At 42.5% G+C, this 243,793-nt stretch overlaps 1 protein-coding gene, 1 long non-coding RNA gene and 1 pseudogene across 6 annotated transcripts in view; all 3 read right to left on the bottom strand.

Annotated features, from left to right (window-relative positions):
* Positions 1-588: 588 nt before the first annotated feature.
* On the bottom strand, positions 589-195,890 carry SPTBN1 (spectrin beta, non-erythrocytic 1). 5 transcript variants are annotated; one of them, XM_059187669.1, is made up of 36 exons: positions 195,675-195,889; positions 141,507-141,701; positions 69,034-69,185; positions 59,663-59,836; positions 55,889-55,980; positions 54,585-54,665; positions 54,082-54,197; positions 50,951-51,063; positions 49,966-50,153; positions 48,815-48,932; positions 47,504-47,662; positions 46,536-46,838; positions 44,628-44,781; positions 43,092-43,962; positions 42,858-42,995; positions 41,272-42,028; positions 40,166-40,368; positions 34,902-34,992; positions 29,959-30,105; positions 28,632-28,895; positions 26,984-27,208; positions 26,428-26,517; positions 26,048-26,329; positions 25,083-25,213; positions 23,677-23,881; positions 22,910-23,284; positions 18,348-18,592; positions 16,866-17,004; positions 16,072-16,156; positions 14,025-14,221; positions 12,798-12,910; positions 12,070-12,133; positions 7,464-7,702; positions 6,090-6,263; positions 2,734-2,776; positions 589-1,915 (listed from the first exon to the last, which is right to left on the bottom strand). In XM_059187669.1, exons 2-36 carry the CDS (start codon positions 141,652-141,654, stop codon positions 1,697-1,699), a joined length of 7,095 nt encoding a protein of 2,364 aa, XP_059043652.1. In that variant the 5' UTR covers positions 141,655-141,701; positions 195,675-195,889; the 3' UTR covers positions 589-1,696. The 5 variants fall into 5 exon arrangements, with proteins under 5 accessions (XP_059043652.1, XP_059043653.1, XP_059043654.1 ...); XM_059187670.1 differs by lacking the exon at positions 195,675-195,889 and adding an exon at positions 194,962-195,042; XM_059187671.1 differs by lacking the exon at positions 195,675-195,889 and adding an exon at positions 194,673-194,692.
* Positions 195,891-211,883: 15,993 nt separating this feature from the next.
* LOC131807933 (large ribosomal subunit protein eL27-like) lies at positions 211,884-212,653 on the bottom strand (annotated as a pseudogene).
* A 19,868-nt stretch (positions 212,654-232,521) lies between these two features.
* LOC131840128 (uncharacterized) overlaps positions 232,522-243,793 on the bottom strand; it is a 12,985-nt gene continuing 1,713 nt past the window's right edge. Inside the window, exon 3 of the long non-coding RNA XR_009357210.1 lies at positions 232,522-232,738. This is a non-coding gene — a long non-coding RNA (uncharacterized LOC131840128). The remainder of the gene's footprint in view (positions 232,739-243,793) is intronic.

Here is a 243,793-nt window from a genome sequence, read left to right as displayed (position 1 = left end):
TGTGATCCTATGCTGGGTATCACTGAATGGGCCCATGGGCCACATCTGACCAGCCATCTGTTTTTTGTATGATCTATATACAATAGATTTTACATTTTATTTTTTTTTAATCAGAAGAATATTGCATAGCATGTGAAGATTACATAAAATTTGTATCTGTGTCCATAAAGTTTTACTGGAACATAGTCTTGGCCCTTCCTTCATGTATCATTCAATGGCTGCCTCTGTATTCCATGATAAACAGCTTCCAGGGAAGAGTCTAGCCCACAAAGCCTAAAATATTTGCTGTCTCTGGCCCTTTACAGAAAAAGTTTGCCAACGGCAAAGTTTCCTCAGCACTCAGGCTTAGCAAGTTCTGTTAACTTTTTCATAAATGAAAGATAAAATCTGGATGTGTAGCTGCAAAACATCTCATGTTTATTATTCTACTTGCTGTAGTTTTCAAAGCTGATGTACCACACACATATGCAAGAACACAAAAGAGGAACCTAGATGGATGGTCTAATGTTTCCCATTTGCTATTTCTGGCTTTGCAGTTTCCCTCCATGGCATGTATGCAGGAGAAAAGACAACAATTAGCCACCGTGCTAGATTTAAAAGCATTTAATGACATAGCATATATTTAACAGGGCAAAAGTTGAGAGGTACAGGTCAAACAACTGAGCGCCAGGCCTGAGCGACCTCTTCCTTGCTCAGGCCCAGCCTCTGGAGTTCATTCCTATCGATGCCATTTTGATTGTGCAGTAAGATGAAAATTTGTCATTACAATCGTTACAGTGACAAAGAAATGCACACTATGTATCAAATAGCAAAGGTAATGAAGCAAATTATAACACAGTGTGGCAACGCACGAGCAAGTAACCATTAGAGTAACATTACTTTGTCCAGTAAATGCTTCAGTTCCACTTGTACACTTACCAATGATTTAAAGGGTTTATTATACATCTAGTTTTATTATATTTTGTACTAGAATTATCTCAAACATACAATATAATGTATTTCGGCAAAAAAAAAAAAATTGAAATTACAGATTATTTAAAACAGTATCAGTTTCTATTCCTTCTCATATACCGGTATACCGACATTCTGAACTGTCCTTGCAGGTGATGCAGAAAAGCCGCATGTCAAGTGTTAGTAAGTGATGCCAGATACAAACTGTTTGGTCTGTTGATTTCACATGGAGCTGCACCGTGTCTGCAGCAAGATCCTAATACACAATCTGTTTAATCAAAGTTAGACCCATCACGGGCACTTCAATAGTCGAGACTCAAGGTAACCACTGGAAATAAATGGAAGAGAATGGTGTCAGGGAATTGGAACATTTTGTCTCTGGTGAGCACAGGAAATATTGTTTAAGCACCGCTGCCTTGCATACCAACAGCATTAGAGGCGGGTTATTTCCAACGCAGCCTCACAAAATTGAGGAACAGTTTAAATATTGAGATCTAATCTATATAATTTCATTTAAAAAAAATCTGGTCTTCCCTCTGCACCTCAAACTTTTGTAACTTGGAGATAAAGTGTTTAGGTGTACCCCCCCCAGAAATGCTCTATAAATTAAAAAAAAAAAAAAAAAAAAAAAAAATCAACCACATTGAAGAACATTAGGCACAGAGAGTAATGTGTTGGTTCTGAGCTTGCATGCTGGAGTTTCACTGAAAAGGTAAGAGAAGGGCAGGAGGTGAAGGAAAGGAGTTCATTTCTTTTTGCCAAAAATGCTGAACCGCTTCTCCTTGTCTTTCTCTTTGTCCTTCTCCCGTTTGCCAGGGCTAGACTCGCTGGTGATGGTGACAACGCTGGTGGGCAAGGTCTGTGCCCGGCTGGATGCTGGCGTGCTCTGGGTGCTGGCGGACACCTCGTGTTTATCGGAGGAGATGGCAGAGGAGATGGCCTGGATCCATGTGTTCATTTCCTCCTGGATAAAGGATCACAGATGAGACTCAGGAGGGATAGGCTCAAAACACCCTCACTACATCTGCCCAAACATACGCCCTCCCATCAGTTGGAAGGCTTGGGAACAGTGCATCTAGCCTATGGGGGCATCTGGCTAACTGAGAGGCAAACAGTTCCCAAATGACCCTTAGCAGAGGAAACATGGTTCAACTCTCATGAGAATTTGGTTTACAGGACCTGAAATTCACCAATCTAGTATGTGGTCCTACAAACTTGGAAGAATGAGAAGGCTGGTCTCCATTGCTGGGAAGCAACCCCCCCCCCTTTATTTTTTAAACTTTTCTTAAAAAACTGAAGTATATTTGACATATAACGCTGCATGAATTTAGAAGTTGATTTTTCAAATCCAAAGCACTACACACATTAGCAGATCCTCTCCCCCTTCAAGAAGTACAACCATGAAATGGTTGCTTGATGGCAGTAGATTGCTGCAGGGAGCCCCTGACTGGACTTCAGGATCTACATCCTGTCCTGGGACCCCACCCCACACCACCCCCAACACACTGTGCTCATCCACTACGAGCAGTGGGCAAGCTTTCCTCCATCAACTTCAGGGTCCTTGTACCAGCCCTCCTGACACACCAGGGAGACAGTAAGATGCCCTTCTGCCTCCCAGTGATACAAAGAGCGCCGTCCAGTTGTTAGTGACTGAGGAGACCAGATAACAGAAGCCATGACTGATCATTACTTATACATATATGGGACACTGTAAAATAAAGCTTATCGTGCCAATAAATACTTGCAAAAGCCCAAGTATTCAGAGAAATCTTAAAAACTTACATCATCTTTGGCTTGGAAGAGGTACTCATTGCCATCATTTAGTCTGTAAGTTGAAGGAAGAAAGTCAGTCACAATTTGACTTAGGAAGAAATAAAACCCTCAAATTCCCAAAACCTATGTGGGACATAATCATGCTAGGGGAATCCTACCAGAAATGCCCATTGGAGCTTTACATACATCACCAGCTGTGCCTGGGACCCACAAAGGCCCAGCCATAGCACCCTGAACATCAAGAAGCTATGTTATTGGGCCAGTAAATGTTTCAATCCACTGGAAAGATCAAAAATGTCCCAAACATATCAACATCTTGCTTCTCCATCCTGAAACAATGGAATACACATTCTTTTCAAGTGTACATGGAACATTCTCCAGAAGAGATCACATATTAGGCCACAAAACAAGTCTCAACAAATTGAAAAAGATCAAAGTCATATTGTGCATCATTTCTGACTATAATGCTATGATGCTAGAAATCAATCATAAAAAAAAAAAACCCTAGGGGCGCCTGGGTGGCTCAGTGGGTTAAGCCGCTGCCTTCGGCTCAGGTCATGATCTCAGGGTCCTGGGATCGAGTCCCACATCGGGCTCTCTGCTCAGCAGGGAGCCTGCTTCCCTCTCTCTCTCTCTCTGCCTGCCTCTCCATCTACTTGTGATTTCTCCCTGTCAAATAAATAAATAAAATCTTAAAAAAAAAAAAAAAAAAAACCCTAGAAAGAACATGAATACATGGAAATTAAATAATGTGCTACTAAACAACAAATGGGTCAAACAAGAAATCAAAGAGGAAATCAAAAACATCCAGGAAGACAAATGAAAATGAAAATACAAAGTCTAAAAACTTTGAGATGCAGCAAAAGCTCTTCTAAGAGGGAAGTTTATACCAATACAGGACTACCTCAAATACCAATAAAAATCTCAAATAAACAACTTAACCTTACACTTAAAGGACTGAACAAACAAAACCCCAAACCAGTAGAAGGAAGGAAAAAAAGATTAAGGCAAAAAGTAAAAGAAACAATACAACAGATCACTGAAACCAGAGCTGGTTTTTGAGAAAGATCAACAGAATTGATAAACCTTTAGCTAGATTCTTTAAAAAAAAAAAAAAAAAAAAAAAAAAAAAATTCAACAAAATCAGAAATGAAAGATGAGAGAAATAACTGATGCCACAGAAAAACAGGATTCTAAGAGAATATTATGAAAACTTAGATGCCAACAAATTGGACAACTTAGAAGAAATGGACAAATTCCTAAAAGTGTACAACCTTTTAAAACTGAATCAGGAAGACATAGAAAATTTGAACAGACTGATTACCAGCAAAGAAATTGAGTCAGTAATCAAAAAACTTCCAAAAACAAAAGGCCAGGACCAGCCAGCTTCACAGATAAATTTGACCAACACTTAAAGAAGAGTTAAAACCTATGGTTCTCAAACTATTCCAAAAACTACGAAAGGAAGGAGAGCTTCCAAATTCATCCTATGAATCCAGCATGATCCTGATACCAAAACTAGATCAAGACACTACAAAAAAAGAGAACTATAGGACAGTACCTCTGAAGAACAAAGATGAAAAAAAAACCTCAACAAAATATTAGCAAACCAAATCTATATTAAAAAAATCACCATGATCAAGTGAGATTTACTCCTGGGATGCAAGGGTTCAATATTCAAATCAATCAATGCGATACATCACATCAAGAAAAAGGACAAAAACCTTATGATCCTTTCAACAGATGCAGAAAAAGCATATGAAAAAGTACAACCATCTGTTCATGATAAAATCCCTTAATAAAATAGGCTTAGGGGCTCTAGCTGGCTCAATCAGTGGAGTGTGCAACTCCTGAAATCAGGCTCATGAGTTCAGGCCCCTCCTGGGGCCTACTTAAACAAAACAACAAACTAACAACAAAAATAGCAGTTTTAGAGGGAACATATATCAACACATTAAAGGCCATCTATGAAAACCCTATAGTTAACATCATCCTCAATGGGGAAAAACAGAGCTTTTCCCCTAAGGTCAGGAACAAGACAAGGATGTCTACTCTTACCACAGGTAAGACTTCTAGAACTAGAAGTCCTATCTAAAGCAATCAGACAAAAGACATCCAAACCGATAAGGAAGAAGTAAAATGGTTACTATTTGCAAAATGACAAGATGCTACATATATAGAAAACATTAAAGACTCCACCAAATTATTAGAGCTGATAAATGAGTTTACTAAAGTTCAAGAAGCAAAAATTAATACAAAGAAAGTCTGCTACAGAGCTTGTATCCCCCATGTTTACAAATACCAGAATTTTTAAACAGACATACAGAAAAGGTCTTCCTAGATTTCTCCTCTTACATGGTACGTAGTGAAAGAAACTGTCCCACAAGGCCATCCCTAGGACACTAGAGAGTCACTGGCTTGGACAGTTCCCTCATTCACTTCACTACGGTACAAAGGAAGGGGTGTTCCTGGCGGGGAAGAGGGTTCAGTGCCCTCCGCCAAAACCCTGATCCTGTGAAGCTGCATGGAGGGAGAAAAGAGAAGGGAGGCAGCCAGGGAGCCAGGCTGTCTGCACCTTGTTTCATGCTATGTAAAGTGTTCCAAGTCCTGAGGAGCCTGCCTCCAGTGCTCCTTGAAAGAGCTCAAGAAGTCACCCCTTTGAAACCCTCATTTGTAGTCTGTGGCCTAGTCCAACTGACATGACACAAATGTCTAATTGAAGACCAAAGCTTTTCAGGTCCCAAAGTAACAGATCAAATTAGTATTAAACTAACGTTCTAACCATGGACACACTTACTTTCTACATATTTCAAGATGAATGGCTTTTCTGCCCATTTCTAAGTATAAGAACTTCTGAGCCTGGATCCACTCTGTTGGGGAGGTATATATGTTCTACAAGCTAGAGACATGTGGAACCATCTGGGGCAATCCACTGGGCAAGCCAGGGGAGCAGAGACCTGGGTCTCACACATGTACTTCCTGTTTATCTCCATCCAGCTCCAGATAACTTGTGGGCAAAGAATAGCATCTCCTGGGTCTGAATAAACTGCAAAAATGGGTAAACTCTTTTTCTATGCCTCCTTAAAATGTGAACAGCTCACCTTGCCTTAAGGAAAAGTAAGTTCCAGCTTATCAAAACAAAAGCCCATTTTCTTCAAGGCTGAGCTGCACCACTAACTACAGGGAGCCTGGTGACAGGTCATACACAAGACATGAAACAAACTACACTAGCTTCACTGGTGATTTTTTTTTTTTTTTTAATGGCAGAGAGGAGGAACCGAATCAGAGAACCTGCCTAGAAAAAGCAACCCCAAGAGTCAGAATACACATAATATCAGCAACCAAGACACATGGCCCCCTCTCACCTCAGCTTGAACACGTGTTTTTTCTTCTTGTAATCAAGGGCCACTTCACAGATGGCTTCTTTCAAACTTACAGGGACCTCGCTGTGGTAGGGGATTCCAGAGGCAGCTGTCTTTGCATCTTTGTAAAAACCCATTTCTTGGTTATTTATGACACAATAAACATTGTGCCAGGACCTGAGCAGTAAAGAACAGAACATCAGGGTTCTAGACCACACTGCTGTAAAGAATTAAGAATGTGATTAATGTGCAAACAAACCATATACCACATGGTGATCCCTTATTAAATTAAAACCCTTTATTAAATTCTGCTAAAACCAAACAAGAGAACAAAATTCTTCCACGGACTGCTGGGATGGTGTCCAAGTTCCTACAGTGGCTGGTGACTGAGGGCTGCTTCTGTGAGCTTGGGGAAAAACATGGTGCCTTCTTCTTTTACACAAAGGTACTCTTGGCTCTGACAGGAAAGATTTTTGTTGGTGTTGGTACTCTTTGCTGTAGTACCCTCTCGTGGTAATGCTGTACAGGGCTGTCCTGAAACAGTTGCTCTTCCACCAAAGTTTTAATCCTGATGGTGCTTTACTACCTGACAGAAAGGCAGATCCAGGGCCACTAGCACTGGCAGTACCTTGGGATGAATCAGAAAAGAGAGCCTTTCCCTCAGGATATGGCAAACTGTCATGATATACGGATTTTATCAGAAGATACTGTGCTGCCATCTACCTATATTAACATAAAAATTTATGTTGTACTTAATGTGGATGATAGCTCTGAGATGGGGATTTCCTGGTCTAATGTACAACCCATACAACTATACGTGGTGGTTCCAGGCAGAATGGTTTACTGGTTAAGCACACTGGCTTTGGCATCAGATACAAATTTCATCCAAGCTATGCCGCATACCAAGTTTCTAAAGAGTGAGCTTTTTTTAATCACACAGAGCCTGTTTTCTCACTTATAAAATAGAGATAATAAAATTAGGGCTTATTGGAAGACAGTGAATATAAACATGGATATGGAGAAAAGGCATGGGAAATGAATGTCTTAAAAAAAAAAAATCCCACCTGGAAGAACACTTCGCTTTAGATAAATTCTCCAACCTCCTCCACTCAGTACATTTCTTCTCAGGAAAAATTACAAAGGGCCCTTTTTGCTATTCCCATCCACGTATAATAAATCTTCTTTCTCTCAGTGAATCAAAAGCACTCTCCTCCCACTTTCCAATGTCAGTCCCAAGAAAAAAGTGATGCCCAGGAACCTAAGAACAAATGGACTTCCCAAGCACACACTCCTTGGGCTTTTTAAGTGGCAAACGGGGGCCTTGACCTTGAGCAGGCTGACTTCCCATCTCACTGCCTCAGCATTCGCTACTCTCACCTGCTTGAGGCTTTCTTATTGTGGGCCTCCCACTCGTGCTTCCGATTCAGGAAGCCTTCCATCTGGGCTGAAGGCGTCTCCTGCGTTCTGGCCGGCAAGGTGGCAGCACTCTGGGCCGGGAGGGCACTCTTGGCTTTGCGGTCCGAGGTGGGGGAGGGGATGGGGCTGGACTCCTTTGAGCTCGTTCTCTGCTCTGCAGCGCCGTTGACCATTTCGCTTGTGTCCCCTGTTTCCGCCATCTAGGGACAGTGGAGAGGCCATTCAGCGGACCCCGTGAGCCACGGGGGCACCCACAAACGCTCTGACTCGCACACGTGGCTGTGTATAAATGCCTGGCACAGATCGAGGCAGTACAGTAAAACCGTTGCAACATCCCACAAAGCCAGCTGGACGCCGAGGACATTAGAAGGGAAGGGATTAATGCCCGCCCGCTTACGGGGAAATGAGAAAAGCGAAATGCCAGGATGAGTTTTACTGCACTCTGTTCCTCGGATCAATCCATTTTCTCTAAGGTAACTCAGATCATTTCCTCTTGGGGTTACTTTAAAAACAAAAGGACGACAGTAACAATCATACATATTAAATAGGAGAGAGTGGACGTTATACAGCAGCCACCTCACAACCAAGGATGCCACCAGGAGAGCCGGAAGTTCAAGCGAAAGGGCATTCACAAACAGATGGATAGACGACTCTATCAGAACGACACAGCATTCCCCCAGAGTAAGGCAAAGAAAAGGCCTCCAGTTTCTGAAAATGCTCTCTGGCTCTCCTCCCCCACCCCTCAACAACATCGTCATCAACACATGCAGAAATTAGGACGACAACCATGCATTTCACATCTACCATCCCAGTTAGACTTTGGAACTTAAGAGCTGGAAGGAAATGAGGCAAGTCCACAAACATCAATTTAACCACATCTGCTGGAGTTGTATCGTGAGTGGGTTGTAGTTTGTGTTAAAGGAGCTGGAAAAGCCAATCACAGTCACTCAACACCACACGGCTATTTACCCCCAAACACAGACAGAACCAGGGCCTTCCCCATCACGTGTTGGTCGATCACGGTGCCTTGCTGCACTGAGACGAGAAAGCCCAGACACAGCCAGGCTTCCCGCGGCTCTGACTGTCAGGCTGGAGACGTCTTCGGGAGCTGTTCCTTCCCAAGCTCATTTATATTGTGACCCTCAGGGCTTTTCGGCTTTGGAAATGCAGTAGGGTCTCGGTTCATTATCGCTTTCAGCCTGTGTACCATCAACTGTGTACCATTAAACTGTCGCAGCCCCAGCGGATACACCCAGGGCGCGGGATTAGCAAGTTACTAAAGCTGGGTGTGGCTGACACTTTAGTGGATTACAGACATCCTGGACCCCTCTTACACAGACAAACATGGAAGTGTCAATGGCAACGTTCATTAGATATGTCCCCCACCACTGCTGCCCAGAACCAAAATGACAAGTTAGCAGCAACAACTTCAACAGGAGAAATGGGAGAATGACCACCACTGCTTCAACACTCAGATATGTCAACTCTCAGAAACGGGATCACTCGTTTAAGCCTTAGCTAAGTGGTGGGGCGGGACCCATGAGTTTCTCTTCCATCTATACAAACTCTCACTGTCAGCAGCAGGATTTAGGCTGAGACCAGAGGCTTTGCAAATTAAGGGTGTTTTTTGACTGGAACCCTTTACCCACATAGCAATGTGGAAAATGGACTCTTAGGGCAAGGAAGGCACGGGAAAGGGGGCGGACATGGGATCACCCTGGCCTCGTATGTGTCACCTGTAGACGTGTGCTTAGGAGCAACAGGCTACTTCAGTATTTATCTTTCCTTTCGCTTTTAAAAGAGAGATGCAGGAGGGGAAATGACCACCAAAAAACCAAAACCCTGAGTCTGAAGAAAGTGGGTGGATTTTAAAGTTGACAAATCTGTTCTAGTGTGGAATTTCAGGAAAGTTCTGGTGGGAAGGAAGTGTGAGTTTGGTCTGAAAGGCCTGTGCCAGGTGTGAGTCTAGGGAGACACAGGGTTAGTGTTTATAGAAATCAGGTTAAAAAAAAAATTAGTGCTGCAGCTGTGGCTTGGAAACTGCTAGTGACAGCAGTGACCTGGAGGGAGCAGCATCTGCTGAGAACAGGCTAACGCTGATAGCACTGGATCAGACTTCAAGGTGGGCGAAGGCCAGGGAAGCCTCTTCTAGGGGAAATTCTGCAGCAAAAATTTTTTTCTTTAGAGTTAGAAGGAAAGAGAAAACCCCAAACCAGTATGCAGAGATAATTAATGTTTATGCAAATGAATCACTAAACCAAGAAAACAAGGAAAATAAAAGGAACAAAATGATTTTTAATGGACATGTACTGAAGCATGCCAACAGACAACACACCACTAGAGACAAACATCAAAAGCAAATCATAGTGCTATGATCATACATGTGAATCTCTCCCCACCCCCTACCCCATGTTGCTTCTCTTTAGTGATTAGTCCAGAGTGCTTTAGCGGATGGGTACACCTGAGATCTTTGTATCAGAAGGTGAACATGAATGCAACATGAAAACTAGTAGCACAAGAAACACCTGATTGGTTTTCTAAGTGCATGAAGCAACACTAATTTCAAGTTCATTAACTTGAGTCTCTGCACCACAACTCAAAAGAATGAAAAGGCTTTTCTTCTTCCAGTCCAATTATAATAAAAAACTTGTTCTGGCAAGCTACAATTTAAAAATCTAGATAAAAATAGGCATGAGAACAAATGCCAAAAACATCAATGCACTCTTTCTGTTGTGCTTGTTTTTGTCTTCTGAATAAAAAAGCATAAAATTGGGTATCATTCCAGATGATATAAAATTTAAACATATATATATGGAAACATCACATATATACATATAGATCAATGATGCAGAATCTGGAGCCAGAAATATGTCAGGGCTCCCTAATGACCAAAGATAAAGCAGTAGTTTTTTTTTTTTTTTCTTCTAAAATGAATTTTGGTGTGTTTTAAGGCAGAGACCCAATAATGGTGCACACTACCCCCAGAACATAAGAAGCTTGGCATCTATCTATATACCCATCTACAGTCGCAAGTAGATAGATATGTACATAGAAATAAGGAAAAACAAACAAGATGCTATATGATGTTATCCTGACAAAAGAAAAAAAAAGACATGCATCATGAAATGAAAAGACAAATCAGACTTAACTCATGGAAAACACATATCAAAACAGGTTTCTGATTCCACTAACAACTAAATATGGCAAATGAGCAAGTGACTGTCTCACAAGGCTTGAATGTAGTATGGATTTGGTTTTGTTCTGTCTGTATCAGTACCAGGAAATCACCTCTTTCATAAGCTTTTATTCCTAAGGAATAGAATTTCTGTTAAAACATATTCAATCCCTGCTGGTCGTCTATCACTGCCATCCTAAAAGACTCCTTAATGGAGAACCCCACAAAAAAGTCTTAAGAAAATGAAAAATAAATGAGAAGATCTGTACGAGACATACGATGGAGTTTCTGTCTACACAGATGCTACAATTACTTCTGAAGCCAGGCGGCATCCAATGGCTCCTAGGGGTGGTCCACCAAGTACATCGTTCAAGTAATTAGGGTGAACCAGAATGGCTTTTGATCCATTTGTTTGAAAAATTTATAAAGAGTTTGACACCCTGAAGTTATCGACTGAGTGGAGAGGCCCGGAAGTCTGGTAGGCAGGCTTCCAAAACCTGCGGAGGAATGCTGCCCGCTGGCCCCTGCCATGCTGGATGTCACGGCAGTGCTGCCAGTGACCAAGACAACGGTGGCAGCAGGGTCAGCAGGCACCTCACTCCTGAGGCTGGCTGCATTACCTGCAGCAAGTAAGCTCACAATTTCTCAATTTAGTTCTTGGCAGAAAAAAAAAAAAGAGAGGCACTCATTTGGAAAAAGTAATAATTCAAGGGTCTCAAAATCATTTCAGGTTTTGTGCCTAAAATTAAGAGAGCTTCCAAAAGTAGATCCAACTCCATATCCCCCAACTTTTTTGTTGTTTACAATAAATGCATCTTTCATGGAATGTGACAAGGCTGACTTAAGGTTTTAATCCTAGAACGGAGAGTCTCCTCCCCCAAACACCAGTCTTCCTAGTTCCTATTAAACTACGGCAGGTTAATGACATCTGTAAAGGGGGTACGTGTAGTGCAGCATTGCACTCTGTTAGTATAACTGGATGTGTCATACCTGTCGGATTCTAGTTTTCTTCTTCATTTTGCTGTAATCTCATTTAATTTCAATTACTCATGTAAGGCTTTCGCTGTAAAATCTTAATAAAGTAAAAAGCTCACAATAAATAAACAAAAAGTAAGTATGTTGCTTTAAGGCAACTGAGCATTCATCAGTTAAAAGACTCAAATAAACATGAATTAAATGCAAACAAATATGAAACCAAGGAAACCTATGAATTAAGGAAAATTTTAACACTGTGGGTGAAGTGGAAGCCAAAAGTCAAACCAACAGGACTTGGAAAGAGTGGTTCTTGACAAATGGTAGTGAACTTCACAGTCCAGACCACGGCTGGTCACTGGCTGTCCGTCTGCTATTAAAGTTTTTGTAGTTTTGGTAGGTTTGAGAGCGATAACTAACCCGTGGAGATCCCTGTTCAGCCGGCAAACCGTTCTGGGAAACTTGCTCTCCTTTTGAAGTATCCCTGTTAGATGAGGTGGGGAAGGAGGGCAGAAGAGGGAAGGGGAAGGAAAAGAAGGGGAGAAAAAAAGAGATAAACAGGATGAGGGAGAACAATATCACTCAATTTTATTACAGATTTTCTCTCAGAAAAACATACGCAACTCCCTTTCATGTAATGTGATTTCTTTTTAGGAACTTCCCAAGTGTTCTAAACTAACTCTAGGTTGAGAGTAAGACCACAGGCATGCCCTCTCCCCCCCAGTACAGGCAGCCTTCAGGGTTGGCATGGGGCTCTTACCACAGCATAGTAATTAGTTTTTCAGAAATAGACAATAATTTCTGTTCTTTCTTCTGTGAAAAACTTGCAAAAAGCACCACCACATGATCAGTGCCCTGAAATCTAGATGGTTCACTCCATTCACTGAGTCACAAGGAAATTCCAAGCGCCTGTGCATGCGTGCACCGGGGGCTGTCTACATTCCACTTCTGCCGCCTACACAGCAATGTGGATGCAGACATGTATGTGTTCTCGAATGTTATCCTACACAGATTCAAAGTACCTTACAGAATTAAAAGGAAGGGTGTGTGGAGAGGCCTAGTGTAGCACAAGCTTAGCAAAGATGCTCCCTGAACCCCACGTGCCACTGAAGCTAAGACTCCAGCCATGCAGGCTGCCCGTGACTCACCACTGCTGCTGGGATTCAGTCTCCTCAGAAGCCTTCGTGCTCGGCTCGGGAGAGGGCGGCCGCCTCTTCCTCTCCTCTTCCTCTTGCTGTCTGCGCACTTCCAGTAACTCCAACTGAAGGCAAACACGGTCATGTTCAGCAGAGCCCCAAACTCTGCTTCTTTTAAGGAAAGGGTTCTTGAGGAACCCAGAAAGCTCTCCTGCCTCAGTTTTCTATCCTGTTCACACTGGACAAGCAGAAGGCCTAACACCCAGCAAGACGACACTGGGATCACAGGAACTGCAGTTAAAACCCTGAACTAGAGGAACAGACCTGAGTGATGATGCAGGTCTACGCCATGGGTTTGTGTGCTCCCTGGGACACTGGGTTTCATTTCTACAGGAACTATGCAGCACTCAACTCTGCTTGGGAAGTACCTGAGCGTGAGGGTCCACACTGGACTTCCCGTCAGAGTTCAGACAAACACCATTGAGACAGAGTTGCAATAATTCTCAAGGAGGCTTCTTGTGTTGTGGTAGGTATTTATGTTCAGCCCAAACCCAAATAACACATAAAAAAAGCCAAAGAGTAGTCTAACTTAAACTAAACTATTTCACAAGCATATGTATGCACCAAAAATAGTCCATTTAACACACAAGTTTGCTGATATGTTTTAAATCCCCAGAACTGTAAAAACTGGAAGGAACTCCATTTTGGTACACTATAAAGAATGAGCTTTCTACCAGAAGTGCAAGGGTCACAGGAGAGGAAACACCGGTAAACAAACTTTATTCTAAAGCTTTAATTTAATGGTGGCAGAAAAAAATGATCAGAAATGGGAGAATTCTCAATGGTCTAGGATCAAGCTCCTACTTGATAGAAATTCTAATTCTGAAAATCTGAATTAAACTGTAAGGCTAAGCTCCCCTTCAAACCAAAGCTTCTATGAGATATAAGAAGAAAAGCAGATCAAGAGAGAAAAACAAACCCCAATCAATCAATTCCCAGGCAAGGAACTATTATAAAAGTGATCACAAATCTAGGTACGCAGGAAGTTAACTGAGAAAGCAGCAGCCCTGGACAGTCTCCCCAGATTCTATAGCAAGAAAACAGCCAATTTCAGGAAGGTCCTCACTGCCTCTAAAAACAGAGCAATAATATGAACTCTCTGGTCTAAGAGGTGAACAGGAAGAAGCAGCCCAGGAGAACCAAAAGGCTAAGTATCCCCAGCACCCAGCAGCCACTTACCGTTGTCAGCCTCTCCAGGGCGGAGAACCTCTCGTCCCAGGTGGCAGCAGACTTCTCAAAAGCCTCGTGGCGCTTGATGAGCTTCTCCACCTCGTCCACACTCTGGCCTATTTCTCGGCTGGAAAGGTAGGGCTCCTGTCCAAGCAGCCAGGCCTCAGCCACACTGGCGTCCCGTGAGAACTGGTGGACCTCCAAAACTGCACAGGGTACCAAGAGTGAGTGGCAGGCCAGCAGGGGGCCTGACGGTCGGGGACGGCGCTGCCCCCTGGTGGCAGCTGCCCGCACAGCCAGTCTATAGCCTGGATCAGCGCGCAGTCCAGCCTAAGTGTGACTTATCCCACTTAAACTCATCTAGTAGCCACACAGAAAATAAATAGGTAACATTTAAAAATGAACAGGTGAAATTAAAAAGTGTATTTTAGATAACCCAACAGATCAAACTACCATATCCTATCATTTCAGCATGTAAGCAATGCAAAAAAATTGAGACGGAACTTCTTTTCCTTCTGTCTTTGAAATCTGATACACATTTTATACATATGGCACACCTCAGTTTGGACCAGCCACATTTCACCTTCTTTAGAGAGACATGTGGACAGTGCAGGCCTAGAAGGTGTGCTCTATGCACTTGGCCCTACCTCAGTGAGATAAACCTCAGGGCCCTGAAGGGATTCAATCCACATACAACCAGACTACGCTGATGAAGCAGACATTTGTTCATCAACTGCCCACCTAGGGTGGTAGCCAGAGGTCTTACTCTGGGGGAGCTGAGAGGGAGGAAAGGATATGGGGAGCACTCTACAAGGTGGGAACTGCTGTCTTCATTCTGTTCTCCCCATGTGAGGAAACACAGCAGGATGTCCCCTGCAGTGAAGAGAGGGGCAGCTTACAACTTGGCTTTGCACTGTGACCAGCATTACTTTTCACTCCACCTCAAGTGGTGATGCTTGGGGCCATATGGGTGAGAAGTGAACTGCAGGCAATATCAGCGTCCCCAGGGCTGCCAGCTGTCTCTCCTCAACAAGGCCACAAGGAGAAGATGCCACCACTGCAAGAAGGACTCACCCCTCGTCACGACTGCCCACCATACAACCTGGTGCTGAGTTCACAGTGCGGACTCATACAGGCTTTGCTGAAGTGAACATAATTTGTTCACTTTTTTGTGAATTTGTGAAGGGAATTCTCAAAATTTATACAAACCAAATCCTTATCCAAAAATGGTCGAGAGCAGGATCTCTTTTTCAAAAGAGGGTTCTACCCAAAAGGGTGAGGTGCCTTCATTAGGCAATTTACAAATCTTTTAGACAAGGCCCCCAGATTCTGTTTCCAGTGAGCGCTCTTGGTGTCCGAGAATGGGGTTCTATTACACTAACAAAGCCCAAAGCCCCACACACAGAATGGTGAATCAGAGTAAATAACGCTGGAGCTGGTCTCCCTTCAGTGTTCATACCTATTATTAAATGCTATTCCCCAAACTATATGTTATAAACTCTGTGGTAGCTCACATATTCCTTTATAAAATCAGATTAAAATTAGAATCTACCTCAGAGGTCCCCTTGGGGAGTAAATACAGAAAAACATATACAAGACTCAGAATAATGCCCAGCTCATTGCAAAACCTTCATAGCTGGTAGCTTTTATAAGGTTACCAACCTTCAATTAAGAGCACCAGATATAAGACCTAATCAAGTTTTCTACTTTCTTGACTGCAGTAATAATTCCTCTTAAAGATAACTAGATGAGGAGGGGACTTCCAGCTGGATTCTCCCAGGGAGATACCGAACTGTCATTCTATGATGCTCCTAAAGAACACCCAAATCTCACTTACAAGACTGAGATCAATCATGGGATAAAAAATAATGCATGCGCTACAGGGAAACACTTAAAAATATTTAGCATGAAATGCTGAACTAAGGCATTAAGAAAGAAGCATTTAGAACTAAACATCATTACGTGATAATATCACATCAAATTATAGCAGGAAACTAAACTTGCATGTGGTCAATGGACACCCAAAAAGAAAGGAAAGATTTAAGCAGATCCTTACTCAGTCTTAACCATTCCCATCGGTCTTCCCACTTGTCAATCATTTCTTTTCTCTTTTCTGTCAACTGCAATAACTTTTCTTTGATCTGTGAGAAAAGAAAAACAGCGACATCTTAACAGACTGTACCACATCCTCCTAAGCCCTCCCCTTGATGGGCCACTTCACATAAGAAAAACACATTTTCTGTAGAGGCTCCTCCTAAACCAGGGAGTACCTAAGGACTACTCAAGTCTATTTATGTACTAGAGAAAAAACAGGGCAAGTGCCTTCTAAAAGGGGCTGAGAGGAAGCCTGGTCTCCACCCAAAGCTGCTGTCATGAGGAGGCCAACCATGCACTGAGGCCCCTCCAGATTCTGGGGCTCCAGATGATAAACACACTCAAGAAGAAATGGTCAGAGGGGCAATGCTGTGACTTTTCAGAGAGAACACCCTACCCCTTCAAGGAGGCCACATACTGACTCATCATTTTTCTCTTTACTGCCATCATCCTAACTCGAATTAGACAGAAAAGAAATAACACCCAGAATGAGTACTAATCGAAGAAGTGAGAAAGGATGGCAATTAAACCTGGGGCCTGCAGAAATGGTCTTCTTTCCCTACAGTGTTCTTGTGTAACTAATCCACACACACAGGAAAGGAACAAAGAATTTCAAATATGTGTAAGCATACATATGTATTTCTCTGTGTATGTCTCTACAAACACACAAGCATATGTACTGACAAAATAAAGTCCTCTTACATCTTAAGACCGTCTGTGTTCACCCCGGGGCCCGAAAGCAAAGAGCTGTCCTACCTCCTCAGATGCATAGTGCTTTCTCGCCAGCAGGGATTTCCCAAGTTCAATGCAGGTTGTGAAACTGTCATTACGAGCATCGATTTCAGCTTTGATACCTTGATGATTATTCATTAATAATTCAACAGATGATACATCCCTAAAATTAGAAAAATAATACCTCCTTTAGGAGATCAAGCTTTCCAAATAAACATATATTCCAAAACATTCAATTAATTTAGCAAGAAATCATTCAAGGCACTGTATGTCTTTAAGGTCTGATTCAGGACCAGCAATGCAACCTAACATTTGCAATAAGGCTTCTCTCATTTGTGAGTGTGTGTGTGTGTGTGTGCACGCACGCATGTGTGTATGTGCGCACGTGTGCGCACAAATGTGCATGTACTCATGCATGCGCACACACCTGGGTAATTCCAAATGGTTGCCAGGCAGGTGCCTGAAAAACCACTGGATTTCTTTTCTTTTCTTTTTTTTTTAAGATTTTATTTATTTATTTGTCAGTGATAGAGGGAGAGAGAGTGAGCAAGCACAGGCAGACAGAGAGGCAGGTAGAGGCAGAGGGAGAAGCAGGCTCCCTGCCGAGCAAGGAGCCCGATGTGGAACTTGATCCCAGGATGTTGGGATCATGACCTGAGCCGAAGGCAGCCGCTTAACCAACTGAGCCACCCAGGTGTCCCAACCACTGGATTTCTGTTCAAACTTTTATACCCTCACAAGTTAGTGCCAAAGGTTCAGGACACGTGTGTTCCAAAGAGCCACTGATACCCTCCTTATTCATGCACGAAGAGGTACACAGAGCTACAACCAGCTTGGGGTGAAATCAACGACTACACAGCTGTGAGAACTTCTCATGGATCAAGACCTAAAGTCCTGATCTGGGAACTATAATTGTTTTTTATATATACAGTACTAAAAGACTTATTCTCAATTACAGCAGGGACTGGAGCTGGCAGGGATGAAAATGGAGGCTGCGTATATGCCAGCCTGGTCATCTCTTTAGCTGCTCTTCATTGCTTTGCAGCAAACACAGCCAGAGAGAAGATATGGAATAAATATTAAATCATCTCAAGATACCATTTAAGCAATTAGTGAGGGTTAAGAGACACCTTTGGTAATGTGTGTGGAAAAGGCCTGAGGAGCTTTTAATCTCAAGACACAGAGAAAGAACTCAATTCCAATGATGGAGGAGAGCTAGTCATACCCAGAGGGTGTGGCTGCTTGAAGCTGAGGCCCAGACAAAGGGCAGGAGGGCAGGAGTGAGTGTGGAGCATGGGAGGGGGAGTAGGAGACAGGGTTTAACAACATGGTGCCTGGTTCCCCGGTAACTGTGTGCTGCAAACAGAAGCAATAGAAGCTGCCTCGAAACCGCTCACCACCCCAGCTCTGGCCTTGAAGCTTTTGGAAGAGACCCCTGGTTCTCTCTAGAAGATCCCAGGGTCAGCAAGCTGGATTCCCATCCACCCAGGAGATCAGGAGGGTTACCTGGGCTTCTCCTGGGCTTCGATCTGCCGGATGACATCCTCCATCCACAGCATGAGGTCACGCACCATGCTGAAGAAGCGGAACTTGTCCCCTGTGTCCACCAGCCGCGCCCTGCGGCCATCACAGGCATCCAGCAGAGCCTTCCAGGCCTCCAGGACCTCATTCTCCCGCTTCTGGATGTCATCAGCCTTGTCACCCGCATAGGCTGCCTGGAGACGAGCTGCGTCTTCCTGGAGCTGCCTCACCTGCAAAGCCACAGCAGAGAGGAGTCAGCTCAGATGGCTGGGCCTTCTCTCCATTGGCCCACTGCTCGCCCCACGCACACCGCACGCTGTTCTGCACTAAAGAAGTGAACCGAATCAACATGGGGCCCCTACTCCCCACAAAGCTCGCAATTCCATCTGGGAGATCCACACTGGAAAAATCCAAGTTTACTACGAATGTATTGAATTGCATTACACAGTTCAGTGCAAATGAGAAGACAAATGAAATGCTACAGGAATGCACGCAGGAGACCTTGGTTAGGTGTCCTGGAGGCAGCCTGGGATAGAAGGATGGTACAGAAAGCAGATAGTACATATGCAGACATATTCAAAAAATCAACATACAAGTGGCTCCTGCAGGGTACAGACGTTTATTTTAAAAATCATGAGTAAGGAACTGACATGAAGAACTCAGTTTTTTTTTTTTTAAAGATCTTATTTATTTGACAGACAGAGATCATAAGAAGGCAGAGAGGCAGGCAGAGAGAGGAGGAAGCAGGCTCCCCGCTGAGCAGAGAGCCCGATGTGGGGCTCAATCCCAGGACTCTGGGATCATGACCCGAGCTGAAGGCAGAGGCTTTAACCCACTGAGCCACCCAGGCACCCCAAGAACTCAGTTTGAAAACAAGTTTTCCATTGCTATGGGATATTGCTGTAAGAGCTCTCATATGTGCCAGTTCAACTTGAAAAACAAAAATGTATCATCTCATGCAGCCCAAAAAACTGACGGGGGTGCCTGGGTGGCTCAGTGGGTTAAGCCTCTACCTTTGGCTCAGGTCATGATCTCAGGGTCCTGAGATTGAGCCCCGCATCAGAATCTCTGCTCAGTGGGGAGACTGCTTCCCCCCCCCTCTGCCTACTTGTGATCTCTGTCAAATAAATATATAAAATCTAAAAAAAAAAAAAAAAAAAAAAAAAAAAAAAAAAAAAAAAAAAAAAAAAAAGACTGATATCCAAGAAGGTGCAATTTTCACTAGCCAAATTTTAATAAAAACTCTGCAGAACAGGAAATGTTCCTGAAGAACAGGAAATGCAAATGGGTCTTAGGAAAAGATGCTCCATGGAGATACTGTAATCTGTCATATATCAGCTGGCAAAAATTCAAGTCTAAGGGTGTATCTGCTGGTGAGTAGATTTGACTGTTGATAAAACAATAGGTTACAGCTCCTGGAGAAGGCATGGGCAGTATGCACCGGTTATACGTATTATATATAGTTACGCAGATTTAGGAAATGAAAGACACATTATTTATTGCAGCAACATCTGTAAAAGCAGAAGAGTGAAAATAAAGGTCCATCCATGAGAATCTGGTTACATTCATGAAGGCACACCCATACAAAAGGCTCCTCAGTAGGCATGGAGAAGAATGAGGGAGGGCTCTACACTCATGCAAAGTGTTCCAGGAGCAAAGGGAAGTGTAGACACTGCACCTAATATCCACTTTCTGAGCAACAAAGGGGGATAAACAAGGATCAGCTCTCACCCTTTTCTGGGGAGGAGTGGAAGTGAGACAGGCCTTTCCGAGAGGAAGTTGCAACTGTGGCTATTTTATATTTTTACATTTCTGTTACATATTAGTAGTGCAGAGGACATCTAATTAAAAACACACATACAGGAGGAGAATATACACTCAGCCTTCATTTACTGAGGCTGTGTGACCACAGTCCGCACACAAGTGTCATCCCAGACTACAGGAGCCTGGAGAGGCCTGTGAGGGAAGTCTGCTGACAGATACCAGCTGGGGGTGTACGCAGGGAGAAGCGGAAGTATGGACAACACTGGCGTCTTCGGGGAGCTGGATATCAACCCCAACCACACAGAAGGACTTCAGGTGGTGGCACATAAGGAAAACAAATTTCTGCAATAGATGCAAAGAAGAACCAATGTGGTTTGTTTTCTATGACAATCTGATTTCCATATCCTCGCTTCTGGAACTCTTCCATGATTGTGGCTCAGGTAATAATTCAAAGTACAACAAGCAAGTTCCTAGGAAATTTATTTGAAAAACTAATTTCCTATAGGACTAAACAAATCTTTTCCAACAATTAAAAAAAAAAGCAAAACACAAAAAAAACCCAAACCCCAAACCCCAAATAAACAAACAGCAGCAAAGAGAAAAACCTTTTCTTGTGCCTCTGCTTGTTTTTAATTTGTTCTCAAAAAAAAAAAAAAAAAAAAACCAGAAACAAACTAAAAAGCCCCAAGCAAACACACACACACACACACACACACAAGGTAGAGGAGGGACAGCAAAAGTGAAAATTCCCCACACAAATGAACGACTGTTCTGAGAAGTCAGTGAAGACCACTATGGCTCCCTTGCAGAGTGGAGAGTGGGCTGGCACAAGCCCACAAGGGAAGAACACACCACAGGCTTCTGGGAGCTCCACCCAAGGGCCTCCGTCTGCTCTAATTCTGTTACAAGAAACCTCGGCTGAGTCTGCACTTGCAGGAGGGGCCCTCATACTCGTAGAGCTGTAAATGGCCTCGTCCAGCAGGTACCGTGAGGCAGAGTCTCTCAGGACTTGAGGGTGTAGACTCCTACCCTCCCTCGAGAGGAAGGGGGGGGGGTGCCCTCAGTCTCACCAGGTGCAGGGGTTTAATGAAGAAAATAAGAGAGCAACTCCATCATCTCTAGTTTCTTCAGGTTCTAAAATGATTAATTTTACAGGTGCAGGGAAAGACCTATTGCTGATAAGGTCTGTTCTAGTTCTGTCCTTTAGGCATTCCCTAAGTTCCTCCAGGCTTTATTTATTTTTTTTTTAATGTAACAGCAATTACAGAACCTTACAGAGCTCTCATGGGAGCACATATTTTGCAAACATTTGGATCCTCAAAGTATTAGGGAACAGAAACTTCAGACAAATTAAACATGCAGAGATACAGAGAAGCAAGCCCCAATTCTAACTGGGGTCTGCCCCTCTCCAGAGGCCTTGCTCCAGGAACAGGCGAGATGGCATCATTACGAGCCTCAGGCATTCACGTGGTACCCAGGACCTTGTGTGTGATGAAAGCCGCTGAATACAAAGCTGACAAGCTTCTGAATGGTAAGTTGTCACAGAGCTGGGGAGTCCACCACCTCTGAAGGAAAGACTGAGAATCCTTAGGATACATGGTGCACCCTACTAAATTCTGCTTCAGGTAGACCCTCAGCTATTCTACATACCTATTCTTAAATATTCCCTCAATATCTTCTACTTCCTTGGTGGAAAAGCTGAAGCCACTTTATTTGTGTGAAGCCCCAGCTGCGATCTATCAGCTTCTAGAAAGGGCCAATTAAGGATACAGGAGAAGACAATGGTGGTAAATGCAGTCCCTCCAAAGAAAGTACTCCAGACTGCACCGAAGACTGGTAAAGCCGATGGCTCCAGATCGGGATCAGCCCACAGTCAAAGCTGGGCCGTGTGTCTCTATAAATCAAAACTGACTGTTCCACAGCCATGCTCCTTCATTTCTTACTGTCTAGGGCTGCCTATGCTATAATGGAAGAGCTGAGGATTTGCAACAGGGACCACGTGTCCCACAAGGCTGAACGTGTTGACCATCTGTGCTTCTACAGAAGAAGTTTGCTGTTCCCTGCCCTAAATCACCAACGCGCTCCTAACAGACAAGAACAAACCTCCTCATGTACCCAGGGCTGGTTATCTTTAATAAAACTGGCGTCTTCTCTAGGACCATTAAATTTAGGAGAAAAAGATACAATTGATTTTTCATCTAAAAACCATAAGACTAAACAAGAAACTGTGCAGAGATTGGGGCATGAACTAAAGAGTGATTAGACCCAGGTTCTCACTGCTGTGTTGTTATCACTCTGTCAAGCATCTTGTAAAGAAAGTCTTAGTGTCAGCCATCTCAGACGGGGAAGTTGGGAGACCAGGCTCATTAAGACATTAGACTCTTGTCTTCCCTCTTTACGGACATATAACTCAGATCCTGGTGGATGGAGAATAATAAAAGTATTATTGTGGAAATGATTCTGGATGAATTGCTCACATAATACAAAGTCTTGTTGAGGAGGTCTGTAACTTGCAAATGTTTGCAAACGTGTCTAGTTTGTTTTAATCAAGGGGATAGTCACTTAATGATATCTGCCCGTGCAGTATTTTAGGGACTGAGTTCTCCCAAATGGGGCATTTTAACAATGAGTGCGCATATAATTTGGGCAGTTCTTGGGTGTGTGTGTGTGTGTGTAATTTGGGCAATTCTTGGAGGCATATTTGGAGGTGCTGAGGAATGGAGAGAGACCCTCAGAGATGCCCGAAGATGCTCCTTGCCCCCCAGGTCAGCTCCCTGACCCACCTGAGTGCCCAGAGCTTGGATGTCATGCTCAAATGTGGTGTGCATTCTCTGTAAGGTTTCCACTGTGTTCTGATCTCTCCCAAGCTCCTCGGGGAGTTTCTTGTGTTTGTCCTGGATGCGCCCAAAGATCTCCTTGGCGTCATGGTAAAACTTGTGCAGTTCATAGGAGGCAGCGAGAATCTGTGTTCTCGTGTCAATGAGCTCGAGAAGGTCAGCCCAGGCTTCATTGAGCCCATCCTTCCACTCAGCGATGGTGGCAGCATCGGAATGCCCAGAGTTGATGAGTTCATCGGCCATGTGATTGACCGTGTCCACACGTTCCTGCCCAATGTTCCCAGTATCTCGGGCAAATTCCCGGAATCGTTCTTGTAACATCTGAAATGGAGAGGAGTGTTTTTTAAAAAAAAATCAGTGCGACTACGGTGAACATTTTGTTTCTTGGTTGCATGAATGTCATCTGGAAAGAAACAAGTGGTATGCGTGACTTAACAGTTTTAGCTCTAAAAACTCAATCAGCCTTCCTTCTTGCTCTCGGTCGCAGAGCAAGGCCCTGCCTGGCTCCGTCTCCTTTCACTACTGGGGCAAAGGTACAGCGAGGTTAAACAACCCAAGTCAAAGTTGCCCGGTGATGAAAAAGCTGAACTGAAACCAAACCCCATGACCATGTGAGTCCAGGGCATGAGATGTGCTCACAGATCAGGAGTCACGTGGCAGTCCGTGCACAGTGCACACCACATAGTCGCCCTAGCCTGGCCCGCAGTACTTGCCGTGACGTGCTCGTAGTCCTGCCCCAGCTCGTGCGACCCTGCGACCACCTCTCTCTCGGCGATCCACTGCTCCAGGTCATCCACCTCCCGGTTGAGCTGGAAGAGCCTGTGCCTCTCATCCAGCTTGCCCCTCCGCTCCTCGGCGAGGTCTTTCAGGCCAGCATACAGCTTATCCACCTTGGACTGCCGCATGCTGATGCGCTCACTGCAAGTGGGGGAGAGGTGGGGAGGAACGGCAGGAAGAGGACCTTTAATGCCATGTTTTCTTCAGGGAAAAAACAAATGAGGTGGAAATGCTACCTTGTTACATAAAATTTCTTGAAGGAAACTTCCAGCTCACCTATTTAGCCTAAAAAATAAAACTCTGCAATTTGACCTTGAGTAATTTTAGAGCCAACATGTAAACAGAACACAATCATTAAGGCTGAAGGCCATCCTGACTTTGATGAGCGAGGGAGGGAGGAGAAACCCCAATTCTCTGCACTGCTGGCTCTAGAAGTCAGGATTTCCTTTGACGTTAAAAGTTAATGTGAAACCCAGGAGCCATCTTCCATTTTCCAGAGCCATGAGGTCAAAAGGCCAAATGCTATCCCTGTCTGGCACACATCTCCACCTTCTCTGGGGTGTGTGCTCTTTCCCTCCACTCCTATCAAGTGGGTCCTGGGAGTGCTGCAACCCCTCCTTCCACTTCTCCCCAGGACTGTCTTGTAATAAGAAACCAAAGAGACAAGGACTTCTTGCTTTCCTGGGAATCCTATCATGAATACATGAAGGACGCCCTACACCAACAAGGCCACTGACTGCATCTTCAACTTGCCTTTGGCTGATGCACAAAGCCGATTCTTTTCCTGAGTTATAAAAGGCAGTTATACAGCAAGCCCCAGGTAACTGCCTTAGGCTGAACTAATATGTGAGCACTGTATAAGGCGGGGAAGTACCAAACACACACCCCTCCTCTTCTTTATTCCCAAGGTGCTCCATGGACTTGGTATGTGAGAAACTGCTATCCTCTTGCTCCTACTATTTTATAGGTCTGTGCATTCCTGCCTACCACTCCTCCTAAAACTAATCCTCACTTAACTAAAAACTGGATGACTTTCAACCCAAGGACAGGTTTTGATAACCCGTCTCTGTGCAAGAAAATCTGTACTTTTCATTAACACCATTTTTCAAGAGGGCCTTGGCTCATAGAAGATATTTAACCCATAAGAGGAATTCCCTAACGTAAGAGTTCATCCTTACGGTTCAGCACAGGCTTACAGGGTCTATTTTACAGACACTTCCCGAAGATCTACATCACCAGTTACTCGAGATGGATGCTGCCATTTCCATTTGCATGGGTCAGAGGAACAGACCCTCACACTGGGAGGAAGTGAGAGGTCAGTTTCATCGTGAACACTACTCACCTTTCAGGATGGCTGTCAGCCACCAGGGCCCGGCTGGTCTTGGAGAGCTGATGTACAGTCTCTGCATAGTCCTCCACAGCTTGTTCCAGAATCTGGTGCTTCTTTAACATGGAGACAGCACTCTGCTCATCCTGCAAAGAGGGGGAAGGTCACAACCACAGTCATCCCCTTTGACCAACACCATCATCAAGCAGGACAAGCTGATTTCACGAAGGGCAGAAGGACTGTCAGAAAGAACAAAACCGCAAGTCTAATATGGGCAGTGCAACACTGAAGCCTTTCAGGAGGATTAACGTGGGAGGCTCTGCGCAAGAGGAACACAAGGATTGTGCGGAATGAGATGTCTCTGAGGTACAGGCTAAAGCCTGGGAAACCAATTGTGCCATGGCTGGCTAAGGCTCCTCACAGCCTAACATATACAGAGATGACAGCATCCTGCAATCCTAAGGACTTTTAAAGGGTCTCAAAAGCATCTTATGAAGTTTAGGTAACTCTATTACGTAAAGAGAGCAAAGGACTCTGGCAAATATCTATTAAAAAAGGGGGGGGTGCATGGGTGGCTCAGTGGGTTGGGCTGCTGCCTTCGGCTCGGGTGGTGGTCCCAGGGTCCTAGGATTGAGTCCCGCATTGGGCTCTCTGCTTCGGTGGGGAGCCTGCTCTCCCCCCAACCCCACCTACTTGTGCTCTCTTTCCGTCAAATAAATAAATAAATAAAAATCTTAAAGGGGGGAAAAAAAAAAAAAAAAGGGATAAACCTGGTCTTAATGACATACCGGGAGAGCTCAGACAGGAAGCTTCTGGTTGGGGGAAACAGCTAGATTCCAGTCACCTCAAGCCACCATGGTGTGCCCCATAACACTTGAAGGCAATGATGACATGTTCCACGAAGACGCAGCCACCAACAGAAAATAAGCTTGGGGTGGGAATCTGAGGCTCTCTGGGGCAGGGCTGGAAACCTCTCTCACCTTAGCCTTCTCCTCAGACATCATGTACAGCTCCTGCTCGCTCATCCAGGCCTCCGCCTCGGCCGCGTCAAAGTAGTACTGCTGGGCCCTGTGTGCCTCCTCAAGCCGCCTGTGGCGCTTCTCGGTCTCCTCAATGAGGAGGCCCCACAGCTCCTTGAGGTCAGCGAGCCTTCGCCGGATGGCCTCAGCATTGAGGCTGCTGCTGTCGGTGACAATGTTTTGGCTCCTCTCAAAGATGTCATCGATGCGAGGCTGGTGTCCCTGGATCTCTTTCTGGAGGGTCTGTGGGAGTGGGGGAAACAGGGCTCTCTCACATTCTCTACCCTGTCATCTGGAGCAATTATTCATCAGACTGAGCTAGCTGAAGCAGAAATGCTTACCTGGTTTTTCTTGATTAACAGCTGCACAGTCTGGAGGTTGTGGCCGTGATCGGTGGAAGTTGCCAAAGGCATCCTCTCTCCAACCCACAGCTGGAAAGAATTGTAAACTGAGGTGGTCAGGACTGCTCAGAAAGAACAAACGTATGATGCAAACAAGTGCAACAGAGGATCAGCAGGGTGGCTAGCCGGGAGAGAAGGTGTGTGCGATCCCACTGCCAAGGGCTGCCTGAGTAGACTGGCCTTCTCCCCCATTACAAGGCGAGGGCTAGTCTTTTAGACAATACTTCATCCTCACCGCTGGACTCGCTGTTGAGTCCTCACTCTTAATTTATTTTTGAAACTACTATTCTAGGGGCATTAAAACCCTAGAACATCTTTAGAAAATCAAAGAAAACAATGGAGTTGCATTTTGTGTAAATACATAAAAGCATGGGTTTCGACAGTCTCGCTCACCAATGCAGTACAAAGTGAGTCTAATGAAGTGAGCACATGGCTGAAGGCAGGGAAAGGGAGCAGGCCTATGGAGAGGCCCCTTGTGCGGAGAAGGTCTACTTACAATCTCGTCCTCCACATCCCTGTTGAACTGATGGATCTCTTTGGAGGCCAGCAGGTTATGCTTTCTCTCATTCAAGGGCTCCAGAAGTTCCATGAACTTGGTCTGCACAGTGAGGCGCTTGCTGTCTACCTCGTCAGTGCTCTTCCCCTCCTGACTCAGGGCCTGGGCCTGGCTCTGAAGCTCCTCGATCTCCTTCTTCCGCACCTCCATTTGGTTCTCCAGCATCTGAGGGGAGAAAACATCAAGTTTGTCACACCAGAGACATGGGCGACACACAATCCTATAAAAATGTTTTGGGCACTGGCCAAAACGGAAGACTGAGTCTAAATTTATATAATGGAGAGTCTCAGAAAGGATTCTTAACAACTATCAAACTGCCAATTAATTCCTTTCCAGGACTTTCTTTTTCTTTTTAAGTAGGCTCCACGCTCAGCATGGTACCCAACACAGGGCTTAAACTCCTGACCCTGAAATCAACACTTGGATGCTTTACTGACTGAGCCACCCAGGCATCCCTTTTTCCAGGATTTTTAAAGTAGAAACAATATTCAGGTTCATTCAGGAACTTAGAAAGTAACAAAAGAAACCAGAATTAATTACAGGGAAAGGAAAGTCTTCATCTGCTTGTTTAGAAGCCATAACAATGATGGAAACCCATATTACCATCAGGAAAAAAGTAACATTTTCAAGTTCCAGTTCTTTTAGGCAAAGAAAATAGTTAATGTTCCCACCTTCTCTCAATTTCTTCAATTAAAATCCTGATTATTTTTTTAATACCAAATAATGAGGAGAAAACATGCTAATTGCTTCTTTACAGGAGGAAAATGAGTGAAATTGAAACCAGGGGAGGGGGTTCCTCATTTGGGAAACATCATACAGGCAACAGCACGTACTGATTGCTGAGAAACAGGAGGTCAAATCTAGGAATAAATGGACTCCTTTCTTATGTAGGAAAGTCAACAGCCATGAGAACAAAACTCCTTAATGCATAGTAATGTAGCCAGGTAACCATGCCACTTAGCAAAATGGTGGGTATCACTTTGAAGAAAAGGGCCTCAGCACTTGGTTCTAAGTACAACTGTGGGGGCCAAGACTTGGCCACACATCGCAAACCCAGCCAGGGAAGCCACTGGAAATTCTGCCACCACCCTGCTTTCTCAACTTCGTGGAAGCTGTTCTCTCGAAATTTGAAGTAAATTCATTTGCCTTTAGGATGCACTACCATGATGTCCCCAAAACAAGTAATAAATTTCTTTTATTATCTAAAAAGTACCATGACCAACAAAGATAACTAACATGTATGTACCTACTAGACATTACACAGCAAAGTATGCCAACCTTTGTGTGCCCTACTTTCCCTCGTGTAAATTGCAGAAATTAATGAAGTGAGTATTTACTCAGCTGTTAATGATATCTATCAACTAAGATGATGACAATAAAAGAAAGTATTCCCATGAACAGACACCCAATACTTCTAATATTATGTCTTTCCACTTGATTCTAGCAATGTCCCACGTTGCTGCTAGGACAAACACACCCTCCACACAGAAGACAGGTGGTTGAGAACATGGTGGGCAACTTAGGACAATGAAGATGACGTCAACAAAGCAGAAAAAGGCCCAAGTATGTGACCGCCTTGTCCACTTACCTGTTGCTTTTTAAGCAGGATGTTGACGCTGGTCAGGTCTTTGCCATAGTCGTCAGACTGAATCTGACTCTCCAGGCCATGCAGCCATTTGTCTAGATCTGCACAGCTCTGGGTAAAAAGTTCAGCCTTGTTTGCATCAAAGAGCCGCTGGGCCTTGGTCTGGGTGGTGGATTCAAGGACTTCCCACATGTTATGTAAACCAGTGAGTTTCTCTTTCACCACAGCTTCCGTCTCTGGCTTTTCTGAAATGAGCTGCATGCCTTCCTGGAAAACATAAATAAATACAGTTTGCTAGGGAACAAAGGTCACTGTGAAAATTAACCTTAAGGTATTTAAGCTGGGATCTACCTATTCATTCAACATACAGAGCCTTTCCACATAGGCTACCACTGACTAAAATGGACAAGGGCCTAGTCTATGTACACGACATGGCTTTCAAGAGTCCAGCAAGAAATGACCATGGCATGACGAAACAGTTTCATCTGGGGCAGCAGGGAAGTGCTCATGACGTCAGATTTCATCTTCTCCACTTGGCCCCCTAAGCCCCTAACATGTTACTTTAACCATTAAGAGTCTGAAACAAGGGGCACCTCAGTGGCTGCCTTTAGCTCTGGTCATGACCCCAGGGTCCTGGGATTGAGTCCTGCATTGGGCTCCCTGTTCGGCAGGGAGTCTCCTCCCTCTCCCTCTGTTGCTCCCCATCCTTGTGAGCTCTCTCAAATAAATAAAATCTTAAAAAGTCTGAAACAATATAAAGTATGAGAAAGAGAAGAGGGGAGGTGGGAAACTTCACTTTCATGTTCAGTTATGCTGCACAGAATTTCCCTGTGCCAAAATAACACATTTTAAGTTATTATAGTGCCTGGTCACCCCCCCCCCCCCAAAAAAAAAAAAAGAGAGAGAGAGAAAACTCAAAATAAGTAGTATTTCTAAATTCTGTGCAAATCATCAGTCTCTTACAGTCCAGGACACATGACAGGATCAAGATAGTGGGGACTCTGTCCAGGCGGCTGGCAGGCCATCCTCCACAGCAGGTGAGAAACAAAACAGAAACCGAACTACCAGTACTCACTAAAAGACAAATCAAGCCTTCCGCACCATACCTGGTTGGGTTTCAGCTTTTCTCCCTTCTCCCCAGTCAAAGTCAGGAATCCTTAAGTGGGAGAGTGACTGCTCCTTACTATGTTAACACTTCTGCATGGGATCAGACAGGACTCAAAATGCAAGAGACTGTGCTATATAGAGTAGCTCACTTCCACCAGGGTCACTTTCATGCTATGGCCACACCACAGCAACAGGAGCCTCATCAAACACATTAATTTCTCACCTTCTCAATTTTGTCAAGCCATTCTTTGTTGGATGCAAGTTCTGCCATAAATGCTTGATGTTTTAACCATTTACTGTGTAGATTTCTGGCTTCATCATAAGACATGTCTTGGGCGGTGAGCATCTTTTCATTGATCCAGAGAGATAGCTAGGAAAACAAAAATCAGAATGTTTTCAGAGATTGTGATCACAGACATCAGACTTTTTTCTGCCTGGGAAGAGTGGTGTTATGTTGTACAATGCATACTGCACGTTTCCATGTCAACAGACAATGAAATATTTACTTTACGACTCTGACCCGTCATGACAGGTTATCTCCATTGTGCAGATGTACCTAAGCCTTGCTCCAAAGTATGTATCTAACATTAAATCCAGAAGTACAAAAGCTCTCTGAGCCAGCTTTCAAAGTGTTTGGCACACATAACCAGGCTTCCCCCCCAGGGGCTTGTGTTTAAAATTCTGCTTTAACAAGTCCAAGTCACAATCTTCTTTCTCTTCCAAACACTTGTGCCAGCTATACCATGTTAATCATGATTAACTGCCTTTTACTCTGTTCGGTAATCTTCTTATTCTTTAAGTTTTTCTATTATATATATATATATAAAAAAGACCAAACACAAAACCCCCACTCTGTTATCCCCCTTCCCTTCCCAGCATATCTATGGGAATGCTACAAAGCATAAATAACTTGCTCACTGTGGGGGTAAGGCAACAACGATGCCCTCTTTAAGTTTCCTTCAAAGTTTGAGTCACCTTCACCTCTTTTTCTATAGCCTCTACTTCTCTAAAGAGCCTTCCATTCAGACCAAGAACACTCACCAGGACTTGATTCTGAGACCCAACATGTCTCCTTGGATCTAAACTCTGCAAAGGCTCACAAAGCCTGCCAGCTGCTGACAGATCTGAGAAGGGAGTTCTCTCATGAGGCCGAGGGTGGGAGTCAGCCCAGCCCCAGGCCCTGGACACACTTCCCTTGCTGGCTTTCATCCCAATTTACTCGGCTCCTTACTGCCTGTAGTTGGCCATGCCAGGTCCTGATTCCTACCCTGTACACAGTACTAACCCGGGAAGAGCTTTTTGTTTCTCCCCTAGGAGAAAGATACACAGAGGAATGCACGATCAGCTCTGAATCAAAGGTCTTCAGAGACCAAGTCCCTTTCTCCAGTGTGACCACGAGAAGCCCAGTTTTTACACCAGTCGCTGCCATAACAAATTTGCACCCCAAACCCTCCATGGTCCAATCTCCAACGTTTAGAAATGGCACAGAGGGGGCGCCTGGGTGGCTCAGTGGGTTAAAGCCTCTGTCTTTGGCTCAGGTCTTGATCTCAGGGTCCTGGGATCCAGCCCCACATCGGGCTCTCTGCTCAGCGGGGAGCCTGCTTCTCACCCTCCTCTGCCTGCCTCTCTGCCTACTTGTGATCTCTCTCTGTCAAATAAATAAAATCTTTTTTAAACAAAAAAGAAAAAAGAAAAAAGAAATGGCACAGAGAAACAAGAGAACCTTCCCTCACAGGACCAACATTTTTAAGGCCATTCACTCACACTTGGGGCTGCTGCTAGGAAAGTCTTCCCCATAAATTTGTTTAAACAAAACAAAGCCTATTCTTTGAAAACAATGTCAAGGAGGGTGATGCAGGTCACAGGAGCATCTCTGGCTCTGAATATGGGCAAATCCCCAGGCATCATGTCTACCTTTCTCAGCATATTCACCCACCATGCAGGAGGGGTTGAGGTAGAAGATCTTGTTGTCATTCTTTATGGAGGTGACAAATCAGTAAATCTTACACAGTTCTTTGTAAGCTAGGACCAGAGATTAATTACATAACAGTTGAGACACTAATTTCCTACTTTAAAAGAATAATTTTTTTTCCAGTTATCTGGGTAGCTAAAATCTGAATTACTATGGCCATTCACCCAGTCCAAGGGGAAAAGAGGTACAGACACACAGATTAAACACAACAGAAGGCATTTATCCAAAGTGCAAAGGACATTCACATATTTTTGCTATTCATAACCACCTACCCAGAGAGATAAAAAAAAAAAAAAAAAAAAAAAAAGCTACATAAAAACCAGAGGCTTATAAACAAATCTGCTGTTTGCTGAACACATCGTCCTACAGATAAAGCACCCTGCGCTACAGCACAATGAAATGGAGCGATGGAACTTGCTAGTTCATCAGCCCTACATCAGCAGTCTGCTGTCTGAACCACAGTTATTATTTGTGGGCATTTGCAAAGGTCATTTAAGAATATACTCATTCTCTGCAGAAAAGAATATTGTGCAGATTGGAAAAGGATAGGAAAAATGCTTTGATCACTGACTCAAGCTCAGAGCAAAGCAATGGAATTCGCTATCCCATGGGCCGCCCAAGTCTAGTAATACTGCCCTTCTAAAAAAACCCTTCAGTTTCTGAGTGCAGTTTCCTTATAGTGTGAGGGAATAAAACAGAAAAGCCAATAACTTCTAAATCACTTTTCAGGAATTCACACTGAAGTACCACTACAAAAACCATGATGTGCTTTTTATCCCCATCTATAACTGGGAACAGGGGGGCCTCTGCAGTAAATGTCCCCATCCAGGCAGTGGTTACTGGGAGTGGCAACAAAGGCGTATCTCACAACCTGTGTCTGCTCTAGCCAAGGCACCCAAGGGGAAGGAACTGTGGAGACAACTTGGATTCCCTCCCAACTCTGGACAACACTCACAGCCAGCAATGGTCCTAAACTGACCTCTGGGTGTTCTGAGTTTCTCAAAACCTAACAGGTAGATTTTCAAATGCAAAGCTGGTCCATATACAAACTCCACTCTCAGAGATCCTGGCTTATAAGGTACTTCTTAATTTTTTTTAGACAAAGAGTGGGGGAGAGGAGGATCAGAATGAGAGGGAGACTCTTAAGCAGAATCTGTGCCCAGTGTGGAGCCCGACTGGGGACACAGTCTCATGACCTTGAAATCATGACCTGAGCTGAAATCAAGAGTTGGACGCTTAAAGAGTGTATATATTTTGATGAGGCTGAATGATGTAGAGCTCACAGCCAGAGACTACCACATTACCTCCTCTTTGCTCACACTTCCATACCAAGGGTCTGGAGCCTCCAAACCTGACCTACATCCCACAGAAACTCTACATGCTGATGTGGGAGAGATGGCACCCCCCAGCAGATCCTACAGTTGGAACTAACTTTTAATGTTAAGAAAAGAACAGTCACAGAGACCTGCAGGTCATTCCCAAGATGTACCAGGCCAGCCAAAACCTTCCTGCACATTTGAGGGGAAATCATGGAAGGACTGAGTCCTCAAGGCAAGCCCAAAAGTCATTGGTGCATGGTAGGGACTCAACTCCTTAAAACCAAGGGTGCTAATTTGGAACAAGTAGTAACGAAGATCTAATGACATAGTAAAACGATTTCCTCTGATTCCGCTATGAAGGACCATCAATTTAAATCCACTTACTTTTCCCACATATTTCTTTTTTTTTTTTAATAAAGATTTATTTATTCAACAGATAGAGATGACAACTAGGCAGGGAGGCAGGCAGAGAGAGAAAAAGGGAAGCAGGCTCCCCGACAAGGAGAGAGCCTGATGCGGAGCTTGATCCCAGGACCCTGGGATCATGACCTCGGCCAAAGGCAGAGGCTTTAATAATACCTCTTTAAATGAGCATCTGATCCAAATGGGTTATTAATGCTCAGTGTCACATGAAGAGGCACTCCGGTCTGCAGCCTGTCTGGCTCCAGGCAAATCCCCCACCGATCTAGATTCATCAGCATGGCACAGAAAGCTGACAGACCCTAACCTACAGAGCTCAAGGGCTTTCCTTCTGAAGCTTTAGCTGCTGGGGCATACTGCAAGATTCACAGTAAGACAGCAGATGAATGGACATGAAGGATCACTTGTCACACACGATCTAACATGCCTTCGGTCAGGGCCACATTTCTTCTAACATGCAGCCATGTGTTTGCAGGCAAAGTGTTGTGATTTCAGTCATGTTCTTCGCACACAACCTAATGCTGTCCCCACACCCACCAAGGGCTCTCCCCCAAGGTCCATGCAGCTTCATTTGGATATTCTTCATCCCGTTTCTGCCTCCGAGGGGATTTAACCCAAGAAACCAGAGACAACGTCTCACTGTTGTTCTCTGGCAGACAGAAAAATGCGATGCGCTCATGAAGTCATGAATATGTGAAGGCAGCCAGATGCTTCTCTCCAACTAGCTTGCAGAAGGACTGCATTTTTCTGGCTAACTTTAGTTTTCCAAGTTTGTTCATGCACGTATCAGGGGAGCAAGAAATAGTATGAGAATCATCAGATTAATACCACATGTTAAAACTCGGGAGTCTGAAATCAGAATTGTTGCTCTTGGCATGTTAGACACGTGTGCATGGAACCTGAAAGATGGGTATTTCAAGGTCTTCAGTGAGTAAGAAACTCAGACTGTATTTTTAAAATCTTTGCTTCTTACCTGGGTAGTCCGTTCCTGTTCCTCTTAGGTCTTTCCTTCTTACTTACAAGATGATATTAAATGCATTTAGATTAAACATTCTAGGGTGTCACACTGTCTTTGACAATGGAAATGTTCTAGATCTGCATTGTCCAATATGGCAGCTGCTAATCACAGTTGGCTATTGAGCACTTAAAATACACCCAGTATGATGGAAGCACTATATTCTGAATTCTATTTAATTTTAATTAATTTAAAATTAAATAGCCACATATTGTTAGGGTGCACCATAACGAACAGAATTCCTGACTCTTCTAGATTAGAAGAGTCTATTTACTCTAAGTGGTAGCCTGCAGGCTCGAGAGCGGACAAGCTACCATACTGGCTCAGCCAGAAATGAATTTCTGGGCCTCAAGTAATTTTATGATCCCAAGCGCTCTTCTGCCAAATGCTCTCACTCTCCTTAGAAAGAAAGAAGGGAGAGGGGCTGAGGGGAAACATACCTCCTGACAATCTTGCAGGAATTTTTGAAGATCCCTGTTGTCCTTCAATCTCATCAGAAGCTCACTGGCTGCCTCACGATTCTTCCGATGTCTGTTTTAACAATAATAAAATATAAATTTCAAAAAAGGAAACACAGAATCTTCCGAGACTGGATTTACAACTCAGTGTCTTTCCTGGGTTTCTACACAGGATAAAAGCAGTTTGCTTGTAGTTTGCATTATGTCAAAAAGGCAAGATAAGCAAGAGAATTTAGCATCCTCCAAATGAGTAAGCCACAGTACGAGAGACCAAAACACTTGTCTAAGCCACAAAACAGGCAAAGGATGGCCTCCAATAAGCCATATAAATCTAGTGCTTCCTAATCTGGTGTAGGGGAGAAAACCTGAGCACCTGCTGTGCACAAGTCCCCACAGGCAGCACTGCAGGAGAATGTGAAACTCATTTTCAAGAAACTGGGGTAACAATTTGTGGCTAAGAAAATACAGATAACCATATACCTGGCTTTAAATTAATGTCTCCTAGGTAAGTATTTCCCACCCTGAGAAAAACTCCCCTCAAACAACAATGAACCAAGAATGAAAATTTCGAGACCTATGAGATTCACTACCTACTAGATCCTACTCTTTATTAACGGATAAAGGTAATCAAGGTTGAATGAAGCTGAAGCACGAAACCTTAAGCAAAAATTCCTAAAAACTGGTAGGAGCTGCTAAGCTTGGGGAGTGACAAGGGAAATGGGGTGGTGGCTCCCTAGCTCAAATGCTGGACACACAGCTTCTCTGCACACACCATGGCGGTACCAGAACTCCAGAGCAAACTTCCTTCCTGCGCCCAGTGGCGTAGGTTCTCCACCAGAGAGAATGAAGACCAGCTATGGGAATGCCGGGAGAGCCGTGAGAAGGGTGGCCTTGACGCAGTTATTCTGCACCGGGGAGGGACTACGCCGCACTGAGAGCCGCGCGTGCAGCACTGCCCAAACGCAGTCTCTCCCATATTCCCAAGGAACCTAAGCCAGCCAGCCAGCCAGCCACCTAAGTAAGGGCTGTTAACTGGGGCAGGTGAAAAGGTTGGGTTTTCATTCTGAGTCTCCAAGCAATTTCCTGCGGCCCCAGGCAAGGTCTCTCTTGTTGGGTCCCCTTGGGGGAATAAGGAAGAATACAAATTCAATTCTCCATGATGCCATGAGTGGCTCAGGGAACACTGGCTGCTGACAGACCTTTAAGCACCTTCCCCAGAAGTTGAGAGGCAACATGGAGGCAACATGGTAGGAAAGGAATAAATGAAACAAATGGGATCGGGAGGGAGACAAACCGTAAGAGACTTAATCTTACAATACAAACTGAGGGTTGCCAGCAGGGAGCGGGGTAGGGAGAGGGTTGTTGGATTATGGACACTGGGGAGGGTATGTGCTATGGTGAGTGCTGTGAAGTATATAAACCTGGTGAATCACAGACCTGTACCCCTGGGACTAGTAATACATTATATGCTAATAAAAATAAAAAAAAAATTAAAAAACAAAAAACAAAACAAAAAAAACCCACCTTCCTCAGAGGATCAAGAGCAACTTTACAGAGATGCTGTGGGCAACACAGGCCCTCAGGGAATGCTGGCGAAACAACTGACCGTGGCAACACAGCAGACATCATCCACCCAGGAACATCTGCCCAGGGAACCAGAGGGAATGCTCTCTGCTCCTATAGGGTGCCAGTGACTACAGGGCAACTGGAATAATATGAGTGGAAACAATACCGCCAGCTATATGCCAGATACGCAAAATGACTTCTGATTTTTCTTTTTAGTTGAAAGGGGTTTAATAGCTTCAAGAAAAGGGACCTTAGTACTTTTATATCACTTAGGTAAGATGCAAAAATAGAAAAGTATTTCTTAAATAATGTTAAATGACAAGAGTATATGCATGATCAGTGGTATAAAACCCCAAGGCACAAATCAGAAAGCAGAAACTAAAACGTGCCAGGGATAAGATGAAAGGCTGCAGCTTCTCCCCCCACATTTTTAACATTCTATTTCTTTTATAACAATAAAAAATAATGGCCAAAGCCTCTTTACTTTGATACTCTTTCTCAGATACCAAAAATTTGAAAAAAAACTTAAAATACTTTTGATGAATTTGGGCTAAAGGAATTACTGTTTAAAAATATGAGTGGGGAAGGAATGTCCAAAAAAAGTTTAAGTTCCCAAACCTCAAATTCCAGTCACTGTTTGTAGGGGGTTATAAGAAGATAAAGCCCATCTTTAGGTGGAAGGTAATTTGGAGTCAGGCACAAAAATGCAGGAGGTTCTGCCTTTGGTCAAGGTCTTGAGTAAGAGACCCAGGTTTCTTCCATGGTGCCACAGCCAAGTGCTCCGAAGGTGAGGAGGAATCAGAAACTGACAGCCACAACAGGACATGCACCCTTGAAGCTCAGGGCAATGGTGGAAATCAAAATAATTCAAACACTGTCCGAGAAGTCTTACCACACATAAACACAACCAGACAGAATCCTGAATGGAACTGGATTCTGTAGCTGAATGTATATTCAAGTCTCAGACATGCCCAACAGATTTCTGGCTGGGCAGTCTCTCAATTCTAGTGGGACCAGGAAGAAAGGAAAGCCTGAATGGTGACTTGGGGCCCCATGTCCAAATCACATAGATCTCCAAGAGGTCATGATGATGGCATCTGAGGGGTACGCTCTGCGGAATGAAAAACAGCTATAGTGGCAGCATGACACTTGTTGCTGACTCAGAAAAAAGCGAGTGTGGCTTCACTGTTCACCAGCGGCAACCAATGGCGTCTGAGGAAGGACTTTCAAGTTGGATCATGGATTTAATTATTGGGAAGGACCTTCTAAAACTTGGCCATAGTTTCCTACAGTCCTTAGGGTGCTCTTTGTTTGGGGCAAGGTTAAATCTGTTGTATTTACTTCCACTTCTCACCTTCTACCCCTACAGTAAGACTGAGAAGCTCCTTCATCCTCTGAGGCAGACGCTAGCTCTAGCTCTGGTTCTTGTAAAAAGTAAAGCACCACAGGTGCCTGAATGAAACAGATGGATAATACAAAAGCCTTTTCCCCGGGTGAGACAGGGTCTAGCCTTACGAAGCCGGATCCTGGCTCCTTGCTCTCCCAGGACTATATGGAGGCTGGAACTCCCTATGAGCCAGAAAGCTTACTCATTTGCACCCCCTGGGCCGGGCTTGGACGCAGGCTCCTTTCCACCCAGGCACGAGCACTTTAAAGGTCACTTGCACCCCACCCCCATCTGTCAAGAGCCAGGGTCTTTGTTCTAGTATTTTTTCATTTCAACAAACTCAGTGGTAATCAACAAGATTTCCAGAACATAAGCACATTATAATGATCCTGTGTTTTATGAATACAGCTTTATAAGAGCATCACAATGTTTCTGGACAGGGGGTTAGACCTTAAGATTCAAAGATTTACTCAGCTTGTGCCCCTACAGCACCGAGAACTCACATATTTGTGTATTTTGATAATGGACAAGATTCCTCTGGGGTGAGTTTCTGATCATGAGACCTCTGGCGGATATGAAAGTGAAACCAGAATTCAGTGAACACAACTGGGGAAAATGCAGTTGTCCTGAAAAGCAAAGCCCTCCTCCCCACCCCCCTTCTTTCTTCTGTTTATGGACAGTACGATCCATTTCATCTTAAGACAGAAATCCTAAGGAGACTCTGGAACCCCAGGAGCCCCGACTCTGAGTCAAGAGCAAAAGGAAGGTTAAACCACAACTGAGGGCTGCTGAAATGCTCTCTCCTATCCGGGAGTCTCCAGTCTTGACAATATCACCTGCTTCCCAAAACCCCTCACAGCTGCAGCACCAGGGGACATACAAACACATGCAGGAAAGCTCAAGGGGGCTGCACGCCTGCCTAGAAACACGTGTCCCTATAACTGCCAAGTCCGCTCTCAGGAAACCAGCTGGATGCATCCACCACAGAGGAGCAGGACGTGTTGTATTTACAAAATAACTTGAGATTTAACATTAGGAAGAAAGAAAATTCTTTTTCTCTAAGTTAACAATACCCTGCCTAATCTTTGTTTTTTACACTCACTCAAGGGTTTAGTGAATTCTTTTGCAATTGTTTGAAGAGCAACAGATACAAAATGATAATACATGTTATGCCCTATTCCACAGGAGCACCCCTCCAAGACATGGCTGAGGTTCTGAATCAGTGAAAAAGACAGACTTGGAAGTGCTATAGCCAAACAGTCTTCAGAGGGAGGAGTAATTCCCCCTTTCACTCCATAGCATAAAAAGTTCATATGGTGTAGGATCCCACGAGACCCTCTTGGGTATGATACGCAAGGAAACGTTCTCAGCAAGTTCTTCCTTTCCACAGCCCTTGAAAGCCGGAATGGAAGCCTGTTTCTCAATTACATCAGTCTCACAATGAGCCCTTAAATCCTGCCCAAACTGGAGCACAGAAGATTGGGGGGGAGGGGGCGGGACAAGGACACGACACGACAGAGGCCAGAGACTGACCCAGATAGGCTAAACTGGATGCAACTGGTCAGATCAGACCCGCCTTTCCTGGTGCATCCAAACCTTGATCTACCCTGACCTCCCACTTTAGTTACAAACAGAATACAATGGCCTTCAGTCGGGGAGAAAATCCTAACTGCAAATAAATGAGTAAACAAAACTCAAAGAAGAGTATCAAATCTTGGAGATGCCTTGGCAGAAGAGGAAAGGGGTTTCTTCCCTCACCATAAAAAAATCCTATTAGGGCATTATCCAAGCCAATTTTCTGAGAAGGGCCTGATAATATTCCTTTGGGGCTCTGCTATGTACTTCGGACAAGCAAACCTTGGCGTCCCTCCCTACTCACTCTTGGAAGACTTCGGAGAAGTCTAGTTCGCATGAAGGTAAACGTGGACTCAGCTAGGGAGCCATGCTGAGGGCTAGGGGCCCATCATGTGATAGGCTACACACACATCAACTCTCGCAGGGCACAGCTTATATCTGATTGCTAACTGGCATCATGGCTCTTACAAAGCTTTGATTAGGTATTGGCTTGGCTTCTCAGGTTTTCTTTTCTTTGGTGAGCACCTCTACATGCCTGACCATGACAACCACATTTCTAGGCAGCCATGTGTTGCCAAGTGATTTAAATTTTACCAGCTGTCCAGACCCTGACCACTGGGAAAGTTATACCCACAGTCCCAACGACTTGGGACTAAATCTTCAGAAGCTTGGGAGTCTCAGGGTGCCAGACTCCCTCAGGAGCCCCAGGGTGCCATACCTGTCATCGATGGAGTCCACCTTCTCCTGAATGCGATCAGAGTTGATGTTCCCATCGCTCACCAGCCTCCGGCCCGTCTCCACAACAGCGTTGATCTTCTCCTCATTGGCGTCCATGGTGGTCATGAAGTCCTCTTGTTTTTTAATAGCTGCTTCAGCTCCTTCCAAGGTGGTGGGCATTTCAGTGTGGGCCAAAACATACTCCTTTTTCCAAGAGAGAGAACCAAAATCACAGCAGGATGAAAAACTATGAAATACAACTCGTTTTCAGAATAACAAAAGCACTCTTCCCTAGTCCTAAATTTCCATGCAACACATACTTTATAACACTTGCTCCACTATACTTAATCTACTGAATCAGAGAAAACAAAAGGTCCAGAGGAAAAAACAACTAGTGAGACCCCATAAGGAATGAAATTTCCTTCAGTAGTTCAATGGCTAAATTTTTTCCCAAAGTACGTGAGGAAACCAAGCAGTGCTTTATGCATCAGCCACCAGGGTCCCCTTATGTGCCCACCACCTAGTGGCAACATACTCTTCAAACTCTCTCTTGAAAAGAAATGAACAACCCTGATTACTGGCCACCATCTTCAGCCATTTTCTTTCTCTAGTTTTTGCCTTGTGTCATTGGGAGAATTACTGACTCTTCAAGAGCAAGAGCCACTTAGTTCCCCCATCAAAAAAAAAAAAAAAAAAAAAAAAGAAGGAAAGAAAAGAAGAAAGAAAAGGAAAAACAAACAAATAACAAACAAACCAAAAAATCCCCTAGTGCACTTGTCAATTCATCTCAAACTGGATTACTGCCTTACAGAATATTGCCAATCTAATGCAATACTATGAGGACATGCTATGAACACAAGAGAGCCTCGAAAGCGGCTGAAACAGAATGCTACTGTGCAGGGCAAGACACTCCCGCAGGAGCCTTCAGCTCCCATCCCCTACTTTGGGATGGGTTTCAATGCCTTGGAAGTCTGGGGTGTAAAGCCCCTCAATTATCCCGTTTTCACACAGGATTGCTCTGGACCAGCAGCCTGGGTAGAAAGTTCCAAAGGACAAGCAGGACCTGCTCTCCCAGGAAGGAAAGCAAAGGAACTTGAGGAGCAGTACCTGGTTGTTAAGGAAGGCCTCGGCCTGCTTCGTGTCCCTAAGAAACTGCTGGTAGGCATGTGACTGGGAAAGGAGATTCTGCCTGTTCTCCCACATTTTGTGGAGCTCATTCCACCCAGTGTCCAGGGCCTGCAGCCGCTGCCGCAGAAACATGTACTGGGCGTCGGTCTGTCCCTGGGTGACCATCTCGCCCATGTCCCTCATCTTCTGGTAGTCCTCCTCGTAGTTATCAATCTCGTTTTTGATGTTCTCGTGCTGTGTGAGGAGTTTCTCTGCCTCGGTCAGGGTGTTGGGCATGTCCTCAGAGGCGATGGCCGTCTGGGTCCGGGAGAGCCAGGACTGGAAGTCGTCCAGGTCCCGCAGGAACTGCTGCAGCTTGCTGGCCTCTCCCAGGGAGGCCTCGCGGTTTTTCAGGGTGGTCTTCATCTCCTCCCACACGTCGCTGATCTCGGCCAGCCGAGACAGGATGGCCTGAGCCTGGTCGGGGTGCTCGGACTCGAGTTTCTCGGCCTCTTTCTGCAGGTCGCTCAGCTTTGCCTCGATGGCCACGAGGTCCCGCTCCATGCCGGTCAACTTGCGCTGCAGGGCCATGACGCCGGCCAGATCGTTGCCCAGGTCCTGGGTGGATTCGATGACCTTGGTCTTCTCTCGAATCCAGGATTTGGTTTCATTGCACTCAAGGTGGTAGTTCTGTATGCTCAGGGCAGAGAGAAGAGCGTCCTTCTTCCTGTCCACCAGCTCTCGGAACTGACTCCACCTATGGGCACAAAGGCACAGAGAGAACCACGTCAGAGATGGGCTGACAGCTCATGGCTCCATGGTGACATTAACAGTCAAGGTCAAAGCTATCATTTTTTCTCTCCCCCTATGCTATGAGAACAAATGCTTTTTGGAAAATCATCTCACTCAGTACATGTACCCCAAATTATCGAAACAACTCAAAGATGTGATATAATCTGGAAAAAGCCTGACACGAAGAGGCACTTGTTCAAGGAGTTCCAGGGTGGACAGCACATCTGTACCCCAGAGTTGGTTACTTTCTGTAACTCCATTTCTGCTACATGCTTTTTACTTTATCTCTGAACTACACCTAATGAACATTTTCCAAACCCAAACATGCCTGACAGTCCCCTTCAGAACCAAGGCTACCACAACCTACTCAAATGTGTTTATTCAACAGAAAGATAACATCAGGACAAAGGTCTAACTTGATAACCAGGACTTCTACTCCCTAAGTACGTCTAAAATATGCTAAAATTATGTTCCAGAAATCATCTCAAAAGAGACAATAGCAGTATCACCATGATGCCCTGGTCCTCCACGCTGGGCACAGGTCTCACACTAACACCTTAACTTCTGATGTGGGGACAGGCAGGCAGGTGCCAGGCTACCTTGAATGACATCACCCTAAAGGACACTTCTTGCAAAACCAGGCTGTGTTGAAAGGCAGATGCCAATGCTGTGACATCAGGGCCATCTTATCAGTGACCCCGTCTGGGAAATTCCTGACAGCAAGGCTCACCAGTGACCTCGCCCTCCCTGGTCCAGCACACAGGGAGCCAGCCTGGTGCAGACTGCACGCTCACCTCGTGTTGAGTTTGTCCTGCTGGGCTTTGATTTCCTTCTCACTTGGGTGGCCACTGTGCATGAGCTGCCGTGCAATCTGGTTCACCACGGCAACCCGGGAAGCCTGGTTGTTCATTTCCGGTTCGAGGCTCTCGAATCTGGAAAACAATTCAACAGGGTACTCAGATGCTGGGTCCTGGGTGGTAGCGAGGGGACGCTGGTGGCCCTGTAGCAAGGACAGCGCTCCCACTCACCTGTGCTGGATGACCTCCAGGTCCTCCAGCTTCTCTGGGATCTGCATGTTGTTGAGCCACTGCTCCTTCTCGTCGATCCAGAGCTCACAGGCATCAGCCTCACTGAACATCTTGTACAAGGCCAGTGTGTCTTGCAGTGCCTGCTTCCTCAGCCGTGTCAGCTCAGCCACCTCCTTGTACCGCTCCTCAATGCCTGACAGCCTGCCCCTCACGTCTGGAGACTCGGCATGCTCCTGGGGCAGGGCACCGGCCTGCTCGTGCAGCGTGTCGATGGTGGGCCTGTAGTTGGCGATCTCCTCCGCCACGTCCTTGTGCTTCTTGACCAGAGACTGTGTGGAGTACTCGTCGTGGCCCACATCGTTGCTGGAGACAATCTTGAGGATGTCCAGCATCCAAGCGTCGATGTCGTCGGCATCCGCCTGGAACTGGTGCAGGAGCGAGGCCTCCTCTAGGCGCTTCTTGCGAATGGCCGAGAGCTGCTCCAGGTTGGCCCACTGCTCCCGGATGTACTGGATCCTCTCTCGGATCTTCTCTGACCCGAAGTGCTCCTCCGCAATCATGTCTTCACCTTCTTTGATGGCTTGCTCGAAGTGGCCGCTGCGGCCGCTCATCTCATCCTCGAACGCCCGGTGCTTGCTGAGCAGCCGCATGACGCTGGTCAGGTCCTTCCCATAATCGTCCGAGGACAGGATCTTCTCCTTCTCCCGTATCCAGCCCTCCTCTTCCGCCATCTCCCAGAAGAACTTCCAGAGGCGGCGGGACTCTTCCAGACGGGCCCGGCGCTCAGCTGCCAGCTGGCAGAGTTCTTGGTAACAGAATTCCATGTGGGCCACGCGATCGCGGATCACCTGAGGGTCGCAGGGCTTGTAACCTATTTAATGCATGGAAGGAATGTGGAAGTCGGAGAGTTAAAGCACAGGCCCCTGCCCATTTGAAGTAGTGAGTTATGCCCGTTTTCTCACCACTAGATTACCAGCTTCACTCTCAGTGCAGAGCCATGTGATAAGGCAATGGAGAACCTCCCAGGGCCTTGCCTGGAGGTAGGTAGTGTTATTTTTTGACCCAAGGGCAAAGTGATCATTCATGAACCAAAAAAAAGTATATACATTGTAAGAAAAAGGTCAGCTGCATTTAACTGTTTCTCAAATATAAAAAACACAACAAAATCCTTCCAAGATCCTTTAAACAAAGAAACATAACCACCAGAAGTGAAAGCCAAGAGATGTTTGAGTAGCCACACCACGGTGCTGATATGCATCGAGTGTGGTCTAGGCAAAGTTTGACTGCTGAATACCGCCACTCAAAACCAAGCAGTACTGGAGTACTTAATGGAAATACATGTCCACTTCAGAAAAGCTGACCGAGGTAAGTATCCAGAAGGCTACCCTCCTGCATCTCATGTACCCACCACAAACCTACTGGGAACCTACAACGGTACAGGAATGTCAAAAACCCCAATGGCACAGACAACTTAGCTACTTCTACAGAGATGGCCATGGTGGTGGGGAAGTAAGGCCTACCACAGTCCATTCTTACCTTCCCCGTCTGTTGCAAACTTCTGGGCAGAAGCATTGACACCTCTCACCCGCTCTGCCTGGATGCCAATGTCCGCTTCAACCAGGGCGTGCTTCTGTAACAGGTCTTCCACGCCAAGCAAGTGTTTGCCATAGTCTTGAGACAGTAATAGCACCTGTGCACCAGAGAAAACAGAGGGCCCATCTGTGCAGACAACCTTAACTTCAGTGTCTTGTACTCTGTGGACAAGCTGAGAGCCAGCCACCCTCCCTGCATCTCTAGGGGAGCAGAACAACAAGCAAATCGAACAAAACAAAAAACAAACCTGAAAGCCTGCATCAGGAGAGACACAATAAAGTGAAGATTATCTACCCTGGAATAAACAGGTCAAAAATACACTAAGAACAGAATAGAAAAAAAACGAATGAGGGCCAGCAGGACATGTTAACTGGGGCTCGAAGAAGAAACCGCCACAGCAACGATATTTCAGAAGAGAAGACAGAAACGCTGTAGTTATTTCAAAGTTAAAAGAAATCTCCCAGGAGTTGCTGACCCCCTCTGAGGATGTTTTCCTCAGCTAAAAGCTTATTGGTGTGCCTTGGTAATACTCACCTTGTCAATGGGAGAAGAATCTAGTTGAAAGCTTATAAACCACATCTCTAACCAAGTAAAAACAGGGTCAGGTGGCTTTCTGCTTAGGAGGGAGTCCACTAACACTTTCTTTTCTTCCTTCCATCAACCCAATTTGAGGGCCTCATCTGACTTCCTCTCCAGATGGAATGTGTACTTCACTCCTACTTCTAAGGGAAGTCTCTGGCCCAAAATATGAACTTTAATGTACAACATGATTTCTAAAATGAAAAGTGCCTCACTGCTAGATTTTATGAACATTTCTACTTTGAAAGGTCAACACAGACCATACTTGAGAACATCATAAAACTAGGACAATAAGAGGGCAAACTGATGGGACGAAGCGACCCCATCCCTCTGCCAGGAATGGCTCAAGAGGTTAAGCAAAAGACGAGGGCTTATATCCCAGGAAGAAATCCCTCACAGAAGGTCAAGCTTGGGAACGCAGCACGCTGAGATAAAGGGGCCTTCACTGTACTGTCTGCAAACTGCCCTGTTCTGTTCTAGCTTCGGAGCTAAATGACTTCCAGCTGGGGTCTACTTGACATGGATGAGCATTCTACCGCCTGTAACAGAGAACACAAACGGGCACAGGGATCTGGCACAATGGCAGGTCTCTTCCTGGGCAGAAGGAAAGCTTGGAAGTCTATGCTCAGGGCTCTTAATTAAGGAAGGGGAAGCACAAACTGGCAATGGCAGCCCTTTCCAGCCAGTCCCATCCTATGTGTACACCTATTACCACACTTTACCCTCGCTGTAACCGAATGAGGGAGGTGGTTAGAGCGATCCCAGATTAAAAACGAAGAAAGGAGGCTCAAGGAGACTGCATGCAACCAGCAATGACAATGTGAACACGGGTTCCCTGGTTCCCGACACACATTCCGCCCACACTGCCTACCCCTCTCCTCCCATCTGCCCACATTAGCTTCCTGGATTCCCCCCTCAACGAGCCACTCACACACAGATCAATGACATAGAAAGCTGGTTCAACCCTCAAGAGCTAAAAACACAGAAAATCTTAATTTGATTGATTCCCTATGGTGGAACAGATCTGAATTAAATTTAAATTACTGCGGCAGATCTCTAGCTATGGAACTGGTTTTCAATACAACTTTTTTACACCTTTTATCTCATTTAACTCCTGATCTAACAATCTTCCCACAGGTAATATGGCCCCCTTTGACTTTACAGAGTGGGCAGTGAGGGCACCCTGGATGCTGTGCAGTCAGCGGGGGGTGAGAGAGGAGGAAAGAGACGTCCCACTGGATCAGCTCTGGCCTCCTATCACTCAAGTTCTACCTTCATTTCGTCCATCCAGTCCATAATGTAGAGCATTTCCTGGAATATCTTTTGCAACCCCAGGTTCATCTCGAGACGCTGTCTCCGGGCCTTGAGCAATTCCAGTAGGTACTCCCAAAGCCGGATGACATTGTCTTTCCTTGCTGTGATGCGCTTGATGTCATGGTAGTTCTCTGCTTCGAGCTCCCTGGCCACGGCAACCACAGCCTGCACACGCTCCTCGTATGCGGCAATGTCTGTCTCAATGGCCTCATGCTTTTTCGTGGCGGCCTCAACTGCAGGAAGGTCAAAACCAAAGTTGTCCTACAGAGAAATGGGGGGAAAAAAACACACACACACAAAATTAAAAAGCCATCCAACTGGAACAAAGAAACAGAGGTTGAATCTCAGCACAATCTAGGACCACAGTGTGGTCCTAAAGCCACACTGACTTGAGCCCCGCCAGCTGCTGGTCTCTGCCTTCTATAGGACACTTAAAACTCCTCGCTAGAGCTCAGATGCCTTCCCCAAGGCAAATCAGCAAGTACTCGTCTTACAGAGGGGTGCAAGCTTCTATCTAGCACCTTATACTTCTGTGACTGGAGCAGGTGACAGTTTGTGTGAACACAAGAAGGGAAAGTCACTTTTTACTTCTTTCGTGACCGGTCCAACTGCCTTGAAGGATCAGATGGTCAAAGATGAAAGGTAAGAGAAACATCTAACATTACATAAATGTGAGCAGTTCACACTCACTCACTGGGTCTAAACAAACTCTGCTTGAGCTGCTTCCAAATTTATGAAAAGTCAGACAAACAGAAGACCAAGTACATAGAAATGATAAACATCCTCTTCATGGGAAGTGAGCAAGAGGACTCGAGTTACTTCAGAACAGCAGGTGTTGATAAGCAGCTGTCTTATGGCCCTCAAGGATGGTCTACGTTTCTAGATGACCCCGGGAGTGGGTCCCCGAACGAGGTCTAGAGCAGGACCTGAGACACCAGACGCTGGTTTTCGCTCAGCCAGGTCTCCCTCATAGCTGCCTTGCGGTCGAATCTGCGGGCGAGCTGTTCCAGTTTCTCCTGTCTGATGAGCTCGTTCCGCAGAGCCAGTTCTCGCTCATGTTCTGCTTTTTCCAGTCTTTCCCAGGCCTACAGAGGCAAAAGGAACAGTTCTCTGCAATGCTCAATGTACTTTCCTTGGCTACAGTCAACAGCTATGACTTCTCAGTAAGACCTGAGAACTTTGTAAAAGGGACATCCTATTTCCACCCTCACTGACTCTTAAGCCTTGAGAAAAACCGTTTTCTCTCAGTTTAGCCTCATGGGAACACTCTCTCCTGTCTATATCTAAGCCCTGTGTTATATTTGGAAAACAAAACAGTGTAGATAAGGAGCAATATAACTAAATTATAAATCTCTTACTTTGAGAGGAAACAAAGTAATTACCTTCAACAGATCTGATGATATATAAAAGATAAATGATTTCTCAGAAAGAAATCATATTACAAACTCTTAGTCATCCCATCCTGAGCCACTTTAAAAAAATTTTTTTTATTTTTAACATTTTATTTATTTAAGTAATCTTTATGCCCAATGTGGGGACCAAACTCATGACCCCAAGATTATGAGATGTACACTTTCTCCAACTAAGCCAACCAGGCACCCCACCCCACCTTTTTTTTGAGCTACCTGTTTTTTAATTCACACACCTGATCATTTTGTTCAAAATCTTCACCAAATGTGTCACAGTAAATTAATTTCTATGAAATATATCTTACATTTTAAAAATTCCACTTAAAATAATCTAATTGTGTAAAACTGACCACAGTTCTAGATTTTTCAAATTTCTATCTGGATACAATGGCCACTGTCAAATTCTGTAATTACAGACAAAACAGACCAAAATGGAAACTGTTGGACAGCCTCTCTGAGAGAAACAGCCAAAATCCTAAGCCCCAACGCCTAGAGATTCCAGATATATGAAATAAGGTTTCAGGTTCTTCCTCCTGCAACTTAAAGATGCTACAGTCGACTGCCTTAGACAGATGAGAGTAGCAAGGTAAAGAAAATAAGCCAAGACTGGTTTGATAAAATCTAACATTCCCTTCCAAAACTCTAATAGACCAACCCACCACAAGAATTTGCTTGACCTTCTGCAAAACCCGAGCCACTGCTGTCACTCCTCAGTTCAGCAGGCCAGGATGGACCCTTTCAGACTGCCCTCTCAGCAATCAAGACCTAGAACCTGAAGCTTACAGAGAAGGTCAAGGCCCCACACAGGACCAGGTGGATCAGCTTTACCTTGTTAATGTCAGAGATGAGCTTGCCCTCCCGGGGCATGTAGACCTTCTGATTGTTGGCCCTCATCTTGCTCTGAATAGTAAAAAGCAGCACTTCCAAGTTCCCCTTCTCAGTAAACCTAAGTACAGGGGAAAAAAAATATGTTTTCTGTTCCTTCAAGGGCAAAAATTCATTTGCTTTTGGAGGAAAAAACCTTTCAACGCAGCCATACAATTTTAAAAGCCATTTATCTCTGGTCTGATTTATGTGGAACTCATTATGGAGAAAACACAGTGCATTAGTTTTTTTGGGTATTATAGACCGCAAAATGCACCCAACTGTGAATTCTGGTGGGGTTGGCTGGTTGCTGCCACTGAGATTTATATTTGGGGAATCACAATACCGTGCTTTTACTAATCACTTCCTTCAAAGTTTAGACTATACATCCTGGACAATGGACTTCATTCAAAGAGCACAGCTGAATATATTCAGCAAGAATCACTTCAAATGACTACCTAGTGTAACTTTCAATGGATTTCAGAGACTGCAGAAAGGAATTCACAACTAAGCTGGGTTATAGAAAAAGGAAGAATAACTTTAGAACTCTAAGAAGGGGTAAGGTCTATAATCCTTATGTGACAATTACAATGTTCAAAAACAAGTCAAAAATCAGTTCGGGGGATAGCAAAAACTGATCTGGACAGACAGACACAAAACTATTTACTGTCTGCCTTTATTCAACATGTTGTAGTTACACACTTTGCTACAGACTTGCTAGTAGGCCTGACAATGGGCTACTGTCTCAAGCCCACTGTGAGTCTTACAATAAACTATATACAGGTACTCAGCTACTTCTCTAAAATCCAAAGTGTAAGGAATTCTGAAACACATTGGGCATAAGAGTTTGGGAAAAGGGGACCGGAGACCTGTACCACTTCTTAGGAGTCTCACGTATCAGTATCATGAGACCAGGGGCAGAAAATGCTCGGAAGGGCTCACAGAGGGCGTGGTTTGTAACAGAGCTCAGCCACTCAGGGTCAGATGAAAAGGAGTAAGACAGGCCCCTGGTAAGAGGCACTCATTAAAAGATGAGGTCAATGAAGTCAGAACAGGAGTCTGAGGCTGCCATCATCTCTCTCTGCAACTGGTAATGCATCCAATCTGCATCTTACTTGGGCGGTTTCTCCACAGTGCGGTAAGTGTTGAAGGCCTGAAGCTGTTGTTGAACCCCAACCAGAGAATTGGCAAATTTGCGATTGTTGAGGATAATGATGGTTTGTTCAATCCACTCCAGAAGGTCAGAGGCAAGTGACTCATACTTTTCAATCATTTTTTCTGTTTCAATAGCATTGTCAAGCACCTGTAAATGAGAGTGAGAAAAACAGAACAGTAAGATCATATTGCCAAGTATAGGAGACAGGATTATAACTCTATAGGAGCAGAGGCACACTTAATGACTGGCTCAGGAACAGTTCTAGGCTACTCTGGCCTAAGCATTTTAAACTCAAGGAACTGTGTGTTAATAGGCACTCAGACTGTAACTACTACTTGTAAGCAATGACAGCTTAACTGTAATTGGTTTGGTAACCTCCCAACCTCCAGGCAAAGGGTTTAAGATTCTGAAGGACTCCTGTGGCCTCAGCTCCAGAATTCCTAGAATAACAACAAGGGCTCTGTGTTGCTTGGTGCTGTCCCATGAATGCCCATGAATTTTCCACTCTTGCTGCAATGAGAAGACAGTATCACCTGGTCTGAGGTATTCAGGAATATATGGCAGGTGAACATTAGCCAAATGAAAACTAAAAAAGTGCAATAGTGGGGCCTTTTCAACTGAGTAAGTAGGATTTCACGCCCGTGACATCAGCCAACTTATCAGATTTCCAACACCCCATTTTCTGGTAAGGTTGAGGGGAGGAGAGTCTCTGGGTCTGAGAAGCTCCTCAAATCTCTCCCTAAATACTGTAGCTGCTGCTCCTACTTCCTGTCACTCCTAGGGATGAAGAGGCTTCTGCCTACATCCCTGCCTCTGGGGGTGCCCACCACAAACCGCTACCGGCTGAACTGATGAGTGCACGGGAGGAAAGGGGCTTGTTGGTGCTACATTAAGATGAGAACTTTAATCGTGTCTCACAACTTATAAAACTGGTGTGAACTCACCTTTCCAATTCGTTTTCCTTCAACAGCCAAGGCCTTCATCTTAGAGAAGTAGTGGTAATAGGTCACCACATAAGTGATAATGGACTTCTCATCAGGGTGGTCCACACTGATATCTGTAACCCAAAGAAGGTTTTGTTCAGTATTCTGCTCACAGCGCGACCACCCAGAACAACTGTTCAACACTGAAACAGGCCAGTGTTTATATTGGAGAACTCTGCCCTTGGTGTATTAATTTTAAGTCTGACGCAGATGGAACCATTTCATTGACTTTTATGATACGAATATTCATAAATACCTTCTACCAATGCAACAAAACATAAAAGTCTTAAGAGACATGATCCTTCCTCTCTAGGATCCCAAGCTACCAAGAAGAAAACTTCTAGAGAAAAATGAGGACCACGGTAAGAATTCAGGGAACATTCTTAGTGATGTGACTACTTGCCAGACCAGCAGGCTTATCTCCTTGCCTATGTCCACTCCCAAACTGGGCTTGGGCTTCTTGACTCCTCCTATCTGCTGATGCCACCAGACCCGCTTCCAGTCACTGAGTCTTTGGACATCCTTATCTTCTTGTTACCCGGTCTTCAGTTGGTCACCAAATCTGAGTCCAGATGATTCTATCCATGGAATCTTTATTGTCACTCATAGTTCAGACTCTCACGGTTGCATAAGCAGACTTGAAGCAAGAGCTTCCTCACTGGCTTTCCCTACTACCCAATTCACTTTATGCACAGCCCCTGGTTGATCTTCCAGAAGCATGGCTGCGAACACACTTTCTCCAAGCTCAAAATTACTCAAAAGTGCCCTACAATCTACAAAAATAAAGTCTAAGCCCCTTAATCCTCTAGAATCTGCCTTAACTTTCCTTCCCTTCCTTCTAACCACTGAGTACTTATCAGGCTCCCTGTAAGAGCCACTACTAATTCTATAGCCTACTATTTCTTCTCAAGCACACTCTCACACAACCTGGACTAGCCAACACTCCACAAACACACGCCACAATTTCCAATACTCCTTCACTTTACTCACAATTTCCCATTGCCAGGTACTATAATTTGCTTACACATATTTTCTTTGTTTTGTAAGACTACATCCCCAAGGGTGAGAAGCTTGTGCCTCAGTAAGCCCTGTGCTGTTCCACCTCTCAAACTGCTGGTGTGCTGTCTCGTGTAACGAGGGTAGTCAGTCAGTATTCACTAAGGGAGGCAATGAGCGTACGAAGAGGCCAAGTGGTGCAGGTATGGCAATACTGGGTGACACTCTTGACTTGGGACAGAAAGAAAAGCGAATACACAGCAGGACTCTTAACTGATAATCAGGTTCTTTTCCAGAATGCACTCACATGCATGCCTTCTATCTTCCTGGAAGCCCTGTGTGAGGCAGGACTGTTTCTCTTAAAGATGAGAACACTGAGGCACAGGGCTGGAAAGTGCCCTGCCCAGTGTCACCGAGGCAGCCAATGGCACGGGGGGGCCAGAAGAGCAGCTACTCTTTCCACCCTAGTAGTCCCTGTGGCCAACTCTGCTTCTGCTTGGCCCCACCCAACTATGCTCCAAGGAGAAGGAAATGGAGGAATCCCAAAGCTGGTCCTGTATGCAATCTAATAAACATATGTTGACATAACTGGGAAGATGAGAGCAGACAAAAAACCTTGTGGTTTTGTAACCTGTCCGCAACTGTATCTTAGCTGATGCTCTCTGGGCCACTGGGCAACTAACAATAGCTAAGGACAACTAATAACCAAGATCCAACCCACAGCGTAAGTAACATCAATGGCCTTTTTTTAGTTCCTTGTCTTGTGATCTGAGGAACATATATCCCTTTTTCATACTGGGAAGGGATTAGAAAGATTAACTAATGAGCAAGTTATTTAAAAAAAAAAAAAAAAGGTTATAAATTTAGCACAAAGAGCTATGGCTGAGAAAGAATGTCTTCCCATAGTAAAACAGGGGTAAAGACGGAAGATTAATCACACCCCAAGGAATTTTAGTTTTCTGTTTATATTAAGAGATCATTTAATGCGTTAGCACAAAGATAATTTTATCTCAGCTTCCGGGATAGTGAACATATCAGTGAATCTAATGCACTGGAAAACAGCAAACCTGCTTGGCAGCCTCATGACCTCGATCTGCCCTTGGGGAGTTGAACTTCCTGTTCTATATTTATAAGAACTTTAAACTTTCACTCACAGTTTTCTCTCTCTGGTATTTGCTCACAGCTATGAGCTGTGATCTACAAAGCTCCGTACTACAAACAAATCCTCTTATATTTCAAATGCTTTTCAGAATAAGAAAAAGTACCTATGACAGCTCCGGCAAAAAGCCTGGAATTAGGACTTTGTTAAGTAAGGGAGCTATAAGCTGAGGGAATGCCCCACACAGGTCTAGCTCCATGTCACCTGCAGTCAGGCTTTGGGGTCCTGCTGTAAGGACTCAGAGTCGATCCAGGCAGAGCTCAGATGTTGTGCCTCCAGGCAGTCAGCCCTAAGAAGGGACTGTGAGTCCCAATTCTTTCACCCAAATGTTCCCATTTCCTGATGCACCTTCCTCACTTAAGCTCTTCTTACTCAAAGCAAACAGAGCACAGCCTCCTACAAGCCCCTCACCCCAACCCCCTGGTCTGTACCCACTCATTCCAAGGCTGCCTGCCACCTTGGCAAGAATGCCAGTCAATAAGCATTCACTGAGAGACTATGGCAGGTTCCCTTCATTGAGAACAGCTGCTAAGAACTTTCAGTGACTGATGAATAACCTTTAAAAACTTTGAGCTATAAGGCCCCGACCCACCTTTCCAGTGGTAGTTCCTATTATTACTTTAAACACCATTCCCAGTGAACTGTTAGTCCCCAAACACGCCTTCCTCGTTCCTGGTTCTTCACCTCTGCTCAGGCAAGTGCCTCTGCCTAGCAAGCCCTCTACTTCCCAACATGTTTAAATCATACTTGACTCTCAAGGCCTTTTCAAATATAATCCTTTGCACAAATCCTCAAGTAATTCCCACACCAAAATTAAGCTCCTCTTGAGCAATTCCCAAAGCACACTACACAAATAAACCGACAGCAGATTTTCTACTAGCCCTTCACTACTAGAGATGCTGTTGGAAGTCTCACCTTACATCCCTCAAGTCCTTACCTTCTGGATCCAACAGTTTAGTGAGGCCAAGGTGCTGCTCTGCCAGGTTGAAGGCATTCTGCAGATTGTAGTGTGCATTGGATTTCTTTAGCTTGTCAAAATCTATCAGGTCAGGCCTATGCAGAATGAGAGCGGAACAGGATAAAAACCATGGCATAAGAACACATGTGACCAATGACATACCAGCATTACTCCAGAAATGGTAGAAACCACTTTACTGAGCAAAGTAAAACTCTATAATATAAATCATCAAACAATGAAATCTGATTTTTGAACAAACATGCCAAGTTTATTCAGAGAACAGAAGATAACGGACAAACTGATTTGTTTGGGAGAATTTACATATTCTCTCATATTTTCCTCACATGGAATGCAGGAATTCCCACCGTGGTGCAACATCTAAGGCAATGGATATGAGGGTCAAAAGTCACCCAGATCGGGGCAGAAGAATGTCAATATTCTACCCCAAAACTGTTAGTATGATTTATGAGGAGGTGACTTACCGGTGTTTGTGTATCAGTGCGTTGAAGGCCATGCCATCCCGCCAGCTTGTGGTGAAATTGTGAATGTTGACGTTTGGGTACCTACAAAGACAAAGCATAACAGAGTTACCAAATAAAGATGGACAGTTTTGCGAAGTGCAGTGTTCATGAAAAAGCTTGTCAGTACTGAAAAAATGTGAGGCAATTAAGTATCAAAAGGACTATCAAGTCAGAGCAAATACTTCTTCAACTTTAGCTTTCTATTAAAACAAAACAAAACAAAACAAAAACCACATCCATGTGGCTTTTCTTTCTCGGTAAGTCAATCAGACAAAAGATGTGAACTGAGTCTTAGATTTAAAACACCATGGTTACATAGGAAAAAGTGACCACAGCCCAGACACCTCTGAGACTTCTTTGCCTCCACTGGCTTTCTCCTCTGCCAGCAAAGATACTAGAACCCCACAGTCACGGACATCTGAATTCTGGGGAGAACGGAAGCAGCTATGATTACCTGTTCATGAGACACTCAGCTTTCCTCCTTGCATCACTGAGCTGAATGAAGTTTTATATACCAAGGATCTCCCTGAACAACTTCCCTCTGTTGGAGACCAACCCTATTCACTTAGCTATTCAATACCGTTTACAGGCTTTGGATGTGTGGTTGATTCAAGGCTTATAACTAAGTTGATCCCCTTATTAGGCATACCCACTTTATGAGTTTCATACTTTTCATTAACTGATCATGTCTATTACAGTTGTTAACTGTCCTCAAAGTAGGTCTAAGTAACTCTCTAGTTAACCGGGTAGAAAATCGGTTCTAAATACTAGACCCAACAATTTCAGTGAGTAACAGAACAGATCAGTTCTCTAAAAGAGTATTTTCACTAAGATTTGAAAGGAGGAATAAAGGGAAGGAAAACAGAGACGGGTAATGTATAAAGACTACGCTTAAGTTGACTGCACAAAGCTTCCCCAAAGCAGCAAAAATTAAAAGCCGGAGAAAACCCACTTGCTTTTTAAAGTATCATGGATGTGATTCTTAAATAGGGTTTCAGGATTTTAAAATTCAAGATCCACTGTTCTCTGGAGCTGCCTTAATAAAGAGAGGGAAACGGACTGTAGAGCTGACAGGTCCCGAGAGTCAATCAGAACTCCTCCCATGCTGTCAGCGAGCAGAGATGTCAGCTACCTACTGCTTACGAGTTAACAAGACTTCTCCATGGAAGGAGTGGAGGAGATAGCTGTCAAAACCTCAAAGAGATGACCACAGCGGGGTTGTCCTGGGTGCAGTGGCCCCGGAACCCCAGGGAGTTCATACTCACCCAGCTGTCTTCATCTGGCACCACAACAGCAATGCATCCTTGGCAGACTTCTTCTCTTTGTTGTCTTCCGTCTCTACACTGATATCCTGGATCTAAGATTTATGAACAAGCATTAGATGAAGAGATGGGTCAGCTGCCCAATAACAGCCACAGAAGAACTGATCTACACATACATCAAGAGTACACTTCAGGCCACAGCCCAGTTGTAAAGCCTATCTACTGTGCCAAAGAAAACTGCTTTCCTCAAGGTTCACCTCATTGTAACAACAACCAGGTTTTCTACTTTGCAGACATAAGGAGGAAGTGAAGAATACTTAGGGGCACTACTTCCCAGAACCCCTCCCCCCTTTAGGGGTCACTTCTAAGCTCAAAAGAGCCCACCTTTCCAACCACAAGTGCTCACTGTAAATACCCTGCTCCTTGTCAGACCCCAGGTATTTTTCACACTAGGGTGCATGTCCCTCAATGATGAGGACAGCATACAATATATCTTTTCTAAAAACTGACCCAAATTCCCAAAAAAAGCATGACTGCAGTAGGCTTCCATGGTCTGTGCTATAGTCCCAATGTCTGTGGTTCCCCCAAACTCTCAGGTTGAAATCCTAACTCCCAAAGGTAATGGCATTAAGAGGTGAGGCCTAACAGAGTAGGATCCTCATGAACAGGACTAGTGCCTTATTAAAAAAAAAGGCTTCAGAGAGATCCTTAGTATCTTCCACCACGTGAGGGTACACTGAGAAGTCTGTCATCCAGAACAGGGTCTTGCCAGCCCATGCTGGCTTGATCTCAGACTTAGCCTCCAGAACTATGGGAAACGAATTTCTATTGTTTGTAAGCTACCCTGTCTATGGTGTTTTGTTATAGCAGCTAGGATGGACTAAGACAGTCTCATTCATAAGCCACTCATGGAGAGCATGCAAGCAACAGAGCTGGGTCTACTGGCACCAACATCACCACTGCCTGGGGCTAAGACCTTCCAGGCTCCACTACCTACTGTGTGTCCCCAGGCCAGCTCCTCAGCTTCCCACCTGAGGAATGGCCAACAGCAACAATGGCTCACAGTGTTACTGTGCATTTGAACAAAGAAAGAATATGAAGTGCTGAGCTCATGACAAGGAACCCGTAAATGTTAACTCTGTTAAAATGTTAATGTAAATGTTAACTCTGGCTTCGGGTCGCCCCACCAGTTATGTGATTTTAGACAAATGCTCTAAATACCTTTTTGTCTTTAGATTTTTACCTATTATACTATAATGTGGGACAGGGATGGGGTAAATGGTGTTGGCCTAGAAGGCCACCTGTCATCTTTTAGCTCTAGCTAGACCAAACTTCCCTACCCTGGTTTGTCATGGGTCTTCCCATTTAATCTAAAGACATGCCCCAGAACTCTTTTTGGGAAAGAGTTAGAAGAAGGATGAAATATATAAATACAAGATTATAAAGGCAGACACTTTCAACTGGGAAAAACCCTTGGAAATTGAAATAATTATAACTTCTAAAAAAAATTACCCCTTTTTAACCGTGCTAAGTATGTGAAGTGTGAGTCTGCATAAACTCTAAACTCTATTATTAGGATCGTTAGTTCTTGTGCTGAAAGTAAATGTGAAAGTACCTTATTCAAGAGGTAAGACACAGACTCATCAGGAAAGGCAGATGGAATTCTACACATTAACCCCTGTCGACCTTCTCATGCTTCTGTGTGAAGAGGGGAATCTATTTCCAGACTTGGTCATTTATACACAGTCTACCCTTCTGAAAGGATTTACACAAGGCAAGACTTTCCTTCCAGTTTCCCACAACATCCTTTATTTTCTCTTAAAAGGAGAGCAGAATGAAACCTAAATTTCGCCATTAGTACTTAATGGATACTTCCTCCTAAGCACACACAGGACAGGCTATGTCCTCAGAGCTCTAGACACGTGCACATGCACACTCACACGTGTGCACTGGAAATGTAAGACAAAACTGTATATTCAGGAGCTGGAGGAAAGAGAGATGGAATGTGGAGAAACTTCACAGAGGAAGCAGGTAGTGAGCTGGGACTTGGCTGATGTAGAATCAGTACCTATCTGTGGAATGAGTAGGGATTTAATACAGCTGCTGGACGAAGGAAGCTAGGTCATGTAAGACATCAACACTGCAGGCCATGCAGTGACATCAGCAGCCTATGTTTCTTGCCTTAAAGGAAAGAGAAAGTACCTATCAGCATTTACAAGTTCAATTACAGAAAAAGGCAAGCTGTCAGGAAGCTAATTAGTCAATGACTCAACCCAATTCATGCTGAGAATCTTGGAAAGGGTTGCGTGTGCCAGCTCGCCAACGTGGGCAATGACCCGGTATGAAAAGAGGCCACCATCAGGATGCCCTTCCATGCTCTGATTACTACAGGCCAAAGGCAAGAGAAAGAGAGCTTTTTACTTTACAAAACTGAGGGGAAGCTCAAGGAGGGTCCTACTACTAATGATATTCACTCCATTTTCAAATCATTTAGGAACTGACAGAAACCTACATAAGAGCTCTGTTTGTAAAATAGAGTCACTGATTGTTATAATTAACTCCATTCATGATTTCATCTTCAATAGTGGTTCCCTCTTCAGAACTTAACTGGAATCACTGGAACTGCCACCCAGGGATTCTGAATTACTAAAAGCTTTCCCCAGTCCTCCGAGGACCTCCCAGCTTCGGAACCACACCCATTCAGGGAGTTTCTCAGGACAGCTCTGTTTCAGCTCCCACCCCTCCTCCCAACCTACCCACCCAGAACACTGTTAACTCAAACCCATTCCCCTGGGGAAATGGGAAAGAAAACGATTGGTTACAGGCTGACTTCAGTTTTACCAAGAATACAAAGAGCTAAAATTTGATTTCCGTTTCTGCCCTTTTTTGGTGAGACTTTTATTTAGCCAGAAAAATCAATCAGACTTTATATCAAAGGGGTGGAACAGGAAGGAAAGGCACAGAGAACAGAGCCACCCAGGAGACAGGACTGTTAGGACATTTGTTTGCAGAGTAACCTGACTCTTTGGTAAGAAGTGTTTCCGGCATTTCAATTCTAATTGAAAAGCAGGAGCAGGAAGCACTGCCTGGAGAAAGAGCCAGTAACCAGGCCAGAGGTGCTCCACAGGGCTGAAATTCTGAGCTCTCTCTTAAAGGGTCAGAAGCAAGCACTGCTGCCCTGACTGGTTCTGTAATCCTGGATAAGGCTCCTTCCTTTCCTCACTTTGAGGAAGACAGAATGACCTTGAGAGTACCTTCTGGCTTAGAGTACTTCTATACTTAGAGCCTTCCCCTCGAGTATAACAAACCCATAAAATTGTCATCAATTCAAACAAGCATAAGGCTCTTGCACACTTCCCCTGAAAACTGTTTCCTCACATCCAAAGGAGAATGAGAAAGTGAAAATGGAGCCCCCCCAACCCCCGTCAAAATCCTCAACAGCTTCCCCTAAAAATACTCCAGGATACGTGCTACAGTGCAGCAAAGTTCAGTCAGTCTAGTGCCAGCAACCTAGCACCAATGACGTATCTTTGCTCCTGAAAGCCAAGGGGCAGACACCAGGCCTTTAGAGTAGTGGGCAGACTGCAGCCCAGAAACCCCCTTATCTAACAAGGGCGCTTTTCAGGGGCCAGCAAAACTAAGGGAGGATGTGGTAGCTGCCAAATGCCAACGGGGGCTGAATGGATACCCAGCTCCACACACCTGACTCTGGGATGCCATTTCACTAGCATGCTGTACCCAGGAAGAAGTGTGAATCCTGCAGCCATATGCCCTTACCTGGAAGCGCAGGATGATGGTCCAGATGAGGCCGAGGGTCAGCCTGTGGTTCCCATCCACGATGTCATGGGAGCCCATGTTCTCAAGATGGACTCTCTGCTCCTTCAGGAACTGAAGGGCCTTGTCCACATTCTCCAGACAGTGGATGCGCATTCGTCCCTTGGTGGGTTTAGGCTAGAATCGGGGGAGCAGAAGGCAGAAACAGACTATGTAAAAGGGTGCAGACAGGCTGAGAGCTACTGCCCAGAGCTCCAATGGGCCCGTTCATGCAGCACTCTCGTCCCCACACCAAAACCTTCAAACACGTGTGTGCTCGTTCAGTACAAGGACAGTGTTTACCTAACATCCTTACCAGAGGAAAGTTACTTAAGGGACAGGGATCCCTCTTCAGAGGTTTTTTCAGTCATGCAAGGGACACAGTTTATACGTGAGCACAGAAGCTGGAAGGTTAGAGAGAAAGGAACCCAGTCTCCCTGAAGGATTCAGAGCCGCTGCTGCCACCCACAGAGCTTTCTGCAGATGCATGGCAGAACACCCCTGAGACTTTCCTGACTGCTTGAAACATAAAAATAGGTTTGCTACTTGCAGGTCTGGGTTGTTTCCTAAGGCTGGCTCCAAATGAAAAGGGGACACACTAACAAATGAGAATTTCCAAGTAGCAGTTTCATGAGGGTGATGTGGAGGACTGAGAGAAAGGGTGTGACTCACTGAGAAGGATAAAGGAAAGGGCAGTATGAGAGCAATGTAATTTGAATACCCCAATGTCTCTTCATTTTACCCAGTTCTATCCAACCCAAGCAGCTCTGGGAAGGTGAACATTTTGAATAAACAAAGCAAAAGATCAGGCGCACGCACACACACACACACACACACACACACACACACAGGAAATTCTCTGTGGGTCTCCATCATCTACTGGGTCTAGAGCAAGCTCATGTCTCCACCGCCTGGCACTGGCCTTCCCGCCTTCTCATTTCTCAGTACAGCCCCTTCTAGCCTGGGCTGCACCTCAGGCTGATCATGCTTCCAGCTGTCCCAGGGCCTTTCCCTCTCATCCCTTTTCAATGACTGTGCACCTGACTAGGGAGACAGGGGCCCACTGACATGTGCTGTTTCAAACCCAAACTGTCTTGATGCCAAGGCCTGCAGAGCAATGAGGACAAGGCCATTCTACTAACTGTAGCGCACGGTCCCCACGTGTGCCTCGAAGGGGCAGCAAAGGTCATGTTCTAATGGAGGTTGAGAGAAACAGTGTGGATGGAATCAGGAGGGGCTACAGGGAGGAGGAAGGGAACAGGGAGTAGATAAGGGGACTGTTGGTCTCTTCCCAAGCTCCATCAGGTATAACCACTATTATTTCAGACTCGATTTTGAAAAACTCAATCACAAACGCACAAGACCTTCCAAGCCTCTATTCTCTCTCTCTACAGCATCTCAGAGGAACCTATCTTCCTTTCCACACCCATATGGGTACAAGGAGTGAGTGGGCCAGGATGGTGATAAAGGTCCATTTCCCTGCAGGTTGATAGGTCTAATGCCACATCGCAGGGACCCCAGGGGATCCGACTGGCCATGCTAGATGAGCTATATGGATGGTTCACTGCAGACCCAGATGCAACTCAAATCCCTGAAAAGCACCAACCATTGGAAATATCAGGGCATGAGACACAGGAAGGAAGTGCGGGTGGTGGGGAGCGGGGGCGGGGGGGTGGAATTTAGACAAACCTCTTCAGGTAAATGATCAGACTCCTTCAAATGGTTAAAAAACCAAACAAACCTCATGAACTTCTAAAAGGCAGGATAAAAAAGGGACGGTTTCAGCAATCACTCCTCTTTTTTTTGTAATTCTCCCTCCTGTGCAATATGCTTCAACACAGAGGACAACAACTGTGCTGCTGAAATGCCTATATTCAAGTTACAATTTCACCACTTTCTAGCAAAGCAGAGCCTTACTTCTCAATTGTTTACCCATAAACTGGTAAGAATACCAATTATCTCAAAGGGCTGTTACATAAATGAAATGGTAAACTAATCATTATGGAGTTCTCAAACACACAAAATGGCTCTCTACCAGCAAAGGCACAAGTCTTTTCCTCCCAACAATTCTACTTAAAGCAGGAAAAGGTGGGCTCCCACCTCTCCCTGTGTTTAGATATAATACACCTCTCTGGAGAAAATAGGAAATATTTAGACTCTAGACACAAAATTCCCCACTAAGAACCTGAGAAGTTGATATACTTCAATTGAAAGGGAAGCTCAAAACCAGGAGCAACCGTGCCTCTAAACAGTGATGATGATAACTCCACTCTTCTATCCCAACCCCCCAAATTAAATTCTAGACTCGAATGAAAATTAAAAGTGGTAGAGAAAAATGTGGCTGGGTGGTGTCCCGACGGAGGGGAAAGGGTGTGAAAATACCCAAACCTCGACATTTTGGGCTTACACAGTAAGAACTCTGTGGTTCAAAGCTTGTTAGGAAACAAGTCTGAGAAACATGATTTATAGATATTTTAAATCTGAATACTGCGCTGTAGCTACTACTTCAAACCGGACAAAGTCGTGCATGGCAACAGCATGTGCACCTGTCACCTCACTCACTTTGCCGCCCTCTTGTTTCTCAACCCCTTCCCCACCTTCCATCTCTGTTGAAGCTCACTCATCAGCAGTGGCCCATTCCTGCCTTCTATGCCAAAAGAAGAGACAAGACATGGTGAGGTTACAAGACTCACTAGTGGCACAGGAGGAGGGGGAGTAAGAACCAAGATGACAACTCAAGAGTACCAGCTGCCCGGTCTCCTGTAGGGTTTGCCCTCAGCACTTCTATCCTGTTCTGGGGCACAAGAGCTGGGCAAGTTTAGGGAGCAATGATGACAGGAAATTAATTGTAGGAAGTATGAGTGATCTCACAGCACTATACCTTGAAACACACTGGTCATTAAAATGGCAGAGCCCCCAAATCTGAACATTCTTGTCTGCCCTGACTGCCCTCACCTTTGTGACGGTGCTTGATGATGGTCATCACATTCGGTCCTCACAGAAAGACCATCAAATAACTACCACTTCACTGAGCAAACACTGTTGGACGGATGGGAGTAATCCATGCCGCTAGTCCCTGCGTGGCGGGCACGGACTCCAGAGCTCACGTTCTTCCTGCTACAGCAAGAACCAAGAGTGGTGCACATTTCCACGTGAAAGGAAACAGACTCAGTTCCACCTGGCAGATAGTTTTCTTTTTCTTTTTTTTTTTTAGTGCTATTTTTATATTACTAAACTTCCATCCTCTTAAAAGGAAAAGAGAGTTAACAATGGAGAAAACTAAACACAATGGAACTAGGGGGAGGGGTGCAGTCCTTAGTAATAAACACTTTCTCGGGGCAACACCCCAAGAGCAGCTGATTCTGCCAAGAAAAGGAGCATTTCCTGTCCCCCCTCCATTGATTACTGTCAAATTTCCACTGTGATGCTGGTGCATTCCCACCAAAGCATGAGACTTTCTGTCCTGGAGGTCCCATTCGATGGGGCAACCTGAAATGCATTCACATGGAGAGACGCTCCATCCCAGACCCATGCTGGATGCAGAAATGAGTGGCAGCTGTGGTGGCAGCAGCAGAACCGCTCCTCTGAGGAAATGCCCATTTTTACAAATCCTCCTTAAATCATTTTAACAAGCTTCCCTGCTCTTGCAAGCACTTTTCCTGTTTCCCTTCCCAAGGTCCCTTCTGGTCCCAAATCTTTATCAAGCACAGCTCTATCCTAGGCCTCACCCCAGACCCATCTATTTTTAGATTCCAAAGAAGGAATGGAAATTACAGAGCTAAAGAACCACCTCTAGCTCCTGGTGACATGATTCCAATGGCTTATGAGAACAACTTGTCCAAGCCCTGCCTCTGAGAAGCAGTGTGGCCTTGGGCAAATGCGCACGATGGTTCTCGGTCCACCATTCTGCCTCCCCTGCCTGCCCATCCTTGAGTCAGAGTCTCTTCTCCCCTGCAGGGTATCAGGATCTGCAGAACTACAGAGTAATCGCAATGACAGGGCTTCTGTCAGAGCTTAGAGACAGCAAGGAGAACACAGATGTTTCCTAGAGCAATCTGGCTGCCTCCCTGAATAAAGAAGGAAGACACAGGGGAGGATGTCTGGCAGGGTACTTTGGTAGGCTCCCTGGGGGCTGGGCCACACTGTTCCACCCTGGTACCCTCATTGCCTCAGATTTTCTTCATGTGTGTCCCAAGTCACCTTGAAGCTACCTAGAGCAAGAGCTCTCTAAGGATTGCTGAGTGACAGAGTACCAGCCCTGGGAAGTGAGAGAGGCTGACTCTAGGATTCTACCTGCTGTGCACTAGCTGGATGGCCTGGCTGGCCACTTACTCTGACCCTCAGTACTTATGAAATGAATGGATCTAACTCTGTGGTCACGAAAGTCACTTCCAGCTATATAATACAATGGATGTGTTGGAGAGCGGAAGGCTTACTAACGTGCAAGGTGAATTCTCACAGGCCCACTGATTCCTTGCTCTGTTAAAGAGGAAAGAAACTAACTGGTCTCCACATACCAATGTGACAGACACTTGCTTATCTTTACCTTTTAATCAAAAATAGTTTGAACACGGACACACACACACACACACACACACTCTTACAACACGGCTCTACTTAATTCAGTTGGTAGGATGAGAAGCACTGATTTCAAAATCACCTCTAGTACAATACATAGCCAAACTCACTTCACACTAAGTCCCCAGTCAAGTTTTGATCATTAATGAGTATAAACAATCCATGTCCAATTAAAATTAAATAGTAGCACATTGTGCTGCATTAGGTCCTGCCTGTTTCCTTCACTGGCTGGGACCTCTCCCAATAAATATTTTCCTTCAGCAGGGCTCAGCAGGAAAGGAGGGCACCAACAAACAGGAGAGTGGACTGGAGTCCAGGTTCTATGACTTACTAGTGACACTGGCCCTGGGCAAGATCCTGGTCACCTCTGCCTATTTCTTCCATAACGTCTAACTGTCCACCTCATTAGACTGTGAGAACTCAGTGAGATTGTGGACATGAAAGTATATACTAAAAAAGCAGACATGCTCAAGTTACCATCATCACTCTTTCCAAAAAACCTCCAATTTAGCTGGGATACTTTCCTACCCCAGTTCCTTCCTGACAGCCACCACCAAATGTGCTCCTTACCCTCCCTCAGAACAGACGTCTGACCCTTATCTTCTCCACCATCCACACCCGAACACCTCTGTCTTGGATCCTGCTGAAACCCCACCCACTTGCCATCCAGAAGGCTTATTGCCCCTTCTGAACTCTAGGGCTCTGGGACCATTCACTTGGTACTTGATCGTGCATATCTATCCCCATTAATTCACTTTTTGTATTTAAGTTTGACTGCAATTTAATGGGGGTGGGGGGTTCTTCCATGGCTGGTTGTTCAAAACAAAAGAAAATTCTCCCAAACAAATGATATGACAAACAACAGGTAGACTCTGCGGCCAGTTCACAAAACCCCATTTCAACAATACATGCCAGTATGACTCTCCTAACAAAGGCTTTATGTAAAACTCCCCCAGTGCAGTTCAAAATGCCATTTAAGGCTTAACAAATCTCATGGTAAATCTATCTTCCCCACCTAGCTCAGCCTGTTTTGGCATTAATGGTGGAAAAGAAAAGAAAAATCCTGTTGTTGATTTCTCTTCTTTGATGCTGATTACCAGAGCAAGACAGAGTATCAGGAAAACAATAGGCAAGCAAAAACCAGTGCCATCTGCAATTGGAAATGGCAGCAGCTGGGCAGAAGGGCAGAGTGTTCAGAAAACCTTGTCTTCTCTGGGTCAGAGGTAAGTGCTCTGGGGGGAGGGTAGAGTATTCAGAAAACCTTGTCCTCTCTGGGTCAGAGGTGAGTGCTCTATCTGGCAGGAACAAGGCAGAAAACTGGTGGCCTTACTTAGAACCATTCTTCACTTCTGAGGCCCATAAAGGAAAGGGGGCAGGCACAGGCAAGCCTCAAACCTGGGTTGTGACCTGTGGGCTCCACCTCACCCCCAAAGTCCAAGCCAGTATTATTCCAAGGCCCTGGGATCTGGGTGGGACCAATGATGAAGTAACTGACACAGGTTCTGTGGTCACAGCTTTGATCTGCTCAGTTGACGCGGAAGTTAAGGGTGGGTCTATATTTTTTAAGGGAATTTTAAAGCAGCACCTTTAAGAATAATTATAGTCCATTGTAATTTCGGAGGAAGATATGGGGGAAAAAATGTTTTTTTTTTAAAGTCAACAACCCAAGCTCACCCAAGTACGAGAAAAGCTTCCTGGCTCAGCCTCCAAGTTTCCTCATTGTTCCACAGACAGAGATAATCTAAAGCAAAGACAGGGACATCTCCAGACACAGATCCTATCCAAGCCAGGACCACAGAAGGGGATTTGTCTTCTGACGTTCCCAGTACAGCAGAATTGAGTGTACTGATAACCCAAATGCCTACTTAAAACGTGTTCAAATGTGACTCAAATTCTACCGAGATGGGGATGGGGTTAGGGTGGAATTGTTTGGGTCATTAAGCTACTGTTTCTTTGAACTTAATAAAAATCAGACAAATTTCCTCCTCTGTAAAAAAGGATTACCCGACTCCAAGAATTTATTAATAAAGTAAACAGATATTCTAGTTCTTCAGACATTCATCTGTTATTCACTGCCAAGCTGATGGCAAGGCATGGGGCTAAAATACTGAGACACAGGTCCAGACAAAGGCAAATGTTTATGTCATACAGGGTCTGGGATCACTGGTGCACAAAGTCCAGAGCTGACCGAATGCTATCCAACCATAAGCATTTAGCTGTGGACAAGAATTTACCCAGGCCTGGAAGCTCTAACCGCCTCATTAGTTTCATACTCTGAATATGCAAGGATCCTTTGGGATAAACCCTCAAGGAGGTAATCTCCTACAGGGATGGTCTCTAACTGGAGCTCCAGCAGCCTCCACTCCCACCAGCAGAGAATAGTTTGTGCCCCCTCCAGAAAGTTCCATGAACAAAATAAACCACAGGGCTAAAGGGGCTGAAAATCTTCAATCTGAATGAATAAGAGCTTTAGGTCACTATCTATGGTATCCTTATTTTTGGAATAAGAACATTAATCAGACTGCCTATAATCAGGGTTGGCTGTGTGAAATGAATAATGAAAGAAGTTAAGGCACTTGGGGGTTCACAAAGTAGTATGTCATTGTTAAACACAATTTCTGGCACTCACTGCCTAAGAGGTTGGAGATGGCGCCCATCCTATGATCCTCTCCACCCTACTCTTCTAGGTCTCTGGGTGCCTTAAAAATTTTTTTAAAATATCTATATATATTTTTTTAAAGAGCAAATAATGCGAGGAGTGGGAGGGATCGGCACATGAGTTAAGAATTATGCTTTGCTAGTTGCTGTCTTTTTCCCTACTGAAGTTTTTGTTACCCTGTTCAGAATAAAGGCAATGGGGCTGATCCCACTTGTTATGAGGATGTTATTCAAGACACAATCTTCTTCATATTAAAGAATTATGGACCTTCAAAGGTGAACACTTTGCTCCCTACAGCCTGGAAGACTGGACCCTACTGGAACCAAAATAAATGTTCAAATTAATTTCAAATCACATGACATTTAAATGATTTTTTTCAGTCATTTTCAAAAACAAGCAAAATAAAATCAGTAAATAATCACACTAGACTAAACATTTAAGAATAAAAGAAGGAGTTGAGAGGTATGGGGAAAAGTCTGCTTATAAAAATTAAATTTAGGGGCACTTGGTTGGCTCAGTTGGTAGAGCATGCAACTGGATCTTGGGGTTGTATGTTCGAACCCCACATTGGGTGTAGAGGTTACTTAAAAATAAAATCTTTAAAAAAAAACAAAAAAACAAACAAAATACCCCCCTAAATATTAAATTTAAAGGTACATATCACAATAATTTTACCCTAGGTTCTCACACAAGACACACTTCAAAAAAAAAAAAAAAAAAAACCACACCACAAATCAAAATGCAATAAATGATAGGATCCTGGGATTGAGCCTCACATCGGGCTCGATGCTGAGCAGAGAGCCTTCCTCTTCTCTCTCTCTCTGCCTGCCTCTCTGCCTACTTGTGATCTCTGCTTGCCAAATAAATAAATAAAATCTTAAAAAACAAAACAAAAAAAACTACCTTCAGGGCAGCCACCATGGTCTTGGGAATAAGCCTCCTTTATTTTTTTAGTTTGTTTAGCTTGATGTAAAACTCTCAAAGAGGATGAGGTAATAAGACCTGCATGCTTGGGGAACCAAGAGCAGAGACCAAACTCACTGGAGATGAGATGGGGCCTCACCAACTTTTCTAGGACTCTGGATCTTGGGGTTGTATGAACAGAGGGGCAGGGAGGGAGAAAACTCTGTTTTAACCCAGGGTGAAGAGGCGGTTCTGTTGGTTGGCTAGTAATAGGGCAGCCCCTGTTGCTAGGCCCTATTGCAAGGTGTGTCAGTCTGTCTGCATACAGACCTGTGGGGCTGTTGAGTTACAGGGTGGAGCTCAAGTTAAAAATAAGGCTTTCTGGCAGTCCTGCCAACCAGCGGTGTCATAGTTTCCCAGTGATATCACTACAGATGTGGGGCTCTATCCCTAGGTGTCACCGTTTGGCTCAGTCCCACTACCACCTACGGAACTACATATGCTCTGGTACAATTTAGCACCTATTTTCAAATCAAGACCAGACAAAACCTGTTGGGTCAGTTACAGGGACTGCTTTAAGGTTCATATACAAAAGTCACATCCGAGACAGCCGCAACAGCTCTGGGAAACAGAATGGGGACAGAACTTTCAGCGTAGGCTGGCAATTCCCCTGCCCAAAACAACACAGTGAACTGATCAGAAGCTCTGTGTTTCCAAGGAGATGACAAAACACCAGCCTCTTCCTCCACCCCCAAAATTAAAAGTATGCAAGGAAGAAGGCAAAAAACACCAGAGACTACTGAATTCAATTCTTGCCACCTTGTACGGCAGCTCAGATTTTCCAGAGAACCTGTAAGAAACAGATTTAAAATTATTCCATGACCTCGTGGGAGAGAGATTCATCTTGGAGCCAGTGCCCGAGTCTGGGGACACCAGCCAAGATCTTTCAGACCAAGGGTAGTAACTTCACAAACTACCAGAACGAGGCCGTTTAATTACAGTTTAAGAACATCACATACACTCACAACGGTAACACAGGAGCTTTTTCCAACATGCTCATCTCACTTATCAAGATCATCCTTCTCAAAAACATCAATCATTAATTGCAAAATTCATCAGGAAGAAGCCCACACTTGATTTTTCAAAAACATTCTCTGACCTATGGTGCAAGTCACTTAGAAACAGTCCCACTTACCAGCCTCTCTCCAGAGAGGACTTCCAGCAGCTTGATGAGCATCCGTCCATCTCGAAGGTCAGTGTACAGGTCTGTGATCCGGCAGGACACTCGGGCCAAGTGGGAATTGACCCACTTGGTGAAGGTCTTCTTCTGCACGGCTTCGCGTTCATCTGCAAGCAGAAGAGAGCTCCCTTTATCATCAGTTACAGCACGGCGGTGGCAGCTATGTGCTAGCGGGGTCACAAGACCCCAAAGGAAGAACAGGAAAACTACACGCTAATGAGACCTCAAATTAGCTCCTCTTAAGCATGATCAACTCTTCAAAATATTGGAACCATAGAACCCTTGAACACATCCGGGCCCCTAGACGTACCACCAGGAGAATATCCTTGCTCTCACTCATTCCATTTTCTTTGCTCTCTGATGAAGAGGCCAGAGGATACAGTAGATCACAGGGGAGGCCTGTACAGCCCTGCCCAGCAGCCTAATGTTTGGTAGTTTCTAATGTATATGTTGCAGCTATGATCATTCCTCCAAAAGGCATGTGTTAGGGAAGTACACAGTATATTGAGGGATGCAAGGTAGAAAAGGTAAGGAAACAGTACGAAATTGCTTCCCTCATGTACAAAGGATCAGAAGATGGATTCACTCATGACCTCGATTTGGTTTTTTTTGCCCCCAAAGATTTTATTTATTTGCCAGAGACACAGCGAGAACAGAGAACACCATCGGGGAGAGTGGGAGAGGGAAAAGCAGGCATCCTGCCAAGCAGGGAGCCTGATGCAGGGCTCTATCCCATGGGTCTGAATCATGACCCAAGCTTAAGGCAGATGCTTAACAACTGAGACACTGAGGCGCCCCATGACCTTGATTTGTAATGACACTCTTACCTGCCAAGTCCCATGCCCCCATGAACAACAGAGAAAATGGCAGGCAACACGGTGAGATGCAAAGAGATCCGGCTAGGCACTAGGAGAGCAAAGCCTGGGCCCAAGGTTTTGCCAAAAATGTGCTGAAATACTGGGTTCAGGGTCCCCTTCCATAACATGGGTGGATAGCTATGATCTCCAAACTTTAACCATTCACTGAAAGGCAACTGACAGCTTATGATCTAAAGTATGGTAGCAGAATAACGAAGTCATCCAGGAAACAATAGTTTTTCAAGCATCAGTGATCAAGTTCTGTCCAATTCAAAGCCTAAAACTCTAGACAGATCTGCCCAGAACTGGCCTTTCACATCCATACAAAGAGGCTTACAAACTTCTTGCCTCTGAACAATGTTCTAAATGCAGGCTGCTGAAACCTTCAACAGGGACACACAGAATGTACCCTGTACTCATTCGTACTCACTGTTTTCTACAGATACACCCTTTGTCAGCTATTCACCCCACTTCTGGTTCTTTAGCATGAATGTGTGCCAAAAGACCCTTCAAGATCTATTCCTTCCAGTGTTAAGCCCAAACCCACCAAAGCTTATACATTCATCTATAAAAAAGAAAGCAGATCCCCAAAATTTTTTGTGTGTTTCACCACTACTAGGTGACAACTCAAAAGCAACCTTTGCTTACAGGCATGTACTGGCGGCCCAGGGGTCCCCGGCTCCCAGGTGGGCCAGAGCATCATGGGAGGTCTCCCTGGAAGGTGTTGAGGAAGCCTCCAGCTACCCCAGCACAGGGAGGGAGCCAGGCAGAGCCCACAGCAGGTGAGCCTATACTGTGGAGAGCCTGATAGGTAAGGCAGCTGGCCACCTGCTGAGGTGAGCTCAGCCTTTTTCTAAACAAACAGTCTGTCCAGCGGAAAAGAGGGCCTTTCCTTGGGACAAAGGCCAACCCAAAACAGACAAAGGATCAAAAAGGGCAGGACTGAGGGAACGAGAAATAGGTAGTAAGGGGCACAGTGTGGATGAAAAAGGAGCTGTACCAGTAACATCATGAGAAGTGACAGAGAGACGATCACATGCATTATTAATCACACAATCATCATGATGGACGGCAACTTCATGACACTGACACAAGGAGCTGCGTTTTTTTGGCTGAAAGTTGGGTGTTTTGAAAGAGGAGGTCCAGAACACAATACAAAGATATTAAGCTTCTCCTAAGTACACTTCACAGACGGCAAGTAACTCCTGGTTCAGATGTATTTAGGATCAACTAATTTTTTAAAATACATTTTATGTGCTACACTGGAGTCGGGAATGTCTTTAATAAAGCCCTTGATGGGTATCAAGGCTTTTATTAAAGGGTTTGGGCTCAAAGTCACTACCACACCCAGCCTATCAAGGGAACGAGATCAAAACAAAAATCTGCTTGGATTATGGTATTTCTAAATATACAAGCACAAAAGGTGTTCCTCAGCCAACTGTCACTCCTTTGGGTGAATCTCACATTACAGAAACACTCCTGGCTCCTTTTGGGTTCTGAATCAACAGACTCCTTTATGAGGGGATCCCAGAGACCTATTTCCAAAGACAGTAAGTGCACTCCCCCAGCACCCAGTTCTGAGAGTTACAGCCTAGCCCTGACTCTCCTCCCCCAGGAGGAGGCAGAGAGGCCACTGGTAGAGCAGAGCAGTGAGGGGAAATAAAACTGTTCCACACAGTCTGAGGATCTGTGTGAAGAGGGCTCCTCAGGTCCCCAGAAACTCCAGGAAGAAGGGAGAGAAGAACCCGAACAAAAATAAAAGGAGAGCAACAAGAGCTTGCTTTCTTGTCCTTACTCCTGCTATGAGCAGGCCTCAGGTCATGTAAGCGTGCCAAAGAAGTCACATAAGACCTAAGTTCTTCCAGCTCACACCATGCGCTGGAAAAGGCAAGGAAGATTCCATCCAAGGACTGGACCAGAACCAACACTCTCATGGCACACTAGGGGCAGGAAATGGGCTCAGCAGTGACACACAAAGTCCAGTCAGCTAAGTGTGTCCTCTTGAAATGGATGGCTTGGTGAAAAACATTTCTGAGGCCTGAACGAGGGAAAGGGAGAGAAAAAAAAAATCTATCCAGCAGCCTAGCTGAGGATGAGGCAGCATGTCCTTGGGGACTCTGTCCTTTGTTCCACCCTTCCTGGGAAGGCACAATGACATCACCCCTGCACTCACAACCAGACGCCTGCCTGAGAAGGAGCAAGAGGCCGTTGGCACAGACGATGGAAGACAGTCCAGAGGCATGTTTCCAAGCCCGAGCTGCTGTCACTGTGCCAGAACTGTGTAAGGAAGTGGTGGGAGGAGTCAAGAAAGGAGAGCCCACTTCCAGTTCTACCCGTATGAGGCAAATCTGATTAACAAGAAATGGGAGCCCTTACAAACTCCATACTGATTTGGTTATTTATTTATTTTTTTAAAAAAGAGTTTATTTATTTATTTGACAGACATCACAAGTAGGCAGAGACAGGCAGAGAGAGAGAGAGGGAAGCAGGCTCCTTGCCGAGCAGAGAGCCCGATGTGGGCTCAATCCCAGGACCCTGGGATAATGACCTGAGCCAAAGGCAGAGCCACACAGACGCCCCTGATTTGGTTATTTAGGCCAGTGGTTCTCATCTCCCCTCAGGACATGTAGCAGTCTAGTGACATTTTTGACTGTTGTGCCTGGGGGGGGGATGGGTGCTCCACTGGCATCTAGTGGGTAGAGGCCAGAGATCTGGTAAACAGCCTACAGTGCACGGACAGCCCCCACAAGGAATCATCCAGCTCGAAATGTCAGTGGTGCCCAGGCTGGGAAATCCTGGTATAGACATTCTGGGCTTCCACCAAAAGGAACTGGCGGATATCCGTGGTGTCTCAAACTGCACTTCCCAGACAGACAGAGAGACACGCATGAGTTGCGGGTGTTGTTCATTCATTACTCTCTTAGCTCACATCAAAGGCTTTGGGATCCTAATGGTCTACATGCTGGCCGCAGGAGGAGAAATCTCTGTACCTTCAACCCCACTCATCCCACAAAGCACTTATTACTTCTTTGCAAGAAAGAACAGTAGCAGCTGCCACTGCCTCAGCCTCAGCCTCCAGGACAACCACAGGTGTAGGAGGCTCTCTGGCCCCGTATGGCAGTGGGCATTTCTGCCCCTTAGGCCAAGTCATGTCTGCATCTGCTCCCAAGAAGTTGACATGGTTGAGCCTGACACTGGAGCAGGTTCCCTGTTCCTCCCTTCCCCAACCACCACAGCCCTGCCCATAACCTGGTAAGTGCTGCCTCCCAAAAACAGGCACCTTCACGGTACTGATAAGCACCTCTCAGCTGTGCCAGTCCTTGCCCCCTCCCCCTCCACACTGTATTCATTTAGAGACTGACCTAAGGTCCTTCTAGCACTGGATGAGGAGGTGAAGCACAAAGCTCGGGGCCTGGCATGTTGTAAATGCTCACTAAATCAGCTCCTTCTCCTCTGGGCCAGCAGAGCAGTGCTCTCATCTGTTCAAACCAGCTGAGATCCAGGATCCTGGAGCCACATGCCCGCAGAGTGGAACAAGGCTTTAGAAGTCCTCTAAAACAACACTCTTTCCAAAAGCAAAAACATCCCTGCTACTGTACCTGTACCTGAGCCAACTATTTAAAAATCCCAGAAAGGGGGGAAGCTATGTGTGTGGACATGGCCGTAGGTTGTTAACAGTCTTACTGAAAGAAAATAGCTTGTTCGTTCGTTCCTTCTTTCTTTCTTTTCTTTTTTCTTTCTTTTTATTTTTTTAAGATTATTTATTTATTTGTCAGAGAGAGAGAGGGAGAGAGAGAGCGAGCGCGCACAAGCAGACAGAAAGGCAGGCAGAGAGGCAGTGGGAGAAGTAGGCTCCCTGCTGAGCAAGGAGCCCGATGTGGGACTCGATCCCAGGGCGCTGAGATCATGACCTGAGCCGAAGGCAGCTGCTTAACCAACTGAGCCACCCAGGCGTCCCTTGTTCTTTCTTTCTTAAGATAACAATACATCACTGAGACTTACTATGTCCTATAGGTAGGCAGCTATGTGCTTTACAGTTCCCACAGCTACTTCCACTGGCAGAATTAGTAACTTTCCAGGCAGGCTGGCTCCAAAGCCTGGGTTCTCAATCACGCTGCAGTAATTCCCCTAGCATGGCATTAAAACACAAAACCCAATAGGTTTCCATGATACAAGATCTAGAATCACCCACCATCTCACCATCCTAACCCAAGTCCTTATTTTGTGAAAGGGTCTGCTCCATCACTAGGTAACTCCAACTACTGGACAAGTGTCTCTGTCCAGTCTAGATATGTCTCTATGGCCCAGCAAGGCTCACTCCACCTACAGAGCCACAGAGAATATGGGTCTCCCTACTTGTCCAAATGAGGGCCTTCAGGTTCAAAAGTTCCTCACTGACCCCTCTTCACAATGAGCGGTACAGTGTGGTAGGCAGAGTAGAAACCAAGATCGTACCTGAGGACACAACTGCCCAATGGAAGGCAGGACCTGAGGCACTGCAGTGCTAGCAGCCCAGAGACAGTAACGTGGGGAACCAGGTGAAGAAAGGGCAGAAGGAACCAGTGGGAGGGGGCCCGGTGAGTCTTTGTGCCAATGCAGGAGTGGGAGTCAGGAAAGAATAAAGCTACTCTCAAAATTAGCTTCCAAGACCCACTAATTCTACCAAAATGTCCTCAGAACCCTGAAAACCTAGGAACCGGGAGTGGCTCCAGGTGTTAAGATCTCTCCAGCTAATTCTTGAGCCCCACAGGCTTGGAGAAAAATTAGCCAGCCACCTGGAAAGTGAGAACCACTGAGAAGCAGAAGAGAAAACCCAACCTTGAGTGAGTGGCAATACCCGCACCAGCTTCTGGTTCCTGAAAGGAATGAATCGTAAGTAAAATTCTATGGCGCACTTTCTTGAAAACAGACTGGTAAGATGGCATGCCTGCAGTTACACTGTGATGCACATGCACAGCAACTCTGTCAGGGAGGTGGAACACGAGAGGTATCTCCACCACAGCTCAGGGTTCGGGGAGGATAAGTGCACTCGGCATCAGCAGCCCGGAGAGCCAGAGCCGGCATATACTACTGGGTGTCCTTGGGTGTTTCTCTGTCTCTTCCACTGCTCAGTCAGGTTAAAGCGAATCAGGATGCATGCTTGGCTACACCGTCTTCTTTAAGTACCTAGATTCACTGTCTTTGGGTTTTGATAAATAACTTTAAAATTTTCAGCAGATGGCTTAGGGAAAACAGATGAAATATTTATAACAGAAAACGTTTTTGCCCAATTTTAACCAAACGGCTGTGAATATCCTCTCCATCTTCATCCCCTTCAAAGCACATAATTGACTTCTGTGCTTTTGAGGAATGACCATCATCAATACTGGAAAACTGTAATGCTTCAAGATTTATTTACTCTGGAAAATCTGCTGTAATTGGAAAAATGAACACCATGCTAGGGTAAGTTAAGCTAAAGGAGATAGAAATAGCTTTGATGAACAGAAGGGCATTGTGCGATGGAAATGATTGTATAGCATCTCTTGGCAACAACCCATGCACAGAGTGCTAAACACAACCACGTTCACCATATGCCACAATTCTGGCTATGAAAAGGGATGGGAGCCAGGGGTGAAGAAAGGCCCGAAGGCATGGAACATTTATGGATGGAAAATAAAGGAAATACAGAAATAGGAACTGACAAATGACCCCTCAAAGACTAGATTTATACCTGGTTGCAGAGAGAAGATCTTTCTTCTACTTTTCAAATAGTCTGAACCTGCTGGTATAACCCAAGAATATTTTCTTACCAGGATCCTCTTCAATTATGCTAAGATAGTGGCCTATCTTAAGGAATAGGTGGCAAATGTGCAATTTTTCTCTGGATAGACTGATAGCTATGGTAGGTGTAGATGTGGGTTCACAGTAGGAATTGAGAAACAAGGACAGAAGCTGAGAAGTAATCAAAAGGAGGCGATGGAGCAAGCATCCCATGAACACAGCCCCATGAATGGCTAAATTATTTAAACGGACAATATTATAACTGTCTGGGTAAGGGCTAATCTGAAGTTGAGAGTGTTAATAAGCTCGAGTATTTACAAAGCACCTACCATATGTAGAACTTTGTGTCTAAGTCAAGGTCCCCTGCCCTCAATAAACTAGTTAGTCTAGCTGGGGAAACAAAATGGAAAGTCAAAAAATAACAAAAGATATTACAAAATAGTACAGGATCAGCTACCAGGACAATCTTTTCAAGATGTATTTCTGGGTGTTTAGAAGAAAAAGCTCACTATAATTAGGATGGTTTCAGGTCCCATCTTTCAACAATTACTGAACTCCGTCATGCCTTTCTCATTCTTACCCATCTTTTTTTTTTTTTTTTTTTTTAATGTTTTTATTTATTTAAGTAGTCTCTACACCCAACATGGGGCTAGAACTCGGGACCCTGAGGTCAAGAGTCATATGCCCTACTAACTGGACCAGCCCCAGGCACCCCTCATTTTTACCCATCTTAAGCATTACAGTTGTAGTCACCTTCCCCAAACAGTGGTTTCTCAAAGTCACACCACTGTACCAAAAAAACCTTCAGCGGCTTCCCGCCATCCACAAGACAGTCCAAAATGCAGAGATGAGAATTCAAGGGTCCAGAGAAGGCACACTTTCCTCTGGGATCCCCCAACACATCCACAGGTCTTATGTTACATTCCAAATTCTCCCAAATTCTCCCATGCACATTTCTTTGTTTACACCATTCTCCGAACCTGGAAGGCCCTTCCTCCTCTCTTTCCTTGAGACCCCAGGCCAAGATTAGCCTTTCAACAAACCCTCATTTGATGGGATGTCTTCTGTTTTTATCACATATCCTGTACGCTTTTTCTCAACTAGCCTGTAATTGCCCCCAGGAAAAAGGACTCAATTCTACATCTGTTTAGTGCCTCACAGTACATACGCCTGGCAGAATGAGTACACAACAAACATTTGTTGAATGAACCAGCAACCTTGCAATGCCCAACAAACAGGCGCTCAATAAAGCCTGCTGCTACTACTGGTGGTCCTGCTGAAATTACTGAGGAAAGAAATTTCAAATCACAAACTTTTTAGGTTTTCAAATCACAAAAACCTAAGAAGTTAAATGTTACCACCATACAACAACGAAAACTCTTTCATAACTGAATTGCTTCTTGCAATTGTTCCTCAAGGTCTGATAAGTGATAATAATGCAACTTTGTGGCATGCTCTTTCAGAATAAAAGGGGTCCAAAGCTAACCTGAAAAGTTTGAGAAGTTTTTATTTTTCATTTTGTTTTGTGTCAACTGCCATCACATATATATACAACAGAATGAGGCAGCAAAATACATAAGGGTGTAATTATAACATTATCTTAACATGACCAAATTGGACAATAGTCACGAGACTTAATTTATACTAATTTTAACAATTTATCCATTAAAGCTCAATTCTTGAGTTGTTAAAAAAAAAAGGGAATCTTAATTCAAAACAAAAGACTACAGTAGGGTGGAGTTCCCATATGTGCCTTGGCTTGAAAAAATAAATCATTTCCCATGAGCAACATGCAAAACACACAGAGCAGGAAACCGGAAACAGGCAACTGGCTGTATTGATAATAGAGAATCAAACTGTTATCTTGAGGCAGCAAAAGGAAGGAAACTAATCTTTTGACCAAAGGCCTCCCTGTGACGGGTTAGTCTGCGTGCGGGCGGTCCTTTAATTTATGTTTGCTAATCTGTATATAAATAGAACTTCAGTTAAAATATTTTTCCTAACAGTTTAACCTGCTTCACGGACAAAACACATGAAAACATCTGTTCTAAATGCATGTGTGGCAAATATGCAATTCTCTGCTAACACTTAACAGTCTGATATGCAGACTACAGAACAACTGTGAACTCTCTATAACCTTGCACCTACGATTTACATCAGTGGAACAGGTCCTGCTTGCGGCTTATAGCAGGTCTTTTTTTTTTTTTTTTTTTTTTGAGTAGCCCAGCCCAATTCTGTCAACTGGAAACTAAGGCATTGCAGAGGGAGACTCACAATAATGAGCTGAGAAAGAAGTCTGATTCCCAGGGGTCCTGCCTCCCAGTCAAGGTCATCGCTTCAAGGCAAGCCCCTTAAAGTCACAATCCACAAAAAGTCAAGACTGTGGAGGTGGCTATGATGATGGATGGTAGGAGCGAACTCTGAAAGCAAATGGCCGTTGGAATACCACTGGCTCTTCTCAACAAGGGCAAAGCGGAGAACTAAGGTGAAGTAAGTAGTGTAATATGCCAAAACGAGGAAGGAAAATTAAATGCCTTTAAAAAAAGAGAAAAATTTCACTTATATGTGTAAACTAAAAAACAAAACAAATGAGTAAAACAAAAAGCAGACACAGACCCATCAACAGAGAGAACAAGTGATGGTTGCCAGAGGTGGGATGAGCAAATGGGTGAAGGGGTGTGGGAGTCCGGCTTCCAGCTATGGAATGAATAAGTCAAGGAAATAAAATGCACAGCACAGGGGATACAGTCAATGGTACTCTAACAGTGCTGTGTGGTGGCAGATGGTAGCAACATCTGAGTGAGCAAAGAATAACCTACAGAGTTGTCGAATCACTGTGTGTCAACTATACTCAGAGGAATAAAAACAATAAATAAATAAAACCAAATTTATCAAATCACTCTAATTTCTGGGGAAATTCACACCTTGATAAGAGTATTAGATGAACTTGGAAATGTATGTTAGTGTTTTATATTTATTTTAAAATATTAAAAAGGCTTCACAGGAAAAAATACAAGTAAATGATAAAAGGAAATGATTGGTTCCAGTGCAAAACAATCCATCAATGAAGCTTATTTTAAAAAAGAATGTTATTTAATTTTACTAAAAATCTGAATTGTACATAATTTTCCAGAAAGGCAACTATTAAGTAATACCGAATTTTATTATACTGTCTAAAAAATTACTGTCAGTACCCCAATTCACATTGGTGATTCCAAAGGAATTACTACAGCTGCCACAGTAGCAACAATAACATATTAAATTTATTGAGCCCATGTGCCAGAACCTCTTCTGCTTTAAATCTATTGATTTATTTAGACCCACTGTTATTAAATATATTTATTATTATTCCAAGCTTACACCTGAAGAAACAGAGGCATCCTGTGCCAAAGGTTACACAGTCATTAATGATTATAACCAACAGGCTTCATAAGCCTTGGGCAAAGGGATTATAATGGATTGAGTAACAATACCTCATTTATTTGACACCAATAACAGATTCCCCCACACACACAATATTTAAAATAAATGCAACTTAAACCTTGGAAGTTTGTAATTTGTAACTGTGTTTTGATAAAGATGTTTCTGAAATTTGTTACATATGTCTTAATCAGCAAAATATGATAGAGGAGCCTGGGTGGCTCAGTTGGTTAGGTGGCTGACTTCAGCTCAGGTCATGAGCTTGGGGCTCTGGGACCAAGCCCTGTGTCTGGCTCCTGCTCAAGCAGGAGTCTGCTTTTCTCTTTCCCTCTGCCCCACCTCTATCTCAAATAAATAAAATCTTAAAAAAAAACAAACAAACACCAAAAAACCCAACAACCAAATATGATAAAGTTAAATAAAAAAAAAAAAAAAAAAAAAAAGGACATCTCAAGAAATATCCAGAAACCATTTACTAAATTGATCTGAAACTGGGAGGCACATTTCAAAGTTCCTTCACAGGCAAGAAGCACATCATGAGCCTGACATTCCAGCAGGAAACAGCCTGAAGCTGCAGCCGGGGAGAGTCTGCAGGACCAAGGATGAAGTCAGTCCTACAGGGCTCCCCAGAGCTGGTGGATGCTGGGTTAGGGTCATCATTAACTTCACCTGGCTCATTAAAACGTCAGTGCTAACTAGATGAGGCACAGAAAGAATCTGCTGACTTGCCCGAGGGTATGTGAGTAGCAAAAGCACATCCAGGATTAGAACCCTCATCTGTGTGAACCCTGAAGAATCCCAAAGCTCCACCTCACACCACCATCCCACACTGCCTGAGGAAAATAAGGGATTACCCTCCCAAAACAATACCCCCTCACTCAGGTCAGCTCCTTTGTGACTGAAAAGATCAACTGAAAATAGGAAAGAGCAAACTCTGGCCTATAGCCTGTTTTTGTACAGCCTAGGGACTAGAATATCTTTTCATATTGGGGGTGATGGGGGTGTACTGAAGGAGAAATGAGGAGATATGCTAGAGACCCTATGTGGCCTGCAAAGGCTAACAGAGTTAACTACCTGGTCCTTGAAGTTTCATAAGTTCCTCGTTTAAAAATTTTTAGAGTATCAATAGTCCTGGACTCCCCTTGTTGGTTTCCATTTTCAAATAAAATCAGCTTAGCAAATATGCACTGAAGACTTGCTAAGAACAAGATACCGTGTCGGGGACCATTTGAATTTCTACTATTAAACATGCTCACATGTCAGAGCAGCCAGGGGGTGCACGTCAGAGTAGCCAGGGGGTGCACGTGAGAGCACCCAGACGGGCCCTCTCCCCTCCCTTGCCTCGGAGTATTTTCATTGAAACAACAGAATTAAAAGTGCTATCCCAGTAGTCAGTAGGGACACAACACAGTGGACACCGCAGGCCAGAACTCAAGGCTGCACTTTAAGGATGAGGGGAAGTCAGGAGGCTTGAGGCCAGGTTTCCCAACTTCCTACTTCCCGTGTGCACAAGCTTCAGGTCCTTGGTTCTTATCCTGATATAAACTTTATTTGCCATCACCTCTCCACCCCCATTCTCCCTGGAAGGAAGCTAAAAAATATGAAGTCCCAGGTAGATAAGGGTAATTTGTAGTATCCTCAAAAGGTGGAAAAAGCTTGGAACTAAACAGACCCCACATCTTTAAGTAACCAACTTATATGGGAGAATGCTAACATTCATACAGACTAAGACAGGATTTTTTAAAGGACAGTATGGTAACATAATGAGTACACTAAAACTTCATAAAGCTGATTTCATTGCCATATATGAGGGGAGGGGATTACCTTTACTTAGCAACAATTAAAGAAGCAGTAAATAATATATCTTATCCAGGTCATCATGTGGCACACAAATTCACTGGTGAAAATAAAATCCCTTCATTTTCAAGGCTTAAGGTAGGGTTTTATTACAGGAGCCTTGGGAGTAAGCAGGGGTAGTGAGAATTAGAATTTATTATGTTTCTTCTTTCATGCAATGCACACAAAGGGTTGCCATACTATTCTATGGACAATGCAGCTGGTTTGAGCCAGTGTATTAAAAATCAAATAGCGTGCACCCTGGCCCGTGCTTATGATATTCTCTCTCCTCCAGTTTTCCAGATTTCTTAGGGTCAACAATGCAAGGAGAAAAACAGAATTCTCTTTCGTAACCTAGAGTTATATTACTGTAAGAAATTCAAGATTCAAAAGGATACTCCCGTACCTCAATGCTTTCAGAAAGGCTGATGCTGCCACCAGGCTATGGCACCAGTTCTAGCCATTCAGAATAGTTTCTGATAGCTGTCCTATTTGAGGAAGATGTCCAACTTACCTCTAATTCACTATTCCAGAGAGCTAAAGTCTAAGAAACTCTTTTTTATAAAATCAGAGACACACAAAGATAAGAAGGAGGGACAAAGACCCAAAGGTCACCACAAAGTAGTCTGTTTTTCATGGATGAAACAGTGCTTACTAACATGATCATTTCCTAAATGAATCAGTTGTGGAAATGCCCCTCTAAAATTATCTATCATGGAAGTCCTCCCAATAGTTATATCTGTAAATTGAATCTGCAAAGGATTACCGTTTGAGACAAAGAATGTTACAGTGATGCCAAGTTATCACTTAGAACTAGAATTAGGACAAGGTTCCAATTAACGGGAAATTATATTTAAAAACAAATAAATGTAAACACTAAAGAATTTAGAAACTGGCTTCTGCCCTAAAGATCATTACCATTTTGTCACCTAAACCCCTTTGGCAGCAACCATGACTCCCTATAGAAACTATCAGGGTTGAAATGGAAGACTGAGAAGTTAAATAAGATTGTTTCAACTTCCAGGCCAAACTCCAAAATTACAACTGTAATATGCAAGTAAGCCCAAGGCTTCACGTGTTTGGAGGAGATGTCCAAATTATAGTTGTGTATCAGAAACAGCTAATGGTTGTGACAGGATTTTTTTTTTTTAAACACTAAGTTGTGAAGATAAGCCACTTTCTGGACTGAACTGAGGAATTTTTTAGTTTAACACAATTTTCTAAGTGATAGCCTAGTGTATCAAACCAAAATTTTCACCGCTCATTGAGTATTCTTCATTCAGGAAGTAATTTACTGAATGATAAGCTCTGACCAATCCTCGGTTATGTATTTGAACTCAGCCAACTATTTCACTGCCTACAAAGTGATTCCGTGTAGAATAGCACATGTTCTACACTAGTACCCAACATTCAGCCACACAGTCCTCCTCTCATTTTTGTTTCCTCTTGGGTTAATCTATTAACCAATGAACAGCCACTTATTAAGTAACTGGTCTGAAGGCACTGGGAAAGGCGCCAGACAGCAGTCAGAGCTCTCTTCCAAAATGGTAAGAAATTTTCAATTCCTTGAGAATTCACAGCATTCAAAAACTGATGCCCACACTCAACCACCATTTAGTCACTTTTAAGCTCTATTAAAATGAAAAAGAGAAAGTTATCACTCACAGGGTCAAACCCTGAAAAACAATTCTGGTAACTTCCTTTGTGGCTTTACTCAACCTCACACACAGAATAGTTACACAAGATTTCTTATAAAGCCAAATATTACAGAGTTTTGGCAGGCAAATCCCATAAGTACACAATGTACATTCCCTTGTTTTAATAAAGGACAAAAAAACTGGAGAAGAACAGACTTTGGACTCAGTGTCTATGATGACCTGGTCAACAGTGTGGGTGGCACCAAGGGCTCCCTCACCCTAATCAAAGGAGGACAGGGCAGTTCATATTAGTTTTGTTTTGTTTTTTTGTTTGTTTGTTTGTTTTAAATCAAAACCTATTCTTCATTGATAGGAACTCTAATCAAAGCTTTAAGTGCAGTTTCATTAAGACAGTGCCCCAAGTGTGATGTAGACCATACTGAATCTTCCTAGCTTACAGCTAGTTATCTACCTTAATTCTTTCATGTGAAAAAAAAAACAACAAACGGGGAGGAGCAGGGGCATAAACAGGGAGCCAGGTTCTTCTGTTGTTCTATTTGCTGTGGAAACATAAACCTGTTGCACAGTATTGCTTAACCTAAATGCAAATCCCTTCCCACAACACAGCAAGTCTATCTTTACAATATCCCTGAATGTGCCCCCACATGCAGTACCCCCACCTCAGGACCCTCCCTCCCATCTCCATAAGCAAGGCTTTATCTCCCACCCCACAGAGTCCGGTCCTTATAACAGGTGTAGGGACCTGGCTGTTTGTAGCACTGCCAGTCTGTGGAGGTAATGGGGAGGGTAAAGCAACCCTGTCACAGGAGAAGTATTTCTGCTGTTACTTAGATACGCCCAGAAAGCTGAATGCTATGGCTGATTTGTTCTTCAGGGACATTTTATTGCTTAATGAAGACTTTTTAATTGTTTCTTCTCAACAGCCTGTATAAAGATAATAATCTTGGAACTGGGTGGGAAGGGCTCAAAGCCCACAGATGTTTTGCTGAGGTGGAAGAAGTTCCACTTACAGGGCTAGGTCGGAGTAGGCAAAAGTAACTCTATGCCTTAGACCAATCCTGCCACTTACTGAATACATGGAGAAAAGGGCACACTGGTGTGTGGTTGGTGGGAGAGTAAATGGGCAATATCAAACTTAAAATGTGCATTTCCCCCATCTACCAAAACCACACCTGTAGATATTTACTTTCTGGAAACACTTCTGCAAGCACACAAAGACAAAGAAGGCGCAGATGGCATATTTTATAAAAAAGGGTAAAAAAAAAAAAAAAGGGTATCAGCAACAACAAAAGAGGAAAGACCAGAAACAACTAAATATATATACTAACAGGTTAATTAAAATAAGACGCATTCATGTAAAAGAACAGTATATATGCATTAAAAAGAGGAGGGGAAATCTGCAGTATATGGGTTAGGAAGACGGCCATGAATGAAGAGTCACAAACAGTGCATGTGTTTAGCATGATCCTATGGAGATACGTGTGTGTGTGTGTGTGTGTGTGTGTGTGATGTACATATATTTAAATGTAAATTTAAATGTAAGCAAGCAAAAAAAAACCAATATGCATGGCTACTTTCCAAACCAGTAACTATAATTGTCTCAAGGGAGCACAACCAGAGACTGGAGGATTTCTACTTCTGTATTCCTGGACTGCTTGTTGGTTGTGCACATACCATTTCTGAAATATTCAAAGGGCATTTCCATTTGAAGGGAAAACATACAATTTATCTTAATTTGATAAGAGAACCAGGTCCGAGATTGATGAGCAGGAAATGAAAAGGGCACCCGCTGGAGGAAAACACTCTCCCGGGGCACCACAAAAGGTCACATGCGAAATGCTGTCTTCGGTGAGTACTCTAAAATAAAATAAAATGTCACCCTGAATTTTTATGCCTATCTTCTGGAGAATGCCAAATCAGTATTTAAGTTTATAAAACATTTATAAGCAAAATAAGGCAAACAAATATTAATTTTTCCTTTTAATAGATAGAGAATTGAGGATATTAATACAAAAATGTTAATACAAAAATAAGTGACATTCACTGAAGAAACACTGAGGTCTACAGGATGCTAGAGTAGTAGTTCGTAAACAGGTGCCACCTCAGATTTCATCTGCAGGAAAAACAAATGCCATTTAAAAAAGAAGTGTCTGTAAATCACCATACGAAGCAATAAGAAATTAGGATGCATGCTGGAAGGATTTTCAGTTTAATAACACACCAGACTCATCAACAGTTAATTATACTTAAAGTAACAGGTGGCAAAAGAGAGAAAGGAGCAAAGCACCTAGAATCAACTGACCAGAGGTGATTCAAGGGGTCAAAGCTTTACTGCTGAGGTTTGAGTCTAGGTGACATCAACAATCAGCCAAAGGTAAGATCAGAACCCAATGGGGTTGATCAACCAGGGCTTCAGCTACACAAGTGGGAATCTCCATGAGCACGATCCTAAATGATCAGGGAATTAAATTATTGTCTTCCATATCCACCAGTGTACTTGGGGTTTACTGAGCACCTACTGAAGGGCCATATACTCTTCTAAGCACTAAAACCCTGACTTCTTTCAACCACTATATAAAGTAGATGTTCTTACCAAACATGTTTTGCATAGGAGCAAACTAAAGCTCAGAGAAGTTCAGTGACTTGCTCAAAGTCACAAAGCACAGTCCCAGGGATTGAACCAAGGTCTGCCTTGCCAGTCCCCCCTGCTCTACACAGAATGCTACATTCCAAGGACTTTACCCGGCATCTGAGATGATGTAGGAGACAAGCCTAATGTGAATGTTTTTTCCCCACTTAAAGGGAGAATAATGGAACTAATTATCCCACCAAAAAGAATCCTCCATTCAACTGTGCTTTCAAGTCCATCAGGATCTCTCGCCAAGTCCCAACAAGGAAGTATGCTTCTCTGCCCTGTCTGACTGACACTGTGAGGAGTACCAGGCAAGGACTCCTAGCTTTCCGTCACCACCAATTCAAATCCAAGATCAACATTTTCCTTTTCAAATGTCACCTTTAGTTACAACATACAAATATCCAACTCCTAACCCAACCTCCATTAAAATTCTTCCTTAGACTCTGTACCACTGAGTCAAGAAAACTGGCTTTGTAATTGTTCAGCCATCATGTATGAGATAATTTAAAGAATGTATCTGTTAAAAAAAAAATTCATTACTGATTGAAAGCTTTGAACAGTTGAGGTTACACAAAATCAGGCTTCCAGAGCCATCCAATTCTTGGCCCTGAGACTTAAAGGTATCCCATGCACTGAACCACAGAACGGCCTATGCGCAGCCAGGGGAGAGGGAAACACCTGTTGTCTAGCATGGGGAAAGGCCCTCATTCAGTTTGGAAGTGAGTAATTAATAAAAAGTATAGCTTGGGGTAATTAGCAGCAATACAAACGTTTAGCTGAGTTTCCTCTTTTTATCTTGAGGCAGTTCCTATAGACAGATGCTCAGGATTAATGAAGTTTAATGAGATCTGCAGCAGCTGGCTAATTAGTGAGTAAGGAAGCAGCAGTAATGACAAGGGAAAAGGGTTTTACTCTTGTTATAAACTCAAACCTTGAACAGTTTTTAAAACTGTGGGGCTATACTCTCAGGAAAATCCCTGAAAGGCCTCCACGTGGTCCCAGAGGAGAAAGAAAAAAATAAAGAAAACATGAACGCTATGCCTACTCAAGGGTTGGCTTGCCGGCTGAGGGGTAACTGTGGGAGCCCCAAGGCACAGTGGCAGGTCAGTGCCAGCCATGATCCCCTGGAAAACAGCGCCAACAGGTCAACACCGAAGAAGCCCATGTCCTAAGCAAGCTGGACAGTCACCTTCTTGTGTCTCACTGAAGTCCTTACTAAGAATTCTCAATTCAGAGCATCCCTTCCTCCCCAACACGAAGAATATTAAAAAGGGTTGTCAGTCATGAATGTGGAGCACTTAGTGACAACTCCTTTGTTCTCCATCCTCCACTTGTACTGTTACTTTGTTATGTGAGCATCTCATCTTCCCCATCTCAAGGCCTGGTACTTTTGGACATGTGTCATAGGAACCCTAATCATTTGAGAATTAACTCGCTCCTGGCAATACATTTCTCATTCTGCCAAACAACGAGAGAGGAAGGGAAGACCCTTTTGCTAAGAGTGAGAATCTGAGTATCCTGGGATTACCACGCCCACCCCATTGCCCCAAACACTCAAATAAGCAGAAGATGGCAATACTATTGAGTGTCTCAATTCACAAAGGCCTGTGTTTCAAGTGGCTTTGGATGAATTTGCCCTCTATTTATTCAAGACACACACTGTGAAGAGCCAGGGTGGGCATTTAAAATGAAAGGTGTTCACCAAAGTGGGCCAGAAGCTTCTAAATGTTACTGGCTTCCTAAAAGTTTCAGATACTTTTTAGATAGAACATAGAGTTCTACCTTTAACCACCACTCTGCACAGCACCAAGAAATAAAATATATTCCTTATGGAACAAAAAAGTCACCCCAGAGTAACTCTCACAGGGGTATTACTCCAAAGAAAAACAGCCTTAGATCCATCAATGTCTTGGAGAGGATTTGCTAGGGTTCTATCAAACCATTAAGAAGCTTGAATTTTTCCAACTTTGGATTCCCTCCACCCAAAGGAGCCAGAGGTTATCAGGACTAGCCTGCAAACCTCTTTCATACATGGCTTTGAAGTAAATGAAAATATTCCCTGTTAGTCATTTACATAAAGAAAGTAGTACAGGTTTGTCCTAGCAATACCAGAGAGCAGTTCTCATCAACTTTCTCCTCTCTCCTAGGAGAGGAGAAAAGAGACACTCATTCAAGTTCAGCATGGAGATTTGGGTTTATAACCTGTCTCCAAAGTAAATACAGTTAACTGCTGGAGGCTGTTTACTTTTACAGTTTTAGGACCTCGTTGTCACACGGTACTTTCTCAGAAGACCTGGCCAACAGTACAGTCATTTTAGTCGATGCATTTGGCTAGAACTGGTTCCTACATTTTCCTCAAAGCTTTAAGACTTAGGTTCTACCTAAACTCCAAGGTTAAGAGTCAGGAGTTCCTGGAACTCATAAAGGTACTTATCAGACCTCCACAGAGTAGATCTTCCCAATTCAAAAGCAGGACCAAACAGTCAGACTCACTGAAATGCCCAATCTTCAGCTGTGTGCTCCAGCTAAGTGAGGATCTGGTCTGTGCACAGTTCTGGTATTGAGAGAGCTCAAGATTTCCCTGCTTGCTATGCTGTTCCTACTGTACAGACACGAAGCAACTCTCCCTAGGGATCAGATGTTCTCAGAGGTATTTTGGTTTGTGATATTACATGGGTTATCCATACAATGGCCACATACCATCTCCACAGAATCAATCCTAAAAACAACAGAGGCTGACAACCCGGGACTACAGTCTTCTCGTTTTGGGTGTCATTCTTTACACCTGTAGGGTACCACACAATGAATGAAAACTGTTTTAATTCATCCTGACTATAGGCTTGTCATAGCTCCTTCTATGTTTTAAGTATATTGCATTTCAGAGAAAAGGTGAGAGAGATCACTTGCACTATATAAATCCATAAAATAAGGTGTGTTCTCAAAAGAGATCAAAATGTGAGTTCACAACACATACGTGTTATGAGGGCCTTTCTAACACCACCATCAAAAGAACATTTCTTGGGGGAAAAAAAACAGGTATGCAGCAGTGAAATGGCACCTTTCAGTACTGCTACTGTCAGGCCTTCCAAAGAAAGATGTTCACATTTTTCTACAGGCCAAAGGAGAGAACAAACCCAGTGTCCACCAACCCAACAGTTCGAACATAAATCCTGTGGTTCCAGACTGTGTGAGCAGCAGAGTAACCATCACAAACACATTTTTTTTTTTAAATGATCATCAGGAGACACTTGCCTTGGTCAAATTACATCGTTTCTGGAATTGGGCGGGGCGGGGGACCTACATAGAATAAACATAAGTCCCTTGCTCCTCTTACACCAAAGTTACAACACAACGGACAGCAAACAAAACCAAGCCTGCAGTTGTGGATGCTCTTCCTAAAAACTATTTTTACATCTGCCACAGGAAAACTCAAAAGGTGGCCTGAAAACAAAATACAGATAAGCAGCTGGAAATCGGGATTCTCTACTTTATTCACACGTGGACATCACAGAATAAAGATAACCTGGCCTAAATACATCACAAACGCTCAAGCAGCTGAAAATGTCTTAAGTCAAGAAAAATCAGCACACTCCTAGAATGTAAACTTAAAATGTGGTGTTCTGGCTCCACTGCATGTTCCTAGGTAACGCCACCACCACTGAAAACTGCCCAGGGTTACCTTCTCTGTAGCTGATGCCATGGGACTGAGTATCCCATCTTTAACTCCAGAATTCTACTCCAGCACTACTACCCTTCATTCCGGGCTCTCCAAGTCTTCTAACAAATAATGTTGTTCACTGGCAAAATAAAACAAACCACCACGACGAAAACCAAAATGTCTGAACAACAAAAACCCAATACTACTAAAATGCAAATGGCGAGCGTTGAGTATGTAACATGGTGACAAATCTGCACCACTGGCAGCAGGGGGCGGGGGGGCTGGGCTGGGCTGAGTCCCCTTTACTCTGCCAGAATTACCAAAGCAAACCACACATCCAAGAAAAGGGAATGAAGTGTTCCAGGACTAGACAGGGCTTCAAGTTTACATTGCATTTACCATGCTGCCCCCCTTTGCCGCCCCCACCAATTCGGAGTGAAAGGCTCAACAAACCCTTTACAGTTGGAGCAGGATCAGGCCTCTGCACCTGGGACAATCGCATCTACCAAATCAAGTTCACTTTGTTGTGAAGTCCTAACAAAATGCTAATCTGAGATGGACAAAAGCATGAGCCTTAATCACCATGAGAGAAACGCTCCTGAGAGGCAGCATGGCAAACTGGTGGAGGATTCCGAGTTCAGTCCAGGCAGCCTGGGCTGGGAGCCCAACTCTACCACTTACTAGTTAGTTAAGCATCCTTGGGCAAAGCAGCCTTTGCACCTCAGTTTCCCCATTTCCAAAATGGAGATAACTCTTTCCTAATAGGGATGCTTCAGGAAGCGTATGAATCAATACATGCAAAGTACGTAGAAAAGTGCACAAGAGGAGCGCATGGGTGGCTCAGTCATTAGGTGTCTGCCTTTGACTCAGGATCCCCGGATCGAGCCCCACATCCTGCTCCCTGCTCAGCGGGAAGCCCGCTTCTCCCTCTCCCACTTCACCTGCTTGTGTCCCCTCTCTCGCTGTCTCTCTCTCGCTGTAAAATAAATAAATAAAATCTTTTTTAAAAAAAGAAAGAAAGAAAACAAAGTGCATGAGAGTAAGTAGCAAAAATCTTTAACTGTATTACTACTACCACCACTATGGTAGAGTTTAAGTACAGACCCACTTTTCCTTCTCTCTGCATGAAGATAAACTTTTCTTTTGTTCTCTTTTCCTCAGTAGCCCGTTTCCCAACAGGACGGATTCTGTGAGCCCAGAGGACACAGAAGCCAGAAATGCTTATGGGTTTTTTTTTTAAATTAATTAATCTTTTTTTTAAATTTCTTTTCTTTCTTAAAAAAAAAAAAAAAAAAAAAAAAAAAAGCAGTAGGCATCCACCCAGCAAAGTCCTGCAGGAGTGTTTGGTGGAATCGAAGTTACCACTGGTTATTGCCACTACGAGTAATACCCTCTGTACATTTGTGGGGGACAAATGATGATCTAAGAGCCCTTTCTACCAGGTGAGAGAAATGAGATGCACGTCACTGTGCGAGGTCATTTCACCTGTGTCAGCTGCTAACCACCTGATTCCCTGTACCTCTGCCAACATTAGCTGGATATTGGCCAACAAGGAAGCCAAAACCCCAACTACTAATAATAAGCACTAACAACTGAAATGGAGGGGAAAATATATGTATGTCCCATCCTAGGCAGATGTCTAGTCATTTCCCCAACATGCCTCACTGTTTTTGTAGCTTTCCCTGGTCATGTCCTATCTCCACCCCCAAGCACCCACTATCTCATTATCTCATTATTATTAATTCTCGTCCTACTTTAAGTTACAGCTCAAATGTCAACTCCAAAAAGTCTCTCTCACATCTCACAACCTAGGGTTGTCATGCACACATCTTAGAACATCTGTCACTTTCTATCTAGTATTCCCTTTTAGAATGTGATTCAAGGCAGTGACTATCTTACACCTTTGTTTCTAGAGTGCTTAGCATCTTAACTTGCTCACCATGGCATTCACCTGCTTGCTGAACTGATTAAAGAGGTGGATGGCCAGGATGGCTCCTTCAGTGATGCTGGAGCTTAAGTGTGTTCTAAAACTTTATCCTGCCTTCTTCCACGCCATGTACTCTTCATTACTTAGTAGGTACGTGTTGGTCTATCCCAAGAACCAGTCTGCAAGGTGCATCAACTAGAGCAAGTTACAAGCAAGTGGCTTCCAGGTTATGCCAGCTGAGTGTTGAGGACAAGCTTGAGATAACAATTCTTACTACCTAAGTAAAGAAATTAAACCAACAACTAGAGCCAACGGCTATCTTCCTGGGCCTACACATATCTCCCCTCCCATCAATGTTCCAGGTTTCAGTCACTAACAGAGCGACAGTGGCGCAGAAAGGTAGTAAGGCAGATCTCGGTGACACCAAAATAAAACACAGACCAATGTCCTTATGCAGCGTCCCCTCTAACTGCGGCCATAACCTAAACCCAACCAGGTTCTAGAAGCTGCCCTAATTACCCACCCAAACACGTGTCCATCATTCTACAGGTCCATTCCTGTCTCTCACAGGAGAAAGGAGGACAGACAAGGTGTGCATGACTGCCTAAGCAGAGGCATGTTGGGAGCCAGCTTTCCAAATGTATGTGAACATATTTTCCCTCTCCTTTTGGTTCAGAGATTTGTGGACAGATTCAAATCAGTCCCTGATACCTCAGAGTTGAGCCATCATACAGATCGACTGTCACTGAGTCACAAGAGATTTCGTTTTGGGGGTGCCTGGGTGGCTCAATGGGTTAAGCCTTTGACTTCAGCTCAGGTAATGATCTTAGTGTCGTGGGCCCGCATCATCACATCATAGTCAGGCTCTCTGCTCAGCAGGGAGCCTGCTCCCCCCTTCCCCCGCCTGCCTCTCTGCCTACTTGTGATTTCTTTCTCTGTCAAATAAATAAATAAAATCTTTAAGAAAAAAAAAAGAGAGAGAGAAAGATTTTGTTTTTACTTTTTTTTAAATCTCTAACAACTCAACATCCAAAGCCCTCAAAGTACTAGCCCTGAGTCCTATATATAAGCATGTCCATAGCTGTATTAAAAAAGACCGCAGATTAATATCACCTGAATTTGGGCTACCACGTGGCTCAACATTTCCCCAAATACCCTAATGCATTTACCAAACACTGCATCTGAATGTGGGTTCATGTCAGCTCTGACTTTCAAGACAGGCAGATGCATCACCCCTCCTGGCACTGTTACACCCCTGGCAATATCACGGATAAGCAAATTAGCGGACTACATTGTTAATGGAAGGATTTACTCATCAGTAGCCTGCAGTTTTATCAGAAATTGATACTTGAGAAACCTGATTGGTAAGCCTTTCATTTTTAATGTGCATATTCAATTTGTTTCTTGGTTAAATGTGACACTTCAAGACACCTATCAATTTGGCTGAATCCCTATTAAGATTGAATACCTGTGTTTCAAACAAAATTTCAGTGACATTAAAGTCCGTAAAATCTACCCATGTGTTGATAGATATAGACATCCTGCCTTACTATCTACCTCTGTACACAGAGAAAAAAGTAAATACTTTAAAAGTTCAAAGAAATGTTGGAAATGGCCCCTTCTTGTTGCAGAATTTTTCAAAGTCACCCATTTGTCACTTGCAGCTAAGTGACTCTGCCACCTCATTTCACCCTTGGGATCCTCAAGTTCCTCAATCCTCAAGGCAGATAGGACACCACCTATCACTCAACACACACACACACACACACACACACACACACACACACTCTGAATGCATATGTGCATGCACCTGGTTCCTACCTGGCTCTTGCTGGAAAGCCCACAAAAGCCTTTTCTTTTTCTTCTTCTTCTTCTTTTTTTTTTGTTTCTTTTTTGTTACATTCAGTGCAGGAAAAAGCAGCTTGTGGATGAACTCTTGACATCACAGGGATTAGTGACCTCATGAGCAATGGGGTGGCGAGGGTGGGACTTCGGATTACAAGCCAGACTGCATGGCTCACACCCTCACAGCACCACTGGTTTACTACCCAGTGACCCAGGCACAACCCATTCTGAACACGGGGCAGCCACGACTGATTCCAGTGCAGCACATTATCTGCCACCCAGGGGTTCTATGACCCTGTGGAGAAGAGCCGATGTCCAGAGGCAGAAGGAAGGACCACATCATAAATCCCTCACCTGCAGGGGAAGATGCTTTTTCTGGGGAGCTAGGACTGAGGAAGCTGCTTCAAAGCACACTCAAGAAAGAAGGCTGCTGCTAGCCATGGTCCAACCGCTCCCACCACACCCAGCCACACCCAGAGCCTTCCAGGAAGATAGCCATCTCGGAGACACAGCGTGGAGCTGGGCTCTAGGGACGCATAGCCCGGCATGCCAGCCAGGCCCACTCGCCTAGTCCTGCGACACTGAGCAAGTTACTTCATCTCTCCAAGCCTTGCTTTTCTCATCAGTAAGCAGAGATAACATCTGTGCCTACCTCCAGCATTCTTCTGAGTCTGCAATGAGGTAATGCAGAAGATAAATGGCACAGAGTCAGGTATAAGAGTATTCAATAAATACTGGCAATTGTTACAGAAAAGGCCTGTGTTTCCTTCATCAGTGGACACCAGACTAGCTGGGTGAAGCTGAAAACAGAAAGTCTTGCCATTTGTTCCCTGCAAAAAAGTGTCCTGGATTAGGAATCTGTTTTTCAGGGGGTGATCCCACACATTATTGTAACTGATTTTCAGAGCAACCCAGGATGTTAGTAAGGAGGCAGGCGCTCTCTTTCGCAGGTGTATAAAGAACCCACTTGCTTATATTCACCCATTCAAATCTTATCACAAAAACTGTATCTATTTTCCTGTCTCTTAACTTGTTTGTGAGCCTCTGAAGGGGAGGTTTGGAAGTTGTACCCCCGTGCCTAGCAGAGGGCTAGAGAGGCCCTCCATAAGGCTGGGTATTAAGCAGGAGTTCAGTAATGCCAATAATTATTCTAATCATCACCTCTCCCACTCCAGCAAAATTTTTGTTTGTTGGTTTTTAATGCAGGGGACCTTAGCAAATAATTTATATTATAAATTCTCACTGGGAAGGAGGGATAAAGAGAGGAGATGACAAATCAACTGCTAAAATCACTGAATGACCAATGCGTCAGTTTCCTCTTCCAAAAACAACTGGTGAGCAGAAGAGCTGCTCTTTATCAAAGAAAAAGTGAGCAAGAATCCATAGCATAACTTACATTTACAGACAACTACTATGAGCTCATAGGAAGATGAGGTAAGAAAGGTCACTTCAGAATCACTGGATGACAATGGCTAAAATGATATCTGGACCCGCCCTCCTACCATCTGACTGTAGCACACGGGAAGCACAAACTGTCCCAGGGGCAGCCAGCTCCAGAGCCCTACCGCGAAGGTCAGGGCTCCAGTGTTCCTCCCTTAACTCCAGACCCCTCCCTTCCCCAAAAGCCAACTGAATCTACTACCTTGATAAGGGCTGTGGTCTGTGGTTCTGTGGCCAAGAACTCTTAGTCAAGCTTGGCTACAGTCAGGCCACTGCTGAATGAGTAGGGCTTTAAAAAAATCGCTTCCTTGTGTTTCAAATGAAAAATAACCTCCCATCTCAAAACTGAAATCATATATATTTGCAGAAGACAACCAAAGTTTTTTTTGTTTTTGTTTTCTTTTTTTAAGGAGTGGGGAGGGGATGGGAAGCCACTGACGGCTGGAAAGCAGCCCTTTGGCCAAAACTAGTTTTCTCGTGGCTATTTCTTCAGTTTAAAAAGCCAGGCTTGCACATTACACTGGTATCCACGTTTCTGAGGCCCTGCCTCTATTTGCTCAGAGTATTATTAACTGGCGGGCTTCTAGAAAAACATTACTCATGCTGCATCACTGTGAGCAAAGACAAATGTGTAGTTAGAAAAAGTGCATTCGTTTTACAGTCACACAGTATAAAAATCTGAATGGTTACCACACCTAGAAGAATGGATTTCAGTTTCGCAGGGTACACTTTTACCTCTCTGGCTTTGTAACTGGATTCCATTTGAGGGGTCCCTAAACTCCTCTGCTTCAACTACTCTTGCCTCATTCTCACTCAAGGGAAAAAAGTAAAAACAGCAACAGCAAGGGGAGACAACCTGATGTCCAACTTTAGTATCTCTTTAAATACTTCACTACCATGGGCTTCCTTCTCCTCCTCACCAAGTTCAACTTCCCCAGCACCCTGCAGACTACAGGAACTACATGGGAGGTCCCTAGGGTTCTATCTAAATTTCATTTTATCAAAAAAGTAGACAGAGCCAGATAAGCCCTTCCTTAAGTTATAGTTTAGCCACATCAGAGAGCCAAAACCATTACCATGTGATTCACGCTTTCATTCAACCCATTATTTATTATGTGGCTGGAGGGGGGGGGCACCTCTTTACTCAGGGGAGGAGAGGCCACAGGGAGGAAGAGCATCTAAAAACAACTTTAAAACACTTTAAAACAACTACCTATGTGTTACTGCCTTCCTCACTTCACTCGTTCATCACTCTTGTGCCAAGCACTAGGAAGGCACACAGGGACAAGCAAACACACACAGACCATGTCTTCCATATCTAGTCAGACATACTATTATATATAACTATGGCAACCCACCGTCTAGCTTGCCTGGGACTTGGGAACACTGCTCAGAAGGAACTTCCAGTGCTTAACTGGGGATGAGTTTGTCACCCAATCAACACGATGTACTAATTTAATTTAAGATTTATAGCCACCCCCAAGGGCTATTTATTTTTCCCAATTTTTAACAGATCAAGAAGATGGGGTCTAGGGAGGTCACTGGTGAAGTCAGGATTTGAAGGCAAGCTTATATGACTCCCGGGTCCAGGTGTTTCCCACCAGGCTGTGTTTCTGAGACAAGATGTCCTCACACTGAACACTGCCTCCAACAGCCCTCGACAGCCCTCTGCACCACACCATTTGCTGCCAGGTTCTGACAGCTTTCCTCCTCTGCTCCCCCTGCTACTCCCACCCAGTCCCTACCACAGACTGCGCAGCTGGGATTTCATCTGCTTGGCAGTTGTTTGCAGATAACGCATAATCTCCCTCGAGCACTGCAAGACTGAATTTTTTTTTTTTTTAATAGCGAATCGCTTAAACCTCTGTAGGAATAAACGTCTCCTTCAATAGAAATCAGGGCACCATTTTCAAGCATCAGAAACACACTGCACTAGACTTGTACTCACCTCTCAACCAAACATTCAAGCCAGAGATCTACAGAAACTCACTGGCATGAAAACAGTTCAAACAGACCCCCACAGACTTTCAAAGACATCATATACATTAAAATAGACCTTCAAAGTTTCTCTTTAAAAAAAAAAAAGAAAGAAAGAAAGAAAAGAAAAGCCTAATTCAAAAAACCAAGGCCACATTCCAAGAGATAACTACTATCTGTACATCATGGGAGTCACCAAAATAAGGTCTTTGGTTTGTAGAAGGATTTCAGGCAAAACATTCACACACTCCAACTAGCCTGTACTTACATGACAGCTCTTACTCCAAAATTCCATCACAATTACACTTCATGGGGGGTGGGGGTCAAATTCACCCAAATAATGACAGCCTATGTAATTTCCTTACCACCAAAGAACAGAGCCCACAGACTTTTTATGTTTTGCTCACATTCTTCACGATTAAAGCGTGCCTCAGTGATCCTCCACTTCACTCTCCACTTGCATCATTTCAGCATTAAAAGAGACTTTAAGACCAGATCTTTCACAAGGCCTTTGTGAAGCCAAATATAGGCTTGCCTGTGTCTCCCAGCTACCATGATTACTGGGTTTGCCACTTAAAGGCCCTATGCCTCTTGAAAACAAGGTTGGGGTAGAGAGAGAAAGGCTAAGAAAGGCCTTTCAAAAGAACACACAGTAGAGGCATTCACCAGTCTATGGAGGGTAGTTCATATTAGTTTGGCTACAGTAGTTCTCTCTGACAAAGTGCTGGGTGCCCTGGCTTCGGTAGTGGCTGCTCTAGATGCTTTTTATGAACTTAGAGCCAGCACCATTGTGACCTTGAACCTATATCAAAAGTCATCAGACTCAAACAACTGCTGTCAGCCTTGTATACTTTCTAATAGGGAACATAAAAGGGGCCGTTTCAGTTGGGTGCGTTTTCAGGCAAACCAAACACTCCTCTAACACGCTGAAGGAAACCACACCCAGAACAGGTTTCAGGGGTGGGGGTGGGGTAAGATACCCAACTCAAGCAAAAGATTGTCCCCTGTTGGGACCATTTAACCAGGACCTGTAATAATGTCTGCCACTAACTCCTGAGAGCCCGCCATGTACCAGCTAGTGTCACAGTCTCTGTGGAGAACCTCACATTCTTTTTTATTCTTTTTAAAAGTTATTTATTTATTTATTTGAGAGAGAGAGATCGTAAGTAGGCATAACAGGCAGAGAGAGGAGGAGAAGCAGGCTCCCCGCTGAGCAGAGAGCCCTACATGGGGCTTGATCCCAGGACCCTGAGATCATGACTCGAGCCAAAGGCAGAGGCCCAAAGCTCTGAGCCACCCAGACGCCCCACTTTTTCATTATTTTTATTTTTCAAGTAGGCTCCATACCCAGTGTGATGCTTGAACTCATGACCCTGAGATCAAGACCTAACCTGAGATCTAGAGTCAGATGGTCAGATGCTTAACCAACTGAGTCACCCAGGTGCCCTGAACCTCACATTATTCTTATGACAATCGTACTTCATAAAAGTTGTATTACCCCTCATCACAAAGATGAGTGAACAGGCTCAGATTAGTAAAAAGATTGCCCTGATCTAGCAGAAGGACAGAGAATCTCCAGGAGACTCCAAGCTTCTGAGCACAGAGCCCTGAGCTCAACCCCGGGACCCCACGACCATGACCTATGCTAAAACCAAGAGTTGGACACTTAAATAACTGTGCCACCCAAGTGCCCCTTGTGATTGCAGGATCTTAAACTAGTCTTTCCTTTGAAGTTGTCAAAATTTGGCTATGAAATAATTATTATATAAAAAGAATTATGGAGTAATATAAAGAACAGCTAGAAATTTAACTTTCCCATTAATAACGACCACCAATCCTGCTGTAGTTAAGAGCATCATCTGAGTGGCCTCTAGACACCTACTGATTTCATTACTTGTGCCCTTTCATCAGGAAGGTTCTGGAGTGGTGCTAGTTGACAAAAGTAACTTATCTCCCCCATTTCTTTTCTTTTGCTTTTAAGGGGCAAAAACTGCCCAACAACGAGTTTCAGCAGGTGCTTTTTCTCCCCTATCTAATCAATACCCACTAATTTTAAAGCTTCACCTGCAGACTCATAGGAAATGAGCACTTATCAAGAAACAGGTATTTAGTGTATTTTAAATCCACTTTAACAGCCATACCTGAAGGCACTGCTAGGTGAGTTTGAAAGTGATTTAAAGTCTGACACCCAGGGCAAGAAGAGTAACATCAATTTAATAAAGGAAGATTTTACTAAGATGGAGCAAGAGGTTAGGGGGTTGTTTCTGCTTAAGAAAAAAAAAAAAAAAAGTTTAGAAGTATATAAAGGGTTGAAGTCATAAAGTAGATATGGCCTTAGCAAGCCTCTACTTCCCAGAACACCATGCTAAAATTCTGTATTTTATAATTCTCCATTAATAACAAAAGGGTAAATGATAAGAAATTGTGCTTTTTTAACTGCACCAATTTCAAAAACTGCAGGATTAGCAAGGAGGAAAATCCCAGCCAAATTCTACAAAAGACTTACAAAGCTAGGAATTAACCAACCATGCTTTTAAAGCCCTGTAATCTCCTACAGTAATACTAAACTTTCTTTAATTAACTATTACATATTTAGATACAAGATTATTTTTATAGTTACTTTAAAATGCTCTAGTTTACCCAGGAGAAAAAGACCCCATGAAAATCTTACCTTTAACACAGACTTCCTAAAAAACACATAAACTTTAGGCCTCAGGAAGGTCATAACCTTTCTGGGACTATTTCCCTCTCTGCTCATAGGGGTAAGGAGGCAAGTAAAGATTATTTCCAAGACAGCACTTCTTACACTTGGAATGGGCAAACAAACCACCTGGGGAATCTTGTTACAGTGAAGTTCTGACTCCTTAGATCTGGGTGGGTTTAAGTAACCAGGCTGTAAGTACCCTGCATTCCAAATTTCAAGAAGTCTATGCTGTTTCTAAGTTTCTCACCCCACAAATCCAACAGCCTCCCAACCAGCCTCTCTCTTGACCACTACCCTTTAAAGCAACACCAGATTAAGCAGTTAGATCCACTTTTCTTCCAAGGGAGGAAAAAAATTCAGAACAAGTCACTCTCCTCTCTAAAATCCTTCAGTAGCTTTTCATGGAGAGACTTCCCTCTGAACTCCTTAACCTGATTTACAGGACAACACATCCTCTGGCTTTTCAATTATCCTTCTAGAACCCTTCTGACCTGCTCTTCCTGGCTCTGCCCTCTAAATACACTCTGACCACCCTGAACCCACTCCACTTCCCTTACCCTGGTCCCACACCTCTCGGTTCCCTACATTGGGTCCCTAACATGGAACAAGTTTTTTTTGTCCACTTGCTCCTATTCCTCTCTAAGCTCAACCAGCATTTCCAGCATTGACAAAATACACCTTCTCACATATTTCCTAACTGGTGCAGTTCCCACTGAAAAGCAGACAATTAACGTTTTTTGTTAATAAACAAACAGAACAAAAAGCAAACTGTCTATCTTCAAAAATCAGTTTTATTATGTTATTTCTTAGACTCTTCTTGCTCTAAAGTTGCCCAGATTAATGACCGACGACAGAGGTTTTAAATGGCAAATCCTTTGCACCCATGAACTGGTTTAACAGCTGCCAGAGTTTTAATGAAGCCAATCTGGCAAAGATTACTGAAGTTAGAAAAATGCTTACAATGCCCTTATCATTTATTTCATCTGTCATTAGTTTTTTTATAGCTGATGGCCTAAGAATTGACAGAAATTTGTCAGGCAAGAGGGAGAAAAGACACCAAAATCTAAAACGGCTGAGATCTACCTGGCTGACTGTGGTAACATGCACAAGTGAGACTCCCAACTCTGAACAGATGGATGCCTGTAAGGCTATGGTGAACTGAAAACATAAAGCTTGGTCACTATTCGTTCCAGAATAGTTCCAGAAGAGAGGAAAACAAACTCTGAAGTCCATATTTAAACTGCTGGGCCACGATGGACTTCTTACAGTTCATCCATATATAGTAGTTTTCTTTAAAAGAAAATACAATGACGGAAAACAATAACCACACTTGACATTTTAAATAGTACATGGATTTTTTCAAGGAAGCATCATACAAATTATGGCATCTGCTGTTCAATGCAACCCTGGAAGGTAAACCTGCCAGGTATTCAGATAAGGGAAGTGGCCCAGATCTTCAAATATCCAGAAGAGAGCTGTGGTCAGGTGCCACCTGCCTCCCTCCCAGATACCAAGTTGCGGGGATTTCTGTTTTTCAAGTGAAATGCAACAGATTCTTTATTAAGAACCTGAACAAAACAAAACAAAAAAATTGTCCGCACTTACTGAATTGTCCACACAACCTTAAAATACTATTATCTTTTTCTCTATTTTTTTTTTAAACTTTATCTTTCTGGAATGCTTTTCCCACTAACCTGATGGGGAACTAGGACAGATAATTAGCACTTCTGGCAAATGAGGTGACTGAGGCCTGCAGATGTTAAACGGCTTCTCTAATTTCAAGGCAGAAGCCATTCCTGACTCATTAAATATCTTTTCCACTATTAAACAATTTTATTCTAAACATACTTCTTCACAGCTCTTCATTCTTCAATAAATTAAGAGTATCTGGGGGCGCCTGGGTGGCTCAGTGGATTGAAGCCTCTCCCTTCAGCTCGGGTCATGATCCCAGGGTCCTGGGATCGAGCCCCACATCGGGCTCTCTGTTCAGGGGCGAGCCTGCTTCTCCCCTCTCACTCTGCTGCCTCTCTGCCTACTTGTGATCTCTCTCTGTAAAGTAAATGAATAAAATCTTAAAAAAAAAAAAAAAAAAAGAGTATCTGGTCCCATTTAGGAGGATTCATGCAGTCAGTTCCTCCTCATCTCCCTCCCTTCCCATCACCAAATCACAAAGATTGTAGGAATGGTCCAATAAGGGAGCATTTCTCAAACTTGAGTGTGCACCAGAGCCACCTGGCAGGCTATAAAAACACCAACTGCCAGGCCCCACCCCACGGTTTCAGAAGTCAAGCCTGAGAATTTATATTTCTAGCATGTTCCCACATCACATTGATGCTGCTGGTCTGGGGACTTACCTTTGAGAACCACTGCAATAAAGCAGTCCATTGTAACAGTTTCATTTATTTACTCTTTAACAGACTTGGTAACTGCTATGTGTCAGACTGGTTATGCCAGACTTTTGTCTTTATGCCCCTAAACTTTATGAAATGTAGGAAAAAAACCAAAAAAGGTAATTCAGTGGTAACCAAAAGCAATACGTAAAAATCACAAAGTGAGCAAATGGTTCCACTTTAAATCTTACAGGAAGGCAATCCAAGCAGAGATTCTGACCTCTCCTCCCTCTGGGAATACTTAGAATTAAGTGGCATCTGAACTGGAACTCAAAAGTAATAATCCCAACTGAAGAAATAATTCCCGGTGCAAGACACCTAGAGAGCAGGGTCTCAAGAGCAGGGAAATGCAGGGGAGATTTAGGGAATCCTGAGTACTGTTAAGGAAGGAGTAGCAAGAGCTGGAGAAAGGAAGGTCAGCCAGAGCGAAATCCCTTAACTTTCTGCAGAGAACTCTAATCAGGGCCCAGCTTTAAGGAGGCCCAAGAGTTACGGGGGAGGGGTGGTTCAGGAAACCAAAGAGGCTCAAACAGAGGGAGATGCAATGGAGCAGACCCTTTTCCAGGCCCTAGGCATGTGAAGAGGTAACCAGAATAGAGTCATCAGAAAGCTTCCTTAGCAGTCAAGTCATTCAGTCCCATTTCACCACCCTAAGAATAATGGTCTATTTCCCTCAAAGGGCGTCAATCCTTCACCTCCTCTTCCTCCTAGCTGGCCTCCAACAGTCCTTTTAACGGACATCCCGGTCAAACACTAAAGGAATTGGTATTCCCTTGTCTATCAGAGCTCCTGGCCCACCAAAAACTGGGAGCAAAACATGTCCAGAAATCTGAGCAGTCCTGAGCTCATTAATTTTCCATGCCACCAGAATACGTTCACGGTATCTAGGGAGCGGGTGCGTGGCTCAAACCTAACTGACACTGTGTGGTCCTAGAAGAGATCAAATTTGCAGTCAGAAAACCTGGGTTCAGAGATGTAGCCTTGTGCCAATTGATTTTAACCCAATGACCCCCTTATTTACCTATAAACAGTAAGAGTATCTGCCCTAGAGAGTTATTATTAACACTAAATAAATGCACACTTATTTAGAACTTACTATGTAGTAGATTCCACGCTGGGTACTCTGAATAGTCTCATTTAGTTACTTTAATTATGCAAGATGATACGTATTAAAGTTAAGTGCTATACATATTAATAGTAATTATTATTATTACCACATCATTCAGAAAGAATTCTAATTCACAAACCTGCTAAGAACGTTACAAATTGTGAGCTGAAACTCTGGTAAACTGGTAAAAAAAGATACATATATATATTTTTTAAGATTTTTTTCGGGGCGCCTGGGTGGCTCAGTGGGTTGGGCCGCTGCCTTCGGCTCGGGTCATGATCTCAGGGTCCTGGGATCGAGTCCCACATCGGGCTCTCTGCTCAGCGGGGAGCCTGCTTCCTCCTCTCTCTCTCTGCCTGCCTCTCTGCCTACTTGTGATCTCTCTCTGTCAAATAAATAAATAAATAAAATCTTAAAAAAAAAAAAAAGATTTTTATTTATTTACTCGAAAGAAAGAGAGAGCAAGAAAGCACATGAGTGGGAAGGAGAGGGAGAAGCAGTCTCCCCAGTGAGAAGGGATCCCGATGTGGGGCTCAATCCCAGCATGCTGGGATCACGACTGGAGCTGAAGGCAGAACCCAACCAAGTGAGACACCCAGGTACCCCCCAAAGATATATTTTTTAAAAACTGGGGACTTGTGCCACAAAGTTTTCTGGGCTTAGACTAGCTCTAGTACTGGCAGGTATCCAGACCAAAAAGCCAATCTTTTATGTTTTCATGAAATCCAGAAATGCTCTTTTAATTCTTGGCCCCCACCCCCAAAAAAGAGTTACCATCTGTCAAATCTTTTCATGTCACAATGGGAATATCTGAAGGCTGACACTTTACATCTAAGACCTTTACATTTTCTTCATGACAAGAAGGAGGTGTAGGCCCAGGAATACACTTTCTATAAGGCTTTCTATAAGGTTTAAGACATATGCAAGACAAACATCTAAGTACCCTAACAAACTGGCAAGTTCTGAAAAATTTGAGAATAAATTTTCTTCACAATTTGTGGGCACAAGACCAGCAATATTTTTTTTCCCTTAAAAAAGAAACTAAAAAGAAACTAGGACGTTCCCCACCCCACAAAAAAAAGAAGAAAAAAAAAGAAAAGAAAAGAAAGAAACACAACAAGGCAAATTTGATATCATCTGATAAACCGCTCTGTAGTCTCCCGCCAAAGACAGACTACTCCCTAATTCTTTCTAAACAGTGGGACAAGTTCATTGAGCCTGAAGAGCTAAGAAAAAGCACCTTCTCCAGAAATACCAGGTGCTAGATGCCAGGGTTAGGCTGCAAAGAAAGCAGAAGTTCATTTTGATGCTTTCAACTAGATCCTGTCTTCATTACAACGCCACTGCCAGGGCCAAGAGAATTCCAGCTCTCTGGGAAACAAGTAGGCAGGAGAGAGGAATCAGGTTAGGGTACCCATTTCACACTGTAACCTCATTACTATTATTATGATTATTGTTATTACTGCAGAGATAAAATAGTATCTAAAAGTCTAGGAGAAGGTTAGAAAACAACAATGTGCAGCCTGAGCACAATAAAGCTTGTCACCCTGGTCAAGCTATTTGTCTTCTCTCTTAAATCTCTCAGGTGTGTTCCAAAGACAGGATAACATATATAAAGCTCCTGCTAACATGACTGATACCTGGTAAATACTCAACGAGATCTTTTTCTCACCAACCCCAACACAGGGGACATGAAGCTTTATGGAATTACTGGAATGTGAGCAGTCTTACAAATTTATAGGAATGATGTCCAGAGGTAAATGGATGGGTCGGACATTTGAGGCAGAAGGCAGAAGATGAACCCAAAACCCAGGGCTTGGTTTTATGAAGCACTGTAAGCCTGCCTACCTGGAAGACTGGATTGGAATCTAAGAGTTGGAACAGGAAGTACTCAGGGTAGGGCCATTTTGAGGAGGGTGCAATGCCAAGTTAAGGAGTCTGGAATTTATTTTACATCTTAGGCAGAAGCAACAGCTTCTGAGTACAAGAGTAGCAATATTCTCCTATAAGGAATTAAGCTAGCTCATTTGAAACTGGAAAAAAGGTTTTATGAACCTGTTACTACAAACACATTTTTCTAAACATGTAGAGTTTGTTTACGCATTTCTCTTACTAAAAAAAAAAAAAAAACTAACCCAACTTTAAAGATACATGCACAAGCTCTGAGGAGGGTAATTTAATTTTGTAACTCAAATTTGCTGAAGAACTATTTGAAAGAGAGAGAGAAAGCATGCACTTTGGGTGTGTCTGTTAGGTGTGCTGCGTGCTGGTGGTTAACGTTTGAAGCCATCAGAGGCTGAAGGTCCTGTCTCTTGTACTATGCTAGAACTAGTGTGACAGATATCACTCCACATCTCGTCCCCCAAATCAGCAAAAAAAAGTCATACTTATTTGCTTCCTTTCTAAGTAGACCAAATACATTTTAGTATCATACATTCCTTGGCCCAAACATCCCACCTGGTCCCGCCTGAAATTTTTAGGATCCACTGTGAAAATATTTGAAATCAGCAAAAATCAGAAACATCTCCCACAAAATGACAGTACTCTCAGACTCTCGAGCATATTTGCTAAATTACTAAATTCATTTAACGGGCATTAAAAAAAAATAAATCCAAAGGACGAGTTTATCAATATTGGGTTAGAAATGCTCAGAAGGAGGATACTCAAAAGAGAAAAAAAAAGGGAGGGGGTAGGGAAAAGGGCAGCTTTGGAGATATGTATAAAATTAAATTAGATGATATAATCTATACATCATTAAAAATGTGGTGAGTGGAAGAATGATAAATACAAATTGGGGGTAGGTATGGGGAAAGATTTTAGCAAAAATTCTCCTTAAAGTTGCTTAAAATGCCATCAGTTCCATTTATCATTACTAAGGAGGATGCCTGTTTCTAATTCTCTTGGGATACACCATACTTGGAAGTTAACTCACCCTTTCTCAGTTCCTCAACATGGGTGGTTTTCTGTTATAGAAATACCAACACCAAACTTGTGTAACTCCTAAACCACAATATGCAGAAATAAGAAAGTTAACTGGAGGGAACTACATTAGGGAGCAAAAATCATTAAGAAAAAAAAAAAAAAAAAACCCTACCACACAAAACGTGAAGCCCACAGCTTCTGAAGGGATTTCCTTGAGAAACAGTAACCAGGTGTAAAAAAAAAATCAAGGGAGCATGGTAATTTGTTTTTTAATTTTCCTCTCTCCAGAGAGAACAGTTTAAGTAAGACATTTCCTGTGCATACGCTCCACCCTTCTCAGTGAGCAGTTTTACAACCATCCTCAAAGCTTTCAGATAACAGCCTTTTGTTAAGGGTGGGCCTGTGAGTATACTGCTCCCCACACCTTCTTACATCTTCTCCTTGGTTCTGCATTTTTTCTGAGACTACAAGTGTGGGCTGACTGGACGTTGGTAATTGGTTTTCAGATCAAGGATCCACCACTCAGTGAGTTCTCCTCGAAGGTATGACACAACCAAGCGGGGAGACTTAGTCATGCTTACTAGAGGTGTATTCTGAATTCTCAAAACCTAAACCTACGGGGCTTCCAGCACAGACCCAGAAGACACCATTCCTCTCTTTACCATCAGCAAACTAACCCTACCTCCCTGCCCCCGACCCCAAGTTTTCCCAAAACAAAAATTACACCTTCAAAGAGCTCAAGGATAATGAGGCAAAGACACATAACCATTCCCTGGAGAGAATGGAGCTGCTTCTTACAGCTAACTGCCCCAGGACAGCTAACTGCCCCAGGAATGCAGCACAGACTAGCAAATGTTTAAAATCACGTCCTGTTCTGCCTCTTGTTTTCCAGAAAAGTGTCATTACTGTCAACTATTTCACAAGACAAATAAGCCTGTGAATGAAATATATCTTCCCTCCCCTTCCCAATGAAAACATTCTAGGATTGAGCTGCTTCCTTCCTTCCTCCTTCTCACAGGAACCGCATTTGTGGCACTGAGAAGAGTTAAAATAAGAAACACACACTGTGTGAAGGCCACTTTTTCACAGCATTAGTTACAGCCATTCCTGGCCTACTACTGATCCAGGGGCTTCCAAACGGAAGGAGTTCTGTTTTCAGTTATGAGCCCTTTTTCATTATGAGGTCTGAGAAAACGCCAGCCAGGCCTGCTGGTAGGGCAGGGACAGCCAAGGGCTGCAGGGGCCACCCCAGCGGTGGGCTGCAAGCCCATCATCCCCCACGCTGCTGCACACAGGACCCTGGTCTCCATAAAAATATGTGCGGTAAAATACTGGATTCATTCAATTATTTGAGACTAATATAGATGCCAAGAAACCTATAATTGATCCAACTAATCCAACCCATAGCATTGGAATGACAATAACTGGCTTTCATTATAAATTATATAGCCCACTAAATTGAAGGGAAGGCTCTCCCCAACACAATACATCAAAAGAGTTAAAATTAGGCTTCAGAATCAAAACTGTAATTTACCCAAGGCTTAGGAACAAAAAGACCACTCCCTGCTCCCCTTTGCTATTGTTCTACAGGACTGGGTGTCGAGCAGTGCACTTTACACCTTTAGGATTCCCAGAGGTAAGAGGCTGGGGGGCTCGGAGACAGAGGCGACCCGGAATCAAATGCTTGCATACTAATAGGTCTATTAGCATTGATCCACAGAGCGGCAAAGATAGCTAAGAGGCCAGAAAATGTGTGCTCAGTGGGTAGCAGATACCTGACAACCGCGAGTCGAAAGGACAGGAGAGACAGAGAGAGAGAAAGGGCCTCCAAATGGTGGCTTTTCTAGAGTAGAATGAGAAACTGTCTCCTTTAAGGAGTGAATGGGGTGCTCGCAGCCAACCAGAGGCTTTGGGGCTGGGCCGGGCGGCAGCCCGTCTTCCTTAGGGTCACGTACCATATGGCACAAATAAAATCTCGGAACCCCCGTAGGCACAGCCCCAAGGCAGGCCTGGCCTTTGGGAGGCGGGGGCTTACCTTGTAGTTGCTTGAATCTCCCCTCCAGCTGGTTGTAGTTGTAAGGCACCTGCCCCGTGTAAGCTGGCGACAGCGGCCCCGAGATGCTAGATGTCCTCTGCAATTCCATTATGCCCGGCGTAACGCCCCGGCGGGCTGCACGCTGGAAATCCCGCTCCGGCCCCCTCCTACCCCCATCCAACACACAGCAGCTTCCGCACGGCTTGGCTCCCGGCCCCGCGAAAAGGGCTGGACCTTAGGCAAGCCCCATTCCGGTCTGAAAGTCCCGCAGGCAGATCTGATAGGAAGTTGGCTGCAGGAGAGTCCACCTTAGCCCGGCCGGGAGTTACCACTCGGGGATCTAATTCCTTATTGCTTTCCTTCCTTTTGTGGCTCTCGACTAGAAGCTTGAAATAAATTACCGAGGAGGAGCGGGAGGACGGAAGGAGGGAGGGAGGGAGGTGCAAATCCTACTTTAAAAAAATTTTAAAATATGGCCAATCCTAAGCGTGCCCCGGTCGCCGAGCCCAGGAGCTCGCGGGAGCAGCACACACACCTCCTCCCGGCTGCCCGCGGCGGCCGCCGGTTTGTAATTTAATCAGGAGCCACTCTCCGTGCGCTGGGCGGTGATGTCACCTGATTAGCATAACAGCATTGTAGAGGAAACGCAGGCTGTACCACGAGGAGGGGCGCGGGGGAGGCCGGCCGGCCGGCGGCCCCCCACCCACAGGCGGCCCCGGCGCGGCCCGCGCTGCCTCCTCCGCGCCGGAGCCGCCGACCCCCGGGCAGGGCCCAGGACGCGCCCGCCGCGGTGGTACCTTCCCAAACAAAGCTGCTGGAATTACAATCTTTTGTTGAGAGCCTCACGTAACGGAAAAGTCTCCGATTACTATCATATGAAAAGGAGGCGGCCCGGGAGGGTGCGGAGTCCCGCAGGTCCCCCGCCGGGCGGCTCATCCACTGCTCTGCGTCTGCGGAGATAAGACGGCCACGCGGGCTGCGCACCTGGGCGCGCGCGGCGTCCCCACTGCGCGGGCGCCAACGACTCGGCGCGGGTGGGGCCGGCCACCGTGTCAGAGTGAGACACGGCCACTCCGGGCACTCCACGGCGAGGGGAGGTGTAAGTACCGCGCACAGAAAAATCTCAACAGACTTCTGCGGCCCTCACAAGATGTTTGGCGGAAGGTGTGTAACACTGACCCTGTAAGACAACTCAAGGCTAGATTTACGGGAGCACTGATTTGCAAGGCATTGTGGGAGAAAGGTACACAGGTAAACACCGCAAGGATCCCTGACCTGAGGAGTTCACGAGCGGATGGGGAGATAACAGAAATTACCCTCAAATCCTACTTTGATTTGTAAAATGAGTCTCCTGAACTTTTGGGTTCTTCAAGATAGTAAAACACTCCTCCTTAATTTCTCCCACCAATCTCAACCAGGAAAAAAAAATTTTTTTTTTAAACCTACAAAGAAAAGAACAGTGATCAAAATGTATTTTGGGGAAGTGGCTGACCCTCGTTTTTTCTTCCCACCTTCCCCAACTAACTGCAGGCAGACAACAAATCACAAATTTGGCTTTTCCACATGGAGCACTGAATAAAGTAATTTTGTTCCTAAGGGATTCCAATCTGCACTAAAGAGGTGGGCCTCCACTCCAGGATTACTTTAGTCCCCAGGGCACTTGTAATTCAAGCAACTGCATCCTGCCCCCAGGTAGAGTTAAAACAAACCTGAAGTCTAGTTATTTGTTCAGCTGAGCAACTCCCATTCCGAACATCTACAGCATAGGCTTTTAAATACAACCAGTGTCAACCTTTAGCTTTCGAAAGCCAGGGCCAGGATTTGAAGGCATTTCTCATCATCCAGAATGTAGAGTAATTTCTGAAGCCCTTTTAACCACCCACAGCTGTAATTCACAATGCTGACAGGAATGTGGCAAAAGGGAGGGGTTACTGGAAGAAGCAAAGAACTAGGATTCTGAAGACCTGAGTTTCTAGTCCTGGTCAAGGCTCTTAATCGCCTATGACCTTGGAAGAAACCCTGGATTCTTTCTAAACCTCTCTTGTCAGACAGGGATAATTAATGCCTACCTCTACAAGGTCAATGAGGGAATGATGTGAAAATGCCCTGACAACAATCATTCCATTCAAAACTAGGAATGAATTTTTCAAAATACCCCTTGCTTATTTCCCCCCATGTACCACATCAAAACTACAAAAAGTAGAATGGAGAATTTTCTCAATTAAGATCTTAATAGGACAGAACCTTCTTCACTGTTAAAATACAGTTTATATTAATATTAAATAAACTTAACTATTAAATATGAAGTTTTAAGTCTCTGAGTGTCCAGCTGTGGGCCAAGGCAATGAGACAGGGTAGTGCTTGCCAATTTACAATGCTTTATTTTTAATCTTTAAGCCACTTAGTGAATAGAGTATGAGTCACCATTCTTGGAGTCTCCCTTTCAGCTCCCTCTGGTATGGGGAAGTAGGTGAAATAAGCTAATTAGCCAGGTTACTACTAGGTGATGGGGTTAGAGGCTGAGACTAATATAGCCAAAGTCAGAACTAAAGAGCAGACAAGCCAGGCAGAGTGAACACATGCCAAGTACTGGAAAGAAAGGTTTTGAGGCTGAGGAAGGGTTTACTAACCCTGCAGGGGCAGGGGTAAGAAGTAGGAATCTATTTGCTGTGATGGGCAGGGGACGAGGAGGACACAACCCTGATGACTCATCTGACCACCTCCAACTCGGCAGTGGGGAGGAGGTAAAGGAAGGCCAGAGGCACTCATTCTTTATTCCATTCGGTATTTACTGGACGCCAACTGTGTGCAAGGTACATTGCCTAGTGGAGGCTTCAGAGATGACTGGGCAAGTTCCAGGCCAACAGAGATGGGACAAACAGGGGCTAAAGGAGGGGGCTGCAAGAGTTCAGAGGATAAGGGAGAAACAACTGCCTAGGAAGACAGCCAGAAACACCTCCATGACCAAACCTTGAAACACCTGTAGATTAGCAACAGGCTGGGAGAGAGGGAAGCCTCCTCTCCTAGTGAGGGGTGGTTGGGAAATAGAGGCACCAAATGGACTGTCCCAGGAATAGCACGAGCAAGTGCTACCCTTTGACTGGGGCATGAGGGACAGTCAGGCAGGAGGGAGACCCTGAGGGAACTAAGCCTGGGCTGGAAACTATGGGAGACTTTTCAGCCTCAGGAGGGGATGCAATCTAGGTAGGGCTCTAGGGAAGAGTAATCTGCAGTGGTCAGTTAGAACGGGTAGAAAGGAGAGAAGCCAAAAGCAGCAAGGTCACTCAGGTGGTTACTGGAGTTCTTCAGGTCAAAGGACTAGTCAGTGTGAGGCAATAGGAACAAAAAGGAACAGACTGATGCAAGAGTTAATCCATAGGACTCTGGTAACCAACAGTATGTGGGTGGGAGGTTCAAAGGCTAGGGTGATGGAAGACTCTGGGTTTTTTAGAGCTGGCTGCGGGCTCTAGGGAAGGATTGCACATTTCTTTCTGTATCTGAGTTACAGCACCAAGGGGTGACAGGTCCAGAAGCAGTCAAGGACGTGGAGCAGGAGCTCAAGGCTGAGGAGAGAGTCCCATGTACAGTGAGAGAGACTATAGTAGGCTTAAATCCGGGAAGGAAGGTAAGAGGCAAGTGGCTGGGCACAGAGCCCTGGAGAAGGCCAGGGTCTGTGAGGAAGAAGAAAATACAGTAGAGATACCAAAGAGCTATGGAATGACAATTCATGAGAAGAAAGAGATACTCAAGGAAGAAATGGGTTAGGATGGCATCATGTGTTGGAAAAAGAAGGAACCAGAAGTCAGGGAATATGTGATCCAGTAGGTGAATGAGGAGTCAGTGGGTAGTAAAAGCTAAAGTGAGGCGACAGGAAAGAAAGAATGAGGAGCAAAGGGAAGAAGAGCAAGAAGGTAGAGGTAGTGAGTAGTGAACAGAGCAGGGGAAGGGGTTCCGGGCCCGGTCCAACTGAGCATATCCTCTGTGCAAAGGTTTCAGCCCTGAGTTGCCACAGGTAGGGAAAGGCCAGTGGGAAAATGGCTCTAAGATATGGGTAGGACAGCCAGCTCTAGCCAAGAGGAGATACCCCTACCTTCAGAAGCAGGACGGAAAGGACAGGGACATTGTAAGGAAGAAAAGAAATTTAAAGGAATTACCCAATTCTGACTTAAAGCAAGAGGCCAGGGGTCCTACCCACAGTTTATCTGTAGTACTCTAAGAAGAATCCTGGAGACACCTATGGCAGAAACACAGAGAATGTGAAAGGGAACCTGAAGGGGAGCAAGACAGTTTTCAGAATGCTCAGTAGTCAACCAAGCTTTTAGAAACAGACTGTGTGATTTCAGCCTATTCCCTCGATGTTTTCTAATCTAAAAAATTGTGTCCCTCACCCAGGCCAGGGATATCAACACATGTGGCCAGCTAAGGGAAGCGGCTGTGCCTGCCTTCAAGCTGCACCAAGATTCTAACGCATAAGGACAAGTGTCCACAACTGACGGGCACCGTCAGCAATGGATCGAAGCACCTGGAACCCAGGCAACATGTATCCATCATCCTCATGGTGCCAGATGGTAAAAGGTTACTTGCAGACAGCACAAATTAGGAATGCTGTGGTCTGCTGAAAGGCCCCAGTCCAGAATACTCGGGTTCACCCTTCTCCTGAGTGCCACAGAGAAGCGAGGTCATTGTATATGTTTCTAACCTTCACCGGACCTCACCTGGAGATCAAACAGGTTGGAGTTTATGGTCATAAAAAATTCCTTCTGGCTCTAAATGTATTTATCAGTGATAAATAATCTCCCTTCTCTCCGAGACAATTGTTGTAGCCCCAATTATTACCAATCTCCATATAAACAATAGGCCATAATAATAGTATTACATTAGTCCAGCACTTTGGAATTTCCAAAATGCTTCCACATACATTTTCTCAAGTGACTAAACCTATGAGGTTGGTATTAGATCCATTTTGCAGATAAGGCAACTGAGATTCAGAGGTACCATGCCTTGCTGTGGGCTCTACAGCTGATGAATGGCAGAGCCACACCTGGACCCCAGACTGACCAAGTTTAGCTCTGTTTATCCCATGTACTCTATTAGAGCGTATTATCAGCTACTAATGGTTTGCAAGATTTTCAGAAAAAAAACATAAAAAACTGGGTAAGTGGTATCAGGATACCTAAAACCCAAATAAACCTCCACAGGAACTTATGCAACACTTAGCTGGGTCAGGAACAGGCACATTTTCTGCTATTCACATGGAAGTTGCTACTTTAAGGGTTCTCTTGTGAATGGGTGTTGTTTGGTCTTGTTTGGTTGGGTTTTGTTCCTTTTCTCATACTTGGATCTATACACAAAGATTCATTATATGATTTACCATGTACCATGTGAATGGAAACACTAAGCTGAGATTAAGACTCTGTTTGTCCCAAGAGGCTTAATGAAGTCTGAGAGGTTAAAAAAAAAAAAAAAGAAAAAAGGGAAAAAGAAAAAAGACAAACGCCTTCCCTGCATCACAGCAAGCTTGAAAGGGTAAACTATGGAGTGTTCATTTCCTGAACATAAACATCAGCAAGATTGCAATGCCTGGGAGGCAATGGCCAACATGCGAAGATGTGATGGGATGTGTACACATTCAAGGACTTGAAAACCCAACCCAAGAGCTGGGAAAGAAGTGGTGGGAACAGGGAAGGATAGAACACAACAAAGTTTCACATACAAAGTGTTTGGCCAAATTCTCTGCCCTTTCCGGATCTGCCTTTCCTTCATCTAGACAACAGCTGGATGACCACAACCATTTTCTCCTGAGCGTTTCTTTATAGGAAACCAAAATAATATTATTAAAATAATCCTCTTCCACTCGTGTGGCCAGATAGAGAAGCAGGCTCCAAATCATGCCAGTGCATTTATGCTCCCTGGAGCTGAAGCTTATGTGATCTGTCTCATCTCTCTGGCCCACCCACCCACTCCCTTCTCCAACCAGCCTCCTGCCCACTGGTTGCAGTCTTGAATCCTTACCTTGCCCATTCTTTTTCTGCCTTCCCTCTACTGTACAATGCCCCGAGAGCCTCCCACCCCCTAACTACCTAGTTACCACTGTCCTTCTCCCACAGCCTGCCTCAGTATGTATATTCTCAAAAACCCATCCCTAATTACGCAAAGGGAACTGCCCTACATACCAGAAAGCTCAACCAAGTAACCAAGCATACCACCATGAAATCCAGTCATAAACAGAAAACAGAACTACCTGGAACCTTCTTCCCCTGCCCTCCCGAAAAGGTACAATTCTCAACAAGACCCAGCATCAGAACACATTTCTGACACTAGTGCTTCTGTTCACTGCTAGCTGCCTGCCACCCTTCCAGAATGTCTCCTTTCTCTCCAGTGGCCCCGCGCACACAGGGCCCACAGCCTGGGCAGCCAGAAGCAGTCAGCAACATGTCCTCATGACCACGCGGCTCCTGACGATCGGGCCTAGACCACTGCTCTGCTTCCTCCCAGAGCATCACCCGCGGAGCACTGGGGTCAGAGTTTAGAGGAGTAAAGTTGCCTTACAACTGACGTGGAATCTGGGAATCTGGCTCTGCTACTTTCTAACTCTGTGATTCCCTGAGCCTGAAATGTTGGCACAACAATGGGACCGACTTCATAGGGTTGTTGTGTAACTGAAATAAACGTTTAGAAAAGAGACATGTGGGGAAGATAGCCACACTGTGCAGCTAGGATTACTTGTCTTTAAACTCCTCACAGAGAAAATTTCAAAAACTAGTTCTCCCCCAACCTTAGGCCACCAAGGAGGCCACCAAGGAGGATGTTGTGGGATTCCTGGGGAATCAGTGACCCAGGCCAGGGACTGGAGCGGGTACCCCTCTTGATCTCTAAACAAGGGCAGTTCGAATGGCAAGACCAGTCCACTACCTGGTAGGTGCTCGCAAACCCCATTTCCTTCTCAGTCACTCACCCCTTTTTACACTGGGAAACACATATTCAAAATCATATTTTGTAATAAAAATAAAGCAGTAACACTTCAGAGATAACAAGAACACAATATTCACTATGAAACAAGGGCCTATATTTTTACAAAAGCCAGTGTTTATTTGAGGTGGGCTATCAGATTTGATAGTTCAGGAATTAGAACGCCTAGACAAAAAAATTAAAGGGAAGACTAAAGGTATTTTTCCTCTATAGAAATTGCTATCTTTGTTCTTTAGAGGATACAGATTTTTTTCTCCTCTCTATCTCCTATATACACACATACACACGCATACCTTCTACAAAATTATCTGGTTACATTGTTGCATCTGAAATACCAGGGCAATTTAACTCCCATTTATATGTTTTTTCTGTTTCTTGTTTAGCTGGTCACAGCAGAATTGAATACAAAGTACCTGACATCTCTGCTGAGAAGGAGAAAAATGGCAAATTATACTCAGTAACAAGTACCCAAGGTCCTGGGGAAGGAATGCAGTTTATTGAATCTTCTACCCCGCCAAACCTTATCCTTGCATTCTTATCGCATCTGTTATCTGCACATGCAAAGCTTCCCTGTATGGGCAAAAGAATGCCCCAGTCCAGAGGCCCCACCTTTGGCAAACAGGTGTTGCTATGCCTGTGAATATAACACCAGCCAGAGCCAAGACTGGGCTTCTCTGCTACAGGCACAGGGGTTCAAAGGAAAAGAACATCCAAGGAATGCAGCTGGGGCCAGGCCTGCTCTTGCCCAGAATGTTTGGTTCTGCTTTCCACCTCCCAACACGGAGGGAGAAGGCTGACACACACAGTTGTTCACAGCCATTGGGCCAGAGTTTTACAAGGAAGCAGATGGGACAGTGAGAAGATGCTGTTTCCTGGTGGCACAGCTCATGGGGAAAAAACTGGTAGAGAGGAGATGCAAATCTGTTCTCTGTGAAAATAGGCCTCTGGACCCTGCCCTCAGGTTTTCTTCATACCCACGTTACCTTTTCCAGAAGCTTGCCACAGACTGGCTATAATGAGAAAGGGTGAGAAGAGTAGATTAAATTACAGTCCCCCAGAGGGGGTTAGAAAAAAGAGGGAGGTGAGGGAGGCAAACCTCATCATCAAGGCACAGGCCCCATACCTCTTGGTTCACAGAAAGTCAAAGTCAACCCACCTACATGTGCTTGGGCCCTTATGGGAACACAGGCCACACTGGAGGGACCCACAAAGTTATAAGAAGTGATTTCTTCTGTGCAGACACTTTCAACCTAGCTGAGAAAATAGGTCAGACAAATAGGCAGACTGACGGGGACACGGACACACACACACACACACACAGTAGCATGTAACAAATGAAGAACAGGGACAGTTACAGAAAGTACCATTCCAAATGGATCAACAAGAGCACCTCTCTACTTGGTTGAGATAAAAACAGAGCAGAGTGGGGTTTCTCCGACACAAACTCTCTCTGGGGCTCTACTGTCCTATCTGCGATTTTAATGTGGCTCCTAGCCAAATCCCTGCCAACAAGTGCCACAGCAACAGGAGAGTGTAGGTCATTATATTTGTTAATTAGGGGTGGGGGGTATTGTTTCTTCCTCTTTGAAACACAGGTCCCAACTACCCAGCTGTAGGACTATGGAACATGGTGTGCGGCCCTGGCATGTTCAAATGTGAAATATTTTAAGGGTGCAGTCATTTCTTCCTCCTCAGCACCTGAGTTTCTGCCAATCTCTCGATGAGATAACACAGCCTCCTTCCCACAAGACTTCGCTAGGCAGCCACTCGCTGGGCACAGGCCCTGAATAATTCATACTCAGCCCGGTCACTCAGGAGCACCAAGGCCCGCCAGCTGCCATTAGGCCGGCTCCAGACTTACTGTAGAAGAATTACCAACTATCAGCTCCCTCTGAGACCTTCTGTAGAGAAACCAACCACTCTTCCCACTTTTCTTCTCCCCATTTTAAACTAGTACATTCCCACCAGATCCGAGTGTAACTTTTACTCTAAAAAAGACAGATGCCAGTACCAATGGCTTAAAGAGAAAGTGATGCCCTCCAACAAAAGCACAGTCGGGGTGTCACTTCCCTACTAGGGACACTGAGAGGACGTGGGGAAAAGACCAGACACTATGCCTGACACGAAAGATGCTCAATAGATGCCCAGTCCTCGTCCCTTCCTCTTCCTTGTCCCTCTGCTCTGGCCAAGCCTGATCCACATCCTGCCACCGGTTTTGGCTTTTCCACCCGTCCACGCCTCTGCTCTGAGTGCTCCCCTCTCCTCTGTCGAAAGTCCATCTATCCTTTAAGCCAAGCCCCAAACGTCCCTCCTCCAGAACGATTTCCCAGATTATCCCAGCTGACATCTCTGCTCCTTCTCAGAAACCCTACACCCGTCCCGTCAGCTCCCCTTGCCTGGCACCTACGGTGCCCGGCCCTGGAGTATTGCTTTTCTTGTGCACCAGTCTTATCAGCCTAATTAAAATAATGGAAGGGGCACCAGTTGCGGACTCGAGAGAAGTGAAAAATGGGACTCCAGTCTCTGCTTTTGTCTCTGACCAGCCTTATGACCCCGAGCCAGTCCCCTGGCTTCTGGGATTTTCTCCCTAAAAACCACGGGATCTAAAACCCAAGAAAAGCCTCTGGATAGATGGCTGTTAGAAATACACCACAACCTGTTTTCAGGCAGATGCAAGTCTTGGGTAACCTTCACTCTACATCCCCAAGCCCAGTATCCACTGCAAAGCAGCTGTTCAAAAACAACTCAGCAGTTTCAGAAGCCTGAACAGAGCAAAGGCTCCATGGGGGAGCTGGCACCCATCAGAGGACTGCAGAACCTACTCTACACCATGTGACAACCCTTGGTCTACACGTTAATCCCTCACAAAAAGAAGATGCAAGTTCCAACTCCCACAGGTGTCAAGAAGGTCCCTTCCAAAATTTCCCCACCTAAGCCAACCACTTCATTTACAGATAAGGACAATGAGGCACACAGAGGCATGCCCAGAGATACAGAGTAAGTTACCGCAGGCCCGAAATTAGAAAGCAGGCCTTCTGGATTCCTGCTGCCTTTTATTTCTAGGGCAAACCAGGAGCTGAGGACAGAGGGAGTGGCAGCATTTCTGTTAGAGAGGTGGGCCCAGGGCTCAAAAATCAGGAAAAGCTCATCTTCGTCCCCTCTCACCTTCCAGCTTCCAACACCAAGGTGAAGCCAACAGGCTCCTACTAGGTGGCAGATGATGTTTATTTTCCACATTCTCTGATGTCCAGCGTGTCCCAGGACAGACAGAATGAAAACCCAGAGCCTGGCACTAACAGCTACCATCCTGCCTCACAGACCAACATAGTATCAAACACACTGCCAGCCCCAGGAAACTTCCAGTTCCCTGCACTGGACTTTTCATTATAATTCTTTGGATGTTCTTAGGGAAGAGTTACTTAGAAGTCATTTTTTAAAAACATCTAACAGATGGATTCATTGATTTTAACTTCTAGAATTTTAATGACAGGAAAGGAGTCAAGAGAGCTAAGAGAGAGACAAAGTTCTTTTCTGAAACCTGACCTGTTCATCTCCAAGCACCTCTCCACTCACCTTTTATTACCATTTCTACCATCCTCTTAATTACCATCTATCCAGGAAAAAAACAAAAATTGTGGCCACGATGGTGCCTTTCTCCACTACACCTTATTTTTATAACATAATAAAAGCTTCAGTAAAGAATGTAGAGAAATCGGAATGGTTGTGCACTGCTGGTAGGAACATAAAACAGAGCAGCTGCTGTGGAATATGGCACGGAGGCTTCTCAGAAAATTAAAAATAGAATTACATATGCTGCAGCAGTCCCACTTCTAGGTATACATCCCCCCCACCCAAAAACTGAAAGCAGGATAGCCAAGAGACACCTGCCTATGTCCACTGCAGCATTTTTCACAAGAGCTGAGCAGTGGAAACAACCCAAATGTCCACTGATGAATGCACAATGTGACATAAACACACAAAAGAATATTATTCAGCCTTAAAAAAGAAGGCCATCCTGTCTCATGCCACAACATGCATGAACCCGAAGGTCGTCATGCTAAGTAATTACGAGGATGTCATGAAGAAAGCCAGTCAGAGAAAGACAAATACTATATGATTCCACTTAATGCAGTATCGAGAGTAGTGAAACTCCTGAAAACAGAATGGAGGCTGCCAGGAACTGAGGAGAGGGTGACGTGGTGGGGGGGGCGGGGGGGTAAATTTTATGTGTTTTTTACAATTAAAAATAACTTTTTTTTTTTAAAAAACCACTTTACTAAAGAGTCGGGGAATGTAGTACCAGGCATGGGGACAAGCAGCAGGTGTAGAGCTATGTGGTCTTTGTCTGGGACTCTGAAGCTCAAATATTCTCAGATGCTATCGACCAGCACACTGATCCCTCCAAGCCCACTCTTCAACCCTTAAGAAAAAAAAACCTTATGGGAATCTGGTCAACTCTCATTTTTATATGTATTTTTTAAAAGTCTGAATAAATTAGTTATTGATTCCAAGCTGGATCCGAGACACACATCTGTGCACAGCACTGTGGTAACCTCAATTTACCAGTTACCTTGGGGTCAGGCCTTAGCATCTCCACAAGTCCAACCTCCTTGACATTGTTCAAAAACGTCGTTTTTCCAGTCAGCATCTATGAGACTGAACCCCCAAAACACCGAAACAACTGGCAGCTTAGGAACAGTGAGTAGCAACACATCATAGTTAAGCAGGAGTGTGTACACTGGCACACTTTTGGTGTGTGTATGTGTGTGCATGTGCGTGTACACATGGGCCCACATGTGCACAGGACCACCTTGGTGGATATTAAATAGATAAGTTTTCCTTACTGCTAAGGTTTTATGATACTCTAGTGTCAACTACCCTGCAATACTTGTATCTGCCCACCCAGCTAGAGAATACTGATGGCCTGTCAAGTGTGGGCACATACACGGTTCTCTGTCAAGAGTAACTTTAGTGTAGGGACACCTGGCTGGCTCTGTCAGTGGAGCATGGGACTCTGGATCTCAGGGTTCTGAGTTTGAGCCCCATATTGTGGGTGGAGATTACTTAATAAATAAAAGTTTAAAAAAATAATTTTAGTGTAGTAAGGGTTCATGAACCAAGAGACCAAGATTCTTACTGCTCAAAATGTCCTTCTATCCTGCCTATTAGGTGATGAAAGGGCAAATGGCAAAAATCATTACACAGGAAAGGGGTCTGTAATTTGAAGCAATTCTAATCAAAGATCTGGTACCACCCTGTAAGAATCTGCATTTCTGACTCATCAAACATAAAAAGGTACCAGGAAATTAACAAGCGCCTAGGACTTCAGTCTGAGTCACATAGCATTTCTTACTTCCTCGAGAAGGACAAAGGTTGCTATCATCCCTATACCCATGCACAGTTTACTTCTCACTGTATACACAGAAACCACCAGGAAAAGAGGCCAAAACTCATCGTGGTAACAAGAGGATGTTGGCCAGCTAACTGCCCAGGAGCTCAAACACAATCTTAGAGGTTTAAGATTCTGCAAATGAGGAAAGTGAGGCTGGGAGTTATTTCTCTCCTGTCTCCACTAGTGAGGCCCAGCGGCACCCAGATGTCCTGGCAGCAGTAACAGTACCCGCAATGGCCTGCTATCTGAGGCCACTTCTGTAAATACCATAAAAAAGTGCTGGGACCCAGGGTCACCTGGCTGACTCAGTTGGGAGAGCACATAATTCTTGATCTTAGGGTAGTGAGTTCAAGTCCCACACTGGGTACAGCGTTTACTTTAAGTGAATGAATGAACAAACATTTTGAAACTTTGTGACCTAAAAAAAGTTTTCCCAGGACACCTGGGTGACTCAGTCGGGTAAGCATCTGAATTTGACTCGGGTCATGATCCCAGGTTCCTGGGATCAAGTCCTGCATCAGGCTTCCTGCTAAGCGGGGAGCCAGCTTCTACCTCTGCCTGTTCTGCCTGCTGCTCCCCCGCTTGTGCTCACTTACTCTCTCACAAATAAATAAATAAAATCTTTAAAAAAAATTTTTTTCCCTAGATAGTAGGCATGTTACATTAAGTGCCCAGCTAATATCTATCACTTGGTAGGGTCACTGGGTACCTTCACTGATTTAATTTTAATTCTTCCCAAAAATGAAAAAAAAAAAAAATCCACTTGTTTTGTTCAGGTTGTACAACCCACCAATAGTCATTTCTAGGATTAAGTGTGTATTTCCATATCATATAAGAAAGACAATTCACTCTGTTTCTTTTTTAATATACATTTAACACAGGTAAACGTTTGGCCTTATTTTTTAATAGATAGGTCACTTAGGCCTCCCTTTCTAAAGTGGTCACTTTTCGCTTGTGCTTGACCCAAACAAAAAGAAAAAAGAAAAAAAAAAACTCTTTAAAATACCAGATTCCTAACTCTGCTTTCCAGTTAAGTATATGTAATGTGCGTCCTGCTGGGAAAAGTTTTAAAACAAGTTCAATCACCACTCATGTCACAACTGAGTATTCATTACTTAAAACCAAAACACAAACTGTGCTCTAATTTCTGTTCCTCCAACAATTCTCATCTTCTGACTTTACTCAAGGGATCTCAGTCTTACTCAGGATTCTCTGATATGGAATAACTGCAGGGGGAGGTACAAGATTGTCCCCCCATGAAATAAAGGGTATCCAGAGACCTACAAATACTTACTCAAAGGAGAAGAATTTCGAGTAGAGTTAGAAAAGGCAGGCCAGGGGAGCCTGGGTGGCTCAGTGGGTTAAAGCCTCTCTCTGCCTTTGGCTCGGGTCATGATCTCAGGGTCCTGGGATCAAGCCCCGCATCCATCTGGCTCTCTGCTCAGCAGGGAGCCTGCTTCCCCTCTCTCTCTCTCTCTGCCCGCCTCTCTGCCTACTTGTGATCTTTATCTGTCAAATAAATAAAATCTTAAAAAAAAAAAAAAAAAGAAAAGAAAAGAAAAGAAAAGGCAGGCCAAAGACAGGCCTCAGAGGCTTTCATTTACTGCCCTGGACCTCAGAAGCCTCTGACTTTTATTAGCACTAAAGCAGGCAGGCTGGGGCAAATAACAACCCAGTTCAGAAAACCTCAGATTGCAGGCTGTACAATAGGGGCTAATGCCCCCTACTAAAGACTGTTGCTAACATTATAGTAATATTTTTATAATCTTCTCCAAGATGAAAGTGGTACACAAATCTTACGTATTATAAATAATCCCACTGAAAATCTAGTAATATTTCTTCTTTATTATCCCCTGATACCAAACTACAGCTGTCTCAACAAGGAGGAACATGCAGGAAAGCTAAATAACCCCCAGGAAAGACCAGCCCTTTTCCAGCCGCAGCCAGCCTGTTCAACTAGGATTTTCTGTGCTAAGCATGTCTCTCTTCCTCCAGGAAACATAGGTCTCTCACTCCCATCTCCCTCCCTCCCTACCTCTCAGCCTCCCTCCCATCTTGGCTATTTGCAGGGGGATGTTGAGGTGGGGAGTAACTTCTTAACCTCCATTCCAAGAAAAGTTTTTAAATATTTTTTATTGCACTTTCCCCTGAATCATTCTCTTGGTAAATGTTTAGAGTTGTGATCATCTTAATGAGGAGAGTATAAACGAAAAACGTAAAACAGGTCGATGTAAGAGAAGATGCAAATGCACAGAACATAACAGGTTTAGTTTAGTTTTTTTTTTTTTTTTAATTAAAAAAAAAAGGACATCTTTTTCAGGGCTTTTCCTGCCCCCCCCACCAGAAGGCCTGAGGGTCACACATGCCCTCTAAACACCACAGCGACCAGCCACAGTTGACCACGGTCTGTAGGCCACCAGCACATGTGCCCTTTGAATGGTCCTGCTTTCCCACCTTGACTTCTCCTCTTCCACCTTTACATTACATTAATGTCATCTTTCTCAAAATGGAAGGCCTCCTTTCAGATGGAGAGAAGAGCCCTCTCTTCAGAGTTGTTTTTTTTTTTTTTTTTTTTTTTTTTTTTTAGGGAGAGCAAGCCGATGGGGGAGGGGCAGAGGGACAGAAAGAATCCCAAGCAGTCTCCACGCTCCACTCCGCAGTGTGAAGCCAATTGCCTGGTCTGATCTCCCAACCCTGATCATAACCTGAGCTGAAATCAAGAGTGGGACACTTACCCGACTAAGCCACACAGGTGCCCCCAGTTTTATTCTCATGTGAAATGTTGTAATTAACACTTCACATACATGCCTACTGTGTGCAGACGCAGAGCCTGGTACCCTCCACATTATTGTAAGATCTCTCAACAATCCCACAAGGTGGACTTTTCGACTCGCATCCTATAGAACTTGCTCACCATTTTATAGCTGGCAAGTGGTAGAACAGGGATTTAATCTTGGACCCGAGGCCTCTAAAGCCATTCTTCCTTTCTCAGCAGCAGTCCTGAGGTAGACAGTCCTGGATGGCTGAATGCAGACCCCTGGAACACTGGGTGTCAGGCCCTAGGGGGACCTCCAAACACATATCCAGAGAGGAAGCCTGAGCGAACCTTGGAGCCCATATAGTTTCCAAATGCTGGAAAGAATGCAGACTAATCTGAGGTAAGGAAAACGTGATATAATTTGGAAAATTGGAGGCCATGTAATAGAGGAGGGAAAAAAACAACAACAAAAGAAACAGTGGCCTGCTTTGCAGATTCATGACCAACATACCCGACACAACCCTCACCTACCCCAAGCATCTGGCAACCAAAAGAAAAACTTGGCATGAGGCTTTTATATACATAACCAAAACCAAACTCATGTTCTTCCCTCCCGTTCCCAGGCTCTACAGCCCACTGGAGAGCAAGTCCTCAGGATTCTACCTCAACAATTAATGTCCTTGCTCTCTCAAGCCCTTTGCCACTGCCCCAGTTTCAGGGCTTCCTACTCGTCTCTTTCCAGGACAAACATGACCTTCTCCTAAGATGGCTCCCTCCAGCCACCTCCCAAGCCATCCTCCACGGGGTCCCCAGAGGACTCCTCTGGATACAGAAGTCCAGTGCTGTCAGCGGTTCTCAGGTTAAGTCACCTAAGGGGGGCTTCAGGGGGTAGAAATCTAGGGGAGAGCCCTTGGGTCTCCCATATGACAGGCTATTCAGGTTGGCTCCAAATTTGCCATTTAACATAATGAGGTAACAAATTAAATTCCATTTCAAAATACAAATTCTCCTGAACTACATGTTGGAAACCACTGGCCAAAAGGATAAAAGCTGAACTCCTCAGCATGGCCTTCAAGGCCCTCCTTGTCTGTGCATTGAGTTTTACTCAAGCTCCTTCAGCACTTCCGCACGTGATTCCCTGACAGGGAACCCTGACAGGGCACATGCCATGCCATTCATGGCATCATTTGCTCAGCCTAAAACTCCCTCCCACCCACTGATGCTGCCTCTCCTGTGAGAAGTGAGAATCTTCTCTGCTGACCACAGACTCGTGTTCATTTCATCACCTATCTCTGTATTTCTAATATTAATCTCAGTACCTAGTAGGAGCTCAATAAAATTTCACTCAGTCATTCACTAATAAATGAATAAAACAAAAAATCAAATACCACCTTACTCATAATCACGATTCACACAGCTTAAAAACAGAGAGGCTGCTTTGATGTCCTTTTAATGCACCTGCTAACACAGGATTTCCTGTTAAAAACTCTAATTAGTAGATCAATAATAGCATTTTAAAAAAATATAAGAGAATAGAAAACATCATAGCATCTCATGTATTCAAGTTCAGCATTATGTTGTGTAACCTAAATGTGGGTGAAGAATACATAAGCGCACCCATATACATTAATTTTTGTGTGTACTGATCACCATGTAAAATATAATTCCTGCTGATAGTATGCTCAAATTTCTTTCTGTCAAAATCTTAAGTCAGTTATAGACTGGATCAACATGATCAGTCTGAGTCTTCTGTTCAGTTTAAAAAACAAAGAAACGTCATCCTCTCTGATAAAATTCAGTTCAGACAATAATGCTGTTAGTTGTACCAATTAAAATGGCTCCCTGAATGTGAGGGGGAGCTGGAAAAAAAAAAAAGATCTTCGTGTGGGCACACCTGAAGATTACACCTGATTAAATGCACAAAGGCATCTACACAAGCACACCTGTTAATTCAGTGCTGTGGGTTTTGGGTTTCAAATTAGTATCAAGTATATCCTCAGCCTTGCCTCCTCTCCATCCTGTATTTCTCAAGGCAGTCTTGAATACCTCTACATTATTTACAAGCATCCCTTCTAACACTGGCCTTCCCTCAAATGCTTGGAGACAACTTCATGGATCATGTGTGTAGGGGCTCAGGGAAGAAGCTGTGAGAACACACTAATCCTCTGTAGAGGGACCAGTTTCAGGTATAAAGTTTTGTGTTTTCATCATAGGGACGTATGACAGGCTAACTGATTTGGTCTGCAAACTTATTTCTCCAAGATCAGCTCTGGGACTGTCAACCCATGGAACTGTCAAATCCGTCTCAAAAAAGGTAAAAATCGACCAAGGGCCAAGTGGGCTAAATGACACACTGCCAGTTCCGCAGAAACAGGCTGGAGAGCTTTGTTGTTGTCAACCTAAGAAGAAAAGGTTTAAATTAAACACTGGTTAAAAAAACAACAGCAAGAGCATTCTAGTCCATGGGTAGCCTAGTCTGAGGAATGAGTGGCCTTTGGCCGTCATAGTGAAATAAAATTATTCTAGGAACCATAAACTACAGTTACAACGTTCCATTCCCTGTCATGCTTGGCCACCGTATTCACCAAATTCCCTATGTCCTGAAAGTCACAATACATTATTCCAGGAGGACAACTGTGGCCAGCATTTTACAAATATGTAAAGAACCATTAAAGCATCAAACTCCAACTGCTGACATCCACTCGAGGCTAAATGACGCACGGGAAAACAGGCAAACTGTCAGCCAACCTAGGAGTGAGTGCCTCTTTCGAGATGCCCCACCAAGCACCTTCAGCATCCGGAAACATGGAAGGTAAAGAGACAGCTTTTGAAAGAGATTCAGAAACCCTGTAATGGCCTGGGAAAGGACTGGACAAGTATATCTTTAGCTGTAGCTCTACTGAGCAAAAAAGTGTAAAACCCTAAGGGCAGACACTTGGAACACAAAAAGGAAGCAGGGGCCAGATCAAGAGCATCATGTGAAAGAGATCCAATCCTCTGTGTAATGGTTTGTACCAGCTTAAAAATAATGCCTGAAACTTCCAAAGCCATCTCTGTAAGTTAATATTGTAGTAGAGGAAAGAGATCCTGCAAGAATGAAAATCTAAGACCAATACTCTGTGGTGAGAGAAAGACTAAACTCCAGATTCTCCCATCCAAGTACTAACCAGGCCCGACCCTTAGCTTCCGAGATCAGACGAGATCGGGCGCGTTCAGGGTGGTATGGCCGTAGACTAAACTCCAGATTCTAATTATCAACTTTCCCTGTTTCTGCTTATTACTAAGGGGAAAAAAAAAGTGTTTCAATATTATGCACAGAAAGTACCTCAAAAGATATGCATCCAATTTTTTTTTAAAAGGAATTATCTCTTACATTTTAATGTAAAATTCTTAAACACAGGAACTAACCCTTTGATGGGTATCACAGAAATTAGGGGCAAATTTTCCCCAGATGAAGTAGAAACTTGGTAGCTCTGACCATGGATGGGCTCTTCAATCTGACAAGTAAAAGCACCAAACTGCACTTTGATTTCTATGAGGCACTGTAGGAAATGTTGACAGAAGTATTATTCAGTCACAATCTCAAGGGGTTTACTGATCAGCTAGAGAGAGAATATGGATACACCCACCTTGAGCACACACGTGAAACTAATGTAACTCAGGGGGTAGGATACAGAAATACAACTGCCAAAGAAGTTTCTTGAAAAGGTCCGTGTGAACCTCACAGGAGATAGCTTCAAGGAGGAGCCGGGGCTCAGGCTGGAGACAGTAGAGAGGCTTGGTTTCCTAAAGGCTTACAGGGAGCTCCAATAGGTAACGGGGAACATAGGGAGGGCTGGGGACTGGCAAACAGCCCAGCATCTCTCTGATGCTGTTAAGATGCCTATGGACACAATCATGCGACTAGTAAAGCAATTTCACATACGTGCTCAAGAAATCTAAGGAGTCTGCAGAAATTTAAACCTGTATGGCAAAATTTTTCTCAGCCTCACCCAATTAACATGTGTCCATCACCCAATTATGTCACTACCTTAAGGTTCTGAAAATTCACAGGTTTGCAGGAAACTTAAGCTCAGCAAATTCCCTTGAAGAATACACCAATGAGAATAAGGAAAAACTGTGGAAATGGGACATGTTTTTCTTTTCTTTTCTTTCTTTCTTTTTTTTTTTTTTTTTTTTTTTTAAGATTTTACTTATTTATTTGGGAAAGACAGTGAGAGAGAGAACATGAGAAAGGGGAGGTGCAGAGGGAGAGAGAGAAGACGACTCCCGCTGAGAAAGGAGCCTGGGATCATGACCTGGGCTAAAGCCAGATGCTTAACTGACTGAGTCACCCTGGTGCCTTGGGACTTTTCAACCAGAGAATTAAGACGCTAAGATTTAGGTTTTGGGGAAACATCACAAAACTTTTATGTAATCCTGTCACATTCGTTGCTTATTTTATACACACAATCTACTTCCCCAAAATAGATTAAGTGTGGATAAGGAGCAAGCTAATATGGTGCTTACATTGTTGTAATGCTAAAAAATCTGGAATGATGCTCTGTTACTGGGCACCTGTCATACTCTAAGAGTGCTACTGATCTTTGAGGCCTCAAGAAGACAGAAAGGGACAGACTGTTTCCAAGTAACAAAATTGTCAAATTCACAAGTTGACAAGTTAGGTGCAAATGAAGCATCTTATTAGAGGCATATTCAAAAGACTGAAATGTGAACTTTATTGCTTCAAGGACCTTTTTTTTTTTTTTTTAAAGATTTTATTTATTTATTTGACAGACAGAGATCATAAGTAGGCAGAGAGGCAGGCAGAGAGAGGAGGAAGCAGGCTCCCTGCTGAGCAGAGAGCCCGATGCGGGGCTCGATCCCAGGAATCTGAGATCATGACCTGAGCCGAAGGCAGCGGCTTAACCACTGAGCCACCCAGGCGCCCCTGCTTCAAGGACCTTAAAGGAAGCTGTATATTATTGGTTACTTTTCTTTTAAAAAAAGACTTCATTTATTTATTTAGAGTGAGACAGAACAGACAAGAGGTGAGGGAGGCAGAGGCAGAGGGAAAAGCAGGCTCCCCACTAACTAGTGAACTAGTGAAAAGCAGGGAGCCCAACACAGGACTCAATCCCAGGAACCTGGGATCAGGACTTGAGCAGAAGGCAGAGTTAACCAACCAACCGAGTCACCCAGGTGCCCCTGCCTTTTTTTTTTTTTTTAAAGAAAGCAAGCAAACAATAGCAAATGTCACCTTATCATTTTGTAACAGTTTTATTTCTGAATCAAGAACATCAATCTATCTGAAAATGTGCTGTGAGCATTTTTGTTACTTATTGTCACTTGCCCAGCTTCTATCTCCTTTTTCAGACACAGGTCCTTGACTGCAGAGAGTGCTGCCATGCTCGACATCCCTCCACACCCTGCACCACAGTTCACTGGTTCAGGAGTAGCCCCCTGACCAAAGCCTAGTAAACTATAGCCTCCCTATCAACACCCCCCACCACCACCACCATGTTTCCAACTGGAACTAGAAGAATGAGGAGAGTGGTGGGTAGCAATGTCCAGGGGCAGATAGCAATCATCTGTTTCAGTCAGTTGGAAGACCACCTCCAAGGGGAGAGACAGCATCCAAAAACAAGAGACCGAGGGATGGAAACCTTAATTTTTGTGGTCCAGGGCCTGTCTATACTTTGCCTTTCCCTCGGATTGGCTGTTTTAACTCTTCCCTTGATTATGCAGAATGCCCCTGTATCTTTCCCCAAAAGTCCCAATATAAAGTACAGTCTTCTACCATGCCACAATTCTGCATTAGAAATGCCAACCAAAGCCTCTAACTGCCGGCCAAGTGCCCTTTAAGTTGTGGATGGATAGGGCTGGGACGTTTTGTACATAGGGCTTCCTGCTCTTCACCAGTATTGTGTATATAGCTGCTGCTTTTCTTCTTCTTCTTCTTCTTTTTAAAGAGAGGGAGGGAGGAAGAGAGAAAAGGAGCTGGGAGGGAAGAAGCAGAAGCAGAAGAAGCAGAGGGAGGGGAAGGAGGAGAGAGAAAATCCCAAGCAGGCTCCATAGCCAGCACAGAGCCCAACAAGGGGCTCAATCCCATGACCCTGGGATCAAGACCTGGGCCAGAATCAAGTCGACACTCAACTGACTGAGCCACCCAGGTACCCCGTGGATAACTCTTCTTAAAGTAATCATTTGTAGGGGCCCCTGGCTGGCTCAGCCTGTAGAGTATGTGACTCTAGATCTCAGGGTCCTGAGTGAGTCCCACACTGGGTGTGGAACCTACTTAAAATGTAAATAAATAATTGTGTGGGGCACCTGGGTGGCTCAGTGGGTTAAAGCCTCTGCCTTTGGTTGGGGTCATGATCCCAGGGTCCTGGAATCAAGCCCCACATCAGGCTCTCTGCTCAGCAGGGAGCCTGCTTCCCTTCCTCTCTGTGTCTGCGTCTCTGTCTACTTGTGATCTCTGTCTGTCAAATATATAAATAAAATCACAGATAAATAAATAAATAAATGTGTGTACGTATGTAATCATTTCTAAGTATCCAGTTGGTCTCAGCCTGATATAAAAAGATTTTTGGGGCCAATCAGAGCCCCATCTCTGTATTCAACCTCAAAGAGATGTGAACTGGTGAAAACCAGGATACTTAGCAAGTCATGGGGCAATGAGGTCAAAAGAGAAAAGACTGGCAAGAGGAGAACTGGAACTACAGTACCCCAAAGCCACGTGAGAGCTGAGTTAGGAGGGGACAGATACTCTTTCTATGCACAGGGCTCCAGTGAGCCAGGACCACAGCCCATGTTAAAGATGAAGATGCCTCCAGCCCCTCAGTGGCCATGGTCCCTGATGGGATTTCCAGGTCTCGTCAGCCTGAAATTTTGCGTTAGTCCTACCCCCACTCCTCCCTTACTCCGCTAAAGACATAGCCTTTTTTATTCAGATAATTCAAGTAAATTTCTGGTCTTGACAACCAGGAAGAACTAACCAAAAATAACTTTGAATGCAGGCTTCTTTACAGAGAAGCCAAAGAGCAGACACAGACCAAATGCTTGATACCTTGCTACCCAGAGCCCTCCCAATGGATTACTATTTAATGCGATCGTGTCAAAACTGACAAATATACAGTTCAATAACTGAAACCATCTCCTTTAACCAACTTGGTGTCAAAGATCAAAATGTAATTTAAGAAACTATCTAACATCTAGGCATCACTCTCTCTATAAATCAGAAAAATTGAACACTATCACTGAAGATGTGTTTATGTAAGACCTTAGCTCTCTGAACTGCATTAATGTAAAACCTACTTTTTGACACTATCAGTTTTTTCTTATCATGTGACATGTTTTAAAGTGTAGAGGACTTTACAAATGTCCTGTTACGCAAACTGTACCTATAGTGGTACAGTTTCCTATAATGGTACCTGTTCGTAGGTCTCCTTTAGTAGAAACTGGCGAAGGAGTTAAACTATGTAAGTGAATTTAATAAAGGCACAAATCATGACCACATGAGATCTCAAACAACGAAATGCAAAACTTCCTAAGTCCATAGTACCTTCAGATACCTACAATGGATCTGCTGTTTCCAGGAACTGCCAGATAAAAGAGTATTATGATGTTGGAAGCTTTCATAGCATTTTCCTGTTCTTTATCACTGATCTACCACAATTACTTACGAAAGAGAGCAGAGGGAGAAACGAGGTACTGATGCATGCTATAACATCGAAGGACCTTGAAAATGTTTTAAGTAAAAGAAACCCAGTCACAAAAGGCCACATATAGCCTGATTCCCTCTATATAAAATGCCCAGAATAGGTAAATCCATAGTCAGAAAGTAGAGTAGTGGTTGCGAGGAGCTAGAAAGCGTGAGAAAATGGGAAATGACTGCTAATGTGTACAGGATTTCTTTCTGGGGTGATAACAATGTTCTGAAATCAGTGCTGATTACTACACAGCTCTGTGAGTATACTAACAACCCTTACTAAAGTGTGTACTTGACAGAGGCAAATTTTATGATATGTAAATTGTATCTCAATAAAGCTGATATTTAAGAGTAAGACAGATGGGGATGGGCATATTGGCAGAGAGAGCCAGGAAAAGCTGAAGAGAAGAGAAATATCTTAAGTTTTTCCTCTTGCTTACCCAGGCAGTCCCCAATAAGAGAAGATAGATTATATTTCCTAATAAGTTCATTGACAAATTAATCATAAAATGTATGGCGGGGGGCGCCTGGGTGGCTCAGTGGGTTAAGTAAGCCTCTGCCTTCGGCTCAGGTCATGATCTCAAGGTCCTAGGATCCAGCCCCACATTAGGCTCTCTTGCTCAGCGGGGAGCCTGCTTCTCCCTCTCTCTCTGCCTGCCTCTACCTACTTGTGATCTCACTCACTCTGTCACATAAATTTTATTTTAGTAAATGTGTAAGGGTTTTCTCATAGAAATGGTGACTGATTGAATTCCTTAAAGGTAAGAGGCTGATGTAAGTATTTTGGTAGGGTGGGAAAAGGAGTTAAGGCAAAGGCGAAGTGTGAAATAAGAGAGGATTAAGGGAGTGAGGCTCAAGGGAAGAAGTCCTTCCAGGTGGCTGAGAAGCAAGAATGAGGCTCTAGATGACAGGCAGGAGTGTGGGCTGGGTTAGGAAGAGAGAATGGTGGTGTGGTTAAGCGGTGTGGTGAAGGAGAGGAGGGGCAGGCCGTGCTCCCCACAAGGATCATTTACCTCAGGCACTAAGGGATGTCACCATTGCTAAGGTGAGAATACAATGTCAAGGGTGTAAGGAACAGCAGCAGGAACCCAAACTGATATTCAGAGTGGGGAGGGGTTGTCTCCAGCAGTCAGAGGAAATGGAGGGAAAGAAAACTTGACAGAACTGTACTTGAACAAGAAACGATTCCTGCATTCGGAAACTACTGAAACCGTATGTACACAGAAAATAAATTGAGGGTGCAACCTGGAAGTACATGGAATGACCTAAGCAGACTTTCTCCTCAATAGTTTCCATGAGCCTCTTAGGTATGAAATGCCCTTTCAGGCTCAGATTTCACAAATAATGGGTGGCGTATTTACTGTGCACTAGGGACCATGCCTCTCTCTCAAATAATCCCCAATAATGCAAAATTTAGGGAAATAGCTTCAAGACAGGATGAGGAAAATAATGGATAGCTGTTAAAGCCCTATTAATCCTGACTATAAAAACCCACTCCCTCAGGCGAGAAGTCTTTCCCTTGGGTCATAGAAGGGTTCCATTGAACAGGGCAGGTGGGTGAGCAAATAAGAAAAGCTCTCAGTTAATTTTAAAGGAATGAGTCCAAGCTTGAGAAGCCAAAAGCAGACTTTGTATTTTAATGAGGGGTCCTCAGGGATCTGCAGCCTGGCCTCTCTGGTTTTGTGGTGGTGGAAACAAAGCAGCCTTGCCTGGGTTCAGGCCCCCATCCCTTCCCAAGTTCCAATGATCTCTACAGGACTCCATCCACCCTCTTCAAATGACTGCCATTCTTCCTCTTGTGATCACCCCTTGCCTCTAGATTACTAGAGCACTAACTGCCTCTACCACCTTCCTGGCACAGGCATACATGTTTAGTTAATATTTCACATAAATAGGTTTTATCTGACCAATTGGACAATTTTAGACCATGTTTTATAGACTTTTGTATACCCAATAGCATGGTGGCTTTGTACTCACTAGAACATCAAATATTTTTTACAGATATATGTTACATACATGTATATATTATACTTTATGCATACATATTATTCATATTATATATCCTTATTCATATGTATATTATATATGTATATATTTTTATCTATATATATATTTGTTATTCATTTTGGCAGGGCCAGCGGATTATGAATTAACAGTCTAATCCTGGAAGGTTTCTAAGTAAAACCATCAAATTACAGGAAACCATAAAAAATGAAAAGCCAATATCTAAACCACCTTATTAAAAACTCATGATTAGGGCGCCTGGGTGGCTCAGTGGGTTAAGCCGCTGCCTTCAGCTCAGGTCATGATCTCAGTGTCCTGGGATCGAGTCCCGCATCGGGCTCTCTGCTCTCTCTCTCTCTCTCTCTCTCTGCCTGCCTCTCTGTCTACTTGTAATCTCTCTCTCTGTCAAATAAATAAATAAAATCTTAAAAAAAAAAATAATAAAAACTCATGATTATAGGGGTGCCTGGGTGGCTCAGTGTGTTAAGCCTCTACCTTCAGATCAGGTCACAGTCCCAGGGTCCTGGGATCAAGCCCCACATTGGGCTCTCTGCTCAGCAGGGAGCCTGCTTCCCCCTCCCTCTCTGCCTGCCTCTCTGCCTACTTGTGATCTCTCTACCAAATAAATAAGTAAAATCTTTAAAAATATATAAAAAAATAAAAACAAAAACAAAAAAAAAATAAAAATAAAAACAAAAATAAACAAATGGGTTAAGCCTCTGCCTTCTGCTCGGGTCATGATCCCAGGGTCCTGGGATCGAGCCCTGCATTGGGCTTTCTGCTCGGCAGGGAGCCTGCTTCCCCCCACCCCCACTGCCTGCCTCTCTGCCTACTTGTGATCTTTCTCTATCTCAAATAAATAAATAAAATCTTTAAAAAAAAATCTTTTAAGGCTTTAAAAGTAGGTTTTCCTCCATCCAAATGCAGAAATTAAGTGAACATTTTAAGTACATAACTTTAACAATAGCTTGAAATTTGCAGAGAGAAAAGTGATGGCAAGTTCTGCTCCAATTCTCAATGTACAGATTCTAACTCTCTTCCTCCTGAGGAAACCCTGTGCCTGAATCTTTTTTATCTATCACTGCAGGATTTTCTTTAGGATATACTTTTCAAGTTTCCCTAGTAATTTTAATGCACACTCTAATTTAGGCCCAGAGAAATTTTCTGCCCTCCTGGAGATTAAAAATGAGAAGGCCCCAACAGTGATAGGGGTTGGGGCGGTGGGGATTCAATCACTGGTTGGGACCAAGAAGATCCACCCACACAGGAATCCACCTACACAGCGGCTGGAATGAGGCCTGGGATTAGAGGAAGAATGTGCCCCTCTTGCCAAGAGACAGCCCTATACTCAGTTTGGGCAGAAAATGAAGGCTTCTTAGGTGTCAAGATATCTAAACATAAACTGTGATCTACTTACTGGGAGAAGGGGCAGACTACTATTTTAAAGGGATAAAAAGCTGATTTCCACTTTGGGGGTTAATACTCAGAGGTAAGAAGATACGAATACTAAGTGAGAACACTATGGCCATGTCCCAGGAAAGCATTTCTTCAAACTGTATCATATACATTAAAAAATGTGGACTACTGAGCTCCCTCTTACATTAGTGAATCTCAACTTATGGGGGCCCTTGAATTATGCATTTTTAAACAAGTGTGCTAGTCAGTCTTCCACATCCAAAAACAGTGCTTGAGAGCAGTGCCAAAATTTTAGCTGAAAAGAGCAGAGAGCAAATGTGCTCAGGATCTGTTGCAACCTTGTATCCACTTAAAAGAGCACAAAAAGGACTAGTATTCATTTTTATACTAATAATTCAACTGATGCATTATTCCTGATCAGAATTTAAATTCATATTTAGCCCCATGGCCAAATACCTGCTCTTTTATAAATATTTTATATTTTATATATAGGGTATATTTTATAAATATACCCTAGATCAAATACTTGATGGTATTTTAAAGCTCACATTTGTTTGGCAGGATCTATAAGGTTTTAGCCAATAAAATAGTGTCTGTGTGAAGGCACTCACTGGCCACACAAGACTACTGACAGTAAGAAATGTGGGTAGTAAGATACATACCAGAATTCGAAGACTTAGAAAAAAAATCTTAAGTATGTAACTTCTTATACTTGATTGCACATTGATATGATAAAATTTTGGATGAACTGATTAACTGGAATATCTTACTTAGAAGGTTAAAAATCATACATGGCTAGTATTACATTTCTTTCAGGCAACCCTGCTCTAAATATTTAAAGCATATCAGTAGTTTAGCTGATTAAATGCTCCACCAAAATTCTTGGTCACATAAATTACTATGTTTAAAGGGAGTCTGGCCTATATATATAGCAACTAATAACTTATATACTTTACGGATGTAATGTAAAGGATACAATTAAGTGCATTCAGCTCATTTTTCTATGGCTATCAGCTGTCCTTGACTCCCCACTAACCATGTAAACTCAAGGTCAATTTCTTTTGCTAAGTCCATAGCTTAGCAGAAAGACTCTTAGGCATAATTTTAGCTCATAAATGTTGATGAGTGACATCTCCCAAAGGAATTTCATTTTTAATGTCTTTTTTTTTTTTTTTTTTAACTTTTTTAGACATGGGCTTTTTCCTACCATTTTTCTATGTCATGATTTTGGGAGGGGAAATTTAAGCTTATGAATGTGATATTAGATGCTAAGATGTTTTTATGCTTTGTTTTCCTCATTACAAAATATTTCAGATTTTATTTCAGGAAAAAATTCAGGTAAGTAAAAAGGAAAATCACGTAGAAATAAAAACTATTTTGGTGTATATCCTCCCAATTTTTAAAATTCACTGTTTATGAGTTTTGATACAAAGATTAATTCTAATCTTTTTTTTTTTTTTTGAGAGAAAGTGTATTTGCTGGGGGGAGGGGGAGCAGAGAAGAACAGAGGGAACAGGAGAGAAAAATTCTTAAGCAGACTCCACACACACTACAGAGCTCCACGGGAACTGGGGGCTCAAGCTCATGACCCTGAGATCATGACCTGCACCATTTCAAGAATAAGATGTCAACTGACTGAGCCATCCAGGCGCCCCAACTTCATCAGTATTTTCAAGCAAAATGTACTTTTTAAAGGATTTGTGTTGATTGTACAAAATATAACCTCCAACCATAAACACTTATCACTTAGAAAAAGAAAACATTTATCTTTTACATTTCTTTAAAAGATTAGGTTTTACGTTTTTATTTCAAATAAAGTGCTGCTTTACAAAAAGCCCCACTTATTTTGAATCCCTTTCTTCAATAGCACATGTTCCACAGTGCAGGGGCATGTGGTCAGAGGTCAGGAATGTGGGTATGCCATCATGGGATGTGGGAAATCATTTACAGAATGCATAAAAGTCACTTCACAGCACTCTGCCCTAAGGCTCAATCGGCATGGCATCTCTCTGCTACACAACATGATATATCAAGGCTTTTCTCATCTTCCTTCTAAATTACAAATGGGAGCACAGAGTTTAGGCAGAAGTATAAATCTCCCCAGTCTCTTATATATAAAATCTGTGAACATGGGGCAACAGTCCATCTTAGTTCTAATTACTTTCTAAAACATTCCTAAGTCTTGGTCTTTTGCAAGCTAATGCCTTGACAGACCCCCACTCTTCACCCAAATTGTGTGAGGGCAAACTTTCAGATGAAGCTTTTCTCTACTGTGGGAAAAAGCTGCTGCTTCTGTCCCCACCAGGAGATTCCCTAGACAGATGATGAAGATGGCAAAGTTCACTTCCCTGTGACTCCACTCGTGTTTTCTTCTGATGTTTTGGGTACTAAAGACCGGGAGGGCTGGTGATGAGTGACTGAGATGTGAATCAGACTAATTTTCAAGCAAAAAAGTCTAACGAGACTAGAAAGATTCAAAGCTCCCTAGGCAATGGAACCCAGACTCTTTCATCTTTGTGATGATAAACTGGCACTTGATAAGGGACTGCAGGCCTGATTCTTATGTTTTTAAAACACGGATGTGTTCCACACTGTACTAGAGAAGCCATCCCCCTATGAAATCTCTTATACCAAATGGGTGTCCCAGAATGCAATTCCCTTCACTGCCTGGAGTGAGCTGCAGATCCCCCAGCTTAAGGGATCTGTCCCCCAAGACTGCCTCCACTTCCGATGCCAGTCACAAGTCCCAGGCCACCCACCATACTTCTGACTGATCAGCTCTAAGTTCATGGGTTCCCCTGAACAACCCCCTTAGGTTCAAAAATATACTAGGACAAAGCTTTTGCAAAGCAAAGGAAACAGTTAACAAAATCAAAAGACAACTGACAGAATGGGAGAAGATATTTGCAAACGACGTATCAGATAAAGGACTAGTGTCCAGAATCTATAAAGAACTTAGCAAACTCAACACCCAAAGAACAAATAATCCAATCAAGAAATGGGCAGAGGACATGAACAGACATTTCTGCAAAGAAGACATCCACATGGCCAACAGACACATGAAAAAGGGCTCCATATCACTCGGCATCAGGGAAATACAAATCAAAACCACAATGAGTTATCACCTCACACCAGTCAGAATGGCTAAAATCAACAAGTCAGGAAATGACAGATGCTGGCAAGGATGCGGAGAAAGGGGAACCCTCCTACACTGTTGGTGGGAATGCAAGCTGGTGCAGCCACTCTGGAAAACAGCATGGAGGTTCCTCAAAATGTTGAAAATAGAACTGCCCTATGACCCAGCAATTGCACTATTGGGTATTTACCCTAAAGATACAAACGTAGTGATCCAAAGGGGCACATGCACCCGAATGTTTATAGCAGCAATGTCCACAATAGCCAAACTATGGAAAGAACCTAGATGTCCATCAACAGATGAATGGATCAAGAAGATGTGGTATATATACACAATGGAATACTATGCAGCCATCAAAAGAAATGAAATCTTGCCATTTGCGACACATGGATGAAACTAGAGCATATCATGCTTAGCGAAATAAGTCAAGCAGAGAAAGACAACTATCATATGATCTCCCTGATATGAGGAAGTGGTGATGCAACATGGGGGCTTAAGTGGGTAGGAGAAGAATAAATGAAACAAGATGGGATTGGGAGGGAGACAAACTATAAGTGACTCTTAATCTCACAAAACAAACTGAGGGTTGCTGGGGGGAGGGGGTTTGGGAGAAGGGGGTGGGATTATGGACATTGGGGAGGTTTTGTGCTTTGGTGAGTGCTGTGAAGTGTGTAAACCTGGTGATTCACAGACCTGTACCCCTGGGGATAAAAATATATGTTTATAAAAAATAAAAAATAAAAAAATATATATACTAGGACAACTCACAGAACTCAGGAAAATACTTATGTCTGCTGAAACAGCCAAATGGAAGAGGTTTATAGGCAAGGTGTGTGGAGGGGCACAGAACTTTCATGGCCTCTCAGGACCCACCACCCTTCCAACACACTAATATATTCCCCAGCCCAAGAGCTCTTCAAATCCTCCAAACCCAAGTCATTTAGGGGTTTTTAGGGAAGTTTCAAAATACCTAGACATGATTGATTAAATCAACCATAGAGATTAAACTTAATCTCTAGGCCCCCCTCTTTTCCAGAAGGTGGGCTCAAAGTTCCCACCTTCTCATTATTTGGTCATTTCAGTGACTAGTACCATCCTAATAGAGCTAAAGGTCTCACCCTCAGTCACCCCACCACCACCCCCAACAAATCCAGGTGTGAGGAAGATGGCTTTTCATGAATAACAAAAGATGCTCAGCAAATTCCAAGGGTTTTAGGAGTTCCTCAGCCAGGACTGAGGACAAAAACAGTATTTATTACAACACAAAGCTAAAAGCAAGAAGAGGATAAAGGAAAGTAAAACTCAGATTAAGAACAGTTTTTACAACTCACAGGAAGAACATATACCTATATATAATGTACATTACCTGTATATAAAACATGTATACATAGCAGCCTAGTAACAGAAAATATCTGTAAACTGGGTGAGAATTAATTTGTAGCCAGTAGTTTACCTCACCTTATTTCCTCAGAGATACAAATATTTAAAGCCACTTAGTAAAGGACACAATCCAAGGTGGTGTTTACACTGTCAATACAAAATGTACCGTAAAAAGATGAATTCCTGCAGTAATGTCTTTTATGTATCACCCCAGGCTTCAAGACTGTAGTCTAAAGAAGACTCAACATGTAGAGTACTTGAGAGGGAGGGGAAACTTGCTATATACATTTCCACCACACTAGCCAAGATTTCCCACTTTAGAACATGCGTCTGTAAGCATTCCCTCAAGCTGAATCTATCATTATACTACTTCCCTCTAAGAGACAGGAAGATATTTCTCTTTTCTCAGAATGAGGTGCCAGCCTTCCACACCACTCCCACATTAAAGTGTGCCTTTAACGTAACTCTGTTGAGTTTGATACTTCAATTCTTACTAGACTTGAGCTGGGTCTAGATGGATGAATGGTCTCAGACACCCAGGGAAATAGGCCAGTCAACCACCAAGACTCCACACCAGTCTTGAAATGTGATTCCCCAGAGCAGCCACATCAGCATCACCGGGGACCCTGTTAGAAATGTTTATCACCGGGACGCCTGGGTAGCTCAGTTGGTTAAGCAGCTGCCTTCAGCTCAGGTCATGATCCCAGCGTCCAGGGATGGAGTCCCACATCGGGCTCCTTGCTCGGCAGGGAACCTGCTTCTTCCTCCGCCTCTGCCTGCCATTCTGTCTGCCTGTGCTCGCTCGTGCTCTCTCGCGCGCTCTCTCTCTCTCTCTCTCTCTGACAAATAAATAAATAAATAAAACAAAGGGGAAATGTTTATCACTAAGCTTTGTCCTAGACTTACTGAATCAGAAACTGCGGGTGGGCCCAGCAATTACAAGATGACCAGGCAATTATGATGCATGCTCACATTCTAGAAGCCCAGTTCCAGATACTGCTGAACTGTTCTGGCTCTCTCTCTCTCTTTTTTTAATTCTGTTGCTCTTATTTTCAGCATATAAGATTCTTAGAAAGCTCAGAGACTTTTCTGTCCCACAGAATAGGGAGTTAGGTAACAAGATTATTTCCTCCAATTAACAGATGGTTTTCCTGGTATCTACTGGATGCACTGAAAGCAATTCTTTTTCTAGACATCATTTAACCTAGAGGCAACACATTTTCAGTAACTTTCATGATTACTCATGGCTTCTTCTGGACCACAGGATTTTTCCTGAGCCTTTTATCATCTTTTTTTTTCTTAAGCCTGTTTCAGTTACCCAATATCAATATTCTATACCAGTGAGCTTTCAATCGTTTTGTATTTTACTGAATATAGAAAAATAGGAGAGTGTATATACTTTGGAGCCAGTCTGCCTTAGCCACTTATGAGCAGTGTAACTCTGGGCAAGTTACTTAATCTCTCTATGCCTCAGTTTCCTCATCTATACTCTACAGATATATATGGTCATATATGGTTGTTATGGGATTAACTGTTAATACATACAATACATTTAGAACGCCGCCTGCACATGGGAAGCACCATCTTAAATGCTATTACTATCATAACTACCGTAGTTCAGAGACCTAGATAACAGAGAAGGCCACCCTAGGAAGTGTTAGGACAACTGATCAATACTAAGGACGTTGGGGATCTCCCCTGGAACTGCATGAAAAATCAGATACTAAGAGCAAGGAACAATTCTACAATTGCAGGTACAATTTTCCTTACAAGGGAGGTAATACATAGTAGCCTAAAATCAGAAAGTAAATGACTCATGATGAAAGGTAATTGGCCACCAATATCATACTGATCTAAAAACTTAAATGATTCAAGAAAAAGAGGTAAGAGATCAAAGTACAAATCAATCCACTGGCACAAGCCAGGATCAAGGTTTCCATAAGGTTCCATGTTAATGAATAAGCTAGAAAATCTTCCAATTCTAGAACAACTACCTGGTTAATCATTCGTTTATGCCCTCAGATCAGGCTAGCTCGAGAAAGATCCTTAAATCACCACCACTCAAGAGACACATTATCCTAAGGCAACTGGAGAATTTTCCTATAGCATCTAGTTGGCTGCACCCCCCATATCCACTTCTGTCTTCCTCCTTCCTGTAATATTCCAAATTTTCTAGCCAAACTGTTCAGATGGGCTGACCCCTCCTCACCTCACCCCACAACCCCCTCACTACTCCAGAAGTGTGTCCGGATTAGCTGATGTCAGTCAGCATATCCTCTTCTCTGACTCCACCTGGACAGAGATTCTGAGGGAGACCTGTGACCCAAGTCAGGATCAGTCAGGCCAGTGAGACTGCTCCTAGGGCCATGGTAGAAATACTGGGGCAGCAGAAGTGTTCTTTTCTCCTGGATATCCTTACAGGCAGATCTGGGACCTGGGACAGTCATCTTGGAGCTACAAGGCCAAAAATATAGAGAAAAAAACTGGGCCCTGATCACACCTTTTAAGCCCAGGAGTAAGTCTTGCTTTAAAGGCCAAATTTGTCTTCAGTGTGACCAATATATTCTCTTTATCATTTAAACCACTTTGAGTTAGGTTTCCTATTGCTTACAGTCAAGAAAACTCTGAACGACACATGTATCATAATCAGATGACACCATAAAGGTAACAAGAGAAGTCAGCTATATGAACAATTAACAGTAAACTTACCTGTCTGACATGGCTATAATTTATGGGTAATAATCAAAGAAATTAAGAAAAAAAAATCATTAACCCACTTTTTTCATTTGGAAAGCATTTGATCTGAAATCTCAAAGTACAGATGCAAGACCTTAAATGACTCTGCTTTGATCTCTAGTTTACATGTATTCAGCATTGCTGAGTTTTCATCTTGATGGAACTGCTTCTGGATTTTCAGGACAATTTCAGGGTAAGACACTTCCCACCCCAACTATGGCGAGGGTGAAAGTATGTTCTAAGTATTCAACAGCAAAAAGGGAGTGAGAGATCACAAAGGGAGGATGTGTTTCTGCTAATTTTAATGAATCAATAGCAAACGTACCCATTGTAGCATTAAACATGCCCTTACCAGATAAAGCTATTGCTTTTTTACATCTAAAACCCTTGCATGGGATACAACTACCCTTTGTACTCAAAGTAAGCATTCTACTACTGTAACAAGTCAAGTCAACTAATATAATAAAGCACACAGGCTAATTTGTGTATTTTTCTGCATATAGCCCAGTAAGCTACATTATTTTGAAATGTAAGAGGAGTCAAAAATTCTTACAAACCTAGGGCAGCTCAAAAAAAATCATTCAATCATTTTGGCCTTAGGATGGACAACTCTCCAAATATGGACCTGGATATCTTATGCAATGGGCAGCTTGCTCTCCTGGGACATATATAAGCAGAGGTGAGCTGACCTTCTTGTAGCGGAGACAAGGCGGGTGATTTTAAAGGGAGCTATAAGGGCCGCTGGGCCTCCGTAACAGGACATGATGGGACTTACCTGCCAAAGCCTTGATGCGGGACCGCTCAAAGAGCCTCGCAGAGCTGTTCTCATTGTCCCAGTCATCCACGTCCCAGCGGTTGTTGACATCGCTGTACTGCTGTTGGATCTCAATGTTGTCATAGTCTGTGGCTACTGTGGTTGTCATCTTGAACTGTCTCAGCTGCTCCTCCACATCAGCTCCTTCTTAGAGTTCTGTGAGAAAGACAAAGAAAACCTGATTTAGATGTCTAAAGCGTGCTTCGTCCCCATGAAGCCCACTGGGTTAGAGGTGAGTAGAAGCCCAAACAATTCCTGCAAGTCAAGAACAGATTTCTGGGGTCAACTGAAGATGATTTGGAACCTCAGCACTGCCTCATAACACGTGTGTGACCTTGGCCAGTGTACTTAACATCTCTGAGCCTCAGTTTCCCCAACCATTAAAAAGGAAAGATAATCTCCATGTTGTTGAGAGGACTGAATGAAATGATGGGCACCCAATCCACGGTGGGTTTCCCGCCCCCTTTTTAAAGTTTAAGCTTTGCAATTTTTTTTTAAGAATTTATTTATTTGACAGAGAGAGAGAGATCACAAGTAGGCAGAGAGGCAGGCAGAGGGGGAGGAGGAAGCAGGTTCCCTGCTGAGCAGAGAGCCCAATGTGGGGCTCGATCCCAGGACCCTGGGACTGTGACCTGATCTGAAGGCAGAGGCTTAACCCACTGAGTAACTCGGGCACCCCATAAGCTTTGCAATTTTAAAGTTCTTTTGGAACTAGATGAATATCTACTTGGGGCTTCTGAATGAACTCATTTATTTCTACTCTGTACTATAATCTTTTAGCTTCTCCTGGAAATTCATAAAATGTTATATAAGAGAACAGATCGTTTGACCTAAATATCTCATTCCTACTATAAAACAGATGCCTAAGATCAAGTGAGATAGTAAATGTAAGTCACTAACAACTGTTCCAGTGTACAGCAGAGGCTTATTAAGGAATGACTACAATTATTTATATTGCTGTTATTTACAAATTCTCTGACCAATACCCAATTCTCAGGGACCTACCCAGGTAGTATTCTACAGGAACAAAAGAGAAACAAAAACCTGGCCCTCAACTTTTGATCTACTGCTATCTTCACCTCATCAAAATGACCTCAGAGAATTATGAGAATACCTTTAGCTGCTTCCCTCTTCAATACAGCTATGATGCATCCACTGAACCAGAATGCACTGAGGACTTACTACGTGCTCAGCACTGTTTCAGATGCTAGGGATAACAGCAAACAAGATAAGGACTCAGCTCCAGGGAAACCTATGGCCTTGTAGGAGGAGCCGGACAAAAAGCACACAAAAAAAGGCAAAACAGTTGAAAGAAAATAAAAAAGTAGAGTGAGGCAATAGAGTCGTGATCAACTGTACTGTATTATAAACTTCAAAGTTGCTAAGAGACTAGGTCTTACTGTTAACACCACCAAAAAAAAAATGCTAATTACATGATGTGACAGACATGCATCTAATGCTACAGTAGTGATCATATTGCAATACAGAAATATATCAAACCAACATGCTGTTGATTTCCTTAAGTTTACATAACGTTATACATCAAATGTACTTCCATTTAAGAAAAAAAGAGAGATTGAGGCTATTTCATATTTCAGATCTAGTGGTCAGGGAAGGCCTCTGGGAGTCAGTATTTAAAGTGAGATATCAATGTCAAAAAGGAAGAGGTCATGCCCAGATCAAGAGAAATAGCATTCCAGGCAAGGGAAAACCTTTATGTTGAGAAGCAGGACAGCTTGTTGGAGGAATGAAGAAGTCAATGACCCATATAATCACCCACTGTCGCTCAAACACAAGTATTTGGATGGGAGTAAAATCCTGGCTACCAATCACATAGACATAATCAATCGCAACAATATAAACTTATCAGTAGATTAACTTTAACATCTACATTAGCAATGTATTTACCAGATTCCATAAAAACACACACAAAAAAAATCACAGGAGCGTAAGCTAATAAGTACGTTATATTGATCTGTTTGTCGCTTTCAACACCGAGTCATAACTCCCTTCAAAAAAAGAAGTCAATCGTGTCATGTACCATTTGACCTTGGAGGTGGTTAATTTTCAGAACAATGTCAATACCAAAGGCTTTCATAAAATTCAGCCATCTCTATGAGGAAAAACAAATATTAAGTTATTATGAATTCCAAATTTCTGAAAGCAGAAAAAGTGCGATTTAACCCAACCCAAGGTCAAATCTAAACACTACGTACCTCTCGGAATTCGTGCTGGCTATCTGGTGCCACCTGCTGACCACTGAGAACAAGCCACACTAGGGCCTCCATGGCAGCCATTTACTGGGGCTCCAACTCCCTCCACACCTGACTCCTTAGTAAGCCCCACTCCCACCATTTCCCCACTCGCGTCTTTCCTCCTACCACTGACTTATCCCCAGATCAGTGACTGCTTTCCAAAGATTTCTCAACAAGCAAGTGCTAATCCTTTCCTTAAGCTTTAAATAAGTCGTTCAAACCACATAAGCACATTTTGTCCCAAATATTCTTCTTTAATGGTGTTTGTTCTTTAATAATACCATTTTTCCTTAAAAAATGGGAAGCAAAAGGCTGTGTACAAAAGAAATACCAATGCTTTCAGCTATTCTTTTTATCCAATTGTTTCACTTGAGTGTCTAAGAACTTGAATATCAGGGTCATTTTTTTTCTTCAAAATGTTCCATCTGTCCTAAGATAATATCCTATCAAACAGCTAATTTGTTATAATGGAGTCTTCCCCTCCCCCTCCAGGGTAATGTTAAAGCAAAACATCCTAAACCCCACCAGGACCACAGTGAAATGGTACTTCTAAGTATTCAATAGCAACAACGGAGTAACCTAAGCGTAAAGGAAAAGTCAGAGTCAAGGTAAATGTGGGTAAGTGTTCCCAGGGCATGGGGATTCCAAAAAGTCCAGTACCCTGTGAACACCATTATCCCCCAACCTCCTTCAACAAAAGCCAGCTGAGAGGGCAGTGTGTATCACACATGGAGGTGTCTCCAACAGGTTATCTATAAAGGGCCAGATTTTCCCAAGGTGGTATCAGCCATGCGTCCCCACAGTCAGTGAGGTAATCTGTACTTCTTAAATGGCTGTGGGGAGATTATGAGAAGAGAAGAGTGGAGAGCTGGCCATCTTGGAACTCTGTCTGGTGGGTCCGCCATTTGGAAAGCAGGAAAGGACTAACTATATAAGGTTGGCATGGAACACGACATCTTTTCTCCCAGAGAATGGCTCTCATTGCCTCTATGGGCTCAGTGTGGGCCTAGATGCTGACCGACTTGATCACCACAGCAGGAATTCATTAAATAATCCCTGAATGAATAAAAATCAATAATATCCTGGGTGTGATATGAATACTACCCATGTTTTTGTGGCTAGGTTTTAAGAAGATGGTTAAAATTCATACCTACCTTCTCTGCCCTAAGTCTGTGTGTGTGTGTGTAAACAAGGAATATGTAAACCAAGACCCCTCCACCAAATTACTCTTCTCTAACTCTATATCCCATAAATGAATTTCCCCAAAGATACACAGAAACATTCCAAAGGCTCATTATTTTCTGCTTTGATAATTAGACAATAATTTTATTTCTTCAAAGTGGCAGACCAAAACAGACACAGATCAGGAGGAAATGATCATGCCACACCCAGAAAGCAAATGTCCCTACATTAGGGACCAAAATGCTGTTGATTTCCTTAAAGTTACATAACGTTATACATCAAATGTACCTCAATTTAAGAAAAAAAGAGAGATTGAGGTTATTTCATATTTCAGATCTAGTGGTCAGGGAAGGCCTCTGGGAGTCAGTATTTAAAGTGGGATCTCAATGTCAAAAAGGAACAGGTCATGCCCAGATTAAGAGAAATAGCATTCCAGGCAAGGGAAAGCCTTTATGTTGAGAAGCTACATAGGTCCCTACAGCTCTTGCAGGTGCTACACTACGAGGTCATGACCATCAAAAAAAAGCCAGAACATTACCATTCCAAGTTTCAGTAGTATTCTATTAGTTCACCTCTTTAGATTAAAATAACATAAATCAATACCTGGCAAAGCCCAGAGGGAAAATATCTTATCTGTTTACTTCCAAGATACCAAATCTGTTTTCCCCGTGACACAGGTAGTAGATAAACGCACAGGTTTTTGTTCTTTATAATTATCTCCCAAGTTTCCTTCCACGGCCCTCTTCTGTTTCTGTATAAAATCTCCTTGGGTGATGTTACCCACTCCCCAATCTTGGACTCCTCCCCTATGTTGACAGTTGCCCTCTGGACAGCTAAATGCAGAGGTCCTAAGGATGACCAGGCCAGTGTCTAAAACTAAGCCCGTAATTCCTCCTCCAGACCCCATTTCCTTCCCATCACTCCCTTGCTGAATGGCATCCCCTCCTTTCTTCCAGTTACCTCAGCTAGACACCTGGCTGTCCTCCCTCATTTCTCCCTCCCAGCTTCAGCCTCCAAGGCTGCTTTTACCTCCTGACAACCAGGAATTAGCTCAAACAACAGTTTCTTCTTTTTCCAGCAACTCACCCTACCCTTTCCCTGATATTGCCACCAGAGGGACCTTCTCAAATGTAAGTCCAATGATTCATTCCTGTGACTAAAACCCACTGAGGCCCATGCCTTCAGAATAATGCCCCAAAACCTTTGAAGAAAAAGGGGACTCCTTCACAAGGGAACTCTGACCAGCTCTACAGCCTGGTCTCAATACTCCTGTCCTAAGCTCTTGTAGCTCCTGAGGGGGGGGGGAAATCAGGCTCTTGACTTACCTCCAAATGAACTGGAAATAGCTTTTTCTGCTCTCCACAAATCCTAGTTTTAGGTTATTACCTTACTGAATCTACCTCTTATCAGTTACCACCACTACCTCCTGTTCTGAATTAAGACAACTTTAGATAACCCTGAATATGTCCTCCATCCCAGACACCTTTTGTACTGCTGACCTGTCACTTAGCATTATAAGACTGTTTCACAAGTACAAAACTTTTATTTACTTATTGTCACCAGGCCATTGTCTCTTTTTTTTTTTTTTTTTTTTTTTTAATTTTTTTTTTTTTATTTTATTTTTTTTTTAAAGATTTTTTTTTATTTGTTTATTTGACAGAGAGAAATCACAAGTAGATGGAGAGGCAGGCAGAGAGAGAGAGAGTAAAGCAGGCTCTCTGCTGAGCAGAGAGCCCGATGCGGGACTCGATCCCAGGACTCTGAGATCATGACCTGAGCCGAAGGCAGCGGCTTAACCCACTGAGCCACCCAGGCGCCCCCAGGCCATTGTCTCTTGAGGTCATGTTTTATCATATTGTTCTTCTGTCTTCTCAGCTCCTAGTGGGGTGCTCGGAAATATTAAGTGCTTGCTAATTATTTGTTTGTGGCTGGTTGGGTGGGTGGGAGGCTGGTAGGTGAAGGTCTAGAAGTTGAGGACACAGAGTCAACATCAATTCAAGCTGCCACTCTGGTACTATCGCCATCAGGCACAAAGGCCAAAACACATACTCATTGGATCTCCTGGGCACTCCACTTTCAAGGAAGTCACAATTTTAGACTAGGCTGCTGATAAATATAAACACAGATTTAGTAAGGTCCTTCTCCATGTACACATTAACACGTAGGTTTCTCTTTGTAATTTAGTTTTAACCCACCAAGAGTTTATTTTTTTGTCCGGACTACTCAGATTTCAGAAAGTAAAGAAACAAGTAGAAAATAAATGGGATTTTCACTGGCACTATACACACACACACACACACACCCCACACACAAACACATCACTCCTTATTACCCAATTTTAATTAAAAGCTCTAATAAATTAAATGAAAATGAAAAAGGTAATTTAACATTTGCCAATCCTTTCTGAAGAAGAAAACCATATGCTAACACTTATTTTGGCAGAAGCCACAGACCCAAATGTTCTGCAAACACTTAAAACACTCCCGCTTTACTCACAGAAGACTTGAAAAAGCATACTCTGGACTGTTGGTGTGCTATCTTTTAAAAAAGCTCTGCTCTGGGATTTTGAACGGATCAAGCTGTGGGTCTGACAATTTCCAGCAAAAGACCCAGAAGAGATCTGCCTCAATCCTCTCAACTGTACTGTCTCCAAAAAGTAAGACTTGAGTCACACCCTATTTCCAATGTGTCCACTGAGGCATTCTGCACCATGAATCAAATGGTCAACAAAGAGGAATATGTGCAAGAAACCACAAGGATGGAGAAACCCAGCTAACCTACTATTATTCAGGTTCATGGAGCTAGTTTCACCATAAGGTCCAAGACACCATCCTAAATATTCAGAGTTCCCTGTTCACAAAACCAAGACAAGTATAAGTTCTAGTGTGACAATTAACCAAGTCATGCATCCAGTCCTTTATAAAAGCATCATTTGCTTTTTTTAAGTAAGCTCTATGCCCAAAATGATCCTGAGATCAAGAGTCACATGCGCTACTGACTGAGCCAGCCAACTACCCCAGTATCATTCACTTTTAAAATTACCAGTTGACTTGCAGCTTTACAGAAACACATCAACTATACAAAAAGCATGACACAGCTGTACAAACTAGCCAAAATTCAGACTCAGACCATTCTGAGAGGAAGTATGCTCAGAGACCTGTTTAATAATTAACCATTGTTTATAAAGGTAGTCCTCAAATACTCTAGCTAACTTTTGTTGGTTTTATTTATCAATGACAGAATAGGTTAAAATCTCCCATTGTGAGTGTGGATATATCAAATTTTCCTTTTAATTTCCTGGATACATACAAATTATAACTACTTTGTCTTCTTGGTGGGCTGTTTAACATTGAAATAGCCTCTTTTCTCCCTATTCACACATTAACTCATTCATTGGTAATAATAATTTTCTCCCTATTCACACATTAACTCATTCATTGATAATAATAAAATATGCTTAGTATATATTTTTTCCATTCTACTATTTCACCTTCTATTTTGTTTTAGGTTTTAGTTATGTCTCTTGTTTTTAAATCTAATCCAAGTGTTTCTGTCATTTTGTGGGCAAATATAATCCATTTACATTTATTAGGATTATGGACATATTTACTGCTTCAACCAACTTGCTTTCTATCTTAATTAATGAAGTGGCAAAACTAGGGCTTAAAGGGTTAAACAACTGGGTCATGTCACATAGCTATGAGCCAGCATCTACAATATTTTTGCCACCTCTGAATCCTAAGCCACAAGAACTCTAAACCTAATCTTTAAAACACAGAAAACTGGGGCGCCTGGGTGGCTCAGTGGGTTAAAGCCTCTGCCTTCGGCTCAGGTCATGATCCCAGAGTCCTGGGACTGAGCCCCCCATTGGGCTCTCTGCTCAGCGGGGAGCTTGCTTCCTCCTCTCTCTGCCTGCTTCTCTGCCTACTTGTGATCTCTGTCTGTCAAATAAATAAATAAAATCTTAAAAAAAAAAAACATACAGGAAGCTGACGAGTCTAACAACCAAAGAAAATGCTAATTGTATTTAAAAAGATGTAACTTTCATGCTAGCTTACTCTGTGTGAGCATAGTGTTTTACTTGCTTTTTCATTCATTGCTTCCCAGCAACCTTTTGATGCAGATAGTATTATTAGCCCTACTTTATTTATTTATTTAAGTAATGTCTACACTCAACTTCACCAGACACCAAATCTGCCAACACCCTGATCTTGAAACTTCCAGGCTCCATACCATGAGAAACAAATGTCTGTTGTTTATCTATGGTATTTTGTCGTAACAGCCCAAAGACATTTATATTGCCAATACTCAGAAGTAGCCTCTTTCCTACACAGGTGAAAGATCTGCCTAGAAGGCTGATTCTAGTTTTATGAACAAAGTTCTAGGGACAAATTCCCTTTTTTAATGTGGGCATGTTATGTCACACCCTACTCTATGGAGGAGCAAAACTAACCTTTATTATAAAGGAAATAAATTTTAAAATATTTCACTGACCATAATTCATTTTATTTTAAAGTAATCTATTAAAAAGAATCCATCACTATGGCTTAGTAACATATTATACAATGACCAAAACCAGATCTCTACCACAAAGAGGAGTATAACATAGGGGAGAAACAAGGCATGTCTCTGACCTTCCTCCATTGTATAGGATAAACTACACAGTAAAACAATGGAATTGCTTATTATTATTATTATATTATTATTATTTGAGTATCTTAAATGAAAGGAAAATTAATTATATATTGAATAGAAATTTATTCTTTTACTATTTGTACATTTGTACAAAGTACCTTATTCCTTTTTTTTTTTGCCTACCTATGATACCATTTAGATTCTAATATAAATCTGCAAACCCTAAAATTTTTTGAGACTATCTTTATTTTGAAAAGAGAAAGATTAACTTTCCCAAAGTTTATCTATAAGTCTCCAAATCACCTAATTTGAATTAAAAAAAAAAAAAGTCAAAATTTTCTACTAAATATATGGCTATCCTCATTGGCAGTTAAAGGCCAAACTTGGTTTTGTTCTCCTTACACAGAGATGCAATTAAAATTGAAATCATTAACTCAAGGCAGACTTAACACCATGATCTGATGGCCAATGGGAGGTTTCTGAGCCACTATAAATAACTACTTTGGTCTTACTCTTATTCCCAGATAATTTTAAATTACATTACAATATAGGCCTAATGCTTCCACTCCCAAAATGTTGATCCTGAATTTCAGTGAGTTTGACATTTCTCTGTGTTATTGTTTGTGAAATTTCATAAGTCAGTATCACGTGTGCCCAGAACAATAGAGAAACAATAATGTGCTTTCTATCTGGAAAGCTGACTTTTCCTTCTAGAGTAGCCCAGTGCCAAAATTCTTTGCCAATTTCTATCAAGTGAAAATGCATCTCTCTCCTACCTGAAACAGTGATCAAATGAAGGAAATATGTACAATGGCAATGAAAAGCAACAGTATACTAAATGGAAGCGGCACACACACATACATATCCTAAGCTGCACAAGGGCCAGGATCCTCTCTGTTCTGTTCATTTTTATACCACCAGCCCCAGCCTCATGCTCAAGCCACAGCAGGTGCTCGAAAACAATTGTAAACTAAATTGGCGGGTGGCAGGAGCAGTGCAGCTCCAGAGCAGTCTAATTCTGAAACACAGTGCTTTTTTCTGCCTACTCAATATGCATCTTGGACCCCAGTAGAATTCTCAGTGTTACATAAGGGGCAACCTTGTCTTCACTCCATTTCATTTAGGAAAGGATGACTTTTTTGTAAGAAATCTGTTTTCAAATGTTGCAAAATTAGACAGGTCATATTTGAATAGGAATGGAATAACCGCTAACTTCACAATCTCATTTGGGATATATATATTATATCAATTTAGATTATTAATGTAACAAATTAATAATATTAATATATTGAGATAAATTTAAGTGCATAGCTTTAAATTACATTACAATATAGGCCTATGTACTATATAATATTAATATCCATTATTAAGACATTAATATATTCTTATATTTATTATAGATAAGTACATAATGTTTTAAGAATCATTCCCCTTTAAAAATCATTCCCTTCTGCAAAGTGACCTAAATCCTAGGCATGTCTAATATCCAAATTTCCAAAGGTTTAAATATTACTAGTTAAATTTTCTCAGAGAACAGTTCAAACAATTCTCATTACTTGAGTTAACGCTTCAGCAGCAAGTTTTTCCTCTGTGTATGCCTAGTAAATGTTTCCCAAACTTACTTAAAACTCTATAACCTTTCAAATGAGCAAAATGAATAATAAAGGTTGAGCTACAGAAAAGAAGTGACATTAATTCCAGAAAAAACATGCATATAAGTATCATTTAAAATGATCAAACCTCTATTACTAAAATTTGTTTAAATCTGATCAATTTGAATAAACTTTAAAAAAAATAATGTTTAATGATTTATACAGGCTGAAATCCATGAGAATTCTGCAGTTACTTTCAAAAGTGTGACTCCAAAGTGCTCAATATGAAGTTTGGTAACAAAGGTCAGTTAAAGAGACACCTGGGTCATCAAGCAACTGGCCTTCGGCTCTGGTCATGATCCCAGAGTCCTGGGATAGAGCCCCGCATCAGGCTCCCCAAGCAGTGGGAAGCCTGCTTCTCCCTCTCCCATACCCCCTGCTTGTTTCCTCTCTTGCAGTGTCTCTATCAAATAAATAAATAAAATCTTTAAAAAACAAACAAACAAAAACAAAGGTCAGTTAAAGTAAATGTGGAGATCTATTTGCCTTTCCAGAATTTAAACACTGATATATGAGGAAAAGGCACACAGTGTTTAAAATGTTCCCCTAAGTTCACAATCACGGAGGAGCTCTCTGATACATAAGTAAGATCATGCGTTCATCCTAGGTGACCAGCCATAAGCAAGTACATCTACCACAGCGCCAGACCATAATCTGGCCAACTGAGAAAACAACCCAGCACCCCACCAAACTTCTCACAAAGGCACAAAATAAAGCATGGCCTACCCAAAACTACAGGGCCATGGGCCTACAAGTCACATTTTGCTATTGCTCAAATAACTTCAAAATGAGAATAAGATCTCAGCTGGTCAAGTCCTTAATCAGGTTCAAAAGCAAAGGAAACCAGCAACTTCCCTTGTTCTTCCAACAGCAGAAAATGGGCTTAAAAGAACAAGAATGAGAGCATCCAGAGCCTTCCTTTGAAAGCTCCCTAGTGATGTGATTTTGGTAACTGCATTTTTGAACTCCTTGCCTGAACAAAATCAAGCCTAGACTTTCATCTCCTTGAAATATGTTATTAATAAACCATTTTTCTACTTCCCAAAATATCTAGAACACAACATGCACTTTGTTTATCCTGCTTCCAAATGCTTTCAGAGAAGTTAGTTACTTCTCTTGCCAAACTCCGCAACAGAGCAAAGAATGAACAGGATGGTAGGGCAAATGAGAGAGCTGGAGGCAATAAATTCTTGTAGCATTCTGATTCTGTGCAGAAAGAAAACCAGGGGGCAGGTACCCCAGCAGTGGCTGAGTATTTAGGGATGTCTGAGTGAACTGTGATGCTGTCTTCCATCAAATGCTAACGCCAATCCAAAAAGGATCCTGTAATCGAGGAAGGCTTTCTGATCCCATTAGCAACAGTACTATTATCTTTTAATAATTCACGATTGTAAAGATTGGTTCAACAGAACCAATCTTAGGTCAGACTAAACATTACTTTCTCTAGGAAGGCTCTACGGAATCTCCCAGTCCCAACCCAGCACCTCCTGTTACGTGCTTTTGCGAGTGTCCTTTCCTCATGGCACGTACCTATAGCATTTAAATAATTATGTGTGATGATTTGCTAAATGATGATATCACCTTATATATTATATTCTCCAAGAACTATTAAGCATTTCTCTCCTTATCAATGCATCCCTAGCTACAACATCTAGCACACACCAGACAATAAACATTTAGTGAATAAGCTTTAAAATTTTCTCATAAGCACTTTCCCTACCATCTCTGCTGTAACAAGAAAAAAAAAAATTCCTGGGGCGCCTGGGTGGCTCGGTGGGTTAAAGCCTCTGCCTTCAGCTCGGGTCATGATCTCAGGGTCCTGGGATCAAGCCCCACATCAGGCTCTCTGCTCAGCAGGGATCTGATTCCCTCTCTCTCTCTGCCTGCATGTGATCTCCCTCTGTCAAATAAATAAAAAATCTTAAAAAAAAAAAAAAATCCAATGTATTCAAAGGCAAATTTGTTCAAATGAAAGCTGTTAAATACTAAAATCAGAAATAACCCCAAATCTGAAATAAATCCCTAAATGGTCAAGAATTATCTGAATTTTTCCTTTTTTTTAAAAGTATATTTACGTTATAACTTTTAACTTCCTTTACTGAGCAAAAGAAACACTTCAAAGGCAACTTCAAATTTCTGCTTAAATTACAGAGATAGATGAATTTCCCACGTAAAAATCACATCACTGGCTGAACAGCCATACTCAAAAGGTGCTGACTCGAAGCTGAAACCCTGGTGAGGCAGGTTCATAATCCAGGGCCCAGGCACAAACAATACTTTCTTCACTACCTCAGAAAGTATACTTAGCACAGTAAAGGACCTTGGACCATGGAGAGATTCAAAACTGTTCAAAAACACATACAGTAGTACATTTAGATATTTAAAGTACCCAAAGTCAGAAGAGGTGAAAAGGGACAGCAGCCCCAAGAAAAAGTGGTAAACTCAACATAGAGTACCAGCAGAAGGTAGACCAAACAGAGCTGGCTCGGTTGTTAGGAATGAAGCAATCACCCCAGGGCAATGCCCAAACCTAGAGTACCTAGAAGCGGGTAGGCAGGCCCTAAGACAGCTGGAAGTCCAGGCTGCGGAGCTAGGAGCTCCCAGGGAAAAAGTCTTAAAGGGCCACTGAGCATCTAACCTTAAGGAGCTTCAGAAGGCCTCCTGTGGGCCCTGGCACAACAAATTCATAGTGAGGCAGGGTTAGAAGGTGCTTTCTAACAACTTGAACTCTCCAAAAACCCCAGAGGGCTGGCCAGAGAGCAGGGAGTTCACCCTATCACGAGTGGTTCACACAGGGTAGGGAAGTACCATTTGACAGGGAAGCTAAAGAGGAAACCAAGAACTGTGTGGGAAGCTGGACAACATGCATGCTAAGAGTCCTTCCAACCATCAGGCCTCTATGATTTGGTTAACCACAAAGTATTCACCATTCTTGTGATCAGTACACTGTAGTAATACTACAGTACTAGAAACATGGTTCCCAAGGTAGGCACAATACTCTCTTCCATGGGGCTAAAGGGGTATTTCAAAAGAATGACTTTTCCATTCCTATTTTTAAACGAATCTCTGTTACCTTAATCTTAGCCATTCTTTGTGTATCCACATAAAGTATCTGCATTCTCTTTGAAACAAAAGTACTCTTCTGCAAACATTTATAAATAATTTCATTGGGTTGCACAACCCCACTGGGGGAAAAAAATGGGCAAAAAGATATGAAACTGGCTTTTACATTTTGATGAAAACATTACTCTTAAGCACACCACTGAAAATATTTATCAAAACAATTATTTTACTAGGTAACTTTATATTTTTATTAATATCATAGGATACCAAGTAAAACATATGTTCATTTAAAAAAATCTTTTGATTAGAAAATAGTACCTATCCGGGCATAATATTTCTGTCACTCAGAGCCTATTACTGAGTCTGGTACTGTCCCAAGCAAAAGGCAGAGACATTTTTGACATCTAAATAGATGTAAAAAAGCAAAAGTTTTTATTTAAGAAAGTTGTAATGCCAGAATATAAAACAGCTTGTGTTTCACAAATCCTTTGTTTATACTGTTTAAATGAAACCTCTCTTTGCTTCTTCAGTTTGGGGGGAAGGGCAGTGCGTTTCAAGTAAGTTTCCTTAAGAAATTACTCCTTGATCCTCCACATCAGATTTCTATTCTAGTGGAAGGGATTGAAACTCATTAGTCCCACCTAGCATACTTAAAAGTCAGTACATACACATCCAGCATTGGTCATTTTGCAGCTACATCCTGACAAAATGAGGTTAATACTCAAAAAATGAGTTGGTGAAAAACCAAGTCAAATAACCAAGGTATCAGGGCTCCCTGGGGGCTCAGTTGGTTGAGTGTTGACTCTTGATTTTGGCTTATGTAATGATCTCGGGATCCTGGGATCAAGCCCCGCGAAGGGCTCCACACCCTGTGCGTGGAGTCCACTTGAGATACTCTCCCTCTCCTTCTGCCCCTCCCCAACTCACCCTCTCACTCTTTCAAATAAATAAATCTTTAAAAAAATTAAAAAAAAAATTAACTGAGGTACATCAGCTATAGAATTTGTTTTGCTATGGCGGTTTTAAATGCTGTTTCTAGAAGTGTCCTTATTGCACCTGCTCTCTATAGGTGGATCATGACTGCACCTACATATTTCTGAAAAAAGTGAACTAATACATTTGGAAGCCTCAAGAAAGGGTGGGAAAGCCATTTACTGTAACTGCATTCAGCTATGGGATAATGAAAAATTAGGCATTTAGCAGCTTCTCTGCCAGAAGTTGACTGGTTTTACTTTCTGGTGGTATGCTGCTGTCTTGCTCAAAAAGGGGTGGTACGTTCCAAGACTAGGAATAGAAGACCTGTTTGTGAGACCAGTGATGAGAGCGAGGATTAAAACTGTGACCTACAAGGATTATCATTTTCATGCCTATGGAGATTCCTTGCCTAAATTCTGTTAAATCCCACATATCCTCCAGAGGAAGGAGTAGGCGGCCATTGTCAGAGACTTCTCTGAAGCCCAACCTCCCCAGTGGGCCTACAGGAGGACAAGAGGGAGGGAACTGGTTTGCTTAGTTTGCTCTGACTGCAAGGGCACTAACCCAGTAGGCAGAGACCCTCACGCTACAGAAGGCAGCCAAGGGCTACACAGTGTAGTAAAGACTGGCCAAGTTCCCATGAGCTTGTTCTATCTCCTAATGGAGCATGCAAAGAAATGGAATATAATCCATCAGAATGGAGACTCCAGTCTTGGGAGCAAGTGAAACTAGTTGACTAGGATCCAAAAAAAAAAGGATTTTTTTTACTTAATCAGCTCAACAGAGTAATAAGCTCCACAGGGCAAGATTTTTTTTAACTTAGCAATTATTGACCAGAAGACTAAAATGTACCCAGTGGTTAAAACCCCTCTTTTGTGTAAAATCCAGAGTGACTGCTGTGCCAGGAAAGATGCCAGCTACACAGGCAGGGAATATCAGTGCTTGTCTTGCCTCATGACCACAGAAGGAACATGGCACCCCTTCTCCTTGAGGTGAGTGAGCTGATAACTAGCTCAGGAGTCTGTGCAGAGCTCCCTCTGGACTCCTCATGACAAAGCCAACAAGAGTTGGTTCTCTTCATCAAAACTGCTCACCACTCACACACTCTGTAAGAACCTCCTTCAAGAAGTCCCAGAAAGTTCCTACCATCCAACTCAACAGGCTTTATGAGTGGGGGGGTAGGAGGCCTCCCCATTGCTTTCAGTGTACATTACACACACACACACACACACACACCAAGCAAAGCCAGAGTATGCCCTTGGTTTTGCATCGAGGCAGACTTTTCATTTACACACCTCTGTCTGACTTCAAGCTAAGTCCATTAATCTTTCTTTACATACAGAACCTAGCAGGAAAAGCAGGCTGGGAGCTGTCACCCAGGCATACACATCCCAGCCCCAAAAAGGTATTCTCTGAAGTGAGTATTTCATTTCCTCTAAATAGCAGGAGGTATCCCGCATCTCTGCTATGCCTCAGTTGCCAGAAATAGCAATGTCAAGAGCAGCCTTCTCTGATGTAAACCAACTCCTCACGGAGGAGGGCTGGGCAGGTACAGCCAGACCACTGTCAGCCTGACCATCTCACAGCACTAAATTGATGCCAGCTGCCCATTACCCGCTACATTCCTTAGGTCTCTGGAACTGGCTCCTGACAAGAATAACAAACCTTCACCATCGGCTTCCAGATGATAGCAGAGGTGAGGCCTTTAGGGCCAGAAGGCAGAAAACCACTCCTTTTCCTGTCGTAGCTACTGTCTCTCATGAGAGGGAGAGGGGGTGATTTCAAAGGCCAGTGTCTTTTAGATAAGAGATGAATGAATTCTCTGACTGACATCCTGAGAAGGAAAAATAAACACATCTTTGTTTTCTTCGTTTTCCTCGTTTCTCTGAGTTTTACATTTGGAAATGGATGCTGTCATATTACAAGAATAAATGGCAGGTCTGAAAATGAACCAAAGCCCTTTAATCCAGTTTTGCTCTAAAATGCAAGTGTTTTTCTATCAAATGTTCCAAAACACGCTAATGATCACCTGCAGCACAGATCTTCAGGGAGCTGTAAACTTAACAAAAATGGGATCAATTTTGTCTCAAAAAAAGTCTCTATGCACAAGTCACTCTGTATCTTAGCTCTCTTTTGTCCCACTACTTCCAGCCCCTCCTTTGTGCTCTCCTCTCCTCAGAGGCTTCATCCCCCAGGTAGTCTCCTGGCTGGTGCCCTGTGCTGGGCCAGGGGTGCACCAGCTCACCACCCTCCATTGCACAGCGGGCAGCACTGACCTAACCAAGCGGACAGCAGAAGTAGGCAAGTCAAGAGGGCATTTTATTCTTTTTTTTTTTTTTTAAAGATTTGATTTATTTATTTGACAGAAAGAGAGAGCACAAGCAGGCAGAGCAGCAGTCAGATGGAGAGGGAGAAGGAGACTCCCCGCTGAGCAGAAAGCTCCACATAGGGCTTGATTCCAGGACCCTGGGATCATGACCTGAGCCAAAGGCAGATGCTTAACTGACTGAGCCACCCAGGCACCCCATAAACTGGGCATTTTAGACAAAGCCTCCAACACAATTAAGGGCTAGAACAGATCAATGCAGAGTGCATGGGGCCCCTCTTTTTGACACCACAGACATGCACCTTGCTGTCCAGCCAGGTTAGCACTTAAGTGCTTTAAACTATCCTTAATGGATACAAGTAGCATTAGACACTGTCAGTTATGCCAAACACTGTCTAAATAATACCTATTATTCCCTAAAAGGGGAGAAAGAGGCTTCTAAGATATTCAAAAGTGACTGGCTATTCCAAAGATTCTTCTGTGATAAACAGCAACTGGTCTGGAAGCTGCCATCTCGTTTTTTTTAGCTAATTACAAACCTCTTTGTTTTGGTGGTGGGGGGAGTAGAGGAGAACCTGAGGCCATTTATCATGCCTCTCACTGAGGAATGTGGTAGCTCCAGGAGAACACAGAGGGCAGTTTTTACTTGGATGAAAGGATCAATGCTTCAACCCAGCACTGGGGTCCTACTCTCTGCTGCGGCCTGGCTGAGCTCGCCACAGGGCCAGGAGGCTGAGGAGCTCACCAGAGATTTAGAATCAGAGACTATGACCTCCCTTCCAGAAACCAGTTATCCCATATTCAGGTGGGTCTCAGAAGGGGCCTTGGGACAAGACACCTTAAGGCTCAGGGCTTCGGTTTCCCCATCTGCAAAGACAAAAGTCTGGACTCAAACAGTGGTTCCCAGCTCCAGCCATGTATCGAGATCCCTCATGATGATTCTACGATTTAATTTAGGTTCAGGTATGGGTGGGCATCAGGCTGTTTAAAACTAAGGGCTGAGATTTATCATCTATCACCTATCAACTAGAGGGCCTTCTAGCTTCAAGGAAACAAACGCCTTCTAAGCTCCAAATACCAGTGGAATCATCTGCACTCCTCCCTTGTTAGGGTAGGGGATGGGGACAAAAAGGTGAGCTCATCACTGTGTGAGGCGAGTCAGTCAGAGGAAGGGGCATCTCCAGCCAGCCAGGCCCTGAGAACACAGGATGAACGCTGATGCTGCAGCCTACCAGAATATTCTAGAAGTTTCCAGTCAGCTCTAAAATTTAGACACTGTATTTGGGATTTAGATTTTCTTCCCTTTTGCTGCCTGAAACATGAATCTCACAATAAAATATCTTAAATGAAAATGTTGTGGTTATTTAAGTCTTCAGCTAACAAATGAGACTACATGTCATTGTTTTCTTTTAAAACAACGACCAACTGCCTAAAACATTCACTCATTCCCTCATTTTTAGCCTATTAGAGACCACAGAGAAGTACAAAACAAATCTTAAGAAATGAACAATTAACATAACAAAAAAATGAAAAGAATTATAATACCAAGATGCCAAAAATACTGATTACATTTCAATTACTATTTGCGCTTTCATCTGGAAAACATATCCTCCATTGGAAAGTACCCAGTGTAACAGCTGCATCGCTTTTTCAACTTTCACAAACACTCTAAAAGTTAGCCAAAACTAGGTGTTGGCTGCCATCCAGGGTTTTATTGTTATGTACTATTAGTTCATAGTGAGAAATGTGGGCCAAGGAAGGGAGAAGGTGAAGGAATAACAGGGCTTCATAATCATGTGCAGATGTGAACGTTCCTGAAAGTTTATCTGCCAGAAAATGCCGCCCATGTTACTTCTATTACCTGTAGCCTTTATTAGTTTAATTAGATAATTACAAATGTTGTGTTTTTAGGACATCATTTAAAGACTTAACTTTATACAATTTTTCTTATGTCAGTGGCTGACATTTTAATACTTTTCATATGTAAAGCAAACTGGTGGATTCTCTTGCTCCCTCCACTCTTCCACAAGCGTTGAAAGCAAACCAACAGGCAAACCACCAATCAACCTTCCTTAATTATGTCCACTTCTTGTCAAATCAATTATGGTTCAAAAGCCTCTCATTTTTAGTACTTCATAAATGTTGGGACACTATTTTTTTTTTTAAGGTTTATACAAACCAAATGCAGTGACACGGTCTAGCACAGACTTTTCAATCTCATGAACCTGTAAAGTTAAACAAATAAACAAACAAACAAACAAACAAAAAAACAAACAAATGAAGGGACCAACATGGGTTTCCAACTTTTATCTGGTTAAGGAGTAAAAATTAAAACAAACTCAAAAACTACTCAATCACTTTGCCACTATTTTATAAACAGGACCCAAAATAGGAGAAGGATAATTATCTGCGAATGGGATAATCAATCCTTTACGGCAGAGAACACAGGGTAACTGTGCACCCAGGCCTGTGAAGCAGGCAGTGAGCGCCTCATGACACGCCGGCCCCACAGGTGCGGTCCAAAGCAGGAGTTCGCAGGGAGAAGACAAAAGCGGAAAGAACAAGACTAGCTGGCCGGGAATAGGCACAGATGTTTCAGGATTCCAGGTCTACACCTTCTGAAGTTCCATCCTCTTCTAAAGTTCCATATCTGTTAGATGATAAAACTCCACCAGACCACTATCTATTTTATCGGGATGAGGGAAAGAACAGGTCTCTTCTGCTGTCCCTCCCCACTCCCCACCGCCCAAGGATTTCTCTCCAGCACCCGGTATTACACATGGCACAAAACAAAGAGCTCGCTAAGTACTTATGGAATAAATGACTTTTCTGATCTCCACAGTATTTTAAATATTTTAAAATAACTCCACTCATCACTGATGCTTGGGAGCTTCTGGCAAGAAAATACAATATGGATCAGGTTTAATTTTTAACTTTAGGGAGGCATGGACCTTTGAATTATTTAACACTTACATAGCTCTATGTGCCAGGCCTAAAGCCCTTTACCCACATTAACTCATGTAATCCTCCAATAATATTTATGAGGTAAGGACTTTATCTTTTGTTTTTCACAGTTGAGAAAATTGTGGCACAGCTCAAAGATCAAAGAGGTAACCTTCATGGAGTTGAGATGTGAACCCAAGTGATGCAGATCCTGAGTCTTCTCTCCTATGCTGTCCACTATGGATGCAACGAGCATCCATAGTGTGGCTAATTACATTTAATTACGTTAAAATGAAATAAAATTTAAAATTCAGCCCCTCAGTGTACTAGTCATACGCACCAAGAAGCCATATGTGGCTCATGGCTACCGTACTGCACAGCACAGATACAGGACACTTCCATCATTGCAGGAAGCCCACTGGAAGCACTGGTCTATGCTCTTAGGCAAAACTCTATTGCTCATGATTTGGGTTTAGCTCCAGACCTGAAGTCCCATCTTCATGACTAACCTAATCTAATAAAACATAACACAAAGGGTTTTTCCAATGGGGACTCTAATACCTACTCTTTAAGCAAAAATATATAAAAGCAAGTTGACAGCAGCATGACCCTTGATGGAAGTCCTCAACAAAAAAGCCAACAGAAAAAAAAAGAAAAAAGTTTTTCCCTTTGTTATTCTCTACTCTTCTCCTGGCAGGATGTTCACAGAAACAGTCTCTGGCTGTAAGTTCACTGGCGCACAGTCGCACCTGTCCTGCTGTGAAGGACTGAAACACTTATTTATGGATTTTGTAAGCAGAGTTCAGCCAGAGGGTAGCCATTCCCAAAATTCAGTTCTCAAAATATTTGCAGATATTTTTCAAAATGCACAAAGCACACCACATAAGGTTCTTCCCATAACATAAGAAAAGAAGTTTTTGGTATTGGGGCAGGCTTTCAAGTCTACCTCTCGGAGAAGGGTTCAGGGTGAGCTACGATGAAGGTGGGGGGTTTGGTTGGGGGCTTGACGATTTCCACAATTCCCAAAATAGTTACACTTTTAAGAAAAAGGCGGAAGGGGAACACACCAAGTCACTGTTCAATACAATGTCTGAATCCAAAGGGACGCGACACAGAATGAGACCCTGGACAGGTAAATTCCGGTAGGACAGAAGTCAAGTCCCGGCACCAACGGGCGTGACAGTCAAGAGGTAAGGAGGAAAACAGGGTGGAGCAGGTCTCAAGGGAAGAAGGACGGATCTCAAGCGGGCTTATAGGGAGACTGGGAGAAGAAAACACATCCATGGCCCTGCTGTGGCTGAATCTCCCAGCTGCAGAATTCTGATTCTGCATTGTTAAAAGAAGTCAAAAGAACATCCGTAACAAAAGATATTCATCTTTCCTTCTCTCCCTCTTCTGAGCCAAGCATTTCTTAAGATGCTCATTTTCAGAAAACCCTAGAGGGTTCCTCACAGAAACTTCAGAGGTTCTCTGAACGGACATGCATACTCGGGGTCTGGGACGAGCGGGACACCTCGTTTCTCTGGCACTGCCAAAAAAAAGAGGAGGCCACTCTGCTGGTTCCGGGTGGGGAGCCAAATACCTACAACAAGGAACGGAGCGTGCACAGATATTGGAGCTTCACGTTCCACACCACACGTTCACTCCTAATTACTTTTCCTCAACAAGTATGCCCAATTGTCATTTTCAACAGCTGAGCAGTTTGACAGTAAGGATACACTATCAAGTATTAAACCATGTCCAGACTATAAGACACAACTTCGTGGACAACTATTCTCAGTATTTTTTCAAGAATGGGGCAGTATCATAGTAACCTTGTCCATTATTTTCTTAGGATAAATTTCTAGAAGAAAAATCTATTGTCCTACAAAGGCATTTTCCCACCAGCACTCTACAGGAGGGCCTGTTTCCCCTCTACTAGGATCAGCACCAAGTGTTACGGTTAAGATCACTATAGGTCTCTACAGTTTTTAAATTTTTTTTTTTTTTAAAGATTTTATTTATTTATTTGACAGAGAGAGATCACAAATAGGCAGAGAGAGACAGACAGAGAGAGAGATGAGGAGAAGCAGGCTCCCTGCTGAGCAGAGAGCCCTATGCGGGACTCGATCCCAGGCCCCTGGGATCATGACCTGAGCTGAAGGCAGAGGCTTAACCCACTGAGCCACCCAGGCGCCCCAACAGTTTTTAAATTTTTTTAAAATGTTTTTATTTCAACACTTTTTAAAAGATTTTATTTATTTAAAACACACACACACACACACAGAAAGAGAGGGAGGGAGCGCGAGAGAGGAGCACAAGCAGGGGGAGCGGGAGAGGAAGAAGGCGGTTTCCCACTGAGCAGGGAGCAGGATGCAGGCCTTGATCCCAGGACCCCAGGATCATAACCTGAGTCTAAGGCAGCTGGTTAATGACTGCGCCACCCAGGTGCCCCCTCACAGTTATTTTAATTTGCATGTCTGTGCTTACTAGTGACAACACTGAATGTTTTCATAATCTAAAGGGATCACATATTTGTGTAAGCTACTAACCTCTCTGTGCTTCAGTATACTGATCTGTAAAACGGGAATAATAATTGAACATCTATCTCACATAACGGTTTTGATAATTGAGTTGATGGGCATAAAATATTTACAATGCAAACACTATTCAAAAAATATTAACTATTACTGTTATTCATGCTAACTTACTTCTGATATTTATACTTTTAAAATTATTTATACTTTTTAACTTATTTCTGATAAAAAAGAAATCTTCTTTTGAAACAATAGAGTTCACAACAGTGGTTGCTTTTTGTGAACCCCACAGATGAAATAATGATCACTGAGTAACAAAGAACCACTGTATGTACCCGTGTGTAATTCTAAAAATGAACCTTCCCCCTTTTGTTTAGTAATAACATCCAGTAGACCAAGGCTATTTTTCCGTGACAGAAAAAAAAAAATACATATTCGAGTAAAATTTTAATAAACTGAACATTCTTTGATTTCCTTTTAAATAAAATCCTGATGTTCTCAGAATTTTAAAGAAGTTTTAACAACAACAAAAAATCCTTCAAAGGAGCTTAGTTAAATAAATCATAATATGTATATAATATAGAGACTCTCATGCATAAAATAAAAACAATATTTTATATGTATACGTAAAATATGGGACAATTCTCCAATGAAACAGCAGATAACAAAATATGTATGATTCTATTTTTTTTTGTAAACACACATTTATCTAAAATAGTATAGACCAAAATCTGAAAAGTTAGCACCAAGTGGTGGTACAAAAGGCAATCTAAATTTTCTCATTTTTCTTAAGAAAACTTTATTTTCCTGTGTTTCTACAAAGAACACTTAATTTTTGAAATGAGAAATTTTAAGTATTTGTACAGGTGGGATTCCAATGTGGTGTGCAGTTCCTTGGACACAGCAGAGCCTGGCAAGACAGCTCCCTCTGGAATAACAAGGTTCTCTCCGGCAGAAACATTCTTTGGACAGACTGGGGAGTAACACCTCCTAAGGGTTCCTTGAGTTCTAAACCTGAGATTCCTGTCTCCTCATTTTCCCAGATATGGGTCAGGGCTCTGAGCTGATTTCATCTTTCCCCCGCTGACCAGCCATCAGCGATGCTCCAAGGCTTTCAACACTCTCCAATCTCTATGATAAGCACACAAGGCCCCTGCTTTCCCTGTCTCATGTCCTGCCACAAACCCACACACACACTCACTCCAGGCAGTTCCCACACTGCTCAACACCCTTTCTCACGTTTAGCTCAAGCTCACCTCCTGCAAGGGCCTTCACTGTACCCCGATGCCCAGATGTGGCACAGCACCCTGCACCCTGGACTACACTGCTGGCCCATTCTTGCCTATGTTTTTGACTTTGAGTGGGTTGGGGAATACAACAGAGTGGTGGGGCCAGCAGACAGGAGGACGGGGTGGGGGGGGGCTTACTGAGGTATAGTTGACGTATAAGAAATACAATGAATGACACATAAATAAATTACACAATTTGGTAAGTTTTGACATATGTAGACACCTGTGAAACCATCACCACAATCAATGAGCATATCCCTCACTCCAAGGAGTTTCCCCATACCCCTCCGTAGTCCATCCTCTTGTCCCACGCCCGCACCCCAGACAACCACAGATCTACTTTGTCACCGTAGACTAGTTTGTTTATTCTCTATAAATGGAATCACACAGTATGAATTTTTTTCTATCTGGCCTCTTCATAATTATTTTGAGATTCAGCCATGTTGTTACCTATAGCAATAGTTCATTCTCTTTTTTTTTTATAGGGGAGTAGTATTCCATTGTACACATGCAACACAGTTTATTCATACATTCACCTGTGATGGACATTTGAGTTATTTCTGGTGTGGGGCTATTACAAATAAAGCTGCTTATAAAATCTGTGTACAAGTTTTTGTGTGGACATGTGCTTTCATTTCTCTTGGATAAACGTCCCGTAGTGGAACACCTGGGTCATATCATAGGTCCTACTGTAATTTTTTAAGAAACTACATCCTTAAGTATTCTAGTTTAATTGAATTAAAAAAACAAAAACAAAAACAGGCGTTTCTCAGTGGCATAGTCGCTTAAGGGTCCACTCTTGGTTTCGGCTAGGGTCATGATCTCAGGGTTGTGAGATCAAGCCCTGTGTAGGGCTCATTACTCAGCAAGAAGTCTGCTGCAGATTCTTTCTCCCTCTCCCTCTAACCCTCCTGCTCATACTCTTTCTCTAAAATGAATAAATAAAATCTTTAAAAAAGAAAAAACAAAAAACAATGAGCAGGCAAGTACCCAAATGCACCAGGGGAATATCTTTTTAAAGGAAAGATAATAAATCCTTTTATAAGGGATGAGTCATTTTATAATGTGAATAATCATTCTCTGTAACTCTTAAAATTCAGTCTTCACATTTGAAGTTTTTTACTTCAAATGAGTCATGGCTGTATCAATTACAGTTATATAAAAATTTGCAGTGTGTCCAACTGCAACTGTCCAACTGCCCAATTCCCCTACATTGCACCCCATTCTTTTCAGGATTTGGTTGGCACCATTTAATTGCTTCTTTCTCTGTAATTCTCTACAGTGGTGTTGTGAGAAAGAGCATGACACTGTGATTATATCAGTCTTGAAGAAGGACCCTTTCTTTGTATGTGTTCCAAGAAAAGACAGTAACCCACTCATGTGACTTTGGGGAAGTTATATTAACTTTCTGTGCCTTTGACAGCCACCCTACTGGCACCCAAAATGAGATGTGAGAGTTAAGGGCCTCTTCTTTTAAAAGGCTATTCAGCAGTAAATACAACTTGAGCTAAAAATAGAAAAAGCAATTCTACATGGAAATATTCTTAGTCTAGGACCCCTCCCCCAATTTAAACCCATTCTAAATTCAAAACAGATAAAAGCATACAGTTTACACAATATAAAATTAAGAGTAATCTGGAACACAGAGGAAATTATAAGAAAACTGCTCTTTGGTTCTATCTAAACTTCAAAGATTGGGTTTTCTGGAAACACTGTTTCCAGATGCATTACACAGTACAATAATTTTCTAAACACAGTTTTAAAGAACTCTAAGTATAAAAGCATAATAGAGCTAAACAGAGTCTGACAGCTTTTGTTATTTCTATTAACTTTTCTGCTCTAGTTTATATAAACCAATAAATCTCATTCTCTTTCCACATGAAAAGAAAGGAAGTCTACCCAACAGTCAATTACATTTCTACCGCAGGCTGGGACTGTCTTTGCTGGAGACCTAAGACACATGTCCATGATGCCTTAGCATGAAGACCACTGTGATTTACACAAATGTTACAGAAGCAAACCTTTTGAGTAACAAAAAACTGAATCCCATATAAAGTTGCTACCAGTGTGCTTAAGCTGAAAGGCATCTGCCATAGACGTCAGACAGACAATACCAAGAGAGTAAGTCAGACACCTGCAAGGGCGTCACATAACTTTAGAACAGGTGTTAAATAAAACTCCTTAGATCCAGGAATTCATCTACAGGAAAGGTGAAATCTGAAAAAAATGTGAGTGCAATGTTGGGGGTTTTGGGTGGCTTAGTCAGTTGAATGTCTCAAACTCTTGATTTCGGTTCAGGTCATGATCTCAGGGTTGTGAGATCACGCCCCGTGTTGGGTTCCTTGCTCAGTGTGGAGGGTGCTTGTCCCTCTCCCTCACCCTTTGTCATGTGTGTGCACATACCTGCGCACTCTCTCTCTGAAAGCTTTAAAAAAAGCTTTATTAAAAAAAAAATAAAAGCTTTAAAAACAAAAAATTTAAATGCAGTGATTGTCATCCCAGGACTTTTTACAGCAGCAAAAAAGTTGAAGACAACTTAAATGTCCAGTAATAGAGTGCTGTACACGTACTTTACACAGTCATGAAAAAAATATGCAAAAAAATATTTTCAAGTGGATACAACTCATGATGTAACAAATGCAGCACAATTATATAAAAACTGAAGTGCAGAATAATATGAGTGTATGTGTGTGCACAAGTATGAATTTAAAAGAACAGGAAAAAAGTACATATAGCAAAATGTTTACAAGGGATAGCTTCAGGATTACAGGAAAATTCTTTTTTTTTTTTTAACAAAATTTTTTATTTATTCATTTGACAGAGACAGAGAGTGAGCACGAATGAGAGCAGGAGCTGAGAGGAGGGGCAGAGGGAGAAGCAGGCTTCCCCCTGAGCAGGGAGCCTGATGTGGGACTCCAACCCAGGACATGGGGGACCGTGATTTGAGTCAAAGGCAGATGTTTAACCAACTGAGCCACCCAGTTGGTTCCAGGAAAATTCTTAAAATGTATTACTTTCCTAATTGGAAGGTGTTTTTTTTGTTTTTTTTTTTTTAATTATAATGTATTCCTCAAGACAAATACTTTATAGGGTTTTTGTTGTTTTGGGGTTTTTTAAGACTCTTAAAGTACCACATTATTTCTCTGGAAACATCTAAAGAACTATGATCACCAGAAATATAGAATATCTGTTTCTTTAGGAGCCTATAAACAAAGCCTAATAAGAAAATGTGGATTTAAAAAAGAGAGAAATCAAAGGTCGGTTACTTAAAAATGATTTCTCAAACCCCAGAAGTTTCAAGAAAATTAATTTAAATGGTGCATGGCTATAAGACATTTAAAATGTGATGTTCAAAATTTTACTTTCCATGTGACTCCTCAGGTACATATTCACTCTAAAAAATGATTCTTATATAATATGACCAGCAATTTCCAATCAGTTCTTCACCAAGAACACTGGCCACCACAACAGTTGAAATCATAATACCTAGTAGGTAACAAAATTTTTTTCTATTTAATTGTGGAGTAATCAGAAGAGAAAATATTTGAAAACTATAAAGACCTGTTGATAATGTGGACAATCTTCAACTTTTGAATATGGATTCAGAGACTCTTCATAATGTATGACTACGTGGAAGAGAAGGTAAACCCTCAGAATGACAGACTACAATGCCTAGGGATTCAGTTTTTGCTGTCAGTCAGGTTTACTATTAATAATTTCTCTGGACAACCCCCCCCCAAATTATGAAGTATAACCCTAACTTTATAGATAAAGTCCCTCAGTGTTTTTTGACTGAATTATTGCCTACTCGGCACCATTTTGCACTACTGCAATTTATTATCTTCCATACTGGAGCTCAAGTGAACTTTGAAAAATATACAACTTTGCCTAAAATCTTTCAAAGGCATCCCCCCTTCACCTCTGAGGTTAAACCTCCTTTCAAGTTACAATAAGACCTTTCACCTTCCCTCAGCCACATTCAACACACTCCCTCTACTCTGGCCATAACAGAACACCTCCCCCAAGCATATTAGCTTTCTCTGTGGCTTTGTGCATCCTATTCCCTTGGGCTGGGACTCCTCCATACCCTAATCTTTCCAGCTAACATCATTCATTCTTGTACAGTCATCTCAGGAATCATCTTCCTTCAGAAAGCTGTCCCTAGCACTTCCCATCTGTCACCTACCTGAACAAGACACACCAGTTCTGTATCCGCAATTGAACCAATGGTGCCATTGGTTCCCTTTTCGTCTCTGGATACTTGGCTTATGAGGGCAGAACTGTCTCATTTCTGGGCCCTGGTGTCAGGACAGAGCTCAATAAAGGGAAGTACTCAACATTCTAACTGAAGCTCTACACCTGCCCATCTAAGCTGTTGAGGCAATGGTCCAATTTAGTCCCATAAAACACATCCACTGCTGAGGGAAAATTCAGATGTGGTGAATTAATCAGGAAATCCAGTTATTTTAAAGCACTTATTCCCAATCAGAAATTTCTGGAGAAACAGTCTTTCAAAAACTTTCTGGTCAACATTTCTGTGATTTCAAGATTGTTTCCCTTTTTTGTGGAGCTACCTAAATTAGAGCACAATCAGAGAAGACCCTTTCAATATTTTTGGAAATAAAAGATCTGTCTATAAAATCTCTGAAAGTTGTTTTCTATTCTCTGCATCATCAACCTGGAAAAATTAAACAGATTCTTAGCGTGGCTCTGTTTTATCAGTATGAATGACGAATGCTGAGGTGTTTCTTGTATTCTTAGAGAAACACAGTGAGAATTAAATATATGTTAGGCTCGGGGGTGCCTGAGTGGCTCAGTCAGTTAGGCATCTAACTCTTGATTTCAGCTCCAGTCATGATCTCACAGTCGTGAGACCAAGCCCCATGTCAGGAACCATGCTGGGCAGGGAGCCTGCTTCAGATTCTCTCTCCCTCTCCTTCTGCCCCTCTCCTGAGCTGTCTTTCAAAAAAAAAAGTTAGGCTCAAAGAATAGATCATATGTCTTCTCCTTGATCCAGAAAAGTCCAACTAACTCAAAACCAAAGTGAAAAGATCATTTCAAAGGAAAGAACATTTTCTATAAATAATCCACTCAGTAATATTTTGCAAAACATGCCCAATTAGAGATTTCTATATGCATGCTCTTTGCAAAAGCTCTTCATCATTTGAAACAGATCAGCTCAAGTCAGAAAAAAATCAGTAACTTACATCTCTATATTGCCATGTATTTTTCAAAGTACTTTCAATTACATCATTTTATTTGATCCCATTTTTGGAACTTATTTCTCAACATCAAACCCAATCACTAAAAATGCATTTTCTTAATTTTCAATTTCTAGAAAATTGGATTATTATTTTAGCATCTGATGCTAAAGATGTAAGACAGTAACAAAAGATACAAAGATGTAAGAACAATAATACTCCTAACTTTTGCCAATGGAATATATATACAAGTATGTTTGTTCATGATTAGTCTCTTTACAAATGAGTCCTCTGTAAGATTAATAACTTCATGAAAACTGAAAGTAGGAAAATAATTCACGGAAAAGTGGGAAAAATTCTGTTATTTTTTTCCCTATACAAAATGGAGTTATTCTATAGCCAAAAATACAACAAGAGATAGGTTTTTTCGTTTGTGGGTTTTTTTTTTTTTTTGTGGGGTTTTTTTTTAATGGTGAAGGGAAGGAGGAAACCATACATCACAAAGAAGCCACTAGGATGAGATAATGCAGAACACTGAAATCTGAGGAAAATGGTCCCAAGAGATCACCCTCAACACTCACACCCAGCTTATGTGACCATGCAGGACATGTGACACGCCACCCTTTATCCTGAAGCAAAAAACAGCACTCTGAGATGAAAGAGAACAGAATTCAACATGCTGCCAAAATTAAAAAATAAAATGAAAAAAAGCAGGCTTCAGAAAGAAGACAGATTCTAGAAAAAGGGTTTGCCTGAGGAAAGCATCTCTTAGAATTATATTTCCTTCAGCAGACTTCATTTTTCCTCTACCGGTTTCTCTTTTCCTTGACTTGGATTTTATGTGATATATCTGAATAAAAATGATCTAGTTTGATCCCATTCTCTCAACCCCCATCTGCCCACCCTGCCCCCCACCAAGAACACAGGAACCCACAGTGGAAATTTCACTGGAAATAGGAGCTAGCAGTGCCCTTCTCTCCCACACACGAGAGATAAGCCAAGAGGGCAAGCAACTGGGGAAGGTCTTTCTTTAATAGAAAGCGATTTTCCCCCTCCTCTAGTTTTTCCCAAATTCTCCTACTTCGGTCCCTTTAAGGGCATTCCTCGGCTCTGCAGGAATAAAGGTTAATTCTCTCTTTCCTGGCCCTAGAACTCCTCAGAGTTCACATTTTCCTGTCTTCCACCCTTACCACACCCCTTCAGGCCAGCCCGCTTTAAACAGGGCCTTTCAGCAAGATGCCACACATAATCCATCGCACCAACTGCTGCCGGGCTTCTGGTGCCAAATGGTCATTGAGAAAAAGGCTGCTAAAAACGTATGTGGTAATTCAGTATTGGCAGGTCCTGTAGGATTAGCTCTATTCCAAGCCTGTCTTTCCTGTGTCAGACCTCTCAAATGTTTATGGCTTTCACTCCGTTTTGTTGACATCCTACAGAGAGCCTAAATCTAAACTTTCTGCCATGATGGAAACATTCTAGATCTTCAGTGCCCAAAACACTATTTGAGAGCCTCATGCGGCTACTGAGCACCTGAAATGTGGCTAGGGTAAAGGAACTTAATTTTTAGTTTTCGTTACCTTTAATTAATGTGTATCTAAGTAGCCACATGACATTCACGGCTACCCTACTGGCCAGCACACGCTAGAGCCATGATTCTGAGAGCAGACCAAAGGACAGTTTGCAAACTTAGCTATATGTTAGAATCACCTGGGGAGCTCTTCAAAGTCCCACTGCCAGCCTGGTACCCCCCAGATAATTAAAGCAAATTTCCTGGGGTGGAACCCAGACATCTGCATTTTTATTTTTATTTATTTGTTTTTTTTTAAGATTTTATTTATTTGACAGAGATCACAAGTAGGCAGAGAGGCAGGTGGAGAGAGGGGGAGGGGGAGCAGGCTCCCTGCCGAGCAGAGAGCCCTATGTGGGACTCAACCCTAGGACCCTTCCTGAAGGCAGAGGCTAAACCCATTGAGCCACATATCCACATCATGACCCTTGCTGAAGGAAGAGGCTAAACCCACTGAGCCACATATCCACATTTTTAAAGACTCCTCAGGTGATGCCAATGTGCTGTCAAGATGAAGAATCACTGTTTTGTTTTATTTTATTTTATTTTTAAAAGATTTTATTTATTTATTTGACAGAGAGAGACACAGCGAGAGAGGAAACACAAGCAGGGGGAGTGGGAGAGGGGAAAGCAGGGAGCCCCGATGTGGGGCTTGATCCCAGGACCCTGGGATCATGATCTGAGTCGAAAAGGCAGACGCTTAACGACTGAACCACCCAGGTGCCCAAGAATCACTTTTAAAATGTGAACTTTTCTACCATTAATAGCCAATCCTCATCCAACAAGATGCCTACAAACACTAAGCTATGTAAGCAGTTAGGCCAAATATTCCACTCATCATGCAAATCAATCCTATGAGATTACAACAAATTTACACGAATTTCTTCAAGAGCAAATCCATGTCCTAAAGGAATGGGCCACTGAAGAACAGTGAATAGAAAAAGAGACAGCTCAAAAAGGAAAGTAAAACAAGGAAAGAAAAGAGTTTTTTCAAAATAACTATTGGCATCCAAAGCCTGGCTAGCCTAAGTCTTTGCATACAAATAATTTATTTTCTGGAAAGCCACCAGTTAATAACAAAATACACCTCCAAATCGGATACTCTGAACAAACAGCTCTAATTGGATTATTTTCCCTTGGCTAACCCACCCACATACTACCCGTGTCTGACAGCAAGCTCTTGCCACTGCTCATTTTCCTTCAAAGGATAACCTGAAACGTGTACCTTTTCACTGAGTACATTAAACTTTTTAAATGGCAGCAATTAAAAAGCCAATATTGGTCCAAAACCCATGTGCTCTGGCTCACTCTTCTCTGGTAGGGACAATCCCAACCTTCTCTCACCATTACTAATTTCACCAAGTGTAACATTAACCTGGTGAAGCTTTTTCTCTGAGACCCGACTTAAAAGAGGCATTATACCCAGAGTGTTAAAAAAAAAAAAAAAATGCAAATAGACACTCAGGTTCCTGCAGCCTCTAATCTTCCAATCAGCATTTCCCAAGGGCATGCAGTGCCCTTCAGGCTGAATACTGACAGAGTTCCAAGGCTGATGCAAAAAATTCACCACCATTTTCTAGGCAGCAGCACTGAAAGTCACAACAGGAAAAGGAGATTTTAATGGGAAGAGTATTTGAAGGTCACTCTTCATGACAACAGAAGTTGTTCCCTCTATACTGAGAAGTGAACTATAAATGATCCAAAACTAACCTCCGCCCCCCACTTTCCCACATTATTACTAATTTAATTCAGTCACAACACTGAGAACTCCTTGAGTTGACCAAGGCTTCAACAACTCATTTTAACCAACTAACTTCCCTCCAAGGACAAAGGGCTGGTTTAAGACTATCCATATTCACAGCCAGAAAATTCTCACCGAGCAAATGTAATCCTTGCTGCTGTGGCAGGGATATATTCCTTTTTATCTTGGTCTTGGTGGATACCCAGCAGCAGCTCCTCATAACAACTTCTCAACTGTCCATTCCAGTGGAGGGTAAAACACATGGAAAATTTCAAAGTTCACACAAAATTTACAACAGGAATTGGACTATACTTTTGTATATCTATCTGAATGTGGGTTAGATTGAATAGGGTTAAAAGTCTCTTTAGACTATATAACTAGATCGCCAGATAAATACAGAATGCCAAAATGAAGATGACTTTCAGATAAACAATGAGTTTTTAATATAAGTATGCCCCAAATATTGCAGGAGACATACTTATACTAATAAAGATGTGCTGTCTAGAATTCAATTTTAACAGGCATTGTGGTTTCTGTTTTTCCTAAACCTGGCAACCCTACATATCACTGTGCTGGGAAAATCCAACTTGAGAGAGGCAAGGAAGAGACCTAATTTGGTTTCCCCCCACCCCAGCCACCCAACCATTCCTAAATCGCTGAGCCAACTATAAAAACTGTATCTCTAGTATGAACACTAATTTGCTTCTACCTGATAAACAAGTATCCCAATGCCCTTCCTTCTCTGGACCATAGATGCTAATTACATAACTAAGTGGCAGAGACCTGTGTAGCTGACACAGTAACAGTAAATTTTACTTTCAGGGCCTTTATCACAGCCAAGGTCTCAGAGAAAGCAAGAAAACTCAGAGAAAGGTGCCATAAATAGAAGAAGTCATTAGAAAATGTGATTATTCAATCAGTAAAATCAAGAGAAACATTTGCTATGGAGAATCATATGAAGAGAGCAGAAAGTAAACTACATATACAAGTGGTTATTACGTGAATTAAATATCCTAAATAATTGTCTGTTTTTAATAGCTGACTCTACCGAACGGTTATTATTTGCCAAGCAACACTACACTTTAGACGTTCTAATGCACTTAATCTGAATCCCCTAAGAAGTGAATCCCACCATCACACCCATTTTACAATGTGAAGAAGTAAGACACAGAAATGGAGTAATTTGGTAAGACTAGGGTGAACATATTACCTGGTTTGCCTCAGGCAGTCCCAGTTTATGCCTGTTGTCCTGGTACCATTGTTAAATCCCCCCCCGCTCCCCGCCACTTTCACTGTCATAAACTACCCAGCTGGAATGATAAATTATATGCTTACCTACCAAAGACCCACTCATTAACCAGCAGAGGCAGGTTCGTCAGGTAGTACGGCTCCAGAAACAGAACCCAGCCACTTTAAGACCCTCTTCCAAGCCTTACCTTCCACAGAACAAGACTGGGACTATGACATTTATTCTTTTTACTTTTCCCTGTCATACCCTCGATTTCCTGCATGTGTACAAATCAATGTGGGGTATGTGGGGTACAAATCAATGAGAGGATGCAGGGGCTAGGGTGGGTCACGTTTTTCAGAACTGTCCTTTATGCCCTTTTAAACCAGAGCACAAACCATCTATGGGTACAGAGAATTCCTCAGTCAGCCTCAATCCACAACCCTGGGCCTGAACATTTTTAAGCGTGTTCAACTTACCCAAGTAATATTTAACCAGATCCTTTCCTACTTTGGAATGACCTTCACCTTCCTCCAGCCTAACCTGAGCAGCCAGGGCACAGTTCTTTGCTATTTCTATTAAGATGAAGGTGGGGGCACGTGATGTAATGAGCACTGGATGTTCTGTAAGACTGATGAATCACTGACCTCTACCTCTGAAACTAGTAATACATTATATGTCAATTAACTGATTTTAAATTTTAAAAATTAAAAAAAAAAAGGTAGATATATTGTATATACTATCTTTTAGTTGAAGGGCTTTCCTTTTTTCCCTAACTCAAAAAACAAACAACCCTCTCTTTTATTTTTAATCTATGTTAAAACACTGTTTTCCCAGTAAATACCGCCCAATGACCATTAATGCTAGTTTGACACTGTGCAAACAGCAAACATGAGCATTAACTTGTAGCTTCACCTCATGTGTCTAATTTTAAAATGTATCACAAGTGGCCCAAATAAGCAGAGATGATCATGTCAGCCCTTACCGCCAGGCTGTGTGGCTTCACCTGGCCTCTCTGAGCTACACAAAGGCATGGATGTATTAAGATCCACAGGGGCCCACCCAGCTCTAAAGCTTCTGATTCTACATATTCTCTAAAATCATTCTCACCATAAGCCGCAGCCTGCAATGTGAGAACATTACTCTACCACAAAACCTCCTAACAGCTGGTCCTCAAACACCTGGAAAACCTGCCACAGGCTAGGGTTCCTGGGAGCCGGCTTGGGAGCAGCCCTGTGGCAAACAGTGATGGCTCTCGTGCTTGTAATACTCCTTGATATATTAAGTTTGACTTCTGCCAGCCCCAGGCCACGTGAAAAATGCTTGTAAATGTTTGTTTTTGTGATGGGTCATGAATGCTTTCTCTACAATGAGACCAAAGTCAACAAAAAGGAAAAGACTGGGAATCGGGTCTCTAAAGGATTTTCTTGCCTCAAATCCTAGCAAGTCACCTTCAAAAGGAAGGTTGAACTGGTCAGGTCTGACTATAATGGCAGTGGGAAAGAAGCTGGATGGGGGGTTGCTACCGAGTTAGCAGACAGATTTAAAAGTGTCTTTCCTATCAGGAAACAATTGCCTTCTGCACCTTTTCACTCACAAAAGAAAAAACAAAAGACAAAATGAAATCTGAATTCTCAGTTTGGATTTATTTCATAATTTTAATAGAAAGTTAATTCATCACTAAAAAACAAAAAAGGAAAGAAAAACTATAAACTCAAAGGTCTGGGGAGTTGGTCATTATTAAGTTTTACTCATGCATTGTTATGAAACAGGAAGAGCTCCTTCTTACCTAAAGTTTTATTACATGAGATTTACAGCCATATTTGAGTGAAAGCTTCCATACTGAGATTTGTTACATATGCAGGCATAAAATCCCTGGCAACAAATACCTTGTTTAAATCCAAAGCCTTGTGGTAAAGAAATATGTAATACTTCTTGACAAAAGTTGTCTTTCTGCTTCTTATCAGTAATGCTCTTTCTGCTTCTTATCATTTCAGTAATGTCAAAGCTTCTAGAAAATTTGTTATGGAAAGTCAGAGGGAACCAAGAAAAAATGTTAAGGCCAATAAAAAATTATACATGTTTGGGTCATCTTTCCAAACCAATCTAATCTCTTCTAACAAGAAAGATGTGTGGTCATGGTTTGTTTAACTTTCTCTTTTCAATGGTAAGTTTAAAACACAAAAGCAACCAAAAGAAGAAAAAAATGCTATGGGTTCAACATAGGCATGTAACCAATAATAACTAAACAACAACAACAACAACAAAAACCTCTATTTGATTCGTAATAGTAGAAATCAGATTCTTCAAATAATCAACTCTAGTAACAATAAAAACAAAGCTTCTTCCTAATGTATATAATAATTAAAATGAATCTCTAGTATTTTTGCTCTATGAGAACAGACTAGTGTACCCCAAAGCATATTCCATGAACTCCAGGCCTAAGAGAGGCTTGGGCTGGAGCAGGAGGGGGGAGAGAAGAATTCCAAGTCTGGGTAAGTTTGGGAAACACCATATATTTATTTCTCTCCCTGCTAGAATGCATATTAGCTTACAAAAGCTCTGAGAAGTGCTTCACTAAAGAAACCTTTATTACATTTTACTTTGCCTAGCATTCTCTTTTTAAATAACACATGTTAACATACTGTTAAGCTAGTGCTTCAAAGAACTTGATGGGAAATCCAAGCCAGACCGTCACAGCTACACTGTTATCTACGTTTGGTCAAAAACTTCTAATGATCACACATACTCTCCAGTCACATGGGTGGATGACACTTGCCTGTTTCCCCTGCAGTTGGGCAGGGTCATGTGACTAGTTCTGGCCAATGCCTTCTATGTGACCCATCAGCCAGGGCTTCAGAGCTAGAAAAACCTGAGGCAGAGCTGCTTGCCATCCTATGACAGACGTATAACATGAATGAGAAATGCACATCTATGGCTTTGAGCCACCGAGATTTTAGAGCTGCTTGTTACTGTAACACCAAGCCTAAACTGCCTGATACATTATGGAAGGGAATGGTCTTAAAGAGAGCTCTGTAAACTGACTGGAAGTGGCAAAATAAACACAGACAGAAATGTGTGAAGAATGGGGAGGCAGGGGGTAAAAGCTTCTAAGAATGAATCTTTAAGAAAGCCACTTTTGTCTACAGAATCTTAAATTAAGCACTAAAAAACACCATGGTATGGACTAATTTGAAGTGACCAACTTGAGTTTGTTTGCTGGCCAGAGCAGGTAGTGAGGACAGGCACTGAGGGTAGCAGCATCACTTACTGAATGCCTACAAAGTGCCAGAAATGAGTACATATTACTGCATTTAGTCCTGACGCCGGGACAATTGGTAGATGATAATTGTTGGCCTCACCTCCCCTTCATATGAGAAAACCAAAACTCTATTACATACTTTGTCTAAGATCATATCACTAACAAATGGCTCCCATGTAACAACATGTGTCTATGTTCTTTTTAAGCACCACTAATCTGAATTAGTAGAAAAATCTAAGTTACGTTATTTAAAAAAAAACACTTTGGAGTTTCATTACTCTGAGGCACTTTCGTAAGAATGTGAAAACACTGTACAATCAGAAGGAGACCAACTTTGGCAAAATGGTAGGTCTGAACTTTCAAAGAATAAACAGGATGTTCTTATAATTAACATACTGTTTGCAATGGGTGACATGGACTTTTCAAAAAAGGCTTATATTTTTAAATTATAAAAGGAAGACATGATTATTGGTAAATATTGGCAAATACAGGAAAGCCCTTAAAAGAAAACAGTCACAATACTACCACACTCTGATACTCTGATTTGGAGTATTTTCTTTTTTTGTGTTTTTTTTCCCCGCATAGTGGAGATCACACCATTTAAATAACCTTGTGCTCTGCCTTTATTCCTTTATATTAAAAAGCTCCCTATGTTATCAGAATGTTTTCAAGAATATTTTTATCCACATAATACCTAATAGATAAATATTTGCCACACATTAGGCTTTCACGTTACTTATATCAACTTATTAATCCTCAAAAGAACCCTCAAATGTCTGTATTATTATTGCCCCCACCTTACAGGTGAAGAAAGTGAGACAGAATAGGGTTAATGACACACGCAATGTCACAAGTGAGTCCCAGGTAGACCTGGGATTCAGACCCAGGCAGCCCCTAGGTCAGCACTTTTAACCACGATGTTGTATTTCCTCCATGATATTTCCTCCTCTAACTTACCAATGCTGGGCATTTGGTTTATTACCATTTTTTTCTATTGTAATAACATTATAATAAACAATGTTATGGGCACCTGAAGCACTAGTTTATCTAAGCTTATTCAGATAGTAAAACTCACCATTCCAACAAGTTGAATTTATTTTCAGCTAGCTGACAACAGCTGTAGAAACATCTAAGATGGCTAGCATTTCATAAACCAGCTCATTACTCCATCCACTGCTAGTATGAACTTCCATGTGGTCCTCACCTGTCTATTCCACAGCCATCTGCAGCAGATTTCTATAACGTTTCCATCTGCCTTCACACTGCACAAAGCCAACCAAAACCCTGGGTCTGTTCTGTGCATCCCCTAACATTTATAAGCAAATTCCATAAATTTTTATGTCTGGAATATCTTAAGTGCTAAATATTTGGTCCCAGTCTTATGAGCCTGTGCCAATATGAGGCATACAAACACAGAGAGAGGACAATCCAATTTGCAGGTGTAAAACTAAGATGAATAATTTTTTAATCCAGACAATAACTCAAGAAAAGGATATTTAAATATTTTACTTTTTGCTTTTTTATCTTATAGTGAATGACTGCAATCTCTTGCAAGATTAAAGGAATACATACTCCTATTTAGTGGATAATCTGAGGTGAAAACTATCCAAAATAGAGTTTCACAAGCATATCAGAGAATGGAGTGTTAAGTAAAAAAACTGGTGGCTCTAGCTTATAGTCCACATCTGCTGAACTCGGTTTACCAAACTGGCAATCCAAGAGGTATTTAAAAATCAAGGAATGTGTGGTGCAGCCACTCTGGAAAACAGCATGGAGGTTCCTCAAAAAGTTGAAAACAGAGCTACCCTACAACCCAGCAATCGCACTACTGGGTATTCACCCTAAAGACACAAATGTAGTGATCTGAAGGGTCACATGCACCTGAATGTTTATAGCAGTAATGTCCACAATAGCCAAACTATGGAAAGAACCTAGATGTCCACCAGCAGATGAATGGATAAAGAGGTCGTGTGTATATATATATATATATATATATATATATATATATATAGTATTCCATTGTGTATATACACACACACACACACAATGGAATACTATATATGTATATAGTATATGTATATGTCTATATATATACACACACACACACACAATGGAATACTATGCAGCCATCAAAAGAAACTAAATCTTGCCATTTGCAATGACGTGGATGGAACTAGAGGGTATTATTGCTGAGCAAAATAAGTCAATCAGAGAAAAACAATTATCATATGATTTCCCTGATACAAGGAAGTTAAGAAGCAAAGTTGGGGGTTTGGTGGGTAGAGAAGGAAAAAAATGAAACGAGATGGGATCAGGAGGGAGACAAACCATAAGAGACTCTTAATCTCATAAAACAAACTGAGGGTTGCTGGGGGGAGGGAGGTAGGGAGAGGGTGGTTGGATTACGGACACTGGGGAAGGTATGTGCTATGCTGAGTGCTGTGAAGTATGTAAACCTGGCAATTCAGACCTGTACCCTGGGGCTAATAATACATTATATGTTAATAAAAAATTAATTTTCTTTAAAAATTTTTTTTTTTTTGACAGAGATCACAAGTAGGCAGAGAGGCAGGCAGAGAGAGGGGGGGAAGCAGGCTCCCTGCTGAGCAGAGAACCTGACCTGGGGCTCAATCCCAAGACCCTGGGATCATGATCTGAGCCGAAGGCAGAAGCTTTAACCCACTGAGCCACCCAGGCATCCCCAAAATAAAAAAAAAATAAAAATTTTAATCAAGGAATGTGTAAAAGAAAGACAAAAACATAAAAAAATTGAGAAATCATAGGTTTGATATTTTCCAAACTGCCAAAATACCATATAGAGAATTTATTTGCTATTGAAGAATGAAAAGATTAATACATCTAAAGAAGCTAAGTATCTCCCTCCACATGTTTTCCACAAAATATTTTTCAACACTGTAAAAAAACAAAATGTTGTTTACATATTCTAAAAGCACACCTAGAAAAATAGCCTCAATTCTACTTACCAAAGGCCTAATAAGTATAAACTACAAATCTCTGTATAAAGACACTAACATAAGAGCCAGAAATAATGTTTCTATACACGAAGAACCCCTCTGAAATATATGTAAGATACTGAAAGTGACAAAGCACAATTCAGGACTTACAAATCGAATGACAGCGATGTATAAGAAACAATAAATCTAATGACAGCAATGTAGGGTACTCTCTAAAAAGCCATAACACTTGCAATTAGTCTAAGCCCAAATTCATAATGGACTTCAAATTAGAGGATAATTACAATATCTGTTAATACCATCTTTCTAGAAATTTGGTTTGTATTGAAGCCCTCCTAGAGGAAGTTCACTCACTGTTTTCATATTATATTTAACATCTACGTCCTCTCTGTTATTTTATTTCCACTCGGTAACCTAAGTATTGTTTTTTAAAAAAATTTCATCTTCGCAGCACCCATGCTAATAAATAGGTTGACTGGATTATCCTCTGAAGCAACCTCCATCTCTACTTAGTCACCCCTCACCCTCTGCAGGCAACAATCGTGTCACTATTAGTCTCAAACCTGCACAGGACCCCTTCTAAAGGCCGCACAACCCCACTCCTGTTTTGTTTTTGTCATCCTGACTTTAAAAAAAAAAAAAAGCCCCCCCCTTTTTTTTAATGGAGAGACCAGAATTAGAATGTAAATCAATTACAAACAAGAATCAAGTACTGCAGATAAAATAACACAGTCAAAAAAGGAATAAGCAAAGAAAAAAAGATTCTGCAGGACTGTAACCAATGCCCTTCACTATGCTTCTACAAGGTTCTAACATTCAAACACCATAATTCATATCCACATGACTATCCAACATACAAAATATAGGGCTTTTTTTTTTTTAAACCTTTCGGGGCCCAAATTTCTATTCAAACCGCAATTAGGGAGTAGGGTGAGCAGGGCAGGGGAACCTCCATGTGAAGTCTGAGATAATGCATCACCAATTAGTCCAGATAAAACCATGCAAAGTAATATGTGACACAGAAGTATTTTCCTACATACAGGCACAAGTTTTTAAAGACTGCTAGAACAAAAAAATAAATAAAAATAAACCTTACTAAAGGGGATAGCTACCATTTCTATTTCTTGGTAATACATTTAGAGGAATGATTTTGCTCAAGTGAAATGATAAGTTTGAAACGCTTCTGCTCAACTATAGCTATTTTAAGTCAGGCCAAGGCTGCATTAGTGCTTGTCATACAGCTTGCTCCCAATCTCTTGGCAGTTCTCCAATGCATTCCAACTTCTTATGCACAGCCTTGCTGGAATCACATCCCACTTATCTCTAAAGACACACTAAGTAAGATGTTGCCACATTACACAACCAACCTGCCATCTATTCCCATCAGATCACTTTGCACAATGTCTGACTAAAAAAAAGAAATCAGACCACCATCTGCGTGGATACGGTTTAGTCCAAAAATCCAATTTGCATTGGCCCCCAAAACAAATATCAGAATACTGCTCAAAAACAAAATTGAGAATTGAGAATACTGCTCAAAAAATTGAGAATACTGCTCAAAAAAAAAAACAAAAAAACAAAAACACAAAACAAAACCTGGGGAAAAACGCTGTACTCCACTGCCCAAAAAAAGGTTGAATACTCACCAACTAAGGAAGAAGAACTGACATGGAAGGGGAAAAAGCAAGATCACATCTTTAAAAAGAAATGCCTTAACTACGGATGTTAAAGCTTAGCCATGTTCCCACTGTTTACATCTTGAAGCAAATTATTAATCAGTGTATATTTTAAAGAATCATCTCAGTATTTAATGAGTCCCGTTACTTCCTTTAAAACAACAATTTAACATAGCAATACATCATCTAAGTCAATGTACTCTCTAATTGTTAATATTGGGCCAAAAAAAAAAAAAAAAAAGTCCTCTTCAAAAACAATCTGGAATGGTTAACCACATGCTGCTACATTCCATTCTCACTAAAAAAAATATATTTAATTAGCACATTTGAGCCTCATGCTCTGCACAGCTGCACAACATTCCAGTGATAGGCCAGCTATCATATACTCTCTACACTGAATATCTACTTACTTTAAAGGTTAAGAAGACCGAGAACCAGTTCTCAAATATGATCCACTAAAGATTATTTCATTTATTTCATATGAACAAAAGTTTCCTTTAACAATGAAAATATATACTATAATTAGGAATAAAATAGTCACACAAACATTCACTAACAAAGTAATTCTTCAGAGCTGGAAATACATATATATCTGTATCTATATCTATATATATATGCATAAATATATATGACACTCCACCGGCAGTTAAGAGTACTCTTCCTCAGGAATAAGACAATAAATTAACCTGCTCTGTAATTAAACTTTCACCCTTTATGAATCAAACAAGATTTTTTTTTTTTTTAAGATTTTATTTATTTGATAGAGAGAAACCACAAGTAGACGGAGAGGCAGACAGAGAGAGAGAGGCGAAGCAGGCTCCCTGCCGAGCAGAGAGCCCGACGCGGGACTCGACCCCAGGACCCCGAGACCATGACCTGAGCCGAAGGCAGCGGCCCAACCCACTGAGCCACCCAGGCGCCCCTCAAACAAAATTTTAAGAGCTAGGATGAAAGCTAGTGTTCTTAAAGTCAGGAACACACACTTCAAAAGCAAAATAAGCATTTCAAAATGAAAAATCATCCTAATTGTCAAGGAAACTCAGAAATTCTTTTAGGGGAGCCTGGGTGGCTCAGTGGGTTGAGGCAGGCCTCTGCCTTCAGCTCAGGTCATGATCTCGGGGTCCTAGGATCAAGCCCTGTAGCAGGCTCTCTGCTCAGCGGGGAGCCTGCTTCTCTCTCACTTTCTGCCTGCCTCTCTGCCTACCTGTGATCTCTGTCTGTCAAATAAATAACTCTTTAACAACAACAACAACAACAACAAAAAAAGAAATTCTTTTAGCAGTGGGTATTGATTTAAAAACAAACAAAGAGACAAAAAACAACAACCACCACCACCACCACCTACCTTTAAAACAAAGAATAAAACACAAGGTGCGTGTGGCTTCCCTGCTGTTCAAACGGCACATGAATGTCTGTGCTGTCTGTGCTCCAGGATCGTGGTCATCCTTGACTCCACCCAGGAGATAAGTTGGGTGTTTAAGGACAGCTGGCAGCACAGAGTTGTCAAGATCACTGTGAGAAAGACCAGGCTCCTCTCAGAGAAGTTACCCAACTGATACTTATGACCACCGCCTCCTAAAAAAGTGACAGGTGCACTCATCCATTCAGAGGTCCGAATAAGGCCACATTCCGGCCCCCTGTTCTCCCCTATTCTGGGGCGCAGGGACCACTGTGAGCACACTGTCTCATCTCAATGCTCCCCAAGTGCGAGACCCAATGTGTGCAGCTACCTGGGGGTTAAGCTGAGATTCCCCGCTGCAGGCTTCAGACAGGCCAGGCACATTAACAATCACAGCACTTCCCTTGAGGAGTTGTGCAGGTCCTCAAAAAGAATGATTCCCATCAGGTCAGGAGTGCGGGAAGAATCCCTTATTTGGAGAGAGGAAGTCCATGTAGTGCTGCTGAGCCCCAACCCCCGATCAGCCAGCCCAGCTGAGCTTCCCCCTAAACTGTAAAAGGAGCTACCACTGGCCTTCAGTATTTAAACCGGGTTAGAAGCACATTTGCCACACTTCCTCCAGGCCCACCACTCCAGACAAGACCAGTAACAACCACAGAGTACCTCATAGAAACTGCTAGGAAGGGCTTACTTTCTCTTCCAGTTAAAGAGTAATTCACCCCTCTTCCCACTCTTTTTCCTAAGCACATAAAAAACCCTTTTAGCACCTTCTTCAGGAAAAGGCCAAATACTAGAATTAAGGCAACAAAGTGCTAGCGAGTCAACTCCATCCATCCAATGTCCCAAGGCTTAAACAACTGGCTTGCATAATCAAATAAGTATATTGCTTCTTCCCCTTGAAACAGATCCTAGATCAAAAGATAGAATTTTAAAGAATTCAGCCAATACAAAGACCCTAAGAAAGTTGAGCTCTTAGCATATGCTTTCAACAATCACAACCAAACTGGCCCAGTAAAATTTATTACCTTTAAAACCAAGATTCTAATAACCACATCCATTCCATTTGTAACACTGTTATGGGGTAGCTGTTTTAAAGATTCTCCAAAATCTGAAGATAAAAGTAAAATCAGATGTTGTCCAAAGCATATGGAGATGTCCCTCAAGGGAATTAATGCAGCTCTGATGAGAATTTTTTCCAAAACAAAACAGAAAGCACATATTATCTAATGAGAACTTAATTTCTGGTATTTTTCCACTATAAAAATTTTTTTCAAAGAAACAAAGTATAATAAAATATGGATTTTGTTTATTTACCACTTTTCTTTAACATTCCTACCACTAAAAACAGACAGTGTCCATGCCATATCTTTAAATAAGACCAGGAATAAGATTTTATGTTTTGTCATGCTACATGTATTGAAAGGAAGAGTAATAAACATCATCAAGTGATTATTTAGACTGTCAAAACTTGACATCTTTAGCCCGAGATCTGAGAATGTGACCCTTATTTGAAAGATCAGTATATGCACTGGGAAAAAGGTTTAAAGGATCAGGAGTGCGGGAATAAATATATAAATATATATGACAAAATGAATATGACAAAATAAATATATATAACCAAAATGTTAACTGCATGCTGTTGAAGTCACTAAATATCTAGTGATTTCAATTTTCTTCTTTGTTTTCATTTTTATTTTCTATATGATCTAAAATAAAAATTTATATTTTGGTAATAAAATATTTAAAAACTTTTATGTTAGATGATTTTATGCTAATTTATAGCTTTTTGAAAGTACACATTCTTCAGAAGCCATTCAGAAAACTATACTGCATAGAGTCGCAGACACTGTCAAATATTCAAGGATTCTAAGAAAGTAAAAAAGAAAATTAGTATTTTAACTTTTTTTTAAAAGATTTTTAAAATTTATTTATTTGACAAAGATCACAAGTAGGCAGAGAGGCAGGCAGAGAGAGAGAGGAGGAAGCAGGCTCCCCGCCGAGCAGAGACTGGATAAGGGGCTGGATCCCAGGACCCTGAGATCATGACCTGAGCTGAAGGCAAAGGCTTAACCCACTGAGCTACCCAGGCATCCCAATATATTAACTTTTAAGACTATTGTACTCATGAAAAAAGCACTCCCTTGCTAGAGATTTAAAAATACAATGGAAAATGTTTAAACATCACAGAACAAAATAAATAAGCATTGTTTTAGGGAAGCATCTAGGTTTCCCTTCCCCTCTAACTAAGTAAGATAAAAGGGCTAAAAGGAGGAGGGATGTAAACCACGATAAGGGCATGTTTTACCCCACCAAAGACTGTACAGCTGGTGAAGAACATTCCAGGAAAATTGTACAGCCTTTGAATGTTTACATTTAGCCTTGAAGCAAACGCACTAGGACAATTATCCCTGAACCTGCTATCAAAGAGAGTAAGGAAACAACAAGAAACCTCACTGAGAGCCAGAGGCAGTAGCCATAGAGGCCAATCTCCTGGAGGATGTTTTTTACCAGCTCCCTTGTGGCCCAGTTCCTACATCTTTTCCCACACTCCACGGAAGTAATAAAATACCAAGGCTCTAACAAAGTGCACACTTAAATAAAGAATGGAAAAACATTTTCAAAATTTCAGGCTCTTTATGCCTTTAGTATTGAGACTGCTTTTCTGTAAGTTCCGGCAGGAGAAAAAAAAACTGAATAGCAAAAGGTATATTTAGCTGATTAATCATTTTACTTATTAGTTTTTATCCATCTAAAATAAGGCTTATCATGGTGTTAGGATATTTTTGATAAAAAGCAAGTGCTTATTGTTAAGTACTTCCAAAAATTTGGGAAATGTGGAGAGATTAAATTAGAGCTCTTAACCACAATCTCATCACCAAGAGATAGCCACTTTCTAAGCACAGACATATTTAATTATAGATATATACTGCCAAATAATAAATTCTGCTTATTTATATATCGTTCTGCATTCCATCCTAGTTCATCTGTTAGGTAAAAGTCTGTAATTATGTTCTAATACAGAATTTATTGCCCAACCAATGGCTTAAAGTTTGTATGTTACAGATCAGAAATAGAAGGATGCTACAGATTGTAGAGCAGAGATGTCAAATGACTCTAAAAATCACTCAGGTGTTTATTCCCATAATTTAGAGTTTACAAAGGATGGAATTATGACACCTATAAACAGGGGTCAGTTTTAAAGCAATCTTGAAATTATAACATCTTACTTCCAGATCTCAAAGCACACTTAACCTAAAACCTTCCTCAATCAACCACTTAAAACTGATAGCAGAAAAAAACCCCACAAAATTCATGGAAGTAAATCAGTTCATTTCTACAAGCTACATTTTACAAAGTACCAACACAGTTGGGAATTTAGGCCATAAAACAGAACTATTTCCTCCCAAATATTTCCCCCAAAGGTGAAGGGCAATGTGATTCATTCCTGAGACTCACTTTCAAAATGTTATCTCCACACAATTTCCCACGTTAAAAGTCTTAAAATAGCCCTCTGCCTCCTTTCATCGTGGAGATTAATCAATCATACATATATCCCTCTGTCTCACCTATGTGATAGAGAGATACAATAAATATCACAAATATATATATATATACACACACATACATAAAAATTTGCTTTCATCCAAAGAAGAAAAGCTTTATTAAAATTCATTCCTCTCACACTTAGCTTATAATATTCCCAAATGGTGAGAAACCATTAATCGGAAGTAACAGGAATCTGGAGTTATTTTTATTTTAAAATTTTCACTTAGAATTTCATCTGCTTTTCTGACCAATTTCAATGAAACATGATGGTCTAATGGTTACAAAATTAGCTTCAGCAGCTGTGCCTGGGTTTCCACAAGTGAGAACAAGTGTGTCACGGAAGTCCACTGCCCTCTTTCTGCACAAGGATGTTGTTTGGAAATACTAAAGTATCCTGGTCACCTTTTCAGCTGACCCAGGTTAGTGTAAAGTCAAGTTAGCTTTCCATCATATCTAAATGCTCTACTTTTCTCTGAGGCCTATACCCTGAAGACACTAACTTAACTCATTTTTTCTCTGCTCTTAGAAAAGTGGACAGAAGGACAAGTAAGACAATTCTTTAGAAATTTAAACTATTCCTTACCAATGACCTTTAGTGGCCAGATTTGCTTTTTTCTTTCCTTTTTTTTTTTTAACAATTAACATAAAGTGTTGCTTGCTTTTTTGATTATTAAAAAATGGCCCTCCTGGCAGTCTATTATATTTACTGTATTCTCTATGTGTAAAATATTTCAAAACTCAAGGAGAAACCTTAAGTCATAGGAATTTCCTTTCTTACAAGAAAGGAAATCCCCCATCAACCCACCATCCAAAGCATTAACATTTTAATGTATTTCCTTCCAGTCTTTTATTTAATATAACAAAACCGGACTTATACCCTATTGTATAGCATTGCATAAAGGTACTTCCACTGAATATTATATTGTTAGCATTTTCCCATTTCAGTAAAATTCTAACAAACCATTATTATTTAAAGAACTATAATGAATTCCATCCCATTCTCTGTGCCATAATTTGAGTATGTCCCATTTGCTTTTTCACTATAAATACTGGTAAGAATATCCTTGTTTAAAAATCTGTCCTTATTTTTATTTCTTTCTTTTAGGTTACAGAAATACAAGTGGGAGTTCACTCCAAAAAGTATAAGCATTTAAGGTTTCTATTATGTATATATAACCCAGTTTCCTCTACTAAGTTTGTATTAATCCAAATATTCTCCCAACAGATAATGCAGAGTTCCTATTTTACAGCCTTATTTATGCACCAATTAAAGTGGAAAAATTAATCTAATTGTTTTGTGTTTCAAATTACTGGTGAATTTGAATAATTTAATATAGTTATTATTGGCTTCTTTGATTTCTTCTTTTATAAACTGTTCATATCCTTTCCCCCAAATAGTAGGGCTTTAGTGTTTCCTTGTTTGTTAAAAATAGGCATTAGTTAGGTTTGCCTTTCCTATAATTAAACATGATACATATGGACAAGTTTAACATAGATTGAACCTAGCATTATTTATCTAATTGATGGTATATTTACTGGAATGTATCTTTTCTGAAAAAATCAAAATATTTATTTGAAAGAAAACAAAGTTGAGACTAAGCAAACTATCCATGTCTCGTGGTAATTAAAATGTATTGTGATAGACAGTAAATTATCTCACTTAAACTTTAACAATCCTTTGTGATAGGTACCACCATGCAGATGGAGATACCAAGGCTCACAGAGAGGTCAAGATAGTATGCCCATGGTCACTCAGCCTGTACAGGGAGTCACCAGGTTGTGTACTTCCACAGCCTAAAGCTCAGGACCCTTGCATCCAACAGCCTTCCCATCAGTCACTCTGGCTCTGATCTCTCTCAACTCTTCCAACATTATCTCCACGGAGGTTCTGCTGCAACCTCAGATTGAACATGTTCAAAGTTAAAACTGATTCTCTTCCCAACTAGATCTTCACCATTCCCAGGGTCTATTTCTGTCATCATCCAAGTCTGAAATCCTTGTCACCTTAGCTCCTCATCCACTTAGACCTATCTTCCATCCATTCATTCTACAAGCAATTGGCACAGGATTGGGCCATCACAGCCTTTCTCCCATCTCTCCCCTCCTTCTCATTCTCTTGGTTACCACCTTTACCTGCTCCCTTAACCTCCAAACCCTCACACCATCCCACCCCACCCCCCAATCACCTATTTCCTCTCTCCCTGCTTTTGATTCCTTCCTGTTCCACTCTATTTTGAACTCTGCCAGAGTGCTGTTACTCAAATGTCTTATCATCACAAAATTTTGGGGTTTATACAGGATCTTAAAATTAAGCATGAGATCCAATTAACTGGTAGTTACTGCCTAGAGCACTATGTTGAGAATGTTACTGAGGTTTTACCTCAGTTCTGTGGAAAAAGAGTGTCATGCCTGATTTTCTAGTTCTGCCAGGGAAGGAGGGACTGGCGCCCAGGTGCATGTTTTAACCCCCACTATAATTTTATCTAAGTTCTTCATTTTATAAATTTAGAACTGAGACCAAAAGAGTAAATGGCTTGCCAAAGTCACACACCAAGTCAATAAGAGGTCTTTTATCTTCTGGGACATTAGAGAATATATTTTATACAGTAGAGTATATAGTCTTTAGATCCAGGAACTAAATTTTATTCAGCATTAAACCAGCACACACCATCACTCTAACCCAATTTCAAGCCCTGGCAAGAGAAGGTATCCAATGATTTGTTCATTGAATCAAAAACAATATGGCAGAGTAATCTTAGAGTAGCAGCAAAAGGAGAACAGTAGTATAAAATGCTTCTTGGTAAAAAGACCTATAATTACTCTACTTTCAAGAACAGGAACCTGAGCTGACAATGGGTTTCCAGTAAGTGGTCTTGTACAGCCTGTGCTGATGGATACATAAATCCCACTGTAACAAAACCTTTTTAAAAAATAAAAGAATAAGCTGTTTATTAGCTCTTTTGACATAAAAATATCAAGGAAGTTTTTGGAAAGCATTTAGAAGAGGTCAGTGGCTCATACAACTTAGGTAGTTTGAAGAGAAATAATGAAACTGTTATTTACTGAACACCTACTATGTACTTAGCACTGTACACTACTGTCTCCCATCCGTATCAGGAAGTATTATCATTTCAATTTTAGGAAAATGTTTCTATTTCAATAAGGAAACTGGTTTCAAGAGTAATGAATTATCCCAAGGCCAGATCCTAACTGACCACATGGCTAGTATACAACAGCATTAGGATCTGAGCCTAGATACATTTGATACCGAAACTAATGCTCTTTCACAACTGAAAAAAGAAATTTTCCTGCCATAACAAAATTGTCCTTGCAAACCTTAAAGAACAAAAATTGATTACGACTCAACTGAAATTACGGATGACTGTTCATCAAATGAAACCAAAGAGCTTTTAAAAACAAACACAAACTGGGAGGTAATTTTTGTGATACATATAATCCACAGGGATTAGCAGACAATCTACATAAAGAACTCCTACAAATCAGTAAGAAACAAATCTAAAAGATAAGTAGACAAAAAGCTTAACGGGAACTTTACAAAAGAAGGAACTCAAATAGCCAATAATATAAATACTTAACCTCACTGATCAGAGAAATGGCAAATAAAAAGACTGAAGAGATATCATTTCATAAATAGCAATGGGACAACATTTTAAAGTCTGGTAAATGAAGTAGTGGCAAAGTTGTAGAATGATTATAACATGTACACTACTTGTAGGAACACAAATAGTATGATCACTCAGGAAAAAACATTTGGCATATTTAGTAAGGTTGATGATACACATACTCCATTATCCAGCAAATTTTACTTGTGAGAAAGACACACAAATGTGTGTGTGCTTGCATCTATCTCCATATATGTATTAAGAGACATATAGAAGACATATTCACAATAGCCTTTTTATAAGAGCAAAAAACTAGAATCAATTCAAATCTCTATCTACAGCAGTAGGAATAAATAAGTGGTCTCAGAATACTATGTAGCAGTAAAAATGAATGAATCACAGCCCCAAAATGAATGAATCTCAGGAATATAATGTTAATTTAAAGTGAAAGTGACAGAAAAATACATAAAGTGTAATTTCTTTTTTTTTTTTTAAAGATTTTATTTATTTGCCAGAGATAGAGAGAGAGAGTACACACAAGCAGGCAGAGAGGCAGGCAGAGAGGCAGGCAGAGGCAGCGACGAGAGAAGCAGGCTCCCCGCCCAGTAAGGAGCCCGATGTGGGACTCGATCCCAGGACCTTGGAATCATGACCTGAGCCAAAGGCAGCGGCCTAACCAACTGAGCCACCCAGGCGTCCCGAGTGTAATTTCTTTTATATAAATTTCAAAAACATACAAAACCCATAAAGATAACCCATAAAGAAGAGCAAGGGAGGGAATGATAAACATAAAGTCAGGACAGTGGCTACTTCAGTCGGGATGACAGAGGATCAATCACACAGGCAACTATGAATACACAATGATAAGATTCTTCTTCCTGAACTGGGTGATGGGTGCCTGAGCGCTCAATGATTTATGATTCTGTAATAGATCTTTTATGAGCATTATTTTGTACATACAAATCACTTAATAAAAAACTTTAAGAAGGCAATGGACCAGAAGGGCAGGACACTGAATATACCAGAAGTAACTGATGACAGAGAACAAGATGACAGAGAAGATCAAAGGGAGCAGAGGGGCACTTGTACTCAGGGGTTCAGCTTCCTGGACTCCAATTCTGCTATCTCAAAGCCAATGCCTTTTTATCTAGGCAGGGAGGGGAGACTGTTTTTCAACTTTAGAGGTGTTCTGGAAAAGAACTAAAAAACTTCACTAGTCTAAATAACTATTAAAAAAATAGGGCTCCTCCATCTAAAAATTAAAGAACTTTACAAAGTATTTCTGTATTAAATGATTTACAGTCATTGCATCCCTTTCTTCAACACCACTTAGTAACCCAAGGGAGGGGGGATTGGGCTGATATTTCAGGCAAAATAAAAACAAAAGAAAGATATTAGAAGGATATGGAAGTCCCCTTAGCTGAAGGAGTAGAGCAGTTTCTCCATTTAACATGCATACAAGTCACTTGGGGTCTTGTTAAAATGCAAATTCTGATTGGATAGGTCTAGGATGAGACCTCTAAGAATCTGCCTTCATAAAAAGAACCTGACTTGGGTGTTCCACAAACCTCACTATTGCAACAAGAGACATTATGAAAATACCTTCTCCAGGGACGGCTAAAAACAGAAGTGTGGGTGTCTCTAATTGGGATAGTTTCATTTTACCCACCAAGATAAAGAAATTGAGATACTCTTCCTACACTATATAAACTTGGGTACAGGATACCTGTTATCAGAAAAATCAAGAATACTAAACTAGGTCTTTTGCAAAGAAAAGGTGCTCTGAGAGGCAGCAAAGATTGAAAACTTAAAAGAGAAATCCATGAGAAGTTTTACTCAGAAGGGATATTAACCCTTTCCTTATGGAAGAACTGTTTCCCAGTGGTACTGAAGAAACCAGAACTACCAAAAGGAAATGCACAGAACAGTAATTAAAGACTGATTATAATGCAGATGTTGGTCATGGCCCAACATAGTCAAAGGAGCATCACACAGGTCTATATATTACATATGTATGTGTGTGTGAATAGCTCTAGAATTCTAAGAATATGCTCTTAAAATGAAAAGCTTATTATTTTAACAGAAACCACATCAAATAATTCCCACTCATCATGTCTATTTAATAGTAGTAAAAACCCTTCCATCTCAAAATAGTACTTCTGCATGTAGAGTCATGCTTTCATACAGCACTCAATAACCACTCAAACTCTTCCAAGGAAACACCAATGCCAAGTCTCCGCTAAGAATGTGTCACAGCAGAGTGAGGTCTTCTCACTTGCTCCTACAACATCACAGACTGTTGTTACTAGTCTCACCCTAAGAGACGCTCTGCACAAAAAGCCCGCACAGCAGTTTCCTCACTGTCCCAATACTTATTCTCAGATGAAGTGTTCAGTTAGTCCAGAGATAACAGAAAGAGTGTAGCCTAACAGAATTCTGCACCTGGTGTGTAAGTCAGAACAGCTAAACCCCCTGTGCCATCAACACAGGGTATTTTTTACAACATAATAAATCCAAAATGTCTGGATAATCCTTGGAAACAATACTCCCAAACATCTTTAGGCATCACAACCCAAGCAACGATGAAATCCAAATTCAAAAATATTCTACATTTTAATGGCCCTCTATTAGAGAAACGCAAAAACAATGCACATAAACCACACACTGATATGCAGTTCCACTCTGCAGAACCACATAAAACCAAATGGGGAATTCATTAGAGATTTTTAAAAAATAAAAGTAGATATGCCCTTGCACTGAAGCACTGACCTTCCCTTCCGGTTAGCATACTGAAATTCCCTTTTTCACGCATACATTTTAGAAGAGGTGACATTTAGATGTCTCTCATTTGCCATCCCACATTGAATAAATGAATTGTAGAAGTGACATTTAAAAGAGAAATTCCCAGGGTTCCCAGACTAAACAGATGAGGACTTTGGGAATCATCTTCCTCTAACCAGATACCAACCACAGAGGCCTCGGTGGTCTGCCTTTCACCACCCCACCCTCCCAGCCACATCTGCAAAAAATACGTACACAAAAAAAATACATATAAACAAACACAAATGCAGTCAGTTACCATGATAATCCCATTAGTCATGACTGGATACTTAACGCAGCTATCTAAATCAATCTGACTACCAATATACCAACAATCATGATACTCACTTACCTAACAATCCTTAATAGAAGAATCCAAATCTCTAACTGTGCTTAACAGAAAAAGCAAGTGATAAAAAGAAAGCAAATACGGGTTAAAGAAACAATTTATCCACCAAAAAAATACGTCTTTCTTAAAACAAGTTACTGAATGTTAATATTTTTTTAAATGTCTCAGGGACATAATAACTAAAACACATCAATCCTTTCATTAAAAAAAAAAAAAAGGTTTCCTATAGGAAAAATCATATTCTTAGTATTAACCAGAGAGAGGTTATTAACCAGAGAGAATTAAAGAGAGAGGTACTGTAATGGTATCGTCGTTAAGCTTCAATTAATCACTCTTCACATACGAAGAAATCGATGGATAGCTGGGTTGTAGTCACAGATTATGGGTAACGCATAGAAAAACAGTGCGACTCCCGATACTGACTGCACCAGTGCCTCCGCACACCACCGGGCCTGTCCGCCCTGCAGCCCCTCCCTACCGCTCAGGTCCCTCAGTCGGAGATCAGATTCCGGTCCGCACCGCAGGCCGGCTCTCTCAGCCTGCATTAGCTCTGCAGGACGCCCCTTCGTCCGAGCACTGTCCCACTGTCCGACCGGCGGGGCGGGAGGGGTCACCCCAAAGAGCAGCGCCCCCCCCCCTTCACGGCTAGGTGACCTGGTCCTCCTGACGCCACATCCAGCTGAAGCAGCATGACAAGGTAGAAGCAGCTCCCGGCCGCGGCCAAGGGCAGCCCCAGGCCTGGGTGGGGCCGGGCGGGGGCCGCAGGCGCCGAGTGGCCGTGCCAAGCCCCGGCAGCGAGAACCAGGGGAGGCTGCGATACTGCTGCATTGTGCTGCATCACGGCGAGGGCACTGGGAGCCATCCATCTTGCCAAAAAAGCACATCCCCGCCCAAATAAACCCACCGAATCCATTTTTCTCCTCTGCTGAAGCACCCCCACACTCGCCCTCTCCTTGCTCTGAGGCCCGGCTTTTGACTGGAAAAATAATGGACTTGGTTTGTATACTGACATCGACAACACTCCCCTCCCCATCTGACGACAGGCACTTGGCATCGTTCCTCTCACAAAAACAAAGAGAAGGCTCCCCCCCCCCCCAAAGAGGGCCGCGGGCGCGGTGTGAAGGATGAGAATAGGGGCTTCCAGCCAACCCCCGCCAAAAGCCGGCCCGGAGGGTCCCCGCGCTGGTACAAACCTGTTGAAGAGCTGGTGGCTGGAGCTGAAGGGCGGGCGCCGACGCGGCTCCGCGCCCCAAAGCGGCTCACGCCCAGCCCTGGAGAGTGGGGACGGCGGTGAGGGCGGGGGACCCGCGCGAGGATGGGCGGCGGGGAGGGGGGGCGCCGGGCCGCCGCCTCCGGCTCAGCTGCAGCGCGGCGCAGCGGGGACCACGCCTGGCTGCATCCCCCGTACCGTTACGCGCGGAGTCGGGCCCTGTCACCGCCGCCCCCGCTCCCCACCAGCCCCGGCCGCAGGGAGCACACCCGAAAATACGCCCTCCCAGCTGCCCACTCCGTACCCACCCCCGCGCCGGGGGCAGCTGCGCCCTGCTGGAGGGAGGAGGCGGTGGAGGCAGAGAGAAGGAATCGGCGCCGCTGCGCCCAAGGATGAGGCTGGGTCACCCCGGTGCGCACAGGGGTGCCGTGTTCCCTCACTGCGGAGCCTGCCGCCCCTGCCCGCATAGTCCGCGTACTGATGAGCCCAGGAGACCCAGGCTCCCCGCGCCGCCCCCGCCCGGGCTCTGCAGCCTCCCTGCCCCCACGCCGCTCCCAGGGCGCAGGGCAGCGGTGGGGCAGCGGCGTCTTCCCGGCCTGGGCCCGCGCCCCTCCTCCTGCCCTCCCGCCACCCAGGAGCCCGCCCGGGAGGCAGCCCCAGTGAGTTGGCATCTTCCTGCCTAGGCCCCCCACCTACCTCCCACGGATAAGGGGGTGGGGGCGCCGGGGTCCCGTCCTCCTCCCGCTCCTCGGCGGCCGGGCGGGTGGGCCGGGAGGCGACTCCGCGGGGCTGTCCGCGGCTGGGGCCGGGGCTCACAGGACGGGACCGGTGGGCGCTGCTGCGCGGGGCTGCGCGCTCGCTCCGGGCGGAGAGGCGGCCGAGGGAGGGACTGGAGGAATCCGCAGCCTGCACGGCAACAGCTGCACTGATTCCGGGGGCTGGGCTGGAGCGCCGGGCGGGGGGAGAAGGGGAGGGAGCAGGCAGGGAGGGGGGCGAGGGGCGGGGAGAGGGAGCGCGCGGGCTCCGGGGGCGCGCACACTCGCGCGCACACACGCTCTCTCCCGCACACCCTCCACACTCCGCTCCACACTCCGCTCTGCTCGCCACTGCTCGCTCCCTCGGTTCCTCCCTCGCCTGCCCTCCGCGCCTGCCGGGAGCCCCACAGCCTCCCACCCGGCCCATGCCGCGCGCGCTAGCCGAACCTCGGGCGCGTCCACGCACTCCCCGGCCCGGGCTCTGGTAGGGCCCGCCGCCGACCTCGTCCTCAGCCGCGGGGACCCATCAGGGCTGGCCTAGGCAGGGTGGGCACCGCCGCCGCCACCACCCGGGCAAAGGGACAATGGGGGCTTTGTCCCCACAGCCAGCGAGGGCCAATTTCACGTTTAATTTGAGGCTAATTTGATTATCGCCTTGGAAAGGGGCAGCCTAATTTTCTACGTGATTTGTCAAGCAGCCTCTTTTCGCCCGCGATGTTTGCGTTTGGAACGCCGCGGAGAGAGTGTTGAGGGACGTTTTAGAACGTGGTTTGGTTGGTTTGGTTGGTTTGGTTTTAGAATTTAGGTGGTGATGCCTTATAGGTTCCGCCCAGCCTGAAGGAGAGCGACAGGGACCTCTCCGTGGGAAACCTTGGGCGATGGGAGCCGAGAGTTGTTACTCGATGAAGTCAAGTTCTTACCTACCCCCCTCCCCCCACTCCGCCCTTTTGTGAGATTCTTCACCCTGTCCCTCCCGGTGGCTGTGAACAGACCCTACAAGTGGTTTGTCCAACTCCTGCCTCTGGGCGTCCTGGCTTGCTTTACCCTAAGACCGGGTCCTCTTCCCGAGCCTCCGTTGCGGAGTGGGGTCTTTGAAGCTTCAGTGTAAGCCCCTAAGATGGCTTGAGGGTTTGATTTCTCCCCGCTACCCGCAAACCCTGAGATGGACACCGGACGCTTTGTCGAGTTTTTTGTTAAGTGCCAATGCCCCTTCTCAACCAGCTTGCCCACCCAGTCAATCCTCCAGGCTATGTAGAAATTCTGGAACCGCCAGTGCTGGGGCGAAAAGATGGTGTCATCACCGTGTCCACGAATAGAAACGCTCTTTAGAGAGCAGAGTCTAGGGAAACTGACGTTCTGCCTGCTATGTAGGTGCCCAACGTCTGCACTGTAAGCTTTCAGAGGGAAGAGGGCCCTTCTCCGTTGAAAAACCCCAAAGGCTTTTCTCTCTGAAGATCTGACCCTCAACGCATGAATTAAAAAACAAAACAAAACAGAAATAAAAGATAGTTTAGATCATGTTTATATCTCAAATCAATAGACCCGAGGGTAATGAGTTTGTATTTTTTACGTGTATTTTTAAATGAATATTTTTAAATAAATCTAAATGAAATTGTTCCAGCAAAGTGAAGATGAATCTTCCTTTTAGTGCTTCACCATCAGTTTGAATGTTTGTACCAGTGTTTACTTTTGATAGATGTGAAAAAATACCGACAAAGGCAAATAATTTAGTATTTTTCTCAGAGGGTTGATCAACACCTCCAGAAGGTGAACCCTCCAAGGACAGGGTTCTTTTGTAGGTTTGTTCACTGTTTGTACACAGCAGACACTTAGGAGGTGCTCAAAAAATATTTGTTGAATTGAATTGCACAGAATCAACATGTAAGTGGCTGCCCTTAATAGGTAATGCAGGAAATCCACCAGGAATGAAAGTTGTTTCCCTTTCACTTATTTTGTTCCATGGCCCTCAGCACCTCCCCACCCACAATGTTAATGAAATACCAAAGTAAACAATGGCAATTCTGGAAAATGCTTGTTTAAATTCTTCCACTGTTATTCTTGAAATGGTGACTCTTAACAGCTTCCTTTATCACAGATAATAGTACTTGACTAACTCTTCATTTGCTGGATGAGTCACCTGCCTTACCCCATTCCACTCCCACCTAATTTTTAAAAATTTCTTTCGGAAAGGGAGGCACAACCTTAGCAAGGTATTCTAGTAAGGTGCCAGTAAGTATTCCAAAAATCTAAAATGCAAGGATTCAGAGTTTCACTATAAATACCTGGATTTTCACCAGACTTTCCTATAAATACCTCACAATTTTGAATTCTTACCCTTTGGTGGGGGGAAAAAAAAAATCATCATTTAGGAGAGTCCAGGGTACTACTGACTAAAAAAAAGTAACAGGTCAAAGAAAAGACGGTTTAAATATGGAGAGATTATTGCAGAGGGCATATATTTCTGTGAAAGGCAAGAACCTAGAAAAAGATGAAAAGCCTTAGTAATTGTGATAACTCAAAAGGATTATTCTCAAATACAGAAGCAGCAAGTTGAAGTTCTTCCTCACATCACAAGATGATTTAAAGGAACCTAGTATTCATTGGTATCATGTCTGTAACATAACATAGTCTTACCGTCCATTTTTAAAACCATATGATTATATATGGCTTGGTCTCCCATAGAAATTCTATTTTATTATAAAATGCTTTTAGATATAAATTGCTAATTTAACTTTCCATTCAAACTATACGGGAAAATATTGTCAACATATATATTAGTCACTATAGACTAGGTTATAATGTTATTAATACACAGTTCCCAAATCCCAGTATAATACAAAAGTTCCAAATCAGCGAAAGTTTAATTATTGCTTATATAAAATCAACTGTGGGGAAGCTGTCTGCTCTGTATCAGCTCAGTCTTCCAATATTTAATATTATGGTTCCTCCATGTCAGTAGGTACTTCTACAATCTCCACTGTAAGGGAAGAGCATGATGGAACTAAACACGTCCACCCAGAAATGACACAGGGTTACCTCCACTCACATTTTATTTGCCAGAGCAAGTCACATAGCTACACTTGAAACCAGATATTGAAAAACAATAGTATTTTCTGCCTGTTTTGTTTAGAAAAGAGAGAATGGCACTTAAAGTAATTCCTTGGTTACCTTAAATTAACCCAATTAAAACCCATCTTTTATTGTATTGATAATAGTCTTAAAATGTTAAATTTAGAACACATTTTGAAAATTTGAATAAGTTTTGTTTTTTTTTTCATCTCTGTTTACTCCTAAATTTGACTTCCTTTCAACTCTGAGCTAGTCTGAGAAGTTTCCTCATAGTAGAAATGTTCTGTTTGGGACTTTACACATACTAATTTTGCACTGAGAAAGCCTAAAGACACATGTTTGAGCTGTCAATATCATGAATTACCATGAATAAATAGTTTTTGAGCACTGGTAACACATTTGTAGATGTATAAAATAATCCATTCTTTCATTTATTCAAGAAATATATGTACCTTAATCTGTTCTAGGCTTTGCAATAGAACAATGGGCAAAATAGTACAAAAATCACTGCCCTCATGGATCTTCATTCTAATAGGATGGAAGTCAATCAGTCAATCAATAAACAAGTAAAATATATGTATGATGATAAACTTGAATAACATAAATATGTAGAAATAATATTTATAAAATTATAAGAATAAGTAGCCTCGGCTTTCTAGGAAAGAAATTTTCTGTTAATAAAAATAACCATAAATAGCAATTATAAAATGTTTTCCAGTTTTTAAAGTGCTTTAGCAGATATATTTTTTGTTCTTTTGGTTAGTTCTGTGAGGTAGATATTGACCCCATTTTATAGGTTAGAAAACTGAGGACATGAGTAGGTTAAATGAGTTGCCCAATTCCACACTGCTACTAAGCGCCACTGGTATCTGCTTAGAAGATAGTATATCAGAGCTGTGTGCTTGGCATTGCGTATTATTAAAAAGAAATTATATTTGCAAGATGAAAAAGTTCTTTGTGGGGCACCTGGGTGGCTTCGTCAGTTAAACGTCTGCCTTCGACTCACGTCGTGATGAGCTCCCTGCTCGGCAGAAATCCTCCCTCTCCCTCTCCCTCTGCTGCTCCCCTTGCCTGTGTGCCCTCACTCTCTCTCTCTCAAATAAATAAATAAAATCATTTTTTTTTAAAAGAGAGTTTTTTGAGATGGATGGTGGTAATATTTGCACAGCTATGTGAATGTACTTAACACATTGAACTGTACACTTAAAGGGATAAAAAATGGTTAATTTTATGTTATGTATGTTACCACAAGTTTTAAAACTAAAATGTTTTAAATAATTCTAAATCGAGACCTCTAGAATAATAGAGTTTTAAATAATTGAGTTTTAAATAATTCTAAATCGAGACCTCTAGAATAATAGAGTAAATGCTCTCTTAACTTTTCTTCAGTTAACACACGTGTTGCATTACACTGTTCATTCCCTCTGTATTGTGAGCATATGACATGTCCACAGCACACCAAGCACCCTCTGACAGTAGGCTATACTCTGCTACACCTGCATTTTTCAGTTCCCACCATTGTGCTATGCATTTACCAAGTCAGTTCGGTTTATTCCCAAATTTATTTATGCTAGTTACGACAATTGAACTTATTTTACTTAATAATTATAATTAAAAATTACATCAATCAATTAAATATGAGTGTGCAGAGAGACTCCTTTCAGTGATAAGTTGTAAATATTTAAACATCTAATTAAAAGCTAAAGATATTGCCATCAAATTATGGGTGGATAACAATAAAATTTAGGAAGGAATGTAAATTGTAAAAACCTTGAAATATCCAGAGTCAGATGGCTTGTGTTGGCTAGTGTTTCTAAGTTCTTAGTCAACTTAAAAGAGAGCAAAGTATATCAGATAGCTGTAGCTTATGCAAAAACAAAGTGGTCTTTCACTCCATAAACATGTTGGAAGAAACCGTTTGACTATCAACAGATTAACAGGTGAACATACATTTATAAGTTCCAAGTAAAGTTAAATTTTATCTCTTTTTCCAGATATAAATATATTCTTTTTTTTTCAAAATGTGTCTCAAGGATTAGGCAATTAATTATGCACCAAAAGCATGAGCAACAACAATAAAAATAGACAAATTGGACTTCATCTAAATTAAAAACTTTTGTGTATTGAAAGATGTAATCAAGAATGTGAAAAAGCAGTCTAGAGAATAAGAGAAAGATATTTGCAAATTACACATCTGATAAGGGTCTACTATCCATAATATATAACGACCTCTTACAACTCAACAGCAAAGAAACAACCCAATTAGAAAATGAGAAAAGGACTCAAATAGAATTTTCTCCAACGAAGATATACAAATAGACTTCAAGCATATGAAAATATGTTCACCATCATTAGTCACTAGAGGAACTCAAATCAAAACCACTCTGAAATACCATTTCACACCCTCTAGAATGGCTTTAATTTTTTTAAAAAAAGAAAGAAAATTACAAGTATCAGCAAGAATGTGAAGGAACAGAAGCCTCATATGTTGCTGGTGGAAGTGTAAAATGGTTCAGATGTTATAGAAAATAGATTGGCAGTCCCTCAAAGGGTTAAATGTAATTACCATGTTATCCAGCAATTCCATTCCTAGGTATATGCCCCAAAGAACTGAAAACAAGTACTCAAACTCTTGTACACAAATGTTCATCATAGCCCTGTTTACAATAGTCAAAAGGTAGAAACAACCCAAATGCCCAATAATGGATGAACCAAAATATGGTATATACATACAATGGAATAGTATTCAGCCATAAAAGGAATGAAGCAATGATACACGTTACAATGTGAAAAAAATAAGAGACACAAAAGTCATTTATTATATGATGCCATTTATATTAAATATCTGGAATAGATAAATCCACAGAGATAGAACATAGATTGATGATTGCCAGGGACTGAGAGGAGCAGGGGAGAGGAATGGGGTATCCCACTCAATTGGTATGGAATTTTATTTGGGAGTGATGAAAGTGTTTTAGAACTACATAGAGGTGGTAGTTACACAACATAATGAAGATCCTAAATGCCACTGAAATGTTTGCTTTAAAATAGTTTTGTTACCTGGATTTCACTTCAATTAAAAAAATATAATTCAAAAGTGAAGTCTTTTTTATTCCTCATTTCACATCATTTTCAATAAACGATCAGCCACTTGTCACATCAGGTAAATGGGCTTCTGCATTTTTTTTTAAAGATTTTATTTATTTCTTTCTTAGAGAGAGAGAGAGAGAGAGCAAAGCCGGATAGTGGTGGTGGGGGGGAGCAGCAGGCAGCACAGTCAGAGGGAGAAGCAGGCTCCCTGATGAGCAAGGAGCCCAACTTAGGACCCTTGGGATCATGATCTGAGTCGAAGGCAGATGCTTAACCAACTTAGCCACCCAGGCGTGCATGCATATTCTTTAAAACTTGCCTATATGCTCCTCTTGAAAGAGGGTTTGTCACAATTTACCTCTCATATACAAGCTGATTGTTCTACTTGTCTATTTTCAGACAGCTTGATTCTAATTACCCTGCCACAGAAATACAGAAGTGATTTGAGCCCTTATTGTTGGAAACACACAAGAAATGGGGGGGGGGGGCTGCTGGAAACTTCTTTTGGCATGTTCCTACTGAAGATGAGGACGGGAAGAGTTCAGAGTGTGATGGCCCACCATCAAACATCGCACAATCTTCATCTTCTCAGCCTGCGCTGTCACATACAGTAGCTTCTAGAAATGTGGCTGGAGTGACAGAGAAACTGAATTTATAATTTTACTTAATTTTAATGAACTGAGATTTAAATGTAAACTTTGGCTCTTGGTTTCAGTTATTAGAAAATTTTTAACTGTGTTTGGAACAACTTATATATTTGAATCTACTTCTTTTAATTGTAAATTTAGTGAAATCTACATACACACCAGATTCAAAGACTTGGTTAAAAAAAAAAAAAGATGTAAAATATCTCAGTTTTTAAAATATGCATTATATGTTGCAATGATATTATCTTGGATATAATGGGAATAAAACCTATTTTTAAAATTAATTTTACCATTTGTTTTTATTTGTTCAAATAAGACTAGAGCAAAAATGTTTAAATTACATATATGGTTCGTATTCCATTTCAACTGGACAGTTTTATTCCAGACATTGTCAAAGGAGACTCCAGTAATCGGCAGCCTCACTATTTAGACTCAGGAAAACTGAAGAAAAGCAACTAGAATTTGGAATATGCTACCAAGTGAGAATCCAAAGTGAGGTCAAGTTCCCAGCTTCCAGGCTTTCTGTAGTACTTCCATCACAATAGCCTTGGTATCTGTGGGTGGCAAGCCATGGTGCTCTTTGTGAGCAGAAGGCAGACATGGCCAATATTTTCATGACTGGCGTCATTCTTTTGGAAGTCCAAAGATGACCTTGGCAATAAGAAAGGACCATTGCCTCAAGATAACCCCACCCCACCAATGTGACATAGTTTGCCATCCTATGTAAAGGATTCCAGAAGTGGACTAGATTCATGCCTAGAATTCATTCAAGAAATTGCAGAAATTCATAGGCTGATGGGTGAAGAACAAAGAGAAAAAGAAAAATCACTTCCCCACAGAGATCAGAAAAGTTTAACATGCCACTGATTTGAGGAGAAACTCTTCTGTCTGGATCGAGTGATTAGATCTTGTCCACTTTGCCTCCTAATTATATTTCCGATGTTGGATATCCTCATTTCCCATCCTATGTCTTCAGATTCTCAGTGGGTGGAGATGCCCAGTCACAGCATAAATCCTATCTCTCATTCTCAGGGCATGACAATGTAACACTATCTGAACACTTGCTGTGGAGGCAATGAAATTCTTTCCTTGCTTGCTTCCCATGGTTGGCAAGCTGGTTTCTTCTCTTGAGTTTTTTCTTTCATACACAGGCTAGACCAAACAAGAGTTCAATTTTAATGATAGGCATTTATTTAAGACTGAGTCTGGAACTCTTAAAGAATCACAGAAAAAGAGAAAATACTGTATTTGCTTAATTTCAGTTAGTAAGCATTCTCCCCAGATGAGATGTGAAGTATAATAAAAAAATTTTTAAGTAGACTCCAAGCCCAGAAGAGAGTGCAGTACAGGGTCTGAACTCCCCACTCTGAGATCAAGACCTGAGCTGAGATCAAGAATCAATCCCTTAACCGACTGAGCCACCCAGATGTCCCAAAGCATAATAATTTTTTGTTATTGTTTTAATACTGTTATTTTTGTCACTCATGTGTATCTCTAGGCACTTTGATAAGTACATTTTCTCATTTTACTATTACTTATATGTGTTATGACGTGTAATCATACTCTTATTAAGCCATTTTAACAATGAGGAAATTGAGGCTACAAATCGATTGGGTCCGTTGTCTGAGGTCTTACAGCTAGTAAGTGATGAAAACAGAATTCAAACCCAGATCTGACACCAAGTTCCTAAGTCTGAAAAGGGAAATAAGATTCTTTTGTAGAATAGTGCCTGGAAAGTATACAGCACTTTAAAAAATGTTTTATTTATTTGAGTGAGAGAGGGAGAGAGAGAGAGCCTGCACTAGCAGGGGGGAGGGGTAGAGAGAGAAGCAGATTCCCCACTGAGCGGGTAGCCCATCACAAGACTCCATTCCAGGACCATGGGATCATGACCTGAGCCAAGGGCAGACACACCCAATCAACCGAGCTACCCAGGAGCCCAGGAAATAGGATCTTACGATATTTTTCTTACTAGCTTTAAAAGCAAACACAATGACTCAAAATATGGGGTCAAAGTTACCCTTTTTTAAACTGAAATAGTTTTAATAAAACTTTAAAGAGACTTTTTTAGATGAAGCCTAAAAGGATGTATCTAAGTTTGAGAAAGTTTTAAGTACCCGGATTCTTATGTGCTTATGTTTCAAAGTTCATTCAACTTGAAAGTCATCGGTTCCTTAACAAGTGTTGCCAATATGAAATAAGAAAAAAATACTTGAAACAGAAAATCCCCCTGTGTTTAGTGAACAGAGCGGTATTGTTGTTTGTTTTTTGAAGGGGACAGGAGATGGGGGTAGTGGTGGGGGTGTTTGTTTTTATGAGATCTGCTTTGAAAAGCTCTTCTGAAGCCTCCCCAGGAACAGCCAAGCGGGAGTGCTGGAGTTGATGCTGTACATGCTGGCTAAGTGTGGGCCTGCCTCAGCTGCAAGTAATTTAATCTCAGGATTCTCTCCAAACGGGACCTTGGACCAAAGCAAGCTGGGAATGCCATACATTGGATTTCTCATGGCTGTGAGACCCTGTGGTAGAAACAAAAATATTTACAGGTCAAGATTCTTAAGGTGGTGGGTTACCTAAATTTGAGAAGAACATGGAATTTCACCCATTTGGGAGGAAGTTTGCGCTCTCCAAGGGGGAGAGTCTGTGGACAAGCTGGAAAAGTTATCTGAAAGCATTCCCTCAACTGTGTTTTAGCTGTTGGAGTGTAGATGCTATCTATCATTTTTAACCATCCTTAAAAGGAGAATCGGGACCTTCTCTGATTCCTCTGCTCCTGTGTTTATTTGCCATCCAAGAAGATTTGAGAATTTGCTAGGCTGCCTCCTCCATTCCTCCTCATCATAATTCTCCATGTTCTCCAGAAAGAGCAGCCCAGGACCTTTCACGTGACCATCAGCTACATCCCAGATGAGTGGAAGCTTCTGGTTGCTGAGCATCTGCATTAGGTGGTATGAACTAGGGAATCAAGATGGCGAGCTTGAGAAGAAAACTTTGAGAAGACCCAAGTGGCCAAAGTTTCACCTGTCCAATGACAAGTATATCATAGGGGTTCATATTCCCGCACAAAGGTGCAACAATAAATTACTACATCATTCCTTAGTTCAACCTTAGCCTAATGAAAAACTGCAAATAAAAATAAGATAAATGCCTATTTTTGCTAAAAATCATTGTCACAGTCAGAGGTTTCTCTTTTAACTTTTTCTTTGACAGGCAATACATTCCCATAATTAAAAAATCAAAGGTAGAGATGCCTGGGCTGGGCTCAGTCAGAAGAGCATGTGACTCTTGATCTCAGGATTGTGAGCTGGAGCCCTGTGTTTGTCATAGAGATTATTAAATACATACATAAATAATCAAAATGGTATTACAAGGAATGCACTGAAATTCTTGCTCTCATCCTGTCCCCACCCACCCAATATCCCACCCCATTTCCTATAGAAAACCATTTTTAAATTTTCTTGTGTCCATTTCCAGTGGACAGTGGGACCTGCCCAGTGTCTGTTTGGGCATATATAAACAAAATCACATATATATTCTTTTTTTTTTTTTAATTTTTTAAGATTTTTTATTTATTTATTTTGACAGAGAGATCACAAGTAGGCAGAGAGGCAGGCAGAGAGAGAGAGGAAGAAACAGGCTCCCCACTGAGCAGAGAGCCCAATGTGGGGCTCGATCCCAGGACCCTGGGATCATGACCTGAGCTGAAGGCAGCGGCTTTAACCCACTGAGCCACCCAGGTGCCCCAATTCTTATAATTTTTCTCTCTTTATCATACAACAGGCAGCATTCTATAAACACTGTTCCGTACCTTGCTTGCTTTTGGTCACTGAACGTGTCCTAGAGATCATTCCTCATCAGACTTCCTTATTCTTTGTTGTTGTTACAGCTGCCTAGCATTTCGGGATACACCAACTTAATTTATTTGGGTTGTTTCAGTCTTTTGCTTTTATAAACAGTACAAAAAAGTGTTTCTGATCAGACATTTCTGTCTCAAACTTTGTTCCTTCTATTTTCTTAAAGTTCCACATGCTTCTTGATGGTTGCCCAAGGGGTGTGCACTAGACTGACAGAAGGGTAGAGATAGAAGAGGCTTTAGAACGGGCTTAATCCAACTTACTGTTTTAAGAAAGGGAAACCAAAGCTCCTATAAAGACACTTGCCCAGGGGTACAGAGTGATTGGTCTGGGACCAGAGTCTGGGTTTACAGAATCTCAGCCTGAAGTTGTACCTGGTAGATTACACTGCTGGGTGCGGGGTACTGGGTGCTAAGTGCTGGGTTCTGAGTGTGTGCACGCGCGCGCACGTTGCTCCTCCAGGAATATAAAACTCATTGACTACAAATTCAAACATGGTAAGCTCCAGGAGAGGACTACAAAGCCCCTTGGAGCAAGGGATCTCCCACAGCAGGAAGATACCTGGTTAGGGAAAATCTGGAAAGGCTTCATCAAGGAGGTAGCATTCATGGCAGGCCTGGAAGGATGGATAAGATTTCACCAGGAAGAAAAGATGAGGAAAGGCAAGAGCACAGATGTGGATATGGGAAAGCATCAGGTATCTTTGGGTAGCAAGGAGCCTGGTGTGGCTGGAGCGTAGTGTATGATTAGAAAACGAGATTACTAGTTGCTTTATATATTTTTAAAGATTTTATTTGTTTATTTGAGAGAATAAGTGGGGGAAGGTGCAGAAAGAGAAGCAGACTCCCTGTGGAGCAGGGAGCCTGATGTGGAACGTGATCCCAGGCCCCTGGGATCATGACCTGAGCTAAAGGCAGATGCTTGACTGACTGAGCCACCCAGGCATCCTACTAGTAGCTTTAATGAGAGTATTGAACACTTGCCCTATGCCAGGTGTTATTCTTAGTGCTTTATCAATACTAGTCTTTAGTCTTCACAACCTGTGAAGCAAGTACCATTATTATCTCCATTTTACAGGTGGGGATACTGAGGCACAGAGAACATCAATAACTGGCCTCAAGTCGTAAGTCACACACTTGGTAAGATTACATTCTATAGCGTCTGACTCTAAAGCAATGTTAACACCCCTATGTTCCTGGGAGATGAGACTGGAAAAAGGTAGTCCTATTAGAGAGGATATTGAGATGCGTGTGGAAACACAGACAGATTTATACCACCATGTTTGTAAACTCAAGGAAATAAATGCTTATTGAGCATATACTCTATCTCCAAAAAGTCATGTATGATAAATATTATTTCCCATATAATTCAGATGGGGAACTAGGGTTCTGAGTGGGAAAGTAACTTGTGTAGACTCTCAAAGCTGTCAGGTGGCACAGAGAGCCTTTGAGGCCCATGTTTGAATGAAAACCAGTGCTTGTGCACAGGCTGGCATTTATCCAAATGTAGCCCACAGAGTCCTAGTGCATAGCCTAGAGGGGAATGGTGTTTGTGGTCAAATGAGCTTAGGAAATGCTAAGATGAACAAAGTCAGTCCTTAATTTAATTTCAGATTTTCTCAGAGATTTTAATATACTTCCATACTTCATAAATCAACCAAGAAGTAGATGTCATATCTCACATTTCCAAAACTGATCTTACCACGATACTCTCTTCTCCCACCACTCCCAAGCCCTTTGTTCAAGTCACACTCCATGGAAATAGTGCTGGGAGGTACACCAGTTTGGGAAAGCCTAAATAGAACATACTGGAGAAAGAAGGGAAGTAAAGTTGTGTTTCCTGATTAGCTGGGCATACACTCACACTGTTTATAGATCCATTGTGTTAAAATATGAAGAGCACTGGAATCTTTCTGAGGACTGCATAGAAAAAACGTTATCCAAACTTCCATATCACAGAAGACTGATATATTTTGTTTTCTTTTGTCTTTGGTTTGGGTCCTTGTTTGTTTTAAGTATCAAAATAATAAACCTGATTTGATTTCTAAAGCAGAAATCTCCCAATTTCTATTCTAATTCTTTCCTACCCCAAGGTAAAGGTGTTCGGGTGTGGGCACCAAAAAGTGTATCCTGACTGTGCTTTTTAGGTTATGCCTATGAACTTAATTTCTGATTAGCTGGTGGTTAATTTCTGATTAACAACTTGATGTTGTTAATGTGTCCCCATAAAAGAGAATATGTTAAGAAAGAAGACCTTCAGGGCACCTGGGTGGCCCAGTTGGTTAGGCATCCAACTCTTTTTCTTTTCTTTTCTTTTTTTTAAGATTGTATTTATTTATTTGACAGAGAGCAAGAGAGCACAAGCAGGCAGAGCAGCAGAGGGAGAGGGAGAAGCAGGCTCCCCGATGAGCAGGGAGCCTGATGCAGGGCTTGAGCCCAGGACCCTAGGATCATGACCTGAGCCCAAGGCAAACACTTAACCAACTGAGCCACCCAGGTGCCCCAGGCATCCAACTCTTGATTTCAGCTGTGGTCTTGATTTCAGCTGGGATCTTGCTTTCAAGTTTAGGGGACTGAACCCCTCATCAGTCTCCACGATGAGTATAGAGTCTGCTTGGGATTCTCTTTCTCCCTCTCCCTCTCTTCCCCACATCACTCCTGTGCATGCTCTTTGTCATAAACAAACAAACAAACAAACAAACAATAAATGCCTTCATCCTTTCCTCATGAAATGTAAAACTTACACACGTGGCATAGGTAAACCAAGGAAAACCATTGTCATTAAAAAAGGATTCGTTTTTTAGTGAATCTTTAAGTGAAGCTTAAACACTTATGCAAATAATACCTTTCTACTGGGTACAAATTCTGCCTGTCAAAGGACATTTTTGTAGGCAATTGTTATTACATTTGATAAGTTGAATGGAGCTTCCTTTTCAATTCTAGGAGTACCTTTTTTTTTTTTTTAATTTGTGGGAGGGTTATGAGAATGACCAGAAATGCTATCAGTGCTGGTTTTGTTACCTGATAAAATAACCAGCTATAAGAATGAGAGGACAACTTCATAACATTCATTCTTATTTTGAGAGCTGGAGTGTGTGTGGAGGCTTAGATACTACTCCAAGCTCTTGCAAAAACCTGGAAAATCACTTGTAGTAGTGTCGTGTCATACTTTTGAAGAAGTTTGATAGGCGTCTCTTCGGATACAGACAAGATTAACTGTTGGATATTTTTTCTAAGAAAGTGTTTATAATGCAGTACTTTGCTGCTGATGCTGCTATTGCTCTAAAACTTAATTTTAATGACTCATGGCTGTGAGTAAAGTCCAAACTCTCTCTATTGAACCCCACTGCACTCTGATTGGAAGGTAGAATATTTAGGATAACCATCACTTCCTTTCCCTATGTCTGTAGGAAGAGGAACCCAAGGGGAAAACACAAATAAAAAAGATGTATTCACTCATAATCTTTCTTAGGCCAAAATGAACAATATATAGATGCAAATGCTAGTGAAACAGATTGAAAATTGAACAGCACAGGAAAATTGAGAATGATGCTAACCAAATGCAATAAAATACAAATCCAACCATAACCCAATGAATACAAATAATCTTCCTTTTCACACCCTATGACCTGGTCATACACATTGGGATATTTCTCAAGCATGGGAAACTGGGATCCACAACCTATGAAGCATACCAGCCTCATGAGAAAGCTCTCATCTTAGGAATCACTGGAATTGGGATTCTGTACCATTCTAGTGGCTTTTTGGTTTTGGGATTGGGTCAGAAATATTGGGTGAAAGGAAACTTTAGATGGCTGTCCTCAATTATAACCTTGGCACCACCCACTCTATGAGCTCAGACAAATGATTTCATCTCTTGTGCCTGTTTCATTATCTCCCATTCCTATTCTCATTCTTTCATATCCAGAGGTACATGTCATCTGAAGCTTTGGGCACTTTGCATCATAAATCAGGAACAAATCCAGGAGGGAGAAAGAGTGAAGGAGACAAGTACCCTGGTTAGGAACCTAAATTTCTGCATAATCTTTGTATTTGATTTTTATTAATGGTAGTTCATGTTCTGGACCATTCCTTACATGTTTGTACATTTTTCTCCTGGTCCTCGGAAAATTAAAGTCTCCGTAGAACATTCCATGAATGATCATCAGCATTACAGTTCCACTAAAATAACTGGGACCTATTTATAAACCACAGGAAATTGTTCTTGCTCAGGATACTGTCTGAATAAGTAATTTAAGAAATGAAAAACACTGTCAGTCATCCATATGCTTTCTCAATTTATTGTTTTCCAAACTGGCTGGGAGTGTTCCTATCTCTATAACTTTGTTTAGGCTCTCCCCACAGCTTGGAATGCCTTCCCCAATCACTCAAATTCTCTCCTCCCTTAAACTTCTGCACAGACATTATTTCAGGTAGAAATTTCTATAACTTTTGACATGGCCCCTTGTCCCCTAAAGCCCAAGAATCTTTTTCTGCCCTCAAATCTGTGAGTCATTTGTACCCCCAACACATCACTTAGCATTTAAGTCCTACCCTATTTTGTTTTCTCCTTTATACCATTATATAAAACTGGGATTTCCAGAGAGACTGTGAACTCCTTGAGGAGAGCGTCCTCTATGATATAACCAAGGAACTATCCAACATGGAGCTAAGAACATGGATGGCACTTAGTGTGGTTGATAAAAGGTGATAGTCTCAAAAGATCTAAAGCCAAATGAAAGAAAATTCCAGAAACCCTATGTGCAAAATACACAAAAGTTGACCTAGTGTGGTAGAAGTTGAGGTAAATGTAGGTATACTGGCATCCCGTAAACTGGACCCCATTCCCTAACCTCCTCTCAGTGCAGGTACTGGACCATCCCCGCAGTTCACTCTACCTTTTCTCCTGACCTGTGGGTGCCCAGTCTTCTCGGGCATCTGTGTGGGGAAGATAGCCTTCCCAGCACCCCAGAGGCCTCGTTCCATTCCCTCCAGGCATAAGCATGGCTGATCATGGAAGAGACTTTGGGTCATATTCCCCACTTCCTACTGCCCCAGCATATTCCCTTAGGAATGCCTGTGTGTTTGAAATTCTGGAAGTCCCCATAGTACTTTCTGTCAACACAAACATACTCTTCCCCATACATATAGTTCTCTTTTCTCCTTCATATTCTCAGATAACTGCGAGGCAACAGAGTAAACAAAGTTACTGGTGGTACTTTTTTTATTGAGGTAAAACAGACATATAACATTATATTAGTTTCAGTGTAATGAGATTGTAATGATTTTATATAAATATATATTGCAAATGATCACCACAATAAGTATAGTTAATATCTGTCATTGTTCATAGCTACAAATTTTTTTTCTTGTGATGAGAACTTTTAAGATCTACTCTCTTAAGAATTTCAAATAGGTAATACCGTGTTATTAACTATAGTCATGCTGGTGGTACTTTTTTTGTGCTATTTTTAATGACTGAAACAAAACAGATCTAAAACTGCAGTTTCTGGAAAAGTCATTTGTTCTTGCAGGTCTTGTAACTCTCCTTGAATTTGACCTTGGCTTTTCATCAGGCCTTGCGTTTAAGAGCAGGGTCTCAGAAGACATCCTTGTTGATGACAGTTTTGTCTAAGGGGTTAGCTACCTTGTGGGCATGAGTGATTGTAGTTATAAACTTTTGTAGAGGACTTGATCTTTGACCTCATGGCGATTTTCTTCTTACTGTGACAGCTGTCACTTTGTGGGGACAGGGGGTCAATTTCAGCCACCAGAGCATTGCTGTAGGGATGGTCTGAGGTACTGTTATCAATATCCTTCATGATGACTGCTTTGTGTCCGGAGTAGCCAGGACCAGCACCACCTTCTGGGATTCCACGAGCTTGACCATCTTGATACCAGCTTCTCAAGCCTACAGCAGAAAGCTCTGTTGGTACTTTTAATGGCACAAGGAAGATCTCATTCAGAGCACAGAAACAACGAAGAATGGCCTTACCATCCACTCCTTGGTGCTGGAATCAACATAGCCCATACCACCCAGCGCTGTACTGCACTCTGCTGACATCAACCATCATGGCTTCCTGCTCTCCTTGGCTTCACACTTGCATTCTTGCTCTTCCCTTGATTTGTCAACATGCTTATTGGACTAACAATGGCTTTGTCCTTGACTTTACATCCTATTGACCTCTTTGGGTATGGGGATCCAGTTTTCACTTCAGACCCAACTCAGACCCCGGTGCTCTTAGTTTTGTTCACTGACCATTGGCTTTTCCAGGTCCACTGATCCTGGCCACTTCAGCCACTTCAAAACACCAGGCGCTGCCAACCACACATGGTGAGATGAACCTGCCAGCTGGAATCTGGGGCTGTCTTCCAGAGACACTCTTGCCTGGTCCTGACTTGCCTGTGCTACAAGCCCACTTCTGTTCAGATCTACACCCTTAACTCAGCCACTCCAATTTCAGTAGCCTTCTGACTTCACCCTGCATGTGTTCTTCCAGATATTCAGACTCAGGTTACCTCTACAAACTTTGGCCTTGGGCACCTTTGTGGCTCCCTGTGCCCTCTCAAGCCCTTTGGCTGCCCTGCCCCCCAGTACCTGGCCCACTGCAAGGAGACGTCACAGTGTCACCATCACCAGGGCGGGACTTCCACTGGCCCCCGAGGAGCGGGCATTAAGTCAGTCCAGAGAACCATTTTCCTGATAAACCAGTCAGAGAGAAGAGCTTTTTGATTTTCTAAAGTCGGCCATGCAGATCAGGAGATAATTCTCAGAGAGAGATATAAAATGGGGAATGTCAATCTGGAGTCTCAGTCCAGTAAGAAGGAGGTACACACATTTTGTAAAAGAAAAGTGATTTACTCTCTCTCCCATCATTCTACCAGATGGGATGAGTCCTGCTGGGAATGTGCCGTGAGGAAATGTTTATCAGGAAGAGAAGGAGAGGACTCAGGACCCTTGTTATCCATCTTCCATAAGCAGTCATTTCTTTTTCTTTCTTTCTTTCTTTCTTTTTAGGGAGAAAAAAGTGTTGGCTTGAACTTCTTGTGCTTTCTTATGTAATAAAAAAGTCAAGCAAAGGTCATGTCTTGGTTCGGCTTGGACTCGGCAGACTGCCTGCATTATTACAGTGCTGGGAGTCTGAAGCTCTTTGCTCCTTGAGGATTAACATGCAATTCCTCCCCAAGTGGTTAAGCCTCTTTTCATGCAGAAGGGGTCTGTCTCAGAGAAGGCCATCATTGATGCTTACTTCGTTGGTGATGTTCAGCAAGAGTTAAATGCATCTTCGTGGTTTTATTGTAAGAATTCTAAACTTAGGGCGCCTGGGTGGCTCAGTGGGTTAAGCTGCTGCCTTCGGCTCAGGTCATGATCTCAGGGTCCTGGGATCGAGGCCCGCATCGGGCTCTCTGCTCAGCAGGGAGCCTGCTTCCCTCTCTCTCTCTCTGCCTGCATCTCCATCTACTTGTGATTTCTCTCTGTCAAATAAATAAATAAAATCTTAAAAAAAAAAAAAAGAATTCTAAACTTAGGGGGAGATTTCCAAAACCAGTGCTCCTTCGAATTAACTATGGTAAGTCACTTGCCCATCTGGGACCTTCTGCTCATTTGTAAAATGATAAGGGTTGATCTCATGCAACCTCAAAGATTCCCTCCAGCTTTGAAATTCCCTAACATTGTAGTGAGCCCTAGTTGGTATCTAGGCACTGATTGGAAATCTATAAACCAGATAAGATATTCTAGACTTGAGTGTATCACTATCCCTCAGCAATCACAGTAATAGAGTCTTCACTTCAAAAGGAAACCATCCTAGGGCGCCTGGGTGGCTCAGTAGATTAAGCCTCTGCCTTGGCTCAGGTCATGATCTCAGGGTCCTGGGATCAAGCCCCCCCCCCCCCATCAGGCTCAGCGGGGAGCCTGCTTCCCCCGCCTCTCTGCCTACTTGTGATCTCTCTGTCAAATAAATAAATAAAATCTTAAAAAAAAAAATAAAGGAAACCATCCTTTTCTTCAATAAATAACAAAGATTAAGTGAGATAATATACCCGTGGGCACACCTACCATGGAGGGGCACAATACATTTCAGTTCATGGGGCATTTCCTATACTAGCATTTCCCCAAATATAATTCTAGAAATGCTATTCTTTCACTAGAGTCACCAAGGCAATTATATCTTAAAAGTTCTTTATAATTTTTTTTAATGCATTCAGGATCCAGGCAAGGATCACATATTGTCTTTAGTTATTATAGAATAGTCTCCTTTTCATTTTTCATAACATTGATAAATTCGAGGAGTCTAGGTTGGTTATTTTACAAGCTGGATTTATGTTGTTTCCTTATGTTTAGATTGAGAATAAACATGTTTGGCAAAAAAACTACATAAGTGGTGTTCATTTTGTTATTTTTTAAAACTATTTTTATTTTACCTTTCATCTGGGATCAAATCTGACAGAAATACCTAAGGTAGAAAAGGAAGGTGCTCCAAAACACCAACTCCCAGAAACAACCAGCATTTACCTCTTAATATATATGCCATGATATTTTTCCTTTCATACAAAACAAAAATAGAATCTTTTTCTACATCATTTTTTGTTAACTGGCTCTTTTTTCCTTTTTATTGCCTTTGGGCTTTCTGTGAGTACCTGTAGCTCTACCTCATTCTTTTCAGTGGTTTGTTTCCAGTTGTTAGCTGTTCGAAACTGTGGTGCAATCATTATCCACGTACGTTTTTGTCTTTGTGTACTTCTGGGCATTTTTCTATAAATCATTTTCCCAGAAGTGAAGTTTCTGGATCAACTTTAACATTGCAAAACTGTCACTACCCAACATTGTGTCAATTAACACACTCAACGAAGATATATCAAAGTGACTGTTTCCTCACATCTTCGCCTGGTTTTATCATCACTCTTCTTGATTTTACCAACTGGAAGTGAAAATTGCTGTATCATCATCCCTGGAATTTTTTTTTTTAAGATTTTATTTATTTATTTGTCAGAGAGAGAGAGAACACAAGCAGGCAGAGGGAGAAGCAGGATCCTCTCTGAGCAGGGAGCAGGATGCCAGACTTGATCTCCAAACACTGGGATCATGACCTGAGCTGAAGGCAGATGCTTAATGGACTGAGCCACCCAGACGTCCCCCTCCCTGGAATTTTTAAACCACGAGCAAGGTTAAGTATATTTTTGTATGTCTACTTCCTGGGTTTTGTTTGTTTGTTTTTCCTGAATTATCTGTGTCTATCCTTTGCCTATTTTCCACGGGACTGTTTATCTTTTTCTTACTGGTTTGTAACATTCATTTTTATGTTAAATAAATTAACCATTTCTTTTCTTTTTTTCTATTTATTTTTAAAAAGATTTTTTATTTATTTGGGAGAGAAAGGGAGAGGAGCATGGGCACAAGCAAGGGGAGCTGCAGAGGACGAGGGGGAAGCAGGCCCCTCAATGAGCAGAAAGCCCAATGTGAGGCTTGATCCCAGGACCCTGAGCTCCTGACCTGAGCCGAAGGCCAATACTTAATAGACTGAGCCACCCAAGCGCCCCATAGCCATTTGTTTTCTGTAGGTATAATAATTCTTTTCTCCAGTTAATTGAAGCATCTAAGTAACAGCCTGTGAAACGTGTTCTAGAGAATATACTAGCTAGAAAAAAAAGCCATAGATCATTCTCCTTGAACTTTCCATACAGGGAATAGGGGCATGGCACCTACTTGATTCAAATCTCTATGTGTGAATAAAATATAACTCTTCTCACTGTATTTGTAATTGGAAAGTGATTTTTTAAAAAATTTTCTCTGTGCTAATTTTCTTTAAAATAAAACTATGTTGAGATACTTTCAGATAAAAATTCTTAAAATCTGGGGCTGTGGTAGGTTATCAGGTAGAAGCAGAAATTGTTCTGAAGCTGGAAATAGACTAATAATCAAATCCAGTGTTTACAGCTGGCACAATCTTTTTTTTCTCCTTCTGGCTGAACACAGTTTGGAAATCATCCCTTTGGAAGGTCTCAGGAAGCTCTGAGGACAGCATCTTCAGAAGTTCGATTCTCTCCACTGAATCTTCTCCCACCTTGAGCTTCTGGGTTCAGCACCGCAGCTGCCCTTTTGCGGCGTGTGTAGATGGTTCTGTTATGTGATGTGCACTGCCGGCCTAAATCCTGTCTTTGGAAATATTTCCAAACGGAAATGACTTGTGCTCCAAAGTTGTTCTTGTTTTTGTTTTTGGGTTTTTTTTTTCCTTTGCCTTACCTATCCCAACCAAGTTGGATTCTTTTTCTCACAATTTGGATCGTGTCATTGCATTCTGTGTGAGCAAATTTGTCAGCTTCAGAGACGCCTCCTCTATTTGGTGATAGTGAATTATGTTCAGCTCTTTTACAACATTCTTCGTAATCATCTATCCTGGGAAAGTGGACGTGCTGGCTGTGTGCCTGGTACAAAAATTAAAGATTAGTTAACTGGATGCACTAGGTACATCGCCCCCAGCTCAATCGAGGACACATGATTAACTCTCTCAGCTCTTCTAAGTGCTACATTCACTCTTTGGCCTAAAAGTAACACAATTTTTTTTCTTGTTCAATACTATTGATTCCTCCATAGAAAGAAACAGGAGAAAAAAAAAATCTCCAATTTTGGATACTCCAGAGCTGGATTTGTCAATGAACTGGAATACATTCAGTTTCCAATAATAAAGAATTTTTTATGTTGCTTAGAGGGAGTTAGAATACATTTCCTAGGAATTTGATTTCATACGTGGAGGCAGTCCATAAAGGCAAAAGTTAGATAGCCACCCCCAACCCCCAAAATAGCCAAAAAATAGGAAATAGAGAAATAAACACATACAGCCAAAAAAAAAAAAAAAAGGAAATAAGGAAACAAACACACTTTCTGACTGCTAAACTATGAAATCACCACATAACTGCACTGGCCAGAGATACACAAAATCTTCTTAAAGAGACAGAAATCAATGATCTATCCTATGGCTTTAAGGCTAAAATGTCACTGACTCAAGCATAAACTCCCATACAAAGAAAAAAATGCACATTACTTGTAAAAGGAAACATACAAATGTTGCAGGGCAGGTTTTTGGTGGTTATATAATATAGATATATTAGTTTTGTTTCATCATTGCTAGTCTTCCCATCTGCCTTTTTCCCCCCACAGGAGATACTCACGGGAACAAAAATACTCTTCCCCTTTATTTTTTTTTAAAGTGCTGTAATTGCTAACATAGTGGATCTGCTTCAGGACTGTGATAAAAAAAAAACATGCATCTGACTTGGTTGGGACAGACCCTCTTATACTCGGTTTGTTAAGCTACAACAGAAATATTTTGATAAAGAAAAACAGGGAACAGCTCTACAAATAAACAAAGATACGTTTATGGTGAAATCAAAACCTTTTCTTCGAGAAGAATAAACTAGCAATATCTCTTCTTTTGATTAGAGAAAAGCTCGCATGGAATATGGTTTATTGTACTACTGATAAATTTATTTAAAAACCAGGTCTTCCGGATGAAACATTGACTCTCATATCCCTTGGTTCCACTCCTCAGCAACTATGCAACGAACTGGGGCTTCATAAATGGAACGTTGAGAAAAATATTCCTGTTGCTTCACGGACATGCCCATAACACGCTCACACAGTGGTCTCCCCACACCCTGTGGTACACAGCAAACAGCAATCAAGTTCATGTTGATTTGATTGTGTCAGAAGGATAGTCATCCTAGTCAATCATCTGTAAGGGATATCACTTTTCTCTAAAAACTTTTTTTTTTTTTAAAGATTTTATTCATTTAAGGGCACCTGGGTGACTCAGTGGGTTAAGCAAGCCTCTGCCTTTGGCTCAGATCATGATCTCAGGGTCCTGGGATCGAGCCCCGCTTTAGATTCTCTGCTTGGTAGGGAGCCTGCTTCTCCCTCTCCCTCTGCCTTCCTCTCGCCTACTTGTGATCTCTTTCTCTCTCTGTGTCAAATAAATAAATAAAATCTTCTTTTTTAAAAGATTTTATTTATTTATTTGAGAGAGAGGGAGAGAGCATTAGAGGGGAGAAGGTCAGAGGGAGATGTAGACTCCCCATGGAGCTGGGAGCCCGATGGGGGACTCAATTCTGGGACTCGGGGATCATGACCTGAGCCGAAGGCAGTGGCTTAACCAACTGAAGGTAGATGCTTAACCAACTGAGCCACCCAGGCATCCCACTCACCTCCAAAAACTTTGAATGGCTGGACATTCTGACTAAATTTTGACCCCTACTATCCCACCAATTAGAAGAAGAACCAACCAACCAATCAACCAACTACAGCCCTCCTCATTCTTTTGATTTGCATGATTGTGCCATGATTACCTAATTTGTGTTTCATACTTTGCAGAGGAATTTGAATAGCTCAGATATTTTTTTTTTTTTTTTTTTTTTTAGCTCAGATATTTAACTCTTGCAAAAAACGGTGACTAGTCACACATAGCAACTACTTCCTTTGAGAAATGTCACAAGGATGTTTACAATGTATTACTGGGCATGTTCAGCATAGCATGCAAACCAACTTAACATATTTACATCCTGTGTCAAATATGAGCTTAGAAACAAAGGCACCACTCAAGCCAATCAGAGCAGGGACCCTCCCTCATGTCCCTCACTAGCAACCCCACCGTGCTACGTCCCTCACTCTAACATTTTTCTGTATATTAAAATGGTTCCATTCCCATGCTATAGGAGTGCATGTGCATGTATGTGTCAGACCCACCAAAACAAACAAAAGGTGGTCAGGGCACCAGGCTCAGACTGTCTGTACGACTCAAAGCTATTGACCATAAGGAGAAGGGAATTCTACCGCAAAGGCCTCATTGGAAACCATGGCCATGGGGGTTTAGGGAACACTGCTCATGGGCCCTGGGGGAGAGCTGTGCAACGAGCCCCTGTGGCATCACAGTGATGCCAATACACTTGGGGAGTCAGTCCCTGACAGCATACCTGAAAGCACAGGAGAAACACATGAAGAAATGGATTCTAAGACGAGAAGCACTTTGGAATAGGCCTGCTGCTCCCCAGGACCCCCACCCTGACAAAAACTCTCTGCAGTTGCCTACTGCTGTCTGAAATGTCCTTCTTTCTTTCATTTAGAGCTCTCTTAAGGCTTTTTTAGATGAAAATAATTTGAGAGAGAAGTATAATACTGTTCTTACTATAATACCTAAGTGTAATAGCTGTTCTTAGTAACTCATGCCTTAATGGAGGAAGGAATAGAATGTTCCTAAGATAAAATGTGCTTATGGAGCACAGGGAGGGAGGAAGAACCTTCTTGGGGAGAGGGTGCTACAAAGGCAAGGAGCTGGGGGTTTGATGCTTGACGTTTTGGTGATGGTCTCGCTGGTTTCCTTCTTAAGTTTCATTTCAGTGGAGAACAGTCCTGTTTCAGCTGCCTGTTAGTGATCCCTTAGAAAGCTGGAGCAAATGGGGAGTGGGCTGCCCGAGTGTCAAGCAGAAGAAAGAGCTGCTGATCCACAGAGGCAGGGTTGTGTAGTAGAAAAAAAACCGGGGCTTATGCTTGGAAAACCATTTGGTAGCTCTCTGTGGATTACAGGTTCTTTCTATGCAAGCCCCCTGGAGTGGAGGATCAGCCTTCTCTAGACATTTACAAAATTAACATTTCAAGTTAATTCCCAAACTCAAGCCTGGAGAAGCTTCCATTAAACAAAAAAATGGCAACTGGTGGTTCTCAGGAGAAGAGCCAACATCCCTCCCCCATTCCTCACTTGCCGCCACCACTGTGTCTCTGCTCAGAGATTTAAGATTTGTTTTGCACCTTTCTGAGTGGATCTCAAAACCCTTGACAGACAAGAATGAGGGTTATCCCAGGACAGGACTCTCAGTTTGTATTCATCAGATTACACTTGGCCAAAGCAACAGTCTCAGTTGGAAGCAGGAACCGGCTTCAGGCTTCCTAAGAAGTCTGGTGGGGATTTTGAAAGCACGGGATGAGTCTGGTATGACGCAAGTCTCAAAGTGATGAGGGAGCAGGAGGCTGGCTGAGGATGGAGCAGGGGCTGGTGCCTTGCACCCCCTCTCCACCCACTCCCCTTGGTAATATGTGTGACATTTCACAGGCACCCCTGACTGCCCTAAAAGAAGAGCAAAAGTAACTAAAAAATGTGACAGAGGTGTGCCTCACTGTGACCTATACACTGCATATGCTCTTTCCTTTAATCCAACAGGCCAGTAGCGGTAGTGGTTATAATGGGCAGTAGATGACAACAACCAGCACTTACATAGCATTATGACATGCCAGATGCTGTTCTAAAACCCCTACATACATCAACTAATAACAACCCTGAAGACAGGTACTATTAGCATCCTGCCATTTGACAGATGAGAAAACTGAGGCACAGAGATTAAGTAACTCGCCAAAGGGCACATAATAGTAATAGAACTATATCTATATCTATATCTATCTATATATATATCTTAAATATTTTATTTATTTACTTGAGAGAGAGAGTGCAGAAGCAGGGGGAGTGGCAAAGGGAGAGGGAGAAGCAGTCTCCCCACTGAACAGGGAGCCCCATATGGGGCTCGATGTGGGACTTGATCCCAGGACCCTGGGATCATGACCTGAGCTGAAGGCAGATGCTCAACCAAGTGAGCCACCCAGGCACCCAAGCTAACTACATTTTAAATTTTCAAAATAACTGCTAGTGTTATTGCCTTCGTTTTGCAGATAAGAAAACGAAGGCTCAGAAGCCTGACCTAACTTACCTAAGGTCACACAGTGTTGAAGTGGTAATGTGGCCCACTTCCAACATTTAGGGGGCCTACAGCGAGAGGATAACTTGAGACCCACATTCCATGGCGAAAACTATACATCAAGCTCACAGTTAAATAAAATCTCTTCCGCTTCATAACAACCTGGAAGGCCAGATTCAAATTTAGAATTTTTAGACTTCTGAAAATGCTGAGCAGAAAAGTCTTCTGTAAAGTCTGAGCCAAAAAGAGGCAGTGCACAGTGAGTTAATGCCCCAGTCCTTGGCCTGGTGCCGTTCTCTTCCCACCCCTGAAACTCTATTAAACAGACAGTCCAGCACACACTGTCCAACTCATGCCCGTACTCTCTACAAACAGCTGCCCCTATGCCATGCTGGTATCTAGGGGATACATACCCTGGGGAGGACACGCCTGGGAAGAGGCCTGCACAGGTCCTGCAAATAGGCTCAGGGCCATCGGCACAGGGTGGGGTCCCACGGTCTAGAGAGGGAGATACAGGGTCTGTTAGGCAAGTTTCTTTGACCTAGTGGACTCTTAGCTCCATAGGGTGAGACGTGCCATGAGAAGGGTCATAGTAAAGCTCTCTAGACCTCAGAGCCCAGGGCAGATGCCCCCCCCCATCCGGGTCTGAGAGAAGCACTGGTGATTGTATCAGAGCTTTAAGCCTGCCTGCCTGACTCCAACGTCCTCACCCTACTGAACCACCACGGAGGTCATTCCCCTGCTTTTGACTCCAGTATCCACGTCACCGGGATTTGAAGTGGTAGAGGAACACTGTGGGAAGGAGGGACCCCTAAGAGTGGGGGACGCAGTGGGTGAAGGGAAGGAGCCTGAGAGCTTTCCCCTCACCCACACTCACATTCCCCTTTTCTTCAGGGTTCTGCCTCAGGCAGTCAGCTAGGGCTGCCAAAACACTGCCCAGAGCCAATCCAAGACCTGACCACACCCTTTCCTTGTTTACCGACACAAAGCAGGGAGAGAAGAGCAACAGCTTTGAAAAGGATTCTTTCCAACACTGTTAATTCTCTCTTCACCTGGAGGATGAGACTTCTGAAAAATTAACTAGCCTTAGAGAAAAGCCCTTTTTCTTCCTTCAGATTTTCGAGGATAGCCAAGGGGCCTGTAGGCCTGACCTAGGCGGTCTTGCTCCCACAGTTACTTCCTGGCACCTGGCATGGGCTATTTACATGGATTTAGGAAGGATCCTGTCAATCTGTCCAGGCTTCTAAATTTAGTTTCCATACATAAATGCAATTTCCTGTGTTAGGTATCATAATTGAAATTTTCCACAGGCTTAATTTTGTATTGTTGACGCTCGAATGTCATCGTTCGCGGTGTCATGCTTCCCGTTTTAAAGAACTACTTGAACACCCCCACTAACCAACAGCTTGCAAGCTCCGGTTGTATTCGGAGCTAAAACTCCAGTGGGCAAGGGCAAGGGCAAGGGCCGGGGACCCCGACCGCTGTAGCTACAATCCCCCTCACCCGAGTGGGCCTCAGTTGCATTCTCTGTCCTTTTCCAAAGGCACTGGGGGAGTGAGCCAGACTTCATGCTGGAAAACCAGAGCGCAAGTATCCTAGTCCTGCGACCTCGGAAACCCACCCAAAACCAGCAGGAGCAAAAACAAAGTATTCCGTGATGAAGAGCAGGCCAGATTCGGTCAGAGCACATATCCAAATCTCCCCAGAGGTTTGAAAAGCAGGTCCTGAAAGCTGTCAGGAACTGATCTCTTCTTACCAAGCCCCATCCTGCCTTGATAGTTCACTGTATCTCTTCTCTCTCCCTACCGCCCACGCTTCTCTGCTTTCCCACTCCTTTGTACCCCAAATCGCTGGGCAGGCAGCCCCACAGGCCCTCCTTGGGAGCACAGGCTTACCTACTGCCCAATTCCAAACCGAGAGCATTGGATTGGCCCTGCTTGAGTCAGGTGCCTATGTCTGGCCCAATCAGCTGTGGCTCAAGAGGGTGGGTGGGGGTCAGAAACAGTATAAATGGGACTGCAGGCCTGGGCCTAGTGATGGGAGTGGGTAAGAAGTCGTCGTTGAGTTTTGGGTGGGTAAATGCTCTCGCTGGAGGCCTTGCTTCTCTATCTAGATTGTGCACTACATCCATAAGCTAGTTAGATGAGTACTTCTTTACCTTTCCCTTAACGCCCCTTGAGGTCATGTTTCACATTTATGTGTGTTCTGTTGCACATCGTGCAGGCTTCATTACCAGGAATCGCCATCACGGCAATATACTCATCATCCTACCTCACATCAGGAGTACCTTTTCTCGCTTTCTGTTGTGGAGCCATGACTGAAGGCCAAATTCAGAAGTAGGAAAAAACATTGTTGAGAGCCCAGTGTGATCACCGCTTAACATTTTGCCTGGTTTTAAGCCTGCTTGGAACTGGCAGAGAAAAATGGCTGCTGTCAATTTGATTCACTTTTTAGGCCCGGAGCCCAATCACTGCTTTCATTGCAGTTACTTGACTTGTCTAATATGTAAAACAATAGCCCATTCTACACTCTGAAATATCATAAACCTCTCAGTCCATAAATCCCAGACTGGGATATCTGAGGAATTTTTGGCAGATCCACCCAAGGAACATGGCCAATCTAGATGTAAGAGGAATTTCTTGAGTTTCAAGCCAACCAAGAACATTAACACTTCACCCATATTTCAGAAGAATGCAATCATTCTGTACAGTTGGACAGTCTCTAGGGAATGGGCAATATGACTATTATATGTTTTAAGAAATGTATATTTGGTTTCCCCAATATTAATGTTCATGGGGAATAAAGCACTCATTGCAAAAACTCATTGCAAAATTTTGGGCATGATGTAGTCTGTACGGCCAGATTATTTTCTTTTTTTCTTCCTCTTCTTCCTCCTTTCCTCCTCCTCTTTCTCCTCTTTCTCCTCCTCTTTCTTCAACTTTTCTTGCTGGAATAACTGAAGAAATGTTCTGCACCAAAAGCAAGAAGTTAGCTAAATTTCATTAATCTCTTCATTAATTCATTTATTGTTCATTGGGCATTTGCTGCATACTGGTCCCTGCACTAGATGCTGTGTCCGCAGAGGTGAAGACCCAGTCCTTGCTCTCATCACACTCACAGTTCATCAGATAGATTTAGAAACCGAAATGACGTGCAATGGACCAAGGGTAACAAGTTCATAGAATTTTAAAGGAGGACAGAGCAGTGACTCCTAACTCAGTCTGGGTTGGGTTAGGGGGTGGGGGTTGGTGAGGAAAAACTTCTTGCTGGAGAATGAAGTCTGATCCAAGTTTTAAAAGGAGTTAATTAGCTAAATGAAATGGGAATGGTATTCAGGCGGAGGTGAGCATGAGAGAGCATGATGCACCGTAGTGTCTGGTGATGGCTTCTGTTGGCTGGAGTGTAAGCCGGGATTAGTACAGCTAGAGTTGGAGAGGTTGGCCCGGGACCAGGTCGCAAAGGGCATTAGGCCAGGCTGAAGTACTGGGACTTTATTCTCGGGTGATACAGAATCTTCACAATATTTCTTTTTGAAGAAAGAGTGGTATTGAAATGTAAAATATATGCAGAAACATGCACATATGATACATGTTCAACTTCATGAATTTTCATGAACTGAACACAGCTGGGTAACCAGAAACTTGATCATAATGTAAAAAGAACCCCTGAAGGCCCATCTTGCTCCCTTCCAGTTCTACTTCCCTCTCCAAGGGGGACTGCCTGCTTAACTTCTAACACAATAGATTTGTCCTGCCTGTTTTTGAATATTATTTAAGTGGAATTTTAAAATGTGTGCTCTTCTGTCAGTCAGCCTTATGTTTCTGAACGTAATGTATGAATGCAGTTCATTCAATATCACGGGTTGTAATATTCCATTATATGCATTTGCCGTCATTTATTTAAACTTTCTACTACATATCAATATTTGAGTTATTTCCAGTGTGAGACTATAAGGAATATGCTGCTGTGACATATGCTTGCATATGTCTTTTGATGAGTATGTGTATGCATTTCCACTGGGTAAAATATCTAGGAGCAGAATATCTGTGTCATAAGCTTAGTATATATTCAGCTTTATTGGATTTTGCCAGTCTTACAAATGATTGAACTAATTTAAAGTCCCAGCAGTATATGAGAACTTCAGTTGTTCCTGCTTCCAACAACTGGTACTATTCATCCTTTTCCTTTTAGCTCTTCTGGTGTGTGTGTATAGTTGATATGGATTGAGTTGTGCGCCCCCCTCCCCCACCATCCCGCCAAAAGCGTGTGTTGAAGCCTTAATCTTCAATGTGACTATATTTGGAGTTAAAGTTTAATGAGGTCATAAAAGGGGGACCCTAATCTGATAGGACTGGTATCCATATAAAAGGGGGAAGAGACACCAGAGAGCTCTCTCTCTCTCTCTGTGCACACAAGGAGGAAAGGCCATGTGAAGACTGTCAGAAGGGCAGGTATCTGCAAGCGAGGAAGAGAGTCCTCATCAGAAATAAATCCCACTCGCACCGTGATCTTGAACTTCCAGACTCCAGAACTGTGGGAAAATAAATATCCGCTGTTTAAGCCATCTCATCTGTGGTGTCTGGTTATGGCAGGCCAAGCTAATGGAGTGAGGAATCTCGCTGCAGTTTTCATTTGTGTGTTATTTCTTTAAGTGTTTTAAATAACAGAGGAAAGTTACTGGTTTTGTGCTGTAGCTGCAGGACTAGAAATAAGGAGACTAATCAGGAAGCTAAAGGGTTAATCTAGGTAAGAATAAATTGGAAGGGGAGGTAAACCATGAGAGACTATGGACTCTGAAAAACAATCTGAGGATTTTGAAGAGGAGGGGGGCGTGGGAGGTTGGGGGAACCAGGTCGTGGGTATTGGAGAGGGCACGTATTGCATAGAGCACTGGGTGTGGTGCAAAAACAATGAATACTGTTACACTGAAAATAAATTTAAGAATAAATAAATAAATAAATAAATAAGACCTTAAACAGAAAGGTTTAATTTAAAAATTAAAAATTTCCATTAAAAAAAAAAAAGAATGTATGATCTCGTGAGCAAAGTCAGGGCCAGTGGCGTTGGATAGAAGGAGCTAGGTCAGTAAATGGAAAACAAGTAGAATTGGTGAATCTTTTAGATGTGGAAAATAAAGGAGAGAGCAGTACCAATTTAGCATTTTGTCCAAGAATGACCTTGGAGTCAAGCCATATATATTTAAGACCTGGCCCTATCATTTAGTAGCTGTGTGGCATCGAGCTGTATATTTTACCATACCAAACTTTCATGACCTCAACTGTAAACTAAGCAATTAATTAAAATAACAACTTCTTTCTAGAGTTACTATGAAAACTAAATGAAATAACGTAAAGTACCTATTGGGAAGAAAGCTAATATATAATATAATTGTATTAATAGAATATAATTAGCATATATTTATATACATTTAATATAAAATTAATATAATATAATCAATATACTATTAATACATTAATAGATGAATATAATCAATATAATTCACTGTAAATTTATTATTAATGTCACTATATTAATTATATATACTAAAATTAATATATAAATTATGTTTTAATATTAATTATAAAATTAATAATTTTATAAAGTTGACACCAGAGGCTACAGTTTACTTATTATTAAAATTATTTATTTATTATTGTTAAACTTGGAAGAATGAGAAAATTCTTTTAAAGTCTGATGAGCACTAGTTTTCTATTTTCTTTGTGAATACTTGTAATTGTGGGATACATATAAATTTTGTATATTTTGTATCCTTTTCTAGTCTGGGTTTTCTTTGCCCATATTTAGCTGATGAAAGTAGGGGAGAAAATATCCAGAAAGTCCTGAAAGCCATAATTAGTCCAGTCTAAGGCAGGGGATTAATAAATTGAAGGTTCCATTAAGTGAAAAATATTTTGTTTTGATTTAATCCTTGTGGAATAAGTTGTTTAAACAATGCAACTGTGTTTTCAAATCATTCTTGCTCAAAGTGGTTTGCTTATTATTAGGACAAGAATATAATAATGAATGAGGAGTTTTGATACAATTTAGTTGTTTTATGAATGAGAAGTTATTGACCCAAGTGCTTTTGAGAATGCAAAGCATTAGATAAGTAACCATGTTTGTTTTAGTATTAAACAAACAAACAAAAAATTGGGATAACTGTATTTCCATACCATAAAATGTAGGTTAAAATTTACACATATTCTGTATCATCTCATAATGAAGTTGCAATTCCCCTGTAAATAAAATAAAAGGTGATTTTAATGAATAACCTTAAACACATTGCAAGATTTGTCTTTTCCTTGAGATAGCTCTCAGAGCAAGGTATGTGTTAGGCACTCAGTGAATGTTAGCTAGCGCCCTTCATGACCACCCACTACCACATTATGGGGGTGTCCAGGATTACTCCCGTGTATCACTCCTCCACCACTCTGGGTATCCATACCACTTGCAGTTTGACTTTGCAGCTTTTTCCACTGGAAGGCATTGTGCATTTCTCCATTCTCTGACCCTGGGCTGGCTTTGTGACTTCTTGCCAATAGAATGCAGTGGGAGTGATAGTGTGTTAGTTCCCATCTTGGGCCTTCAGACGCCTGAAATGGTTTCTGCTGTCTTGGAACTCTGCAGCTCTGCTATGTGAATAAGCTTAAGCTAACTTGTTGGAATATAGACCATATGGGCCCATTGGTGCAGCTGTCCCAGCTGAGGCTCCAGACATGTTCTAGAGCCCAGCCAGGATCAGTGGAGTCTGGGTCAGGGCAGCAGAGTTGCCAGGTGATCCACAGACTTGTTAAATGGCTGTTGTATTAAGTCGGTGTTTGGAGGTGATTTGTTAGGCAGCTGTAAACAGCAGATACAAGTTCTAAACAGAGACATAAACTAAGGTGGAGAATACAGGAGGCAACACCCATCTGAAGGTGGGAGAGCTCTATTTCGGAGAAATAGACTCTGAGAAATAGACTGCTGAGAAGTCCAGTCTGACCTGAAGCAGAGATGTAAGAGGACTGGGAGTCAGAGACTCCAGGAATGAGTTACATTTTCCAGGAAGACAGAAAAGAGAGCTGGGCTAAGGACCTTAGGGAAATCGACATTTAAGGAATGAAGGAAGGAAGAAAGTGGTATGAAGGAACAGCCAGAAGAGAGGCAAAATGGAAGAAAGGCATGACAGTTTAAAACTATGTTCTCACTACAGGAAGGTAAGGAAAAGATCCGGAGCCCCCGACCTCATCTAGATGACGCTGTCGTCTTGGTGGTACGAGGGAAGCAGGGGTGAGCCTGACAGCTCGTGACGGAGCTCATACGCCGTTCCAAGGGGTCTGGATTTTATCCTCAAAAGTTGTTAGCAAAGGAGTGACTTGAACAGATATTTTGTATGGTTGGGGTTTTGTTTTGTTTTGTTTTTTGTTTTGGAACATCACTCTGCAGAAACATGGTGAGCGGATGGATGGAAGCGAGCAAGACAGCCGTTAGAGAGGCAAGTTGGAGCGGCTGTCAGAGAAGCCCACGTGAGAAAGGAGGAGGGCCTGGGCTTGAAGGAATGACTGCAAGCATGGAGAGCAAAGATGGATTCAAGTCAATGTGGGGCGACAGAAATGACCCAACTTTGTGACTGAATATGTGTGGGGTAGGTCAAGAATAATACCAAAGGACTCCTCATTTTCCGGCTTAGGCATTGAAGTAACTGGTCTAATTCAATGGGAATAAATGTCATCCGGGGGAATACCCTGGCCCAATTAGCCTGTGATAATTACATAAACTTATTCTTCCTTCATATGCCTAAATTCTTGCAGCCTAGAGCCTGGCCCAGAGCTGCTTGCTGGAAACCAGCTCCCGTCACAGTGTCCTATCTGTTATTTCTCAGCGTCGCAGAGCGCCTCGCAGTTGAGCTACAGAACAAGTCCCTGGGGTCCTTCCCCTCTAACCTTCTAATCTTGCTGCTTTGCCACTGCTGCTACTGTTCAAGCCCTTCTGAGATCCCTGCTCTGCGGGACCAGCTGACGCCCATGTGACTGCTCCCTGCGGGCCCCATTCCAGCCTTGAAAACGGGATGTGCCCTCTCCAGACTAACCAGGTCCAGAATGGCTGCCTCAGTCTGGCATCTTCAGAAATTGGGTCCCTTTGGGCCTCTCCTCGTCAGCCTTCACGCTGTGGCTAGATCAGAAATGCGGTGTCATCATTCACCGCCTGCATGTGACAACAGCAATTCCTCTTCTCATAGAACAACTCGAGGCTTCGCTGTATCTCAGATCCAGACTCAGCGGGTCTTAGGCACGAGATCTTTCTCTACATTGGTTCAAAGCATTCCTTGCCTTTTATTTCTTGTGCCCAGAGAAACTACTTCACAGGATGGTTGAGCTAGAACATCCATTCTCTGCTGGGAAAACCTCTCTCCCCACGTACCTGCGTGTGGTTTTATTCCATTGTTCTAAAACTGCAACCACACAAGAATTCAAGGTTAGCATATTTTCCCTAGCCTGCATCATTCACTCCTATCCAGAGTTCTTTTGATAAACTGGGAATCTAGGAAAAGGTTTATAGGAAGATTGCCTGTCCCTTCTGTTCCTGATGATGTTGAGAAGATGTGACATTCAAGGAGATTTGAAATGTGAAACAAACTCAGAAGTGGGAGAGACACAGAGAGAGGAAGATTTCAGACGTGGGAGGTAGTGGAAGTGATGGGGGTGGTAGGCGCTGGAGGCTGGCTCTCACAGCTGGAAGGGCCAATTTTGTGCATCAGTTTCCAACTCCACGACTGGTAGCTTGAAATCAGCAGTGATGAGAGTATTTACACCGCAGAAATCAGCAAATAGCACAAACCTGAACGTTTATTGCACACTGTCGTGGGTGGAGGGTGAGATCATCCAAAGAGCGAATAAAATGAGAGAGGAAAAGTCCTGAGAAGGAGTGTTAAGGAAGTAACATTTAGGGAATGGACAGAGAAAGGGGAGTTGTAAAATACAGCGAGAAGCATCCAGGATGCAGCAAAAGGTTGAGCTATTGACATGAGTGGAGGAGAGAAAACAACCCTGTGAGCTGTGTGTCTCATGTCCATACCCAAGGTCAGATGATGTGGTGGAGACCAACTGATCAAACATGGTTATTCTTATTTTCTAAAAAGTTATTGTAACTCTTTCAAAAGCACAGTCATAAGTTTTACGCAAAGCATGATCAAGCCAGTAAGTGGTTATAGTTGCTGAAATTTTTAAAATCCAGTTATCTTGGTCATTGCAACAATGCAATGAGGTTACCAGTTTATTCTTGGGCAAACTTCTTCAAAACTTCTGTCCAATTGCACAGAGTTATAAACACCAAATGATATTATTCTGGAACTCAAAAAGACCTTAAAAATCATCAATACTCTCTGATCATCTGGCTAAGAAAAAGACAGCTCAGAGAAGGGTGATGCAGCACGTCGGAAAGACACACGGCTGGCTGCTGGAACAGACAGCCTAGATCCCATCGGCCAACTCCTCTCACCTGCTGGACCCACCTGTTCACAAAGACTTTCCCCAGGAGGGAAAGATTAAACTAAATTCAGTTGAGACGAATGTTGAAGCAAAAATGTCAGCACTCTTTGCAAACTTTCAACTAAAATTCAAGTAAACCAGGGTCACTGGACCTACTTTCCTCTGCTTGTGTATGCATTTCCAGGAGTATGCAGGAGTGAAGCCCACAGTGGGCTCTGACTGCCAGAGCCCAGCAGGGGAGGGATTGGACAGTGTCTGGGAGCCACTTTGTTTTCAAGATGTTTCCAGGAGGACTGTGCTGGGAAGCTGTTCTCAGGTCAGGAAAGTTGGTACCCACTACCTTTGCTTGCCCTGAGTACCAGGAAAAGGCCTGCTGACTGCTTGCTGAATCGAAAGGTAAGATTTTGAATCTGATTTGAAATCACACATAGTGTTTCTTTAAAATATGACAATTTCTACTAGAACATAATAGGGAGCGTAGCTTTGGTTTTACTGGGAATTCAGATCTATCCACTCGTATCATTTTCCACCAAAGCTCTTCAGGGGAACTGTGGTTCGCAGCGCCAGTCTACTGAACAGCCTCGTATCCTGACTGCTCTTCAGAAGCTCAAAAAAAACGCGCTCCCCCGCCCCCAGCTTAGGGAGCCTGTGGGAGAACATTCTACTCCTTCCCCTCATCAGAGGGGGCGGGGCTGGAGGGCGGAGAGCTGCTAATTGAGTTTTCTTACTTTTTGACTTGAGTGGATCATGCAGCTGCGACCTACAGAGGGAGGGTTCCAAATTGGAACTATTATGATTCTCTTATTATTGTTTATCTAGTGAGCCAGAGAGTGTCCCTATTCATTACCCTCCAGAAACCCGTGGGTCAGTGAAATGCTTAGAACACTTAGTCCTTATTGTTATTTGCTTCTTATGTAGGACTACAGTCACCCGATGCTCCTCCTGAATCCCGAATTAATTTCTTAAAATGGCATCTAATGGACAGTGACACATGTCCCAGCTGCCCCCACTTCTTTCGGATTCCAGCTGGCTAATGCCCCTCAGCCCACAATCTTTCTTCTTCTCCTGTTACGACATTTCCACTCACTGTCCTTTGTATTCTGCATGTTTTCCGCAAGCAGAGTTTCCTCTTTTCATAATGAAGTAGGTCATCTAAGGTAATTATTCACATTTCCATTTGCAAAATATATTCTCCTTCTCACGTAGGCGTTACTCCTAAATAGTTTGGTTCAGCAGCAAATGTAAATAATGCTTGATATCATCTGCCTCACTTGGTTTTGTTTCTTAGTTTCCTCAGTAGACTAAACACTTTTTTTTCGTTGTCTCTATTATGGGTGCCTTTTCATCTTATTCTTTAAAAAGACATTCGTCTTTAAAAGCATTTACAGTAAAATGAAAGGGAATTCTCCTTTGTGCTCTGTGTAACAAACATGACTGTGATCATGAATGTTGTGGTTATTAGTTTCAGAAGCTCCTACTAACTTTCCTTACAGAGGGAAGCTGTGTCAATCCACCATTATCTTCTTAATGCATTACACGCACACATGCACACTCATACACGTACCCATGTGTACACATGCATACAGGTTCGTTTCTTTACTTCAGATATCTTATATGGGTTTTTGTTTTTTCGTTTTGGTATGTCTGGCCTCATAATTGGTTAATGTATGGGGAAACTTCTAATTAACATTTCAGTGTTAGGTTTCTTAGGTTGCACACACACTACAATACCCTAGTAGAGAACATTTATTAGAGAGTTTCAACCAGCCAATGACATGGGAGGAAGTAGATTTAGGAGACTTGCCGAAGATTGCTTGTTGATCTTGAACTACGATCCCGCATGTGTCAGGGATGACATTTCTGAAAGATGACGGCGCAGTGAGAGACATGAAGTCAATAAAGGAGGCAAATGAGGAAATGAAGCCGATATGTAGTTTTCATAAAAATAAGTTTATTCAATTTAAAAAGCAGTGAAGGTTGGGGCGCCTGGGTGCCTCAGTAAGTAAAACGTCTGCCTCCAGCTTGGGTCCTGATTACAAAGTCCTGGGATGGAGTCTTGAGTCTTTGTCTAGCTCCCTTCTCAGCAGGGAGTTTGCTTCTTCCTCTTCCTCTGGCCCCCATGCTCTCTTTCTCAAATAAATAAAATCTTTAAAAAAAAAATAGTGAAGGTTATTTATGTCTTTTCTCCTTTTTGGAAGTTAAATGGACTTTATTTTATGGCATGATGGCGATAATACGATAGATGATAATTTTCTCCCTAATTTCTTTACTCAGGAAAACAAAAATAAAATGATTATGTTTGTCTCTCAAAGGTTTTCTGAACATTTAGGGACAATTTAATTCCTTATGTTTTTCTATTTGCTTACTATACCCCCAACATCTTCTGCCTGCCTTACTGTCCCTATGGCATTTACTATCCTCGAATCAATTTAGAAATTCAAGCTCATGCCTGAACTGGTATCTTCCTCCTTCCCAGTTATTATGCAGGCTTTCTGTGATACTTACCCTCTGGTTTTATGGGAAAACAGATCCCCAGAGAGGCACTTGTTCATGCATATATGCATTCAGTAACAATTTGTTAAGGGCCTAGATGTTAGTGGAACAGCAGTGACTAAGACAGATGAGTCCCAGCTCTCCCCAGGCTCATTTTCTGTCGGGGTGGGGCAGGGGCAGAGCTGTTGGGTTGGGAGGGGGTGGGAGTAAGAAGAAACAAACAAACCCTTAGGTAACAGAATTCCATGTAGTAAGAAATGTGAGGCTATGGGGCCATTGCTGGTTATCTTCATGACCACCAGAAAGACTGTTGGTGGTGCTGGCAAAAGGGGGTCTACTTTCAAGGGGCAGAGGTGGGGACAGCTCCACAAAAGAAGTGATGTTTGAGTTGAGATCTGAGTGACAACAAAAAGCTCTCCAGCAAATGACTAGCAGAAGAGGGTTCTAGACCTAGGGAACGGCATGTACAAAGGCCCTCACCCAGAATTTGTTCTTTGGGTGTAAAACATGTAGAGTATAAGGAATAGAATAAAAAACTCTGTTCTAAACATATTAAGTTTAAGTCGATCATTGGCATCATTGGCATCCAAGTGAAGATTTTACATATGCAGCTGGATATATTCGTTCCAAGTTCAGACAAGAGGTTGAGGCTCTAGATAAAATTTAGGAAACATCAGCATATGGCTGACATTTAGCCAGGTAATGGGGAGAAAGATAGGGCCAAGGAATGAATGGAATGACTCTTGTGTGAAATGACATTGAGGAATCAAGGAGGTGCAGTCAGGAAAGGAAAGTGAGAAGGAGCAGCTAGTGAGGTCGGAGGAAATCTAGGGAAATGTAGAGATGAAAGTATTGCACAAATGAGAGCCACTGTGCCAAACTACAAAGTCAGTGGAATTTTTTAAAAATACAAAACGCAATTTTCATTTCTGTTGTTTTAAAATATCTGCAGTTTAATACATGTAAAAGCGGCTCCTTGCCCTTAATTCAGGCACTACTTGTCTTAAATTAACCCTAGTTCCACTTTCACCTTCCCACTGCTCAGCTCTGCTCGCTGCTTCTGCTTCCAGAACAGCTGGGACCCCTGGATGCTGAGAACCACACGCTAGGCTGAGGTATGTTCTCTGTCCAGAGCCCAGAGAGAGAGTGCAGCCCCTTGACACAGGGTTCACTCTTAATTGCCCTTCTAAATTTGAAGGCTTGTGTTCCTCTCCTGCTGAGAAAAGAGAATATAAATTCTTCTGAGATGCCAAGTTGGCTCCAGTTCCAAGATAGATTCAACCCCCATCTCCCTGTACCTCATCAATATAGATTAAATTTATTTTGCATAGAATAGTTTCAGTTTCCCTTTAACTAGGTTAGTGAATGATCAGATTCCCCACCTCATTCCTTTTTTTAGGCCGTTGCTGTCTTTAAAGACTGTCCCTTTTTCCTCTTTGGGTTCGAAAAACAGGCAGAAAAGCAGAACATTTAGAAAGCAGCTTCACATGGGGCTTCTCACATCCCTCTTTGATGGAGAGATGTCTGTGAAGACAGCCCGGAAACTGCTGAAGCCTCAGATTCTTTTGTATTATATTCTTTATTGTTATTATTCTCTTTTTGTATATCATTTAGGCAAAGGCATATGATGGAGCCAAAAAGTACTGGGACTGGAATTTGAGAAAACCAAAGTCTGTTCCTAACTCCAGGCAAGTAAAAGATCACTTTGATTTTCAGAGGCTCCCAAGGAAAGGGGGACAGGCTTCCCTGTAGGAGCTGTCTCATAGGGTAAAGCATAATTTTCAGAAGGATAAAATCCTATCTCTCAGGCAAATATAATAATACATGGCAAAGCTTTTATTTATTGAGGGGGGCATTAAGATGTTAAAACTGGTCAAAAGAGCATGGAAGATGTGCGTGTACGTGTGTGTATACACTATTTAATACAAAAAGTAAAAGATGGTCAGTTTAGATACAAAACTAATAAATGTCCAATAGGACAATAAACTGTGATCTTTATGCTTATCTACTCTATTGGACAAAAATTATTTGCATTTTCATGAGAAAAAATTTTTCATTAGCCCCTATACCTTCAGAGTTATAAAGTCAATAGAAAATTAATCTCAAGACTACACTGACAGAAGGCCCAGTAATCTTTTCTGCTTATTTTCAAATGTCATATAATTTTGGAGACAAATATATATGATGCTAATTAGCATTTCTTTAGCGCTTAGTACATGTTGGACAACACTGACGTACATTACCAATTTGAATCCTCACCACAACCCTATGAGGTAGGCACTTTTATTATCCCCATCTTATGAGAGAGAGACAGTTGATGCTCAGAGTGGTTAATTAATTATGCCAAGGTCATACAGCTCATAAGGCCGGGGTGGCAATCAAGCTGAAGTCTTATTCCAAAATCTTTATTTGAACTCTTGTTATTATTATGTGAAAGGTCAAAAGGAATAATGAATGTGAAGGTGCTTTAAAGATTGTGAATATGCTAGAGAATAAAAACTGTTACTGTTAAATCCAGCAATTCTTACTGCTGCCAGTCCAGAGGGAGGTGGGTTAATTATGGAAAAGGTCTATTGCCCTGGGAACGCCTCTGAGACTTTATCTTAAATCTATTCCCTTGAATTGAATAGGTTTTACTTAACACAGCCTACGTTTTCCTTCTGCCTTTTTTTTTTTTTTGGAATGGATTTCACTGAGACCATTTCTTAGCCCATTTTTTATTACATGCACGGAAAGGTGTTCCACTCTGAAACCTTTCCTCACGTCTCTTTGCATTTCTTTTCTCATCCTACGAAACTGGAAAGAACACAGGTCTCAGAACTGGATAGGCCCGAGTCTGAACTTCAGCACCAAGACTGATTCGGTGAAGATTTGGGGCACAGTACTTAATCCAGCTTGTTGTGAAGTCTCACGGCACCAGAATCCCTGGGGAGCAAAGGGGTATCACTCACTCAGCATGCAGGAGAGAGGCCTGAAGAATCTGAAATTTCAGGTCCTCACTGGGGAGAGAGCAGTATTGGAACTGACCATGAAGGTGGTTTGGAGAACTGATACTTAGTAGGACATGGGAAATGTTAGCTCCCTTCTTCCTGTCTTCTTTCCAGTGAAGTCTGTTAGTTTGCCATTCCTCTCCCCCGGTCCACCGCGCCTTCCTGCTCTTTCACTCCTGTCCTCTCTCCTCTGGTCCATCCACTGCCTCATCTCCTGTCGCCCCCCTCCTTCGCTTTCTCCTCTAGTCCCCTCTGCTCCCTTCCTTCCCTCCTTTTGTTCCCACCTCTCCCCTCCCCTTCTTTCCCTCGGTCTCTCCCATCTCCTTTGGTCCTCTTCCTTCCCATTATCTCCTGAACCTCCCCTTCCTTTCCCCTAAATTCCTTCCTTTCTGGGTTTCCCCTCCTCTTTCCTCTTCTCTTCTCTCTTACAAGGTCCCTGAGACCAGGTGGGTCCCTAAATTAGTCACCTTACTAATTCACTAGAAACTCAGGAATTTTAATCTAGCAGAACTGCTGGAGCCTCATTCTATTCCCTTCTCACCTTATTGATGAAGGAACTGAGAACAGAGAGAATAAACCCAAACCCTCGTATCCTGACTCCTGTCCGAGCTCCCTCTAACACATTGCTGAGCTACCTCTGCGTCTGTGCTTTTAACAGTGTCGTGGTTCATCCCCATCGTTGCCTCATGCTGTACTGGGGGGTTGGGGAGAGACGGGATGATGAATTATTGCTGTAGTTTGCTTGTCAGGAGTGTGATAAGGTCTTCTAACTCCTGAGACCACCAAAGAGAGTATGTCATAGTGCATAAAACAGGGAAGGTCAGGCTTCACCATCATGTGTGCAGTGTCCTCCTTAACCAGTCAGGAAAGCAGCAAGCCCAAATTGCAAGCTAACACACCTGTGATCATTTCCACAGAGAGCCACAGTTTTTGCACTCAGTGTCCCTGGGAAGGGAACAAAATGGCGTCTGGCAGAAGAGAAGGCTGGTGAGGAAGAGAGGTAATGAATTCGGGGACGGCAGCCAGAGACCAAGCCACCACACTCACCATGTCTCCTACAAATGTCTTAGTGGAAAAATGAAAATGCTCCACCAGAAGATATACTTCCTCCCCAGACACACTGAGGGAGGGAGCTGAGGGGGTGCTCACCTCAGGGAAGGCCTAGCTATGGAGTCTCTAGAGTTACATGAGCCTACATTTAATTCCCTTGTGCTATGTCTGAACCTTTAATCGGTGGTGGTTACTGGCTTTAAGGCAGCTGTACTTGGGGGAGGGCCCAGTATCCACACTGGGGTCGGAACATTGACCAGCTGTTGCCCCTCTTTACCCCGACTTGGGGAGGGCAGCAATAATTTGGGCGGCTTCTCTCAGGGCAAGGTGGAGAAGAGGCAAGTCTACAGACACAGAAGGTAGATTTTTGGTTGCTCAAGACCAGGAAGAATACAGAATTTCTTTTTCAAGTGATGAAAGTGTCCTGGAACTAAATAGTGGTGATTGTTGCACAACTTTGTGAATATGTTAAAGCATTGAATCGTATATTCAAATGGGTGAATTTCACAGCATGTGAATTACATTTTGATTTTTTAAATTTGAGGGGGATAAAAAGGGCCAAGGTGGGTTTTGGCCCAATGCTCAGCGTTGTCAAGGCCAGCAGCTGCTCTCTCCGCAGGTATCCTGCCTGCATATTGTAAGTGTTTTTAAGTGTCTTATGTACTTACTCATAATTTTCATTCTTATGGTGGGATGATGGTCTGCTTTGTGTCATAATTCATGAAGAGATCTTTCCAATGCTGACGATTTAAGAATGTTCCACATTTTACTATTACAGATGTCAAACAAGGTCAAAAAAGTTCTCTGCACTCTGCCACAAATCTTGGTTTTTCCACAAACTTTCTCTTGGAATCTCTATTCTGATAGTGCTGGATGACTCATTGTCCCTATTTTAACTCTCTGTCCCTTTTTGCCTACAGTTTCACCTTGTCCCCCTTAGGTAAGCCTGTCATAAAAATCTAGCTCCTCTGACTTCATCTGTGTTGCTTTTTTTTTTTTTTTGGCTGGACTCTGCACAATTTTGTCGTGTTACTTGTTTACCTCCCTGACTGCTCTGCCAGACTGTGAGCCGCCTGAGGTCAGACACAGTGTCTTATTAATTTCCAATTCCCTATTGCCTCTGCTTGGCAGGTGGAATGTATAAAATAGATGTGAATTGAATTGAATTGAATTGAATTGATTCTGAAGAACAGTGCTGAGGGTGTCTCTCTGCTTCTGTTGAGTAAGTCTCCTTAGGGCTAACTGCAAACACTGGAATCACCTGGTTAAAAGGCACGAGTGTCTCTCCTTACTTGCCATGATGCTTTCTCAAAGCTGATACCAATTTGTAGCACCACCTGAAAGGAACACCCATATCACCAGCAACTTGCCAGCCCATCCATTTTTTAAAAATGCTAATTTAGTAGGTGTCAAGTAACATTTCAAGGTTGCTTTAATTTGCATTTCTTTGATGACTACCAAGGGTGAACATTTTCTCAGGCCTTTCTTTACTAGTTCTATTTCTCCTTGAGGGAATTGCTTGTTCATATGCTTCATCCATTTCTGTATCAGAGTAAAGAAATATCATGAATTTGAATAGGATCCTTTTATATTTTATATGATCTTATATGCTATCACGAATGATATATATTTTTCATATTCTATATCTTTTCTTACATTTTTCCTGTTTTTCCTTGTACAGAAGTTTAAAATTTATATATGTTACTTTCTTTTTTAAGATTTGAGCTTATTTATTTATTTGTTATTTCTCTATCAGAGTAAGAGCAGGAATAGGGAGAGCTGCAGACAGAGCAGGCAGAGGAAGAAGCAGTCTCCCAGCTGTGCAAGAAGCCCCATGTGAGCTCGATCCCAGGACCCTGGGATCACAACCTGAGCTGAAGGCAGACACTCAACCGACTGAGCCAGCCAAGCCTCCCCATGCATCACTTACTTTCCTTATAACTCTTTACGAAGTTTCAGGCGGAAAAATGTTCTTTTCCACAGTCTTTTAGTCAATGTTCTGTTCTTTTCTCATAATAAAAAAATTAATTCGTTTATCTAGCTAATTATGTCAAGTCTTAGCTATTTTTAAAACTGTTATCACTAATTTCTATACCTCTTATCAAATATTTCTTGGGCCAGTTATGATTATGTGACTGCAAGTAACATAAATCCAAATAACAGTGGTTTAAACAAATAGGGGTCTAGTTTTCTCACTCTATAGGAAGTCCAGAGGTTGGTAGCTTTCCTGAAATGTGCCTGTGGAATTTTAGTTCACAGCAGTAACTGAGTAATGGCACAGAGAGATCTGTGCCATTGGAAAAAAGAATTTCCTACTTATATTTCCTGCTTGAAGAGGGCATGCCATACCACACAGGACCGCAGGAGAAGCTTGAGATTTTGGTCAGAAGCAGTCACTAGAGAAGGCCTAGGCTGGAGCCTTTACTGGGGTTTCTGTAGGCAAGACAAGGCAGGTCAGAGTAAACAGGTTACGAATGACTCGTTTGAATAATTCTGGTGGGTTTTGGGCTATTAGGGTGGTCTCTCTAGTTGCCTGGTACCTGGCCCTGAGGTGCTTTTGGACTGGAGAAATATTAGGTTGGTGTGTAAGACTTAAATAAAAGGGGTGGTAGGTGTGTACAGGAGAAGTACAAGTAAGCTTTTTACTGTCTTGAGATATTAGCTAGCCCTGGAAGGGCCATTCTCCCCGGCCAGTAAGATTTTCAAGCTGTCAAGACATCGTCAGATACAAAAAAAGTTCAAAAACAAAATGAAACAAACCATGACTGATATAGTAGCTTTTGGCATCATTTCAGTGTCTCAGTGATTTGGGGCTGGCGACTCTAAAATTCTCCTTGCCTTTCCCTATGCTTACCACCTCAGGGTTCCAAGATGGCTGCTGCAACTCAAGCTATCTTATCTATATTTAAAGCAGGAAGAATGTTGCATTCAAAGCAGCAGGAAGGAAGGGCAATGGGAACCACATCAGTTTCTTTTATCAGGAAAACAAAAATTTTCTCAGAAACCAACCAGCAAACTGTCACATATGTCCCATTAGTCAGAACTATATCATATGGTCACATCTAGCTAAATTTAATTCTTCCTGCTTTAATAGTAGAAGACAACAAAAAGAGAAGAAGGTTGAGAAAGACCATTGAAATAGCCAACTAAGAGTGTCTGCCACACACCTTCCTTCTCTCCCTTATATTATAAAAATACTATTTTGTGACACATTAAAATACTTTAAAAGTATATGCGTGTGTATGTATATATATTCATGTATATAGTTTTATTTCCATTTATTCTATACCAATGCTTCTATAAATTATTGGGCCATTTAAGTCTCTTTATTTGGCTCAATTAATCTGTGATCTATCTAACATATTTCTTTAATCCTTATTCTATTATATAGAAGTTTTTAATGGCTGATATTGGCAGGAGCCTCACTGCCTTTCTTTTCTATATTCCCTGTTGATGGAATTATTATTTTTATGCATATATTCTCAAGTGATTTTGTGGATTGAACATAATTATTGGGCTTTCTATCAGAATAGTGTTAAATTTATAAATTTAATTAAACTCAAATACAGTTATTTTGGTTGGTTCAGATATTTTAATATTATTGTCTTTTTACCTTGGAATTGTCTCTATTTCTTATTTGAACTGTCATCTTTTAAATGTTCTAATAAAGTTTTGAAGTTTTCTTTTTAAATGTCACATGAAGTAGTTCCTAATCATTTTAAGTTCAGAAAGTTGTATGTGTGATGTGTGTGTGTGTGTTTTAATGTGATCTTTTTTTTTTTAAATTTCTTTATCAGGCTAATTAAGTGTATGTAGGAGTTTTCTTGTATTTTGTGTTTTCCCTGAAAATCAAACTGCGTTTAAATGAACTTGTAAGTTATAGATAAGGGACTTGCCTACTTGTTGGTCAACTCTCACCTTCTGTATCAGTTAGTTTGGGACTGATTGTAAGGAACAGAAAACTTAAGCCAAACTTTCCTAAACATGGGAGGCTCACATCACTGAGGTCAGTTCAGCAGCTCTACCAGGTAATGAAAGGTTGAATTTCTGCTTAGCTCTTCACTCTGCTGTTGGTCCTCGTGGTGATCAGATAGCCAACACTAATGACTAAGTGTGTGTACTTCCTAGGGTGCCTGGCTGGCTCAGTCGGCAGAGCATGTGACTCTTGAACTTGGGTCCAAAGTTCAGAAATTACTTAAAAATAAAGTCTTTAAAAATTTTTTGTGCACTTCCTTATTCATGTCCGTTAAAGAAAAGATAGTATTTCTTTTCCAGACCTTCTCCTCAACCAAACTCCCCTCTTTCCCAAATCTTTTTCAGTCATACTGTAGCTTATGCCTTGCTTACACCGGGGCCAATAACTGGCTAAAGGGATGGATGAATTTAGGCTTTTAGACTTGAGTTGAGAGTGGTGAAACTGTTCCCCCAAAGCGTGTGGGGTTCATAGAGAAGCTCTGACTATCACCCCCCCTCAACCAACTCTAATCGCTACCACACATTAGGGTGGTTACCAAGAGTTGAACAATGGACATCTAGGGCAACCATAATATCCATCACACTTCAGATGCCACTTTTTCCAGGACACCTCCTTTGCTGCCCTAAGTCCAAGTTCCAGGTCTCTCTTATGTGCTCTTTTAACACAGGGGATCATATCTTAATAGACCTCCCAGCTGACTTATGGGACCAGAAAAATAATAATGTACTTATAATCCTCTGGCCATCTTATAAGGAAGATCTATCCTCCTCATGGGAGAACTTCACTGGACACTTAAGATGTAAGACTTAAGTAGCCTTCATAAGAAAAAGAGATCCATAAGTGCAGCTTTCAGGGCAGACCCAGGGCCAGGGTCCTGTCCCTAGACTGGGAGACTGGGGGTGGAATAGGGTGGTTAGATGAGGAGGTTAAAGATTGATGTAGAATGAAGACAAAGATGTTTATGGGGACTTTCAGAGAGAAACTCTGAGCCTTGTGAAGTGTACACTACTTCTATGCATTCCTCAGTGAAATATCCTTCATCTGTGCATAATAGTGAATTTATTTTAGGAGCATGAAGAGAAGGGCAGGAGTTTGCATTCAAAATGGTAGGGCAAGAATGGGAAGGAGCCTTGCAACATCAGGACATTGGGTTTCACTTGTCTGTACTCCTCCCTAGACTCCAAATTCTGTGAGGGCAGAGTCCAGGTCTGTCTTGCTAACCTCTTTGCCTAGCTCAGTACCTAGTACATAGGAGCTTAGTAAGTATTTGTGAATGAATGAATGAACAAATGAACAAACAAACAAGCTTGGTAAAATCAGAGAAACATTGGTCAAATCCCAAGTCTGCCACTTTTTTAGCTGTGGAATGGGGAATACGATAATCTCCTATGTAATCTTATCATGAAATTTGTATCTAATTTAAAAAATGGTAACCAGAACTAATTATTAGCTCTTCCCAATTTCTACAAGCTAAGCTGCAAATACTAATAGTAACAAACACTAACATTTATTAAACATATTCTTTGAGCAAAAAAGCACCTCATGTGTATTACTTTAATTTTAATCCTCTGAACCACCCTATTCTTCCAGGACATTCCACATGCCCAGCATCCAACAATACCTCTAGTCACTCACAGGCACTAAAATCTAGGTAGGGAAAGAAGGAATAATGCTTTGCTGATCTGTTATTTGCTACTTCACTTTCTAGAGATGCACAGCTTAGTTACTATAACAAGATTGGATAGAATGTAAGTGACTGACAATTTACTTTTAATAGATTCATGGTGGTTGTAGTAACAAAGACCACATGACCTTAGAGGCAGGTAGAGGCTGAGCTTGTGGTCACTAGTAATAGGAAATGTCTGAGAATGGATTTCTGAGTATCAGGAATCAGTGAGCTTTATTTTCTCACAAGGTCCATTCCTGGAACGTTGAAAATGCTGAGGGCTAAATTCAGATTTCTAGATGATATTCAAAGATTGGCTAGCAAGGAGAAAGAAAGGAACTTTTTTTTACTGTTCATATTAGTCCTCTGGACATATTAGCATTTTGGGATGTGAGTTTTCTCATTTCTAGAATAAGAATAGTAAGATCTGATTCTTATCTCTCATGGGAGTGTTTAGGTGTTTAATAAAATGATGTTTGGGGTTTCTCTATGGAAAAATGCTACAGAGATACAAATCATTTCAATCACTAAATATATATGAACTCCATATAAACTCTGAAGTGTTGAAGGAGAGATAGTACAGACTCACTTAAGATTAATTTCTCTGTGAGTTTCAGATCGGTATTGTGTACTTAAATCTCCTGAATAATATCTTCAATTCTGCATGTATATAAAATATAAATAAATGTATTCTTATAGTTGTGGATGCTCTTAGATACAGAATTATGTGCCTGTTGCTGTTCTTAACTCCTTAGATTTCTGTCTTTCCAGAAGGTATCAAGTGATCACTTTGACAATATTGTATAAACACTATCATATGAAGTTATCACTTGCTTTACAAGTCAAAGGGACTTCTCAAAGCCTAAAGCAGCTGGCAAAGAAAAAATATAACAAGAAAAGCTGACTTCAAGAATTTCAAATTTTTTAGACTAAAACAACTCCATTGTTTAGGAAAAGTGTTTTCATCAAAGCAGTAGACAATTTCAATCGAGAGCGATAATGATGGTCATAATGATTGCTATTAAG

Source organism: Mustela lutreola, chromosome 9 (genome assembly GCF_030435805.1).
Source record: "Mustela lutreola isolate mMusLut2 chromosome 9, mMusLut2.pri, whole genome shotgun sequence".
NCBI classification, from domain to species: domain Eukaryota; kingdom Metazoa; phylum Chordata; class Mammalia; order Carnivora; family Mustelidae; genus Mustela; species Mustela lutreola.
Note: the sequence above shows the minus strand (reverse complement) of the source record. Positions and strands in the feature narration are given on the sequence as shown.

Coding starts and splice junctions, on each gene's coding strand:
- SPTBN1 (XM_059187669.1), bottom strand. CDS start 141,654: ATGACAACCACAGTAGCCACAGACTATGACAACATTGAGATCCAACAG. Junction 54,198..54,584: donor GCACTGATACACAAACACCG/GTAAGTCACCTC, acceptor CATTCTGCATAG/GCCTGACCTGATAGATTTTG. Junction 34,993..40,165: donor GTGGACTCCATCGATGACAG/GTATGGCACCCT, acceptor TTGTTAAAACAG/ACATCGGAAGAATCGTGAGG.